The sequence below is a fragment of the Elgaria multicarinata genome, chromosome 12 (genome assembly GCF_023053635.1).
Source record: "Elgaria multicarinata webbii isolate HBS135686 ecotype San Diego chromosome 12, rElgMul1.1.pri, whole genome shotgun sequence".
Taxonomy (NCBI): Eukaryota; Metazoa; Chordata; class Lepidosauria; order Squamata; family Anguidae; genus Elgaria; species Elgaria multicarinata.
Window position 1 is genome coordinate 1,448,814 of NC_086182.1, and position 280,231 is coordinate 1,729,044.

The 280,231-nt window shown below is 48.9% G+C and overlaps 13 protein-coding genes across 22 annotated transcripts; 8 read left to right on the forward strand and 5 right to left on the reverse strand.

Moving 5' to 3' along the window:
- Positions 1–8,175: 8,175 nt before the first annotated feature.
- On the forward strand, positions 8,176–16,246 carry TMEM150A (transmembrane protein 150A). 2 transcript variants are annotated; one of them, XM_063138841.1, is made up of 7 exons: positions 8,176–8,320; positions 11,695–11,742; positions 11,856–11,942; positions 12,174–12,241; positions 13,099–13,226; positions 14,440–14,539; positions 15,128–16,246. In XM_063138841.1, the coding sequence occupies exons 1-7, from the start codon at positions 8,256–8,258 to the stop codon at positions 15,367–15,369; spliced, it is 738 nt and encodes a 245-aa protein (XP_062994911.1). In that variant the 5' UTR covers positions 8,176–8,255; the 3' UTR covers positions 15,370–16,246. The 2 variants fall into 2 exon arrangements, with proteins under 2 accessions (XP_062994911.1, XP_062994910.1); XM_063138840.1 differs by having other exon boundaries at positions 8,177–8,320; positions 14,362–14,539.
- A 2,051-nt stretch (positions 16,247–18,297) lies between these two features.
- Positions 18,298–21,816, reverse strand: RNF181 (ring finger protein 181). Its single transcript, XM_063139044.1, has 5 exons — positions 21,688–21,816; positions 21,122–21,255; positions 20,171–20,286; positions 20,001–20,075; positions 18,298–18,563 (listed from the first exon to the last, which is right to left on the reverse strand). Exons 1-5 carry the CDS (start codon positions 21,774–21,776, stop codon positions 18,504–18,506), a joined length of 474 nt encoding a protein of 157 aa, XP_062995114.1. The 5' UTR covers positions 21,777–21,816; the 3' UTR covers positions 18,298–18,503.
- Positions 21,817–26,070: 4,254 nt separating this feature from the next.
- Positions 26,071–48,509, reverse strand: VAMP5 (vesicle associated membrane protein 5). Its single transcript, XM_063138904.1, has 3 exons — positions 48,402–48,509; positions 31,079–31,216; positions 26,071–27,428 (listed from the first exon to the last, which is right to left on the reverse strand). Exons 1-3 carry the CDS (start codon positions 48,402–48,404, stop codon positions 27,237–27,239), a joined length of 333 nt encoding a protein of 110 aa, XP_062994974.1. The 5' UTR covers positions 48,405–48,509; the 3' UTR covers positions 26,071–27,236.
- A 10,441-nt stretch (positions 48,510–58,950) lies between these two features.
- VAMP8 (vesicle associated membrane protein 8) lies at positions 58,951–77,742 on the reverse strand. Its single transcript, XM_063138905.1, has 3 exons — positions 77,563–77,742; positions 69,605–69,772; positions 58,951–60,158 (listed from the first exon to the last, which is right to left on the reverse strand). The coding sequence occupies exons 1-3, from the start codon at positions 77,563–77,565 to the stop codon at positions 60,015–60,017; spliced, it is 315 nt and encodes a 104-aa protein (XP_062994975.1). The 5' UTR covers positions 77,566–77,742; the 3' UTR covers positions 58,951–60,014.
- Positions 77,743–90,960: 13,218 nt separating this feature from the next.
- Positions 90,961–108,241, forward strand: GGCX (gamma-glutamyl carboxylase). 3 transcript variants are annotated; one of them, XM_063139013.1, is made up of 15 exons: positions 90,961–91,026; positions 92,141–92,347; positions 98,112–98,270; positions 98,556–98,721; positions 100,036–100,114; positions 100,690–100,796; positions 100,985–101,148; positions 101,585–101,862; positions 102,609–102,740; positions 104,455–104,606; positions 105,350–105,519; positions 105,824–105,954; positions 106,471–106,618; positions 106,879–107,074; positions 107,496–108,241. In XM_063139013.1, the coding sequence occupies exons 2-15, from the start codon at positions 92,194–92,196 to the stop codon at positions 107,656–107,658; spliced, it is 2,199 nt and encodes a 732-aa protein (XP_062995083.1). In that variant the 5' UTR covers positions 90,961–91,026; positions 92,141–92,193; the 3' UTR covers positions 107,659–108,241. The 3 variants fall into 3 exon arrangements, with proteins under 3 accessions (XP_062995083.1, XP_062995082.1, XP_062995084.1); XM_063139012.1 differs by lacking the exon at positions 90,961–91,026 and adding an exon at positions 91,546–91,606; XM_063139014.1 differs by lacking the exons at positions 90,961–91,026; positions 106,879–107,074 and adding an exon at positions 91,546–91,606 and having other exon boundaries at positions 107,496–107,588.
- A 48-nt stretch (positions 108,242–108,289) lies between these two features.
- Positions 108,290–119,423, forward strand: DKK4 (dickkopf WNT signaling pathway inhibitor 4). Of its 2 annotated transcripts, none has more exons than XM_063139276.1 (5): positions 108,290–110,788; positions 111,545–111,742; positions 113,029–113,179; positions 115,094–115,243; positions 116,744–119,423. In XM_063139276.1, the coding sequence occupies exons 2-5, from the start codon at positions 111,626–111,628 to the stop codon at positions 117,073–117,075; spliced, it is 750 nt and encodes a 249-aa protein (XP_062995346.1). In that variant the 5' UTR covers positions 108,290–110,788; positions 111,545–111,625; the 3' UTR covers positions 117,076–119,423. The 2 variants fall into 2 exon arrangements, with proteins under 2 accessions (XP_062995346.1, XP_062995345.1); XM_063139275.1 differs by having other exon boundaries at positions 108,290–109,369; positions 110,729–111,742.
- Positions 119,424–120,176: 753 nt separating this feature from the next.
- On the reverse strand, positions 120,177–134,983 carry POLB (DNA polymerase beta). Its single transcript, XM_063139274.1, has 14 exons — positions 134,872–134,983; positions 132,465–132,522; positions 131,561–131,627; positions 130,268–130,342; positions 129,605–129,663; positions 127,143–127,192; positions 126,422–126,473; positions 125,675–125,729; positions 125,061–125,133; positions 124,447–124,517; positions 122,841–122,927; positions 122,034–122,098; positions 121,261–121,400; positions 120,177–120,525 (listed from the first exon to the last, which is right to left on the reverse strand). The coding sequence occupies exons 1-14, from the start codon at positions 134,930–134,932 to the stop codon at positions 120,431–120,433; spliced, it is 1,008 nt and encodes a 335-aa protein (XP_062995344.1). The 5' UTR covers positions 134,933–134,983; the 3' UTR covers positions 120,177–120,430.
- Positions 134,984–137,321: 2,338 nt separating this feature from the next.
- Positions 137,322–141,846, forward strand: UFM1 (ubiquitin fold modifier 1). Of its 2 annotated transcripts, XM_063139168.1 has the most exons (6): positions 137,322–137,391; positions 137,484–137,540; positions 137,812–137,869; positions 138,526–138,565; positions 140,369–140,401; positions 140,860–141,846. In XM_063139168.1, coding segments are annotated over exons 1-6 (258 nt in total). In that variant the 5' UTR covers positions 137,322–137,389; the 3' UTR covers positions 140,928–141,846. The 2 variants fall into 2 exon arrangements, with proteins under 2 accessions (XP_062995238.1, XP_062995239.1); XM_063139169.1 differs by lacking the exon at positions 140,369–140,401.
- A 1,526-nt stretch (positions 141,847–143,372) lies between these two features.
- On the reverse strand, positions 143,373–176,848 carry KANSL3 (KAT8 regulatory NSL complex subunit 3). 4 transcript variants are annotated; one of them, XM_063139335.1, is made up of 23 exons: positions 176,451–176,848; positions 174,658–174,941; positions 174,132–174,302; positions 169,721–169,811; positions 169,237–169,422; positions 167,032–167,136; positions 166,722–166,838; positions 166,118–166,219; positions 165,887–165,958; positions 164,661–164,735; positions 164,208–164,365; positions 163,457–163,520; positions 161,892–162,098; positions 160,701–160,857; positions 158,444–158,521; positions 154,634–154,825; positions 151,445–151,532; positions 150,344–150,498; positions 149,349–149,461; positions 147,917–148,139; positions 147,158–147,312; positions 146,195–146,357; positions 143,373–144,099 (listed from the first exon to the last, which is right to left on the reverse strand). In XM_063139335.1, exons 2-23 carry the CDS (start codon positions 174,873–174,875, stop codon positions 143,543–143,545), a joined length of 3,447 nt encoding a protein of 1,148 aa, XP_062995405.1. In that variant the 5' UTR covers positions 174,876–174,941; positions 176,451–176,848; the 3' UTR covers positions 143,373–143,542. The 4 variants fall into 4 exon arrangements, with proteins under 4 accessions (XP_062995405.1, XP_062995404.1, XP_062995406.1 ...); XM_063139334.1 differs by having other exon boundaries at positions 167,005–167,136; XM_063139336.1 differs by lacking the exon at positions 158,444–158,521 and having other exon boundaries at positions 167,005–167,136; positions 176,451–176,847.
- A 227-nt stretch (positions 176,849–177,075) lies between these two features.
- Positions 177,076–196,813, forward strand: DUSP11 (dual specificity phosphatase 11). Of its 2 annotated transcripts, XM_063139207.1 has the most exons (11): positions 177,076–177,177; positions 182,652–182,727; positions 183,783–183,914; positions 186,166–186,289; positions 186,974–187,034; positions 187,863–187,909; positions 188,718–188,793; positions 190,972–191,088; positions 194,013–194,057; positions 195,468–195,515; positions 195,623–195,742. In XM_063139207.1, the coding sequence occupies exons 1-11, from the start codon at positions 177,146–177,148 to the stop codon at positions 195,642–195,644; spliced, it is 780 nt and encodes a 259-aa protein (XP_062995277.1). In that variant the 5' UTR covers positions 177,076–177,145; the 3' UTR covers positions 195,645–195,742. The 2 variants fall into 2 exon arrangements, with proteins under 2 accessions (XP_062995277.1, XP_062995276.1); XM_063139206.1 differs by having other exon boundaries at positions 195,468–196,813.
- Positions 196,814–202,532: 5,719 nt separating this feature from the next.
- Positions 202,533–217,367, forward strand: STAMBP (STAM binding protein). Its single transcript, XM_063138963.1, has 9 exons — positions 202,533–202,868; positions 206,874–206,949; positions 207,492–207,587; positions 209,743–210,109; positions 211,680–211,804; positions 212,863–213,000; positions 213,922–214,034; positions 214,431–214,530; positions 216,367–217,367. The coding sequence occupies exons 1-9, from the start codon at positions 202,666–202,668 to the stop codon at positions 216,421–216,423; spliced, it is 1,275 nt and encodes a 424-aa protein (XP_062995033.1). The 5' UTR covers positions 202,533–202,665; the 3' UTR covers positions 216,424–217,367.
- A 13,013-nt stretch (positions 217,368–230,380) lies between these two features.
- On the forward strand, positions 230,381–240,797 carry ACTG2 (actin gamma 2, smooth muscle). Its single transcript, XM_063139325.1, has 9 exons — positions 230,381–230,414; positions 232,914–233,074; positions 233,449–233,577; positions 235,255–235,365; positions 236,252–236,336; positions 237,974–238,135; positions 239,023–239,214; positions 239,573–239,754; positions 240,563–240,797. Exons 2-9 carry the CDS (start codon positions 232,949–232,951, stop codon positions 240,704–240,706), a joined length of 1,131 nt encoding a protein of 376 aa, XP_062995395.1. The 5' UTR covers positions 230,381–230,414; positions 232,914–232,948; the 3' UTR covers positions 240,707–240,797.
- A 4,253-nt stretch (positions 240,798–245,050) lies between these two features.
- On the forward strand, positions 245,051–255,551 carry DGUOK (deoxyguanosine kinase). Its single transcript, XM_063139176.1, has 7 exons — positions 245,051–245,131; positions 245,872–245,984; positions 247,649–247,836; positions 248,837–248,984; positions 251,350–251,465; positions 252,943–253,042; positions 253,260–255,551. Exons 1-7 carry the CDS (start codon positions 245,068–245,070, stop codon positions 253,308–253,310), a joined length of 780 nt encoding a protein of 259 aa, XP_062995246.1. The 5' UTR covers positions 245,051–245,067; the 3' UTR covers positions 253,311–255,551.
- Positions 255,552–280,231: the final 24,680 nt, after the last annotated feature.

The following is a 280,231-nucleotide window of genomic DNA, read 5'->3' on the forward strand; positions in this document are numbered from 1 at the left end:
CAAACTCCCTGTCACTCTCCCTGTCCAAGACCCTGTCATCCTGCAGACCTGCCCAGTTCTGGTTGACTCACAGACTGGGTTCAGACAAAAATAGTCAAAGGGTGGTTATTTAATATGTGTTGTGTGGAAGTAGTTTTTTTAACCAACGTTGTGCAGAGTTGGCTATTTGAACCACCATTGGTTATTGTGTTGTGTGGAGGGCACCGTCAGTTATTTCCTTGGCCACAGTTGGTAATTTTGTCAGCCACAGAGTCGCAAGGCAAGAGTGATCAAAGTCCGCTGGACTGCCGCTCTAGTCCAGCTGGTAAAGTAGATTTCCAACAGCAATGGCTGATGGGATACTAGCAGGATGACTGAGAGGGGGGAAAGAGCAGCGGATGAGTGAATCAACTCAGCATGGGCCAAGAGTCAACACAGTGCTGATCCTAATCCACACCACAGTTGATTATTACGTTGTGTGGAGAGTACCCTTTAGATAAACAACTGCTGAGTTAATTATTACCCCACCGTTAACTATCAGGTTGTCTGAACGCAGCCAGTGTTTGCCAGGCAGATGAATCATTTTTCCTTCTTCCTACTTCCAGCAGGCACACTTCACAGGCAAAGCTCAAGTCCTTTAGTAGCCATCCATCTTAATTTGTAAATATTTATGGCTACTTAACAATCAAAGAATGTAGACGTTAGCCTTTTATTTATTATTACCTTTCTTCGATTCTAAGATGCACTTTTTTCCCAATATAAACATCTCTAAAAATGGGGTGCGTCTTAGAATCGCAGGTGTGTCTTAGGGTTTTTTTTTCTGTTGGTGGTACTGAAATTAGTGTGCGTCTTACAATCGAAGAAATACGGTACATTTATATCCCACCATTTTTCCTCTTGCAAGGGGGTTTATGTGATCCTGCTGCTCTCCATTTTAGCCTCACAACAGCAGTCATGTGAGGAAGGTTAGGCTGGGAGTTGGTGACTGGTCCAAAATCACCCAGTGAGCTTCATGGCCATATGGGGCTAGAACCTGGGTCTACTGAGTCCCAGTCCAACACATCATGGAGAGTCTCAACGTCTTCCCATCCTTCAGAAATTAAGACGGTGAACAGCTTGAGGCTTAGCAGCACACCTGGCTGTACAAGGGGAGGGGGCCTCTGGGAGGCTCACGGGGGCCACTCTGGAGACCACAGGGTTAGCTAGATTTATTTATTAATTGTATTTCTGTACCACCTTTCTGAAAGGTGGTTTATAAAAAAGTCAGAAGATAAAACAATCAAATAAAAACATAGTCAAACACTACAAGCAACCTTAAAAAGCACAACAGCTTTAAAAGCCACGTTCCAAAGCTGTGTCTCAAGCCCCCTTCTGAATATGGAGTGGGGAGTCTGATAATAACTCCAGAGAGAGAGTTTGGGAGAAAGACTTTTCCTGTACGCCCCACATGTGGGGCCTCTCCGACAGATCTCAGTAACTGAGCAGGTTCATACGGAGACAGGCGGCCCCTCCAATAGCCAGGCCCAGGGTGGATTTGATTTAAATCAATTTGATTTAAATCATAATTTAAATCACTACTCAGAAAGACTCAGTTTAATCATGTGACACCACCACCACCAAAAAAGTGCACTCTTCCTCGCTCTATTTTAGATAACTCAGAGTTACCAAAGACTCATTCTTGCTGGTATAATCTTAATATTTACAACCAGATGAAGGTTTCATTTTTAGAATAGCAACTTTTCAGATTAGTTTCACAGTTCTATATATAAAAAATGCTGATTTGGTTATACTATTAGAAACACATCATAGATAATTATGAAATTATTGAGAGGTGAACCATCTCCAGTTTAATAGGTTAATCATTCATGTTTGGACAACTTTTCTGCTGTACTTTATTGGAAGGAGAAAAATAATCTTACAGAAACCTCTGGAAGAGCATGACATTGTGAATGGATTAATGGAATTCATTTACCAAAAAATTTAAACAGCCTCATGCTACATAATTAAAAACTAATCCTTATTTCATGATGAATAACCTTTGGACTATAATGTATTTTAAATAGAAAACTATCTTTAGATAGAGTTTTCCTCAAAAAGCATTTTATTAAAAAAAAAATCCAATTTAAATTAAAAAATCCAATTTTTTTCTTTTAAATCATTGATTTTTATCCACTTTGGCCAGGCCCTAAGCCGTTTAGAGCTTTAAAGGTTAAAACAGACACCTTTAATTGACCCTGGAAAACAATGGGCAGCTGGTGGGAATCTTTCAGTATTGGGGTGATGGGATCATGATGCTATGGACTGGTTAGGAGCCCAGCTGCCATGTTTTGCACCAATTGACGCATCCATAAACTCTGCAAGGCTACCTTATGTGAGGTGCATTGCAATAGTCCAACCATAGCGTAACCAAGGATTGGATGATGATGATGATGAACATCCCTTTGGATCGAGGCGGGGAACAACATTAGATACAAATACCATAAAATACATAAAACTGATTAAAACATAGAAATACTAATACAATATTAAATTTTGACTGGGTAGGCTTGCTGGAAGAGATCAGTCTTTATAGCTTTCTTGAATTTAGAAAAACTATTGGTGAACCTCTCCTGGCAGGCCATTCCACAGCCTGAGAGCAGCAGAAGAGAAAGTCCTCTGGGTAACAGTTGTCAGCTTAGTTTCAGCTGACTGTAGTAAATTCTTCCCAGAGGACCTAAGTGTGTGGGGTGGATTGTACGGGAGAAGGCAATCCCGCAGGTAACCTGGAAGTGATTTTAGAGTTGGTGTGTAATATGGTCACCCCTAGATGTACCGGTGACCAACCTGGCTGCCATATTTTGAACTAGTGGACGTTTCCAGACTAGGCACAATGGTAGCCCTATCTAGAGCGCATTGCAGACATTGAGCCTTGAAGTTACTAGTGCTCACACTACCGTCTTTAGGTCTTCCAGCCCTAGGAAAGGGGACAGTTGATGCAACAGCCGAAGCTGATAGTAGGCACTCCTGGCCGTCGCATCTATCTGGGCTGTCATTTGGAGCGCTGGATCTAGGAGCACCCGCCAAGCTGTGAACACAGTCTTTTTAGGAGGAGTGTAGCCCTATCCAGAACTGGTTGACACACCTCCAAACCCAAGTCAGAGCCCTTGACAGCAAGCACCTCCGTCTTGTCTGGATTCAACTTCAGTTTGTTTTTCCTCAACTGGCCCATTACCACCTCCAAGCATTCATTCAGAGGAGACACACTATCCTTAACTGATGCTGTTATTGAAGGCATAGAGAAATATATTTGGGTGTCATCGGCACACTGATAGCACCCCGCCCCATGCCTGTGGATGATCAATCCTAGCGGTTTCATGTAAATATTAAATAGCATTGGGGAAAGGATGGCACCTGGAACCACTAGAGCACAGTGCCCCCGATTCCCAAATCCCTTAGGCAGTCCAGAAGGATACCATGGTCGATGGTTTTGAAAGCCGCTGAGAGATCCAAAAGTACCAGCACAGACACACTACTCAAGCGTAGATCATCCATTCAGGTGACCATAGTGGTCCCAACTAGGGCTGTGTGCAGACCCTCTGATTTGCTTCAGATCCTGATTTGGACCTTCCGAATCGAGCCTGATTTGCTTTGGGTCAATGGACCTCCTCCAATTCGCTTCAGAACCAAATCCAAAGCAAGATTCAGATGTCCGAATCATTCCCATAGTCTTGCATTGGGAAAAAAATCTATAAACTCTTTATTTTTAAACATGGAAGTTGGTGACTATACAGATGTCCTGATGGTGGTCATGTGTGCTGAATTTCAGACACATCTGTGCAGTGGTTTTCCTGTAATCCACTGGTAAAAATGATTTTTCAGGCAAACCAGTCAAAGCAAAGTGCCATAACTTTCTCATTTTTCATGAGACAAACACTTATGAAATTTGCAGATGACCAAAATTGGGTGGGATAGCTAATATCCTGGAAGACAGAAACAAACTTCAAAGTGATCTTGATAGGCTGGAGTGCCGGGCTGAAAACAACAGAATGAAATTTAATAGGGATAAATGCCAAGTTCTACATCTAGGAAATAGAAACCAAATGCACAGTTACAAGATGGGGGATACTTGGCTCAGCAATACTACAAACAAGAAGGATCTTGGAATTGTTGTAGATCACAAGCTGAATATGAGCCAACAGTGCGATATGGCTGCAAGAAAGGCAAATGCTATTTTGGGCTGCATTAATAGAAGTACAGCTTCCAAATCGCAGAAGGTACTGGTTCTTCTCTATTCAGCCCTGGTTAGGCCTCATCTTGAGTATTGCATCCAGTTCTGGGCTCCACAAATCACGAAGGCCTTGTAGGCCCCTTCCAACTCTGCTATTCTATGATTCTAAGGACACAGACAAGCTGGAGCATGTTCAGAGGAGGGCAACCAGGATGATCAGGGGTCTGGAAACAAAGTCCTATGAAGAGAGACTGAAAAAACTGGGCATGTTTAGCCTGGAGAAGAGAAGACTGAGGGGAGACATGATAGCACTCTTCAAATACTTGAAAGGTTGTCACACAGAGGAGGGCCAGGATCTCTTCTCGATCCTCCCAGAGTGCAGGACACGGAATAATGGGCTCAAGTTACAGAAAGCCAGATTCCAGCTGGACATCAGGAAAAACTTCGTGACTGTTGGAGCAGTACGACAATGGAATCAGTTACCTAGGGAGTTTGTGGGCTCTCCCATTAGAGTCATTCAAGAGGCAGATAGACAACCATCTGTCAGGCATGCTTTAAGGTGGATTCCTGCATTGAGCAGGGGGTTGGACTCGATGGCCTTATAGGCCCCTTCCAACTCTACTATTCTATGATTCTATGTATTTTGGTGACCTTACAGATACCCTGGAATTGCTTATGTGTACCAAATTTCAGAAACATCTGTGCATTGGAATTTCTGTAATCCACTGCTTAAAATGTGATTTTTCAAGGAAACAGAGCAGCTACTCAAAGAGCAATTTGAGAAGTTGTATAATCAAGTTCACACTATCCCTTCTCTTACCTCTGTGTGTTTTTGAAGTGCAAATCTCCTCTACTTGAGTTTTCTTTTGTGTGTTCTGAAGCTAACACATCCCTGAGGCCCTTCTGAATTCAGGATTTGGATCCAAAGCGGTGCACAGCTCTAGTCTCAACTCTGTATCCTGCCCTGAAGCCAGTTTGAAATGGGTCTAGAAAATCTGTGTCATCCAAAGCTGCTTGGAGTCGGAAGGGAACGGCCCCCTCAATGAGCTTGCTGAAAAATGGAAGATTTGATACTGGTCTACAGTTATTAAGATCCAGGGGATCCAGGGAGGGCCAGATCAGACTGACTTAGGAATGCTCACAGCTGGCACACACAACGCAGTTGGACAAACACACTCCTTGTTTGCCCAACTATATTTAGTGTGTCAGCTGTGAGCGTTCACACTCCTTGCCACCTGAAGGTCTAGGGCCAGCATAGGATCCAGGAGCACTCCCAGTTATGTGCTCGAACTTTCACAGATGATACTTTCCAGTCCCTTTCCAAACATGCAGCAATGCCTGATCAGAGGTTGAAAATTAAAAATGGCCATGGAACGCATCTGGCACCCACTGCAGCAATGTATGGATAAATTAACCCAGGATTAACCCAAGTTCTACATAAATTAACCCAAGTTCTACATTTAGGGAATAGAAACCAAATGCACAGTTACAAGATGGGGGACACTTGGCTCAGCAATACTACAAATGAGAAAGATCTTGGAATTGTTGCAGATCGCAAGCTGAACATGAGCCAACAGTGCGATATGGCTGCAAGAAAGGCAAATGCTATTTTGGGCTGCATTAATAGAAGTATAGCTTCCAAATCATGTGAGGTACTGGTTCCTCTCTATTCGGCCCTGGTTAGGCCTCATCTAGAGTATTGTGTCCAGTTCTGGGCTCCACAATTCAAGAAGGATGCAGACAAGCTGGAGCGTGTTCAGAAGAGGGCAACCAGGATGATCAGAGGTCTAGAAACAAAGCCCTATGAAGAGAGACTGAAAGAACTGGGCATGTTTAGCCTGGAGAAGAGAAGATGGAGGGGAGACATGATAGCACTCTTCAAATACTTAAAAGGTTGTCACACAGAGGAGGGCCAGGATCTCTTCTCGATCCTCCCAGAGTGCAGGACACGGAATAACGGGCTCAAGTTAAAGGAAGCCAGATTCCGGCTGGACATCAGGAAAAACTTCCTGACTGTTAGAACAGTACGACAATGGAATCAGTTACCTAGGGAGGTTGTGGGCTCTCCCACACTAGAAGCATTCAAGAGGCAGCTGGACAACCTTCTGTCAGGGATGCTTTAGGGTGGATTCCTGCATTGAGCAGGGGGTTGGACTCGATGGCCTTGTAGGCCCCTTCCAACTCTGCTATTCTATGATTTGCTGCTGTTATGTGTGGGTGCCATTATAGGTTAATGTGGAACTGTACTTCCACCAGTTCAGAAGCTGCAGCTATTGCAGAATGCAGCAGTGGGGTACCAACATCATACAGGAATCATCTGGAAACTGAGCTATGTGCTTGAGAAGTTGTTTGTTGGCTAGGCAGGGCTTGGTGGAGCTGTATACCAGATATTAAACGTTGAGAAATAAAAGAAAAACAAAAGCGACCTCTGTTGCTCCATAAAACTGCAAAAAGTCCTTGGCAGAAGCTGGGAATTAATTTACTGGAATTTAAAGGAGGCTTGTTTTATTTATTTGAGCATGTGTAATCTTTTCAACTCACAAGAACTTGTTGCATGAAGCCATAAATTATATCTGCTTTGCATGCATGCAGGGAGAGATGCTCTAATACAAGACCGCTCGGCAATCTTGAACTCATTGACCATGCCTGTAAAGAGGCAAGGGTCCTGCATCGGCCTAGAGACGGTCCAGTTGTCCGCACAGAAGAGGTTTCCAGGGCAGGTGCTTTGTGTGTTGGGGGGCAGAGGAGCTTGTCCTTTGGGGGGCTTTTTGCCCAGTCCTGACTTGCTGGCACCTTGAGCACTCTGGGAATTCATTCACATCTACTGAAAGAGGAACTTCCAGGTCACAAGTGTCCCTTGAGTACAGAGTTCCTGACCTCAGGAGTCACGGATCTGGGAGAACTTGGCTGGCTGGGAGTTGCGGCAGCCAGCCAGCTCCCTGCAGTTAGAGTCTAGAAGTGCCCACCGGGTGCAGAATCCACTGACGGTGCAGTCGGGTGGCTCTTGTCTGGCTTCAGTAGGGAGGAAGCTGGCTGGGTCAGACATCGTTGAGGAAGGGCTTTGAGCTCATGGAATGCTCATGGAATTGGTCCCACTGCAGCTGGGGGTCTGGCGGGAAAGGCCTCTGCTGCGGCCAGCGCCTTGACGTTGCTTTCCCCCTCGTATCGTTTCTTTCATTCCTTTACTGCTCAGTAGGCAAACTCTGGAGGGTTTACAGAAAGCAAAATCTTAAGAATGCAGTCTAAAACATAACATAAAAACCATTTACATGCAAAAACAATTTATAACAATCAGCAATAAAAATCGTATGCTGTCAAATGCATGGGAAAACAGGAAAGTCTTCACCGAGCACTGGAAGGATGACCATGCTGGTACCAGGGGAGAGCGTTCCATAGTTGTGGGGTGACAACCCAAAGGCCCACTCAGTTGTTGCCATCCTCTGAACCTCCCTGGGGGGGGGCTGGAGGAGGGCCTCGGGTGGCGATCGTCATGTGCAGGAGGAAGGGGAGGGCCGTCCCAGGGGAGGGGCCCCCTCAGTTGTCACAGGGAGGCTGCGTGGAGGCTGCAAGGGCCTGGGAGTTGCTCCGTGAAACCTGCCGTTCCTGGGCTCCAGGCAAACTTCCTACAGCCTTCGCATCAAGGGCTGAATGCGTGAGGGACTTGGGAGAGCTTGTAGCCGTTGATGCTGCTGAGTGGCGGTGGGGGCAGGAAAGTGTCCTGTGGGCCGTTGCAGGTGACCTGTGATGATGGTTTTCTCCCCGACGTGGGGTGGTAGAACCGACATGCCTCCCCCAAGTCCTTTCTAGTGCAGTCTCAGAAACTGGTGGCTGCAGTACATACTTTCCCATATTTTCATTGCAAACTTTGTAGCAGCTGAGACTGCCTGACTGACCCATTGTGTTCTGCTTCTCTTCCAGGAGGTGACTTCTGATGGTTCAGGAGGCCTTGAGCTAGAGCCAGTGCCCGCCCGCCCGCCCCCTCCCTTTTCCTCTCCTTCCCCCCTCCCCTCCCTCCTCATCTGAGTCTTCCCCTCCCCCCCAGACACCTGTTGTGTACCTGCACTCACTAATGACAGCGTGGATCCTCCTCCCCATCAGCCTCTCTGCCTTCTCAATCACAGGAATATGGATTGTGTAAGAGTTGCCTTCATTTTTGTTTGGCTTGTGCATGAAAGGAAGGCTAGCCTGAAAAGTGCGCGGATGTCTTGTGCCTTGGGGCTCCCAGCCAGGTCTCTGTCCTTGCGCTCTGGGGTGTTTCTGTGGAGTTGGGCCTCCCCCTCAGGAGGGATTTTGCTGGGAGAATCACTTGCCATGGGGAGATTCAGCAAATCCGTCTTCAAGCTGTGCCCTTCTCATTCTCTGCACATGCTCCTGGGCCACACAGACCCTTGCCACCTTGAGGTTTTGCCCCAGTACAGTGTAAACGACACCTGAATGGCGCACAGTGTTTCCCTCCACAGTGGGTCAAGGTGACCCCCATCTTTGGAACAGGGAACTAGGCCTCCCCCCTTTTTTTCTGTTGTTTTGTTTTGTTGCTGCCTATGTAGCTCTGGCTGTTGGAAGAGTATTCCTTATCTTCAGCTGAAACCTGCCTTCCTGTAACTTAAAGCTACTTCAAATTGAAAGATTTAATCTCTCCCTTCCAGATTTTATCAGATGTTCCGTGTATGAAATGTGCAATACATTGGCATGGGTCGCTTACCTCTTTGAGTAGTTTCAAAAATTGTGGCCCTATTTCCAATAGGGAACACATTTATTTTATTTTGGCTGCCTTGAGAGAGTGCAGACACCATGTCCCAACCTTGCTTGCTGCCCTGGCCTCTCTGGAGGAGGACCCGGCCTGCGGAGTGCAGCGTTTGTTGCCAAGTTAAAAGGCTGATTGATGACTTTGTGCCACTCTTCAGCATTACTTTTAACACGTAATCTAGTACTTCCAGCTGGAGGTCCCACAGCACAAGGGCGGGTAAGTTTCCCCTTGGGAAAGTAAGCACAGTTCCGGAGGTACAACTTGCCCAGAGAAGGAGGGGGCTCCTCCACATGGCCCCGCTCCGCCATAGCAGCTTGTGGTCCAGGCAGGGGCGTCCCGCGTCCCGGCCTCAGCCTGCAGCCACTGCAAGGAACTTTGTCTTCCGCCTCCTGTGGGGAGGGGGAGATGGTGGGGGCTTTGCAAAGGACATTGTGATGGAGGCCGTGGCCATGTGGTGTGGAATCGGCTTTTGGCCAGCTCCGTTCCAGGGAATCAGATGGAGTAATACTATGAAGCTGTGCTTTTATGGAAACAATGTTTGTCTTGCCCTGCTGCCTTGGCTCAGGCACAATAGCAGCCATTTTGAAAGCCCCTCTAGCTCTTCGCTCACTTTAATCTCCTGTACCGAGGTGTGGCTGCCACTGGTGACGGCTCCTTGTAGTCAGTACACGCGCATGCAGCTGTGGGGGGATCAGAGCCGCCTTTCCATGAAGGGTCCACTGGGTTGCATGCAAAGTGTGAGCACAGCAGAAGCACAGAGTCACAGGAGGGAGGACGAAATGCACCCAACGTGATGGGGAACCCTGAGCACAATGTGAAGCGTTTTCGCTGGCAACTGCAGCCCTGTGCAAGCAATTGTGGGGGCACAGGCAGCAAAGGAAGGGGCAGGTCTTTAAACACCATTGGCATAGAAGGGATGGTGAATAAACAGACCGTTGCTCCATGTCTTGCTAAGACGAATGTGTCATTGGGCCATAGAATGACAAGCTTGTGCAGAAGCCTACAGGCCTGAGGTGGAAGTCTGGTTCTCTCCTGGCTGCTGTTTCAGCAGTTTCCTCCGGGGAGCGAAGCATCACCCGGGGTCCTGCTGCTGCTGCCATGACCACCCTCTCTCTGGTCCTGGTCTGGGTTAGTGGAGTGACTGCATCACCTCTTTTGAAGTCAAATGTGACTGTGTTGGGCTTCCTGGGCAGTTTCCCACTTAAGTATATATTGAATCTGATAGCACTGTGGTCACTGTTACCGATTCAGCAATATTTACATCTTGTATTAGGTCCTGGGCAGCACCATTTAGGATTAAGTCCACGGTTGCTTCCCCTCTGGTCAGTTCCTTGACCAACTGTTCTAAGGCACAGACATTTAGGACATCAAGAAATTGAACATCTTTGTCATGACTAGAATATGCATTTATCCAGTCAATGTGAGGATAATTGAAGTCACCCATTATTTATTTATTTATTTTTATTTGTTGCATTTATATCTCGCCTTTTTTCCTCCAAGGAACCCAAGGCGGTGTGCATAATCCTCCTCCTCTCCATTTTTATCCTCACAACAACAACCCTGTGTGGTAGGCTGAGCTGAGGGTCTGTGCCTGGCCCAAAGTCACCCAGTGGGTTTCCATGGCCGAGTGGGGACTAGAACCCGGATCTCCCAACTCCCAGTCCAACACTTCAGCCACTACACCACACAGGCTCTCAACACTTTATTATTACAACACTTGCTCATTAGGAGGCCTGCTTGATTTCTTTTTCCATTTCAAGGTCACCCTTGAGGTGGGGGTGGGGGTGGGGGTGGGGGTGGGGGAGAGATCACATTCTTATCTTGTCTCCCAGAGGCTGTTTTGCAACAATCCTCAGTTGGGCTGGCTTTCTGGGTAAACAGCACAGAAGCAGAGAACAAGTTGAAAGTGTCAGCCCTGAAGCTCTGGGATTGCTGGGAATTTTCCATAGCCTTCCTCCCAGTGGTGGAAACTTCCAGGATTAGGGTGACACGGTTTACTGCAGCTGCCCTGGCAGGAAGGTGGTGGGCAAAGAATCCCTCCTCTTGCTTGTGACAATGGGTACTTCCCAGCTCCAAACTTTGATTGACTCTTTGAACAAGTGGGGCTCTGAATTGCTGTCCCGAGAGAAGACGTTAGGTGAGCAGGGCCTGAAGGGTGGGGACAACCCTTTGATGGCTGACCTAGAAGCGATTCCTGGGATACAGGTAGGTGGGGGACCCTAAAGCCATAGAAAGAGGTGCCTGCTTGCCACTTTGTCCCTCAGTTGTAGAGTGCTATGCTCTTTAGGAAGGACAACGGGGGGTGTCCTTGGAATCCTTGGCCTGTTTATACCCCCCCACACATACACACACCTCTGATAGGCCGGGGGGGGGGCAGCCAACATTTGACCCCTTGGGTCACCTAGAGGAAGACATGCTTTTTCTGTAGCTCAGATTCCTGATGCTGGTAAAAAAACCCTTCTGTATCCTTCCCTTGGGCATCCTGCAAATTCAATGGAACTCACAGAGGAGACGTTCTTTGTGGAACTTGTCCCAGGTTGGGGTGTTAAAGCTTGTTCAAGTCAGTTGCCTGCTTCAGTTTATACAGAACGAATTGGGTGAGTTGAAGAGTTGACTTCCAACTCTTTGCAGTTGAAAGTCAGATGAAAAGTTACAGGTAGGGAGGATAAGACCGTCTTCTGGGAACAGTTGTGATCTCATTTCTTGACCTACCCAATTTTGTTGCTACTCTAACCCATTTGCTTCTCTCTGCTTCTCCCAGGTATGCCATGGCAGTGATGAACCACCACGTCTGCCCTGTTGAGAACTGGTGAGTCCTTCAGTGGCGCGTAAAGTAGGAGGGCGCTAGTGGGCCTCCTTCCTTGGGTGTTCCCCTTTCCAGAGCACTCTAGAAAGCCTGCCAATTTGTCCAACCTGTTTCAGGTCGTACAACGAGTCCTGCTCTGCTGATCCTGCCAAGCATGGCTACCCCAAAAGCTGCTGCACCTTGGAGGATGTCCCTTTGATCAGGTGAGGGGGAAGGCCGCGTGGGCTTATCAGGCGCTAATGTTCCAGGGAGAGCAACTGCCCTTGCATCCCTGGGGATGAGCCAACAGCTGCCTCTGGTTGGGGCACAAACAGCTGCCTCTCCAGGTGTGGTATCTCTGAGAGCATTAGAAGGTCACCACTTGGGCAGCATCCGTGCAAAGGGGGAGGATGAATTGCTTCTTGCTGATTTTTTTCTTGTCCTTTCTTCCGCAGTAAATGTGGCAGTTACCCTCCCGAAAGTTGCCTCTTCAGCCTTATTGGAAACATTGGAGCTTTCATGGGTATGTGCTGCGTCTCCCTTTCCCCACTTTTAGAACCCAGCCGGTTTCCTTCCTGAAGCACACTCTGCCCAGGAGGGGAGCCCCAAGGGGCTGGGGTTTTCCAGAGTAGTGCCTGGCCTCCAAGAGGAACACAGGCAAGCAGCATTGGCCGGAGGAGAGCCTGCTGGTCTGGGGAAAGCCCTGCTGACCCACTCGGGAGCCAGGGCTGCTCTGCGAGGGCTGTCCTAGAGCATGGCAAAGGCCTTCCTGGAAACAGCCATTCCTCTGAAAGGGCTGTCCTGTTCAGAAAGCCACTTCTCCCCACCCCGAGCAGTTTGCTTTCAAAAAATGCAGAAGTGGAGTCAAACCAATGATGTATAATATACGCTTTAGAAATAAATGTTTCTTAGCAGATTTTTCTTTAATATACAGGGAAGCATATAGTCTGCCCTAAGTGTATAAGCAGGGCTCTATGTCCTTTAGGGTAGAATTTTGCCCGTGGCAAGCTAAGCTGGTCTGCACCACGTAGAACTGAATTTTCTGACTTTACGTGAATTCTACAAATTAAGCCAATTTGCATGGCTTTGGCATTCCTGTCATGGAAATGTCAAGGATGCAAACTTGCAGCCACTGAAAGCCAGGGTCACTGCCAGCTCTGGCTTCAGAGTTTCCACCCAAGAGAGTTTGGGGATGTCAGCCACCTCAACGCTGGCATTCTCAGGAAGCTGGACTCTGCATCCGGCGTTCTATTCTGCATGCTTTCGTTTGCGTCCTGCAAATGGGACAAGGCGGGCTGCCTGCCGAAACATGCCTTGCAGCAGCAGTCGTGGTGCCCGTTCCGCAGCCCTCCCAACGGCTTCTCTTTCTTCCTCCATCAGTGGTACTCATTTGTTTCCTGCGCTATGGACAGCTGATTGAGCAGAGCCACAGTTCCTGGGTGAACACAACAGCCCTGGTCACGGGCTGCACCAACGCTGCCGGCCTGGTCATGGTGGGCAATTTCCAGGTTGGCTGAGAGGGGGGGCATCAAAGCAGCCGAGGCCCCCTGGGGAGGGGGGCAGTGGATTGCCAAGCAGCTCCCTTAGAGTCGACTTTCTTTTGCTCCCATCTCATCTGCAGAGAGGGGTTACAGAGAGAGAGGGGACATCCTCTTGGCGCATAGCTGGATTTTGGCCCATGCTGGGAAAGGAATGCCTGAATTGAAGGGAGAAGCACATGGCCGAGGTTTTGTTTAAGAGTAGTTGGAGGCCACCCTTCAAAAAATGCTCCGAGTGGCCCATAAAAGAACAAAACCACAATTAAAACAACCGAGCAAAAGCGCACCATCAGCAGAGTAACTGAATAAAATGCCACCCCTGCCGATGATTAAAAGGCCTGAGCAAATAAAAAACGGTGCCAGGCAAACCTCACAAGGGGGGGTATGTCAGTGAAGGCCCCCCTCCTGTCATCACCTGCCTCACTTCAGAAGGTGATAGCAGGACTTTGGAGGCTGCCCAGGTTTATACAGGAGGCTGTCCCAGGCCATTTGGAGCTTTGGAGGTTAAGACCAGCACTTTGGATTATGCTTCGAAAGTCTGGAAGCCAGTGTCAATGTCTAAGTGTTTGTACGGCTGGCTAAGAATTGTGCTGCAGTATTTGCACTAATTGCATTTTATGGAGAGTCTTCCAAGGCAGCCCACAGACACTGTACTACTGGTTTGGGGTGAGGGGAGGCGCACAGCTGTGGGAAGGAATGAGGGGGAGGTTGAGCGGAAGCTGCTGCAGAGTTGGCCAACTGCAAAGTAAGGTGTAGCAGTGGGTTTTAGGAGCCATTAAGGATCGCAGAGTGGAGAAAGTTCCCTCGTACAACTGTGTTTCTTTGTAGTGCGACGTGTGCAGATTGTGGCCCGTGCTAGTTAGCGGGTGGGGCCGCAGGAAGGCCCACGAACTTGGCTCGCCCAAGGCATTTGGGGCCCTGACGCAGAACCCTGGCTGCAGGGATGGAGAGGGCTCCCTCTCTGGCCTAGAAATGGAGCGAGGAGCCCTGCCCTGTTGTCTTGTGTTGAACGGGGAAGGCGAGAGAGCCTCCCACGGATGGCGGGGAGGAGGTGGGCGGGCGGGCAGGGGCTGCAGTGCTCACTTGGGCTCTTCCTGCACTTCAGGTAGACCATGCCAAATCACTTCACTACATTGGAGCCGGTGTCGCCTTCCCAGCTGGCCTGCTTTTCGTCTGCCTCCAGTGCGCCCTCTCTTACCACATTGCCGCCTCCGCGCTGGACTTCTGGATGGCGCACCTGCGTGTCTCCCTTACCACCGTGGCCTTAATCTCCCTTGTCCTCAGTATCCTTTTCTGGCAGCCTCTGAGTGTGGGAGTCTGAGCTGGGCACCATCAGTGCAAGGGCCAGTGGAGCCTTTGTTCTCTCTCTCTCTCTCTCTCTCTCTCGGGGTTTTCCTTTCTCCTGGGCAAGGTCTGCTCACTCGAAGGGGTCTCCTCAGGGCCGGATTGCACCAATGGGCGCTTTTACTCCATTTCTCTCTGGATTGCCCGCTTCTCAGGCATTTGCTGGCCACACAGACGACATTCTGCCTGGGAATCACTGCAGGCAGGTTTTCCAGCCTGCTCCTTCATAGTGGGGAAAGGAGATGCTGGGAAGGTGTCCTAGCAAACTGTGACATCTCCTTACGCGGGTGACTCACACACATTTCTTGCGATGTTTGGCCAAATGGGGAAAGTGATCATCTCCTGAAGGAAGTCCCGAATACTCAACCCACAACTGGGGAGTCCGATTCTGCCACTTCCACCCAAACGTGGGCCACCTCAGGTGTTTTGGCGCGCTTTGCATTCTTTGGGCAAAGGTGCCCTCTTGGCTCCCCCACCACCACCACGCCACAGCACAGTTCTCCTGCTTTTCCTTGACTCTCGCCCAGGTGGCATCTTCTTCATCCACGAGAGCTTCCTCCTGCAGCACTTGGCGGCCATTTGCGAGTGGGTCTTCGTGATCGACATCCTGGTCTTCTACGGCACCTTCACCTATGAATTCGGCGCGGTTTCCAATGACACCATGGTGGCTGCACTGCAGCATTCGAACAGCAGGGGGTGCAAGTCGCCCGGCAGCAGCAGCACCTCCACTCACCTGAACTGCAACCCAGAGAGCATCGCCATGATATGAGATCCGGGCGGGGGGCGGGGGGACACTTTCTGCCTCACTCCCTCCCGCAGCTTTCAGGGGGCTGCCTTTTTTTTCCCCCAATGGGGGAAGAGCGGCACATTCTCCCTCCTGGTGATTCTAGTTTTGTACCAAAAGGTTTTTTTAAAAGACGTCTTGCAGCCAACACTACCCCTCCACACACCCCCTTGGTCTAAATGGGACACTCTGCCAGCTTCTCTAAGGCCCTGGATGGGAGATGCGCCAGGAAGGTGCGAGACTCCTCAGGCACCTCTTGGCTGTCGCCTTCCTGCCTCTCCCTGCTGGCTGCAGAGTGTGGCCTTCTGGCCGCCCCTCAGGGCTACTGAATCAGTGCCAAAGGGAGCCACAGCGGTTCCCAGCCTCATCCTAGGCAAGGCCCAGCTCCACCTGTCCACGGAGGGGCCGCCCGGGTGCCTGCAAACGGCAGCTGCTCCTAGAACTGCCACTGCGTCTCACTGCCACTCCCCTCTCCCTCCCCTTCGGAGCAAGCAAGAGGCCCGGCCTCGGCTGCTTTTGCAGTGGGAGATGCATTTACCTCTGGCAGATGCCCCTTCCCTGCCACTCCTTTTGGGGAGACACAGGCCTCCTCCACATCCTGGCCTCGAATGAATAAACAAAATGCACTGGGGGGTAGGGGGCAAATAACACCGGACTTTCGTCGTAGGGGAACGGCTGACCCTTTCTGCCCCCCCCCCCCGCCACCTTCTTAATCTACAGGTTCCCTGGGCTCTCCCATTGCTAACTGGTTGGGGGAGAGGGACGCTTCTCAGCCCCCAACATCTCAGCTGGTGTTTGGGTATTTTTTAGAACTTTTTTATATATCTCTATATAAGATCTGTATAAAAAGAGTTGTATCAGAGCTGTGCCTTGTCTGGTGTGTGCGTGCATGAAGCTGGAAGAGGCGTGCCAGCAGAGGCAGAGCCCCCCCAGCCCTGCTCCCTGCTGAGGAAGTGGGCCCTCCAGGAGACGCCGTGGGGAGGACGCGGTCTTTCCCACCAAGGCCACTGCTTTGAAGTGCTGGGGGACCGGGTCAAGCCTTGCCTCATGCCCAAACCAGAAAGGGAGACGGAGGCCAAGAGATCCCAAGCAGGGTTTGTGCTCACTGCCAACACAGCAGCTTTCCCTGGCCTCACTCTGTGCTGGGTGGCAGAGGGCGCTCAGTTCCGCAGTGCTACTTGGAGCCCTTCCCTGTGGCTGCCGTCAGTGAGGTTAAGGGCAGCAGCAGCAGCAGCAGCAGCAGCAGCAGCAGGGTGGGCGTGTCCGCTCCTGCAAAAGGCCTGAGCCCTTTCCCCCCCACCCTTCAGCCTCCCTCCCTTAGCTGGAAAGGCAGCTGGGCACGTGCAGCTGCCACAAGAGCTCCTCCGCCAAGAGCTCCCCCCTCCACTGCCTTGTGTCATTATGCCCCATCTTGCCCAACTCGCTTGTCCACCTGCATGCTGTGGAGCAGGGCTTTCCATAGCCTGCAAGCAAAGGATTTCTAAGGAGTCCAGTGTAAAGGGAGAGGAACAGCCCTGTGGTGACGCTGGGCTGGCAAAGTGCTTTGAAACCTTGCTGCCCTCTGGGGCCAGCCATGGCGGTGGTTTTCCCTGCTAAGAATCTCCACTTTCTTAGGTGGAAGTATTCCATTTCGTGCACTGTGTTCCTTGCCCGTATTTGCAGCAGCTCATCGTCTTCTGGAGTAAGAGGCACATAACCCTGAGGCAGCCTGTAGGAAAGGCCTAGCCCAACCCCCTAGTCTTGCACTACCAGTCCCTAGACATTGGCAAGCCAGCAGCAGGCAAACGCATTACTAGTCCAGTGGCAATAAGCCCCTGGCACCAGGGCCTTTGCTTGGCTCCTCATTCCTGATAAGCCCCGAGTATCCCGCTGCATCAATAGAAGGGATGGCCACGGCTCAGTGCTTTGCACGCAGAAGGACCCAGCAATGATCCCCAACATCAAAAGGATCAGCTAGAAAGTGATGAGAAGGAAACCTCGCTCTCTGCCCGAGACCTTGGAGAGGCACAGGCAGCCAGAGCAGACCAGGAACGGGCGGAGTTAGATGAAGGCGGCATCGCCTGACCGGATGTTGGCAACGTCCTCTCTTCCCTCCTCTCTGGCCAGATCCGTTCAACACTTGGGGAGATTCAATCCCAGCACAAAAAAGCCTGGATGTGCCACAATGCGACGTGGCATCAGGCGAGGGCCGGCTCCTCTGCTCAGAAAGGCCACGTCCTCACACGCGTGCCCAGGCATCCACCTCAACAGGCTGGTGCTGACCGCTCAAGGCTCAGTCTTCCCTCTGGCAGGGGTGATTGGTCATGGATGTTGCAGATGGGCACAACTGGCTCAGCAGAGCAACAGGCCTTCTGCTCTCTCGGCTCCCACAGCACGCAAAATCTACAGGGTGGATCGGTAACAAGCCGCCTCTGTGACACACTCCTGCCCCAGAGTCTGCATTGAGAAGAATCGGCATTTGTAAAGCACGCCTGGCAGGTAGAGCTTCCAAAACGCACGCACACACACACACACACCCCAGCTCTGTTTTGCCACCTGGCCCTCTAAAGGGCAGCCCCCACTGGGCACAGCTTTGTGGAGAGGAGGCAGGGCCAAAGGCACGAGCATTTCCTTTCGTAGCAAACTATACACTGGACACATGCAAGCATCAGGGAATTTGCATGGTATGAGGGGAATCCATCTTAATGGCCATATTCTTGCCCGCTGCAAGAGCAAGGACCAAAGAAGGGGAAAACAGCAGAGCGCGCTCCCCAGACTCTCCATTTCCTTACTCTTCGGCTTCTGGTCCCCAGACCTTTTGCTTTCCCACCCTAGCAGTGCAGGCCACCTTTCAGGGCCTCGCCCTTTCCCCAGGTTTGCAAACCTTGTTCTTTTAGAAGGCCCCACTTTGCAGGGGTGTGAGAGAGAGAGGAATTTAGTAAGCCTGGGGACATTTATTCCTGATGTGCAACGAGCCCTTGGCGGGGTGGGGGAAAGAAGGGTCGCTTGAGGGGGCTGCTGATGTCCTGGTCCCTGGCAGTCGCGAAAGCGGCGGTGGCGGTGGACCCCCCTTGTGCTGAACGAGAGCAGGCTGGGCTCCAGCTGCCCAGGAGGGCGGCGGCGGCGGCGGCGGCATGCTGTCACGTGTACATTGCTCCGTGCAGATACTCCAGCCGGTGGGCCTGCTGCTGCCGGCGCATCTGGGAGATGAAAGGAAAAGGAATGACTACTGGGGTTGCTCAATTGCCAACGCCTCGATACATCACCCCGTTTCTCCTGCAGTCCCCTGCATCCCTGCTGGGGCCCTTCCAGACCTCCTTTCTCAGGGATTTTTAGGCCCAGCAGAAAGAGAAGACGGAAGAGCCTGGGGAGCAGCCCACGGTCTAGTTCAGGGCCAAGCAACTTGTGGCCTTCCAGGTGTTGGCAGGGCCGGCCCAAGACGTTTTGCAGCCTGAGGTGGAATAGCAAATGATGCCCCACCCCCACCCCTTGCTCACCCCCACTGGGCATAAGCCAATCCAGTGATTTTGGCACTTGAGGCCAGCTGACAAAAGCTCATTATGCCATAATAAATATGTGAGTCTTTGCACTCCCCAGAGCCTGGCCTCGTGGCTCATGCAACCAGCACTCCAGAAAGATGCCTAGAGAGCCAAGGAGATCCAGACACACTCTAGCGAGTCAAGCCAAGCCACGCTACACACTCACCTTTTACCTTGTCCCTAGACCAGGCATTGCTGCGCACATCCCTTTTTGCTGCAGCAAAACCTCTTTTGTCCCTCTGACCCAGATGAGGGGCCTGGGCAACAAGTGAGGAGGGCCTCTGGCACTCACTGAATGTGGGCCCCGCTCTGCCCCTTGCCAGGAGCCGCACTGCCCGTAATGGCAACTGGGTCAGCGCCTCTCTCGGCAGAATCCAGCTCTAGCTTACAATGGTGTTGTTAAGCAATTTGGAATGCTGGATGTAATGGTCTTATCGGCTCCTTTATATCTTAACATGCATCATTTCACTTCAAATGGCAGCCTTCCACACCACACAGCTGCTACATTCCTGACACTAGAGCAATGATATATATTGTTCAAGATTCCACACAGGTGCACAATTTCACATTTCAAACTCACTTAAAGTGCAATTCTCTGAGTGATGTTGGGTTAATTCTCTGAGTTGTTTCTCCCACAACAACCCAGAGTGCTGGGTTGTTCATATGTCACAGAGCACAATCCAAGAATGAGGCACTCCTGTGCTGTTTTGCAAAGTGGAAATGCTGAGCGATCAGGAGGGACCTCGCTTACTCCCTCCCCGCTGTCCCAACTACCCATGATTTAAACAGCCCATGAGTTGTTGTTACATGCGAACCCGGCCTCTGAGTTCATAAGAAGCCAACTCTATTGCACTTCCTGGCCCCGCCCCCTGACCCACCCTCGTCAGCCGCTCTGCCTGCCCTTCACATATTGCAAGTGTACGTTCTCCAGTGGGGGCTCAGGGCTAGGAAGCGCAGCCCCACTCTCCCTCCTCACATGACTTGCCCCGTGAAGGAACAGCCAAAGAGGGCTAGAGCAAAGCCAAGGGCCCCAGCGGATGCCACCGTGGGCCGCACGGAGAACGGCCCCGGGCCTAGTTCCTGGGCCAGTCCCCTCACCTTATCCTTCTTGTACTCCTCATATTCCTCATCGTCAGTGGGCAGCTCATGGCGGCAGAGGGGACAGGAATTGGTCTGGGCAAGAAGAACGGAGGCAGAATCAGCACCCGGAGAAAGGCCGGCTTCCCATCCCGGTATCGAGGGCATCCCTTGCCCGCCCTGGTTCTCACCTTTCCGAGCCAAGGAAGGAGGCAGCCCGTGTGGAAGAGGTGCTGGCAGGGCATCTTCCTGACCACCTCCTCCTCCTCAAATTCCAGCAGGCACACAGGACACTTCAGCCCTTTATCTGGCCCACCAAGAGGGAGGAAACAGGAGAGAGACACACAACAGCATCAAGCTGGCCCAAGAAGGCCCAGTGCCCACACAGGCAAGCACGACCCGCTTCCTTTTAATCTGCTGCACTCACAGGCTGGTGTTTAGCTTTGGCACTTTTGGAATGTTTTGACTTTTCTGTCAGGGGGAGTGGGTGGGGATTTGGAGGTCCTAATGAGGGCGGCACAAAGGACCTCACAGACCAGAGGCGCTGCAGACCAGACACGGCAGTTCTGTCTTCACACCCAAGAGGGAAGGACCCTTTAACACACAGGGATGGTTTTTAAGCAGCCATTTTGCTCCAGGTGCTGCTCACAAGGGCCCTCTGCTGCTACCCACCATCCTGCCTTAGAGCCAAAAGGAAAGCTGGTGGCTTGGATCTGGTCAGGAGAAAAACAAGGCCCAGCTGGGCCAACATCTCACCTGGTCCAGGCGGGCGGGCAGAGCAACGGCTGCGAGGCAGAAAAGTGTCAAGCGGCCGCCCAGAGGGAGCTGCCCCTTAACACCGCTGGGCTTGGGAGGAGGTCCCGCCTGGCACCCGCATGCAGGGACTGACCACCACCACCACCATGTTGCAACTGGCATCCCATGGTGCCAGCAGAAGGCCAGCGCTGTGCCTGCCGTTCAGTCCCTCCCCTCCGACCCAACATCTGGGCAGTCTCTATGATGAACGCCATCTCCCACACGGCCCTCGTGTGGAACCCACCCGCCGCGCCAATTCTCACTCGTGTGGCCTCTTTCCTAGCCGAAGCTCTCGGAACGGCCAGATGTACAAGCTCCTCCTATGGAGAAGCCCGGGCTCTTCATACCTGCTTGCAGCGGGGTCACCGGCACTGCAGGAAGGCTCTCGACAGCCTGCCGGGCAGCCGGTGGGGGCAGCCGCTGGTCCCAGTCTCCACTGCCCAAGGAGCCCACATCAATCTCCAGGCCATTGAAGAGAGACCTGATCGTTTTGGGGGGGGAAAGGCAGGTCAGTGGTCCCTCGGTGGCGCCCTGCAAGAACCCGTGACCCAAGCCCCCAAATCGCCTGAGCCCTCCTGGGTCTCCCCTGCTTTGTTTAATGCATTTCGGATCGCAAGCTCCTCGGGGCAAGGACCTGTCTTCCTGAACTAGGCAAACTGCCATGAACAGTGATGGCATCAGGGCCTACTCCGGGCTGTCCCCCTTCGCCTCCCTCACCAAGCCCCGGGACCGGCGGGAGTAGGGCAGGGGAGGCGGGGGGGGGCGCCCTCGAGGGCTGGGATGCGCCTCCAGACTCGCAGGCAGCCCACCCCCAAAGCCCTGGGCTGGGCAGGGCAGGGCAGGGCGGGGGTCTCCCCGGCTGGCCCGGCCGCGTCCCCCCGCGCCCCACCGCGCGCCGCGCCGCGCCCCCCACCTGGCCAGCTCCAGCAGTGCCTGGCGAGGCAGCTCCTCCCGGGGCCCGGACCCCGGCTCGCAGTCGTGCTCCTCGAAGTAGGACGCCATGGCGCGGAGGAGGCGGGCGGAGGGCGGCCCCGGCCCACGGGGCGCGGCGCCGCTCGCTCGCCCGCCACACCCGGAACCGGCGCAAGGGGGCGCCCCGCCTGAGCGCTCTCATTGGCCCAGGGCCGCGGGAGACAGCCAATCAGGGCGGGCCGCGAGATGCGGGCAGCGGGGTCGTGGGGAGGCGCGGCGGCGGCGGCAGCGGCGGAGTCGGGCAGCCCTGCGTCCCCCGGCCGGCGGTGCAGTGCGCGTCTCCTGCGAAGTATGCTGTGAGCAGGGCGGGTGCAGAGGAGGCGGCGGCGGCGGCGCATCCTCCAGCGTGTAACAGCCCGGCGACTGCGCTTCGGGGTGGGCTGCGCCCTTTAGCCCAGGCGAGCGGAGGAGGGCCGGATCATCCGCGCACGCTGGCACCAGCTGCCCGGCCCGGCAAACGCGGAGGCCGGGGCCCCGCGCGCCCCCGGCCGAGCCCCGGAAGGCAGGCAGGCTGGCCTCCTCCGCCTGCAGGACTTGCGCACGAGCCGCGTCGCTCCAGCACCTCCCGGGTAGGGCCGGTGCCAGACTATTTTGCGCCCTAGGCAAGGTGAGCTACTTTCACCACCCCCCCCCCAACCAGCCCCCAAAATGCCAACTTTGATTTTTAAGAACAGATGCTTCCTGGAAAAAATAAGAAGCACAAAACTTTAAACTGCTAAATTTATTTTAAAGTGCAAGAAATACGTCATGCCAATTATAGCAAACAAATTGGAAAGGAACGTCTGTGGGTCCAAAATGCATTATTTAATAGGAATATCACCTCTAAATTGTACCCTCCAACTCGCACACACACACTCAGCATCACTCACTCCAAGCAAACACAGGCATGAACACATGCATTCACTCAAAGACCCCCTGCACCCTTACATTCTCTCTCTTCCGGGCGCGTTCCGGAAGTCCGAACGTGGAGCCCCCCACCCCAGCGTCCCTGGCTTCACTTCAGCTGGGCGGGCACAGGGCGCCATCTCGCCCACCCAGGCCCAGCTGAATCCTCGCGCCGGGAGGGCTGACAGCCAACGCGCGTGAGTGCTGCGCTGTGCCCGCGCCCCTCTTAGCTTGGCGCTCTAGGCGGCCGCCTGAGTGGCCTCTATGGTAGCACCGCCCCCGAGTGGGGAGGCTGGACCGCTGCCATCCTCCATGCTGGCGGTGACTCATGGGAGTCGGTCCAGCGGTTCCCCACTCCCGTCGTATGCCACCCTGGCCTCGGGACTCTTCAGGTGTGCTTCCGCCGGGCACGATCCCCGCATCAGAGCGGTGCCTGCTGACTCTCCATCCTGGCCCTCTCATGACGGCTCCAAGCGGACCCGGGCTCTGAAACCAGAGCCCGCCGTGATCAATCCTTTGCTTTCCCTTAGGGTCCCATTTCTGACCAGCACCGATTCGCTTCTCTTGGGGAGCAAACAGGCACCTGATGAAGGGGAATGCCCGAATGAGCCAAGCTGGCCAGGCAGCCGGCAGGGCCACAGGCACGGCTGCTAGGGCAACACACTTTTGGAGAATTCAGGGGCACTGAGATTTAAGGGGACGATTGGCGGCAGGGCGATGCGGTAGAAGGCTGGGTGGGGCCTGGTCGAAGGACAGTGGGGGCACGCCGGTTAAGACAAAGAGAGCAGGTGGGGTGGCAGGAATCCGAGAGCGAAGACAGTGGTGAAAGGCGGGTGGCTAGGAGAGCGGCTGAAAAGGCTAGCAGATAGAATTATTTCTCATTGCTTATCAAGTGACCACTATTTTTGGATGTTATGTCCCAGAAGCAAATTTATGTTCACCAGTTTAATGACCCATTTCTGGTCCGGGTGGATTCTACGAATAATGTGTCTCACCCATGCACCGGCTTTGAATTATGCAGCCTATAAACGGGAGTCCCGTTACCCTCTGAAAATCTGTAGGTTGTGGCAGCAAGTGGTTTACAGGGAAGTGTGGACTCGGTGGACAGGCTGACCACATGGCCAAGGGGAGAACCCATGGCAGATAAGCGCAAGGCGGCTGATGCTGCATGGCTGATCTATGAGTGAATGGAGTCCTTCAAGAGCATGGCCACAGCCCGGGTTCCAGCAGCTGGGCTACTGAAGCACCCGCCTCCACCACCAGCACCATCTTTACCAAAGGAATCTGGTCTCCCCCAGCCTCCTGCCCTGCTCCCGCCTGGCACCCCATTCCAGGGCAGCCTTTCCCCCCTGCTGGCATAAAAATACTGTCTTTATCACCCACTCATTTACCTGGACTGAGGTTTCCCACTCAACAGAATGAAGTGATAAAATCCTGAGATGTTAGAGTGAACTATATCCCTCTATAATGCAGAAGGAAAATACCATTTTAAAAAATTATAAAATAAAGAACTTCTGGCAAATCAAAAATTCCCCAGAGGGAGGCGTTTTTTCCCATTCCATTTTTCTACTTCAGGGAGTGTCCTGTCAAGGGGCATAACACATGACCTGCCCCCTGCAATTGAATAGTCCACTGTACTGAATTACTTGCCCAATGACCTCTAGAGACTAGAGCCTCGGAATATGAGCCAACAGTGTGATGCGGCTGCAAAAAAAGCAAATGCTATTTTGGGCTGCATTAATAGAAGTATAGCTTCCAAATCGCGCAAGGTACTGGTTCCCCTGGTTAGGCCTCATCTTGAGTATTGCATCCCGTTCTGGGCTCCACAATTCAAGAAGGATGCAGATAAGCTGGAGGGGGTTCAGGGGAGAGCAATGAGGATGATCAGGGGTCTGGAAGTAAAGACCTATGAGGAGGGACTGAAAGAACTGGGCATGTTTAGCAAGGAGAAGAGAAGACTGAGAGGAGACATGATAGCACTCATCAAATATTTGAAAGGTTGTCACACAGAGGAGGGCCAGGATCTTTTCTTGATCATCCCAGAGTGCAGGACAGAATAATGGGCTCAAATGACAGGAAGCCAGATTTCAGCTGGACACCAGGAAAAACTTCCTGACTGTTACAACAGTGCGACAATGGAATCAGTTACCTAGAGTGGTTGTGGGCTCTCCCACACTAGAGGCATTTAAGAGGCAGCTGGGCAGACATCTTTCAGGGATGCTTTAAGGTGGATTCCTGCACTGAGCAGGGGATTGGGCTCGATGGCCTTAGAGGCCCCTTCCAACTCTACTATTCTATGTTTCTATGATAAGGGCCTGAAGTAAAACCACCCAATAGCACTTCATTTTGCTTGGGGTGCATAACGAATGGGAAATCCGGCATCACAAGGCCGGCTGGCCAGCCCTCGATGACCCGAGTGAGAAGCCTGAGGGGCCAGCAGCCTGGCTACAGCGGCAAGCAGGCAGGCCTTGCCCCAAGGGCTCCTCCTGGGAATGGCAGCCCGGAATTCCAAGGCTCGCTTGCTCTTTTCCCTGTGCTCAGCCTTGGAACTAGGCCCCGTCCTCTCCTGACAGATGTCTCTCTGTCATCACCTCTACTTACTTTCTTTTTCAGTTGCTCCACCTCCTCCTATTCTTGCCACAGAAGAGAAGCTCTTGAACACTGCAGGGCAAACAGTCTCCAACAGTTGTTATTTTTTTAACGATTGCAGCACAGAACTCAACTTAAACACGCAGTGCACTTTAAAACACGAAAGACATCATGATTCTTTTTCTAACTCTCCTATCTAAAACATAAGACCATTCTTAGCAACTATGCAAGTTAGCATTTATGTAAGTGACCAGTGTTAACTGAAAGGCGAGCTGAAATTGTCCAGACACGAACAGGAAGATAGTCTTGCTGCGTGCGTCATGGGCTGCCTGTCTCTTTGGCTCTGCCTGGGCCACCAGGTCGCTTCCGACGATGTCGCCTGTCGTTCCTTATTGCTGCGTGCAGCCTCTGCTTGGTAAGCTTTGTGGATCGCACCCTCTGCAATAGTTTTGGGGTCCTTCTTCCCACTATGTGTGGTGTAGTGGCTAAAGTGTCGGACTGGGAGTCGGGAGATCCAGGTTCTAGTTCCCGCTTGGCCATGGAAACCCACTGGGTGACTTTGGGCCAGTCACAGACTCTCAGCCCAACCCACCTCACAGGGTTGTTGCTGTGAGGATAAGAATGGAGAGGAGGAGGAGGATTATGTACACCGCCTTGGGTTCCTTGGAGGAAAAAAGGCGGGATATAAATGCAATAAATAAATATTTGGATTAAACCAGAATTATGCAAAGGTGGACATAAACCACTTTTTTATGTTGTTAAATACCCAGGGGTTTGCAAGATTAGAGGAGGAAAGACGAGGCTTATCAGTTCCCTGAAAAGGTAGTATATGCACACACACAAGAGAGAGTAAGATGAAAAGTAATAGTCTATTAATGAAAGTGTCTAAATATCTAGACATGTTCTTTTAAAACACAGCACACACACCCCGGCAAAACAACACCTAAAATGGAATAAAATACAACTGTTTCTCTGATAGCACAATCCTATACATATCTACTCAAAAGTAACTTCCAATGGGGCTTACTCCCAGGTAAGTGAGTATACCATTGCAGTCTAAATTAGCTTTCCTAGTGCTAAAGGGACATAGCAATAAAGATGGTACCTCTGTGAGAAGCACTAATTTTCACATTCAAAAACCCTCAGAACTAGTGCACAAATTGCAAGCTGCATCTAATACAAGAGAAACTGCCTGAAGGTGGGCCCTCCAGCTTCAAGCTGCACCCATCCTTAAAATTCCCCCAGATCTTCAAAAACACAGCTTGCTGCTTACTAAAATGGTTGAGGAGCAACAGCCACATTCCCAGTAGAGGGGAAATATCCTTTGCAAAATATAAAAAGTAAAGTTGACATCCAGGCATGCTGGTGTCTGAGGCAGAAAATCCAAATTAACAGGAGAGAAAATTCTTGGAGAGTTCTCTTGTACAAGCCCCACTGAAATAAGTAGGGCCTGCACTAGTGCACGACTGTGCCCCCTGGCTCAAACCTGTCTCTTCTCCTACTCTGCCACCCTTCACGGCACCCAGCCTCAACTGTCTAGAACAATCACCACTTTTCCCCCCACGATAAGCAAAACATCCAGACCCTCTATTCTGTGGCAAATTTCAGGAGTGGAATGAGCAGGTTGCAGATGACAGGAGTCCTGCCTGCCCCCAACACGCCTGCGGTTGCCGACCTCCCTGTAGCTACTTCTGTTCCAGAAGTTTGGATCCAGAGAGGCAAGGACAGTTCTTAAGTGCTGATTACCATGTGGCACAGCTCTCACAGCGGATTGGGACTGCAAATTGCCTTGCCCTTTAGGACCGAGCGCAGATACTCTGACTGAAGGCACATGATCTGAGCATAGTTGCTGGATACTGGAGAATTCTGGTTGCAGCTTTTGCATCCTTACATACTGCTCTAAGCGACTGCCAAATCTGGCCCAAGCCCAAAATAGCACCCATAATGCACTTGGCTGAGGGTAGAGCAGGCAGCAGCGTCTGTGGAGAAGATTCTGTGCTTGTCTTAATCAGCCACTCAGTTCCCACCAGCACTGGGCTGGGCTGGGCTATCCTGGTTCCCAGATCCAGGCAGGGTGAGGGAAAGAACGATAGCAAGGATGAGGATGAGCGTCCCAGCAATGACCGCCCCCAGGATGATCTTCCATTTCATGTTCTCCCAGCGCTTCTTCTCAGCCACGGTTTTTGAAGTCTTGCAGAAGGCAGAGCTCTAGAACAGAACACAGGAGGGAGACAGACTCTCTTTTAAATACGTATGTTTTGTATCCCAATATCCCACTCTTCCACGGGGCTCTCAGCGGTCTCCCACCCAAGTTACTGACCAAGGCCACATCCATTTAACTTGAACCAGGCTAAGCAGCCATCAGGTGCTCCCCGGCTTTTCCCAGAGCAACCGAGGCCTAGCACAGGCTTCAGTTCCGCAGTGGCACTGCACAAAGGGGACTCATGGGGTTGGAGGAGCTGGAATGCAGGACAGACTTGGGGCATAGGGGCTCCTGCAGAATGCAAGAAGTTCTCCTGTCACAAAGGCTGTGAAGATGGGCTTCTTAAGACACGCAGGCCCCACCCAGGGCTGTTGTGTGTAGGCTGCGAAAGCTCAGGCTGCAGCCCTGGGCACACGGACAACAGAAGCTGCCTTCTCCCAAGCCACAGCCTTGCTCCATCCAGCCCAACACTGTCGACACTGACTGGCAGCAGCAGCCCTCTGGGGTTTCAGGCAGGGTTCTTTTCGTAGCCCTACCTGGAGAGAGTGCTGGGATCATTCCTGGGACCTTTTGCAAAGCCGGTGCTCTAGCACTGAGCTGCGTCCCTCCTCAGCAGAATGTAGCTTCCAGAGGTTCAAACCAGATCATAGGAGCAGACTCAAGGCCAAAACCCCACATTTGCTGAGGTCACAGGCGATGCCGGAGGCACACATGGGGGAGAATTGGCAGGGTGGAGGGTTTTTGATAGGATAACCTCCCTTGTGGACTGTGGGAATGCTGTGGATGTCATATATCTTGACTTCAGCAAAGCTTTTGACAAAGTACCACATGACATTCTGATTAACAAACTAGCTAAAAGTGGGCTAGATGGAACAACTATTAGGTGGATCCACAGTTGGCTACAGAATCGGACTCAAAGAGTACTTATCAATGGAACCTTCTCAAACTGGGGAGAGGCAACGAGTGGGGTGCCGCAGGGCTCAGTCCTGGGCCCAGTGCTCTTCAACATTTTTATTAATGATTTGGACGAGGAGGTGCAGGGAACGCTGATCAAATTTGCAGATGACACCAAATTGGGTGGGATAGCTAATACCCTGGAAGACAGAAACAAACTTCAAAGTGATCTTGATAGGCTGGAGTGCTGGGCTGAAAACAACAGAATGAAATTTAATAGGGATAAATGCCAAGTTCTACATTTAGGGAATAGAAACCAAATGCACAGTTACAAGATGGGGGACACTTGGCTCAGCAATACTACAAATGAGAAAGATCTTGGAATTGTTGTAGATCACAAGCTGAATATGAGCCAACAGTGCGATATGGCTGCAAGAAAGGCAAATGCTATTTTGGGCTGCATTAATAGAAGTATAGCTTCCAAATCACGTGAGGTACTGGTTCCTCTCTATTCGGCCCTGGTTAGGCCTCATCTAGAGTATTGCGTCCAGTTCTGGGCTCCACAATTCAAGAGGGACGCAGACAAGCTGGAGCGTGTTCAGAAGAGGGCAACGAGGATGATCAGAGGTCTAGAAACAAAGCCCTATGAAGAGAGACTGAAAGAACTGGGCATGTTTAGCCTGGAGAAGAGAAGATTGAGGGGAGACATGATAGCACTCTTCAAATACTTAAAAGGTTGTCACACAGAGGAGGGCCAGGATCTCTTCTCGATTCTCCCAGAGTGCAGGACACGGAATAACGGGCTCAAGTTAAAGGAAGCCAGATTCCGGCTGGACATCAGGAAAAACTTCCTGACTGTTAGAGCAGTGCGACAGTGGAATCAGCTACCTAGGGAGGTTGTGGGCTCTCCCACCCTAGAGGCATTCAAGAGGCAGCTGGACAACCATCTGTCAGGGATGCTTTAGAAGGATTCCTGCATTGAGCAGGGGGTTGGACTCGATGGCCTTGTAGGCCCCTTCCAACTCTGCTATTCTATGATTCTAGTATTCAGCCCCTCCCGTACAACCACCACCACCACTTCCTCCTGCAATGTCTCTCCTGGGGCTATGTCTCTCCAGCCAGAATCACTTTTGGTTTCAGAGCCTGGCTGGGAGGCATTTTCCAGAGAAAGGTGGTGTTGGTGGAAGAATGCACAATCACACACACCCCTCCCTCATTTGGGCCACACGTCCCTTAAGTGTTTTGAGGGAAGCGTCGAGTGGGGAAGCAAAGCAAAATCAGGATAAATTAAGCAAAGTAGTAAAACATAGGGGAATTAATTATGTGAAATGAGGGTCAAAGCTCCTCTGTTTGGTTTGGAGGGTGTGTTTATTTTGTTTGTTTTTTGGCAAAATCTCCCTCTTGCCAAAGGCCCAAGACTGTGGGGTGGTACTAAGGCCAGGCCAGCATTGCTGCTGGGGATTATACTGTTTTTATTGATACTGACCTGCTTTGCATCTTAATGAGCCACGGTGCCTTGTTAACCACTGGGGGAATTACCATAATTACCCTTGGTAGCACAGCTGGTCGTGTCCTGCGACCCTGACCAGGGTGGCTTGTTGCCATGGATAACAAGCCACCCCAGAACCCTATAAAAGCTCATGGATTCTGGATGGGTTGTTAACTAGGGCAACAAGCCACTCTGGCTGGGTTCACAAGACACAACAAGCCATGCTACCAGGGGTAATCATGCAAAAACACACACAAAAAAACCTGGCACATAACCAGCATGAACAATGGGGAAATGAGCTACCGTGGCTTATTTCCCAAGCTACAATCATGCATTTTCATTTCATTTATTTCTATATCACCCCATAGCTGAAGCTCCCTGGGCAGTTCACAAAATTTAAAAACCATTAAAAAACATTATGTAAAGTATAAAACGATTCACGTAAGGACAGACAGCACACTCTAAAGCAACATATATTGAAAACAATTTAAAACAATCAGCCAGGGGCAGTCTAGGGCCTGATCAAAGAGATTCACTATATGCTGCCAAATGCCTGAGAGAAGAGGAAAGCTTTGATCTGGTGCCGCAAAGATGACAATGTTAGCACCAGGCAAGCCTCATCAGGGAAGCCATTCCATCAGTGTGGGAAGGAAGCTCCCGGGAAGGACCTTTCTCCTGTTGCTGTCCTCCAAGCCTCCCTTGGATGCAGAGCATCGTTTACAGGTTGGGAGTCCTCTCCTCGTGCTGGGAGAGGACCTCCATCAGGTACTGTGGAGCTGAGCCATGGAAGGCTTGATAGGTCAAAACCAGCACCTTGAATTGGACTTGGAAACATACAGGCAGCCAGTGCAAGTGGGCCAGGGTCAGTGTTTTATGGTCGGACCCTCTTGTCCCCGTTATCAGTTTTGCCACAGCATTTTGCAGAAGCTGCAGCTTCTGAGCCATCTTCAAAGGCAGGCCCATGTTGAGCACATTGTAGTAATCTAACTTGGAGGTTACCAGAGTACAGGCAGTTTCTCTTTGAAGAACCCAGGCAGCCCCCCTCCCTGGCAATCCCTGGACCCTGCTAGCACCTTTCTTCCTCCTTCACTTTCCGAAAGGACATTGATTTGGGCCTCTTGGACAGTGACTCTTCCTTGCGGTCGCAACAACAAACCCCTGCGAGCCCCTAGTTTTCCCATCTTGCTGTGTGAAGAAACTGCCCTGGACTCTCTCCGAGGATGTTTCTCAAAGTGACGGCATGCCAGCCATTGTGTCCCCACCACGTCACACCTGGTTACGAAGTTCGTCTGCCCTTTCATCCAGGTCACTAAGCTTGCCATCACGTTCGAGCGCCTTATTGTAGTTGTCTAGCATGATCTCAGTCACTTCCTCTGCTGCCTCCTGACATTGCTTCAACTTGTTTTCTGCCTGCAAAAAGAGAAGGATGGATCAGGACAGCAGGAGCAGGGCAGCAGAAACCAGGGCTGGGTTGGAACAGTTTGCTGCCCTTGCAAATGCCAGTGGGCGTTTTTGCATCGCTGTGGGCTATGTGCAGACGGACGCTTCTGAGGGTGGGAACAAACTAACATTAGTCACGCAGTTCTTGGGGCCGCGCACGTGCTGCCTGGTGCTCAGCCATAAAGTCTTCTGTCCAGCATGGAAGCAGTTGATGTCCTGTAACCTGAGACATCGCGAAGCCATTCCTTCCTCTTCCGCAAAGTACTTTCTCAACTATAAGCTCCATCACACTGGGGGTTAACACGCTCCCTACTTTCGCTTCTCTGCCTGTGTTTTCATTCCTCAGTTACTTCCTCTTTTCAAAAGAGGAAGAACAGAAGGAGCACAAGGCCCATTGAGTCCGCTGCTCTAATGGCGCTGCTTCTCCTGCACACAGCAGGAGAGAGCAGCGATTCCAAGTTTAAAAAAACATCAGACGTAACCAGGGGCTTTTTTGTTGCACAAGGAAGGGCGGAAGGGATGCAGGAGGCAGACCTGAGCAAACTCCGTGAGTGCCCAGGAACGAGCCTGCAATAAAACGCTTGTCAGATGCAGCTTTATATTAAAACTGTCTTTTCTTTGTAATGTAAATGCACCATTTAAATTAAGGAGAGGCTAGAACAGCTAATGGAATCAGCACCTAAATTGCTGGCTTATTTGTATTACAAAGCCAGGAGTGAGCGATTCTCACTTGGTCAGGGGAGGAGGAAGGGAGGGAAATACTGCAATTGCTGGTTTAATTTTATGTATTATAGAATTACATGCTGTTCTTCAGGACCCAACAAGGCTTAAATTAAATGAACACACTAAAATATAGTCACACTCATAAATAAATGCAGCAGAGCAAAACAACAACAACACATTTTAAAATCTTAAAAACAGCAGATCAAAAACAACTAAATGACATGCTGGAAGGCCTGGGCAAAAGTGTCTCTTCCTGGGGCTATATTTGGCACCAGGCAGCCAAAAGTGCATGCCCTGGAAAGCATATTACCTGTGAGGCATCACAACTGCAGGGCTCTTCCTCCCTCTGGTACCTTGAGAACCCAGGGAGGCTGGGAGGGAGGCTGGGAGGAAGGCCTCTGACGGTGAAGGTAACATTCAATCAGGTTCATACCGGGGGTGGGGGTGGGGCAGGAATAGCTGTATGTTTGCACTCAACCTGACATTGGATTTGGAATTGGCTGTTCACTTTTGGCAAACACAGCCAAACATGGAGCCCTTGAACCTCCGTGTGCAGTGTAGAAATAAGAAAGGATTTTTGAGTGACCCTCACACAGTGAGATTTATGAGCAGAGCAGCAGTGTCAGCCCCCACCCCCCGCCTGTGTATGTAAACCCGTTTTCTCTCCCGTTTGCTTAAACCCAAATCAACTTTCACTTTCTCCCATTTGCCATTCCAATTTTCCAAAGCAAGCAAGCAAAAGGGAAGGGAAGGGCTGGTGTGCGCTGCTAAGATGTGGAGCACGAACATGAAGCTCCTTAAAACATTGCTGAGTGTGCCTTGAGCGAATTTATTGATTGAATGTTCCAGATATAGCACAAGGACAGCAATACACAGGATGGAGAAGTGGCCTTATTGCGCATGGAGGGAGAAAATGGACTTTCCCTGCTCCAAAATAAGAAAGAAAAGGGAGGAGAAGAGACGAGACGAGCGTAGGACATGGACAACATCTTGTGAGTACCGCACTGCAAAAGCACATACCAGGCAGGGTGAGAGTGCGATAAATCACTGGTGTGATGGAGCTCAAAAGCCCTTTCTCAAAAAATTACGGAAAATGGTGTTTAAAGAGATAAAAGAAATTTTAGGAATGGAGATCGAAGAGACACCTATAGTGGCATTGTTATCAGTATATGGAGAATTGAATTGTAATCAAGAGACAAAAGAATTGATAATGAATTTGTTAGCAGCAGCAAGATTAATGATATCTAGGAACTGGAAGGTTCAAGGGGATTATCACATAGAAGACTGGTATAAAGAAATATGGGACATCGCTATTAATGATAAACTAACATGTAATATAAAAGTTAGAAGAGAAATGATAAAAACGAATGACTATGGAAACAGTTTTTAGAATTGTATTATTAAAGGGGAGAGGGAAAACACCTCCAGAAGAAGTAATGAGATTTTGGAAATATGAATAAGATCCCGTGGTTGGAGGGAGCACCTTTATGTTAATTATGATTATGCTAAAGAGAATTAAGTTAGAACATATGTTTATCAAATGTTTACTTTATATTACTGTGTATTACGTGGTATTGTTTTATATTGCATTGTTGTATTGTTTGGATGTATTAAATTTTTTTTTTTTTTAAAAAAAAAAGCCCTGTCTCAGCACTTGCTCGTCCTCCCCAGCCTCTCCTCTGCCATGTGTGGACAGCAGAGGGGCAGAAGTGACACAGACGGGAGGGAAGGCCAACAAGCAGGACCACTCTTCCGACGTCTGTGTTACTGGCAAAAGTGGGTTTTGTGAAGGACCATTGTTAATAATGCAATTATCTCTGTCTGTACTTCTGCATTTCATTGTCCTCTGATCTCAGTAGTTACAATTCCCTCCTCAAGCATGTGTATGTTCTGTAACATCTGAAACTCCATGAATACATTTGGTAGTCTTTAAGATGTCACAAGAATCATAGAATCATAAAATATTAGAGTTGGAAGGGTCCTCTAAGGCCAGTGAGTCCAACCCCCTGCTCAATGCAGGAATCCACCCTAAAGCATACCTGACAGACGGTTGTCCAGCTGCCTCCTGAAGGCCTCTAGGGTGGGAGAGCTCACAGCCTCCCTAGGTAACGGATTCCATTGTCGTACTGCTCTAACAGTCTACTACCGACCACCCAATCAAGGAGAAGACGAGGACAAAACTTTTGAGAAACAAATTGCCAGTGTTTCAAGGAAGTGTGATGTAGTAGTGATGGGGGACTTCAATTACCCTGATATCTGTTGGGAGACCAATACTGCCAAAAATTCCTGACATGTGTGGGTGAAAACTTTCTCCTACAGAAAGTGGAGGAAGGAACTAGAGGATCGGCAGTCCTTGACTTGATATTGACCAATAGGGATGACTTAGTGGATAAAGTGGCAGTTACAGGAACTCTGGGGGAAAGTGACATCATACTTAAATTCTTGATTATAAAGGAGACAAAAGCTGAGTGTAGCCATACACGTACTCTGGATTTTAGGAAAGCTGATTTTAATAAACTCAGAACTAAGGTCCCATGGCAAATGAGCCTAATAAGAAAAGGAGTGCAGGATGGGTGGGAGTATTTAAAAAAGTAAATTTTAAAGGCACAGTTACAAACAATTCCAACAAGGAGAAAAGATAGAAGACAACAGAGGAAACCAATGTGGCTCCACAAAAAACTTAAAGATGACCTGAAAACAAAAATTCATATTCAGCTTGTGATCCACAACAATTCCAAGATCCTTCTCGTTTGTAGTATTGCTGAGCCAAGTATCCCCCATCTTGTAACTGTGACTTTGGTTTCTATTTCCTAAATGTAGAACTTGGCATTTATCCCTATTAAATTTCATTCTGTTGTTTTCAGCCCAGCACTCCAGCCTATCAAGATCACTTTGAAGTTTGTTTCCTGTTGCTTTAACTGTAATTGCTTGAGGGGTGAATACCTAAACAGGGCTAGAATTGGATGCTGGTTTTCCAGGACCCATTTTCTTTCTGAGGCAGCCTTTGCGATTAAGAGAAGAGAAACACACACAGATGCTTATGTTGCTTTTGTCCTTCTCTGCGTTGCATAGGCTACCTCTGTGCTCCACCACCACCACCACCCTGTGATGTTCAGCTGCCTTATGTGTTATAAAAGTAAATATATAAAGTTATTGTTTATATTATGTATAAGGTTCAGGAAATAAATAGGCCTCAAGGTACTTACAATTTGTAGAGGGGGGTTAAATGCCTGAGTGTGGATTGGATGGTTGCAGGGGAGTGCAGATTGGCTGAGTAAGGGTGGGAGAAGCTGGAGCAATGTTATCTCTACATAGTTTAGGGTGACCCTATGAAAAGGAGGACAGGGCTCCTGTATCTTTAACTGTTGTATTGGAAAGGAAATTTCAGCAGGTGTCATTTGTATATATGGGGAAACTGGTGAAATTTCCTCTACATCACAACAGTTAAAGTTGCAAGTGCCCTGCCCTCTTTTAAATCTGGTCACTCTAGTATAGCTCCTGCACCTTTAACTGCATGATGAAGAGAGAATTTCACCAGGTTCTCCATATATACAAATGACTCCTGCTGAAATTCCCTTTTCGATGCAACTGTTAAAGGTACAGGAGCCCTGTCCTCCTTTTCATATGGTCACCCTAATATAGTTGAGTGAGAGGGGGGGGGTAGAAGAGTCTGTGGAAGTGTCCGTGTGAGATGAGTCGGTAGAATATGAGAGTTTGAGTGTTAGGAGATGGTCTGTGAAGGGAGTGCGTGGGCCAGAATTCTGTGAAGTGAGGTAGAGAGAAGTGGATGATTTTAGTAGTCTGTAGTGGAACCTTATAAGAAAGAAGTGACTGAAACCAATACGCCATGAACCTTGTAACCATACACATTTGAACGGAGGAAACCATTAAGCTTATACACGCACTTACTTAAGTTAATAAATTCCAATTATATTCACAAACAACTGGTGTGGTCTGTGGAGGTGTCTGAGGAGAAAACAACAAATGGTGGCAGCCGAATGGGAAACTGAGGGCCAGGTTGCTGGGCTGTGGAGCCTGAAGAAGAGGCGAGACAGGAGCAGCAGCAGCAGCAGCAGGCCTAAACCCTCAAACACGTCATTAGCTCAGGGGGGATTGAAGTGGTCCTCGCTGCTAGTGACATGGACAGTCCTGTCAGGTAGCTTGTGGGTGTCTCAGGTGAAGTTGAGATGACACAAGGGGGCAGGGCATCACACACCCCACTGCCAAGTGTTCTCCAAGTGTTTTCTGGGGAATCCTTGAATGATTACTTGGGATTCCTCAATAAAAGGATTAGTCCCGAAAGACCGCTGAAGGAATGGCTGGAGAGGTTGGGGCTGTAGGTGACAAAGGCATTCATTACCTGAGTGCTTTTCAGCTTGTCTGCCTGACCACAGTGACTTACTTGTGTGCCAAGAAACCTGGGCGTGTCGCAAATGCTGCTGAGGAGTGCTTCATGGGACATGCTCTCAATGTAAGTGGGGCCTGGTTAACACTCATCCATCCTTTGCAGTCAGAGTCATTGTTCCAGAATAACCCTCCCCTAAGCCTTTGCATGGTGCAGGAGTTTCCTGGCAGCTCAGATGGTGCAGAAAGGGGTTCCCTAAACTAAGGAGGGATATTTGCATGTCTCTGTGACGGCCGTCACCTGCACAGCCTGTAGCGAGAACCAGAACGTGCAGGAAACGGTGGGACCATTTGCAAGAAGCAGAATTAGAATTTACCTTTCTGTGAAGGAAAAGGGAAGCTCAAACGCTGACTGGTCAGCTGAGGTATCCTGCTTCCTGCAATTGGGTCAGGGGAACACTCGAGGAGCCCAACAAGAAATCCAAGCCCAAACCGGCAGGAAATACAAACTCCGCTGGGCTGGCAGCCAAAGACCCTGAGGCACCAATTCCAGCCCCAGCCAGCCTCCACCAGGCCTATCCAGCATTGCACTGGGGAGAATTTTCCAGAAAATGTGGAAGTGGAAGGTCACTGGATGGGCAGGCTCAGGGGAAAGAGCTTCTCTGAGTCGCTGAGCTTAACAGGAGGAGCACTGATGCAAAAATGGGATGGGATGGGGGGGATGTTCATATGTTATGGCCGGGGTGGGGAACATACGCCTCTCAGGCATCGTTGGCCTCCCTCTCCCATCCAGCCCCACCTGAAAGGCAAACGGTCAGGCACAATAGGAGCGGGAGTCCAACAACGTCCCTGTGCTATAGCCTGGCATCTAGCATGACTAGTGGGGCCTGGCTAGCCCTTAGAAAGCTTTGGCATTGGGCAGTGTAGAAATGCAGTAAATACGAAGTAAATAAATAGACCAGTATTTGAATGGGCTTCCACATGTCCTAGCTGCCCCTTAGCACATAATATATTTATTTCATTTTAAATGCCCGGTATGTGGCTCTCTGTAGCTGATACCAGATGCCATGTATGGGTGGTAGGCCTGTCGGTGCACCAAACATGCACACAGGGCACCTTCGTCCTTCCTTCTCTTTCCCATCACCTTGCCAACTCCCTCATGGGGTCCAAGAAGCAAACTGTGCTTGGGAATGCTCATCCATGCCAACCAGCACATTCCTCAGACTAGGTGCTAGGACAGGAAATGAGAATGGGGCAGCTGCCCACTGGCACCAGAGGGACTTCTCAGGGGGCCCCCCAAAGAGCTGTCAGCCCAGCAAAGAGCTCTGGCTATAGCCACCAGCTGACGTGCATGTTGCTTTTGTTTCCAAGAAGCTGGAGATTCCGAGTAGGTTTAAGAGCCCTCATAGACCTGCTGGGTATCTTCAGCTTCTTGGGAACAAAACAGACATGCATGTGTAGTGTAGTGGCTAGAGTGTTGGACTGGGAGTTGGGAGATCCGGGTTCTAGGCCCATTCAGCCATGGAAACCCACTGGGTGACTTTGGACCAGTCACAGGCTTTCGGCCCAACCTACCTCACAGGGTGGTGGTTGTGAGGGTAAAATGGAGAGGAGGAGGATTATGTATGCCACCTTGGGTTCCTTAAGGAGAAAAAGAAGGTGGGATATAAATGCAATAAATAATAATAAGAATAAATGTCAGCTGGTGGCTCTTCTAGTCTATTGATGGAACAGCTGTTGGTCTGAAAAGGACAGAGAAAAATAGAGGAGAGAAAAGGGAACAGAAACACAGGCCCAACATTAGCAGTCGGATCAGGATTATAACAACCATTTCTAGAGCATTTCTAACAAAGTGCTTCAGTCCACATCTGCAGGTATATCACTTGATTCCTCATCACTGAACTCCTCACATGTAAACTGAACTCCTCTGAAGAATGAAATGTCTATCTATGTGGTACTGGATCAACGATGTTTCATTCATGCACACAAGTCCTATTTTGAACGGTTGTCTGTTGTCCAATGATGAATGTGTGTGGCTGGCCTGGTTCTTCTGAGCCTTTACTGGCCACTGTGGCAGCTGCCCAGCACATGGACTCACACGCCATGCTGCACAGTACCTGATACCTTCACAGTCCATCTCAAGATGCGGATGATGTAGGCGAGGGGTGCGTAATTCATGGGCGGCATGTGGCCCTTGGCTGCTCCTGGTGCGGCCTGCAATGCCAGCGGGGTGCAACCTCCTTTTCCCTGCAGCCCAGAATCATTGGGGGAAAGAGAAACGCTGTTCCGATGCATCGCAGCAGCCTTTTGAGGATGGGAGACATGGAGGTCTCTCCCAGCCTAAGCAATGCTGCTTCCAAGATCACAGTTTTCCAATGGCAGAGAAACAGTAATCTCAGCAGCAATCTCGGTGGGATGGAAAAGGCTTTCACGTCCACACACGCACTCTCAGTGGCCAGGCCAGGGAGGTTTCAACTTCCTCATCCTTGCACACTGAGATGTGGGGGAGAGGGGGAAGCGTGTGTGTGCATGTGTGCGCATGCTCTAGCTCACCAGTTGACACCAGATGTGGCCCTTGGGGCTGAGAAGGTTGTGCTCCCCTGATGTAGGTGGTGGTTGGCACCTTTGCCTCATGGCCACACTAACACTGCTGATTACCAGGATATGTCTGTTCTTCCTGCTACTACAAAGGCTCAGTCTTTGAGCTTTTGCAACAGCATGATGGGCGGCATTTGCATAGAATGGGACCACATTATTCACCTCTTTCCAATGTAACAGATGTCACCAGAGAAGCAGGAGAAGAAGCCAGGGGGGGTGGTGAGGAAGCAGCTCCCATGGCGCTGCAGAAATACCAGAACCTAAATCCATTCTGTATCCATATTACGAATGCAAAACTAGGAGGACTATTCAAATCAATCATCATATTCAAGTCAAACGGGGGAAACCCTTTTCACAGTTAAACCCAATAAGGATAAAAATATTTGTAGAGCACGTGCGTCAACTCTAATCTACCAATAACATGTGGATTTTAAATCATTAAGCGATATAATAATTTCATAAAATAAACATATAAAAAATAAACATGTATTAACACACACGTATGCCATTACATAACAAGCCACACATGTTGTTTGCCTTTCCTTCCTATGACTATTTGCTAAGGGCATGACCCACCAGAGGGTCCTCTTGCACAAGCCCCACTAAAATGATTAAGAGTTGCGCAAAAACTTTCCCAAACCCTTGAGCAGCTTCACCCCCACTCACTTCAGTGGAGCTTGTGCAGGAAAATTTTCTGGCAGATCATTCCATATACTAGCCCAAATGGCAGGGATTCTGCCTATTTCTCTTTCCTTCTAGTGCTTTGGCCAGTGAGGTCAAAGGTGCTGAGTAAAATTGACAGGCACTTCAAATTATCACAATTATTTATTAAATACTGTGAAAGAACAGAACTGCCTTCCATTTTTCTTGAATATAGCTTTCTGGATGTAGTGGGGTTAATGCCCTTTGTGTGCGTGTTCTGATCCAACAAGTCAAATGTTCAGGTGGTAAAGTAGAGGGGGTAAAGGGAATGAGGCAGGAAGTTGAAGGAGCCTACAGAAGTGTTTTGTTTGCAATGTGGCACCAAAGGGCCTGTAATTTTGCAAGAAGTACTTGTGGTTTTGCAGAAATGTGAGTAAAGAGCTCAACAGAAAGAATTTAGGGCAAACACCTGATTGGTCACAGTTACATGAGAACAATCAAGCTTTAACAAACAAAACCTCAGGAAAGCTAAAAGAGAGAAGAAGGCTGAGAGGCAGGAAAGCTGCATGGAAAAGCAGAGGGTTTTTTTTTAGAAAATAGGGACACAGTTTAGTTCGGTTTAGGGGGATGCATTTACCCTGGATATTTTCTTACCCTTTTTGCTATTATGATCTCTCTGTCTCTGTGTTGTAAACATTCAGATATTAAAACCTTGTTGTTGTTGTTGTTGTTGTAAAAAACTGAACAATGTTTTTCATAACACTGTTTTTTTTAAAAAAAAGTTGCTTAAGCTTTGGGGGGGGGGGTTTGTTGGGTTACCCACCCCATGCCTAGTAGCCAACCCTCACACTCTCTGAAGGGATTTACAAGGGACCCTGAAGGTTTTAAGGCTGTTTGGCAGAAGCAGCCAAGAAAAATAAAGAATTCTATCTCATGGCAGCAGAAATGTCACTGGAAGAGAAGGGTAAACAGGAAGATGGCCCTCTATTTGGCCTGGTCTCCCCTCCACATACAGATTAGGGCATAGCTGATTTGAGACACACACCTGCTTTGCATGCAGACGGTCTGAGGTTCGATCCCCAGTTTGTTCAGGTAGGGTGAGGAAAGAGTCCTGCCTGAAACCCTTGGAGAGCCACAGTTGCCAGTCAATGGCCCTGTTCAGAAGACCGCAAAAAAAGAGGAGAGAGACTCTCTCAATGAAACTGATAGCAAAAAAAGGACCTTATAAGAGGCTGGAAAACACAAATGTAATCACTTTCAGAGGATGCAGTTTGTGAATATAGATTTTTTAACAAGCAATTGGTATGATAGAAAGCTTTAACATGCAGTTGCTATATTTAGCCATTATTATGTCTTAAGATTATATTAAGACTTCATTATTTATCCATTAGCAATTGTATGTCAAAGAAAGCAACTGTCTATTAAAGAGTTACTACTGCTTGTTAAACATAGCAGATTTACTATTGCTTCTTAAATATAGCAACTGCATGTTAAACTTTATTATACTTTATTTCAACTTAATTACAAATTAAAAATCATAGCCATTATAGGTCTTAAGAGTTTATTAAGACCTGCAGTCATTATTTATCTATTAGCAATTGCATGTGAAAAAGGCACAAGTCTATTAAAGATTTACTATTGCTTGTTCAAATATAGCAACTGCATGTTATTATAACTTTATTACAAATTAAAAATTAGCAACTGCTTGTTAAAAACTGTACACTTGCAATTGTATTTTCATATTAACAATCACTTTGTTAAAAATTGTAACTGCATTTTTGAAAGTTACTACATTTGCTTTCTATCATACCAAGTGCTTGTTAAAAAATCTATATTCACAAACTGCATCGTCTGAAAGTGATTACATTTGTGTTTTCCAGCCTCCTATAAGGTCCCCTTTTTTGCTACCTGTTCAGAAGACACCTTAAACCATGGTAGTTAAAGCTTTTTTGTCAACAGAAAACCACCGTGGTTTTAGGCATCTTCTGATATTTGTATATATCAGATACAAAAGAGGTCCTCCTTTGAATATGGTCACCCTAGCCATATGGAAAGGAGGAGAGGGCTCCTGTACATTTAACAGTTGTATAGAAAAGGGAATTTCAGCAGGTGTCATTTGCCCTGACCTCTTTTGTATGATTACTCTAGTATAGCTCCTGCAGCTTGCACTGTTGTGATGAAGAGGGGATTTCACCAGGTTCTCCATATATACAAATGACACCTGCTGAAATTCCCTTATCTATACAAGCGTAAAAGATACAGGAGCCCTGTCCTCCTTTGAATATGGTCACCCTAGCCAACACATGTGTCAACAGAACTGGGCTAGATGGAGCAATGGTCTGGCTCAGAATATGGCCACTTCCTATGTTCCTATACATTCCTAAATAGACAGAGGTTATAATGATAAAAGTATAATGAAAATAATTTTCTGTCTATTGGTATTTTTGTCATCTTGATATCACCTGGAGTGCATTGCAGAGACTGTAACTCATATATTTCGTCAATTAATAAATCACTACATTAAAGCCTCTACAAGAATCCCTGCAGGAGTCATTCTTTTTAACTATTTTCTGTTTACAGTAAGACAAGGAGAGCAGCAGCAGCGCCCTTGTTCTGGAGGGCCTCTGCCAGCAGGAGAGGAAAGCCATCAGGAGGGCCTGTCCGACACACCAGGAAGCAAAGCAGGCCGTGTCGGGCTTCCTCTGGGCAGGAGGGACTGGCCTGCAGTCAAGGATGTTTACTCCAGCCAGCCAAGTCCCTACTGTTTATTTTAGATAAATTTGATTGAGCAGGAGATTGAGCAGCAAAAAAAATGAGCCTGGACAGGATACAGCTCAGATGCTAAGAGACCACAAGGGAATTAATTCTACACAAGCTACTCTTAGAGGAACCCATACATCTTATGAATCACATCCCTACCAACATTGTCATAATTAGCAGACACTGAAAATACCCCAACAACTCGTTGTTTTTCCTGGGATGGGGAGGAAAATGGCAGAAAACTGGACGAGTGCACAAACTGTAAGTCTGGGGCAGTTTCTCCCTCTCCTAAAGCCAACAGGTGAGATGTAGGCTATTATTATTATTATTATTATTATTATTATTATTATTATTATTATTATTTATTTATATAGCACCATCAATGTACATGGTGCTGTACAGAGTAAAACAGTAAATAGCAAGACCCTGCCGCATAGGCTTACAATCTAATAAAATCATAGTAAAACAATAAGGAGGGGAAGAGAATGCAAACAGGTACAGGGAAGGGTAAGCAGGCACAGGGTAGGGAAAAACTAACAGTTGAAAGTAACAGTAGAAGTCTGCACAACATCAAGTTTTAAAAGCTTTAGGAAAAAGAAAAGTTTTTAGCTGAGCTTTAAAAGCTGCGGTTGAACTTGTAGTTCTCAAATGTTCTGGAAGAGCGTTCCAGAACATTCTGGAACTAATCCATTCATGTGCCATCCACACATCCATTCATGTGCCATCCCGATATAATCTTAGGCAAGCCATGCTCTCTCTTTCGGCCTGAGTCCCATCTGAAAAACGGGGATAAAAATACTCCTGCCTTGTATGGATTACTGCTGTCTCCACCCTGAAACCTCTGCTCGAGGGCCGTGGTCAAGAGGGTAAAGGTAAACAGATTCCAGAAAAGAGGGCAGTGTTGCTGGAGGGAATGCCCATGGTCTAGAGAACTTAACACGGCTGTACATGATGGGGTTACTGATCACATGCCGAGTCTAAGGGGACATGGATCTAGGCTTGCTTCTGGAGGAGCAAGTTGTGGGAATTGTTGCTCAGAGTGCTTCTGGCAGGTGGTTCATTCAATGTGTTGGCTAATGGCCACTCATCTTCTTCCTTTCCCCTTTTAGTTGGGGTTCCACAGGGCTCGGTGTTGGGCCAGTTGTTGTTTTCTTTATATATGTTGTCCTTGCATGATCTTATTCGATCTCATGGCCTCCAATATTATCCATATGCTGATGGTACACAATTATATCTTTCATCTCCGGATCTTTCTCCTGATGTTCAGGATCGTATCTCAGCATGTCTTTCAGCTTGGAGACCTCATCATCGTTTGAAAGTTAGTATGACAAAGACAGAATTGTTTGTTTTTCCTCCCAAACCTTCTCCCCATCTTTCATTCTCTATTACTGTTAATAATGTTACACTTAATCCAGTTAAGGAAGCTCGTAGTCTTGGTAGTCTTATTTTATTTAAAGTGTTACAGAAAAAAATAAAATAAAAAATGAGTACAATCAATCCCCTAACACTTAATATCAAACCAACAATTATATGGATATGTATAATATACAAAGAAAAGAAAATAGGGGAAAAAAGGCTGATTGATATAATTACTAGGGGGAAGAAGCTTAATCGGATTAGAAAGAAGTATTAAAGGAAAAAGAAGGAAAAGGAAAATTAAAAGGAGAGAAAAAATAATTTAAAAAGTTTTTTCTTATATAATATTGCCAGGATCTGATTGTTTTTGTCTGACTCTTCTGCCAAGACTCTCGTTCACACTTTGGTTATTTTTCGGCTGGACTATTGTAACCTTCTCCTGACTGCCCTTCCTTCTTCTCACGTCAGTTTGTTGGTTTCTATCCACCACTCTGCTGCTAAGATCATCTTCTTGGCTCTTCACTCTGATCATATTACTCCACTCCTGAAATCCCTTCACTGGCTTCCAATTCACCTCAGAATCCAATATAAGCTTCTCCTGTTGACTTTCAAAGCTTGTCACAGTCTAGCTCCTTCCTATCTTTCTTCTCTCTTCTCACATTATTGCCCCGCTCGTGCTCTTCGCTCATCGATTGCCCTGTTTCTTACCCGCCCAGGGGTCTCTACTTCTCTTGCTCGGCTTCGTCCATTTTCTCTTGCTGCCCCTTATGCCTGGAACTCTCTTCCAGAGCATTTGTGGGCCACGAGTTCAATTGCAGTTTTTAAAGCTCAGTTGAAAACTTTTCTTTTTTCTAAAGCTTTTAGAACTTGACTTTGATCTTACTTTTACACTGTTAGTTTTATTGTCCCCTGTACCTGTTTGGTGCATTCCCTTCCCTTTCTTATTGTTCTATTATGATGTTATTAGAATGTAAGCCTATGTGGCAGAGGGTTGCTGTTTTATTCTTTTGCTATGTACAGCACCATGTACACTGATGGTGCTATATAAATAAATAAATAAATAAATAAATAAATAATATGAAGGCTCACCCCTTTTTTGCAGGGCTAACCTTGCCTTGCTGTTGGATGCAACTGTCACTTTCAGGCTAGACTAGCAGAATGTGCTCTGTGTGGTGGGCTGCCCTTGCAGACGCCTAGGAGGCAGCTGGACAACCCTCTGTCAGGGATGCTTTAGGGTGGATTCCTGCATTGAGCAGGGGGTTGGACTCTATGGCCTTGTAGGCCCCTTCCAACTCTGCTGTTCTATGATTCTATGATTCTAAGAAGCTTCAAATGGTGCAGAATATAGCCATACAGTTTCAACAGGCGTGGACAGGAACACACAGAAAGCCTGTTGTTGAGTCAACTACACTGGCTACTGTTTATGCCTTGTGGCACAATTCAAGGTGCAAGTCATTTTTTTATTTTTTTATTTAAAACATTTGTATCCCGCCCTATATCATTAGGATCTCAGGGCGGCATACAGGATTTGGGTCCTAGCAGAGCCTGGGACCCAAATTCTGAACAAATGGGGCTCTCTCTAGAACTGCCTGGGCACCAAATGCCTTTGAGTAGGCAGGGCTGTGCTCACGGTTCTACAACCGTGTTGGACTAAGACTGGAGCAGCAAGGAGCAGCCCCCCCCCTCGCCACCCCCAGCACTCCAGCTGAGGTGGGGAAGGACAAAAACCTTTTACCATTGTGGAGTTTTCACAAAAGTTGCAAAACTTGGGCAGCAGTGTGGGGGGGTGGGGGAGGCATTTTAATTCCTTTTACTATACAGATAATTGTTAGTTTTTAAAATGTAATTTTAAGATTCTGATTTATTTAATTTTTGTTATGTGCTTTGAATCTTTGGGGAAAGTGGCTTATAAATATTTTTAATGAAATACAGCATTGCTGAGATTGTTTTACTCTGTACAGCACCATGTACACTGATGGTGCTATATAAATAAATAAATAAATAAATAAATAATGTAAATGAGGTGCTGTGGACATGCTACAGATGTAATGACCATCACAGTGTATTTACTGTAGACTTTTACAGAGTGGGGGGTCCGCACTGGTCCCTGCACAACCCTTTTGGGGGCCACAAGTAGGTGGGCTTGGTGGTGAGAGAGGAGCAGTCAGTGGGGCCAGAACACATGCACACTCAAACTCATTCACAGACATCCATTCACACACGCATGCATGCCCACAAACTGGGAAGGGTCTTTTAATGCCTCTCCCCTGCCCCACCTCCAATCAAGAGCACAGTTTCCCTGCTGCTATTGCTGCCTCTTTCTTCCCTCCCCCCTTCAGCAATCTTGGATCTGCTCCTTCCACCCCTGCTGATGGCTGATCAGCTGGACTATGGGGACACCCTGGACCACACAGATAGTGGCTGTGGGTTGCTCATACGGGCTACATAGGAATACCTGTGTAGTTAGTTATTTAGTAGATTTATTTCCCGACCCCCATCCCTTTTGACCAAATGAACCTCCAGGCAGCTTACAGCCGATCTCTCTCTCTCTCACACACACACACACAACACACAACCCCACACAACACACTCTCACTCTGGCCGATGGGTGGGTGAGAATCCCAGAGCAACAGACAATTTTCCATATCTATCTATCCACTCCCTAATTACCAGCTAGGTGGAGTCAATTTGACATGGGAAATCAGAAACAGTTCAAACTAACTTGGTGTGGGCATCTTTGTAGCAGAGGAAACTAAAATCCACACCCTCCCTCCAAAGTAGCTACATATTGTACCTGAAACCTGAAAACATTTATTAATTATGTGTAAAATGCAGGCAAATGTTTGAATTTTAGCTTCCTTGCTGGAGTCCACCTGGTCTCTCAAAACCAACATTTTCTACCCAGTAAAGTATAAGTTAAGTAAAGCTGGCGAAGTCTTACTGCTCAAGAATGGGCGTTACAGAAAACCCAGTTCAAATCTTTGTCTCAGTCCTTCATCTGCAAGATGGGGATAATAATGCCGATCCACCTGACAAGGTTGTTGTGAGGATTACTAAACTAATGTGCGTAAAACACTTTGAACATTCAAAACCCAACATATATTACATATTATGGGAAGAGACCTTTGCAGGCAGAAGGCTTCATATTGAATCCCTCACACCTTTGGTGAAAAGGAGCTCAGCAGGGCTGAGAAAGAACATGGGAAAGTTCTGAACAAAAAATCCTGGTCGGGAGCGTGGGATGGTGCCCCGCCTCCCCTCCTCCACATTTGCTCACCCACCAGATGGGGAGTGGGCAGGAGCACCAGCCACAGCAGCTGTCTTCCCAGTCACACGTGCAGAGGAGCAGAATCAGGGGGCTGAGTTCGGAGTAAGCAGAATGGACTGTACCACTTTAAGCTGCACATGGGGGTGGGGGGGAGAATCACATTTGTCAATGTTCTCCTACCCAGAAGCAGAGGAAACAAATAGCCTTTCTCCTTGGCATGTTGGTTTTCTACTTGTAGTGAATTTCCACACAAGAGAACAGCGTCTCCTGCCTACACTCCAAAGCAGTGTGGCCCACCAAGAGCTCCTCCTTGAGCTGCAGGTGTATAAATGGCCCTGAACAGGTGAATGGGCAGCAGCAGCCCCCCATACTGGGCCTCAAGGCAAAAGGTCTTCCCTGCTGCTGGCAGCTACCCCCCTTCCCAAAGACCTGCATTGCTCCTTTGACAAGAAGTGCCCAGGCAGGGAGCCAGAGAACTCCGCTTCTGGGGCAGAGACACGGGCAGCCTGTGCTCCTTGCCGGGTAGGGCCGTGCCTGGCCAGGAGCCAGGAATCCCAGGCACATTTAGACAGAAAAAAGTCCTACAACTCCTACAAAATCCTACATGCGTAGGATTGCAGCCTTTGCGGTTTTTATTACACCATTAAAAAAACATCCTTATACACCCCTCTATCCTGAAACTTTCAAAGATGCTAAGAAAAATAAAAATTAATAATATAATATAATGTAAGCCAAACACAACTAGCACACAACCTGGATGGCTTTTTCAGCAAATAAGGTGGTGTATAAATGGCACTAATAAAACAAAACGCAGTGGAAGAAGAGGCCAATCCCCCCCCCCGCGCGCCCGCGCCGCCCCCCGCTGCCGTTGCAACCGGCCCATCATACGCGGGGGCAGCAGCGGGCAGGGAGGCGGCAGGGAAAGCTCTAAACTCGGCGCCTCAGGCACGTCCAGGGCGGCTCATCCAGCCCCAGCCGGCCGCTCGCCCGTCCAACAGAGCACGTTCCGCGGCTGCGGGCGGAGAGCCGAAGGCGGGCCGAGAGACCGCAAGTGCCGCTGAAGGGCCCAGTTCCGAGCGCGAGTTTAGCACGCCGCGATCCAAGACAGGTCTCCTCGGAGTTGCGCTCCACGGCGTCCAATGGCACGGACTGCCAAGTAAACCTGCTGGGATTGCAGCCTCCGTTCCGCGCGTCCGGACGTCCGCGGCGGGCGCGCCAGGTCCTTCTCCGCCTCGGCTCGGCCCGACCGGGCTCCAGCCCATTGGGGGGGACGGGGACGCGGCAGTGCCGCCGGCGAGTGCCGAGGGAGCCGGCCCGGCCGCTCCGCGCTTGCCGCCTGCCGAGGAGCGCCCAGCGCACGGCCAGCCCTCCTCCCAGGGCCGGCGGGCGCGTTTCCTCGGAAGACAACCCACCCGCCAGCGAGACAAGCGCCCCGGCCCCTGGGGAGAAGGCAACTGCCCTTACCATGGCTGGCGCCGTCCGTCGGGGAGCTCCAGGCACGGCGCGGGAACAGCGGCACGGCAGGGCAGGGCAGGGCGGGCGTCTGCGGCTTGGGCTCGGTGGCGAGCCGCGGCGGCGTCTTCCTGCCCCCTCCCCCGGCGGAACACCCCTGGCCGGAGAGGGCGAGCGAGCGGAGGGGAGGCGCCTGCCTGCCTGCCTGTCTGCCCGGGCCGGCGGTCGGGCGGTCGGGGGGCCTCTCCACGTCGTCCTTTCGCTTTCCTTCTCAGCCCTCCGGCCGGGGAGGAAGGAAGAGAGGGCGGCGGGGGAGGGGCGCGGCGCGCTTGCACGACGGCCGGCGCAAGACCCCCCGGAAGCGGGAGCAGCGCCCGAGGCCCGGCCCGGCCCGAACCGTCGTTCAAAGCCCCCTGCGCGGCAGAGCGCAGCCCGGACTGGGCGCCGATGGCGAAGACGGGGCAGTCTGGCGCGGAGCCAGCTGCGCGTCCTTGGGCCAAAGGCCCGTGGTCAACTGCCCAGCCGGCCCTGGGTGCCCCCTGCCCTCCCCAGGCCGGCCAGGCCCACCCCGCAGGGCTGCTGCTGTGTGTGTGTGGGGGGGGAATAACATGGGGACCCCCGCCGCTGCCTGCGTCCTCCGTGGCTCTGCTTGTTCCGGCGTGCCTCCAGCGCCCGACGTGGGGTCACGCGGCGGCGCCGCCTCGGCCCGTTCTCACGACCCATCTTGCCTTTCCTTTTGCACAGCCTTTGGCCTCAATGCTGCTTCTGTTACACGCAAATGCCCCCCTTGCTGCTGCGACGGACCATCGAAGCCCACGCATTTTACCGACCCACCTCGGCAGAAAGGACAGGAGGCAGCCATCTGAGAACGTGCTGGTTGGAACTGGGGCTTACCCAGATTTATGGCACACGGAAAACCTGTGATAGTGGGGTCAGGAAAGGATGGTGGGCAAGGCCCTGAGGAAGCTGAAGTTGGTTACTAGTTCTCAGTTCCTACAAGAGAACTCAGTCAGGAAACCGAAGATGGGCCTCATATTTAAATTCTGTTTAAATTTATTTAAATTTCTGTTCCTACTTCATATCATGTATCTCCCCCTTGAAGGTAAACAATCAAAAGAATAAAGAACTGGTGCTGTGCTCCTCAAATTAAGCTGTGGGCCACTTCAAATCGAGTTTTAAGTATTTTTATTGCTCTTTCTTACAGCACCCGACATTAGGGCTTTTAGATACTGTTTTTGGATTTATCAAAACCCACTGTTGTGCCATGGATTGGAAAGCAGGCCTGCTGCTAGCAGGCAAATATTTTTGAGTTCATACTAGAGCTGAGCAGCCATAAAGTTACAGGGGGTTGGGGGGTAGATTTCTCTCTGGAGAAGATTTCCAAGGTTGTTACTCCCCACTCATATTCTCTACCTCCAACCCCCAGCATACACATGTATGCGCACCATGCAAGGCCTCACATGGTGCGTCTTGGGTGTTTTCATTGTATTCTTGCATCCACCCTTTGACCTTCAGCAGGGCAGCAGTAAGGCTGTCAGGGTGCCGTGTGTTATTGATAAGAATTCATTGTATTTCATAGGCGTCACTATCTGTGTATGCTGACTAAGTGATCAGTAACAGATGTGATTAGTTCTGTGTTGTTCTGAGATAACTGAATAATAGGATGCAGTCTTAGAAATGAAAGAAAAGCTGCCACAAGTGAGCTGGTCAGGTACAGAAGCAGCTTCTGAGCTTAGCAGAGATACTTTCATCTAGGTGTTACCTGGCTGCAATGAGAGCAAGATTAAGAGTGGTATGGCTAAGGTCCAAATTTAGGCTGAGGTCATCCTCAACACAGGAGTTATAAAAGGCAAAGGTTTGATCTGATTGCTCAGAGAGATCCATGATGACCTCAGCTTTGCAAACCACGCTTGCTAGATATGTAACTATTTGATCTGAATGATGACTGCTTTTTTCGCTGAGAGGAGTAGAACCTTAATTTTTACTAAGAAGTATGCTAGACACGATTTCTATTATGCTTCTAATCATCATAATTGCATTACATGTAGTAATCTGTTTTGCTTGTTTCATCATTTCAAGGATTTGTTATTCTCTAATACTGTTTGAACAATAAATGCATACTTTATGGTTATTTGGCTTGAAGAGGGTTCTCAGGACCACAACCCATATAAATTAAATCCTGAAGCCCAGAACACGCAGCTGAGATTCGTACATCTGTTGCTGAGTGGGTTCTGTCCATATAGCCACAGTTTTCTCTCTTGGTCAGGTGAGTCGCAGACACACTTGTTCAAAGAAGAGAAGCGAGCTAGTTGGGGTGAAGTGAGAATGAGTTACCCGTATCATGGGGGCCACTTTCAGGCAGAAACACCACAAATCCCTCTTGGGAGTGTAACGCCACTGAGCATAACTTTTTCCCGCGATCTCCCTGACATGCAGCAGAGGCTGCATACTAGCAATTGCCTTCTCTAGCAGAACTTCCCATCTCTTGGGCTGAGGAGAGAACATTAGGGAATAATAATAATAATAATAATAATAATAATAATAATAACAACAACAACAAGCTTTTCTTCCTGGAGCTATGACAGCTAAGTTTCCCACAGCCACCCGCTGGTATCTGGCCTGCAACTCAATCAGAATTGGGCATGTGTGTCAGGTGGGCCCAGAGCCAGGCTTGTTCCAAAGGCCAGGGTCAGGCTAGGACAACTCTCAGAGGATCCATGCGGCATTTCCAAGTACTGATGCAAAGCTGGTGAGGTCTGCTGCGGGACCAACAGGTGTTCAAGCACTGGACGTGAGCTTTCAAGGTACACAGAACTTTTCTTCAAGCGTAGACAGTGAGGAGCAAAAACCAATGATGGAAATCAAAAGATGAAGTTGCAAATGTATTCTTGTTTAAACTGAATGTTCTTTCAGAGGTTCACACCTGAACTATGGCTCTGTTCCGAGGAACAGGTGCTTCAATTTAACAAGCATTTGACACACCAACTCCTGCTTTTTTCTCCTTGACCAAACAAGAAGCAGCAGGAGCTTGGCATCTTCGTTCAGTAGCATGCACCGATGTTCATGCCAATGTTGCCAGAATAGCCCCCAGCCTAGCCCAGAAAGCATCTGTCCACCAGAGAGCAATGCACTACCACATCTCCAGAAAGTAGAACTTCAGGATATCTGTAGGTGATCACAGAGCTTGAGTCTTTTAGGAGGCAAAGCAGGTGACTCCTTGCAAGTTAGAGAGGGCATCATGGAAGTCAGACTGGCATAATGGGGAGGTTGGTCCCTAGTTCTTTTGAAAGGTACCAAGTTAACGGTTGTTCCTTCTAAGCTGAGACTCTGGCAACTATCAAGTACATGTCCAAATGTTCTTCTGCAAATAAAACTGCCAGCCTGACAATCCCAAGGCGGATACTGGTTTCCAGTTCCTTGTTTGTGCAAAAGTTGAAAAGAGGGCTCAAACAGTTAATGAAATACAGTAGAACCTAATGGTTATGTGCCCCTGCACCCCAAAATTAGCTTTGGGCTACCCCAAATCATATATCCCTGAGATTGTCTCCTTCAAGAGAAACAATAATTCACTCCAGTTTTTGTACAACACACATAAGTGTGTGATGACCTCTAATGGCAATGACTTTGGGCCACCCTAAAGGATACACCCAGACATCCAGGAGATTTTCCTGAATGAAATGGCACTGAATCACATCCAGCCCAATGCTGGATTCTTGGGGTGAAGAGGGGCAATGTCGAGCAAGGTGCCCCATGTCAAGAGTAGCCTAAATATGTAGAAAACAATGTGGAACTGAATGTGCGCCCCCCCCCCAACAAGTCACGAGTCGCTCCAACGGTACTGGGAACTAGTAACAACATTCACATCGTCCGACTGGCTGTTCTATTAGCAGGACTGGAGATGGACATAAAGCCTGACTACAGTCAGAATCCCAGGCAAAAAAAACCCAGGCACAACAGTTAACTGGATAATCTCCCATAGGATCAGCCCCTGTGAGTGCAGTTGCAGGGCAAGGCAGGGGTAAGCAGCGTGGTACCCGCAGGCACCAGTGCGGCCCTGGACACCTCTCCTGGCACCCACCATGTCTCCCAGCCCCTCCTTCAGGGCTCATACAAGCTTTCTGAGGAGAGAGAATATGCGTGCACCTCCACTGCCCCCCCCCCGTTTATCCCAGCTACCTGCCACTTCTCTCCCCTCCCTCTGAATCTCCCCTCCGCCCTGCCCCATCTCTCCTTACCCTGCCATTGCCCCCAGCAATATTGGTCTCTGAAGAGTGGCGTTAGCCATAAAAAGTGGCCACTGCAGCTCTTCAGGGAGCCAGCTAGGCCCAGAAGCCTAGCTCTAAGGGGGTCCTTCCTCAGAGCCAGGCATTGTGGGAAGGGGGGTCCCAGGAGATCACCTAAACTGTTGTCTGTCTATGTCATTGTGCAATCCAACATCTATTTTTTGTTTTAATTGCAGTGTTCAAGAGCTATAATTTGAGAATCCTTCCTATGCATTGGTTTTGGCACCAGCTGGAGAACTGTAGCAAGGCAGAGGCTTTAAAAAGAAGGGAGCACAAAGTGACCTGGACAGTCATTCCCACCCCACCAGCTGCAACATACACAGGCTCCCAACAAGTGCCGCCTCCAACAGCTCTCTGCTCAGCCACAAACACTGTCTGTGCTGCCTGGCTTTCCTACCTCCAAGGGCCAAACCCTGGGAAGAATTTTAGAATGTAAGACAAACTCTCTTGGATCCCTAGACCAAGGTTTAGGCCTCTGTTAAGCTAGTGGCCACCACCACCATTACCCGTACCAATAAAATTCCAGAAATTAATTGCACATCGTGTAAAGGACTTTTTTCTGTCCCGTATCTCCTCTCTGTCAATTTCATTAGATGATCCAGCACAATAATAGAGGAGGAAAAACCATTCTCTGTTCCTCCCTGAATTGGCCCTGGCAGATATATCTGTCCTATATCTTCCTCGTTGAAAACAGACACCTGTACATGGGCCATATCTACACCAAGCAGGATATAGCACTATGAAAGCGGTGTGAAAGCAGTATATAAACGGCAGGAGCCACATTACTGCTTTGTAGCGGTATTGGAGTGCACTGACAACTGTTGGGGCCCATTGACACAGACCCTATACTGCTTTCATGCCACTTTCATAGTGCAATATCCTGCTTGGTGTAGATATGGCCATGGCATCCCTCTCCAAATGTTTTCTGTGCATGCATTTTTCCAAGCCATAGGATGCGGGGGTGGGGGAGGACCAGAGAGGCCTGCAACAGATGGGTACTCTCCAGCTCTACTCACTGTTGCCTCTCTCCAAAGTATGTAAGCAGAGCTTTATCTTTGGCAGAGGTCAGAACAGCTATTCAGAAACAGCCAGGCTCCTCCCTCCTTCTAACAGACCATTCAAGGCAGGAGACAGGAAGGAACTTGTTTACAGGGTATTGTCTCATGGGAGTCCTGCGATCTGCCAGATTTTTGGGTGGGCTGAATTTCTAGGGTTCCTGCTGGTTCTGGGGACAGTTCTGTAAACAGGCTGCCTGCAGCTGGAGGCTGGAGCTACTCCATCTTAGGCTCCAGTCAGATTCCCAGGTGTAGACAAACTTTACTAGCCCGCTTTTCCTTGTCCTTCCCAACATATTGCAGATTCGTATTTGCAAAGTAAGAAGGCCCTCGCATGCATGGAATTTACTGCCCTCCTATGGCCACGCAGGTAAAGCCAGCTGTAGCCGCTTGCTATTGGCTCCCCTCAGCCTCCAGACCCACAAACCATGCAGGAACGATGCATTTTTTTTTTTTTTTAGCAGTGCTGCAAACACAGGCTGCCTCCTGCTGAGCACTGCTGGGACATCTGAAACAAGGCCAGCCGAGGAGAAAGGAACGCCAACTCTGCCCAAAACATCCTTGCTCAATGGTTAGCGCAGGCCTCCAGGAGTCCTGAGATGTGCCAAATTTGGCAAGCAGGGAATGAGCACTGCTGGCAAACCAGTGTTGGGATACCCTCGTCGAAAATGTGCTGCTTCCCTATTGTTCAGAGTGGATAAGGCAGTGAAAGCACACATCCAGGGGAAAGTCCAATACCCCTTACTGGGTTGCCCCAAAACATTTGGCTACCTGAGGCAAAGGACAAGATGACCCACCCCACCCCGGCCCCGTTTGCACTCAGAAGCTAAATGGACTGGGCAGTTGAATTCCTACTTCAGCATTGGTGACAGGATAGCATCCACCACCACACCTGAGACAGCATGATAGTTTAGGAGGTCCAGGACAAGATGTGTAACAGACAGCCACCAGTTCTGTTCTCCAAAGATGGGAGCAGGTCAGGAGTTCAGGAGGCACATGCAGGAGGCTACCATTGCTGGCTCCCAGCATCTTCCTCCTGAGGCCGTCACCTCGCTCCGCCTAATGGTGCAATCCTATACATGTTTAGACAGAAAAGAGTCCTACAACTCCCAGCATTCCCAAGACAGCCATGCTGGAAGCTGTACAACTTTTTTCTATCTAAACATGCACAGGATTGCACCCTAACAGACTACAAAGCACAATTTGCAAACTGGCAGTTGTGCAGGCAAATACTCCCATTAGTCAGGGTGGAGGTGGGACCTGAAACTGCAGAAGGGAATCCATGCACCACCAGCCGTCTTAAGCAGCAAACACAAAAAATGGAGTCTTGCAGCACCTTAAGGATTAACAAATGTATTATGGCATAAAAGTCCAGGAGATCAGGTGTCCACTGCTTTTAGTGCTCTTTCCCAAAGAAGGGATCGAAGTCTGTCAGCCCTGTGTTTGCGGGTTTGTTTCGTAAATGCCATACAATGATGGCAGGTTTCAACAATATGTCCCTCTCCGAGGCAGAGAACGCAGAGGGAGTGGCCATCCGAGGGTGGCAGTTTACTACCACAGTGGGCGCATTTCCTAAATGGGGCCTTAACGGCCATACGCCCTGAGGTACTGTGCGATCAAGATCGCTAAAGTTAACTACTAAAAAACTCTTTCCCCCCCCCTTTTTTTTTAGGTAAGAACAAGAAAGAGAAAAAAAATAGGAAAAAGAAGGGAGAAAGGGAGGAGAAACCCCTCAGCGAGGAAGAAAAAACTTTCCTAAATGAGAGCAACCCGTATTCGATGCTGCCACAATGGTGGTCAATGAAGAACTGAGGGACGAGGCGGGAACACCAGGCGCATGCACAGTGGGGCAGTGGGCGGGGTTCCCGCCAAAAATCCTCTCAGCTAATGAAGCTTCCCGATATCAAGTTCCGTGCAGGTGCAGAGCCCATGTGTGTGATGCACAGAGACCACGAAGAACAAATGTTCTGCAGGTACTCTTGATTCATTTTGCAACTGATAGAAGGAAAAGAGGAAGTTTGGCAAAAGAACTTGTATTCAGATGGGGTTGCCATGACTTGCTCAGACAATAATTCACCTTAGAAAAGGCCACTGCTGTTAGCCAGGACTGAGAGAGGCGAGAGACACCACGCACAATGCGCTCTCCCAAAGGTTGGTGAATTCTCAGTGTAACCTCAGGGCCTAATTTACATGCACACAAGGGAAACTCATGTAAAACTGCCTGGAAGGGAACATAGCAAGAAAAACCGTGCTGGAGGAAGGTCAAAAACCCAGGGCTGACTGGTGTGTGTGCTTGACCCCATATCACTGCTATGAAAGGGACAGCAAATACAGTCACAGACCACCACCATCTTGTCTGGATGGGGCCTTGAGAGCCTTTTCTGCACACCTATGCAGGTTTGCTGCTTTTATTTTAAGAAAAGGAAACCTTTAGGAACAGGGATTTTTTTGGTTATTTTTAAAGAGAGGTCAACAGTGCAAGACTTCAACAGTATCTCAGGTCAGGCAGCCTCAGATCCACCCACAGTACTGGTTTTCTCACTGGTCAAGCAAGTTGCTGTTCTGCACCAAATACTGGTTAGGGTGGAAATTCACTGGAGACAGCCAGTTCCCCTTCTTGCTGCGATGATCTCCAATGCGATGATCTCCAATGCCAGCGTGGAGCTCACAAAGGGGCTTGCTAGGAGAACGTCAGACAGCCGACGCTGGAGGGCTTTGCAGGCCCTTTACAGCGTTCAAAAGCCCTGCAAGCCAGGAGTCAGACCCCCTCATCTGCCCCATCCAAGAGCCGTTCTCCAAGGTCTCCGGCAGAGAAGAGCCCTCTTTTCACAACTCAGGCTCCAAGGCTGCAACCTTATGCACGCAGGGAACAAAGCCTTTGGCTGAGATGCAGCCAAGACCGTCAGCAGGAAATTGTGCCACCCCACCCCCACCATCCCTCCCACTTATCAGTTGCATATTTCCCCCATGTTGCTGTTGTTTAAAGAAAGAAATCCCTAACCAAAACCAAACTTGTTCCCATTCCATTTCACCCCAAAGGTTTCAGGGTCAGGCATATTTTTTCATAAAATGACAGAATGTGTGTTCTCAGATTAACAGATACTCCTCCAAAAAGTATCCTTTATATACACCTGGATTTCAAACCAGTTATATAAACCAGTTCCAAAGAACCTTTCAAAACTTGAATTTCTAAAAAAAACCCAAAAAACTTTTTAAAAAATCATGTCAAAAGTTATGACATTTGTCACTGGCAGTTCCATTTAAGAAACTTTAGTGGACAGTGTTCATGAAAGCTTACGCCAGAATAAAAATGGTGGTCTTAAAAATGCCACAAGACTCTCTGAGTTTTTTGCCACAGCAGACTAATGGCTGATACCCTTCTGGAAATTGTTCATGTTCTCGTTCTAACAGCAGGGGGCATGTCCCCTTGGGTTAGGATTAGTTTCCAAAACACAGCCCCTGTCTTTACAGTAACGCTTTGGCGATGCGAGGAGCCTTGCTCCTGCACTTGTGTTCCTTCCTGGCATTGGTACGGGAAGGAACGCAAGTGTGAACTTTCCGGCTCTGGAAAAGTAAAAAATAAATAAAAATGGGGTGGGGGAGGAGAGGAACGGGGCAGCTGCACAGATCCAGATAATAAAAATAAAAATAAATGGGTTGGAGGGAGAAACGAGGCAGCCAGAGGAGAACGCAAGGAGAGGGACTGGGTGAACCACATCTCCTCCCTCTGGCTCCCCGTTCCTCCCCACCCACTTTTTTATTATTATCTGTATCTGTGCAGCTGCGCAGAAACAGATAATTAAAAAAAATAAAAGGGAGGAACAGCCCTTTTCCTCTCCTCCCCCGTTTTTTTTTTATTTTTACAGAGGCGCAGGGGCACCCATAGCAACCAATCAGGGGGCGCCATGGGCTCCACTGCCAAAAAAAGTCGGGGTAAGTGCCCGACTTTTTTGGAGCAGAGTTTTCAGGGCTTGCCCCCGGATGGCTTCACAATGGCGGCTGCATCATGTAAATGACTTGCTGCTACTGCGAAGCCACCCTGGGGCAAACCCTTCATGTAGATGTTCCCCCAGCCTCTGCATTTTTACTTCTCAAAGAATGTTTTCCACATTCAGCATCTTTTTAAAAAATGTTGTATGTCTTTTCTTTGTGTAACATGTTCAAGATCACAGTTTGATGGGGTAGCAAAAATCAAAACAAAAAAAGAACGTAAGCGTGAGAAAGAATGATCATGCATGGGGTACATTCTGGACATGAGACAGAATTCTGTTGTTGTTTTTAAAACATTGCCTATTAAAGGTTATAAAATGATGTTTAAAGTCATTTTACAGAGGGTAACCCGAAACAGAGTGCTCAGATTTTCCCAGGCCGCCTGAAAGGAAGATGCTGAACCTGGTTTCCCAGGGGCAAGTCTGGGTTCTAAGCCCCAGAATCCCACCTTTGATTTTAAGGCCACCTTTTGACCCAGAAGGACCTGCAAGGCAACTCACACAGAGAGTCTCTATCAGCTGACCTGCACATCAAGCACTGGAGGCATGCCCCCATGGGAGCCAGCTTTTCTATTCAGTTAGCTGTCCACAAATACTCTCCCTTGAAGCCTCCTGGAGGGGCTGTGAAGGAAAATACACCTGGGGGCCCTTTCCCTGACCCGGATGCAGCAGGCGTCACTGTGGCCTTTCACACTGCCTCCAAGTGTTGTTAAGAGTCAAAATACGCCTCCTGGCACAGAAACAGGAAACACCGTAGCCTTGTTGAGTTGCTGGCAGGAAGCAGCTCAAGGAGCGAGTACTAGAGAGAGCACAGGCAGGCCTGGCTCCAATGCGCTAGAGTAGGGGCTGTGAGCTCAGAAGTTCCCAGTTCAAAAGTCGCCTTAGCATGCCGCTCACTCTGAGCCTCTGCTCAGCAGTCTGCAAAGTAGGGAGAATAATAAAGACCTACTTCACAAGGCTGCTGTAAGGTGGAGGGGAGGAGTTATATGGCCCTCCAGATGTTATTGGACTCCAATGCCCATCATGCCTCAGCATGCTGGCTACCCTGGCTTGGTCTGATGAGAGTCATAGTCCAATAATAGCTGGAGGGGACTGAAGGCTCAGAAGCAACCTATAAATGCCAGGGCATGCCTACGTAATTGGAAAAATGCATGGAAAGTGCCCCGCTCACGTCAGATATAGGATATAGCTGAACGCCAGTGAAATGAGAGTCACAGAGGCAAGTTTTTTCTAAACTGCTAATAATGCATAAATTATATTTATTACAGCTAGCAAATCTGAATATGAAGGGTGGAAACATCCTTTCTCAAGAATCAGAAGAACTTGATCAGGAAAGTCAGCAGCCAAGAGCAGATGAAAGGCAAATCAAAGAGAGTGGCGGGAGGTGGGGGTGGCACTGGCCGGGACAGGAGAGGAGAGGGAGGCAGGGAGGCTTCAGGGCAGCTTACTCCTGTGCCGCTCAGGTAGCCACAGCCTCAGGAGAGACACCCCTTCTCCCCATCCCCTGGGATCAGGGGCTAGATCAATGAGGGAAACAGCCAAAGCTTAGAGCACTTGGTGGGGGGGAACCCTCCCTCCCTCATTTTATTTTTAAAAAACATCTTCTAAGCACAGGCACCTGCTCTCTGAATTGTCCATGAGAGATAAGAATGCCCAGGCACTTTCCCCCACCCCAAATTACAAAAACAATTCAAGTGGTATCCCCACAGCATCTAAGATATGAGAACCACACACAGGGAGTATCCAGAACCCACTTGGCCAACCAGAACTATGATTCTTCCTTGGTATTCTTGCCAATACTGCCACCTGCTTGAGATGGAGAAGGCCACGGATGTGGTGGCCCAAGCCCTGCTTTTGAAGCAGCAGTGAAGGCACTTACAGAATCAGAATGGGGCGGAAGAGAGCAGGAAGATCATCCTGCAACTGCTAGGCACCAACACAGGAACTGCAACACAGGAACTGCATAAGGAAAGGAGCAGCTGTTGGGCTAGAAATCTGTAGTCAATGAGGCCCAGGGAGCGTTGGACACCCACAGGAGAAGCTGTTAACATGGAGCAGCACAGATTCTTACTGCTCTGAGCTGTGGGGAGGAAGGGGAGTGGGGGAAGGACGAGGAAGGCAAATTCACACAGCAGACTGGCTGACTGGGGGCAGGTGGATGTCCTGGGAGAGCACCCAAGGCCACTTGATTGCAGCACTCAGTCAAGTGTCTTGTGGTTCAGTTACAAATTTCAGCTACTAAAGGAGGCCCAGGAGACAAGGGGGTGGGCCCAGGAGACACAGTGGCAGAAGGGAGACTTAAGTTGGAATGACATTGGTAGCAAGGAGGATAATCACGATGAGGATGATGGCAACGATGACACAGATGATGGCGATCATCTTGATGTTCTTCCACCAGTACTTGCGTGCCACCTTCTGCGACGTTGTCTTGAAGTGTTCTGACTGCAGCGAAGAGAGACACATGATCAGTTACGAGCAAGCTCGGGTCAAGAGAGACCTCCCTCCCTCCCCTCATGCAGGGAGGCCCAGCGGCAGCAAGGCCACAGGGGGAGCCTGTGCCATCCATGCGCTCTGCGCCCCAGTCCCAGACGCCTCGCCTCCACTGGAGGAATCATCCTCGAAGGAAGAGCGTGAACCTTCAGGGCCAGATGTCCCCAGAGAGCAGGTTGCCTCAGAGGACCCTGGCACTACTCAAGATGGTCCTGGGATCTGCCTCAACTAGCTCCGAGAACGCTGCCAACATAACGTTCAGTGGCCAGGCAAAGGAGTGCCCACTTGCTAAAGAGCAAATGACTTGCTCATAAGCATAGGGCTCTCCTCTTCTTACACAAGCCCCCGATATGATGCAGCTAAGTCCTGGGTGGGGCTCTGGAAACTCCGGTATACATGCCTTTAGTTTAGACCTGTTGCTTGCTGGAGGAGCATCTTCCTACCAGCTCCAGGATCTTGTTTCTCTGATCTTGCTTCTTGAATGATCCTCTGTGCTACTGACCTTTGGACTTCTGCTAGACCCTGCTCTTTGGACTGCAACTGTGTCAGACGGCTGACCTGTGCTTTGACCTTGGCTGTGCCTCAGACCTGTCTCATGGAACTGACCTTCTTGATTGGCAAGACTGTGCTCTTGACTGTTGCCTAATTACTGACTTCTCCTGCTTTGAACTGCCCTCTTGCTGGACTGATACAACCATACTTGACCTTTTCGCCTGACTTGCTATTGGATTCGCCCCAAAGTTGGCTGGAGAGCTGAGCCTGACCCAGCCAGCGCAGGGAATTATTTCACTCACCAAGCATTAGGCTGGAGTGCAGAAGCTTTTTCAGCCTGGGGGTCAAATTCCAATTTGGATGGATCTTGGGGGCTGCATTCCAGGCCCCCATCTGTACGACAACGGGATTGCTCCTCATTGAATATAAACCCAAATTTTCGTAGATTCGAATCTAGGCAAAGAGCGTCACACTGCAGCAGCTACAGCAATCTATCTCCTGAATTTACTGCTCAGAATTTGCAGTCATAGGAGAGCCCTTGCAGAGCAAAGTTGCTCCGCTGGGCGTGAACTTGTTTTTTGTTTTGTGTTTGTAGTGCAGTTACTCTAATGCGCAGATATGAAGCTACGGAACCCTTAATGTTTTATCTGCAATGCTCCGCAGATTCTTATAAGAGAAAAAGGGGGGGAATGAGGCAGCAGAGGAGGATGCGAAAGGGGGACTGAACACGTCTCCTCCCTCTGGCAGCCCATTCCCCCCTCTTTGTTTTAATTTTATAAGCTCTATCTGTGGAGCTCCACAGATTCATATAATTAAAAATTAAAATGGCGGGAAGGAACGAGGCAGCCAGAGGAGGATGCAATGGGTGGGAAGGCGGGAAATTGGCCAATCACTCTGTGCTGCCCTCAAAGCTACGTCCACATTTCAAAATTCGATTTAACTCCCCCAACAACACATAACTATAATGCGGTGCAAACTCAAAACTTGATCAAAAGCCGCAGTAAATTGCAAATACGAATCTGTGCATTATCTAGTTAAAAACTCGGCTCTGTGGCGAATGGGCGGCTGCGTCATGTGTCTGAATCTGCGTGTTTAAGCCAGGGTAAAGAAGCCATATAGACATGCCCCAGAAGTGGGTGTGGCAAGGGGTAGGGCCAGGGCCAGATTTAATTCTTATCAGTATGGACATACAAAACACAGATCAATTCTAAGCATGTCTACTCAGGAGTAAGTCAGTCCCAGTGCAGCAGTTCAATTGAATTTGACCTATCCCTTTTTAGACAGAAGGTGCAAGATGGATATAACTTATGTACTTCACTGCCACAAGATGCAGGGATGGTCACTATCTTAACAAAGGGACTGGTCACATTCATGGAGACAAATCTATCCAGGGCTATGTCAGATGGCTTCTATCAAGAGTTGCTGCAGGGCCTGAAGGGGTGTGGCCTGATTGCTACCAGCAGCTGAGTGGGCGGGGAATCTCATTCTGATTCCTGACTCCAAGCCGAGCAGAAGCAGAGAAGAGGAGCTGCCTCAGCTGGATTAGGAGCTACAAAAGGAAGCCAGCCCCCAGAGAGCGAGCAATCAGAGTGACCAAACAGGGGGAGTAAACAGGAGTTTGACAAGGGGAGTTCAGCAGAGGAGGTCAAGGCGGAGGTCCCTAACAAAAAAAATTTTCTCTTAATTCATACTCATATAGTAGGGGACCTTGTTGTGCACCTTCAGAAAGGAAAGGACAAAGCACAGGCAATTCCACTATAATCGGAAAGGAAGAGACAAAACAGAAATAGACGATATGGACGGAAAGGAGTCTCTAGTGGTGGTGACCTGCAAAGTGTGTGCAATGTTCGTGTTCCTGCCTGAGATCGACATGGTGTACACCTGCAACAAGTGCAAGCTGGTGGCACTATTGGAAGAAAAAGTGAGAGGATTTGAGCGGCGAGTGTCCACCCTCCAAGGAATAAGAGAAGAAGAGGAGTTCTTAGACAGAACGGTGGAACTGCAACAGCAACAAGAAGCACAAGAGATTGTAGAGCAACACCCAGCTGAAGCAGAAGTGGAGAATGCTGAGGTGAGGAAAACCACTGAAGAAGAAACTCCCTGGAAAAGAGTGACAGTTAGGAGCGGAAGAACTAGAAGACATTCTGCACCAGTGGAAGCATTAGAGTTAAGCAACCGCTTTCAGCTACTGGAGGATGAGACTGGAGGACAGTTGGTGGAGGAAGAATTACAGGAGACCTCATGCAACAGTGAACAAGAGGCAGAAGGTCAGTCGACCAAGAAGAAGAGAAGAGTAGTCGTTGTGGGAGACTCCCTGCTGCGTGGGATTGAAACCCAAGTACATCATGAAGACCCATGGACTCACCAGGTATGCTGTCTCCCTGGAGCACAGATTAGAGATGTGACTGAAGGGTTACCGAAGCTCATAAAGCCCACCCATGTGAAGGGTTACCGAAGCTCATAAAGCCCACCATGAGCATGGATGAGAAGCTCATCCCACATGGATGAGCTTCTCATCCATGTGGGAACAAATGATGTTGCCAAGCGGAGCTACGAAAAAATCATGTTGGATTTTGAATCTCTGGGAAGGAAACTGAAGAACTTTGGGGCCCAGGTAGTTTTCTCATCCATCTTCCCAGTTCTTGGAAGATGATTAGAAAGGGAAAGAAAAATACTCCGGGTGCCTGAGGTGAGAGTTTTGGATTCTGGGACCATGGGCTACGCTACTTGGAAGATGGACTGCTGGTAAGGGATGGATTGCACCTCACAAAGGTTGGAAAGAATGTGTTTGGCCACAGCATGAAGAACTTGATCAGAAGTTTCAGGCCTGGTTTTGGAACAGAAACTGCCTTGGTCGCCCTGTGGGATGACCAAGAGAGAGACAGGGGGAGTGCGACCCTGTTGGTTCTCCTGGACCTCTCAGCGGCCTTCGATACCATCGACCATGGTATCCTTCTGGATAGGTTGTCTGAGCTGGGAGTTGGAGGTACTGCGTTGCAGTGGTTCCGCTCCTACTTGGATGGCCGATTCCAGAAGGTGGTGCTGGGGGATTATTGCTCTGTGCCGTGGCTCCTAAGCCATGGGGTTCCACGGGGCTCTATTTTATCCCCTATGCTGTTTAACATATACATGAAGCTGCTGGGGGAGGTTATCCGGAGATGTGGACTGAGGTCTCATCAATATGCGGATGATACCCAGCTCTACCTTTCCTTTTCATCAAACCCAGGTGAGGCAGTGACTGTTCTGAACCAGTGCCTGGGCACGGTAATGGACTGGATGAGGGCTAACAAACTGAGACTCAATCCAGACAAGACGGAGGTACTGTTAGCGGGTGGTTCATCTGTCCGGCGAGGTGATGTTTGCCCTGTCCTGGACGGGGTTGCACTCTCCCTAAAGGATCGGGTCCGTAGTTGGGGGGTGCTCTTGGATCCAGAACTGTCACTTGAGGCACAGGTGGACTCAGTGGCAAAGAGCACCTTTTATCAGCTTAGCTTGATATATCAACTACACCCTTATCTGGACAGAGATAGCCTAGCTATCCATGCTCTGATAACCTCTCATTTGGATTACTACAATGCATTATACGTGGGGCTGCCTTTGAAAACGGTCCGGAAACTTCAGCTGGTACAAAACAGGGCAGCCCGTTTACTAACAGGGACTGGCCGGCGAGATCACATTACGCCAGTCCTTTTACAACTTCATTGGCTGCCAGTCCAGGTGCAGACCCGATTCAAAGTGCTGGTATTGACATTTAAAGCCCTAAACGGTTTGGGGCCAGGTTATTTGAAGGAACGCCTCCTCCCATATGTACCTGCCCGGACTTTAAGATCATCTACAGGGGCCCTTCTCCGTGAGCCCCTGCCAAAGGAAGTGAGGCAGGTGGCTACTAGGAGGAGGGCTTTCTCCGCTGTGGCACTCCGGCTGTGGAATGAGCTCCCCAGAGAGGTCCGCCTGGCGCCTACACTGTACTCCTTTTGTCGCCAGCTGAAGACCTTTTTATTCACTCAGTATTTTAACACTTAATTTTAACTTAAATTTAAATTTTACTGATTTAACTCTGTATTTTAATCTTATATCAATTTTGCTGCGTGGTTTTATCCTGGTTGTGCTTTTTATACTGTATTTTGTATTTGTGCTTTTAACCTGTTGTTTGTTTTATTGTGGTTTTAATTTTTGTGAACCGCCCAGAGAGCTTCGGCTATTGGGCGGTATAAAAATGTAATAAATAAATAAATAAATAAATAAAACATTATTCACATTCAGAAATGCTTTGCATACTTTTCTTTGGACAAATTCATAATCAACAACAGAAAAAACAAGCAACTTTGCCCAGGGGGACTCGGAGTAGGCCCCCACAGAATCATAGGCCCATGCCAACTGGCTCCACTGCCCCCTCCCCTCTGCCCAGCCCTGCCCATGGCAAGTGGCCTAATGAGAAAAGGAGTCCAAGACGGGTGGAAGTATTTAAAAAAGGAAATCTTAAATGGACAATTGCAACCATTACAACAAGGAGAAAAGATAGAAGACAACAGAAGAAACCAATGTGGCTCCACAAAAAGCTTAGAGATGACATGAAAACAAAAAAGGATACATATAGGAAGTGGAAGGAAGGCCAAGCTACAAAATAAGAGTACAGACAGGTGGCTCAGATGTGTCAAAATGGCATCAGGAAGGCTAAAGCTGAGAATGAGCTGAGGTTAACAAGGGATGCTAAAAGCAATAAAAAGGCTTTCTTCATATACATGAATGGTAGAAGACAGAGGAAGAAGTGGTGGTTCAAGTGCTTAATGAGGATGGCAAATTGATAACAGATGACAAAGAAAAGGCTGAAGTGCTCAATTCCTACTTTGCCTCGGTCTTCTCCCAAAAGCAGGTCTATGACCCCCCTAGAAAAAGTGAAGCAGAAGTTGAGGGGGCAGGATTACAGTTTGAGATTGATAAACAAATGGTCAAGGGACACCTAATTACTTTGAATGAGTTCAAATCTCCAGAGCCCAATGAACTGCATCCTAGAGTAATGAAGGAGCTAGCAGAAGAACTCTCAGAACCTTTGTCTATTATCTCTGCAAAATCATGGAAGACAGGTGAGGTGCCGGACGACTGCAGGACGGCTAACATTGTCCCTATCTTCAAAAAGGGCAAAAAGGAGGAACCTGGGAACTACAGACCAGTCAGTCTGACATCCATCCCTGGGAAAATTTTGGAGCAGATTATAAAGAAGTCATTCTGTAAGCACCTTGAAAACAATGCAATGATTACTAGAAGCCAGCATAGATTTGTCAGGAACAAATCCTGTCAGACTAATCTGATCTCATTTTTTGATTGGGTAACTTCCCTTGTGGACTGTGGGAATGTTGTGGACGTAATATATCTTGACTTCAGCAAAGCTTTTGACAAAGTGCCCCATGACATTCTGATTAACAAACTAGCTAAAACTGGGCTAAATGAAACAACTATTAGGTGGATCCACAGTTGGCTACAGAATCGGACTCAGAGAGTGCTTATCAACAGAACCTTCTCAAACTGGGGGGAGGTAATAATAATAATAATAATAATAATAATAATAATAATAATAATAATATCTTTATTTATTTGTTACCCGCCTCTCCCTCTGGATCGAGGTGGGGTACAACACAAATGCAAACACCATAAAATACATATAACTATTTTTTTTTAAACTAATACATTATTAAAAGCAGCACATAATTAAAAAAGCATCTTAAAATTCAACTGGGTATGGGTACCGCAAGGCTCAGTCCTGGGCCCAGTGCTCTTCAATATTTTTATTAATGATTTGGACGAGGAGGTGCAGGGAATGCTTATCAAGTTTGCAGATGACGCAAAATTGGGTGGGATAGCTGGAAGACAGAAAGAAACTTCAAAGTGATCTTGATAGGCTGGAGTGCTGGGCTGAAAACAACAGAATGAAATTTAATAGGGATAAATGCCAAGTTCTACACCTAGGAAAAAGAAACCAAATGAACAGTTACAAGATGGGGGATACTTGGCTCAGCAATACTACAAACAAGAAGGATCTTGGAATTGTAGATCACAAGCTGAATATGAGCCAACAGTGTGATGTGGCTGCAAAAAAAGCAAATGCTATTTTGGGCTGCAATAATAGAAGTATAGCTTCCAAATCGTGCAAAGTACTGGTTCCTCTCTGTTCGGCCCTGGTTAGGCCTCATCTTGAGTATTGCATCCAGTTCTGGGCTCCACAATTCAAGAAGGACGCAGACAAGCTGGAGCGTGTTCAGAAGAGGGCAACCAGGATGATCAGAGGTCTGGAAACAAAGCCCTATGAGAAGAGACTGAAAGAACTGGGCATGTTTAGCCTGGAGAAGAGAAGATTGAGGGGAGACATGAGAGCACTCTTCAAATACTTGAAAGGTTTTCACACAGAGGATGACCAGGATCTCTTCTCGATCCTCCCAGAGTGCAGGACACGGAATAACGGGCTCAAGTTAAAGGAAGCCAGATTCCAGCTGGACATCAGGAAGAGAGCTTCAGCTATGGGGCAGTATATAAATGTAATAAATAAATAAATAAATAAATAAATAAATAAATAAACACGACAATGGAACCAGTTACCTAGAGAGGTTGTGGGCTCTCCCACACTAGAGGCCTTCAAGAGGCAGCTGGACAACCCTCTGTCAGGGATGCTTTAAGGTGGATTCCTGCATTATTATTATTATTATTATTATTATTATTATTATTATTATTATTTATTTATTTATTTATTTATTGAGCAGGGGGTTGGACTCGATGGCCTTGTAGGCCCCTTCCAACTCTGCTATTCTATGATTCTATGACTGGAGGATCCATTTATCTATTTCTGAATATGAAGTCTGGTGTGTGACAAACAGCGAAGGAGCGGCTGCTACCTCCATCCCCTGCTCCTGAGCTTTTTAGAAACATCTGGTGGTACCAAGGTGGATTTGATGTCCTTTTCATTGGAAACCACAGGGCTGTTCTTACAGCAGCAAAGCAATTTGGGTAGGCAGTGCCTCCCTCTCCACCTCAGCTCTGAGTCAATATTTTCTGTTTTCTTCTTCAGAGATGGTCATAGCTTAAAGGTATGGGGCAGGTATCGTACCAACCTATAGAATTTGATTGTCATTAGATACTGGGAGCATCTCCGCTCTGGTATCAGTTACAGTATTACAGGTGCCTTGGTGGGACTGTTTGTTCAATGTAAGTCTCTTCTGCAGGAGAACACACACACACACACACACAGGTGTGTAGGTCCTACTGGAGCAACATCTGTCCAGCCCCTTTCCTCAACCCTGTACCATCTCTCAACCACTGTTCGAAAACAACTTGATGCCATCTGAGGAAATCCCCTTCACTTCCCCACTTCTAAGCCAGGAAGTCCAGACAATGGCAAACGACACATCCCATCAGGAGAGCTCCAACAAATGGAGTAGCAAGCCTTGTCTCTCCAGCCCATTGGCCAGCTTTCATTTCCCCACAGCTCCCCTGCTGTCCTCATCACAACACCCACATCTTTGGGTCATGACATGGCAGCCTGCTTTGATCAGGCATTCTGAATAAAAGAACATCAGAGGAGCCCTGAGGCTGGATCAGACCAAGGGTCCATCTACTGTGGCATTCCGCTCACTCAGTGGCCAATCAGCTGTTGACCAGGAACCTACAAGCAGGACATGGGTGCAACAGCACCCTCCCACCCAGGTTCCCCAGCAACAGGTGTAGATAGGCCTACTGCCTCTGATACTGAAGGTAGCATACAGCCATCAGGACTTGTAGGCATGGTAGCCTACTCCTCCTGGAATTTGTCTAACCCCCTTTAAAGCCACCCAATATAGACTGTCAAGCAGCACTTCTGCCATCACGACCAGGTGATATATGCCAAAGTCATGTTTCTGTGCTGCAGTCTTAGGCAAAGCTACAAGGATACGGCCAGCTGATCTCCTGTTAAGGAAACTGCTCAGCTAGTAATAAATACCAGAGCTGAACAAAGGGCAGAATGCAGCCAGGGCCTTCCTAGGCTGTTCAAGGCTGAATCAGTCACTCCACGAACATCGCACCCACCGTCCCATTAGTCACATGGCTGAAGCAGCCCCAGAGTCTGTGCATGATGTGTCAAGTTCTTACTCTTGAGTAGGGAGGGATGTCCGTCCAGGTTCAGGACAAGAAAACAACACACGAGGAAATGAAGCAATATGGGTGAATCACCATGTTACTTTTCAGAGCAGTTGGAGAAAATGTGGCCATGTGAAGGGTGGTACAAGCCCCTCCCCTCAGTCAAGCGAGGGGTTTAAACCCCGTCCTGATCACTGTGCATGCAGTGATCCATGCATACAGGCCGCCTCCTTCCAAAGCCAAAGAAGCTACGTTTTGCCTGCTCAGAATTATGAATTGTGTTTCTGTTAATCCTTATGCTGCTGAAGAAGAGTTCCCATTGACAGCCAATAGGCAAAGGATGCCTAGATGCGCTGTAGCCTCTGCAAGAAGCATGGGAAATAAACACCCGTCTGCATATGTACATACATGACCTCCGCAGCACGTTTGCCACCGTCCCTGGACCTCCTGGTCAACAAAACCACTCTGACGCATACCAAGGCATGTCTTTGGGCTTTGAGGGTCCTCTGCCACACAGAGACCCATGGCACCACCCTCCAGACCCACATCCACCCCTGTCTCTGCAGCCCCTCGAGCCAAGGACCTCAGGCTCAGAGCATCGGAAGAAAGCTGCCGCCACTTCCCAGACATGGGTGCTTTGGCCCTGTCCCTTTCTCCGGCCGCAGGACCTGCTCTCCGAGAAGAGCCCTCACAGCCACCCTTCCCTTCCCTTGGAAAACACAGACCCCAGAGTGTGCTTCTTCACCTTCCCAGCCCCCTCCCCCTGCCCCTGCCCCTGCCCCTGCCCCTGCCCCCGAGCCCACCGTTGCTTCCAGGTCCTCTGTCTTGTTACGCAGGTGGTCCAGATTTTCACCCCTCGCCAGGATCCGCTCCACGTTCTGTGTCATGATGTTCTTGACACCCTCAACCTCACTCTGGAGGTTCTTCACCTGGTCGTTGGCCATCCTGGGGCCGCTGCTGCTGCCGCCCTCCTGGAAGTAGAAGAAGAAGGGCTTAGGCGGGGCAGCAGGAGACGGGATCACCCAAATGGCCTCTCCCTCTCTACCCCACCCAAACACACACACACAAAAGTTCACTTGCCCATTTGGGCAGAGGGCAAAAAGGTTAAGTGAAAGGGGAAGTTTTATGAAGGGCTGAGAGAAAAATTGTACCACACAGACGATGACATATCATTCTTACAATATTCATTGTACCTATTCAGTGCCTATTAAGTACAATAGGTCTTCAATGAAAGCATAGTGGCAGCGTCTTTTTAGACCTGAGTAGTTGTGAACACATTAGTGTGTAGCTCACGCTGCTCAACTGTTCCTGCTCCCAGCAGGGGAGACGAAACAAGCCAGGGATGCTCTGGCCCTGGGTTGTTTAGGGTGATGTCTGAACCTGTAGCTCTGCCTTGTTGGAAGACAGACAAGCTAGAATTCCCACTGGCAGGACCCAAGCGGGAGGGAATGAGCAGTGTGAACGAGCACGCTGGCTCATTCATGGCAATCCAGGGCTTGAAACAAACAAACCTGAGTTATAATTATGTGTGAACTAGGCCATTATCAGAAACTATACTCACACATACCAGGAGTCATAGACCCAAGAGATCAAATAATGCTTGTCTTAATTAAGAACTGAGAAAACGTTTTGTCATCATCGTTCATAAAGCTGTTGTAATCTTAAAATCGCCGCCATTGCTCAAGATTTCTAGAGTTGTTTCCTCAGTAATTCTCAGAGCCAAATGAACAAAACAGGGGATTAGAATGCAAGGACTCAAACTAACTGCCAACTTCTCCCCTATCTCAGCATGGAGAATGCAGATACCATAGTCTTGGTTTCTGAAATAAATTTGGAGGTGTATTTTACTTACACCTGAAAGGGCTTCCTTTTAGACTGTGCAAGAGTAATTATCACCCACCCCCAGAACCCACCATCATGATCCTGTATGAGTCCCTGATCGAGGTGTACCACTTGCTGGAAGGAAGCCCAGAGCAGTAACTCATACAGAGAGGTAGCAGGCATCTTCCAGACAGCAGATAGTGCTGTTGCACATCTATTTTTGAAGTGACAGTGATCCTGTCAGTCATGCCTCACAACGTCTAGAGAGGTGGCCATGTTATTCTATCGCAAGAACCACAGCAAGAGTCTTGAAAACAGTAACAAATAGCCAGGTGTAGAGTCCATAGCAGTATTACTTGTCCCCAGGACAGGCTGACTGGAAGATGGCAGAAGCACTAAAATCTTGCAGAGATGCAATGGGCAGCCTCCCCAGAGGGGAGCACTTTTGGCCTCCTGAAGCTGATCATGTTGGGTAGCAGGACTCAGGTGTTTCTAGGGGCCACTGCATACTTTTGTCAAGATAAACCACTTTATGAGATAGAGACATATTAAGGGACATTAAGGCCCTATTTATCTACAAGTAATGGCAGTTAGGAGTATCCAGCACAGAGAATACCTTGGAGCCCCTACCCCCCAACAACAACAAGAACTCTCTCATATACACATCGAAGCTGTATGACTGAATCACCACTCTCTTGCTTCTGGTACCAAGGAAAATAATACAGTAAGGGGATGGTGATTGTTATGAAGTGAGAACCAAGCTTAATTAGAACCTTGTAATGGTCAAACAAAGTTATTGTGGATGAATCCCGTTTCAGGTTCCATGGAGGTACTGGGATGTGATGTCTACATCTCCCTGTCCTGGAGATCCTTGGCTTGTATCTTCTGTTGAGAGCCACAGCCAGAGGGTTCAGTAGGGGGGAGGTGTAGTGTGTGGGGGGTGGGGGTGGGGTGAGAATTCCATGGTGAATTCTGCAATGAAGAGCCAAACCCCCACGGCCCACTTCGACCAGCTTTTGCAAGTCAGTCACGCCGCACATTCTGAATCCAAACAGGTAGCCTAGAGACTTAGATCCCCAGCACATCTCTGGCTCAGTGGAGAAAGATTCACAAGGCATTTTCTCCAGCCTGAACTTGCAACCTGGACTTACTGCTGAAGTGGATGGTGTTTGGTGCTTCTAGAGTAGCTGCTCAGACCAGGTATGTTGTGCAGGGATTGGGCCCAGGGCAGGATAAAGAGGCCCAACTGGAGTGACACACGCCACAGAGAATGGCAAGAATGCCAAGCATCTGGTGAGACCAGCAGCACCACCTCCTCTGTAGCTGCCGGCCTGGCAGCAAGAGCACTGCCCAGGCCAGGCCCATGGGAGGACTACACACAATTTGCATTCGGGGTGCCACACGCCTCTTACAGAAGGGACACCCTTCATTTAAGCAGAGATTGTGTCCTCTGGATGCTTAACATGACAAAATGTCTTTTTCAAAGTCCCAGGGCTTCAAGATGTCCTTTGTTTTGGACAGCATTAAAAGGTACTAAAGAGAAAATTCGGCTCAGACAAGGGCTCCCCGTGCCTCCATGACTGGTTGCTTTGTAGCCAACCAGTCTCCTAAAATGCCTCTGTTTGTTTTCCCCCAAGGAACCTGCAACCTTATGCAGTCCACAAGATGTCCAGCGGTAGAATACTGTAGTGCAAGGGTGGGCCAGCTGAGGTCTGGCGTGGCCAGCTCATTTACAAGACCCACCTGGTCCATTGTGTGTTAAGAGTTACGGAGCAACTCGGGAGTTTTAAGAACATCAGAAGTGCTCTCATCCAGGAGGGCAAGTTCCACCCTGTCCAGCATTATTTGCAACAGCCCCAGAAATCAAGAGCTGCAAGACAGTCCATCGGAAATCAGCTAGTGGATGACAGACTGCCTTCTGCCCATCTCTGCATACTGAAACCTCTGCGGGAGGGGCCAGCTGGAAAAGGCATGGCCGGCTGCTCCAAGAGTGTTGTATTCTATTTCCAGGAAGGTCCACTTGGTACCTACTCTGATCTCCATCTGGCACCAGGCAAAGAGTCCTCCCACCGCCCTGTCCCGGAACTTTTAACTCTCAGTTATCTGCAATGTTTTTGCTTTTATCTACCATGTTTTAATGTCGGCATTATTTACTACATATTTTACTCTAAATTTTAATGCTGCATTGCAAGCCATCCTGAATATATTTTATTGGAGGGCAGGGTATCCATTCATAAGATAAAGTATGCTCCACATAGTAGACTGGGGACCAGAACTCTCAAGCATCTCACAGATGGCCAAGCTGTATAACAGCAGAGTAGCCTTCACAAGTACACTCATTTAGGAGGTCAGAGTGTGTGCATGTTGACTGGGGGGGGGGGGGTGTTTTAAGGAATGTACTTCTGGGAAGTTCTGCTAGGAAGCAAATGGGCATCAGTCCTTTGCCATTCCAGAATGTGTATAAAATCGGAATACTGCAAAACATACATTAATAATGGAGAGGGACCCTCTTCTTCTTTTCAAGAGAATTATGAGCAATTGGGTGGGGGATGATATACTATAATTCTGATTCAAATTTGGTAGCACCACTCCTGAACTAAAAGGTAATGCAGAGAGAAAGGCAAGATGCTGCCTGGTTCTGCCCACCCTGGAAAGAAGGATGGTTGAAGGTTGGATGTTAGCCACTGGGAACCTTTTGTGCCACCAAACTACAGGAAGAGAAGACAGAGGGGACCAGCAGGGCCGGTGCCGGACTATTTTGTGCCCAGGCAAGGTGAGCTACTTGCACACACACACACACACCCAAAAATTGCCAACTTCGATTCAACTATTCAAGAAGAGTTCTAAACTATTATATTTTCCTTTTATTGTGTTTTGTTTCTTAAAACAGCTAGTTTGTATAAAATTGTGACCCTTAAAGAGCAGTACTGCACCCCTGTGGGGTCTGCACCCTAGGTGGCTGCCTAGCTGGCCTAATGGTAGCGCCGGCCCTGGGGACCAGAAAACAGGCAGCACCCACAAGCCCTGTCAGTTTCTGCAGGTGACTGCCGGCGGAGCCCAGCCACGGCCCAAGCCAAGACTTTGAACCAGCTGTGCACAGGGGCAAGAATTGTTATGGGAGCTAGAAAATAGGGGGTGGGACTCATAGGGTGACCATATGGAAAGGAGGACAGGGCTCCTGTATCTTTAACAGTTGTATTGAAAAGGAAATTTCAGCAGGTGTCATTTGTATATATGGAGAACCTGATGAAATTCCCTCTTTATCACAACAGTTAAAGCTGCAGGTGCCCTGCCCTCTTTTGTATCTGGTCACTCTAGTATAGCTCCTGCAGCCTTAATTGTTGTGATGAAGAGGGAATTTCACCAGGTTCTCCATACATACAAAGGACACCTGCTGAAATTCCCTTTTCTATGCAACTGTTAAAGATACAGGAGCCCGGTCCTCCTTTTCATGTGGTCACCCTAGGGTGGGAGGGATGGCCTGCATTCTCTTTGGGGAAATGCCACCAACCATACTTGACAAGCATGGAGGAGGGGACGTGGTGCTCCCAACCCCACAACAGCCTAAGGCCATGGCTGAGGAACACATGCAGGGGAAAGCCAGTTGGTGGGAAGGGAGGCCAAGCCCACAGAGGCACTCCAGAAAACCTTCCCAGGCTCCCCAGTAGTATCTTAACCTCTCCCAGCCCTCCAGGCAGCCTCTGAAACGGGAGGGGGGAGTTGGTTGGGCGCTGCAGAAGAGCACTGGCCAGCGCAAGAGGGGTCAAGCAGTCCTCCCCTACAAGTGTCCCTGCTGCCTTCACACACCCACTGTGGTTGAGACCGCACAATTGCTGATACACTGTGTATGTGTGTGGATGGACGGATGCACACACACACATGTGCACATGGAGGGCTACAACAGCTACAATTAACTCCTCAGGGACTGCACAGACAACCAAAGGATGAGGGGGACCAAACCCAGCCTAGTCATAAACAGGCTGAAGCAACTTGCTTCCAGCAGCACCCCTCTGGAAACTGAGAGAGAGAGAGAGAGAGAGAGAGAGAGAGAGAGAGAGAGAGCAACCGTGCACGGCAGTACCTATTGATTAAAGAGCCAGTTAAATCAATTCACAGCTCAAGTCATCCTCAGTGAGACCACACAGTCCAAGGAAGGAGACTAGCATCACTAGTACGGATCCCTGCACACGCATGGGCCTGCATGAAAGTCATTGGCCAAATCGCACATTCTCAGCTCCGGGTCCTCTCTTTTACAAAAGGAATCTACCCACAAAGTTGTTTGAGGATAATTAAGAATGTAGGTCATACAAGCTCTTTGCACATTTTAAAAATGCAGTGCAGACGAATGAGTGCAGTATCAGACTAATCAGAGGCTGGAGTTGAAACGAAATGGGGACTAGCCCCCATTTCTCCCTATGTCAGAAAGGGCAGCGCCAACGGCAAGCGTCAGATATAACCCCAAAACATGGGAAAGTTAGGCTACGCAATCCAGGGACTCCTTGCCTGTTCAGACACATTAGAGAAAGAGCCGATTGGGGTTAGCAATACTCCGGCCCGGAAGTGGTGGGCCTAGCGGGCTGGGGACTTGTAGAACAAAAAGGCAACACAGTTGTGGGGTGAGCATTTAAGGAGCTCAAAGGGAAACCAGCTTTAGAAGACAACAAAGAATCTTGTTGAACCTTAAAGACTAACCAACTGATTCTGGCCTAAGCTTTTGTGGACAGTTTAGAAACAAACAGTGGGCATACCATGACACAGGGCAGAAGGTAGTCAACGTGCAGCATACCTTGGGAGGGAGAGGCTCAGCGCTGGCCCCTTGAGAAAGCGCCAATACACCCGTCATAAGTGGAGCTACAAAGGGCACTCCCCAGTGCAGTGCGCAAAGAGACGGAGCCACAGAGATAGGACAGCCTTTTAAACACCCACATGAAACTGGAGCATGGCAAAGTCACCCGGTGGTGTAAAACTGATCCTCAACTGATCCTAAAGGCCCAAGTACACAGGTGTCATCAGGGCTTTTTATCAGCCTTGGGTCTTTCACTATTTCACTTCAACCTTATCTAGAGAAAACAGATCTCGTCTCAGTGACTCTGGGTAGGTTACATCCAGTCTGGATTGCTGTAACACACTCTGTGTGGGGCTGCCCTTGGACACTTTGATAGATTCAGTTGGTGTAGAATGCAGCAGAGAGAACACTTGGGCGAGCTCAGTCTTCTGATCACACTGCACCTAATTCTGCAAACAGTTACATTTCAGTTACATTGGCTGCCCATTCATTTATTCAGATTCCCACTTGCAAGGTTGAAGACAGTGCTCTGATCCTTCGGAAGGGATCCAATCTCCCCTCCCCCACCCACTTGCAGCCAGCGTAGAAAGAATCTCTTTCTGCTGCCCTCAGATGTCGGACAAGCAACTCTGGCAGAGGAGGAAAGATGCCTTCCCAGTGGGCGGAGAGGGGAGGAGACTGGAGAGACCGAGATAAGTGCTATCCTGAGCCTCTTCCAGCCTTCTCCCTCCCCCCTGCAAAGCACCCTTGCTGGGAGGGCTAAAAAGCCCATCTAGTGAAATCTGCAGGGCAGGAGGGTGGCGAGGTGGAGATGGCCCCTGCTGCTCCTCCCAAACTGCCTGGGACATAGGACACCTCTGAGTTCTGGGGCTTCTTAACTGAGGGTGCGATCCCCAGGGTTGCACACCATTTGGGAACCACTTCTCATATTTACCTGCCTGAGCCTTAAGGACAGCATTCGCAGCCCTCCGGGCCACCAGCGACAACCGTTAGGGTGACAAGTACTGGGAAGGATTGCGTTGGCATCCCCTGGCCAAGGAAATACGTTTGGCTTTAGGCAAGCTCTAAAGCTCTTTCTGTCCTGGTTGGCTTTGTGGCACTGAAACCTTTTTATCTGCTACCTCTGTTTTAATTTGAATTGTTTTATATGATTTGTTAATTTATGTGCTGTTTTTCTGTATGTTATTATGTTTATATATTTTTAATATTGTTTTTGTGTGATCTTATGGTGTTTTCATGAATCTTGGGAGGAACCTGAAAAGCAGTCTCAACATTCATTGAAAAAAAGCAAACAAACATTACTCCCGGAAGAGAAAAGGAAGGAGGACTGAATATCGTTTCAGTGATGGGAGGTGGTGGGGGGGGGGTTTGAAGCACCAGCTCCAGGCTCAGCCAGGAAGCTCCCTGGATGGCCTTTGGCTGAACCAGCCCTCAAGCCTAGCCTCCCTCACAGGGTTGTTGTGAAGATAAAAGGTTGGGGGGGGGGGCATATTTGCAGCCTTGAAGGAAAGGAAGGCTCGAAAGCGCCTCCTGCCTGCCCGCTGTCCCCGCAAGGGATAGCAGAACAGACTGTGCCCAAAAAAGCGAAGTATCTCCAGCTCGCGGCCCGGCTTCCCCTTCTCTCGGCAAGGGCGGTGTGGAGAGCGCCAGCCCGGGAAGGGGCTTGGACGGCGCCCAGGAGCAAGCCTCGGCTCACGGCAAAGCCGCCCCCTTGGACCCGCCCCGGGCCGAGCGCCGGCCAGCCAGCCGGCCCCCCGCGGGCACACTCGACGCGGGCTCAGCCCGACGGCCTTCCGGGGTCCCGACCGGCCGGGGCCGGGGGGAGGCGAGCGAAGGCGCCGGGGAGCCCGTCTCGATCCCGCTCGGCCACCCCAAGGCCCGCCAGAGGAGGCGACGCTTCGGCGGTGGGACGGGGCGGGCGGCCGGACCTCCCCGCTGGGCGAGCCGGACGCCTCGCGCGAAGCCGGCGGCGCCTCTGCTTCGACGGGGCGAGGCCCAGCGCTCGGGAGAGGCGCCCGCCGCCGACGCCGACGCCAGAAAGCGCCCCTCGCTCCGCTCCGCTCCGCCCCGCCCCGGCCGAGCCAGGGCTCCTGTGCAGGGCGCGGAGCGCGGCCGGGCGAGGGCGAGATCGCTGGGGCCCGAAGAAAGGCTCACCATCCGCCCGTCGAGGGTCCCGCGCAGCCCTCCTGAAGGCCGGCCTGCCTGCGCCGCTGCTTCCTGGCACTTCAACACTGCACCGAAACTTCCTGCTTCCTCCTCCGTCCCCGGCTGCCTGCCTGCCTGCCCGTCTCCTCCTCCTCCTCCTCGCAGGTGGCCTTGGGCGGGCGGCTCCTCCTCCTCCTCTAGAGAGCAGGCGAGCCCGGAGTCCCTTGTGGGAACCACCGAAAAGCCTCCAAGAAAACTCCCCGAGCCGTGAAGCAGTCCCTGACCCCTCCCAACTTCTATCCCATAATAATAATAATACTTTCTCTTGATTCTCTTCATTCATATCAGCCTGACTGCACTTTAACTTCAGCAAGAGAGGGCCTTCTCATTGGCCCACCTGCGAGAGCAGTTAGGTGAGCATCCACACCAGACAGGGCCTTTTCCACAGTGGCTCCTCACCTCTGGAATAAGTTGCCATTGCAGGTTCTTAAGAAGGCCCTGGAAACATACTCTTCCTCCTGAACGCAATGCTGACCACAGGGCTGACCTCCTGGAGGTGAAGACAGCCAGAGTTGGGCCTTGTAGACATGGATCCATGCATTTGCTTGCATTTTTAGACCCTCCTTGGGGCGGGGCTATGCGGATTGTCATGATGAGTGCCTGCCCGACATTGGCCACAGCACCACAAAATTCAAGCATTGTGGACAGAGCACTTTGAGGTGGCTGAATCCTGATAACTAGCGGCTGATGTCTTTCCCAGCAGCTTGCTGTGAACAATTTGTTTCGCTCTTTGCAGATAAAGTCACTTGGATTTGCCCTTATGTGGACACCAATATTAGGGCAGCAGAGTGATGGAATCTGGGTAACTGCTGCTTGTCTTGTGTTGGATGCTTTACAGCTTTTTATTATTATTATTATTATTATTATTATTATTGTAGGTGGTATATAGGTGCCCATCACTGCCACCATCACCTTGCCTTTCTAGGAGCCTACAATAGATTATAATAAAACACCCACAAATGCCAAATGCAGCAACCCCTCAGCCGTTACTTTCCTCCTGGCTGACAGAGGGGGCCATTGTGTCCTCCCCTTCAGCTTCCCAGGCTCGGTAATTGGCAATGGGAGCCCCTTCTTGCAGGGAGGGGGCGAGCAAGCTCTCTGCAGCTGCACCTTCTCTGGGTGATGGCTGGCCTCCCCCTTGGCACAGTTTTCTTCCTGGGAGGCAGTGGGGGGCTGCCTCCCAATGCCCCTTGGTCTCCTGGCTGGTGCTAAAGGCCCACACCGGCTTCCCTTCTGCTCTGCAGTCCCAGGGGGCAACATCCGTTGGCTGACTGTTCCTAACAATGTGTCTGACTTTGCTACCATTGGACGTTCTGCAAGTGGTGCAGGTAGCAGAGCTGGAGAGACTGCATTTTCAGGCAGCTGGGTCCTCACATCATCATCATTATTATTATTATTAGTAGTAGTAGTAGTAGTATCCTGCCTTTTGCCCAATGCTGGGCCTCAAGGCGGCCTTACAAAGTTTAAAACATACATGGGGGGGGGGGAGGGAAACAAAACCATAAACAATCAAAAAATACACAACAAAATTATAAGACATTAACATAGATGGAGGGCTGGATTATTCTCCAAAGGCCTGCTTGAACAAAAAAGTTTTAGCCTGCTTCTGAAAGCCCATCAAGGAGGGAGCCAGCCTAGCTTCCCCGGGAAGAGAGTTCCAGAGCACCGGAGCAGCCACCGAGAAGGCCCTCTCCCATGTTCCCACCAAGCGCACCTGTGAAGATGGTGGGACTGAAAGAAGGGCTTCTCCAGAAGATCCCAAAGCATGGGCAGGCTCATAAGGGAGAATACGGCCTTTCAGATAACCTGGACCTGAGCCATATAGGGCTTTATAGGTCATAACCAGCACTTTGAATTGTGTCTGGAAACAGGCTGGAAGCCCGTGGAGCTGTTTTAACAGGGGCGTTGCCCCGGTCAACAATCTGGCTGCAGCTCTTTGAATCAGCTGGAGTTTCCGAACACTCTTCAAAGGCAGCCCCACATAGAGCGTGTTACAGTAATCCAATCGGGATGTAACTAAGGCATGTGTCACCGTGGCCAGGTCCGACATCTCTAGGAACGGGAGCAGCTGGCGCACTAGCTTTAACTGTGCAAATGCACTCCTGGCCACTGCCGAAACCTGGGCATCCAGGCTCAGGGCTGAATCCAGAAGTACACCCAAGCTGCGGACCTGTGTCTTCAGGGGGAGTGTAGCCCCATCCAGCACAAGCTGAATCCCTATTCCCTGATCTGCCTTTCGACTGACCAGGAGCACCTCTGTCTTATCTGGATTAAGCTTCAATTTGTTCGCCCTCATCCAACCCATTACTGCCAACAAACACCGGTTTAGCACAGAAACTGCTTCCTTGGAATTGGGTGGAAAGGAGTAGTAGAGTTGGGTGTCATCAGCGTACTGGTGGCACCGCACCCCACAACTCCGGATAACCTCTCCCAACGGTTTCATGTATATGTTAAATAGCATGGAGGGGACAAAACAGAGCCCTGAGGGACTCCAACGGTCAATTGCCAAGGAGTCGAACAGGAGTCCCCCAGTACCACCTTCTGGGTCCGTCCATCCAGGAAGGAATGGAGCCACTGTAAAACAGTGCCTCCAAGAACCATCCCAGCAAGGCGGCCCAGAAGGATACCATGGTCGATGGTATCGAACGCCGCTGAGAGGTCCAGCAGAACCAGCAGGGACACACTCCCCCTGTCCAGTTCCCGGGGAAGATCATCCGCCAAGGTGACCAAAGCTGTTTCTGTCCCATAACCAGGCCTGAAGCCAGATTGAAATGGATCTAGATAATCCGTCTCATCCAGGAATCCCTGGAGTTGGGAGACCACCACACGCTCCAATACCTTGCCCAAAAGTGGAATATTGGAGACTGGCCGGTAGTTATCCAATACAGTGGGGGCCAAGGAGGGCTTTTTCAGTGTGGGTCTTACCACCTGCCAAAGACATGAGCCACCAGGAAAGCTGGTGGTGATCCAGGTGAAGATTTTAACAAGTAGTCCTTCTCAAACTTTTACTAAAAATACCCCAAATCACCTTTGGTTTAGGCCAGTGCCCATGTCAACTCCTAAAAGTCACCCCACAGCTTTGCAAGGTCAACTGTCAGTCCAAAGATAGGAAAGGCAACCTTCTGAACAATCTGCAATTTTGTGGCAAGACACCTATTGAACCCCCAAATTAAGGTAAACCCAAAGTAAAGGACCTTCTTTGCCACAGGTGGTCCAGAGGTGGCAGATTCTAAGAAGCTGCTATTTCAGACAGCCTGTTCCAAAGTGGGACCATTTGCACTAGACAAGAAACATTGTGGTCCATTTTAAAGATTTTTAAAAGCGACCATTATCAACAATAAGTCTGGCATGAACATGTTACATCTACCTTCTGCTCAAGGGGAAATTAGTTAATTTCCAGGCCATCCAAAACTGCTACCTTCTGATTTTGCTACCCCCAGAATAGGGCGGTGGCAGCAGTTGGGGACAAAACCCTGTCAAGAGATGGTGGACCTTTGTTCTGGTGATGCAGCGAAACAGCTCTTCAGTCCAGAGTCCGGGCATGCACACAAACAGCCAGCAGAGAGTGCTGCAGGAAATAAAAGGCTACAGGTAGGTAGAGAGCTGCTGCCACAGAAGCTGTGAGTTAGGGCACGCGCACTGCGGCCAGCGGCCTTGCAGCCTTAAAGGCTCCCTAGAAAACAGAGCGTTCCTTTTGGCAGCTTGTGGAGTTCTTCACCTGCGGGGCAAGGGTAAATACTTTTGTATGCAAATAAAGCTCAGCTTTCTCTATCTTACCCAGACCTTTTCACTTATTGATTGCATTCCTATACTTTCCAATAGTTGAAGCTCTCTGGGTGGTTCACAAAACAAGCCATAAAACCATCATATAAAGTCATATTGTTTATTTATTGAAACTGCTTCTAACCATTTGATATCCTAACACAGGGTGGGCAACTATGGGAGGTCCAGGGGCTATTTTTGCCCTCTGGGATACCCCACTCCCATGGGCTCCACTGAAAAAACAATATTGATTTAAAAAAAAAAACTTTTAAAATCACTGATTTGCTGCCAAGGTTTAACAGTAAAATGTTCCATAGCAATAAAACAGTCAAATTTAGAATCATAGAATAATAGAGTTGGAAGGGTCCTCTAAGGCCATCGAGTCCAACCCCCTGCTCAGGAATCCACCTTAAAGCATCCCTGACAGATGGTGCCCAGCTGCCTCTTGAATGCCTCTAGTGTGGGAGAGACCACAACCTCCCTAGATAACGGGTTCCATTGGCATACTCCAAACAAGCTAAAGGTGTCTGTTTTAGTGCTCTTTGGCCACTATGGAGTGCCAGGTTGTTTTTAAAAATAATAATTTCAGGGTACCGCGGGGGGCTGCATGGGGCCATGTGTTGCCCACCCCTGTCTTAAGATTTCTAAGGATTTACATAAACATTGTGGTACATAGTAAAACATAATATTGGAACTTTAAGTTTAAAACAGAATAAAACTAAATAAAAACAGTACAAAAATCAAAAATGCCCTAAAGCATTTTTTAAAACTGAAAGGCTAAAAAGGCTGGATGAAAAAAAAGTCTTTGCCTGGTGCCCAAAAGGCCACCATGTAGGTGCCAGGTGAGCCTCTCTGGAGACAGCCTTCCACCACTGGGGTGTCACCTTTGAAAAATGCCAGCATTTCTAATTTGTTAACCCTCATTGCCAAATTTACTATGCCAAGGAATCCTATATTCCAATTATGCTGGGGTGGAGGTGGGCGGGAGAGGTACGCCTCACCACAATGGCCACTGTATCCTATGTCCACTCAGCCCAGGAAGTGTTGCATAAATTATGCCAAATCCGAGTGTGCCAAAAGCCAATAATGAAACACTCGTGAAAGATCACAGATAAGGCGTTGGGCTCCAAACATTTACTCTGGAGAATAAGGTGACTCTTCTTGCTCGTGCTGAAATTCAGAGTCATGATGCGCCACATTCAAATCACAGTATATATAGTCCAGATGTTACATGTCATTTGCCCCCATCTAATTGGTCCACTTCATCTGTTACATCACTTGGGCATGCTCAGTTACTCTCGAGCAGTGGCCACAGGAAGGAACTGCAAGGGGGTGATGCATGGTCGCCACCATGAGCACATGGGAAATCCCAGCTCCCAGACGTGTTTTATTATTATTTATTATTATTTATTTATATAGCACCATCGATGTACATGGTGCTGCACAGACCACACAGTAAATAGCAAGACCCTGCCGCATAGGCTTACAATCTAATAAAGTTGTAGTAAACAATAAGGAGGGAAAGAGAATGCAAACAGGCACAGACTCGCCTACTTGAGTGTAACCCTTCCCTTATTGGTGATGTGGCTAGGGGCAGTCCTAATGACTTGGCTGAGTTTAACTGGCCGGTGTCATTTCAAACTGACCTATGGTGTTGTCCTGGCAGCTAACCAGCAATGTGGATTCAACAGGATTAGCTTGTGTGGCAAGTGCTACTTACATGGGGGGAAATGGAGTTTTTACTGAGGGGCGTCTGGCTACATCCCTTCTCTTCTTTGTTGTGCTGATTGGCCTTTTCTAGGTGCCCCCGGGTGGGCTTCTGGTGGGGTGTCCTAAAGGGGGTGCGTGTGCATGTGTGCTTGTGTGTGCGAATGCATGTCTGGACATGTGTCTGCATGTCAGGGGAAATGGACGCTCTGGTTTATACTTCAGGAAGGAGAGAAAAACACTCGACCCAAAAATGCAAAAATGGCAGAAAGACAGCAGATGCTGGAAATGTTGCCAGTGCTCACCATCAGAGACTGTGCTGGAAATAACACCCACGCCGCAGCAGCCTACGAACTCATCATAGGGACGTGCACAGGCACACCCACCCACACCCTGCGCCATGGCCTCCAGAGACCCCTCGTCAGGGCCATGCTTCAAGACCCATCCAGGGAATGAAAGACTCCTTTGCCTAGCAGAGAAAGGGAGAGAGGGAGGGAGGGAGGGAGGGGGGAGGGGACCAGGCAGACCACCTGGTGAGCCCAAACCACAGGTGGATTGCAGCAATAGCTCACCAAATAGGCGGCGGGGGGGGGGGGGAAGCAACAGGGAGGGGCTGGAGCCCATGGTGGGGTAGGATGGGTGGTCCTTTCACCTTTTGTATGCATGCCAGAGAACTGGCCGTGTCAGGGGCAAAAGAGAGGGAACTCTCTGGACTCAAACCCAAACTGCAGCCACCACAGAGCAGTGCCCTGAGCACTTAGCCACTGCAGCATTTATGTGCAAAGGGCCCAGGACCAAATCTAGGCAGAAACCTCATGCCAGAAAAGTTGGGAAAGGGCCCCACCACACTCAGGCACACCTGATCCCCTCACAGGAACAGCAGCCTGGCTCCTGCAGAGGCCAAGCAGCCCTTGGGGGCCACCCCCTCCTCCTGGCAACATAGCTGACCCATCCCACCCCCTTTCACCCTGGAGCCATGCCTGCCAGGCCGCTTCCCACCAGGCTCATTGCCCTCCTACCCCCAAAGGACTGCCTCATACATCCCAGCAGCAGCACCCACCCCACCTGTGCACCCTGGAAGGCCTTCTTCCCTCTGTACAATCCAGGGAACCTGAGTGAATGGAGGTGGGGGTGGCCCAGAGCCTTCATAGCATCAAGCGCCCAGCCCGGCCCAGCCCTGTGGGCAGCTTGTGGCTCTCCTGATGTTTTGGCCTATGTGTTAAGCGTCTCTCAACATTAACAAATGTAGGTCACATATGTAGACATTGTGCGGAGGCCATCCTCATCCATCCTTTACTGCAAATCAGACAAAGGGCCACAATAAGTAAGACACAACAGGACCGCACAATTTGCAAGAGTATCACAGATCATTTATTTTGATACAGGCAATTATATTGCCTGTAGGGGTGGGGGGAGAAGAACACCCCAATCTCTCAACCTGTTTTTCTGTGAGCCACCATTGTGATCCCCACTTAGGTCTATCTACTTTGGCCTCAGTATTTGGAAAAGAAGTCCAAGACACCTGTTAGGGAAATTTCCCCAAACCCAGTAGGAAAGGAATGACTCCAGCAACCAGTCAAGATGTACAGGCTCTTCATTACATAGGAGAACAGCTCACCTCATATAAACCAATGGCTAAACTTTTCCATAAACGTAACTATTCTACTTAAAACAATGCCCTATTTTGTGACAACTGTGTCCAGTGTATGTAACTCCTTGTACTTTGATAAGACCCTCTCCAAGGTCAGTAGGAAAGTGTCTCTAGCCAGCTGCAAGCCACTTTTGATGCCCATTTGGAGGGGGTTTAGGTGATAACAAATATGAGATGCCTCCATGTCTGCAGGAAATGGAAACTTGTTTCCGGCCTCAAGGCTTTTCCAGATATGTTTTAGGAACTGTAACCCTTCCCTTATGTCAGATTAGCAGGACTGGGTGAAGGGTCTAGGGTAACCTTGAAAGGGAAACCAAGACGAGGCACTTTTGTGTCTCTTTATTGTAGAGGCACGAAGGTGGGGGCCAGAAAGCGAGTGTTCGGGCTTGTGCGCTTTTGTTCACATTAAAAATGAGGGGTTTCATTGGGGCGTTTTCAGTTTTCCTTGTCAATCTCCCATTTGTAGACATTTTTACCCCTAATATGCTTACACACATTTCATTTCAGAGTTACTAGTTAATAGACATCAGCAACAAAATCTCTCTACAATTCCACTCCTGGTTTTCCAACTCACGCAAAACCATTTGCCTGACTTTCTGAGTGTCTACTGTAGCTGTAGGTTTGGCACAGCTTCTGGTACACAGTTTGATTGGGACAATAATCACATAAAACACAAAAATACATGAAATGATAACAAGAAAACCCAACACCACAAGCTGGATGATTTTAGTACCAAAAGACCCAAAGATCCCGGTGAACCAAGACCAAATGAACCAATCCTCCTCCTCCCCCATTGATGCCACCTTTCGGATGTTTTTTGCATGTTCAAAGATCTCGTCAGAACGGTCAGAGATATACACGCAACATTCTTTCTGAATCAAGGCACAGACGCCACCTGTCAATGCAAGAACGTAATCTAAGGCCAACTGATTCTGAAGAACCATTTGCCTTATTTCCCTTTGCACTCTAGCCAGGCCATCATTGGCCATTGTCTCAATTACTGACAGCAGGTGAAGCACAGTGGATCTGATTCTCCCCACCCCATACATGGGAAACAGCACGCCCACCACCACTTGCCCCCAAGGCTGGTGCCAGACTATTTTGCGCCCTAAGCAAGGTGAGCTACTTTCACCCCACCCCCACCCCCCCAAAATGCCAACTTTGATTTTTAAGAACATGTTTCCTGGAAAAATTAAGCACAAAACTTGAAACCGTTAAATTTATTTTAAAGTGCAAGAAATATGTCATGCCAATTATAGCAAACAAATTGGAAAGGAACATCTATGGGTCTAAAATGGATTATTTAATAGGAATATCACCTCCAAATCATCCCCCCCAACTCACATGCGCGTGCGCGCACACACACACTCAGCATCACTCACTCCAAACAAACACATGCATGAACACATGCATTCACTCAAAGACCCCTCTGCACCCCATTCACCCATATATTCTCTCTCTCTCTCTCTCTCTCTCCCCCGGGCGCATTCCGGAAGTCTGAACGTGGAGCCGCCCCACCCCCACCCCAGCGTCCCTGGCTTCGCTTCAGCTGGGTGGGCGCGGGGTGCCATCTCGCCTGCCCAGGCCCAGCTGAATCCTCAGGCTGGCCCGGCTCACAGCCAATGCGCCTGAGTGCTGTGCCCAGCGCCCCTCTTAGCTTGGCGCTCTAGGCGGCCGCCTGAGCGGCCTCTATGGTAGCACCGGCCCTGCTTGCCCCTTTGTAAGGGCTCCGAGACCTTGGACTCTCAAGGACTGGGCATTGTGAATCTTCCCCATGGGCAGTTCAGGCGTCGCATGAATGGCGGGGATCAAGATGCCTATGTAACAGACTAATAGGCTCTTTTCCCACAGATGAAATAATTACCTGCTAGGGTGGTGAACTCCTTCTGGCAAACGCCTCTTTCCATCCACAGTCGGTAATATCCAAAAAAGGAAGGGAGGAGCCCAGGGAGCCATGTTCCCACTGAAGTGGTGGCCCCCTGGGGTGCATACTTCATATCACATTCCCTATGACCCAACCAAATGCCAGTCTCATTGCAACCCCAACAAAAATGCCCCTTTACTTTAGCATGCAGCTGGATGTGTTCATTGGCACTCCAGCACCTCTCATCCCAGATTGAGTCCAGGTTGATAGCTTTGGGGTCCAGGGCGTTCATTTGGCTGGCATTCAGGGGAAGCGGGGCGGTCGGGATGCCTCCCTCAGCATGGACTGGCATGTGGGTACAGACCCAACAGTTAGTCTTGTTCGTAGCCTCAGCAGTTTTCTGAGACAGTCTCCATGCCAGGTTGTGGTTGGGGAAGCCTGTCGCCGGCTCAGGGAGGAACCAAAAGAAAACTGGGATCACAAAGGCAAACAGCCATAGCAGATTGAAGATCAAGGGGGTCGCTGGTTGACCCTCTACCAGCCCAGGGCGCACTGGAGGTTGCCTCACCTGGTAAATTGGCCTTTACCTGCTGTTGGAAGTGAAGTTTAAGGTCCCCCATCTGGCGGCAGCTCCATTGCATCTCTGGGTCATCAGGAGCCGCTCTGGGGTGAAGTTTCTTTGGTTTCGGGGTGGTAGGCGGATCGACTCCATCTATTTTCACGGTGATATCGGTGACTAGCAGGACCTGATGCAAGCCTTCCCACCTGGGTTCCAGGCAGTGCTTCCTCTGGTGCCGTTTCATGTAGAATCAGTTTCCTGGCATCAGGAAATGCGCAGGATCCTTGGGTGACTTTCATTGCGCTTCACCTACCTGTAACTGAATATTCTGAATAGAGTGTTAGTCAAGCCCTTGCAATATTCCACAAGGGAATGGTGGTGCAGGGCATTAGCATCCCCCAGCACCGGGGTCATGCCTGGGTTATAGGGCCTCCCTGTCAGAATCTCAAAGAGGGACAGCCTATGTTTTCCCTGGGGGGGGTTGGATTTGGAGGGTTACTATGGGCAGGGCTTTTGTCCATTTGAGCCCCGTTTCTGCATGTACCTTTGCTTCCCTCTTCAGGAAGGAAGGGGGAAAAGAGAGAGAGAGAAATTAAGTAGACTGGCAACAGGGCTGATGGGATTGTCCTGCTTCCGAAGGAGGGGATTTTAACTGGAGCAGGCCCTGATGTTTCCTCCACCTGCTCCTGCCCCCTTGCTCTTTCTTCTTCCCCACAGGGCCAAGATGACAGTTAGCCCTGTGGGGGCGGGGGGGGGGAGTCCAACTGGAGCAGGCCCCAATGTTTCCTCCACCTGCTCCTGCCCACTTGCTCTTTTTCATTAGGAACTGAGGTTGCAGAGAAAGCAAGAGAGGCAGAGCTGGACTGAGCTTGCCGGGCTGGAAGCAGAGTGGGCAGGGCCGGTGCTAGCGTTAGGTCCACTAGGCAGCCGCCTAGGGCGCAGGCCTCAAAGGGTTCAGTACTGCCCTTTAAGGGTCACTGTTTTATACAAATTAGCTCTTTTAAGAAAAAAACATAATAAAAGGAAAATATAATAGTTCAGAACTCTTCTTGAATAGTTGAATCGAAGTTGGCAATTATTATTTTTGGGGGAGGTGCAAGTAGCTCACCTTGCCTAGGGCACAAAATAGTCTGGCACCAGCCCTGGGAGTGGGTACAGAATGCGAGAACCCAACCTGGCTGGGGTTTGCGGCAGCTTCAAACGTGTAAAGCATGACAGAGTTTGGGGAGGTGCTCAAAGCGCTCCCCAGAGAGGCAGAAAGAGAGGAAAGGTGTTGGGCAGGTGGGGAGAGGTTTTGGGGAACGCTGTACAGCCACAGCCAGAGGTGGAGAGGGAAGGGTAGGGCTGACAGAAGGAGGGGAGGCTGCAGGCTGCGGAGCTGTTGCAGAAGCCAGAGGCAACGCTGCGGGGACCAGGGGGGCGCCTGACTGGAGGAGACCAGTCATCCAACAAGTCGGGTGGCGAAGGGGGCAAGTCGGGAATCGCTCCCTTCCCAGCCCAGGTGCCAGTTCTATTTCTTAACATGCCCCTCAATTTTTCAACCTCCACTTTCTGCTTTTCAAAATCTGTCTTCAGGGCATTTTCTGCTGTCTTCTCAGTTTCTAAGTTTGCTTTATGGGAGGCGGTGACGGACTGGTGATGCCACTTCTCAGCTTCTGCCTCCCAGAGGCATAAAGCCTTTAACTGATTTATGTGAAAGCTTTCTAGATTACTTCAAAGATATTTTAAAACATCCGGATCAAAATTTCCGTTGACTGGGAATTGCTCGGCGGTCTGGTCAAGGGTGTAGAAATTCCATCTTTCCACGTATCGGGTCGCACACAGGCCGTAGTTGGTGCACATAAAATTTGATGGTGTTCCCCTCTCGAAGGGGGTGCACTTTGAGGAGGTTGTCCCCATTTAAAAAAAAAAACAATTTCAGAAAAAATACTCAAAAGGGGAAAAAACCACCAAAAGGGGACAAAGTGATCCCCTCCCCCTCCTGAATGGGGGGAGGGGTAACCCAAAAGACCAGACTCCCCGGGGGCTACACTGAGGGACCTCCACAGGCTCAGGATGAGGTCCCGCGGGGTGAGGGAACCCCTCTGACTCAGGAGGACCCTATGGCTCCTCGGGAGCCCCCCAGGATTTTAACAAATTGAGGTCCCTCGCCTAGGTATCTCTAAAAAAAATTCGGAGGATGTCTCCTCTCTCCAGGAAAAGCCTCTGTGCCTGGAGCAGCAGGAAGGAAAGGGGGATGGGTTGAGGGAGCCTGCCTACAGCACCAAAGAACCAGGCAGAGCGACAAAGAGTGATTTTACTCACCTCTTCCAGAAGCCCTGGGATGGCTGCTGCGCTCGGCCTCCCCCTCCCCAGATGGGGTGGATGCAGGATCCAGCTCAAGGCACACCGAAGAACCAAGACAGCACGGGCAGGAACAACACGATGCAAACTCACCTCGTCCTGTCCTGCTCTTGGGGCGACACACCACTTGCTTGGATCCCACTGCTGACACCAGATTGTTAGGGAAATTTCCCTTAACCCGATGGGGAAGGAATGACTCCAACAACCAGTCAAGATGTAGAGGCTCTTTATTTTACTACATACGTAGGAGAACAGCTCACCCAATGGTGAAACTCTAGCCATCATCCACATCAGCATACTTTTATAACATTCCAGTCCCCTCCAATGAAGTCCCGAGAGTTCCCTCCTCACATCTCCTATTGATGACATATTTCTACATTTTCCATAAACGTAACTATTCTACTTAAAACAATGCCCTATTTTGTGACAACTGTGTCCAGTGTATGTAACTCCTTGTACTTTGATAAGACCCTCTCCAAGGTCAGTAGGAAAGTGTCTCTAGCCAGCTGCAAGCCACTTTTGATGCCCATTTGGAGGGGGTTTAGGTGATAACAAATATGAGATGCCTCCATGTCTGCAGGAAATGGAAACTTGTTTCCGGCCTCAAGGCTTTTCCAGATATGTCTTAGGAACTGTAACCCTTCCCTTATGTCAGATTAGCAGGACTGGGTGAAGGGTCTAGGGTAACCTTGAAAGGGAAACCAAGACGAGGCACTTCTGTGTCTCTTTATTGTAGAGGCACGAAGGTGGGGGCCAGAAAGCGAGTGTTCGTGCTTGTGCGCTTTTGTTCACATTAAAAATGAGGGGTTTCATTGGGGCGTTTTCAGTTTTCCTTGTCACACCCAACAATAGAGGCCTCAACCAACATACGGAAGCAGCCAGACAAGGTCTTCTTTTGGGAAAATGGGCTGGGCTTTGCATACAAACTCCGGGAGTGGACGGAGCGGAGCGGTTGCTGACAATGATAATGTCCTGGCAAACTTTGAAGCATTGCAGGAGAAGCATTCCTTACAACCCTAGAAAAAAATGCCGTTGCATGCAGGTCAGAGATCTACTAGTAACAAACTTTGGTCCAGGTGTTTGTGCAATTTCAGAGCTGTCATTTCAGAGCTACCACTTCCTCTTCCAGTAAACATTTGACGGGCAGTTGCTTGTTGAAGCCTCTAGAGAGGAATAAAGGAGGGTTGGAATAAGGAGCTGAAAGAGGTGATCCCTCCCACTCAATGGAGTCAAAGAAGATGATATAAGAAGATGATATAAGAGTGCAATTTATTCAGCTTTGTCCACAGGGAAGGTTAATTCCTCCCCATTGGGAAGAATAAAAAATCCAGCCTGCGATCTCGCTCTCCCCCTCGTCACACGAGAAAAGGCAGGTGTTCTAACTCAGGTTATATTTCGTACGAAAACGTAACTTTGGGAATTTGTCGATATTTTAAGACTTCGCCCTGCCGAATTGGCGCTGCCAGCGAACGGCTGGTGTCGACTCCGCTGCTCCACGGGCCGCTGCTGACTTCTCAGGCCAGAGAGGTGGGGCCCAAAGACCAGGGGGCGAGCCCAGGGCCGGGGAGTCCGAGTTGATCATATCTAGGGCGCAGAGTGTGGCGGACAACAAACTTGGCGTGTAGTCCCGTGCGAAAACTCAGCCGGGGTTTGCTTTATTTTAAAGCGGGGAGGGGGGAATCGATCACAGCAGGAGGGGAGGGGATTGGCCCCTCCCTGCAGGCCGGATTCGGCTATCAGGGGATGTCCGTGGGGGGTGGGTCGCTTCGCCTGCCAGCCCCAATCCCGCGCCGCGGACGCAGCGTGCAGGGCGGCCCCGGGCCCCAGGCCAGCCAGCCGAGGGCCGCCACGTCCGCGCCGACCTCCCGAGTCCCGCGGCTCCGGCGGCGTCGCGGCAGCGCCCGAGCCGCGAGGAAGGGCACAGGCGCCCGGGGTGGCCTCTTCCCTCGGCCCGGCGGCGCGCGCGCCCGCCCAGGCTCTCCGGCCCGGGAGAAGGAGGCGGAAGTGTGGCGCCGTGCGCCTGGCGCCGCCTCTCGCGGGCTTCGCTCGGGACGGAGCCGCCGCCGCCGCCAGCTCGAGATGGGGCCGGGCCGCGCGCCCGCTGCAGGTGAGGGCTTGGGGGCCCGTGGCAGAGGAGGGGCTCGCCCGCCCGCGCGCCCGCCCGCCGAAAGGAGCCCCCGCCAGGGTGCCCGGCGCCTCCAGCGGCTTCCTCCCACCGGCGGGCCAGGCGCGCGCCCTGCGGAGCAGCAGCGGCGGGGCGGGGGGCTTCGCCTCCTGCCCTCCAAGAACGACGCTGGACGTCGCCTCGGGGCGCGCGGGGGGGGGTCCTGCCCAAGGCGTCTCGCAGAATCCCCCTGATGCGAGAAAATCAGCAGCAAAATGCCAAGCTTCGTTTGTATGGGAGTCGGTGAAGGGGTGCATTTGGGATGGGCGCTAAGCCGCGCCACGCGAGCCCCCCACCCCCACCCCCGTGTCTTGGTGAGGCCGGGGTCGGGTGAAGCCCGCTGCTTCAGGCAGCAGGAGGGAGGGGACGGGACTCCTCCTTTCCGCTGGCGACCTGCTGTTCCCCCCACGGAGAGCCAGAGTGTCCTGCCCTTCCCCCAGCGGCCTGGCTGCCATCCTTTCCCGCTTGCTTTTGCAGGGGCCCAGCCCTCCGGATCTCCTCCTGCCCATGAGAAGAAGCACAGCAGTGAAATGAAGGGCCAGGAGCCCGGGCCAGGCGCCCGCAGCTGGACCAGCCGCCTGCTGGGGTTTGAGTGTGCCGACCTTTCCAGCTGGCATCGCTTTGTCTGCTTGCTGAACAGGCCCACCGACCCGGCAGCGCTGGGCGTCTTCCGCTTCCTCTTCGGTGAGTTGTGCCTTCTTCGCGCTGCCTCCCTCCCTCCCTCCCTGCAAGCCATTCAAGGGCAGCTCCCTTACAACTGGGAGGTTGTCAGAGCAGGCATTGCTGTGGCCGCACTACGCCAGGGCAGCAAGGCTACCAGGACCTCAGGTGGTGAGGCTGGCTCCAGGAGCGCCACCCCCTGGCTCTTGGAGGAGGGGAGCACAACGCCCTGCCCTCTCGTAAAGTTCCACACCCATTTCCTAGACGTGAGAACCCCCTACCCGACACACAGTGCCTCCGTCTTGTCAGGGTTGAGCTTCAATCGATACTGCACTCGGAAAATTGTGACGCAACATGTAAATGCATTAAGGGAGGGGTGGGCCACACATCCCCCCCCCCATGGCCTTGAGTGCAGCCCTATCGCACCCGACAGCTGCCCCTGAAATTCAGGTGGTGCCGTGGCAAAAACACCCCCATAGTTTCCCACTGAAATTCAGTGGCAAACCACCGTGGTGGGGAGGTGAAGCCTCTTTCAGTTCAAGGGCCAGATTCAGTGTTGTAGAAGCTCTTGGGGACCTCATTCCAGGGGCAGCAGGGGCTGGAGACCAAGCAGTGCGGCCAGAAATACAAAGACAACACAGAAATCACCAGCCTACGGCACCTTGAAGCCTTCAGAGGGGTATTTTAACCCATTAGGGTGTGTGTGAGGGAGGGGGAACTGCACAAAAGCTGGGAAGCCATCCAATGATTAGCAGAGGGGCAGGGGGGGGTCACCTGGCGAACCCCACAGGGCCGTTTTTTGCCCCTGAGCTTGGGGTTCCCCATCCCTGCACCATGAAGACTCAAAAGTGCTGAATTTATCTTATATTCAAGTCAAATACGGTTGTTTTGTCTCTCCATAGCTGTTTCTTGACAAATTTCAGTGGCAAACCAGTAGTTGGTTTTTTTGCTGCTTTGGCTGGTATGTACCACTTGAGGAGGGGGGTGTCCATGGCTGGAAATTGGCCCCCAAACTGCCTGCAGTTGCCCATCCCTGTATTAAGGGATAGAAAGAGCTGTGGGTTGATGAAGAGAATAAAGGAATGCATCATAGAATCATAGAATGGTAGAGTTGGAAGGGGCCTAGAAGGCCATCAAGTCCCACCCCCTGCTCAATGCAGGGATCCTCCCTAAAGCATACCTGACAGGTGGTTGTCCAGCTGCCTCTTGAAGGCCTCTAGTGTGGGAGAGCCCACAGCCTCCCTAGGTAACTGATTCCATTGTCGTACTGCTCTAACAGTCAGGAACTTTTTCCTGAAGTCCAGCCGGAATCTGGCTTCCTGTAACTTGAGCCCGTTATTCCGTGCCCTGCACTCACAATGCCAACTGTGGTAGCTTTTGCTCTTCTGCCATGTTGCTTCTACTCTGTCATTTGGGATATGTTGGGTTCAGAATGGCTTTGCTCCAAGTAGAATTGACTCCACATGTGATGTCTCAAAGACCGCGGATGTCCGTCCCCCGTCCATTTTCTCTCTGCATCATCCCTCACTTCCAGCAAGCATAAGCCTGTCTCCCACTCACCCCAGTCAAGGTCTCTCTTCTAAAACTGCTTGCGGGACACACTTGTTGCAGCAAACTGACAGTTGGGTTTTCCTGACAGCTGTAAAAGGACACAAACGGAATGTGGTGGCAACTTGTAACCTAATCCAGCAACAGGATGTGGGTGTGGGGGGGGGGTGATTAGCTTCTTCTTTTTTAAGTTGTGGTGTCTTTGCTGTCCTGGAGCCAGGCAGAAATGAACATCCCACATCCTGGGTTGGAAGCAACCTGTGATTATGCATTTTAGGCCAGTGACACTGGCCTCTGCCTTCAGTAAAGATGGGGGCCTTTGGACTTGGTGGGGAGAGCTTGGGCTCTTAATTCCCGTCATGAGCAGGGCTGGGTTGGCATCGGGGAGTGAGCAGTTCTCTCGGAATAGCCTTCCAGGATCGGTTGCAGATCTACCGAGGAAACCAAGGAAACGGCCCTTGTGAGGTTGCTCTAGATCTTGGCCTCTGGGCAGATTGGCAGGGAGGATCTGCCAGGAATCCGTCTGGAACTGGGGAGGTGTCAGCTACGCTCTTCATGCGGCTGGAATCTGACATTCTTGATTGCCTCCAGAGTACTCCAGCATTGCCCTTGCGAGCCTCCCTGATGCAGACATGAAGATGTGTGAGCATGGCCCATTTTACCTGGGGTCACCTGCCCACCCTCCTCCTGTAGCCTGCCGGTCCAGCACATGCTGGCATCCAGTTCACCTGCATCGCATATGGGGTGTTTGCTTGTTGGATGCCGCCTGCATGCCTGGAGTTGTAGTCTTCGGATGGTTCGTTTGCGTGTGCTTTCTGTGTTTCTGGAAATGGTTTCTTCTGCTTATCTTTGGCACTAAAATGCTCAAATGGAAGTGCAAGTTGCATTCTATATAATCATGATCTGAGAAGAAGCTAAGTGAGACGGTCACAGAATAATAGAATCACAGAATAGCAGAGTTGGAAGGGGCCTACAAGGCCATCGAGTCCAATCCCCTGCTCAATGCAGGAAACCACCTTAGAGCATCCCTGGCAGATGGTTGTCCAGCTGCCTCTTGAAGGCCTCTAGTGTGGGAGAGCCCACAACCTTTCTAGGTAACTGAGTCCATTGTTGTACTGCTCTAACAGGAAGTTTTTCCTGATGTCCAGCTGGAATCTGGCTCCCTTTAACTTGAGCCCGCTATTCCATGTCCTGCACTCTGGGAGGATTGAGAAGAGATCCTGGCCCTCCTCTGTGTGACAAACTTTTAAGTATTTGAAGAGTGCTCTCATGTCTCCCCTCAATCTTCTCTTCTGCAGGCTCAACATGCCCAGTTCTTTCAGTCTCTCTTCATAGGGCTTTGTTTCCAGACCCCTGATCATCCTGGTTGCCCTCCTCTAGACACTGTGGTAAGAGCCCTCAAATTGAGCTCTCTCTCTAGGATCGTGTCTAGCCGCCGGAACCAAATAACAAATAGACACGGGGTAAGATCAAAGCCTTGGCTTTATTTCCGCAGCGAAAAGACTGCCTGCTTCAAATTCAGGAGCAGCAGCAGCCCTGAATGCTTCTCATCCAGGACTTTTATACTGTGTGGCAAACAAGTTACATCATATTTGGTCATACAGTGTCATGCTTGGGTATATTTCCACAAGAAACTCATCGACTAACATTGTAGCTACTGCCCTTAGCAGAAACCCATTGTGTATTGTCTGTTGACTAAGCAAGCTGGGCCTTTCCAGATAACGCGCTTACCTCTTGACCCCAACTGTGTACGTAGTCTGTTCGCTTAGGCTGCATGTTTGCCTTACCGCTTGTCTTCTGATAGAGAACAGCTAACTAGTAGTTAACTATTATTTAGATCAACACGCTCCAGCTTGTCTGCGTCCTTCTTGTATTGTGGAGCCCAGAACTGGACGCAATATTCTAGATGAGGCCTAACCAGGGTCGAAGAGAGAGGAACCAGTACCTCACGTGATTTGGAAGCTATACTTCTATTAATGCAGCCCAAAACAGCATTTGCCTTTCTTGCAGCCATATCGCACAGTTGGCTCATATTCAGCTTGCAATCTACAACAATTCCAAGATCCTTCTCATTTGTAGTATTGTTGAGCCAAGTATCCCCCATCTTGTAACTGTGCATTTGGTTTCTATTTCCTAGATGTAGAACTTGGCATTTATCCCTATGAAATTTCATTCTGTTGTTTTCAGCCCAGCACTCCAGCCTATCAAGATCACTTTGAAGTTTGTTTCTGTCTTCCAGGGTATTAGCTATCCCACCCAATTTTGTGTTATCTGCAAATTTGATCAGCGTTCCCTGAACCTCCTCGTCCAAATCATTAATAAAAATGTTGAAGAGCACTGGGCCCAGGACTGAGCCCTGCGGTTCCCCACTTGTTGCCTCTCCCCAGTTTGAGAAGGTTCCATTGATAAGTACTCTTTGAGTCCAATTCTGTAGCCAACTGTGAATCCACCTAATAGTTGTTCCATCTAGCCCACTTTTAGCTAGTTTGTTAATCAGAATAACATGGGGCACTTTGTCAAAAGCTTTGCTGAAGTCAAGATATATGACGTCCACAGCATTCCCACAGTCCACAAGGGAGATTACCCGATCAAAAAATGAGATCAAATTAGTGTGACAGGATTTGTTCCTGACAAATCCATGTTGGCTTCTAGTAATCACTGCATTGATTTCAAGGTGTATACAGATTGACTTCTTTATAATCTGCTCCAAAATTTTCCCAGGGATGGATGTCAGACTGACTGGCCTGTAGTTCCCAGGTTCCTCCTTTTTGCTCTTTTTGAAGACAGGGACAACGTTAGCCCTCCTCCAGTCGTCCAGCACCTCACCCGTTTTCCATGATTTTGCAAAGATAATAGACAAAGGTTCTGAGAGTTCTTCTGCTAGCTCCTTCATTACTTTAGGATGCAGTTCATCGGGCCCTGGAGATTTGAACTCATTCAAGGAAATTAGGTGTTCTTTGACCATTTGTTTATCAGTCTCAAACTGCAATTCTGCCCCCTCAACTTCTGTTTGTTTCCCATGCTCTGGGCATTAGTATATAGACATTGAAGACCATGTGTTTTATAGTCTGGCTTTGTTCCTACACTGTTGCAGACACTATTTTGGGGCACTATTGGAGCTGTTCTCTGTACTGTGGTGCATGGGCCTTCATCCATTGTTGCCTCGAAGTTTATGTCTCCCGCCCCCGTAAGATTCAGTTTAAAGCCCTCCTGATAAAGTTCTTCATGCTGTCTGGCAGCCTCTGTTGCCCCAAGACAAGACTGGATAAAGAGGAGACCAGGGTGGGGGGTGGGGTTGTAAGGCAGGGCAGCTTTCAAGGCTCTCTGGGCTGCCTCCAGTCCTCATTCAAAGTAGACACACTCCTGGCCATTCCCAAATTACAAAGTTGTGTGTGTCTGAGCATTTCCTGGAGCTTCCGCACAACTAGGGTGTGGAAGCTCTGAATGTTGGCAGTTTGGGGCTGCATGTTGAACCGGCCTTTCCTCTGCCCAGCTCACCACAGACAGGCCCCCCTCCGCCTGCTGCTCACTGCACGTTGCCGCTCCTGCGAGGTTGCCATGAAAGCTGTGTTGCCAGGGGGACGCCTCCTCTGTCACCACTCCCGTTTTGGGAGGGCTGCAGTCAGGAGGTGCTGAGGCCCTGGGGCTGATGAGAGGCGAGCTTGCGCAGGAAATTCCTGCTGGCATGGAAGCCCCGGGGATTTCTGCCCTCTTGATGCCTTGCCCACGTGAAAGTCCCTTTTGGCTTTTAAGGTCAGCCAGCCCTTCATGTTCCTCCACTGCGGCATGTTGAAATCCATGGGAATAAAAGCTCAAGGAGCAAGCAAGGCACATCTACCAGAACCAAATTTGAGCCATATTATTTTCCTCCTGTCTATTTAGCAAGATGACAGCTGAACAGAAAACAAAATCCATTGCTATTTGAAACGTTACAAGTGAAGGAAGTTTTGCAACTTCAGTCTAGGAAATAGAGCTGTGAGGAAAGCCATTTAAGGTGGCCTGCAGTCCATCACTCCCTGTAATGTCTTAGCTGTTCATTTGACGGCCAGCCATTGTGAGGAACAATGCAGCATCCCTAATGCTTGTCCGGAGATGTTCCTCCACCCAGCACACCAAAGGACCATGAATGTGGGGAGGGGAGCATTCCTGCCCCCTTCCTTTGAATTTCTGGCCCAGCAGAGGGTAAGGGGAGTCTGTCCCATTGCTGCCATTGATCCCTTCTTGGTGTGTCTCTTTTCAGGGATGTTGATGGCTTTGGACATCCCACAGGAGCGGGGCTTAAGCTATCTGGACCACAGATACCTGGATGGGTTGCAGGTGTGTCGCTTCCCCCTTTTCAACTTCCTGGAGCCACTTCCGCTGGACTGGATGTACCTTGTCTACACAGTCATGTTCCTGGGTAAGGATATTAGGAGGAGATTGACCCACGGAGGGGCTCAGCTTAGGTGTGTTGGCTGGAATGAACTCCACCTGGCTTCCCTGGCCGGTTTCCATGCTGCCTCTTTGGGCTGTGTCCAAAGCAGAAGCCAGGGATGGGAGAGAGAGAGAGCCACCTGGGTTTTTGGGTGTGTGTGTGTGTGTGTGTGTGTGTTTATTTCCTGCGGGATTTCCCCCAGGTTTCCCCTCGTTTGTGAAGAGCCTGTGTGAGTGGAGCACCCTGACCTTTTCTCCCTTGCTGCCGTAGGTGCTTTGGGGATCATGCTGGGCTGCTTCTATCGGTTCAGCTGTCTGCTCTTCGTGCTGCCTTACTGGTACATCTTCTTCCTGGACAAAACGGCCTGGAACAACCACTCCTACCTCTATGGCCTCCTTGGTTTCCAGCTCATGTTCATGAACGCAAACCGTTACTGGTAAGAACCTCTGTGCTCTCTTTTCCCCACTGCTGTGATTTTGTTTTTTTGAAGAGGCAACTCTTTGTTCAGAACAAGCTTCTGCCAAGGAGACAAACTTGCCCTTCCAGCTGCACAACATTCATTTGAACAACTTGGGGGCTCTGGATCGGAATCCCCAGGGACTGAAAGAAGCCAAAGCAACAGGAGGGCACCACAGTGCAGAGTGGGGTGTAGCCTGGAAAGCTTGTGTGTGCTGTAAGATAACGGAACTTGCTCTTACAGAAGAATGTGCTTGATTAGTTCGCATCGCTTAGTGGGCAAGAAGAGAGTCTCAAAAGACTTGAGGAAGCTTTACGTTTTCCTCTTCCTTCCCAGGACCTGTAGGGGCTTTGTTCTGGGCAGGGTTGCACAGGCCATGGCCCAACCTTCCAGGAGCTCAGAGCCTCAGGAACAGGAACGTGGGCTGGTGGAATCTGTGTGTGTGTGTGCGCGCGCCATGTCCGTGGGAGAGTCTCCTTTGGTGCTTAGAAATCTTCCTGCAGCCTGCTTTTGCCTTCTCTCCTATTCTCAAGGCATTTTAAAGGCTGCCAGGGGTGGATGGGCTTCAGGTGGCATTTTCAGGCTTGCAACCAGCCACCCTGCTGATTTGCCCAGAGCAGCCAGGGGACTCGATCACTGCGCATGGGGATTGGCACTGGTGGGTTCCCCATGGCCGTCCTCTGCCACAGAGCCATTGTGACAGACCTGGAGGTGGCACCGGTGTCCCCTCGGGGCTTCCTCAGAGCTGCCCCCCCCGCCACGTTTCCCTTACCACGAAGCCTTTCCCTCACCCACACCTGGCATCACCCTCCCTGCAATGCTCCCTGGCACCCCCTGTTTTCCAGATTAGCTGAAAAAGTTGTGCATGCACCCGATAGGAACTCTGTACTGGCTGTGCAGCTAGAAGCAAGATATCTCCCAGCTGCTACACCCAAATGCCTTGCGTCACAGGTCTCTCCTGTGACCATCTTCAGACTGTGCCAGCTCTCTGGATAAGCCAGGTAGTGAATAGGATCATTTTCTAGCTCTAACCTTAAAAGCATTGTCCTAGTTCTTATTTGCCAGCATCCCCCTTTTAAGAATTGGCATTACAGTTGCTGAAAAAAATCATTTCGGTCTTCTGGAGCACCCTTGTTCAAGTGGATGACGGAGTAGCCAGCGTGCGTCTGGCCCTGTGGAGGGCCGCCCGTACGTTTGTCTGGATTCAAAACGGCCCTTCAGTGGAATCTCAGTTCCACTCTCCCCCCTCCCCCTCCCCAGGAGTCCTCCTGGTCATGCATCTCCTCTCTTTAGGTCTATTGATGGCCTCTGGAATCCGCGGAAGAGAAACGCTCATGTCCCGTTGTGGAACTACACAGTGCTGCGCACCCAGGTACAGTGGGCAGTGGTGCTGCTCCTCCCACGCGGACGCCCCACCCATTTCTCGCGGACGTGTCTTCTAGAAGCAAAGGGCCTCTGTGGTGGTGGATGAGCCACGCACGTTTCCCCTCAGTCGCCACTGCCTGGTGCCACCTGCCTCTTCAATAGGCAGCACCGTAAGAGAGCAGAGGGCAGTCAGCACTGGGGCGCCCACCAGTGGCTGCTGTGAGCATCTGGTACATCTGGTGACGGCCCCCTTGCGGGGCTCGGGGGGGGCTAAGTAGGAGGCGGGGGGGGCTTCACTTCCATCAAACTTTTCTTTTGCTTGGGAGAAATGCTTTGCTGTTGAAAGAACCGAGCCGTGGATGGAGGGGGTGGGAGCCTTTGGGAGGGAGGGGGCTGACCAAGGGGGATTTGGGTCCTTGCATAACCATGAAGATGGTTTGGAATTGGAGGGCCCCACGCCCCCATTTTTCTCCTTCCTGGGGACGGTGTGGTTCCTCCCTCACCACTCGGCTGTTTTGTGCCTCCTGTTGACTTGCTTGGCTTGGAGTCTTAATACCAACCCTTGTGCTTGATTCCTAACAGATCTTCATTGTTTATTTCATTGCGGGCATCAAGAAGCTGGATGCAGACTGGGTGGAGGGCTACTCCATGGGCTCCCTCGGCCGGCACTGGCTCTTCAGCCCCTTCAAGTGAGCTGGAGGGGGGGCAAGCAAGGAGGGAAACAGTTAGCATCTGTGGGGGGTGGGGGCAGAGGAATTCTATGGCTCCATCTCCCCAGCAGATCTAATGCTCATTTGGAGTGGGGGGGGGCAGGAAGGTCTTGCGATCCCCTCCCCCCGGTGCATGCTTCTCAGGCTCTCTGTGTCTTCTGCCGCAGGTTGGTGCTTTCAGAGGAGATGACCAACCTACTGGTAGTGCACGGCGGGGGTCTCATGCTGGATCTCACCGCTGGCTTTCTGCTCTTCTTGGATGCCACCCGCCCTGTTGCCCTTTTCTTTGTCTCTTACTTCCACTGCATGAATTCCCAGCTCTTCAGCATCGGTAAGTTCTCCAGAAGCCTAAACTCCACGCTTTCTCTACGGAGGATCAGGGCCTCCTAAGTCGTGCCTTTTTGGTGAGCTGTTGTTGACTCAAGCTTGTAAAAACCACTCACCTGTGGTGAATAGTAATCCCTTCTAGATAACCAGGCAAAGGAGCCCTTGCCATTGAGAGAGAGCGGGTTATTTCCCATGCCACCCACCGCAGGGCATCAGCTAACATTGGTATGAGCCAGAAAGAAGGCCAGTGAAGTCGCTTGTGGACTCCTAGCCTTTGCAGACATTCCCAAGTCTGTGTTATGTTTCCTGCCATTCAGCTAGTTTGCCTGGCTCGGGAACAGTTTCCGCCGGTGGGGGTGGCGGCTACTAATAGCCTGTTCTGGCAAACATCTGTTTCCTCCCACCGCAGTTCAACCCAGAGACCAATCTCTTGCCCGCAGGTATGTTCTCCTACACCATGCTGGCCACTAGCCCGCTCTTCTGCTACCCGGACTGGCCACGCCGCTTGATTGCCCGGTTCCCCGCCTGTTCCCAAAGGCTCCTTCCCCTGTCAGAGCTGCCCCAGCCCAGCCAGGAGTGTGTGTATGCAGAAGCAGGGCAGCAGAGGCCGGGCAGAGCGGCTCAGCGGCTGGGGCTGCGGCAGAAGCTGGGGGCCCTCTTCACGGTCTTGTATGTGCTGGAGCAGTTCTTCCTGCCGTACTCACACTTCCTGACCCAGGTGAGAGGGAGAGAGAGAGAGAGGCGTGTTGGCTTTCCCCATGCAGATTTGCATAGCAAAGGGTTCTAGATCTCATCCTTTTCTTTGACATTGGGGCTCCAGCGAGCAGGAGGTGATGGGGGAGCTCTTTGGATGGAAGAGTCTGAGCTGCCTGAATTGGGTCCTCTCTCTCCCATGATAACACTGCTATTCCTGCATGCCAGCCCTGATTTTATGTGCTGCCTCCAGTATCTGAGGCAGTAAACCTGTGTGCACCAGTTGCTGGGGAACGTGGGTGGGAGGGTGCTGGACAACCACCTGTCAGGGATGCTTTAGGGTGGATTCCTGCATTGAGCAGGAGGTTGGACTTGATGGCCTTAGAGGCCCCTTCCAACTCTGCTATTCTATGATTCGTGTCCTGCTTTGTGGGTCCCTGGTCGACAGCTGGTTGGCCACTGTCCAGAGTGCTGAACTAGATGGACCCTCGGTCTGATCCAGTAGGGCACTTGTTATGTTCTTGTGGAGTTCCATGGTGGTCCAGACCTACCTCCAAACGTGTGTAGGGTGTTGACAGTCAAATCTTTTTCAGGATTTTGAGTTTGAGCATCCAGTTCCTGCCAGCTTTTTAAGCCTAAAGCAATAACCCAAAGGGAGTTGTGGAAATGTGGTGCATTGTCATGTCTGTCAGGAGGCAGGGATGGGGAAGAAGGAAACAGCAGCACACTTCAGTTCTTGGGGAAATCACCCCTGCTCTTTCCCCCCTGCAGGGCTATAACAACTGGACAAATGGGCTATATGGCTACTCGTGGGACATGATGGTCCATTCTCGCTCCCACCAACACGTGAAGATTACTTACCGTGATGGTCTCACTGGGGAACTTGGCTACCTGAACCCTGGGGTCAGTCCCTCGCCGCCGCCACCGCCTCCTCCTCCTCCTCCTCCTCCTCCTAACTTTCCTTGGTCGAGGGGGCTTTTGGCCGCTTCCCACATGGCAAATTGTATTCCGGTTCCATGCAATCATGGGAACGTTATTATTATTATTATTATTATTATTATTATTATTATTATTATTATTATTTATTTATATAGCACCATCAATGTACATGGTGCTGTACAGAGTAAAACAGCTGCCTTCAACAAATGCCCACATGTCTGTTTTGCCCCACACCTGTGCTGCCGGAGTCTGCTCTCTGCCTGGGCTGCCTGCTTCATGTATCATTTGTAAAATAAGCATGTGCCACTTGTGTCAGGCTACATGTAACTTCCTACGCAGAAGCCATAGCCGTGTAGGGTGGGGTAGAGTCACTGCGCAATGCACCTGCTCCTCGGTTTCCAGAAGTCTCCAGAAGCAAAGCCACCGGAGAGGGGAAATCGCCAAATGGTGCTTGGAGATTACGACTGGTTGATGCTTGTGAATGGCCTGACGAAGAATCTGGGAGAAATAAACCAGGCGGATCTATTCGACCAAGATTCTCTCTCTCTCTCTGAAAAAGATATTTTTTATCAAAATGCGCTGGGCAATTTGCAGGTATCAACAACTCCTTCGCTCTTCTTTGGTGGTTCTAGGAGGAGGCCCAGAAAGGAGCAGTTGAATGGGTGCTTAACTGCCTCTTTTGGGGCGCATCTATTTCCATAATCAGTGGTACTAAGACTGTGCTTGATGGATTCTGGGGCCCTGTAGTACCATAGTGATTGCAGGGAAGGAGAGAAGCAGCGTTGGGGTTCCAAACAGTCACCTTATGCCTGTTCTCTCTTTCGGTCTTTCCCTCAATGGAGGGTTCTCGTGGCTTACCACTTTGTCTTCCTGACTGCTAGTGATGCTGTATGGCAGGTCGATTCAAAGCAAAATCTGTCATCCATAACATCCATCATGGATGAGAAGGCCAACCTGTTTTGCATCACTGAAATCTAGATGGGGGAGCTGTGAGGAATTTCACTTAATAGCCCCCCCACCCACCCCACCCCCGGTATTAAGTGTAGCACCAGCACAGGCCAGAGGGGCAGGGAGGGGAGGTTGCTGCCCTACGTAGGAGTTCCCTCTACCTCTCCGGGGCTGCTGCTGCCCAAAGGAATGTTTGTGCCATGCATCAGGCCCCCGGAGCAGACGGGTGATTCTGCCCATGTGCTGCCTGCCCTGTTGCCTACAAGAGGACTTTGGGGACTTTGAGGATTTTCCTGCCTTGAGCAGGGGGTTGGACTCGATGGCCTTGTAGGCCCCTTCCAACTCTGCTATTCTATGAGTCTATGATTCTATGATGACCCCGGGGGTCTGGCCTTGCCTAGCAGAGCTTTTCCAAAACATTTAAACCTTTTTGCAGTTTGGCCAGGGGAGAGATTTGGTGGAACCTACAGCAACTCCCTGTGAGGCATTTGCAAAACACTCCTTTGGAATAAAAAGCACATTCTGGTGGCACGCAAAACAAAGCACTCAAGTGAAGTACAGAGTGGCAGTTTTGCGTGATTGGTGTAACTGATTCCAGCTTTAGAATTTGCACTTTTCTGGTTGCAGAATTGTTGGGTATTTGGGGTCCTGACGACTTGTCCCTGCTGCCCTTAGACTTCCAAGAGCAATGAGCCAATGCCTTCTCTCCACCGCCCTCCCCGCCCCTCAGGTCTTCACTCAGAGCCGGCGCTGGAAGGACCACGCTGACATGCTGAAGCAGTACGCCGCCTGTCTTAGCCATCTGTTGCATAACTACAACATTTCAGAGCCAGAGATCTACTTTGACATTTGGGTCTCCATTAATGATCGCTTCCAGCAAAGGTTAGTGTGGGAGGTGGGTGGGTTCCGGCCGTGGGGAGGCCCCAGAGGCCGCTGGTGCAGATGACGGTCAACCGCGACGACGGCTGTGCAAGCAAAAAACCCAGCCCTGTCTTCTTCTTTTTTAAAAGTCTGGCCAACCCCATCTTGTGCCAGAGGCTGTAACAACTGCTGCTTTCAGCCGTGCTCTGCACCTGCGATGATGTGGAGCGGAACGGCAGCCGGGAGGAAATCTAACATTTCCCACAACAGGCTGGAGTGCCCGTGCAAGCGCTGGGGGGGAGGAGGAGAAGCCAGGAGGCTGCTCGGCATCTGCAGGGGCTTCGCAGCGTCAGTGGCAGAGAGGGGCTGTGAGGGGCCCCGCGGGGCACGGGGGCTGTGAGGGGCCCCGCGGGGCAGAGGGGCTGTGAGGGGCCCCGCGGGACACAGGGGCTGTGGGGGCCCCCGCGGGACACAGGGGCTGTGAGGGGCCCCGCAGGGCAGAGGGGCTGTGAGGGGGCAGAGGGGCTGTGAGGGGCCCCGCGGGGCAGAGGGGCTGTGATGAAGTGCCTGTGTTTGGGCGAGGAGACTTTTAAGAAACATGCAGGCTCTGCCTGGCTTGGCCAACCTGGAGTTCGGCTTAATCCCTGTGGCTTCTCAATTAGAAATCAGCTCTAAATATATCGTGCTGGCTGTTGCTGCTGGACTGTGGCTGGGATCCTTGTGCTTTTAGTATCTTCATCTGCCCATTTTCATCCCCTTCTCAGACTCTTTGACCCACACGTGGACATTGTGCAGGCTGAGTGGTCCCCCTTCCACAAGACGCCATGGCTGAAGCCTCTTCTGGTGGATCTGTCACCGTGGCGGATAAAGCTGCAGGAGATTGAGGATTCGCTGGACAACCAGACCGAGGTGGTCTTCATTGCCGATTTCCCAGGTGCTCCCTTGCTGTTGGTGTGCTCTAGGCAGCTTGACGCTTGGTTTAGGCCACGTCCACATTGGGAAGCTTGCCGCTGGGTCGTTGGCTTTGGTAACAAGGTGTGTCTCCACCTAGATGTACCAACTTAGTTCGTTTTGACCGCTTGTGCTGGCCAGTCGCCAAATGTTCCTGGTCCCAGTAAATACCAGCTGGGGAGGATTCCTGGCGTGTCAGAAGAGCCTTTGGCCCTTGCTTCTAAGGGTTCTGTTGCGCTCCAGCTACTCACTGCCCTGTTGCATCTCCCACCCACCCACCCCGGCAGGCCTGCACCTGGAGAACTTTGTCAGTGAGGACCTTGGGAACACCAGCCTCCACTTGCTAAAAGGAGAAGTTGCTGTGGAGATTGTCAGTGCCCAGAAGAACCATACGCTGCAGGAAGGAGACCGGATACAGGTGAGGGGCAGGCGGAGCGCTTGGACTGGAGAGGACAAAAGGGGCGCTTTTCTGTGAGGAGAGATAGAAATGGCCTGATAGGGATGGGACTGTGAGGCAGCTGCGGAAGCCTTCTTCTGGGGGGGTGATTCTGGGCCGGTTCGCAGGGTCACTGCAGTCCAACATGGTTATTTAATCCCTGGTGGGTTGAGGGGCGTACCAGCGGCCCTTTTGAGTATTCAACCCCCATTGGGGGGGGGTGGCCATGGTTTTCTGGGTCATCTGAACCCAGGCGGCATGAGCTGTTTGAGGGGGAGACAAGAGAACGACCCCTCCCCCATACCTCTGCAACGGGCCAGGGTCTATTGGAGGGTCGTTTCTCCTTCCCACAAGCCGTGCCGCCCAGGTTTGGATGACGCGGCATGCTGTGCCTGGGGCTTGAATAGGGCAGCTGGTGCCGGTGGGCTGCTATGACCACACACCCCCGGTGATGGCCACCTCCCGCCTCAACCCTTTGCGGTCCTCTCTTGGCCACAGCTGCCACCGGGTGAATACCACAAAGTCTTCACGGTGTCCCAGGAGCCGTCCTGCTACATGTACGTCTACGTCAACACCACTGAAGCAGCCCTGGAGCAGAACTTCACTCGCCTTCAGGAGCTGCGGGAGAAGGTGCGGAACGGGACCGGTGAGTGTGTGGCAGCAGCGGAGGCCGGGCAGCCTGGGGCAAAGGAATTGGGTGTGTCCCAGGGTCCCCTCAGGGTCCAGGGCGCCATCCCGGGCGGGAGCGCTTCTCCCCTCCGTCGCCTCTGCCGGTGGGGCTCTGGCAAGCAGGCCGAGGACTGGCCTCAGGCGCGGAGTCGCCTCAGGGTGGGAGCTCAGGGCTGCCCCAGGACTCGTTTGTTCTCAAGCGGGGCTCCTGATGCGAACCAGGGCTTTGCCTGGCAGAAACAGAGCCGCTGCCCCCAGAGCTGCAGCCCATCTTGGACGGCTCCCTGGAAAACGTCAGCCAGCTGGACCCTGTGGTGGAGGCCTTCCTCCGGCGGCAGCAGCGCAGGGAGCAGCTGCAGAAGCGGCGCAACGCCACGGTGGCCGAGCGTTTGCACCGCTTCACAGCCAAGAAGTACTTCATCTTCCGTCGGAGGTGAGCGAAAGGCCTCTCTGCAGAGGCTCACAATAGGCGGGAGGCAGCTGGGATGTCAGTGTACTAAAGTCAAGCGGGAACGCCCTGTGGCTTCCATCAGACTGTGGCTTCCCCGTAATGAAGGGGCCTGGATCTCCGCAGGGGCATGCAGAAGATTCCTTCTTTGGACTGATCGTTAAACGGCGCCGCAAACTGCTCAGGAGGAAAAGCTTAGTTAGAACTGTCTCGTTACTTTTAACCTTCTGCTGTATTACTGTGTTGATATGTTCAATGATTTGAGATTGTTGGGTTTCGCTTGTGGTCTTGATCGGTTTGCAGCGTTTACATTTTGAAAAGGAGGCCAGTGTTGTTCCTCTGCATGTGGGTCTCCTCACATGTTTCTCCTCCTCCTCCTCCTCCTCCTCTTCCTCCTCCTCCACAGCCTCCTGATGACTGGGATCTCTCTACGGAACTTGGTGTGGGGCCGCCCGTCCGTGGAGCAGCTGGCGCGAGAGGTGGCCTATGCCAACATGCAATGTGAGGAGGATTCTACGGCTAGCAAGCTGGGCACAGCGCCCACAGAGCAGGAGCGCGCCGAACTCTGAGCAGTCCTCACTACCTCAGCCATTACCACCACCACCACCAGCAACGACAGAGGGGATTTCATAGTGGGGCCGAAAGGGGAGCAGGGAGCTCCCGCTGCAAGGGCTGGACTGTGCGGCAGCCATCTTGGCCCAGCACCCTCTGCAGAAGGCCCTCCCTTTTCTAGACTCCCATCCCTCAATGGGCCACCTCCAGACTCTGGACCTGCCCCGCTGAGTGAGCCTCAGTCTCCTGCCCAGGCCAGTGCCACGCCCTGTGCCGTGTATGTCCCCATGTATGCGGTGTGCACAGGGAAGGTCCTGAGGCAACGTGGGGTCAATGCAGGGGTTGAGCCGGGATTCCACTGGACATGGCCGAGGGCTCTGCCGGCCTGCACAACTCCTGGGTTGATGCAGCAATTGCAGTACAGCAGAAGGTCGGTTTTGGGTGGGGTGGGTGGGGGGCAATCTCAATGGCTGCTGTGGGGTTCTGAAGGCCTCACCGCCTTCCTGCGGCTAGTGAAAAGCCGGGCCGTTTGCCCATTCCAGAGCCAACTTGCCAGGCTGCTTCCCTGCCGTGAAAAGCCAGGAAGGGCGGGGTGGGGGAGGGGGTTGTATTCTCAGAGGGAGGGAGGGAGGGAGGGAGGGAGGGAGGGTGAGCTCCGCAGGTGGGCCAGCGGTGGGGCCAAAGCACAGAAAGGCTGCGGCCTGGAGGATTGGGGGAGGGGTGGCTTTTCCTGGCGGCCCCCTTTGCCTCCAGGTCCAGTGAACCTCCGCTGCACCAAACGCACCAGCTGGCCGCTCTTGGCTGTGCTTTGCCTCCAGCCGCGGCGCCTCATGTTTGTCCTTGTATGCACCTGGGAGGAGGGACTGCGGTGGAATCTGGTGAGTGCCCAGTAGGGTCTGCTTCTGAGTAGAAATTCCCCAAGGTGTTTGGCAGAGATCTTTCCCGGCTTTACTAAGGACAGGGAGCCCAGTGCTAGCCCACAGGGGAAGAAGCTGAAACCTACAGGCATGGAAATACCTTGATTAGGACCAACTAAAATAAGGAACAAGTCTTGAATTCTCCGTTACTGTTTAGGGGGAGGCGCCAAGGATGGGGCCTTTTCCCCTGGCGGAACATGCGCCACGTCAGCCCTGGCCCTTTCCCAAAGGCTCATTCCCCAACACCTTAACAACCTTCTCAACCATCCAGGCACCTGTGGGATATAGCCGGAATTCCCATCTTTTGATAGAGCCTTTGCTAAGTCTAGAAAAGGAAAAAAGCTGCCTCCAGTGTGACTAAGCTGAAACATGTTTTGTTTCTTATTAAAAAACATGCATTGTACAACACTGTGTGTGTGAGCCTGCTCAGTCCTCTCCAACTCCCCTTCAGTTTTTCACTCATGGTCTTGTGGTGGTTTCACAGGCCTGTTAGGAAAATGGCTACTCTGGACGCTGGTGCCATCCACAAGGGGTCGGCTTCCCTGCGACTGCCTTCTACTAACTTGTACTAACTTGAAGGGGGAGGGGGCACGGTGGGGGCACAGTGTCCATGTCACACTTTTAATAGCGGTGCGTTTGTCTTACCACAAACAGAACGTCACTCTCATAACTTGAGGCTGTCCAGCGAAATTGGCTTCGAATGGATTTGGGGGGAAAGTGCACTATAAGCCACGTTTGGAACTCACTGCCACGTGCAGAGATGCCCACGGTCCTAGATGGCTTTAATGGAGTATGGTCCAAGATGGCGCCGGTACGATAGGTGGTGTTTTTATGAGCTCCGATACCTTTAGATGGCTTTAATTGTTTTCATTCTGTTAGTGGCAGATGGGCAATGAAAGCCAAAAAATCTGGAGGGCCACACAACTCCCATCATCCCCAGCCAGTATAGCAAATGGTAAGGTGTGATGGGAGTTGTAGGGCAAAATACCTGGAGGGCCACCTATTGCTTACCCCTGGGCTAGAATATTCAAAATGCGTCACGCGTGAAAGCCAAGCCATGTTGAGGGCAAGGCTGCAAAGTAGAAGCGTAAGAATTGGAAGGGACGGTGAAAGACCATCTAGTCCAGGGAGCACAACCTGTAGACCTGGATCCCTGTTGTGTGACCCCCCCGGTCCTTACTGCTGCATTCTGCCCCCCCCCTCTAAAGTCTCCTCCTTGCCACCCCTGAAGCAGCTGGAATGGCTGCTTCCCCACCACCACTGGACACGTTGAAGCCGCCACGCCCGCTGTCTGGGGTGGCTGTGAGGGGAGCAGGTCTTCACTTCCCGCTTCACCCTGGTGATCTTGCTCAGGATTGCTGGGATGGGTGTGTGTGTGTGAGGGTAAAACCTCCCTGCCACCCCAGCGTATGCGCGTGTGTTTGGGCAGTATCCAAAGGTATCATTCTGAAAACAAATCACATTAGCGCTGTGCCAAATGTGTTGTGCAAGTGGCTGCCCATTACACTTACATAACAGGTTGCACGAGGGAGGTGGGGGTGATATTCCACAACAGATTGCACAAGCATAACTTAAATTGTGCATAACAACTCTTGCGCATAGTTCAGAACCTAGTTTCTGTAGCACAACGTCATTTGCGCTAACAAAATTACACAGTTGGATACTGCCTACTGGGTGTGCATTTTGACCTCCCAGCCACCGCTGCATGCAGTCCTTGGGGCAAATAGGTTGCGCACCCCTGATCTAGTCCAATCCCCTGCTAAATGCAGAATGCAGTTGCAACATTGCTGACAGATGGTTGTCTGGCCCGCTGTCAAAACGCCCTAACTGGGAGCGTGGGGGTTTCTCCTAACGTTGCTGAAAGCTGCCCTCTAGAGCAACAGAGAACAACTCTGCTCCATCATCGGCATGACAGCCATTCAAATATTTTGAAGACTACAAACACATGTCATCTTTTCGTTTGCAGGCTAAGCAGACTCCCCTCTTTCACCTGTTCCTCATAGGACTTAGTTTCTAGGCACCCCCCCCCACACACACACTCCCTGGACATGCCCCCGTTTCTTCATGTCCTTCTTAAAATGCGGTGTTCAGAATTGGACACAACGTTCCAGATGCAGCTCGGCTGGGGCAGCAGAACCATTAAGTGAGTGCCATTTACCCTGAATTGTAGATCCAGAGTTGCTGAGGTTGAAGGAGAAGCCCCTGGCCACCCGTTGAGTACTTCACACAGGTGAGCTTTGAAGAGGGACCTGCCCGCTGCATTACAGGAACTCTCAACCAGTCAAATGGTTGCATTTCAACTAGTGACTGGTAATCTTTTCTGTGTTGCCTGGGATTTGACTGGCATTACAGCCAGGAGGATGCAGGATGTGGCTTTCCGATTTTTTCAGACCATAGCTGTATTCGAGGCAGTAGGAAACAGGGCTTCCTTCCAGGTAGGACCTGTGTGGCTCCAGCAGGGTGTCCTCTGGGCAGCTGCTTTAAGTGATCACAAAACGCTCTGTATTCTCCTACATCCTCACCAGAGCAGTGTGGTCAAATGAATCATCTGTCAGCTGTTGGAAGCAGAGCCCAGAACAAAACCACTTTTTCAAAGGGATTACAAAGAGCAGGAAATACAGGTGATTACCAGCAGGTGCCTTTGATAACTGTATCCTGCTCTTGCTCTGGCCCTTTGAACTGACTTTGATATGCTGTAATTAGGAATTGCTGGAGAGGGGTGGGCTGAGGCCTCCCTTCTCCTCTCCCAGTTCACTTGGTGCATTTGTTTTGAAGTAGCGATCAAAGGGATTTGGAGCGTCTGGGGGGTCTGGGGAAGAAGGGAAGGTGAGGCTATACGGCTATAAATAAGGCTAGGAAGGCTGAATTGCCCAAGATGCACATTCACTCCTTTAGCTGCATGTGTGAAAGGGAATGAGAAGCTCACTCTCACGGAACAATCCACAAGTTCAAAATACTCTCTGTGTGAATGACACCGGTCACGCAGCGGCATTTCAGCCACAAACAGAGGGCCACAAGATACAGGCAGCGGCGCCCTGCTCCAGGAACCGAAAGAGATCTGCCGGGGATGAGAACGGAGGCCAGCTTCCTGCTGAGGCTCATTTGTCTGTGCTCCCCATTGACTGCGCTGGTCCTGGACTTTAACACCATCAGGGGCTCAGCTGAAGTGTCTGTCTCCACGAAGGTGAGCACTTTGGTAGGGTGGGGCGGGGGCTGCTTTTCAAGAATGCTTGTGGAACTGTGAGGTTAAGGCTGGTAGGAAATATTACTGCAGCCAATAGTAGTAGAATCATAGACTCATAGTAGACTTGGAAGGGGCCTGCAAGGCCATCAAATCCAACCCCCTGCTCAGTGCAGGAATCCACCTCAAAGCATCCCTGACAGATGGCTGTCCAGCTGCCTCTTGAAGGCCTCTAGGGTGGGAGAGCCCACCACCTCCCTAGGTCACTGGTTCCATTGTCAGGTTGCTCTAACAGCCAGGAAGTTTTTTATCCTGATGTCCAGCCGGAATCTGGCTTCCTGTAACTTCAGCCCATTACTCTGTGTCCTGCACTCTGGGATGATCAAGAAAAGACCCTGGCCTTCTTCTGTGTGACAACCTCTAAAGTATTTGAAGAGTGCTATCATGTCTCCCTGGAAGTAATTTTCAGGGAGTTTAATGAAGCTTACTTCTAAGTGAATGTGCCTAAGATTGGCCTGGTAGCATGGCAGTCAGAAATTAGCAGGCCCCTTTGACACAGTGCTTGACTTGCATTCAGATCCAGACTCCAGGTCAGGGGACTCCGAAAAGTTGCTTGCTGTCTTTTCTCCTCCTCTCCCCCTTTTTGTACGTTGGGGATTTCAGTGGCATAATTTCTGCTCCTGCTGGCTGATCAGTGAGAGGTTACATGGGAACCGATGTAATGTTGATTCTCGTGTGTGTGTGTGTGTGTGTGTGTGTGTGAGTGTGTGTGTGTGTGTGAGAGAGAGAGAGAGAGAGAGAGAGAGAGAGAGAGAGAAGGAAGGCAATGCATGCTCACGTTGTAGCTGACTGAGATCTCCATCATGGATGATCTTGGAGGATGGCAGCAACCTCCAACAGGAGGTCCCTGCTACCGTACTGCAGAGAGGCTTCTTGCCAAGGTCCAGAACTTTGCCATGTGAAGCCAAATTCCCTTTCAGAGGTGGAGGGCTGGAAGGCCCATCTCCTTGAAACCCCAGTGCTCGAGCAGAACACCTTGTGCCCAAAGCATGCCCGGCCGGGTCGCCCAGTCTGTCCTTGAAAGTGATTCCACTGCACGTCCACTTGCCCTGAAGGTTGCCCTCAATCCAGCGTGCACTTTGAGTGAATCAGTAAGCATGCTGGATCCCTGCTCGTTCTGGGTCGCCATTTCCCAAGAAGCACTGAAGAAGACAATTGCTGATCCATCTCCATCTCTCTCTTTTGACCAGGGGGGCTTCTAACCGTGTTCGGTGTCTTTCTGTCCCCAGAGTGCTCAATGCTCGAGAGACACAGACTGTCCACTTGGGAAATTCTGCCACGTGCCCCGGGAGGAGCTGCCTTTCTGCACTACTTGCCATGGGCTGCGGAGGAGGTGCCAACGTGACACAATGTGCTGCCCAGGGACAGCCTGTATCAATGGTAAGTAGCAATGACCATTCAAACAAGCAAGGACATTGAAGGTGAAGCCCTGGCTGACCTAAGGTCTGGCGGAGAGGTGGGCAGGTGTAAAACTCCCTTGATACGTCCCCCTTGCCCATCCTCTCCTCCTGGGCAACTAAGGGAAAGGCAAAGCCCAGTGGCAGGGAAGATGCCAGACCAGGGAGCATCCAAGGAGAACACCAAGGCAGGGAATGGCTTCAGGATGCTGCAAGCGATTTTATTGATGAAAAGCCCGATGCATTTTGGCCTCTTTATTATTAGGCCATCTTCAAAGGGCTGTAACAATACAGGTATAGAACATGGATGAGACTGTTAGGAATTAGGTTTAGGGTTATTTTAATTTCTTTAAAAAAACCACCCACATTATTTACATATTGTCTCATGGATAGAACATGGATGAGACAGTATGTAAATAAAATGTTTCTTTAGAAATTAAAATAACCCTAATCCTAATTTCTAAAAAAAACCACATTTTGTCTCACCCATGTTCTATACATGTATTATTATCATTTTTTAAATTGATTTATTGAATTTTCATATAGACTATAAGATACATAACTTGCAAATCATATAACTAACACTAAATGATCACACAATCATATCCAACAAATAATACTAATAAGTGCACACCCACCCACCCAGGGACCAACTAAACTGCCTAATTAAACGTCCTTCCAGAATCTATACATGTATTATTACAACCCTTTGAAGAAGGCCTAACAATAACAAGGCCACACCGTGTCAGGCTTTTCATCAACAAAGAGCACCCTGAGACCCTTCTCACCCTTCGTGTCAGCCAGGAGTAGCCCCTGTTCCTTCTCGCCTTGATCCTTGCTTGCCCTCCACACACACACACACACATACACAATCCGGCCTTGCAACTGGATTTCATGGTGTGCTGTTGTGAGCTAAAATCTGCAGTCATGTGGACAAGGCAGCCCCGTGTTAGTTGATCCTTGACTGTCTTATCACCTAGCTAATATATAACAAAAACAACCCATCTGTGTAGCACTGGAACAAAGCCTTTCTTGTATAGAAGAAATACCTGCAGAGCAATGCGTAACATAAAAAAAGGACTCATCTTCTGCATGAGTCTACCTCATTGAAAAAGCCTAGTGGGCTAGAGTGTGAGACTATGATCAATCAAATCTGAGAATAGCGGTGGCGATGGCGATGGCGGGGCGGAGGTGGAGTCCTAGAACCAGCAGGGATCCGGCGTGCTTCTGGTTCACTTAAACTGCACGCTGGATTGAGGATGACCTTCAGAGCAAGTGGAAGTGTGATGTGGAATCTCTTTCAAGGACATACTGGGCGACCCGGCCGGGGATGCTTTGAGCACAAGGTGTTCTGCTTGAGGACTGGGGTTTCAAGGAGATGGGCCTTCTGGCCCTCTGCCTCTGAAGCAAGAATGCTCCATTAACAGCAGATATGCTACACATTATCCTGTTTAAAAGTATTTAGCAACCTGTACATAATATGGCTGGGAAATGTGTCCATAGCCTAATTAAAGTAGGCAAGGGGATGACAAATAATTGAAACTGCCTGCAAGATTCAAAAATTATCAAGATCATGCAAACATGTTCCAACCGTAAACTTTATTCATAAAATACATTGGAAGGACACATATACATATTTGCAGGTGGGTAAATGGACACAAACAGAAAAACAGAGGCTGTTCCTGCCCATTTGCACCTCTCTCTCTGTCTCCCCAACACACAGGTTCAGTTGCCAGCCTCTACAGTCAACCCCAGGTATTCAGATAGCAGAGCTGGGAAGGCTTCTGTCTGAAACCACAGAGAGCCGTTGCTAGTTGGAGTGAATTCTGGGCTAGATGGATCACGGGCTGGATCTGGTAGAGCAACTTCAAACACATGTCATCCTTTTCTGTTCCAGATGTGTGCAGCCAGATTGAAAAGATGACCTTGGTTGAAGAGAGGAGACAAGATGAACCAGCTGGCTTAGGTTCAAAAGACCTGCCCCAGCATCCAGTTCCACCAGACCAAGTCGTAAAGGAAGGAAATCTCCCGATGCTGCATGACAGAGGTAAGAGAAGAGAACGGGCCACGGCTTGCTCCCTGGCTCAGAAAAAGGGGAGCTGGGCAAAGCTTCAGATAAGGGAGAGCCATTTCCATTTCCGATAAATATCTGAATTTGCATGTGGGATTTTATATAGGTTTTACACTTAAATCTGGTACGCTGACTAAACCTTTGAATCTAGATAAATGCAACCCTTGAGCTAATAATAGTCTTAGTTGGAGACCCGAAGGGCAGAGGGGAGGGGGTTTCCCAGCGACTGTGACTGCGCCAGTCCGAAGCCCTTTCTGTCGTTCGACCTGAGTTACAACACTATGTTGATTTGATTTGATGTATATCCCACCTTTCTACTGTAAAAGTGGCACCCAAGATGGCTTACAATCACTGGTAAAACTTGAATAATAATAATAATAATAATAATAATAATAATAATAATAATAATAATAATAATACATTGAAAATGCTTCAAAACTTAGCAAAAACAGAGTAAAAACAGCATCCAGCCCAAAAGACCTGCTTATTTATTTTATTTGAACACTACTTCTTTGTATTTATTTACATCACTTACAGTAATTTCTAAGACCTGTACAAAAAAACCCAAGTCTTCATACTTGCATGCTGTTTGGATATGGAATTTCATCTTTAAAATGTTTTTTAGCTCTATTTTGCGATTTTGAGGGTTTTGTTTTAACCCCCTTCCACTGCTTATTTTCCCCATATTTTCTGCTGACAATGTTGTGCAGTGTACAATGTAGCAGCTCAGAAGGACAACATATGCTGTGGTTGTGTGTTTAAATGAAACAAATGAGCCTCTATGGGGCCTACTTTAATGGTGGCTACCAAATAGCAGCCCAAATATTAAATTTGCACATTAAAAAATGCTCCAGAAATGGGGAGGAGCCATGGAAGATCTTTCTCACTGAAAGAGAAAGACTGGCCTAGGGTCACCCAGTGAGTGGGGATTTGAACCCAGGCCATCCCAGTTTACGTCCAACAACGTATTAACTCCTACACCACACTGGCAACTTTTCTACTAGCTGCTGAATACCAGCAGGGAATGTTAGAACCAGAACAGGGAGGGGGCAAAGATGGACATTCAGACCAGGCTGGAAGGTTAAGGGAAATAGAACTTTAAGCCATGGCTGAGCTCCAGCGGGTGTGTGTGTGTGTGTGTGTGTGTGTGTGTGTGTGTGTGTGTGTGTATGTAGGGGGCGGGGGTTGAGTAAGACTTCCTCAACCGAGGCAGGAGGGAGAGGGATGCATTACGAGAGAGGCAGGTGCCTCAGCGAGCAAGTGCTAGTACCGGCTGCTGCTGCTTGACCCTTGCTTTCCCCCACCCCACGTAGGGAAGGGCACAGACATGGCCAGGGGCTCCAATGGTGGTGGGCCTCTTGTACTGGACTTGGGCCTGGGCAGCTGCCTGGCCCTGCCCACCTGTGACTTTGCGTGCAGCATCGGCTCCTCCGCCAGGGCTTGCACATGGGTTTCATTGTGTGCTGTTTCCCACAGCTCGAGAGGGAGAGAGTTGCTTCCGCACCTCGGACTGCGCTGAGGGCCTTTGCTGTGCTCGCCACTTCTGGGCAAAAATCTGCAAGCCTGTTCTCACAGAGGGCCAGGTGTGCTCCAGGCGTGGACAGAAGGAGGGCACTCAAGGGCCTGAAATCTTCCAGCGGTGTGACTGTGCCCCCGGGTTGTCTTGTCGACGGCCGCTCAGAGGAGCATCACAGCGATCACGCTTGCGGGTCTGCGGGAGAAACTCGCAGACGATTGCGCAGTCCTCTGAAGATCACAGAAGTCAAAGAGGCTTTGAACCTGAAGAGAAATCTCTTCCCAGGCTGTAACTTTGCACTCTTGGCCTTGCTGCTTCCTCTTTATAGGCAGCATTAAGTTTTGCTTGCCCTGAGATGTGTGGCCCATTTTAGATTTCCATACTTTAGACATCGCATGTTCAGACAGAGGAGAGGTGCTGCAGTGCTATTTGTTTCTCTGCTTAACTCAAGGGGTGGGTTTGACCTTTAAAGCCCTAAAACGTCTTTGGTGGGCTAGCTCCAGCTTCACCTCCTCCCATATGAGCCTGCTTGGGATGTCACTCGGCATCTGAGGGCCTTTTTAGGGTCCCACCACTGACAGAGGTTCAGTTGATGTAATTGTGGTACCCAGATAATGGAATGCTCCTGCACAGAGAGAGAGGAATTCGCACCCACTGCCTGCTTCTAAAGTAGGTATGCAAGCCAATTTTGTTTCCTCGTCCAGTTCTCAGTTAAACCTTTTTCAGATTTATTCTTTTAAGGGCTGTAATTCCATTAGTTTTATTTTGTTGCTGGGTGCCTTGTAAGTGGATGTCAGAGACAGGTGGGGCAGAAGCTTTATCATAAATAAGTGTGGCTAGAGATGCATCTTCACAAATCAAGGAGCTTTTATGGTAGGGCTTCCATCCAACTGATCACCACAGTAAGACTGTAGGTGTTAAAAAAGAAAAGCTACCTTCCTAAAGCTGGGAGATCCATGCAGGGCCGGTGCCAGACTATTTTGCGCCCTAGGCAAGGTGAGCTACTTTCACCCCCCCACCCAGCCCCCAAAATGCCAGCTTTGATTTTTAAGAACAGATGTTTCCTGGAAAAAATAAGAAGCACAAAACTTTAAACTGCTAAATTTATTTTAAAGTGCAAGAAATACGTCATGCCAATTATAGCAAACAAATTGGAAAGGCATGTCTATGGGTCAAAAATGCATTATTTAATAGGAATGTCACCTCCAAATCATCCCCCCAACTCACGCACGCATGTGCACACACTCTCAGCATCACTCACTCCAAACAAACACATGCATGAACACATGCGTTCATTCAAAGACCCCATGCACCCATACATTCTCTCTCTCTCTTCCGGGCGCATTCCGGAAGTCCGAACATGGAGCCACCCCACCCCAGCGTCCCTGGCTTTGCTTCAGCTGGGCGGGCACGGAGCGCCATCTCGCCTGCCCAGGCCCAGCTGAATCCTCGGGCCGGGCCAGCTCACAGCCAACGCAAGTGAGTGCTGTGCTATGCCCGCGCCCCTCTTAGCTTGGCGCTCTAGGCGGCCGCCTGAGTGGCCTCTATGGTAGCACCGGCCCTGGATCCATGGAGTAGTTTTTTGCCTCCAGCAATGGGTGGCAGATGCCTCAGACACTCATATTGCTGACTGTGACTGCGTAGTCGTTGCTTTGCTGCTTCAGGAACAGGTAAAGCATCTGTTCTGAACTTTACAACAGCTGGCATGGTTATATGCCACACTTGAACACCAGCAAACAACCACCTGTAAGTTAGGTAGCCTACACCATAGACGAAATGCCCGAGCACAGGCTGAAGGCCTCCAGGCCAGCAATCTTGCTACAGAGGTAAGCAGGTCAGTGCTCTGATTAGTGCCTGGGTTGGAAAAGACCTGGGAACTCCAGGTATTCCATCTTAAGGCCCACAGAAGAAAGGCAACTTGCCTTCTACAGTTAGGATGAATATTTTTTGTGGGTAGGACTGAAGGCGTTTTTCCAGGCCTACACAGTGCTGCCCTCACTGCTCTGGACTAGGAATTAGGGCTAAAGGGCAGTTCAAGAACAGCGCTAGGCTCTCGCCTGCCCCATGATGCAACACTGCCCATCCCAACCAGGCGCTTCCTCTTGGTGCTTGAAAAATGTTGCAGAGTTGGAAAAAGAGCAGAAAACGGCAGCTGAAATGTTCACGGGGATAGAGCAAGTCCCCTGTGAGGAAAGGTTAGAACGTCTGGGACTGCTCGGGAGACATGACAGAGGTGTATCAGATTATGCATAGGGTGGAGAAAGTGGATAGGGAGAGTGTGAGGACAAGACAAGATTGAAGGGGGAAAACTGCAACTTTTGAAACTGTAACTTCCAATTTTTTATGTCAAATAGCTATTGATCTTCATGGCTTCCTTTTGTATCAGAACTATGTATCAGAACTATTTCATGAACTCACCCCAGCTACGATACTTTGGGGCGCTTAATGGAATTGCATTGCTACAATGGGGAAAGGCAAGCCACCACTACACACGCACATTATCTGTGTAAGTTAGATGGAGCATGAATATAAGCAGTTATTTACAAGCCCTTAACTTTTAAAATATTTAAGAATATTTTCAAAGACGAGCATTTCAGTAACTACTCTTAATTACACAAAAGTTCTTCTTGTAAGTCAAAATAAAGGATTGGAAAATAATAGTAATAATAAAAAAGCTTTCTATGGGTACTTGGAAGATCTTGCTATGTTGTACATTGACCCAGATCATCACACACATTAAGTAAAGTGTTAAATTCAGCTATGGGGGAGAGCAATCTTATACCCCTGCCCGAAAGCAGGGGGGCAGCGGGTGGGGATAGTTTAGTTGCCTGGCTCTGAGGTCGGAGAAAGGAAAGCAGTCCCCTCTCCATCCGCTTCTCCTCAGAGTCAGTGTGAAGAGAAGTCCACCAGCTACTTCTCCTCACTCGGAAAACAGAGCGTGGAGACAAGGAAAAGGGAGCAGGGAGGGAAGGAGACCACTGGGGTGGCGTCCGTGGCCATACAATGGATCCACCAGCCCCTCCAGCCTTGTTCCCTCCACCTCTAAGGCACGGCCGCCAGATGGGCGACTCTAGCCAAAATGCTGGGCAGCTGCGGCTGGGAGGCCAGGCTCACCTCCACCTTCCCTCTCGCCTTGCACTGGATCTGTGGCCGCCTCTGAGCTCGGAGGCTGATGCCTCTCCAGAGCACCTTGTGCTCAACAGCAGGAGGGTTCTGCCTGTTCAGTGGCCCAGCAGCTCTGTGGAAGACAGGTTGCTCAAGTGCTCACAGCAATTAGAGGGCTTCTACCAAGGCAGCTCAATGGAAGAGGTTTTGGATCTCTCCTCACAACCCGTTTATTTCAGATGCTTGGAAAGATGGCGTCTTAAAATGAAGATTGGTCATACCTGTAAGTTATACTGCAAAGGGGAAGGAGAGTAGTTTTATTTTAAAGACAGACATTTACACACAACAGCTGGTGTTTTAATTGTTACCGCACACGCTCTAGTCTGAAGCTCCAAAGGTGTTTAAAAACAGCCCCACGCACCCCCCTGCCCCCTCCCCCCGTCACACACTGGGCATAAGCAATAAATTATGGTCCCGCGCTAGGCTGCCAACTCCTCAACTCAAGCGAAGGGCTTTCAGCACATCTGGGCTCAGGAGAGCAGTTATTCACTCCGCTCCTTTGGCTCTCGGTACTTCCACTGGATGTAGTCAAAGATGTCCTTCTCACTGTCTACAGGGAGGGGTTCCCCAGCGACGCCTGCAATTGTAACACAAAAGGGTCTGCCTCAGTTTAATTCCACTGGCAGGTTTATGGCAACGCCCCATAGTTCGACAGTCAAAATACACTGCTACCTGAATATGCAAGTTTCATTGGCTATAGAGATGAATTAACATTTCTTGTGAATGCTAATGCCATTTGGCACAAGTAGCAACAGTTCAGCAGGACGTGGGACACTTGCCAGGACCGACTTCACGGACGGGCAACTTGCGGCCCTCCAGATGTTTTGGCGTACAACTCCCCCATCTGTTTATATTGGCTATGCTGGTGGGAGCCGTAGGCCGAAGCATCTGGAGGACCAGGCGTTGCCCACCCGCAGCCGGCTTCCCAAACAATGCGAAGGAGGAGGAGGGACAGGAACCCTGGGAGTTGAGGACCCCGGCTTTGCCTGTAGGAGGCCCCTGGCTCAATCCCTAGGGAGGGCTGGGAAAGGCAGGCACTGCTGGAGAGCAGCTGCCAAGCCCGGGATGATGGCAATGCTGAGCTGAATGGATCAGCGGGCCCAGGAAGCGGAGGCATCTCTCCCTCCAGGCACCAGAAGCCTTGGCCTCCCCACTCCTCTTGGCAATCATGAGGACTAGACACTTTGTGCGCTTTTTGTTCCTGGGCGCAAGACAGGTGAGACTGACTTCCATCTTGTGGCAAAGCTATGGCCAGGTAGGAAAGCGCTCCCCCTCCTTGAATCCATCCTCACAGGCAGGGGAGGGCGCTTACCGGTGATGCCCACGGGCCGGACTGTGTACTCATTCAGGGTGAAACCCATTTCCAAGGCGTGGGCTCGCATGTTCTTATTGAATATGTCACTTCCAGTGAAGTACAGAACTCCGCAGTAATACTGATCCTTGGGAATCAACCTAGAGCACAACCAAGAGAGGGAAAAGCTTTGGGGGAAGCAGCATTTTGCCCAGGTGCAAGGAAGCCGGCTCCGTCTAAACCACGTCGTGACGCTGCTCGCGCACACTTCGCAAAGACACGCCGCAGCCACACAGAGCAGGCGGAGGGCCTCGTGTTCCGCAGCACCTCGCTCCTCAAAAGGCAGCTTCAGCCCTACAGCGGAAAAGGTTCTCTGCTAACTCCGCCCCCCCACCTGCGGCCTCTTTCATTTACTCCTCCTCTCCTCATCACAAGTGCTGCAATTTCAGATCTACTGAAATGGACGGTCCTGGATCCTCCTGGTTTGTTGCCTCCTATGAGCGGGAGAGCAGGCCCATTCCAACAGCCCTGCCAAAAGGACAACCCCCCTTCCCTCTCCCCCCTGAGTAGGGTGTCCAGATGGTAAGCCTGCCGGTTGGGGGCTCTCTTCCTTTCTGGGAGCCTTGTGGTCTGTACGGCACCATGAAAACACCTGATTAATAAATTTAATTTTAAAAAAATAACCATTTGTCAACCTTGTTCCCCGCCCCACTTCACACTTCTCCTAATCCTTGCCATGCAGCCTGTGGGGCTGAATTTACCACCATCATCGCCATGTTCTGCTTGAGAGTTACCTGATATCAATTCTCCTGTACGGGTACTCAGTTCCCTCGTCTTTGCTTGGGAGCCGGCACACTCCCTATAAGGTGGGGGGGGAGGAGGGAGGGGGGAGAAAAAGTAACAGAAGAAGCAAAAATGCCCCAAATTGTGAGACCTGAACACTCTCAGTCAAGCAGGCTGCGCTCTGTCACCACCACTATCCAGCCACCCTTTGCACTAACCTAAAACTCTTGTGGGTACAACGAAGAAATACCTTGCACAATGTATTAATGTTATATGGATCAGAGAATGTGCATTTTTGTAGTGCAAGACTCCGAACAGAGGGTGGGGGTTAAGTCTAAATGTCACTATTTTAGAAGCCCTCACAATCAGACATGGAGAACAAGATCTTGGAAGCCTTCAGACACACCCACAAATCGTATACGACGCGTGGAGTGGGAGAAGCCTTCCTGGTTCCACTACACAGAACACCTCAATGTGCTCTTTGTGGGAAAACCCACATCAAAGGACATTTAAGTGTCCTACAGCTGAATCCAGTGGGAATGTTTTAAGGGAATGCACTTCCTTCTAAGGTGAAACTTCAAAGGTTCCCCTGCCCCCTTCACTTTGATACAGAAGTAAAGTTTCAGACTTGCTAGCTTTTCAAAGCAGAGACAAGTCTGATCTTGGTGAAACCCATTTGCATGGCTCATAAAGCATCCTCCAACTCATTAGAGCTCAGGACGGCCATCAGGGAGACGAGAACCTTGCCGCTTGGGATTCACTCTCTTCCCCCCACAGATTTGGATTCTTTCAAGGCACACAGAATAAAACACACTCACCATGAATTTGGTGTCTCCCTTCGACAGCGTATCCGTAACAAAGTGGGCCTTTTCCAGTTGCTCCACAACTTGATGCAAAAGCTTTGGCTTCAGAAGAAATATTGGTGGCAATTAAGTAGGTAAGAACATAAGAATATAAGAAGAGCCCTGAGGCCGGATCAGACCAAGGGTCCATCTAGTCCAGCACTCTGTTCACACAGTGGGCCAACCAGCCATCGGCCAGGGATGAACAAGCAGGACACGGTGCAACAGCACCCTCCCACCCATGTTCCCCAGTAACTGGTGCACACAGGCTTATTGCTGCTGATACTGGAGGTAGCACAATATTTCAAAGATGACTTGTCATCTGGCAAAGTGAAACCAATAGAAAAAAGAGTGGGATATGAATGGTGGCCTCTGTAGTTTAACAACTGATAAATAATATCAGTTGAAATATTTTGTTATGGTTCCATTTTGGTTTAAGTACAGCCCGTCCCTCTTGTACAGGCCCGGCTTGTCCCAAAATGTTCCCCAGTACCTAACAAATCTGAACCCCTCCTCTCTGCACCATCATCTCATCCTCGCATTGAGACTCCTCAGCTGCTCCTGTCCAGCTGGACCTGCACGTGGAACTCTTAGCTTTTCAGAGAAAGCCACCTTAATGGTCCTGGATTTCAACCTCCTGCCTAGCAACCTAAATTTGGCTTCCAAGACCTCGTGACTACATTTCCCCACATCGTTGGTACCAACATGGACCATGTAACAAAACTCACTTGAGATTTTTATTCAAGTGCTTCAACTGCATTCTATGGTAGTCAAGGAACGGTTTCTTCCCTGCATAGGATAGTTGGGGGATGCAGGGAGGATGTTTCCTTGGGCCATGAGCAGGAGGGCAGGCCAGAGGCAACATGTGCACACGGGGGGGGGGGGGGGGATGAGAGGGTATGCCCCCTCTTTCCTACCAATTAACTTGGGGAACAATTTTCCAGCAAGTGCCCCTGCTGCACAAACTCCCGTCTGCTGATGTAGAGAACTTCTCAGGGGATGGATCGGATCCGCCTCCCTCCCTACTCCTTTGTCTGCATTCTGAGGCAGCTGCCGAAACTTCCTCACCTCACCTTAAGGTCACCTCTGTATATGAATTGCTCTGAGAAAACGTTTAAATCAACAAGCTAGTGAAGTTTGGGAATGTTTTTATTTAATACACCTGTCTTTTCCATCTCTCCCCCGCCCCCTCTCATTCCCCTTGATATATTTTCCCAATTTTACATTCTAAAATGTTATTTGCTGTTTGTACTAGTCTCATAATTGTTCCATAAATGCCACAGCTTCATGCAGAGGCCAAACTGAATAAGCAATTCTTCCCAGGTACAAGCCTGCCCTCCTCCCCTCCCCTCCCCCCCCCCCCAACTTTGCAAACCCCTTAATGACAGTATGGCTCTTCCTAAACATTTCATTTAAAACTAATCTACCACATGATCAGATATTTGTTTTTTTCTCTATCTATGGGAGCATAAGAGGCATGAAATATTATTTTCACTTCACTATTTGTGGCTTTTGATGAAGCATGCAATTGAAATTCATGAATATGAATTTTAAACATAACATTCCCGAAAAAAAGACTTACCTGTTTAGTGGATTCCGAAGTGAAATCTGGATGGGTCAAGAGAATATCCATATCTCCACTTGATTCTGCACCTATCAAAACAGGGCGTACAAAGACAGTAATCCTGCTATGGAAATCTTGATCGATGGTTAAGAAAATCTGTCTAAAGTGACACGCTTCCTGCATGTTTTCATGCATCCAAGCTTCAACTCCGTCATGGTTAGTGCTGCAAGTTTTACAACAGGCAGCAATATTGCACTTAAACGACTTCGCTAACCTTGGGATAACCAGCAACAGTTATTCCCACTCCATCTGCTGCAGAGTATAGACAGTAGCACTGGATGGAGGGAGGGATACTGGGAGCTGCACGATTTCCCCCCTATCTAAACATGCACAGGATTGAGACTTTAGTTACTTCTCTGTGCCTGCCCACCCCATCCCTCGTCACCATAAGCAAACAGTAAACTTTGGAAAAACCCAGATCTAAATTGGAGGCACAGAAACTCACTGGCCAGCAGAGGAAAAACCTGGGCAGAATGAGACCTACATTTGTAGTAAAAGAATGTGTACAACACAAAGACCCAATTCACTGTGACAACCAACAGGCAGGATGTTAAACAATATGAGACACCAACCTCGGCGGAAACTGCCACACACAGTAGCAATGTATTTGGGGTCCACTTCCTTTACCTCGTTCATTATGATTTCCTGTTGTAGAGAAAGCAGATGAAGTGATTTGATTTCTCTTTCAATGACCTGGTTCACACGTAACAGCCATTCCTGGCTTGTTTAAACGAGGAATCGCCAATATCTAGCAGAAGTCAACAAGTGCATTGCCTCCAGCACGCTCATTGATTCCCATTTCAATTAACAACTTAGGAACACCTCATTCCTTGGTTGTTATGAGAACCTGGAAACTCAGGGTGGTTTATTGATTAAACAACCCAGAGTTAACACAACAAACCATGGGTTAACTTTGGGTTCCTACAACCCAGAATTTCCAATTGTCATGTTCCTGAGTTGTTAATTGAAAGGGGAAGCAATGAGTTTCCAGGTTCAAACATCATGATAACAATGTCCCTGGGTTGTTTACTGAAAGCAGAAGAGACGAGTGCATGGGAGGCAGCATACTTGCTCACTTCCACTTGGCTCCAACAACCCATAGTTTAAACACCCCAGTAATGTGCGAACTGGGCCATTGCATCTTGTGCCTTTTCCCTCAGTGAGGAAGATGGACATCTTTGCTTACCTGCATCTCCAACATCTCTTTCCTAGGAATTCTTTTCTCAAAGTCTTCAAAGTACCTGTGCGTATGAAATAAACAGGGATCAGGAAACAGCCAAACCTGTGGCCCTCTGAACTTATTTCCAAACAAGTTCTGCTGAAATAAAAAACATTGATTCTTCAAGATCTGAGTGGCAATAAATCACTGCACTCCTGCAATTGGGCTCTCCTGCAATTAAAGTAACATTTAAATCAGCTTTAGACTAAATACTAGACAAAAACTAGTACTATTTGCATAAGTGTAATATGCTAAAACTATTGTTTAAATTGAACACTTCAGACATCAGAAGTAATGTATCTAAAACAAAACAGCAATGAACCTAAAACAAAAATATATTGTAGCTAAAACCCCATTGATACACGAGTAATTCTTCCAAATAATCACCACTTTGCATCAGCAGTACTGTTGCCAATGCAACAATTAAGATTTCACTAATAAAGGCCACTTTCACAAGTAATCCCATGTGAAATTAACAAGTAATCCCATATTTCAATTAACAGACTTTGAAGGCAAGTTAGATCCTTGCCAATAATACAAGCTGATGAGCAGAGCTGGCCAAACCAATCTTAGAGAATTCACCTTTGGCAACAAAATCTGGCTTAGAGTTGTATTTTTTAAAGAGATTTCTATCTAGGCAAACATGCATTCACTCAAGTAATTACAAATGCCCATAATTGGACCCACAGATGAAAAAATATATGCACATCTTACTTTAACCCAATTCGCTGATGATGGTTCAATTTGTGCTCATTTTTCCTTAGATCTAGAAGGAGCAGAGTCATGCAATCAGTTAAGTATTGCTTGAAATTGACTGTGGAGAGGAAGCCATTCGACACATCTCTAGTAAGAACTGGTTTATCAAGTATTTGGGATCTGTAGGCGTTGATCCCAGGAAGAAGGCTGAATAGGAGGAATAACTTACAAGTTCCCACTTGTTTTCTCTGACAAATTTAAATACTCCATCAACAGTGTAGCTTCTCACACTGGCTTTAAAAAGAATACAAACAGCCACAAATTGCCACAAAATCAACACCTGTCATATAAACACTGTCATTTCACAAAGTTTGAGGAGCTCTGCTGTAGCAAGCAAAAATAGCATTGCTTGGTAAACGTTATTTAATACAAGAATTTGGCGTCCCCCGCAAGAAGGAAGAACAGGACTGTGTGCTCTGAAAAAACACAGGCAAAGAAAAAGGGGGAGCCAATAGGAGAACTTTGCTGGATTCTCTAAAATATCCAGCACTGTTGCAATATTGGGCAACTGGATTGGTGGTGGGCGGGGGGGGGGGGGGGAGAGATGGACAGGGAAGGCAAGTGACAGTGGAAGGCTCAAGAGCACCCTGGCCCTACTCAGACATTTCCAAATGTGGAAGGAGATTTATCTGTGATATAAGATGTAGTTTGTTTACTCACATCTAAAGAGTGAACTCACCTTCCAGCGTTTTAATTCCTTCATCTACAAGTTTCCTGGCAGCAGCAGGACTACAAAGCAACAAGACAGCATCACCAGATCAGACAGGATCTCTAGCATAACATTTCATACCAGCTCTAACTGAAAAATGGCATGTGTGCCATTGAGAGAGAAATGTGATTAAATAGCAACCACAAATCAGTCTTCCAAGGCTGAGAAGTGTACTTAATACACAGGCAACGAAAACAGTTGGATGGGTTTTGTCTATGTTAAAGGAGAGTAGGGAGATAGATAGGTGGCTGTAGCAGCAGCCATTTGGCATATATTTCATATATAAGACTAGCCCATGGTTTATTTAAACCATAGTTTGGTAAATTCTGGGACATCATAATGTGCAAATTTAGCCACACTAACAAACCATGGTTTGTTAAACACAAACAACCCAGAAAGAGAACCCATGGTTTGTTGTTGGGTTGTGCACTCTGGGTTGTTTAAACTATTGGTTGTTGCTACATGTAAACCCATAACCACAAGTGATTCATGGATTGTTTCACCAGGCTACAGCGGCAGTGGGCAAGAATAGTAAAAAAAAGAAGCAGACCAGCTGCTCTATGTGCCAGCACTACAATGCCACCAAAGCCTTTAGGATACAAGGAAGGAGAGGGTGAAGGGGGAGGGAAACAAACAATCCAGGGGTTGAGAAAGCAAATCATGGTTTGTTTGATTGTCTGCCAGACAAATCCCCAGTAGGGCAACAAGCCATGGCTTAAATAAACTATGGGCTAGTGTTAGGCGCAAACTAGGATAAAGAGTTGGACATGGTCTTGGAGTTCATTAAGCCATACAGAACGTATCTATAGTTACAACAGCATTTTAACACCAACATCAACAAGTTCCCTGGGCAACGTAAAGAAAAGTTGTAAAACAATACAATACGACGCATTTAAAATCACACAAAGATACCAACAATAACAGTAAACAAGTTAAAAGACGACAGGAATAAAATCAGAAGCAGTTATGACCAAAGCCTAAAAAGGATTAAAATTTGGTTTGAAATGGAAAAAGGGGTCTGCCACGACACAGGCTCTGAACACCAGACCTCACGTCTGCCACCACTTCTTATGGGGCGACACAGGCCCTGAACACCAGACCCGGCCGAGGATACTCCCTGCTCAAGCCAAGCACCACCACTTGATACGCCAGAGGCAAGGGATAAAGCCCACCTTCCTCCAAACTATGTGGAGAAAGGGGTTTAAAATGGAGAAGGATTTTTAATATATATAATAATGTGCTGTGAGTTATACCTGCTTAGGTGAATGATTGTCAGAGTGGGTGTTAAATGTGTAAACGTAAGATGATAAACGCCAAACAGACACGTGGGATTTTTGTGGTAGTTTTAAAACAAACAATCAAAATTTATTTTTAAAAGTTCATAAGCTTTGTTTCAAATAACAACATTTAAAAACCTTTTTGAAACTTTTCATACAATCCTGTCACTCTCACATTCGCGCTTTCCTTTTTCTCACACAATCACTCCTGAACTTTCTTTATTCTCAGTATTGATTAATATACTTCCACTATGTGCACGCCACACTCTAAAGACACCACTCACTACACTGACTCTCAAATTTCCCAGAACTTAAGTACCATAAACACAGAGAGCACTACAGACTCTAAGAGTCCCTAACAAGTCTCCCTGAAAAGCTTTCTTGAAAAGAACAAGAACTCCCAATCCCCTCCGTCCTTCCCTTATATATCACTTCTCCCCCTTCCCAAGACATTCTAACTCCGCCCACTCAGGCCAACATTCTACAAACCACAGACTTACACACTGCAGACATACATTTGGAATTGACTTGTGGGGTGTAACGCCACAGGGTCCAGCTGGCACTGAAGAGCACAACGGAGCTGCCGGGCGAAGCCTCTTTGGGCAGGGCTTTGTACAGCCGGAAGCCCCCGCGCTTCCTTGGCAGCTGCTGCTGAAATACTCCCTGCCATGGAGCGCACCTCCGCCCCAACTCCCAGGGCACCACGTTCCACTGCGGAGTAGCCCTCGCCATCCAGACGTTTCTCCTAACGTTTAGCCGGGATCTGCTCCCCTACCATTTGCAAGCGTGAGCTGTAGCCCTGCCCTCTGGGGCAAAGGAGAGGAAGGCTGCTCCGTCCCGAGTGACAGGCAGCTGCTCAGAGGACGGAAGAGGGTTATCGTAGCTCCCCTTGGCAAGCCAAAACAAAGGGTATGAAGCTGGACATCAGCACAGCCACAATGGAAGGACATTTCAACCTCCCCAAAGAGAGGTCTAGACAAGAACAGTAACCTGCCCACTGTGCATCCAAGGGTGTGAGATACTGTTCTGAAGAGACCAGACTGATTTTCTCTGGACACTTGAATACCATTCTTACCTACTGATCACTTTAAGAATCCCACTATGTCGTTCAAACCCCTTGTGTACCCTCAGTTGTTAAAATGCATACAAATTTACCCTATGCCACTAACTCTGGTCAGGAAATTGATAGAAGAACTTGTATCATCCTGTCGAATCTACAGGGAAAAAAGACAGAATAACTAATCTGCAATGCTGCACAAAGAAGTTCACAAATACACACAAGGCAGAGATTGTGGCTGGGGAGCCCAGACCGGGACGCTCAAGAGCGAGGTTAGTACATGCAAGAATGAGAAGCCAAAGGGAGGCCTGCCCTTGTCTTGACCTCTCCTCTCCCTGCTAAATGACAGGGGGTGGGAGCACAGGAAGCGGCTCTAGCAGCAGTAGGGGTTTCAGGGTCCCAGGACTATGTGCACAGCCCTCTCCTCCACACGGCAAAGCGAGGCGGCTGCTCCAGATACCACTAGGGTAGCAGAGTGGGAGACAGAACTGACCCATGCTTTACATGCACCCGGGCCACGTTTTAATCCCTGGCCTCCCCAGGAAGAGCTGGGAAGACCACTATCTCCAACCCTGGAAGGCCACTTTCTGTAACCTCTTACCTGATGAAGAGATCTGAAGAGCTCAAAAGGTCGCAAATTTCTGTGACCATTGAGCTGGATAAGTAAAGGCATTACACAAATATGGATCTTAAAATAATACCTTTTGACTTCCAGAGTTAATCACCTCTACAAAATAAAGTTATAAAAACAAAAAGCTTACCTTTTCCAGTTTACGTAATTTCCCAGTAGATAAAAACTCATCAATCTTTTCAGCAATTTTAGCTCCTACGCCATCCTAAAAAGGTATGATAAAATTCAATAAAATTTTGGAATGCTGTGGTTGTAGTATTAATCTAGAGAACAAACTGAATTCAAACACTAGGTGATCACTTCCAACAAGCAAGAGAGTTCAACATTCACATTGACTCAAGTGCTGGCTGTCTCTAAAGCATTTACCACCATAGCATCTCGGGCGGAGGCGGGGAATCCCCAGCCTGTGCAGATTCCCCATCTGGCTCACATAGGCTTGGGCTCCCTCTGGAGGTCTGCCCCCTAGCCTACCCAAGTCCCCACCCGCTGACGGTTAATGTGGGTTTCTGGAGGCTAGCACCCAAGAACACCTCCACCAGCTCAGGCAGGGAGACTGAGAGGCAGCGGGATGGCCAGCACACCTATAGAACCCCGGGCTCTCTCTCAAGGCCATCACCAGGGGCAAACACCGCAGGTGAGCCCTCAATCAAACAGGTCTCCTTAAGAAGGATTCCCTATGATGGACGCCCCCAATATGAAAATAATATTACTACGACCTTAATTTGCATGCCATTTTCCCACATGGTTATGACAAAAGCAATGCAAAGGCAAGAACAGCAACACCATTACAGAAAATGTCATTACAGCAACAGTCTACTACCAATTTGTTTCGAAATATAATATAGGAATCCAAATAAACCTCTCGGTTTTACAGCAATTTGTTTAAATAATAACAACAGCATTCTTGTGACAATAACCACTTAGGGATTTCATTATACCTAATGGTAAGTAAGTATCACAAATAAATAAAATAAATTCCTAATACATAGAAGATAAGACAGTATCAACCATTAAAACTGACAAAATATTTCAACTGATATTATTTATCAATTTCATATCCCACTTTTTTCTATTGGTTTCACTTTGCCAGATTACAAGTCATATTTGAAATATTTGGAATATTGTGCTACTTCCAGTATTAGCAGCAATAAGCCTGTGTGTACCAGTTGCTGGGGAACATGGGTGGGAGGGTGTTGTTGTTGCACCGTGTCCTGCTTGTGGGTCCCTGGTTGACAGCTGTTGGGCCCCTGTGTGGACAGAGCGCTGAACTAGGTGGACCCTTGGCCTGAAACAGCCTCAGGGCTCTTCTGATGTTCAACCAAACCATAAGACATGCACAGAAATCCAAAGATGAATGTCGCAGATTCTGATCATTCACAAAAGGAAGGTGAACCATCTATACCTACTGGGTCACAAGACTTACCAGCTTCTTTGCTTCAGCCCCACTTTTTATCTTGCTTGGATACTTGGATATTACAGATGCTGCTTTCCTGCATGAAGCAATGAAAAAAGACTCCGTTCCAGTTTTGGGCAAAGGTAATCAGCACACAGTAGCAGACCTCCATAAAAAGCACACTGCAGTTCCAGTGAGGGCAACATTCTCCCAGAATGATAAAGAAATAGTCAATAACAAATGTGCAAATTTAGGAACTTTCTCCTCAAAGAGGTAGCAGAGTTCAACTGCTTACACTCAAATTACTCTCTTTTCAAGTGTCCCTAGGCTAAGTGAAATTCTGTAAAAAATCTTGGTTGTGCCAAAAGTTAGGGTACAAAATGACCCATATAACCATTGCTTCACCTACATCCCTTCCCAGAGTGGGTCAATTCTGTCCCCCACGCTGCCACCATAGTGGCTGACCAAAGCCAACAGGTCCCATCTTCCCACTTTGCATTGGGAAGGGTTTGCATTTTGCAGAAATAAAAACTCCCCTTTCCATTTCTATTGACCTGTCTTGTCACATACGAGAGGCAAGATCCTATTCTACGAGTGCAGAGGAGGGGCCGTGGCTCGGGGGGGGGGGGAAATCCCCTGCTTTGTATGCAGAAGGCCCCAGGTATAACCCCCACCGGCATCTCCAAGGAGGGCACGAAAACCTCCTGCCTGTGAAACTCTGGAGAGCTGCCGTTGCCGGTCAGCGTTGACAATACTGGGCGAAATGGATCAGTGGTCTGACTCAGTATAAGGCAGCTTCAAAATCGAGGGTGTGCATCAGTGCAGAGCCATTTCAAAAAAGGAGTACATAGGCTCTGAGCTGTCCTTAGTCCAAAGCCCTGCTGTGATTTTAGCCAAAGCAGATCCATTCATAGTGCCCACATGCAGAGCTTACCTGTAGGCATTGTACTTGTGGATAGCTCTGTTTACATTCCTCTCATAGTTGGCCAGTTCTGAAAAGAGGAGACTTTTTCAGTGTGAAGAGTAGCATAAATCAAAGTAGGACATAATATAATAAAAAGCATAAGCACAAAATTAAGTAAAACAGCCAGAAGGAAAATAGCCTAGTTAGGCTTTGGAAGAAAATATATTTTTGTGCAAGTGAACAGCCAATTGATAGCTCCTTACACTGAGAGCTACGCAAAAGAGCTGTCCCTAATTTGATTTTCAATACAGCACATGGCTGCAAATTCAGTAGTGTTAAAAAAGGACACATCTCCTTGTGTGCTACAAATTGGCTTTGATTGAACCAATGAAACTGATTGGCAGATTCATGAAACTCAGAAGGAAGGATTTCACTCACTGCATACTTAATTTATGGAATTAGCTTAATTAATGGAAGGTGCAGCAACAGAAACGACTGAGGTGGATTCAAAAAGGGACAACAAATTAATGGAGAATCCTCCATGTACAAAGGCCGTCTACTTCAAAGCACCAAATCAGCAACAGCGGAAGGAAGCCACCTTTATGTGCTGCTTGCGGGCTTCTCAGAGGCACCTGGTTGGTCACTGTGAGAAAGTCTGATCCAGCAGGTTGTTCTAATGATTCTTATGAGTGTGGTGTAGTGGCCAAAGTCTTGGACTGGGAGTCGGGAGATCTGGGTTCTAGTCCCCACTCGGCCATGGAAACCTACTGGGTGACTTTGAGCCAGTCACAGACTCTCAGCCCAACCTACCTCACAAGGTTGTTGTGAGGATGAAATGGAGAGGTGGATTATGTACTCTGCCAGGTTCTTGGAGGAAAAAAGGTGGGATATAAATGCCATAATATATTTTTTAAGAAGTACAGCAGGCAGAGTCATGTGCAGGGCTCTCAGGACCTGCAAGGAAGGTGAGAATGGAGTTGCAGCCCAGTGGGTGCAGCCTCCATGGAAGAATTCTTCTCTTGCACTCCCCCTAAAAGACCAAGTATGCAGTCTGGGAGTCCTCCTGGACTCTGAGCTATCTGGGGAAGCCCAGGTGGCTACAGTGTCCAGGAGTGCATTCTACCAGCTTAGGCTGGTATGCCAGCTGCGGCCCTATCTGGAGGGGACGGACCTTGCCTCACTAGTAATGTCTAGGCTGGACTACTTTAATGTGCTGTATGTAGGGCTGCCTTTGAAGACTGTTTGGAAATTCCAGCTGGTGCAGAATGCAGCTGCCCAAGTATTGGGGGTGGGGGGTGATTTAATCACAATGCCTATCCTGCACCAGCTGCACTGGTTACTGGAGTGTTTCTGAACCCAATTCAAAGTGCTGGTTTTGACCTTTAAGGTTCTAAACGGTTTGGGACCTTCACCCATATCAGCCTGTCCACACTTTAAGATTAGAAAGAGAGGCCCTTCTCATTTGTCCACCGGTGAGAGCAATTAGGTGGGTGTCCACACGGGAGAGGGCCTTCTGTGCAGTGGCCCCACACCATCCCTGCAGGTTTTTCAGAAGGCCTTAAAAAGTTTTATTTTACCGTGGCCTGCCCATGATACGAGTCCTGTTGTTGCTGCTACGTCCATCGTTGTGCTTGGGTTTTTTTTATTGTTGCCTTTATTGTTTTTAACTGCTGCTTTATGTTTTGTATTGCTTTTAATATTCCAATAATTTTTATGTATTTTACTGTTTTAAGGGGCCTTCCAAGGGCTTCTATCCTGAAAGGCGGCCAAGAAATGTTTTAAATAAATAAATAAACAAATGAAATTGCTGCCCTCTCCCCAGCTGGAAGGCCCAGGATCACATCTGGCGTTATTATTATTATTATTATTATTATTAATTTATATAGCACCATCAATGTGTTCCCTCTGCATTCCCTCCTGGGGCAGCCATAACCCTTCGCCACTGCGCAGCAGGCATGGAAATGCCCTGCCAGGGGCGGCTTGGGTCAGCCAAGCCGCTCTTCGGCCCCCGGGACACCAGCAAGAGCCTGGAGGGAGGCAGGCAGGCAGGCAGGCAGACACCGGCCAGCCTGTGGGGCGCACGCGGACCTCCCTGCCTGTGTCCTCCTGGGAGGCCGCCAGCCCGGCCAGTGCCCGGAGAGGTCCGGAGGGCGCCAGCTTGCCTGCCTGCCTGCCTGCGGGGGCGCAGATGGAGCCCCCGGCAGCTCCGGGGCCGCCACGTGTGCGCGTCGAGCCAGGGGGTCCCGAGCCCGGCCTTCTTCAGCATGCCCACAGGCTAGGCTGGCTGGGGATGATGGGAGCTGTAGTCCAGCCGATCTGGTGGGGAAGACCGCGGCCAGCCCCTGGCAGGCCCCCCAGAAAGCGGCGGGCGGGCGCCCGGCGCCCCCCACCCCGCCCCCGGCTCCCCCCCGCCGCCGCCTCCCGCTCCGGTACCCACCGGTCAGGAAGTCGGTGATGCCCCCGTTGGGGTTCTCCTGAGGCGCCTTGCGCTTGCTCATGGCCCCCCAACCCAAGCCCAGGCTCCGGCAGCTTCCGGCCGCCCCGCTTCCGCTTCCGCGACGGGCGAAGCGCCGGGGGTCGGGGGCCCGGACGCCCCTCGCCCGCCCCTGGGCAGCGGCGCCGGCGAAGGGGAGGCTGCCTGCCTGCGCCGGTGGAAGAGGATCAGGGCACCAGGAAAGAGGGTGGGAAGTGGGCCCGCTCAGCCTTCGGGAAGACTGAGGGGGGAAAGGCCGGACGGCTCTGTCACTCAAGACTGCAGCTAGCCGATTTCGGATGAACATCAGGAAAAGCTTCCTAATGGCCGGAGCAGTCCGGCAAGGGAGCCGTCTGCCTGGGTTGGTGGCGGTGGTGGTGGTGGTGGCAGGGCCGGTGCCAGACTATTTTGCGCCTTAGGCAAAGTGAGCTACTTTCACCCCCCCACCCAGCCCCAAAAATGCCAGCTTTGATTTTTAAGAACAGATGCTTCCTGGAAAAAATAAGAAGCACAAAACTTGAAACTGCTAAATTTATTTTAAAGTGCAAGAAATACGTGATGCCAATTATAGCAAACAAATTGGAAAGGAACGTCTATGGGTCTAAAATGCATTATTCAATAGGAATGTCACCTCCAAATCATCCCCCTCCCCAACTCGCTCACACACACTCAGCATCACTCACTCCAAACAAACACACACATGAACACATGCATTCACTCAAAGACCCCATGATGCACCCCATTCACCCATACATTCTCTCTCTTTTTCTCTCTTCTGGGCGCATTCCGGAAGTCCGAACATGGAGTCACCCCACCCCCACCCCAGCGTCCCTGGCTTCGCTTCGGCTGGGCGGGCGCGCCATCTCACCTGCCCAGGCCCAGCTGAATCCTCAGGCCGGGCTGGCTCACAGCCAACGCAAGTGAGTGCTGCGCTGTGCCCGGCGCAGCTTGGCACTCTAGACAGCCGCCTGAGTGGCCTCTATGGTAGCACCGGCCCTGGGTGGTGGTCTCAGTCTCGGTCTCTCCCCAGCTGGAGGTCTTTGAGCAGAGATTGGACGGCCATCTCCCAGGGTGGCCTTAAATAGGATCCCCGCATCTTGGAGCAGGGGTGGGGGTGAACTCGGGCTCCATGGCCTCCATGCCCGCCCCTGTGGTTCCTCTTTCGCAGGACCTCTCCCAGCAGGGCCAGCTGCTGCCTACTCATGACACTGAAACCCTGCATGTCTCAGTGATTTCCTGTGGGCAGCTCTCACTTCTGTCCCAAGGAGACCTCACTCCCACAGCACTGAAAGCAACAAAGAAGTTGGGAAGGCTTTGAAACTCTAGAAATTAAGAGTACGTGGAATTACAGAGGAAGAAACATATAATAGGTTCATATATTTTAAATGTCCAGTTTCAATTGGTTTTTTTTAATGGGAAGTGAGGCCCATAGAAACCAATGGAGAAATCCAAGTCTGTACTGTAGCTGCCACTTTCCAGCAACTATCTGTCACCCCCCACCCCACAAAGAAAATGTAGCAGCCATGATAGGGGGTAGTATTCCATGCGAGTTTTAAAAATAAAAGCCTTACATTTTAAAATGCAATGCCTCTGCCCGTAAGTCAGCAGAGTGTGAGGCTTCTGCACACAAACGGAGCCATGGATGTGTTTTAGGGGATGGACCTTTGCTGCCAGGTGAGGGGTACTTTGTACGGGGCAGGAAGGGGGTGGAAGCTGAGAGGCCCCGCCGGGCTCAGCCGGCCTTTGCCTTGGGTGGGATCTACACTACTGCTTTCAAAGCGCTTTGAAAATGTTTTGAAACCTGTCTGTGCAGTGTGTCCTGGGCCCCAACAGTTGTCAAAACTGTTATAAAGCGCTTTAAATCAGTAGTGTAGATCCCCACCCCCTGCAATATTAGCAGTGGGCGGCATTGCGGAGCTGCTGTGAGCCCTTGACAGCACAGCATCTACCACGGAGGTATATTTTCTTTCTAATACTTCCATCCTGCCTTTAAAAATACTCCCCCACCCCCCGGAAAAAGTGAAACATCAAAACAACGTTAAAATACAGCACATCAAACAAATCCCCCAGTATCAAACTGTTTTAAAACACAGCAGTATAACAGTCTAATCTGAAAGTCAGGGTGGTTTACATTTTAATGTGGGCTGAGGGTTTTTAATGGAAATTGTTTTATGGTTAAGCGCCTCGATGCCAGAAACGGCGAGGGGGGGTGCTATAAAAATGTATAACAACAACAACAACAACAACAACAACAATAATAAATAAAGCAGCCACTCATTAAAAGTCGGCTGGCATCTCGGCTTCTCTCATTCTTTGTACGGGCAGCTCTCACTTCTTCAATGGGAGCTCGGAAGTCGCCCATTCAGGCACAGGCGCGTTTCTCTCATTTTATAGTTCTGCGGGGAGATAACCCGCATCCGGAGGTGACGCACACGCGTACGCTCCGGAAGTGGGAGCGTCAGGAGCCGCCTGAGACGGGACGATGTGAGTTGGCTGGCGGCCGCTGCCTCGGCTCTTTCGGGCCCCGCTTTGCCCGCCCGGCGCTGACGCCGCTTTCTCCCCCTTTCTCCTCGCAGGTCCAAGGTCACCTTCAAGGTCACGCTCACTTCAGACCCGCGCCTGCCGTACAAAGTGTGAGTCTCTCTCTGTCGAGGAACGGAGGCGCGCATGCGCCGGCCACTTCGACACGTCGCGCTCGGGTGGGCGGTAGGGGCCTGTCGTCATATCCGGCCCAGCCGGAACCGCCAGGGGGCGCCCCGGGCCTACGCGTGCGCGTTTCCGGGTGGGTGGCGGTGCCCGGCGCTTCCCTGGAGCCCAGGCGCGCAGCCGCGGTTCTCCTCGCTCAGTGATTGGGGCACGGGCGTCCTCGCCTAACCCGGATGCCTTATTTGTGATCTCCCGTAGATTGAGCGTGCCAGAATGCACCCCGTTCACTGCTGTCTTGAAGTTCGCTGCAGAAGAAGTAAGTGGGATCTCTTCTCGATCCTCCCAGAGTGCAGGACACGGAATAATGGACGCAAGTTACAGGAAGCCAGATTCCAGCTGGACATCAGGAAAAACTTCCTGACTGTCAGAGCAGTGCGACGGTGGAATCAGTTACCTAGGGAGGTGGTGGGCTCTCCCACACTAGAGGCGTTCAAGAGGCGGCTGGACAAGCATCTGTCAGGGGTGCTTTAGGGTGGATTCCTGCATTGAGCAGGGGGTTGGACTCCATGGCCTTGTAGGCCCCTTCCAACTCTGCTATTTTATGATTCTGGCTGCCTCCCAGCGCTGCAATTGAACCCCACATATCTGCTGCTTTATAGTTTTTTATTTTTTTTTAATTTTATTTATTTAAGTATTTTTATGCCGCCATTCAGCCAAAAAAGGCTCTCACGGCGGCTTACAAAAGTATTTCTTGACAGTCCCTGCCCACAGGCTTACAATCTAAAAGACATGACACAAAAGGAAAGGGGAGAGAATAATAGAAGCCATAAAATAATGTGGTAGTGTAACTTTGTGGTGTTGCTGAAGCAGAATAGCATTGCATTGAGAAGTCTTTTTGCATAAAGTGCAGCCTAGAGAGGGGTGCCTAGGTGAAGTTCTGTTTTTAATGTGCCATACTTCTGTTTTATTTAGTTCAAAGTCCCTGCAGGAACTAGTGCTATTATAACAAACGGTAAGTCTTTTTGTGCTGTAACGTAATAACTTTTGAGACCGGCCTCATGTCAGAGGTCAGCATGATGGGCTGACAGAAGCTCCTCTAAATTTCCAGATGCCTTATAGTAGCAGCAGCAGCAGTAGAAAAGCAACCTTGGCGTTTTTGGCTCCTTTGAATGCAGCAGCAAGCTAGTAAGAGATGGTCGGTGGCTGGTCACGGCATTGCCTCCCCTTCCCTTCCCCTGCAGGGATCTGAGGGACCCAGAATGGAGTCTTTCTTCCAGTCTGGAACATTCTCACTGCCAATGCTGCTGCAGGGAAAAAAGGAACATGGCCCCAAAGGCAAGCAAGGATGAAAGGTGGTCTGCCAGCCTCTTGCAAAGGTTGTTTTTCCAATTACCTGGCTTGGCTGAAGAATTCTTGGGATCTAAAGCCAATTTCTACACTTTGGGTGGAGTAAAGCTGGTTGTATAGCTTGGCTGACATTACAACCTTTGACAGAAAAAGGCAACTGAAATGATCAAGGGACTGGACCATCTCTCCTATGAGGGAAGGTTACAATAGCTAGGATTGTTTAGCTTTGAAAAAAGGAGGCTAAGGGGAGATATGATAGAAGTGTACAAAATTATGCTTGGTGTGGAGAAAGTGGACAGGAAGATATTTTTCTCCCTCTTCCACAATACTAGAACCAGGGGCCATCCCATGAAGCAGATTGGTGGGAGATTCAGGACAAATAAAAGGAAGTACTTCTTCACACAGCACATAGTTAAGCTATGGAATTCACTCCCATGTAGTGATGGACACTAACTGGATAGCTTTAAAAGAGGGTTGAATAAATTCCTGGAAGAAAAGGCTCTCAATGGCTACTATTCCTGATGGCTTTGTGCTGTCTCCAGTATCACAGGCAGTAAGCCTGTGTGCACCAGTGGCTGGGGAACATGGGTGGGAGGGTGCTGTTGCACCATGTCCTCCTGCTTTGTTGGCCCTTGGTTGACAGCTGGTTGGCCACTATGTGAACAGAGTGCTGGACTACATGGACCCTTGGTCTGATCCAGCCTCAGGGCTCTTCTTATGACATCTCCATGCTGACTGTCTAGAGCAGCCTTTCTCAACCTGGGGCGCTCCAGATGTGTTGGACTACAACTCCCAGAATGCCCCAGCTGGCTGGGGCATTCTGGGAGATGCAGTCCAACACATCTGGAGCGCCCCAGGTTGAGAAAGGCTGGTCTAGAGGGAGACAGGGGGGATTGCTGGCTTTAAGCAAGTGAAGGGCAGTAGTTCCTGTGGTGGTGGGATTGGGCTTGCTATTGAAGAGCACTGGCTCTTCCTCAGTTCTCTCTTCACCGCTAGCATCTGAACGGAGCCCAAGTAGTTTGCCCAAAAAGCTTCTACACTAAGAATAATTTTGGCATTTTAATATCCTCCCTAGAATGCAAAAGGGAGTTTAAAAATAAAAGTGTTCTGGAACTTGATATAACATTGTTGGGGTTCAATAGCAAAGTTTGTCTGCTTGTTATTTGCTACAAGAATGAAAGCTGTGATAGCTTTTGCAGCAGGGAGCACGATCGAGAAACTTTTATCTGTGCCTTCTTGCCACTGATGGGTAGGACTGTTACTGTGCTCCAGTGCAGATCCTATATTTTTGGGGGTGGGTGGGTTATTGCATGGAAACATTTCAGTGAATTTTGCCTGGGAAGTTCATACTTACCAGTGTTTGCTAGGCTTCTGTGACATAAAAGCAGCTTACCGTTCATTTTTAGAGGAGGGGTTTATTAATTTGTTTGTAAATTACCTTTTTTCCCCCCCCGTTTCCCTGCCTCAGATGGAATAGGAATAAACCCTGCACAGACAGCTGGTAAGTAAAGTCTTCTCTGGATTCCCAATGCAGTGGCCTTTGGGATCATCGCACAGCCCACATCTGAGCCAGCAAAAATACATGCATGGAGAGACAGTCAACTTTCCAAGCCAGGTGTTCCATGGGGGCCTCAATCCTTTCTGTACCAGTGGTGCAGTAGCTGAGGAGGAGGAGTAAGGTTTCTTAAGTCCTCACTTGCTCCCCCGATCATTTAACTACTGTACCATCGGTTGCTGCTGTTCACTGGTTCTTTTGTTTCATTCTGTCATGTCTGCTTAGTCTTGAGATGTACAAAGCTGTGTGTAGTGCCGTATATAGAGTATGGTTTTTCTATGTGTGTTTTCTGCTTTAGTCCCTCAGATCAAAACAGGTTTAACTGTTTTGATCTGGGGGACTATCCCATCCCATTTATCCCATTTATACATGTACTTAGATAATTTTCTTTTTTCCTCTATTAGGAAACATTTTCTTGAAACATGGTTCAGAGTTACGGCTTATTCCCAGAGATCGTGTTGGGAGCTGTTGACAAGTACAGAGTCCATGTGCAGCTAGATAATATACACAGCAAACAAATAGTTCTGTAAGCCTCTTCACTAAGGAATAAGCCCTTGTACCATAATGCAGTGTGTCTTGCATTTCCCTGTGAAATCACCATGTGTCAGTAGTCAACTCCTACTAGGAAAAAAAAGGCTGAATCTCATTTTTAGAAAAGAAAAACTTCTAAATGGGAGCTGTCTTCAGATATATGAATGCATTTGCACTGAACCCATAATTCCTAATGGAGCAGGCATGTGCCCCCAATACACTGAACATTGAAGTGAAAAGGAAAACCTGTTCGAGTGATTGTCCTTTGTGCTCTCTAAGGTAGCCTTCCCCAGCCTGATGACCTCCAAAAGTTTTGGAGTTCCAGCTTCCATCAGCCCCAGCCAACATGGCCAACAATGAGAAATACTGGGAGCTGAAGTCCAAAACATCTGGAGGGTACCAGATTGGGAAAGGTTGCTCCAGGGAGTTTGCAAGTGTCTCTTACAGCCATAGTAAATTTTGCTCATTGAAGTATTTGCATATGCCAGTTTGGTTTAGAAGATTTGATCACATGTTTAAGAACATCTAGTTTAAATATTGGCTTGTGTGGAAAAGTATTCATGATATTGTGTTAATCAAGTAACATGCTGTGACAAATGTTCTGACTTATGTTTCAGTTAAACGTATTTGGACTTGCAGCTCAATTAGGAATTCTCTACTGCATTCCAGAAACATTGATTCATTTGAAGGCTTAGATTGCTTTTGGGTTGGAGGAAAAGTTGCAAGTAGGATCTGTATGCTTTGAATATGCCAACGTTGGTTTGTTTGTTCAGAATGACATTGTGTAGTTTCAAAGTGGTTTGTGTTTTACCAAGGAATGCATCTTACGCTGGATGAATAATAAATTATACTTTATATGATCCAAGTTGCCAAGCCTATTTGTACAAGCTCACGTTCTGCTCGCTGCTAGCTTGAGAAGAGAGGGACACAGCAGTGGAAATCCCAGCGCTGCTATTATGTGCTCAGCAAGTTCCAACCTTATGTTGAAGTTCGGATGGGCTCCACCCTTAGCCTTTTGCTGCCGGTTCTTTTGTTTTCCACAGTTGTGAGTAAAAACAGCCACAGAGACTAGCAAATGCAAAGAGTTCATCTTAAATGGGTGCAGTCCCCATCTCCGGTGAAAGTTCAGCATATGTTGAGCAGGATTTCTGGAGAGGAAATGATGGATGCCTTGGCAATGGAGGCTCTGAGCAGCCTGTTTGATAGCTCTGTGAGCCACTGATCCTCAAACGGATGTCTTGTTTTCACATACTTCTGTATTTTTGCCGAAACCCAGTGCAGTAAGAAAAAGGAATCAAATTAGTAAACCTACTGAGTGAGATGTAGTATGAACTTGGGAGAATTAACTACAAGGCATAGCACTGCTTTTAGGCATCCCAGGAGGCCACAACCTCTGAATAAGCCATTCTGTTTGGACAGCAGCACGGCCTTTGGTCATGTTGACTTTGATCATGGTTGGGCAACTTGTAGCCCTCCAACCCCCATCGTCTCATAGCTGGCTATGCTAGCAGAAACTGAAGGCAAAAACATCTGGAAGGGTACAAGTTGTTCGGCCCAGATCTAGATTCTAGGAATACGCCAATATCTATAACTGCACTAACACAAACTAGACATCTTGGACTTATTACCCTCAATGAAATAAGTACCTGGAGCAGATTCCTATTAGGGTAGCACTTCTTTCCATCCTCTGACTGCTTGTGAAAACTTTTCCAGTAAAAGATGCTATAAGAAACCCAAATAGAAGCAACTACTATGCTACAATGAATGCTTGTGAAAAATTACATCCCCCCCACCCCTGGAAGGGTAACCAAAGGGCAGATGGGTGTGAACTTAATGCCTCTTCACCCAACCACCAGGCATACTGGGCATGGTGGCAATGATCCAGCAGCAAGAAGCTAAGCAGCACAGTTGGTTAGAGGGGTAAACGGTTTTTATTTACAAGTAAGGTTAGGGGGTTAAAGAATAAGCAAAAAACAACTTATAAGCGAGAACAACACAGAAACCTAAAACAATAAAATCCAGCTGCTCTATTTACTCCAAAGTAGGGCCTTGCAATCCCTGCCAGCAACGAACACCTCTAAAAACTGGAGGGGCCTCCCCAACGGATACCCTCTGAACCATCCGTCAGCCAATTCTCCCCCTCCCCTTTCCCAAAGATGAGGAGGTAGATTTTTTCACCCCTCTTTTCTGGCAAACTCGGCCAGACAAGAACTCCTCTGCAGCCAAGGCCACAAGATGCCTCTTTGGCATCCTCCCTTCAAGCAATAAAATTCTTAAGAGGCTATAGCAATTTCTTTAACCCTTGGCTGCCCAGATGACAGAACAGCCTACCTTTCTAGCACGACTGCTTTACACCCCCCTTACAGCAATAATTAAAAGAAATATGTACACAAAAAGATATGTTTATTAAAAGTGACAAAAGGAACAAAACAGGTGAGGTGTCCTCACCCATGAAGGACAGGAATAAGTCAGCAATACCCCTGCCCTCAAACCTAAGATTTATCTTCCATAGCAGATGCAAAAAACATTTAAATGGTGACCCTGCATGTGGGGCTGCTATGGTTTCTGACTGAGGCCCGGCCCGGCCGTGGCTGCCATGGGAGAATTGCCCAAGCTACTACTGCCCAATGCAATAAGCGTGCCAGCTGCAGCAGGCAACAGGCCCTGTGGAAGCAAGTGCCTGTTCGTGAGACTCTCCCTGGTGTGGAGGATGGTACTGCTGTCATCCATAACGGAAGGCACCCTGCCTAGGGTTTCCATGCCCCCAAGGACATGGCCTTTGGTCAAATTAACCTTCTCCCCCCTTTGTCCTAGGGCTCGGTCACCCTTCATGGCTGTAAGCGTAGAAGTCAGAATCACTGTCTTGGACGTCGTCTGCAAAACAGGTCCCATTTTGGAATGCGCCAGGCTGCAAGATGCATTGACAGGTGGTGTGGAGGTGGCAAAGGTCACAGCTCCGATAGGGGCGGAGGAAGAGGTCGAGCAAGCAGCGGCCTGGATAACTGGGGGCTTGAGGGGGACAGAAGTAGCCTCTGCCATGACAGATTTTGTGAGTGCAGACAGTTTGGCATCTGACATCACATAGAGGGTCTTCATGGGGCTTGTGGAAGTTACTACAGAGGAAAGAAGACAAGAGAGATATCTCAGTTCGTCTATCTAGAACCAAGCCCAGGGCTTCACTGAAATGGCATCAAGAGACTTCCAAGGCAAATCCACTCCCATCCACCCCCACCCCCCATCTCATTGCAATGGATCAGGAGGTAAGTGTGAAAGCACTTCCGTCATTGGGCAGTATATAAATTAAATAAATAAACGGTCAAAATACTTGCTAAGGTATTTTGGTATATACTTGCTAACAGAAAGACTGTTAAGCAGGCCATTCCACAGTCTGGGAGCAGCAGAAGAGAAGGTCCTCTGGGTAATGGTTGTTGTTGCTGCATTTATATTATGTCTTTTTTCCTCCAAGGAACCCAAGGCAGCATACATAATCCTCCTCCTCTCCATGTTATCCTCCCAACAACAACCCTGTGAGGTAGGCTGGGCTGAGAGTCTGTGACTGGCCCAAAGTCACCCAGTGGGTTTCCATGGCTAAGTGGGGACTAGAACCCAGATCTCCCGACTCTCAGTCCAACACTTTAGCCACTAGATCACACTGGCTCTCAGTTTAGTTTTCACTGACTGAAGTAAATTTTTCCAGAGGGCCTGAGTGTGCAGGGCGGATTGTATGGGAGAAGGTGATCTCGCAGGTAGCCTGGACCCAAACCATGTAGGGCTTTAAAGGTAATAACTAACATTTTATACTTCGCCTGGAAACTAACTGGCAGCCAGTGAAGTGAGTTGTTGTGTAATATGGTCCCCCCTAGGTGTACCAGTGACCAACCTGGCTGCCGTATTTTGAACTAGTTGAAGTTTCTGGACTAGGTACAAAGGTCGCCCTATGTAGAGCGCATTGCAGAAGTCGAGCCTCAAAGTTACCAGCGCGTGCATGACCGACTTTAGGTCTTCCGACTCTAGGAAGGGGCGCAGCTGGCGTAAACCTCACTACATACCGTTGCTTATCAGAGGGGCTTATTTTGGCTGAATAAGCCCGCGTTAAGGGAAAACCACACACAAACAACATGATAAACCACTGCATTTGTTTTGCAAAATAAACCACCATGGCTTATTGGGTCGTGCAAACCCAGTGTCTGAGTAAAATGATAGAACCCACTGGTTCAAGGACAGCAGTTAAATCATGAATGCGACACGGAGCGTGGTCCTTCACTAACCACTTCTTCAAAGCCACAAGAACCCTTGGCCTGAATGCTGGCATCCACAGCCCACTTCCTTACTGGAGCTTCGAGGTCCCACAACACTGGAAGCCTTTGGATGAATCAAGTTTTTAATTTAACATTTTTCTAGCCCAAAAGCTCGTAAGAGGGTTTTATCGAAGTCTTTCTAGACCCAAAGGTTTCTTCCTGCTTGTGTACTGTTCCGATCAGTGAAACATGAGAGAGGCAGCCAGCCCTGCACACACTAGTCAAGCGTAATAAAAATGGGACATGGCTCTTTATTCCTTTGTCAATCAAGTCACCCCCTTCTTGGGACCACCTAAAGATGCCGTGTGCTGCAACCCCCGGGCGACTCCTGCTTGGGTGTTCAATGGGGTACCAAGCTTTTTAACCATTCGTTCATTTTCAAGTGCCTACTGTGCTTTCTCTTTTTTGCCTTTTATTATACTCCTTTTATAAACATGCTTTCTCCTGTTTGGACCTGAGCTCTGTGTGCCAGATGCTGGCTCTCCAGAGAGGGGCTTCTCCCCAAGGGCTTAGTCCCTCTGTTCCATCTGCCCAAAGTCTCCCACTCGCCAGCACCACCCAAGCAGAGAACCAGCTCATAGCTCTGGTCCAGGGGCAGGGGATCTGTGGCCCTCCAGATGTTTTGAGCTACAACTGCCATCACCCCTCACCATTAGCTATGCTACCTAGAGGTAATGGGAGTTGTAGGCCAAACATCTGGAGGGATACATGTTGCCCACTCCCTAGAGAGAAAAAAAGGGGTGGTGGCAACCGGTTACCAGTCAGACAGAAGTAGGCACACCTGGCCTGCCTCACAAGGCAGTTGTGGCATGGTGAATGGTTACAACCCCCAAAAGCAACACCCCCCACCCCCCATGACGCAGTTCCCCCCATTCCCCCCAGGCCTTGCTGGGCTGCCACTAATTCTCACCTACAGACGGTGCTACTGCTGAGGCTGGCTGAGATGCAGGGTCAGCAGGAGGCATCTCTGCGCCAGGCTGGGCTTTCCTGAGTTCCACCTGGGGTAACAGCTTGCTGGGAGGAGTGGAGTTGGAAGCTGGGCTGGTCAAGTTTCCAGCTGAACTGTCTGGGACCTGAAACATTCAACACCCACAAGAACAGCAATGGAGGGCACTGAGATGGCCTTTCTGACCATGAGCAACCAAGAAATGTCACCCAGACAATGGAACGCCCCCAAAGACCACTGCTTGCATTATCTTAGAAGTGCCATGGCTCTCACCACAAATGCAGACAAATAAACATGCCCCACACTCCCTGTTTCAGGTTACATTTTTAAGCCTGGGGAGCCCGGCAAGGGCTACTCTCCCACTGGCTCTCCGGAGCCCCCCTCTTGAGAGGGCGAGGATTGCGCGCGTCTTCATTGTGCTGCGGATTCAACTCCCCTATTCCTAATAATGGGAGGCCTGAAGATGCGCTGGCACCTGTCGAAGCGAACTCAGCAAATCTTTACTATGATGCTGATGACCACCAGACCTGTCAGTTTTGGGGGTTCAAGCAAAGGCAGGCTTTGAATTCGTGACAAAGCCATGGGTCTATCTGGAATTCTTATCTGCTCCTATACGGAAAGGCATACCCTCTCCAAGAGCAGGCCTTATTTATTGTTTATTTATTACACTTCTATACCGCCTCCATAGCCAGAGCTCTCTGGGCGGTTGGCAGAAGAGGCAAAAGCATCTAGGTGGATTCTATGGCACACAAAAGCCTACCTTAGAGCCGGCTGCTGAGCCCACATGGCAGCCAAAGGCTTGGTGGGACATCCCCCATTCTCCTTTGGTACAGGCGAGTAGAAGACAGAGGACCCATTTCAAGGCTTGAAGCCAATTGTGGCAATTCCTTGCACCTGTCAAAGGAAAGCTCCAGCAGCCAGAATTACCTGGGGTGGCTGAGGTTGGGTGAGCAGCAGCTGCTGCTGCTGCTGCGGCTCTTCCAGCTGGGGCTGGGCGGCTCCCATGGCTGCCTGGCTGAGGGTGGTGACTCGGCTGGCCTGTCCCCGCAGGGTCACCGTGATGGTAGTTGGGGCTTTGAAGCCTGGCAGAGAGGAGAGAAAAGGCTGCTGAAGGGCACACAGCTCCAGCTCTGAGCAGGCTCGCTTATTCCACCCTAACTTCAAGGAGCTCAAGGCGGTAGGAACAGGCTTAGGCCACCTTCTCCGAACAAACCCACAAGGCCGGACAGGCGGAGAGACGGGGACGGGCCGAAGGCCACCCGTGGGCTTCCCAGCTCAGTGGAAATGTGAACCGGGTCTCCACAGTCCAAGTCCGGTTTTCCATCACACTCTCTCTTCATCCAGGCTTTTGTGCCCTGGAGGCATGAGAGCAGGTGCCGGTCTCATCAGCTAACGGCTGGAACATTTGCTCAACCACACATTTTTGCAGCTGACTTCATTTACATCATGCGTTTATTGCTGGATTCTGGGTCCCACCGATGCAAGCTTCAAAGTGGAGAAACACCCCATTCCATTCACATGTATGCGTCTTGGGGTGGAGGTGGGGTTCATCTCAAATGGCCTCATTCTCTCATTAAGACTGGCACAATGACCTTAGCACCCCCCCACCCCCCCCACTGGGCCTGTCCAAGGAGAAGAGATAGAACAGTTTCCCTGGGAGAGAAGAACTCTTCCCTGGACTCTTACCTGCCCCCTGGCCGGAGATGTGAGCCAAGCCAGGAAGGCTGCTTGCCAGTTTTGCCAGCCCCCCGTTGGTGAGGAGCTGGTGAATAGTGGTGGGCTTTGCACCAGCTGAGGCTCCAAGAGAGGATAAGGATGTGGCAACGGGGATTGTACGGACAATGGTGCCTGCACTGGTGGTGATAGTGGTCAGGTTCTGGAGTGGGGCTGAGGTCTTCAGGGCTGAGGTCTGCATGGTGTGAAAAAGGAACAAGTTGCAATGAGAAGGCAAGAACACCCATCACTGGGCACAAAGACAGACCCATTTTCCAACACCCGGTTGATATCTGAGGGTCTAAGCAAAGGTGTGCCTCTTCCAACGGAACAACCAGAGTGCAACAGTGCTCTGCGTGGACACCGGGCAGAAAATACAGATAAAAGCTTAGTTCAGGCAACACGTTAGTCAACGCAGTGTGAAAACTCCACTCAGGTTTCTAGGGGACGCTCCCCACACAAGTTCTAACTCCACCATTGTGTGACTGTGGGCTACCATGGAGTTTAGTAAAATCCATCAGCCACTGCAGCTCTCCTAGAGTGGCATTCGCTCCTTGCCAGGGAACTCTGTAGCCAGTGGGAAAAGTCAACTCAACAGAAAATGCCACGGAGCCCGCCTCACAATGGTTGTGCAGGAACTCTCCTCTGCACAGTGTGGATATTGTGTGGAGTGCTTTCCCAAAAAAACCTCCACCGTGGGGTAGACTTTTCCCGCCAGACATTTCTTAACGGTGGTGTAATAACTCCACTGTGGAGTTCTAAAACCACCACCGTTGAGAAATGTGTTGTCTGAATTGAGCCAAAGTCATTCCACGGAACGAGGAGAAAAAAGCTCACATGAGTGTCCATCCCTGGCGTGGATACAGTCCCAGTTTTAACATTCCTTGACTTCACAGACAGCTTTCCAGTTGGCCAAATTGGCACGGCCAACATCTAAACGTGCCTTTCCAGCCCTTTTCTTCTTGACTGTTCATTTCTTGTAGCTGATCCCAATTTGAGGAAGACGCAAGGGGGAGCAGGCCGCCGAGTACAAGGACGCAGGGTGTGGCTTATTATTATTATTATTATTATTATTATTATTATTATTATTATTTATATAGCACCATCAATGTACATGGTGCTGTACAGAGTAAAACAGTAAATAGCAAGACCCTGCCGCATAGGCTTACAATCTAATAAAGTTGTAGCAAACAATAAGGAGGGAAAGAGAATGCAAACAGGCACAGGGTAGGGTAAACAGGCACCGGGTAGGGTGAAGCTCTCCACCCCCGCACCAAATAAAGGTTGGCTGCCAACCCACGGCCCCATACTTCATTAAAGCTCTCTTTCCCTCCTACTGCAGGCCAAGCTCCCTCAGGGGCCCCCACCATATTGCACCCTGCCCCCCCGCCCACACATTGCCTACCTGCACCAAGGGTCCTGCAGGAGCCCCGCTGGCTGGGAGGGCTGCTGGCTTTGGGCCGATGTCCTGCAGACTGAAGCTCAAGCCTTGCAGGAGGCTGCTGGCTGACGCTGCCCCTACAGAGAAACCGAAGAGAAGCGGAGGGGATCGGGCTTCGGTCCTTCTTCAGGAAACAAACGCAGCAGCTGCTGCCGGAGCCAATGAGCCCGAGAGGCAATTCAAGAGCTGCTTTGGATTGGCAATCCCGGGCAGCCACATGCCTGGCCAGCCATCTCTGGAGTCCGAAGCCACCTCGGCTCTCTGTGAAAGGGAGCGCTGCCATGGCGCACTGCCTCTGGAGTCCACTTGCCAAGAGGGCTCCCCTGGCTTCCACACGGTTCCCTTTTCAGTGCAAAGCCCAGAACTTTCTCCCAGGCTTCTTAAACCACTGTGAATCTGGTATTAGCTCACATTTATTCTCTTGCTGACTGTTTCTTATCTGCTGCTCTCTTTGTTATGAATTTTAATTGATGACTTGCATGGTTTTTATTTTGTTTAATTTGTTTATTACATTCATATCCCGCCTTTTGCTCTCTTGTAAGGAACCCAAGGTGGCTTACATGGCCTTCCTCCTCTTCATTTTATCCTCACAACAACCCTGTGAGGTAGGTCGGGCTGAGAGTTTGTGGCTGTCCCAAAGTCACCCAGTGAGCTTCATGGCCGAGTGGGGACTAGAACCTGGCTCTCCTTAGTCCCAGTCCCACACTCTGACCACTACACCACACTGCCTCTTGCTCTTTATCTTCCACTGCTAGCCACCCTGGGGGCACTGTGTGATGAAGGTTTGTAGGGTACAAATGTAATAACAAGTATCTCAAATGTGACCTCTTGTCAATCCACCTCCATCGCGGAGTGCTCAGCTCCTAAAGGGATCCTCAGATCCAGGCCAAAGGCAGCGCTAGCTGACATCAACGGCTCTCCATACTTACCTGGCAGAAGGACACACAGTCAGCTGTTACCTTGGAGTGTGCTGGCGGGCTGAGCCTGAACGCAGTGGGTGCTACTGGCTGCCAGTCTGTTCTGCAGGGCATGGAAAGCACTCGGGGCTGTGCTGCTGGGCAGAGCGGCTGAGGGAGCAGGGCTGGCAGAAGGGCTCTCTGCTACAGCACTCAGCCTAGGAAAATTAGGAGATGCCATGTGTTAGCAAAGCCCCAGCCCCAGGTAGCTAGGCAGGGTCACACACCGACTTCCTTCTTCAGACACACAAAGCATTTTTGCTTTCCTTTGAAACACATGGTTTGTCTCCCTTGCCTGCAGTGCAGCCCTTGGAGTCACTGGCTTAGAATCATAGGATAGGAGAGGTGGAAGGGGCCTACAAGGCCATCGCATCAAACCCCCTGTTCAATGCAGGAACCCTGACAGAGGGCTGTCCAGCTTTAGAGTCACCCTCTCTGGAGTGCACTTGCCCTCCGCAGCCCGGATTTCATTGCTCCTTCTGTGCAGCACTAGAGCAGTTCACACATGCATGCATATCGCTTAAGAACATAATATTCTGTTTCCCACAGCAGCCAGCCAGATGCTTCTGGGAAGCCAACAAGCAGGGACTGAATGAAGGCCCTCCTCTCCTCTCCTCTCCTCTTCTCATGTTGTTCCCTAGCTACTGGTCCTCAGAGGCAGGCAGCTTTTGGATCTGGAGGGTGGCGGAGTTTGTGTGCGCATTGATCTTCATGACTAATGACCACTGATAGATCCATCCTCAGGTTAATGACCATTGCTATGCTACATCTTGTGGCAGCAAATTCCATAAATAAATTCTTTCTCAGAGTGGGAGGTGGGAACTGATTCCTACTGGAAAAACATTGGTGATCTGAGATTAGAGAGGCAACATGACAGTTCTCTTTGAGATGTCTAGTGGCTCATTCACATCTGCTTGTATGAACTAGCCCTAAATCAGGAAGGGGCAGGAAGCCCCCCCCCCCCGATGTTTGGGCTACAAGTTGCTCACCCCTGACTGAATGGACCAGAAGTTTCTGTTTGTCCTTCAATCACTGAAGTTCTTAGGGAGCTGGGATTTAACATTGGGGCACCAACTCACAGCGCCTTGCTTGGCAAATACTCACTTTGGGGTGGTGAACAATCCTGTTGCCTCCTTCGCTCCTGCTGCCACAGTCTGTCCCAAGGTCACAGCAAGAGGCTTCGCTGCAGCTACTGCAAAATGAAAAAAGCCATAAGGGGACTCCATGGAGGTTCTCCTCTGACACGCTTAAGTAAGCCTCTCTATAGCAGCAGCGTATCTGAAGGAACGGTAAAACGGTCAGGTACCAACCTCCAGCATTTTATAAGATGGCAATGCTGTGAAAGATGCAAAACATACCATGACATCGTGAGACTCAGCAAGTACAGAAAATACAGAAATTTAACAAATGGGACAGATTCAGCCACTGCTCCCAAAGCACTGGGAATCCAGGCCTTCAGGTTGTCACACACTCCTGAAGTGCTTATTTCATTTATATTACTTCTATCTCTGTTCGTTCCATTCTACCTCTCTGCCCCTTCCTACCTACCGATTTTCTCCAGCCAATAATTTATAGCATGACTTGACTTAATGAATCTGATTTTGTCAGTACTCCCCTAAAGCATTTATAAAATACACAGGAACCAAAACAAGTTAAAATTATGTGTTTATTGCAGTGTTTTGGATACAAATGAAAATGTATCTTGCATATTCCTCCTGTCCACATATGGTAAGAGGGAATTCTTGTGTGGTTCAAGATTACTTCTTATTTCATTATTTTCTGTGAAGAGAAATAAAGTTTGGATAATTAAAGAAATTAAAAGGAACCCATCTTAGTTAATTTGGACAGTAAAAAAACCCTATGGTTTAATTAACCAAGGAAAGATTTACAGAAGTGCAGCTTTGGAAAACTCCATGTCCCAACGTGCTCAAACAGATCCATTCAGTCCTGTGCTACTTGGAGGATTGTTTGTAGAAGACTGGCATCAACAGCCTCCTCCGGCTTCCATTCCAGAGTCCCAGCTGGTTCAGCATCTACAGCGCTTTACATGTTGCTGCTCTTCACTCACCTAGTTCACAGTTATCCAAAGTACTAACATGAATCACTGGACAACTCTCCCAGGAGTCAACTTCTTGCAATGTGGTGCTGCCACACTATGCTCTCATCTGCAGCCTTTCTTTACCCAGCAAGCACCACCCCCATGCTTAGCCCCTTCCTTGTACCTGAGCGCTGCTTAACACATCATGTGGTGGCAAACCACTGCGTATGCTTAATTCAGAGAGCTGTGGCCAATCCCAACTTCCTGACTAGCACACCTGTCAGGATCAGGCCTGTTTTCCCTAGTGTGGGGAAGGGGTTGCAGGGGTCCATCAGACTCAGAATCCAAAGAAAAACAAGGACCAGAAATTGACCGGCCAACACAGGAAGTGGGTAGGAGATTCTCCAAGACTCTTCAGCAGTAAAGGATGAATCTTCACAGCATCTTATCTGTGAGAACGCAGATGGTCCAGAGACCATCCCACCCCCACTCCTAGGAACTCAGCCTCTGTCTAAGGGGAAGGGAAATTGGAGTTGACAGATCCCGGGTTCCACTGCAGAGCCAAGAAGGTGGAGTTGAGAGGAGGTGGGGGGCAGTCTCTTAGGGTAGAATGGAAAACCCTCCCTGATGAAAAGTGTCTGTCGGAATCCTGGGAACAGCCCTGCTTGAGTTGAAGGCAACTGCTTAGCTTTGTTAGAGCAAAGCTCCTAGCATTTGGACACCCTTCAGGTGAGAAGAGATGTTTGTTTGTTGAATAAAGCTTTGTGGATTACACAGAAGACATCTTTCTTCTCTCGTACCGGCAGGGGGGCTTAGAATCACAACAGATAGGCATCAACAAATGTGTCAAGTGACCTTTAAAAGGACACCAATAAAAATTCTAGTTTGCGTCACTTGGCTTGCAAGAGGCCCATGTGTAATTAACTTTGTATTTCAGGCCACAAGATTGTCTCAAAGTTATGACGACATCTGAAAATGAGTTGTGCTGAAACATCTGTAAAACCAAACACAAGCCAGCAACAGAATCCCATGGAATGCGCATCCTTCTCAGGAGGGTGAGGTCCCAGAAAGAAGCTTCTTCTTTTTTTCGGGCAAAGTCTCCAACTTCTTTGCTTTAGGGCAGCTAACATGGAAGTCAAAGCCCACGGACGTAACAAGGAAAAATATCATTAAAAATTGACCAGAACGAAGACCAGATCTTTGAAAGTCAACATGCCCAGATGGGTCCCATACAGCTATTTTCTGCCTCTCATCAACTGGATCAGGGGAATAGTGGCACATAAAATAAAAAATTAGCAGCAAAATGTCACTGCTTAACACTCTTCTCCAGGCTATGGGCATGTTTAGCCTGGAGAAGAGAAGACTGAGGGGAGATATGATAGCACTCTGCAAATACTTGAAAGCATGTCACACCGAGGAGGGCCAGGATCTCTTCTCGATCCTCCCAGAGTGCAGGACACGGAATAACGGGCTCAAGTTACAGGAAGCCAGATTCCAGCTGGACATCAGGAAAACTTCCTGACTGTTAGAGCAGTGCGACGGTGGAATCAGTTCCCTAGGGAGGTTGTGGGCTCTCCCACACTAGAGGCCTTCAAGAGGCAGCTGGACAACCATCTGTCAGGGATGCTTTAGGGTGGATTCCTGCATTGAGCAGGGGGTTGGACTCGATGGCTTTACAGGTCCCTTCCAACTCTACTATTCTGACTCTTTATGAGACTAAGACGTAGTTCATGAAATATCTTGTAATGTTAATTGAGAACCTTCCTGCCCCCCCCCCCATTTTGCTCCTTTCCCTCACTCTCGATGCCGTACAATGAAGCCTCAAATGGGACTCTGTTCTGTGATGCCATTGGCCATCCAGTCCTCGCAAGGAATACAGAGTGCCTCTCTGTAATGTAACTGAAATTTAATGAACATGGGCTCAGGCTCTAAAATATGTCTGCTTCTAAAAAATATAGTAAACACTCTGCAGACTTAAACTGCAATTAGGACTTGCTCACAAAGCGTAATATCTCATTACTCTCTGGAACCAAGGCAACTGCCAAAACTCTGCATGCCAGATACTAGGGGGGTTTCAGGCACTTGCTTTACCCTGCCCAGCCATCAGAACAAGCCCTTAATCCATCAGCCCCACCCGCGGCTCATCCTGTCGAAACACGATACATAACCGGTGACCCTTATACTCGCCACTTCCTCCTCAGGTCTCCTGCCTCCCTCTCGGTATTTACCAGCTAGCTCCACTTCCTAGAACTCACTTTCTGATGGTACTTCCAGAGCTGTTCCATTCCCTGTGCCAGCTGCTTCCCCGTGGGAGACAATGGTCACCTTGATTTTGGCTCGCTTGGAAGACTTGCTGCAGTGAGTTGGGCTGGGGGCCTGGGGCCTCTTCAACTGCATTCGCAGGTCTTCTTTCTCCCCTGCCTCTGGCTGCTGCTGCTCCGAAGAGACTGGAACCAGATAACAAAAGAGAGCCGACCTGAAATGGAGGGCACTGGAAGCACCAGCACAAACCTGGACATGTGCCCATCTGGACCTCTGCACCTTCCTCCATGCTACCCTGTGCAAAAAGTGGCTTACCAGATTCCACAGTGCGGGTGCAATCCTAAGTGTATGCACTTAGAACTAACTCACGCTGAAATCGCTGAGACATTCCGCACAATCCTGATGATTTTTACTTTTAATTAAGCCCTAGGATTTCATCAGGACTTATGGCCAGGGCTGGGCTGTGCAGTTAGTTTCTTTCTAATGCTCATCACCTTCTTAATCTTCAAAGCATAGCAAATGCTAGCTAGGTATTCTCTTTCGTTTTTACTGCATTTTCAGGCTGAGAGATAAAGAAGTGATGTGCTCCAAGTTCCTAAAACCACACCCTGAACAAAAGTCAGAGCTCCTCCCCATGTCAGACTGAACAGTAAACTTGACACACACACACACCCACACCACTGCATGGGCTGCACTGTTTAAAAACCACCCAGTTGCCACCAAAATTCAGGGGCAAACCCTTCTGTAGCGCAAGCTAAACTTAACCCTTTTAGCGCTCCATAGCTTCTACAGAGTGCTATTTTGTTTCTAACAAAATACATATTAATTCAGGGGGGCAATAGGGTTCCTTCTTCGCTTTAAACTAAAGCAAAAAGGGCGAAGTAATTTTGTGGTCCAGAAAAGTGTAAAAGCGGTGTACATCTACTTAAAAAGCATGACTGAAGACCCATCTTTTGGTGAGAAATTAGAATATTCAGAAATGCACCCTAACATACAAAGGGATGGGAAAATGAGGGAAGGACTTAATTTTCCCTGGATTTCAGACAAAGCCCAGGACCGGAAACTTAAGCATGCCTCTCAACAATGGGAAAACACATGTGAACATCCCAAATGAGCTGACGCAGGACACACAGCGGGTGTTCAGACGACTACAGGGGAAAAGGAACCCGTCACAGCTTCTCCTCCTCCTCCCCCGCGCCCATCATTTGCATAATTACCTGCACTGTAGTACAATTTGGTGTGTCATCTGAACCTGGTGCACAAGGTGGCTTGCAAGTCGTGGGTTGTAGGGTGGGTATGAAGCCACCCTGTCAAGCCACACACTAGGCCTGGACGAGACACCAACTTGCACTGCAGCGTGGGTAATTATGTAAACAATGGGCACACAGCACACATGAAGGCAGGGGGAGAAGCCACAATGGAACCTGGACACTGACCCCTTTGTTATTCTGAGTTCAAATGGAAGGAGAGAAGTTGGCCCATGAACGACTACGGCAAGTTGACTAGGATGGTTCTATATTACATGGCTAATACAAAACGCTTGGAGAAGCCACAGCATTGAATGAGGGATGGTTCTGCAATGAAATATTAACTGAGAGCCAAACCTAATTTTTTCCACGAACAGCAGGCGGTAAGCTCATTTGTTTGTTGTAAATGGGGCAACAGCTCATAAACTAGCGTCACGCCAAGTAGCCACCTTCACCAGGGAGCCAGCTGTGCCCGCTGGCCACTTTACAGAACAAACAGTATCTTTCTGAAGCTTGGTCCTAGCTCTGCTCTCGCATCACTTGGGATAAGGACTAGTTTGAAACGTATTCATACCCAATTGATCTTTGTTGAACTAAACAGCCGCAAGGACTTTCCTGCTGTCCCATTTCACAGCTGGGTATCCTTTTGCCTCCCCACTCCCAGCAGCCAAAGAAACCACAAACTTCTAAGCTAGCGCTAAAGCATTAAGCAGTGCCGAGAGTGAGAAGAATCTCATTTGTCAAAGCTGCTGGGAGTTACTGTAGCTCAAAGCAACCCAAGTATTCACGCGTGACTCCACTCATTGGCAGTTTGCAGCCACCGAGTTTAACGGAGCAGAATGCAAATACTGAGCAGGTCCCCAGTTGGGGGCATCCTTGAGGCTCCGCAACCTTTTCAAACCATCTTTTAGCTGCTTCCCTGTGGAGAATGAAGACGTCGTTATGGGATCAAGTTTTTTGTCAAGACCGGGAAAGAAGCAGGCTCCTGAGATTGGCTCACAAAGACTAGAGAAAGCAACAACTGAAAATGTTTCTGTGTCTTCAGGCTGCTGAAGAAAACAGAGTCAAAACACACTGAGTGAATCACACAGACATCTTCTTTGATGTCAAGCAGCCCATTTAAAAATGTCATCCGCGCCCGTCTGGCCTAGTGGTTAGCCCTCCTTGATGGGCTTTCGGAAGCAGGCTAAAACTTGTTTGTTCCAGCAGGCCTTTGGAGAGTGATTTGGTCCTCCATCTATGTTAATGACTTATAAATTTGTTGTGTATTTTTAACCTTTTTTTTTTACATTTCTTTTCCTAGGTTTTAAAACGTATGTTTTAAACTTTGTAAGACCGCCCTGAGGCCCAGTATTGGGCAAAAGGCGGGATACAAATATAATATTAATATTAATATTAATAATAATAATAGAGTGTTGGACTGGCACTTGGGTGATCCAGGTTCTCGTACCTTACTTGGCCATGAAGCTCATAGTCATTGACTCTCAGCCTCGCCTACCTCACAAGGTTGTTGTGAGGATAAAATGGAGAGAGAACAAACATGTGAACCACCTTGGGTTCCTTGCAACAGGTAAAAAGGCAGGATTCAAATGCAATAATAAATAAAATAAATCAGTGAGATACTTGGCAACACAGCTAACTTTATTTCCATAGCTAATGTGTTAGTAAGTACGCTTTCACATACTACCCTAATTCTTGAAGTTTCTTTGAATTTAGTTAGCGCTGCTTGTACTTAACGGTGTCGCACACACTTGAGGCAGCCGGAGTCCCACGTCCTGCCCTAAGACGGGGGCAACTGCACCTCCCCATCACTGGAATCCACCGCAGAATCCAATTCATGCTAACACAGAATTGTAGGGGTGGTTTATGTCCAAAACCACCAGATCAAGCCTGGGTAAGGGGGCAGGAAGTTTCGCCCCTCCAAACTTCAGCCCATATCAACCAGGGAGTGACTTGGGGCCCCTGCCCCCACTTACAAATATGTGTCACAACTGGACACGAACGACCACAGACTTGCGACACTCCTCTTCCTTGCAATGGGTCTTGCACAGGACTGTGGATCCCGGGAGATCTGTGCCCCACAATGGGTCAGATCCGTCCGGCTTTCGCTTTGCCAGCTTTGCTGTCACCAGAGGAACGGATGACAACTGCTCACGCTGCAGCACCTGGAGCTGCACAAGCGCTGCCCTTTGCAAGCAGGTTGCAACTGCAGGGCGAGCGCAGCTGGGTTCAGGCGGGAAGAGCCAGGCCCACTGCGAGAGCTTCTCCCCTGATACTCATGGGTGTTGGTTTTTGTACAAAGGGACCCATGCGGAGAAACACACGAAGGCTCCTTTACCTGCCATGTAAGCTCTGGGGAGGGGAGAGGCGGTGGCTGCTACTCTAAGCGTGCCCCTGCTTCGCTGCTTTGCTCCAGCTCCTGCTAAGGCGAGGCAAGGGCAAGAAGCAGAGGAGACTTCTCTCAATCACCACCGCAGCACTGCAAGGAGGGAGAGGGAAGGGGAGAGGTGATGGAGGGGGAGAGGCGGCAGAGGCAGGAAGTGAGGAGATACTCACCAAAGAGGCATGAAGAGGTGCCAGGAGGAAGAGATTTCCTCACCAGCATGTTTTGTTTCAGAAAGGCAGCAAACTGAGCTGAAATGAATCAGAGAGAATTACAGTACCACAGCTCACGTTTGAAGGGGGCTCCCTCCTACCCACCAGGATAAGAGAAGCGCTGTAGCTGGCTGGCAAGCAGACCCAAGAGGCGCTGCCCACCGGCCTGATGGCAGGGCACAGGGCTGCCTGCTGGGGCTCTGAGCCCGCCCCCACCTCTTTGCCCTGGCTAGAGACACCACGCCGCCATATGCAAGGGGCAGCGACTTCTGCTAGGGAAACCACACGCAGGCCTCTCAGCCCTTGCTTTCTGACAGGCACGGAAGGTTGTGACGACATCTTCGAGCCCTAAGCAGGGCTGCTTACAGAGGGCGGCTTAAATGCAAAATTCTTGGAACGAACACACGTAACATCGGAGTCAGCGAAAAGCTAATACTGGCTGTAATTATTTGGGATCAACCCAGCACCGCTTCTTCTATCCACCCTAGAACTGGGGCATGTAGGATAAAGCCTGCTGGCGTTGGCTAAAAACCACATCATGCAAACGGCTACCTTGGGAGTCTGACTCCTAACAAAAGCCCGACCCCGTGTACCCCCTCCCGGCATTCTGTGCTGTGCTTACGTCACACTCCTGCTAGGAACTGCATTCTAGGAGCTTTCTAGAACAATGAAAGAAAGCAGCTGAATTTGGAGCTTAGCACACAAGCTGCTTTTTTAAAAAGGCGTACTGATGTCCTTGTATGCGAATTTCCTCCTAATGGCCAAGATGGCCTCCAGCACTCAATGAGTTCCCATCCTTAGGCCCCCAAAGTCAGGGTGGGCAGGACTAAAGTTAGCAGGCCAACACTTCAAAAAGTTTGTCCCCCATGATCTCACGCAACACAGCACGTGAACTGATGCCAAATGGAGAATATGGTGGCGCTATGACAAAAATCAGTAGCTCAGCCAACCTGTACCGGCAGTGCCCAGCTCCAGTGCACAGTCTTACGCCAGCAAAGGACAGTTGCAGGTCAAGCTACCACCAAGGCAATGTGGAGCAGCCCAGCTGAGAATGTGGGAAGTTGCCTTATGCCAAGTCAGACCCCCGGTCCATCTAGCACAAGATATTTTGCCTGCTCCAAATGGCAGCAGCTCCCCAAAGTCCTCAGCCAGAGGACTTTCCCAGCCCTGCTACCCAAGTGGACATGCCGGGGCTTGAACACGGGACCTCCTGTGTGTGGCTCTCTGCGCTGAGCTCTGGCCCTCCACCTTCTTGCTCAGTTTCGGCCATGGCCCCGAACGTGCTCTCCTGCGCTGGCCCTGGTGGGCTGCCTGCCCGCTCCCCTTCACAGCCTGCCCCTCCCTAGTAGGCACAGAGGCGATGGCGATGGCCGTGCTGCGGCAGGGTTCCTCCTGCAACCCATGTGCTGCCAAAGATGACTGTCACAGCAGTAGCAGCACATTACCTGGGCCAGAGAGGCAGGATTAGAAGCACAACAGAAAGGGTCCCTACTCCCAAGATGCAGGAAGAGGAGAGGGCGTGTGGTGCAGCAGGGAGCCGGCAGGCTTGTTCCGCTGCAGTGGCTGCCACGACTAAAGAAAACAGGCTCTTCTCCCCCGCAAAATCTGCTCTGTGCCTCTGAGGAGGCTCCAAAAGAGCCGCATTTCATGTTTGATGAAAATCACTGCCAACCATCAGCTGGTGAAAATTCATCAGACATGTTGTTCACATGCTGTATTCATTTCACGGACTAATCCATAAAGCACAGCATGTTCAAATAGGAGAAAAGGCACCTGCTGCATTTTTCTGTCCCAAGCGGCGGCCAGCCTTCTGCAATTCCAGGAAGCCTTTCAACATACAAGCCCACCTCACGTTTTCTGAGAAGCCACATCCCATCAACTGGAGGGGGCAGCTCACGTATCTGCACATGTATCTATGTTCAAAGCCTATGAAAGACACAACCACCAGCGGAAGAAGCCAGGAGGAAAGCAACAGCTGCGAAGAAGCCGAGCTCCGCAGCCCGCGGGGGCCTTGATTTCAATGCCAGGGTGCTTGGGCCGCCTCCGCGCTCGGCTAGAAATGAAGACGGACAGGGATCTCCCTGGGGCGGAGGCGCCCCCTTCCGGCAGCGGCTGTGCTCAAAGAGAGCTTGGGGACGGCGGCATTCCCAACGGCAGCGGGCCTTGGGCGCCGGGAGCCTCGCCGACATCATCCAGACAGACAAACCGGGCCGGTTACCTTGGGCCTGCTTGTGGGTCAGGGCCGCTTCGGGTCGCTGCACAGGCCTCTTCAGCAGCTGGGAAGCACCAACCTGACTGGACTTCTGAACAGAGGACACCGTGGCCATTTTAGCCTTGGGACTCGAGGTGGGGCTGCTGGAAACGCTGGAGAGATCCTGCCCAAGAGAACGAAAGCCCCCCTGCCATGAAGTGTGCACCCCAGAGAAGATGCTTACTCACTCTTAAGGGTGCGGGTCGTGGACGTGGAAGCCAAAGAGATGGCAGACAATGCTCACGGGGCCCCTGTTCCACACCCGCCAAACCCTCTGCCAAAGGGGCCGATGGCAAAGCTGTGGCAAAGGCGTTCTCCCTACCACCCGATGGCCTGTCCAAAGGTTCTGTCATTTCAATGAGAAAGTAAAACATCAGCTATGCTGTTTTCTGTGATGCCCTGAAGTATGTGCAGGGAGCACTTCAATTTCCCAACCATTCACTGGACTCTATACATAGGGCTGACGGCATTCCACAAGTCAGTGCTCGCACCACACGAGTACCGTGTTGCATTAAGGGGAGAATTGAGCATCCTGAGCATATGTTCCTATAAAGCCCAGAAGTGAATGCTGAAAAAGAAGAGCCCTTCTATTTCATCCGGCAAGGGTCTCTCCTTCCCTTGCTCGGCTTCGTCCATTTTCTTCTGCTGCCCCTTACGCCTGGAACGCTCTTCCAGAACATTTGAGAACTACAAGTTCAACCGCAGCTTTTAAAGCTCAGCTAAAAACTTTTCTTTTTCCTAAAGCTTTTAAAACTTGATTTTGCTCTGACTTTTATACTGCCTGTTTGGTGCATTCTCTTCCCCTCCTTATTGTTCTACTAGGATTTTATTAGAGTGTAAGCCTATGCGGCAGGGTCTCGCTATTTACTGTTTTACTCTGCACAGCACCATGTACATTGATGGGGCTATATAAATAAATCATCATCATCATCATCATCATCCACATCCTGCTTCTGGCTTACAGTTGCAAGGGAGGGAGCCTTGACAATTGCGTGAGCAACACCTGATGAAAGCGAAGGCCAGCGTGTGAAGGTGCCGGCACCTCCCATCCACCCACCTTGTACCCTGTGCTTTGGGGTGGGGTGGGGGGGGACGGGACACATTTCCTATTATCCACACCCTTGCAAACACACTCTTCCCACCCAAGACTGTCCTCACCTCCGACCCGGACGGTGAAGCTGGGACCTTGGCTGCAGGGGATGCAGGCCGGCTGCTTCTTTCTGGCATGTCAAAAGACAGATCCTTCCTGGCCAAGTCCCGGGTCGTTGTTTTCTTCTTCTTCTCAGCATCTAGATCCCGAGGATCAGAGCCAGAGTGGCTGTCTGCTCGGGTGAGCACACCAGTCAGGAAGTCCGCTATCTCATCCTGCAGAGGCAACAATACAGAGTTAAACTTTTAACTAACTTCAACAACGCATCACCTGCTGTTGCCTAAAAGCAGCCAAGTTCAGACTATTTTTCAACATTAAAAAAAAGCCAGCATTGCTGGTGCTTCTCCAAGTCTTCCCCCCTGACACTTAACATTCCCCTATTTTTTATGGCAAAGGAAAACAAGGTAAACTAAATGCTACAGAGTGCGATACCAGGAAGGAGTGTGTGCTGATCTCTGCAATTCAAACAGATGGATCAGAAACCTTCTGGCTCAACCCAAGGCAGGAGGGGAATCTAGAAATTTGCTTTCCTTTGCATGAGAGGACAGTTACTAAGATCCACAGCAGCAGAAAGGAGTTCTGTTAAAAACTGACCCAGAGAAGACTATGCACAGTAACCACCAACCCGGCCGTTGCACCAAAGCGTATTAGAACGGCTAGATATTCAGCTCAATCACACAGTCCTCCCTCCGTGGACTGATCTAGCCCAAGGCATCATGGCTTTCTCCTAGGGAACAGCTGCGACTTCTCCCCCAGGTTGGAGAATGCAACTGTCACCTCAACTGCTTTTGTTTCTTAAGAGGGAGACTGTTCTTGGAGAGGCTCAGGTAATGTCCTCTCACAATGACAAGAGCTTGAGACCCTCAGCAGTCTGACCATCAAGGCACATCGGCTGACTGGGCAGGACTTCAGAGGCAGAACTGTGGCTACAAGTCTTGGAATGGATCCTGTTTTGTATTTCCCACTATTTTTACTGTTACCCGGGGACCTGGAAGAAGTGAGGATTCAGCAGAACACTTAAAGGTCAACGGTGCAGCTGGACACTAATTGTATAATTGAATTATTGCCTGGGACTGTATTTGCGTTAATTGGTCAATTAGTGATTGCATCAGATGTACAGGATTTATTATAAAAGTAGCTGTGCTTTGTAAGGTACCTTCCCTTCTCTCATGTAACCCCAACTCGATGTATGCTGTGTAATTTGAACGTCTGTGAGTATATTTGTATATGTATGCCATTGCTAAATTATTTATCTCTGTCAGTAAAGGATTACTTTTAACCATACCAAGAAATCCTTTGTCTCATTGTGTTTAGCTGTTATAGCTGAGCCGCTGCTACTACTGCTACAAATATTAGTTCAAGCCTGTGCGGCCCAGACAAGTTAATGAGTTTCAGAACTAACACTCTGAACATCCTGAACTAATAATTTCCAACAACAAGTGCATCAGGACAAACTAGGCACGGCACAATGATCGCTTCACCAACATTTACAGAGCAGAACGAGAACGAGCTCCAATCATTTGGGGGGGGGGGAGGATGTATTTGCGTATGGGGGAAGGGGAGAAGTATTTACCTGTATGCACCTGTCCACCATACTCTGGGTCAGGCCATCCGACTTCTTTTTGGCTTTGCTTATCCTATGAAAAAGGGACAAGGCTGTCAAGACACACTCGTTCTTTTGCCTCCTTCTCCTCACCCCCGTCCCTTCCTGCCTTATGGGACAATTCTCCCTCTGAAAGCGGATAGTAACAGATGAACCCCTGAAGGCTAACCTGATATTATGTATATTTTTCTCAAATTTGGATGAATGAATCTGCTTTGGGTGTGCATGAAATCAAGACATCTCATTAACTGACTAGAAAAGCCACTAATTTTTCACAGGAATCAAACACCAAGAACAGTGGTGACTGACAGGAGACTAGCTTTGCATGACACCGTCTCGTCCAAACTTCAAATTCCATCGTTCAAACCAACTTCTGCGTTATGCGTGCCCAGTTTTGTGTGTCCTATCTAATTTATTCTCCAGAACTGTTACGGCAACCAACAATGGGTTGATGTTTTGCACATAGGTTTGGGGTTCAAACTCTGGCATCTCCACATAAAGCGTGTCAGATAGAGAACATCGAGAATGGAGAGAACTGGTCTAGAGAGACCCAGGCAGCTTCCTGCGTGTGTTCGTGTGTTTCAAAGCTTAAACTGAGCTTCCTGGAAATTGATGATCTAGAGGACCAACACACAGTATTGCACCGATGTGTATGTGCACATTCATTTCAAAATGAAGCCCCTTGACCCTCGCAATCGCTCCGTCATGAGCAATATTATACCTGAGGTTATCGTCGGCTCCTCCAACCACCACTAGGCTGTTTTCAGCTCGAAGCTTCTCTCGAAAATCTTCCATTGCTTCGCTGTTGCACTGCAGAGAGTTCTGACCAATCACAAAGAGAACTGGAGTCTTCATGTCCAAAAGTGGGTCATCAATATCCTGCCCACCAAAACAACACATCAGGCTGTGACCATTCTTTTAGGAGTTTTAGAACAAAGGAGGGTGCACTTCCTGTGCTGTGGAGGTAGGGAAGGTAAGAGCCATCTTCACACTTGCATATATTTTAAAGGCAACGATTGGTAATTTTATTATATGCAGATGATAAACACACAAAATAGTGCGACCCACGGAAGAATGTGACCAACAGAATGCCATTCTCCACCCACCGCTGAAAAACCAGATGATTAGATCACCATCTCTCATTTGGTTTGGTTTACTCTCATTTCATTCTTACCCCTCTGGGCCCGTCCACTGTCAAGAGAGGAAATCCAAGACACACAACTGCAGTGACACCTTCCATCACCGAAACCTAGACAAAGTAACAAAAGGGTCTTATTTCTACAACCACTGCAAGGCTGCATAGCTCTAGGGCAGTGTATCAGATCCATGCCCAAGAGTAAAGTAGTCTTTTGCGGACAATCAATTACAGGTTATATTTGCTATTCAAGTATACCAGAAAGCAAACACAGACTCTTCCACTTTGATGCAAGTGTCCACTGGTACCAAGATACAGAACAGGTACCGTGAGTGATGCACTGAGGAATGCCTTTAAGTATCAGGATTTCCTGCTCCAGTAACTGGGTCACAAATGATGGTCATGAAAACAGGCACTTGAACTTCACGGCTGTCCTCCATGAGGCACAGGCATAATATTTTTTCCGGTTGTACCGTATTTATTGCTCTCTCAATGTCCCATCAACATCTGAACAATTGGAATTGTCCTCTATTCAATCAATTCCCATGGGGATATGTTTTGTTGCTCTAGCCCACCCTGGTTTCTCTCCCAAAAATCATATTATTGTGGAAACCATAGATTATGGTTTCTACAAGTGTGTTTTTTGCTACTCTAGCCCACTGTACTCCATAGTTTCTCTCTCAAGATATTTTGGGAGAGAAACCATGGAAAACTGCTGGCAGCTGTGGCAAAAGTCACTCTAGCCCTCCACACTCTGTGGTTTTCCCCCTCAATAATGCTATTTTTGAGAGATAAACCCGAGTGGGGCAGGCTAGAGCAGCCACCTTGCCTCTCCTAACAGAGAGAGGAAAGCATTCCCTATCCAGGGAAGGGAGATTAAAGACCCTGATGAAGAACTGCACCAGAGGGAGGTAAGGGGAAATCTGTGGGGAGTGTTCTGTGTGTGTACGGGTGTGAGGGGGGGGACCGAGGGGGAGAGTGAGTCTTTGCCTGTGTGTAAGGGACAGGCAGTTGGGGAGGTAGAGAAGCCTCTGTGTGTGTGCACATGTGTCTAGTGTCATCCTTGCTGGCATGTGGCCACGCACCACATAAAATCCACAGGGGCAAAAATGTTGGCCACCCCTGGTGTAGCAGGATAGTTCCTATGTCCTACACAAGGGAAGGCTTTTGCCTTCTGTATTCTATACTGCACCTACGACATGGCTGTAGCTTATGAAAACAGTCACAGCAATATGAAGGTAAGGGCAAGACAGAGAATTACATACATGACAGGCCACCAACGCTCCTGTGTTCCAGCCAATCAGGATTATTGGCTTGTGGGAGAAATGGCTGTGGATCTGGGAGAGAAAGAAGGGATTAGCAGCCAGCCTTTTCCAAGTCCAGGACGCGCATAAGCCACGTAAACCCAACCAAGATGAACGGATTTGGGCCTAAAGGCCAGAAGAACGTTCAACAGCCCTCAGACAGGCTATTCCAGCAAGTGCTCTTGTTCCTACCTCGAGGACTTTGCCTCTCACGGCACCAATCATGTGTTCCAGGCATTGCAACACTCCAACTCCACTGCCATTGTTCATTACATGGGTAGCAACTGGAATCACCTGAGAGACAAATGGAAAAGACAAGCAGATTAAACAACAGTTATTCCACCATGGTCCAACTTATACTGATAAGTTACATTTGAGAATTTCATCTGTGAGGACAAACACAAAAAGGGGGGACGGGACTCCACAGTCTATACAGTCTCACATCTATCATCTGATCCACTGCAGGCTTTTTTGTGGCTTCAGGTTTAGTTCCCTGCCACCTTCCCCAAACGCCTCCAGTCTTATTGCAAACCCTCCTCGTAGATGAAGATGCGACCCATCCACCGGTCCAGAGCGCCCGAGGACTCGACCGCCATGTGCCCAAAGACCTTCTCTTGCAAATGGTTATTCTACACTTGATTTCAATCAAACCAAATCCAAGAAGAGAACACAATTCTACAGAGGGTTCTGATCCTGTGATTCTGCTTCGAGAAGAAGCAAAGCGTGCAAAGGGATTGAGGAGAAATGCTACCTGCACACCCCCTAAGAGAGGACAGGGCAGTAAAATGACACAAACCTTTCCCAAGCAAGAGAGCTGTGATTGCCAGAAGCGATGCCGGCGAGAAGTGGGGAACATTGAATTGGAGGGTCCAGAAGATGCCAGCAGGATGAGGGGAGAACCAGGCAACTTGCTCTTCAAAAATAAATTAAAAAATTAAAAGTATATGGACAATACGTTGTGTGTGAACCAGGGTGTTTTTTGTTTTAAAGCAAAGGCATAAACCATACATGCAGATAAAACCCAAACACTCTCCTTTTCCAAAAAACAACCACCACAAAACCCCTCACAATGAACTTACTGGTTTATTATGTGAAAGGACACCTACAGCTGGATCCCACGGCCTCTTCAGCAAGAGGGACAGGGCCTCAGCACCTGCTGCTCCTGTCTTTGCAGTAGAAGACAACAGCATCCGATCGATCAAGCTGGGAATCTGAAACCCAGTGACAAATACACGATGGAACACGTCCGTAACACGTACGTTTGCGTTGCACAGTGCTGCCTTTGCAGTCCATTTAATGACCCAACATCTCCCTCTGGTTGTATTCATTTGTCATTTATATGCTTCGCCAACTATAAATAAATAAATAAATAAAGGCTGCCTTTGGGCTGGATTATTATCTGCTCATTCCCACTGATGCGCACTTGACAGAGGAAGGCATTTTCCACCTTGCATTTGGGAGAGGCGTCTGTGTCTGTTGAATCAGCCCTAACCTAAACCACAAGGCAGCATACAGGGCCTTGTATTTGCCCCCTTTTGATTTTTCCACATTTTATTGTGTTACATCCTGGAGTTAAAATGGAATGAACTGGCATGTTTTCCATTTGACTTACACAACGTGCTCAGCACTTTGAAAGTGCAATATATATATATATATATATATATATATATATATATATATTATTCTGGCACAAAGTTTAAGTAAACAAAAACTAACCGCCATTTGTTGTCTGCACAAGTGTTCCCCTCCGGTGTTGAGACACCCCTAAATAAGCTCTGGGCAACCAACTGCCTTCAGAAGTCCCATAATTACTTGACCGGAGTCCACCTGTGTGCCATTCAAGTGTCACAGATAAAATACAGCTGTCTGGTGTCTCCAATAAACCCCAGAGTTTATTGGAGAGCATTTGTAAATAAACAGCATCATGAAGGCCGAGGAACTATCAAAACAGGTTTGGGACAGAGTTCTGGAGAAGCACCAATCAGGGCTGGGTTATAAAAATATATATATCCCAAACTATGATCATTCCCTAGAGCACCATTAAACCCATTATTACAAAATGGAAAGAACATGACACAACGGCGACTCTGCCTAGGGAAGGCCGTCCACCAAAACTCAGTGACCAGAAAGGAGGACATCAGCCAGAGCAGCAACCAAGAGGCCCACGGTCACTCTGAAGGAGCTGGAGAGAGCCACAGCTGAGATGGGAGAGACCGTCCACGGGACAACCATCATCCGGATGCTCCACAAACCTGGTCTTTATGGAAGGGTGGCGAGAAGAAAGCCATTGCTGGGGGGGGGGGGGGGGATGGGACACACCCATATAAAATCCTGTTTGGATTGTGCCAAAAGGCATGTGGGAGACACCGCGAACACGTGGGAAAAGGTTCTCTGGTCTCATGAGACCAAAACCGACCTTTGGGGCCTCAGAGCCAAACGCCATGTGCGGCACAAAGCCAGCAGTGCTCGTCACCCACAGAACACCATCCCCGTGGTGCAGCGTGATGGTGGCAGCATCATGTTGCGGGGATGCTTTTCATCGGCAGGGGCTGGGAAGCTGGTCCGGACTGAGGGCAAGATGGATGGAGCCAGATCCGGGGCAATTCTAGAGGAAAACCTGTCTCGGTCTGCAAGGGGCTGGGGATGGCGGTGGAGGTTCACCTTCCAGCAGGACAATGACCCTAAACACACAGCCAAAGTCACACTGGAGTAGTTGAAAAACAAGAACCTGGATGTCTCCGAATGGCCCAGTCAAAGTCCAGGCCTCAATATGATTGGGAATCCGTGGTTCACAAACATTCCATATCCAACGTGACAGAGCTTGAGTGATTTTGCCAAGGAGAATGGGCAAACACTGCAGGATCCAGGTGGGCAAAGCTGGTGAGACTTCCCCCAAAAGACTCACAGCTGCCAAAGGTGCTTCTACCAGGTACTGACTCAGCGGTGAGAACACTTATGCAACCAACAAATGGCAGTTTGCTTTTTGTTTACTTGACTTTTGTGCTCCAGTAAAAATACGTTGTGTAAATCAAATGGTAAACAGGTCAATTCACTCCATTTTAATTCCAGGCTGTAACACAAGAAAACGTGGGCAAGGCAAAGGGGTGTGTGTGGGGGGTGAATACTTACACAAGGCCCTGTGAAACAGCGTCTCACCACGTTAGTCTACAGGGAAAGAAGTGACACCCTCTGCTATATCATTAAAAAGGAGGTGTCTTCCCTTAATGAAGAACCATGGAAAGGAGGACCCAGAAAAAGGCAGGAAAATCCACTGATGCTTGCGGGGAGGGGGGGGGGAACAGGCTCATCACCTTTCCCTTAAGAGTCTGCAAAGCATCCAGGTAAGCCGCCAGCATAGGCAAACTGAGCGTCTCCACCAGAGTTGTGTGAAGCCACTGGATCAGCTTGGTATCCCAACTGATGCTCGCCAAAGCCTGACGGACCCGCCGAGCGCATTTGTCCACTGCTATCCTTCTGAGCACCGGCTCATTGCAAGCCTTATGGAAAATAGAGGAGAAAGACCCCACATTATGTCAGCAAAATAAAGTGTGACATTGATGGTGCTATATAAATAAATAATAATAATAATAATAATAATAATAAGTGCCAAAGCTTGGTGTTACAGATCCTACTTCTCCGCTTCACGTGGTGAAATGGAATTTTGCTTGGACCAAACACAGAAGTACAAAGGGCGTACACAATGAAAAAACTTTGGCATAATCTATCAGACTGGCCAGAAGCCCAGAAAGCTAATGCAGGCTAAAGGAGAGCGGGAGAGAGAGAGGAAATTCTTACCCCTTCATTAGCTAAGCGAGCCAGTCTGTCAGACTGCAAGGCTTTGAGGATTTTATTGAAGAGTTTATTTTGGGCCACTGTCCAGCCAGACCTACAAAGGCAAAATAAAGTTAGCAGTTCAGTCCACAAGTAAACAGAAGTACAGTGGGAGGAACCCAGGCGTTATTGGCTCCTAACTAATGGCCCAGATCAGATATAACAGGAAACCATGTTTTCCTGCTACATGAATGAGCCTCAGCAAGCTTTGGGCTTGCATGCTTCCCCTCTCCTCTTCTTGAAGTATTTAAACTATATTTAGTGAGAACAAGCCAGGGTCAATACATTTTATTTTATTTATTTTATTTAAGGATTTTTATGCCGCCATTCAGCCAAAAAAGGCTCTCATGGCGGCTTACAAAAGTATTTCTTGACATGGTTTCAGATCTTGGCTTGTTCTGTAACCACAGTTTAAACAAGCCACAGTTTCTCAAGTTTGGACATCATGAAGAAATGTGGTTACTTTACAAGCAGGAGCTTCAGATCTCTTCCTTTGGTGCATGAAAAAGGGGGGTAGAAGGGGGTGGGGAGTACATAAGTGCCAGGTTTGCTGGACTTGTTCATATTGTGGGAAACCATAATTCCTCATTATGTCTAAACTAGGATTGTCCCAGTATATGAATAGTTCCTAATAACTACAGTGTTATGGGGCGGAGGTGAATCAGACATCTTGAGAATAAAGACCACATATCACAATTTTCCACACAGATCGTGCAAATTGCTTGCACACCACCAACAATGATTTACCTAGCTTGCTGCATGTATATATACATAACAGATCCATTGTGTACTAGTTGTCCTGATGGGGAACATGAACATAAGAATTATGAGAAGAGTGATGCTGGATCAGCCCACCTAGTCCAGCATTCAGTTCACACAGCTGTCGACCAGGAACCTACAAGCAGACACAAGTGCACCAGCCCCCTCCCACTCATGTTCCCCCAGCAATTGGTATACATAGGCTTACTGCCTCTGATGCTGGAGGTAGCATACAGCCATCAGGGCTAGTAGCTACGGATAGCCTTCTCCTCCAGGACATGCAGTATTACCCTTAGTACTGTAAAGGTGTTCTGCATACACAAGTATACCCAAACCCCCACCCCTAGCTCACTGGTAGGCTTAACATTTTCCTATGTTTCCTAAAAATCAGGCTTCTCTACACCTAAGGAGTTCAACTGCATCAATCCCATTGTGGGTTTGACTTGTTCGCCTACCGGGGGCTTTGTGAGGAGGTGGGGAGAGGAACCTGTGGCGTTATACCCCACAAGTCAGTTCCCAAATGTATGTCTGCTGTTTGTAAGTCTGTGGTGAGTTTAGAACGCTGGCCTGAGTGGGCAGAGTTAGAATATCTTGGGACGGGGGAGGAGTGATATATAAGGGGAGGACTGAGGGGATTGTGGGGGACTTTTGGGGTACTCTTAGAGTCTGTAGAGCTCTCTGTGTGTAGGGTACTTAAGTTCTGGGAAATCTGAGGGTCAGTGTAGAGAGTGGTGTCTTTGGAGTGTGGTGTGCACGTAGTTGATATATATTAATCAATACAGATAATAACGTTCAGGAGTGATTGTGTGAGAGAAAGGAAAGTGTGTATGTGAATGGGTGAAAGGATTGGATGAAAGGTTTCAAAAAGGTTTTTAATTGTTTTATTTGAAACAAAGCTTGTGAACTTTTGAAAATAAATTTTGATTGTTTGGTTTTTAACTACCACAAAAAGCCCACGTGTCTGTTTGGCATTTATCATCTCAAGTTTACACATTTAGCACCCACTCTGACAATAATTCACCTCAGCACATATAACTCACAGTGTTTTATTTTATATATAGACATCCTTCTCCATTTTAAACCCCTTTCTCCACATAGTTTGGAGGAATGTGGTTTTTATCCCTTGCCTCAGGCGTATCAAGCGGTGGTGCTTGGCTTGAGCAGGGAGTAGCCGCAGCCAGGCCTGGTGTCCAGAGCCTGTGTCGTGGCAGAACCCCTTTCTTGGTATAACTAAAATAAACGAGTTTGAAGGAATTTGGAAACAGTTCCTAATATTTGTGTTTTCTAAGGGAAGTGGGAAACCTCCAGCAGAAGACAGTATGAGATTTTGGAAGCAGGAATAGATCCCGAGGTGGGGGGTGCACTTATATGTTAAGAACGATTATGATTATGTTACGATATGTTATGTTATAGCTAATATCTAATCAATATATATGTATTCAACTTACTCAACATGTATGTAGTATGTTGTGGTTGTTGTTTCTTTATTGTAATGGTGTATGTTTAATTATGTAGAAAAGCAATAAAAATCCATTAAAAAAAAAAAGAACCCCCTTCTTATTTCTGATCTGTCATTGGATATAACAAGGGGGTTCCCCTGCATGCCACTCCCCCGCCCAATGAGAGGAATCCTGGGCCCAGCAAAGCCAAATCCCAGCAGATGCACCAGGAAGATCATCCGCCCAATGTGCCTGCTCCAAGACGGTTGCCTGCTGTGCGTCCTCTTCCCAATGGTAGAAGGCACAGGGCAGGCAAAGAGGCTTCACTGCCTGCACGCCTTCACCGATGGGGGAAGATCTGTGCATGGAGAAGCTAGTCCCCAGTGGAAACACCAGGAGGCTCATCCTCCTGATGTGTCCACTCGGGACCAAATGATGGTGAGGGGCTGTAGCCATACACCCTGATGTCATCTGACCCACAGAGGGCTGGGTGGGGGCTCACCCAGCTCCCCACCTCATGGTTGCCCACCTCTGAGTTAAATGCAGAAACTCAATGAATGGAATTTGCTCCCTACAATTTAACACTATAAGTTGAATAAAAGTGAGCAAGCAAGTCAGAAGACAGCCAAGATATGACAGAAATGATGAAGTCCTAAATTTGTGATAAGAACTATTTACAATATACAAATATTTACAGTATACAAATTGGGAAATAATTATAAACTTATTTGTATTACACAACTTTAGTATTGACTGGGACTTTGAAAACCACAGTATCTTTTAAAGAATGGACAGAAATGTGCTGTTAAAGAATTGAATCCCCAAGCAACTTGGTTTCTCCTCATTAGAGACTAGATTTTATGCTCTGTAGCACAGCAAAGTCATGCTCAATTTCAGACCCTGGAGCTCAACAAGCAATGCTAAGATTCTACTGCAGCGCATCAACACTCTAGACTCCTGGATGCTACCAGATCATTTATTCTGTTACTTGGCAATTACAGTTTCTCTCTTTAAAATAAAAACAGAGCCTTGTGGCAACATATAGACTAACAAATTTATGGATTCTTTCAGGGACCACTCTTTGAGGTCCTACAAGATTCTTTGTCGTTTTTGCTGCAACACATTAATACAGCTACCTCTGTGCAAATCATTTACTTACAATTCTATCAATAACTAAAGTTGACAAACTATTACCACACATACTATGGAGCAGGGATTCCCAACCTTTTGGATCAATGGCACATCTGGAATGTTGACAGAGTGCCGGGGTTGGTGTGGCTGGTAAAAAAAACCACCCATTTCCTAGAAGGCAAACCGGTGAGAAAAGAAAAAGAACTTTCCCAAGAATATCCAAAACCACTCTTTTGAACCCACAGTTTTCTGCCCAACAACCATTTTATGGAAGGCAAACTGATGAGATCTCAGAGATAAATAACTAGGCTGAGGAACCGCATACAAGGCAGAGAGAGAGTGTGAACTCCAAATCACTTATTTGCCCTCAGAAAGCACAACAAAATACCAATTTCACAGAGAGCAAACTGTGGTTCTCTGAGTATCACTAAATGCGTGTGCGCACAACCTAAGAAAAAGACTCAGGCAAAACACACACCACTCAGGCAAAACACACAGATCACATCAAAAGTAAGCCAACCAGTTAAACAAGCTCTCCTCCTCTCAAACACACAGGCAGGCAAAGATGGCAATACCTCCTCGCTCTTCACCCCACCCCTCTAGTCCCCAGGACGCTCCCTACATCCCCAGCGCAGGTATTGCCATTTTGCTTTTCTTTGGGTGGCTGTGGGCACACTTCAAAACGAAGCCCTGGAGCCGAGACATCCTTGGAAATGAAGATGACTCTAAAGACCAGCACTACCATTTTGCAGCATGCTATAGCCTCTCAACATTAAAAACAGAATAAAACAAGAAGGGGCCTGGCAGTCTCCAAGAGAGGTGTCCATGGACACATTGGTGCTCACAGATGGTGCCCGCTGGAGACCCCAGCTTTAGCGTGTAATCCAAATTTACTACCAAAGTATTTTGGAATTCAAAACTATTTTATTCAAAACCTAACACTACCTGGCCTCAAATTATATTCAGGCTCAAAAGGCAAGAAAAAGATACAGGCTACAACAGCAGTCCATCAAATGACTTTCCACCACCCTTCCCTCATTTACTACCTGTTCATATGCTCCTCCCAGTCGTCAGGTGGAGGAGGCGTATCAGTATCTGTGCGGGCAAAGATCACATGGCGCTCACACTCATTCATCACAGTGCGGGCTTTCTGGTTGTCATAGAGTGGCACAGGTGTAGATGTCACCGTTTCCACATCAATGGGAATATCTGCCTCACTAAAAACAGAGATGGTAAAGAATAATCATGTATCTTTTTTTCTTTTTTTACCTTTTGTTCATTTTATTTCTTGTTGATCACCCCTCTGATCTGTCCAGATGTAGAGTGCTATACACATGTTACAAATAATACTATAGATTTTAAATTAAGCAACAAAACGGAAGCTCAGGAATATCTGAACAAACTGGCCATTATGCCCTACTTGTAGGTTTCAGAGGAAGACACCAAATAGCACAATTATATGCTCATGCATATTTATTCATTTATTTGATTTGTACCTTGCCTTTCAACCAAAAAATGGCACAAAGGTGTCTAATATGACTCTCTTATAGAAGGAGGAGGAGGTAAACTCACATGGTGCTGTTATCTTGATGTCTCTTGGGAGTAACAAAGAGCAGACGAGTGGGACGGGCATTGCTGGCATCTGGGTGGGCACTCCATGGTTTGGCATAGCTGTGGTCGAGGAAGACCAGGTCTAGTTCTCTCTCATGGACTGACAGCTGGAAAAGCAGAGATGTCCCCATCCTCCGTGCTGAGGTTTGGAAGTCTCGTTCGTTGCCTCGATAAGTCATGTCTTGGTCACACGCTTTCACTGCTAGCACTGGCACAAATTACTCCTACAGCCCCACATTCTTGCTCTTTGGGAAGAAAAAACCCTCAAGTAAGCTGCATATTCTCTCTCTGTCTGTCTGTCTCTCTAATGCATGCTCAGCCATCAGTTAAAACAACAGCACAAAAGCCATACTGGCAAACTTTTGATCCGCCCAGAGAGCTTCGGCTATTGGGCAGTATAAAAATGTAATAAATAAATAAATAAATAAACTTGCCAGCAGCACAGGGCCAAGGCTCAACCTTCCCTGTCTTGCCCAGGTACTACAACCAAATCACAACTCTCACCCCATTACATTTATGGTCTTTCCACAGACAATCAAAAAGCCAAGCTAGCTACCAAAGTAACAGATTTCTCTGGCTCTGCAGCCACCTTGCTCTCCTTCACCTGACTCTTGCTAGCTCTTGATCCCATCCCATCTCTTTAATGTGGCATCCATGGAATGACAGATTGGCAACACAAACCACAGTGCAGCTTCAAGGAACACATTGTCAACTTCTGGCTTTCAGTGTCAAGCTGACTACTAACACAGAGGGCTTCGATAACTGGCTACTATTTTACTTATATGACTGGCTCATAATATGCTCAGGCCTGGTCATAACAATATTAGACATGAAAACTAAGAATCAGTCTCCATGTTTAACTGCAATGTACCTCCTGAGTGGCAGACATTGGGCACAAACTGATTATTATGCTCTACTTGTGGGTTTCCTGACCACTGCAAGAAAACAAAATGCCAGATAGACCTTAGTCTGATCCAGCAAACTAAGATTTATATTCTTAACGGCCATAAGCCCTCCAGGTAGGAGGAACACATCACTCATGTTTTGTACAGCGTTTAGCATGCATGCTATGCCGAACAAATTCCAAGTAGTTTTAGAATTATTATTCTGTGCTTATTGTCTTGCATGTCCAATTGCTTTTAGTGTTGTTGTTTAAAAAAATATCATTAGTGAACCAGAGGTTAGTAAAAGGAAGATGTTAATTATGCCAGTGAGAGACTTCAGGGGAGCGTGAGTCTGCTTGCAAAGAAGATGCACGTTCTCCGTCCACCTTGTTTCCTTAAAAGTCACAGCCCTTTCTCTCGCCGCGAGCACAGTGCTAGTGGCAAATTCGGTGTCCCACAAGGGGGGGGTGGGGGAGTCTACACGCACTCTTGGATTAGGGCGTCAGACCAGGAGTGTGTGTGTGGGATGGGGGGATCCAGGCTCAACTCCCTGCTCGTTCCTGAAGCCCCGTGGGTGCGTGACTTTGAAACGGGGAGCGGAGAACCACACGCGCCACGCTGGAGGCTGAGATGCAAACGTAAGCAGCAGCTCCAGGCTCCAGACAGCCCCCTTGGGACAAACCCCAGCCATGCCCCCCGCCCCCCCACACCCTGGGCGCCACCCGGGAAAAGCATCTACGCCGAGTCATGGCGGCCTGCGCGCCTCCCTTGCGTCGACTGGCGGGCCTCGGGGCAGAGACCCATTCCAGTCCCGCTCCTGCCTGCCTGCTTGGACCCAAGGGAGTCGCGCGCACGCGCACACACACACACCTTCTCCGGAGCGCGAGGCGGCCTGCGAAGCAAAGCGATTGGAGCCCTGAAGAAGAGGCGGCCTGGGAACCGGGAGTGTCCCTGAGCATGAGCAGACGGCCCGGAGTGCCCCCCGCCAATGCTGGGCGGGGCCCTCGCCGGGGGGGGGAGCGCGCGCTTGAGCCCCGGGGCCTCTTGCTTGTTCCCCTCGTAGTCGGCTGCCCGCGCAAGCGCCTCGTCCCCGACGGGAGGGAGGGAGGGAAGGATAGGATAGGACAGGACAGGCAGGGCGGCTGCGAGTGGAGGCGACGCCGCCCCGGAGCCTCTCCACAGGCCTCAGGCGCGTCTACGCATGCGCGGCCCTCTCGTCACGGCCGCCCACAAGACGCGGAGTCCGGATCCCGGCGCGGGCGGCGAAAGGGAAGACCCGGCAGCCGGGGGAGCGCTCGGGCCACCAGAACCACCCGCGCCGATCTGGGGGGCCCTCCCCGAAGAAAGGGGAGAAGAGCCGCCGCCGCCCTCTCGCCGGAAAGCGGGGAAGCGCGCCGGGCCTCGGGTGGGGGTGGGGCGCTTGCCCGCGCGCGGCGATGGCGTCACGGGAGCGCTGGGGCTCGGCGTCAGGCTACGTGCCCTGCGTGCGGGCGTGGGAACCGGAAGCAGCTGGTCAGCGGGAGTCCGGCCGGGCCGTCGCTGGGTCTGGGCCGCAGAGCGGGGCCATGGCGAAGAGGAAGACCGAGCTCCCGGACAGGTCAGCGCCGCCCCGCCCCGCCCCGCCCCGCCCCGCCCGGCGGAGGGGCTCTGGCCGAGCTTGGCGTCGCAGGCGGAGCCGCCCATCCGCGAGGCGCTCTTCTCACCTGCTCGGGCCTTCGTCCGCGGGAGCCACGTAGAACCGCAGGCTGCGAGCCCGATGGCGACGTGCTTCGGACAAGAGCCGCAGCTGCGGGGGGCGGCGCGGGGAGCCCGGTGCTCGTGGCCCGAGGGGCGGGGGCGGGCGGAGAGCGCAGGCGGCGCCGTGCGGGGCCAGGCTCCCGGTGGCCTCGCAGCCGCCAGTCGGAGACTCCGCCGGGAAGCCCCCGATGCCACAAGCCGCGTCTGCTTCTTCAGCATCCCGAGGCTCCGCCTGTCTGTCCCGTCGGGTCATTTCAGGCGTCCTCCGGTCTCGTTTCCCCCGATACCCGCGTGGGAAGCCCGCAAGCCAGGCAGGCACGAGCTCAGTGGCGCCCTTCCCAGCAGCTTGTGCACAAGGCCCCCAACTGCCCCCTTTCACTGGGGGCACCGTACAGCCGTCGTGAACATTAACCATGGATCTAGCCTTATCCCCATGGATTTGTCTCACCCCTTCGGAAGGCCGTTCAAGTTGGTGGCCATCGTTACAATGTGTGTTACTGAATCATGTTAGCTTAACTCTGCGCTTCGCGACTTCCTTTTTTCGGTCCTGAATTTCCTACCATTCAGCTTCATGGAATGACTCCAGTCCAGGGTTCCAGGGTACTGAGAGAGCCACTTTCTCCACACCATCCATACACACCACTCTCATGCCTCCCTATATCTCCTTTCCCCCCTAAACATTGTAACCTTCCCTCACGTTGGAGTTGCTTGATCATTTTGGTTCCCCTCTTCTGTACCTTTTCCAGCTCTACAGTACCCTTTTTGAGGTGTAATGGCTGCCATAGGCATATCTTAGCATAAGCAAAGCCATGTTGGCACTGGAGGTGAACTGTTCATAAAAAAATCTTGCATGACTGCAGAAATTATTGTGGTCCGAATCAACTCCCTGTGAGTAGTTACGCGTGTTGACAAAAGAAACACTCCAGTGGGGGTTGGAAAGAAACTTTAGGAATAAGCGACTTTCCATCCTAGGGTAGGATGGCTCAGTTCTGTCTCATGTGGTCAGCAACCCATGAGGCAGGAAAACAACAGGAAGTAGAGGGAGGAGGCAGGAAAATCCCAGCAATCCCCTTTCACCTTGTTCAGGTACACATTAACTCTTTAGCTCCAGGTTCAGTGACCTGTAGCCCAAGTTCTGCTAACACCCCTTCTCGAGGGCCATAGGTCACTACACTAGTCCAAATGGGTCATTGCATCAGTCCTACGCCCATCAGGTGCCGCTGGTGCAGTAAGGGCTGGGTCAGCACATCCGCCACCATTTCCTTGGTTGGACAATATCTCAGTTCAATCATCTCTTGCTCCACCAGGTCTCTTACCAGGTGATGCTTCATGTCAATGTGCTTTGTCCGTGGTCTCAGCTTTTCACTCAGTGCCAGCTTTATGCACCCCTGATTGTCCTCATGTAGCTCCGTGGCTTGAGTGATCTCCAGCCCCATGTCAGTAAGTAATTGCCTGAGCCAAATCGCCTCCTGACATGTTCTGGCTGCCGCCACATATTCCGCCTCTGTGGAAGAGATGGCTACAACTGCCTGGTTTTTTACTGGCCCAACTAATGGCTCCACCATTGTATGTGAACAGGCTTCCTGATGTAGACTTATGGTCTGATTCATCGCCCACCCAGTCTGCATCCACAAACCCAATCAGTTCCATGGATGCACCTCTTGGCAGTTTTAGCTTTGCTTCATGGTTCCTTTCAGTAGCGCATCTGTTGCAATAAATAACAGCTTACCGATCGCATTTCAATACTGCTGGTTGTCTGGTAGCGGAACGTCATCATCTTGACCCTTCAGATGATCTGTGGTCATGGGAGTCTTGACCCCTTTTGCCTCTGCCATTCCAAATTCCAACAGCATCTCTTCAATCTTCTGTCATTGGTTAAGGAGAAAGCTCACGTTTTCCCCCTTCTCAACCTGTATGCTCAGATAGTGCGTTATTGGACCCAGATCTTTGATCTCAAAGTTCTGCCTCAACCCAAGCGTGATTTCTGTGCCATCACTTTCCTGCTCATAGCACAGGACTAGGTCGTCCACATACACTAACATGTATGTCCACCTGCCTCTCTTCTGCCTGGTGTAGAGGCAGGGGCCTGCCTTCTCTCTGGTGAAGCCTAGACCTACTAGAGCCCCCTTAATTTTCTCATTCCAGGTCCTGGCAGCCTGTTTAGGTCTGTAGATCATAGAATAGTAGAGTTGGAAGGGGCCTATATGGCCATTGAGTCCAACCCCCCACACAGAGGAGGGCCAGGATATCTTCTCAAACATCCCAGAGTGCAGGACACAGAATAACGGGCTCAAGTTACAGGAAGCCAGATTCCGGCTGGACATCAGGAAAAACTTCCTGACTGTTAGAGCAGTATGACAATGGAACCAGTTACCTAAGGAGGTTGTGGGCTCTCCCACACTAGAGGCATTCAAGAGGCAGCTAGGCAGCCATCTGCCAGGGATGCTTTAAGGTGGATTCCTGCATTGAGCCGGGCGTTGGACTCAATGCGAAAAGAAGGGAGAAACAGGTTCTCAAGATGCTAAACTTTTCTTAAATTGAAAAGAATAACGGGCTCAAGTTACAGGAAGCCAGATTCCGGCTGGACATCAGGAAAAACTTCCCAACTGTTAGAACAGTACGACAATGGAACTAGTTACCTAGGGAGGCTGTGGGCTCTCCCACACTAGAGGCCTTCAAGAGGCAGCTGGACAACCCTCTGTCAGGGATGCTTTAGGGTGGATTCCTGCATTGAGCAGGGGGTTGGACTCGATGGCTTTGTAGGCCCCTTCCAACTCTGCTATTCTATGATTCTATGAGTGTCACAGCCCTTGCTGCTTCCAACTCTACTATTCTATGATTCTATGATCCACTGGTTCCCCCCTTACCCACCCCATTTCCCCCCACATCTGTACAAGTGAGCTATGAACATGTTGTATGCCAGCTGTTAAAATAGCACTTCGTCATTCTGAACCTTATGAGTGTGTAGGGTGTGAGCTTCAATAAACTGTCCTGGTTATTTTTATTATTATTATTATTTATTTATATAGCACCATCAATGTACATGGTGCTGTACAGATAACACAGTAAATAGCAAGACCCTGCCGCATAGGCTTACAATCTAATAAGTTGTAGTAAACAATAAAGAGGGAAGGAGAATGCAAACAGGCAGAGGGAAGTGTAAACAGGCACCGGGTAGGGTGAAGCTAACAGTATAGAGTCAGAACAAACTCAATATTTGAAGGCTATAGGGAAAAGAAAAGTTTTTAGCTGAGTTTTAAAAGCAGTGATTGAGTTTGTAGTTCTCAAGTGTTCTGGAAGAGCGTTCCAGGCGTAAGGGGCAGCAGAAGAAAAAGGACAAAGCTGAGTAAGGGAAGTGGAGGTCCTTGGGCAGGCGAGAAGCATGGCATCAGAGGAGCGGAGAGCACGAGCGGGGCGATAGTGTGAGATGAGAGAGGAGAGATAGGCAGGAGCTAGACCGTGAAGAGCTTTGAAGGTCAGCAGGAGAAGTTTATATTGGATTCTGGAGTGAATTGGAAGCCAATGAAGAGATTTCAGAAGTGGAGTGACATGGTCAGAGCGGCGGGCCAAGAAGATGATCTTAGCGGCAGAGTGGTGGACAGAGACCAGCGGACTGATGTGAGACAAAGGAAGGCCAGAGAGAAGAAGGTTGCAGTAGTCCAACCGAGAGATAACCAGTGCGTGAACGAGAGTCTTGGCAGAAGAGACAGACAAAAATGGTCGAATCCTGGCAATATTATACAGGAAGAAACGACAGGATTTAGCTACTGCCTCGATGTGAGGAGTAAAGGAGAGCGAGGAGTCAAATATAAAGCCAAGACTACGAGCTTCATTGACCGGAGTAAGCGTGACATCGTTGACAGTAAGAGAGAATGAGAGGTGAGGAGAAGGTTTAGGAGGAAAAACAAGCAATTCAGTCTTTGCCATGTTAAGTTTCAAACGACGATGAAGCAGCCAGGCTGAGATATCTGAAAGACATGCCGAGATACGATCATGAATATCTGGAGAAAGTTCCGGAGATGAGAGATATAATTGTGTATCATCGGCATACAGGTGATATTGGAGGCCGTGAGATTGAATAAGCTTACCCAAGGGCAGCATATATAGAGAGAACAACAACGGGCCAAGCACCGAGCCTTGCGGAACCCGAACTGAAAGGGGAAAAGAGGAGGACGAGCTGCCGTTAGCCGACACGCTGAAAGAACGACCCTCTAGATAGGAGGCGAACCAGTTATAGACAGAGCCACAGAGTCCAAGGTCATGGAGGGAATCTAAGAGAAGATCGTGATCAACCGTGTCAAAGGCTGCGGTTAGATCAAGGAGAATAAGAACGGAATAATGGCCTTTAGACTTGGCAGTAAGAAGATCATTGGTGATCTTGGTAAGGGCTGTTTCAGTGGAATGCAAAGGACGGAAGCCAGATTGAAAGGGATCCAGAGCAGAGTTATTAGAGAGAAAGTCAAGACAACGAGAGTAGACCAGACGTTCCAGGATCTTTGAGACAAAGGGCAAGAGAGAGACAGGTCGGTAGTTAGACAGGGATAGTCGATCAAGAGTGGGTTTTTTGAGAATGGGAGAGACTGTAGCATGTTTGAAGGCAGAAGGAAATGAACCAGTAAACAGAGAAGAATTAATGATGTGAAGCAAGGACGGGAGGATAGTGGGGATAAGATTAATAAAGACGCGAGAGGGAATCGGATCACGGGAACAAGTGGAAGGCTTCGACGAGCGCAGTATTTTAGACAGTTCATCAGCTGAGACTGAAGGGAACGCCGAGAGAGTTGCAGGAGGAACTGACAGGTGAGGGACAGGAGCTGAAAGCGGAGCAGAGCTGGCTAGATCGGAGCGTATAGTTTGGATTTTAGCATTGAAGAAAGAGGCAAAGTCATTGGCAGACAGAGAGGCGGGGAGAGATGGTGGATTAGGCTTCAGAAGAGAATTGAAGGACGCGAAGAGCCGCTGAGGGTGCTTAGCATTTGACTGGATCAATGTTGAGTAGTGCTGCTGTTTGGCCAGTGAAATGGCAGAAGAGAAAGAGGAGAGAATCATCGCCATTCTTTCAATAATAGACATTTCTGGTGTCTCTATCTTCTATTTTCTGTGTCTGCTCCATGGTTTCCAGGACTTTCCTGGCTAAGAGTAGATCTTCAGCATGTTAAGATTATTGGATCCATAAACTTAATTCATGGCTGTCCTTCAGCCTATGAGGCCATGGGAGGCTCTGGTTCATAGAAACCCTCTCCACCTGTATCCCCTAATAGTGCTTTCCTCTTTGCTGTTCCATCCTAGTGGGCTTTTATACAGAAGCAGTAAACTGTACGATTTCTTTTCTAGATGGACCCATTACCTACCTCTTGGAAAAAGAATACCTGGAACACGCTTTATTGCTTTCAAAGTTCCTCTTAAGAAGGTAGGTAAGGTGCAATAGATGTAGTAGTTTAATTACTTTCATTGTGAAAGTTATGTTTTCTTATACTGATGCCACTTTGGGGCAAGGCTGGATGCTGTAATGTAAAATGATCAGTTGGTCTTGTTAGAAACAGTGCTAATCATGCCCATATCATACTGGTATTTCGATGCAGAATGGATGTCAGCCAATGTTAGTTTTGTATGGTATGTGGGTGTGACTGTGGGTGGGAGAGAGAAAGAGATGCATATATGAAAGGAAGGAATATGTGTGAGAGAAAGCAGTGCCTCTGGAACTTGATAGAGGCTACAGGCATGTAGCCAGAACTGTGCCATTACATGAAACGTTGGATTAGGAACGTAGGGAGCTGCCTTCTGCTGAGTCAGACCATTGGTCCACCTGGCCCACTATCGTCAGCACTAACTGGCAGCAACTCTCCAGAGTTTCAGGCAGGTTTTTTTCCAGCCCCACCTGGAAATACCAGGATTGAGCCTGGGGCCTTCTGCATGCACAGCATGTGCTCCACAACTGAGCTATAGTCCCAAGGGGTAAGAACCTTTGGTTTGGAGAAATTTTCCAGATCTGCTTGCATTATGCTATAATCCAGATTTCACAGCTTCTGTGTGAGGTTAGTGCAGGCTTCTCTAAGATGCTCTGTACTGCAGCTCTGAGAATGGTCAATAGTAATCAGCTGGGGCTGATGGGGGTTGAAGTCCGAAACGTATGGAAGGCACCAGGTTGGGGAAGGTTGAGTTAATATGGAGGGCAATTTTGTGTAACTTTGTATTCATGTGAGCCTAAACTAATTTCCCTGGCCTGGCCTTTTCCCTGTTGCAAGAGTGACTGCTTCAACTCATAAAGATGGCCAGCCTGCAGTTGTAAAAGGCAGAGCACTGGAAATCATGACCCTCATTATTTCTGGGTAGTTTTTGTCCACCTTTGTATGTGGCTGCAATAGAAACAGCTCTAACAGACTGTGTGGTACACTTGATTAATGCAGTTATGCTCTTCTTTGGATACTTAGAATAGTTGGTTGAAGAGCTTTAATTCCTTTTCAGAGTTTTGAATGGAGACTTGCCCCAAATGAACGTTTTTCTCCGTTAGACCTTATTAATCAAGTTAGAGAGCAGAAAGAAGAACTTGGCTTGATCATTGATTTAACGTACACCACCCGCTATTATGAGCCAGAGGTAAGTTTACTTTACCAGACTTGCCTTAAAGGGATAGCTGTTCTTAATGTGATCACTTGGCAGTGTTCTTAATAGGAAAGAACTACTTAGAATTAGGCTCTAGTTACTACATTGCTCAGGATTGTGGAGGAAGCTTTGAAGAAATCGATCCAGCTTTCCTTATGCAACAGCTGTAAGCAATACCATGTGCAGCGTTTAAAGCAGGACTTGTGTTTGAGGGCTCAGGTTGCACCTGGACATGACCACGTGCGGGTTTTCTGGTCAATGTGGGTAGAGCTGTTCCACTGATTTGCATTGTTCTGGAATTCCAGTACAATCCCTGCTCCATGTAGCATGATTAGAAACATCCTGCTGCCTGAAAGGAGGGGTGGGATGGGGATTATGTCATCTAATTTAGCCACTCCCTAGGGGTTTTTAAAGGGCAAGTCAGTCTTGGTTATATTTGTATGATGCAGTGTACTCTATTCATACAGGAGGAGTATGATGTGACTGAGCCAGCAGAGCTACAAGAGCATTCTATAGCACAGTCACTGCACTACAGGAGAACACGGTTGGCTTTAAGGTAGTGGGCAGTCTAGACACACGGAAGAAAGAGGGTACAATTCCTCCATAAAAAATATTGTAGGCCCTGGTAGCTGGCTGCTGGGCTTAAGCCTTCAATTAGACTAGGATGGGCAACGAGGATGATCAGGGGTCTGGAAACAAAGCCTTATGAGGAGAGACTGAAAGAACTGGGCATGTTTAGCCTGGAGAAGAGAAGATTAAGGAGAGACATGAGAGCACTCTTCAAATACTTAAAAGGTTGTCACACAGAGGAGGGCCAGGATTTCTTCTCAATCCTCCCAGAGTGCAGGACACAGAATTATGGGCTCAAGTGACAGGAAGCCAGATTCCGGCTGAACATCAGAATAAAATTCCTAACTGTTAGAGCAGTACGACAATGGAACCAGTTCCCTAGGGAGGTGGTGGGCTCTCCCACACTAGAGGCCTTCAAGAGGCAGCTGGACAACCATCTCTCAGATAGGCTTTAAGGTGGATTCCTGCATTGAGCAGGGGGTTGGACTTGATGGCCTTAGAGACCCCTTCCAACTCTGCTGTTCTATGATTCTATGCCAGTGAGGTAAACGGGCTTCTGTCCAGAGCCCCTTTGCTACACAGCTGTCTAGGAGGAAAGTGAAGCATGTGGGGGGCAAATAACACAATTGGCTTTTGATTTCCTCTGCAACTAAGCTTGAAAAGAGTCCTGTGGGTTTGTTTTGTTTCTGTTTATCTTTATTGTTCAAAGCCTTAGGCCACCACAATTCCATTTGAACAGAAATAATAGAATACCAAAAAAAAGTACAGGCCAATTTAAAAAATAATACACAAACAATAATTAAAATAGGGCATTAAAATCACATCTCCCCTCTAGAACAAAAGAAAAACACAGCCCGTCCCCATATATTAACTTATGCTGCCTGGCCCGTAATTTTCTAGCAAGTAGGACAGATTTTGCAACTTGGGTTGTCATATATACATCATTGCCTGCATTCAGTGTATAGATGCTATCCAGTAAAAGTCTATTTTACAAAAACCTGAGGATATGATGGAGAAATTTATACCTTGGGGATTCGTAGAGAGGGGGCAGCATAGTATTATTATTATTATTATTTTATTTATTTGTATCCCGCCTTTTGCCCAATGCTGGGCCTCAAGGTGGCCTTACAAAGTTTAAAATATACATTGGGGGGGGGAGGGAAACAAAACCATAAACAATCAAAAAATACACAACAAAATTATAAGACATTAACATAGATGGAGGGCTGGATTATTCTCCAAAGGCCTGCTGGAACAAAAAAGTTTTAGCCTGTGTTTTAAATAGTGTTCAATATCCTCAACTTCACTTGACTCACAAATGCAAAATCATTGATGAACCTCCTATTGTTATTCAAATAAGCAGAGGGAATATGCTGGAGTTGCAAAGCTGTGAATGATTTTCTTAGGGATCCACATTAAGAATTGTAAAATACTGTTCCAGACCGTTGTTTTATATAATGGATACCAATTAGAATACAACATTTGTGTGATAGAATATAGGTTCTACCACTGAGAATGTAGATGGATTCTTTCTTTGTACAACAGCTTAACTCTGTTGGAAGAGAAGGTAGGTAAAACTTCTGTACTAATCCCATAAGTATGTAGAGTGTATCTAACAGAATTTATCCAAGAGCTCCAGGCTTGTTTTGTTTGATAATTGTGCACATTTTTGCAGGACCTACCAGACACGTTACAGTACTGTAAGATTTTAACAGTTGGACATGAAGTACCAGATCATGATACAGTATTTAAATTCAAAAGTGCTGTGAAGAAATTCCTTATGGAAAACCAACATAATGGTGAGCATGATCTGATGCCTCAGAGTTGGTATTTTTAAAGACAGCATGCCAAATTTCAATTATTCTAGTTAATAGTATTTTTCCACAATGCTTTGACTGGTTGGCTGTTCATATACATAATGTAAACAGGCAGACTCCTATCCCAAGCCTAGGTAAAGCAGGGGTGACAGAAGGTGGATCCCCAGGTGTTTGGGGCTTCAATTTCCAGAGGTCTTTGCCATCGTGGCCAATGGTCAGGAATGCTGGGAATTGAAATCCAAAACGTTTGGAGATTTACTTTCTGCCCACCCCTGCTGTAAAGTTGGGTGTTGGGGAAAGATGGGATGGAGGGGAGGAATGGAAGAGCAGGGTAGCTCTTCTCTTCTTGGAACATGCCAATCCTTGGCTGGAAGCTAAGTTGCTGCTCTTAAATTATTGTAAACATTGAGATGCTCTTTGCCATCAACATGTGAGAATTCACTGTGCAGTATTTTGCTTTTCGGGAGTGTTGTGCTTGATTCCTGAGCTTGAAGACAGCAGAATGTTTTCTAAACGAGTCAATTCATGGCCATAAATACTACTTTCTCTACAAACAGTTATAGGGAAGGTCAGCTTTATTTGCACTTGTATAACAAGCAATTTGACAATTGAAATTTCCTGTGAAAATGAGCCTTTAAAAACATTTTATACTCCTTATTTTCCTAGACAAGCTTATTGGGGTTCACTGCACACATGGCTTGAATCGAACTGGTTACCTTGTTTGCAGGTAAGTTGCCCTTAGGATGCTGATCAAAAGTCTGGCTTGATAGGGTTAAATGAATAAATGGATGCCTGCCACATAAATGTCCCTGCTGAATGTAAAGTCAGTAACCTTCCTCTTAGATGAAAGTCTCCATTTGTGTATGTATTTATTTAAAATGAGTTTCCTGCAGACATTGGTCTTCACTTCGTGACTTGTGATCTAAAAGGGGATCGTAGCTCACCTGAAGTGGGTCATCCATCTTTTTCCTGTGGCTTTAATCTTTTTAAGAGGAGAAAGAAAGTAGAGGGCAAGAGATCCTATATCACAGGTTGGGATTTCAAGGTGGGTTCTGATTTGGGGAAAGTTGGAGGTTATCATTCTAGGCAACCAAGATTCTCCTGTCCATCACTTACTGAATTCTGTACTTCCAAGTAAAGCAGGCTGTTAAAGATCAGCGTTTAGTAGTTAGAACGTAAGCTTTGCTATATGCCCAATTTTTCTGTTCCATAGTGCAGAGTAGTAATCTCAGGGATATTAGTTATAGAAATATTTACAGGTAATACAGCCTGCTTTCTAAAAAAATATTCAAGTATGTTTGTCTTTTGCTAGTTTTTCTATAGCTAAATATGTTGTTATTGTGTTAAGGCCTGTCCAGTGGAATTTTAGGATGCTTTTAGTATGTTTTTTAGGAAGTTTTAACAATGTATACTGTGTTATGATTAATATTTTATGTATTTTATATTTGTTGTTGTTCCCCGCCTCGATCAGGATGGAGAGGCGGGTTAGAAATAATTTTTGTTGTTGTTGTTATTATTATTATTATTATTATTATTATTATTATTATTATTAAAGGTACCTAATTGATGTTGAAGGAATGGATCCGAACATGGCAATAGAATGTAAGTGATTCACCCTTATTTGCAGAGTTGGAGCATTTGATAGCTTTTTTCGAAAACTACCTGTGAACTTAAAGATGGAAATTGTTCAGCTTAATTCTGTTTTAAATGAGAGCTAAGATACCAACAGCTCTCCTCTTGCAATTGAGATATTATTAGGACACATAGAATTTGTATCACATTGATTTAAATATTTTATTTATTTATTTAAGGATTTTTATGCCGCCATTCAGCCAAAAAAGGCTCTCACGGCGGCTTACAAAAGTATTTCTTGACAGTCCCTGCCCACAGGCTTACAATCTAAAAGACATGACACAAAAGGAAAGGGGATTGGGAGGGAGGAGGAGGGGGGGGGGAAAGGAAAGCAAATTCAGGCACTACAATCTTAGTTGCAAAGTTCAGCAGTTACAGTTGACAGCAGGAGGGAGGGGTCTCTCAGCTGGAGCTGGATCCAGGCACGGTGGAGAGGTGCCTGGCTGCTGCTTCCTCCATAGATACTAGTACATTCTTTCCAAACTTGCCATAAGACCTTTCTTTTAATTTCTTGTTGCAAATGGAGCTTGTGCAATGCACCATTATAAACAAGACTTGAGAACTGAGTGAGCAAGCTGGGATGTAATCATTTATTTCAGCCATAAACTTGCTAGGTGGCCCTTATGCAAGCCACAATTCTCTCAGTGTGTGCATGCAGACACACCCACCCACCCTTTGTACAATATAGGAATCGTGCTGATACATTTTACACGAGGCACTGGTTAGGTCTGTTGTGCATCACCATCACTCCAAGTAAATCTAAAATGTTCTTTCTTAGTGTTCAATAGACACAGAGGGCATTCTATAGAGAGGAAAAACTATATTGCAGACCTTAAGAGAGGACCTGGAAAAAGGTAAGTAACTTTTGGGTACATTATTAGTTGTTTTGTTGCTTTGCTTAGATACTGGTGCATGAATTAGCTGGAGAAAAGGGTTCTGCTGTAATATCTGCCACTATTTTTTTCATCAGTTTAATGCATATAGTACTTATTCAGGAAAATAGTAGGACCAACAACTCAAACCCCTGCAGGTCCTGAGGTTGGGTCCTTTACATAGGTACCTTCTTGAGAGATCGATGTGCCTAAGGCATGGGTGGGAAATGGTTTAGCTCTCAGGGGACGGATTTCTCTCCAGCTCACTCCCCGGATGACGTCAGGGGGTAGACTCTCCCCCTGAAGCCCTGCCCCGTGACATCACAGCAGGGCTTTTCCACAGAGAGAGAGGCAGGAACCTTCGCTCCATGTCCCTCCCTGCACAGAGAAAAAGGCAGTCCCTCGGCGGAGTGGACTGTCTGCAGAACCATTGAGTATTGTGTCATGAGGCAGGCTTCGTTGATGTTCTCACACGCCTACAGAGTTGCGAGGTAAGAGCCGCAGAGACCCCTGCCGCTCTTGCCTGGCAGAGGTCTACAGGCATGTGTCAGCCATCCTGGGAAGCGTGTGGGGAGCCACCAATTGTGGCAGCACCTCAGTGGGGCACCACCATCAGCGCCTCCCCATGCGCTTCCCAGGTCTTGTGCTTTCCAGGACAGGCCCATCCCAGCCCTGGGTGAGGCCCTGAGAATGGGGAGGGCAGGACGCAAGCATCTCTCCTGGGGCAGTCAAGCTGCAGGGTATATCCTTGTGCCCCCCTCCTGTGCCCATTCACCACCACTATGGGGAGGGCGGGGCACAAGCATCTTGACAGCCTCAGGAGAGATGCTTGCCGTCATCCCCCCCCCCATCTCGTTGCCCCACCTAGGGACGGAACGTCCCATAAGAATCCCCCCTTTGTGCCAGGTTCCGAGTGGGGGGACCCGGCACAGAAGGGGATTCCCATGGGAACCAGTGCCGTTATTCATTGGGGAGGGCAGAGAGTGGGTGGGGGTGGGCATAGTCATCCCTGTGTTAATAGTCAACTCCATGAATGACTGTTATGATGTCATGTGGTGAGTACCCCCTAAATAGTCATCCATGGCTTTGACTGTGAACACATGGTTGACCATTGTGCCATCCGAACGCAGCCAGACTTTTATCTTCAGTCAGTGATACAAGATAAGAATGCAGTTTCTTCTCCTTGCACTACAGAGAGCCTTACCTTTCTCTACTGCTGGTAGAGGGGCGAGGCTTCCAACCTCCATGGGAGCAAAGCAGCCTGGATGGGGAATCTCCATAGACGGGAAGTTCTCCATCACTGGCATAAGCCCTCTTGTCTTGTGCCACAGAGAAGAACAGAACTCAAACTTGGCCCCAGAGGTTACAGCAGAGGAGATCGCTGTAGATAACTTGTGCAAATTATCTCGATCTGCAGAGGATGACAAAATAGATACATCTCTTCCCAGCTCCTTTGTCCCTAATTCGGCCATTCATTCATTTGTTATATTTCTGTACTGCCTCATAGCTGAAGAGCTCTGGGCAGTTCACAGAGGAAGTTGTCAAAGGAAAGGAGGGTCCCTCTCCCCCCCCCCTCTCTAATTCATGTACACACCTCTTAAAAACCTTCCTGATCCCAGTAGGACATAGGCCCCGAAATAGGAAAAGGAGTGATCTTTAATAAATGTGTCGAGTTCACTGTTTATTTATTTGTTTATTTATTTTTTGCATTTATATACCGCCCTATAGCGGAAGCCCTCTGGGCGTTTTACAAAAGTTAAAAACAGTAAACATTAAAACAAATATACAAAGTTTAAAAACATAAAAAGCATAAAAACACAGTATCCTTATAAACTGTTACAAAACCCTAAAAGTGAGAGGACTCAAAGCAGCCCAATGAGGACCCTGCATGCTCAGTGGCTGCTGTAGGCTGGGTGTTTGGCAGCAGGAGGAGGGAGCACAAATGAAATGAAATGAAATGAAATGTCCTAAAAAATGCCCAGGCTGACTGGAACATGGTGCTGGAATACTCCACACTGCAACATTGGATTGTAGGTCCCACTTGTAACCTAATTTCCAACTGAAACATATTGCTACTCCGTGGTTGCTCATTCTTGTTTACTCCTTGAAAGCAACCCTATTCCTAAACAATTTGTAATCTCTTAATTTTTCTCTGTCAAGGAATCAGCGTGTGCCTCTTTCAGGAGGCAGTTGGAGAAAAGGACACCTTGGCCCCACCCCGAACCCTGGTTTTGAAGCAGTTGAATATCATTCACAAAACTTCCAGCAGTTCCCAAGGTTTGTTTTTTCCCCCCTTCTAGACATCTAATATTATCATGGAAGCTTACGATTTTCCTGAAAATGAGAATCTGTCAGGGCAACATGGATGCCTGCAGGAAGGGACGGGGGGGACGGGACAGTTAACCCCTGGATGGACCACAATTCCCAATTTCTCAGCTTTCATTAGAAAAAGAAGTCTCCAGCCCTGGTAGAAACTGAGATACTAGGCAAAATGTTCAACCGCTATTCTGTCCATTCCTTTTTGTGAGAAACTGTCTTGTGCTCACTTTTTCATGTTTTTAGTCAGTGAATGCTGTCATAGCAGTAGTTAACATACCCACTTGATGGGTTCATAACAACACAACCACCCATATTCAAGGTTGAACTGTGGGTTGTTGTTGGTTTGCTAGCCTCGAACAAGCCATAGTTCACAACCCAACAACAAAACATGGATTCATTTTGTGGGTTGTTCTAATGAACTAATCCCTTGATCATCTTTCTGGTTCTTTCTCCATCTCTCAGAGTAAAGTAGGGCGACCTCACTACTGTTTAGACTTTAGGGGATCTGATTCATTTGTGGGGAGGGAGAGATTGAACCCTACTACAGCACGAGTGGGAGCCAATGGCTCACAGGCTGGATGTGGGCCCTGATTTCTCCTCCCAAGCCCTGCCCAGTTCCCTTGACCTTGCAGCCCTGGTTTCCCCACTGCTCAGCTGTTTCCTGATCAGCTGGGGTCAGGGTGGGGATGCAAGTGGATAGGTTTCAACCTCCCCTCCCCACTGCTCAGCTGAGAAGAGGCAGCATGGCTGCTGAGTCCCATTCATTACAGCATATTATTAATGCATCTCTCAGAGAGGGGAGTTTTCCATTATATTTAAAAGAAGCTGTAGTATGGCCACTTCTAAAAAAGCCCTCCCTGGACCTTGATAATTACAGACCAGTTTCTAGACCCATATCAAACCGGCTTCAGAGCAGGATATAGAGTTGAGACCGCTATGGTCACCTTAGTGGATGATCTACACCTGAGTGTTGACAGGGGGAGTGTGTCCCTGCTGGTACTGTTTGACCTCTCAGCAGCTTTCAATACCATTGAACATGGTATCCTTCTGGAACACCTGAGGGGATTGGGAATCGGGGGCACTGTGGTTCAGTGGTTCCGGTCCTACCTCTCGGGCAGGTTCCAGATGGTGATGCTTGGGGACAGCTGCTCCTCAAAAAAGGAGCTGCTGTGTGGCGTACCACAAGGTGCCATCCTTTCCCCAATGCTATTTAATATTTACATGAAACCGCTGGGAGAGATCCTCTGGAGGCATGGGGTGGCAGGGTGCTATCAGTATGCTGATGACACCCAAATATATTTCTCTATGCCTTCGACAACAGCGTCAGCTAAGGATAGCGTGTCTCCTCTGAATGAATGCTTGGAGGCAGTAATGGGCTGGATGAGGAAAAACAAACTGAAGCTGAATCCAGACAAAACAGAGGTGCTTGCTGTCAAGGGCTCTGACCTAGGTTTGGAGGTGTGTCAGCCAGTTCTGGATGGGGCTACACTTCCCCTGAAAGACTGTGTTCGCAATTTGGGGGTGCTCCTGGATCCGTCACTCCAAATGACAACCCAGATAGATGCGACGGCCAGGAGTGCCTACTATCAGCTTCGGCTGTTGCATCAACTGTCCCCTTTCCTAGAGTTGGAAGACCTAAAGACGGTTGTGCATGTATTGGTAACTTCGAGGGTCGGTTTCTGCAATGTGCTGTACATAGGGCTACCTTTGTGCCTAGTCCAGAAACTTCAACTAGTTCAAAATATGGCAGCCAGGTTGGTCACCGGTACACGTAGGGGCGACCACATCACACCAGTCTTAAAATCTCTTCACTGGCTGCCAATCAGTTTCCGGGCGAAGTATAAAGTGTTGGTTATCACCTTTAAAGCCCTACATGGTTTGGGTCCAGGCTACCTGCAGGATCGCCTTCTCCCGTACAATCCGCCCCGCACACTCAGGTCCTCTGGGAAGAATTTACTCCAGCCAACAAAAACAAGGCTGACAACTATTACCCAGAGGACCTTTTCTTCTGCCGCTCCCAGACTGTGGAATGGCTTGCCGAGAGAGATTCGTCAACAGTCTTCCAGAGTTTAAGAAAGCCATAAAGACTGATCTCTTCCGCCAGGCATACCCAGTTGAATTTTAAGTTGCCTTTTTTAATGGTGTGCTGCTTTTAATGATGCACTGATTTTAAACATTTGAATTAGTTTAATGTATGTTATGGTGTTTTTATTTGTGTTGTATCCCGCCTCGATTCAGGGGGAGAGGCGGGTAACAAATAAATGATGATGATGATGATGATGATGATGATGATGATGATGATGATGAGCTACCCATGGGGGAAGAGAGAGCTCTCCTTTTCTATGGGCAGCTTGCTGCATTTCCATAGGGAAGGCGTCTTCCTAGCCCTTAGCATAGAAGCCACGCAAGCTGCCTGTGGAGGAAGAAAGGAGTCAATGGGAGGCCTTTTCCAGGCTTACTTGCCACCCAGGGCCTGAGGGGCGGATTTTTGTGCATGCGTGTGTGTGTATGGTGGCACCAGCCATTGCTGGTATCCAGCCCCTGGCATTTTAGCCATAACGTACAGTGGCCCTCAGGCTGAGAAATGTTCCCCACCTTGTACTACAGCAGCCTTCCTCAACCTGGGGCGCTCCAGATGTGTTGGACTACAACTCCCGGATTGCCCCAGCCAGCTCTGCATTCTGGGAGATGCAGTCCAAGACATCTGGAGCGCCCCAGGTTGAGGAAGGCTGTACTACAGGGATGGTCCAAGACCGCACTCGAAGAACAGGTGGTTCTTCATTGGGCTTCAAGGACTTCTGAAAGAGAGTTTGCTTACAAACAGCGGCATGGCCGCTTGAGTCCCAGCAGTTCTTGTAACCTTTGCATTCTTTCTGTTTCAGGCACTTCTCTTCTAGGAGAGACGAGGGTAGTCATAAGCAACACAGGTAAACTGTTTGGAATTCCTGGAAACTTCTGAGCACGTTGTATATCCTCTGTTGTTGAGATGACACCTCTGGCTTAGGGCTGCTCATGTTCTGTAACAGCGTAACGTTCAAATTTCACCCTCAGAATAAATTATGTAAGCTAAATCTGAATATCTCAGCTTGATTTTGCATGACTGTGTTCCTGAGAGCCTGCCTTTTTGCAAAGAGCTGGGTGGAAGAGGAGAGAGAGAGAGAAGACATGGCATGAAGTGGTTCCTGGGGTGATATGTCCTGCCCACCCCTCCTTAAGCCATGGAGCCTCACTGGGCGTTGCCAGTCTTCTCTCTGCAGTGACAAGGACCGAGAACACATCATCATCATCATTATTATTATTATTATTATTATTATTATTATTATATTTATTTGTATCCTGCCTTTTGCCCAATACTGGGCCTCAAGGCGGTATTACAAAGTTTAAAACATACATTTTAAAACATAGGAAAAGAAATGTAAAAAAAAAAAAGGTTTAAAATACACAACAAAATTATAAGTCAGTAGGGGGAGAAAATAAAACAAAACAAACAAGGGGACAGGCCCTCACCTTGGAGTTGCCCCCTTTGGCGGTGACCCCACTGGTGGCGAACCCGCCCCAAAGGAGCCTGCTTCCTAAACTCCCAGTCCCAAAAAGTTGTTGCAGCTGGGAGTGAGATGGTTCTGTGCTGGGAGCCTGAGTCTGCTAGGAGGCAGTTGGAAGGTTCCGCAGACTAGGCAAACCCCCAAGGCAGGACAACAGCAGCTGCATACAGGGTGAAAGATGCAAAATTCTACTGATGTTCTGCTCATACGGTAAATCTCAGAATGCCCCAAATAGATGTAACTCTGCCTAAGTGCAACATGTCCATAATATTGTTATCTATCTCTATTATACTGACTGATAGAAATGCAAATTACTGCCAGTTATCTCTATTTGCTGCTGTTATTGCTGCCTCTTTCCTGGATAAAGTAGGCATCAAGTAGTGCACTGATCCCTGCTGCAGAAGGGTGTTGTCATGGGGAAACACATCTGACCTATGATGAGTAGCCCCTCTTAGCATCTTTTTCCTGGGCAGGGCAGTGGGAGCCATAGTAGTTTCATGCAACAAAAACAAGAGACTGGCACCTTGAAGACAAACAACTGAGTTTAACACCTGCCTATACCTGAATTCAGGCCTATAGCTGCCAGTAGTGCTGTTGTCTGCTTTAGAGCTGCTCCCATCTTTTCACCCAATTATACTGCAATGGGCTCAGCTGTTGGAATTTGTGCCACTAATCACAGAGGTTTAAGAAGCACATTGGAAGGTGCAGATTGCCGTATGGGTTGGAGTGTTACAGTGTCATTTGCTCTTCTGTACTATTTGCCTCTTCCCTGACATTTTGTGGCTTCTCTTTCAGAAAAGTGCATCATACCAGGAACCCAAATCTCATCACCTGTTATGACAAAGATCAGGCTGTTTACAATCCTCAATATGCCCCTACAGCCAACATCATTCAGCAAAGACCAAGTCACAGTGTCAGCCCTAACCATGGGCTGTTCTACTCACCTTACCAGCAACAGCTGCAAGAATATGAAGGACCATATTTTCAAATGCAAAATCTTCATTATCCGTTACAACAAGGAAGATACAAAATAGATGGAAGACCCCATCCTTATTGATGGAAACATAACAGGCAAGGAGAACATGATCACATACTAAGGACACAAAATCCATTCTTGGCTTGCTATTTATTCAGCAGAGGACAACCTGCTGACTACCTTACATGGTTGCTGTGTTGCCAGCATACTTCCCTGGATTGCCCATCAATGCTACAGATCACTGCTTATACCGTATTTCTTCGATTGTAAGAGGCCATCGATTCTAAGGCGCACACTAATTTCAGCACCACCAACAGGAGGAAAAAGCTTTGATTCGAAGAAAAAATAAATTTCTTTGAACATCTTTTATGAGTAGAATTTCTTAGAAATATCTTAGAAAGAGCTGGGTTTTGGGGCCACTGGGCTGGGAGGGACTTAGGGGTAAGCAGAAAACCAGGCGCGTACCCTCCCAGCTCCTCCTCTCGGCTCGCGGCTGCTGCAGGAACTTCCTCTTTTGGAGGCCTGCCTGCGCGAGGAGGAGAGAGACGACTGGAGCTGGAGCTGCCGCGTGAGAGCAGCTTCGGTGGAGCAGCACTTCTCTAGCCTCTGGGCACAGGTTTTTCCGCGGGCGTGAGGAGTTCCAGGCGGGACGCACGCTTCCCAGCGCGGCGGCTGTGGGGGGGGGACCCGGTGCTGGGGGGGGGGGTGAGCATCCTGACTCTTGAAGCCGCGTGTCTTCCCGGCACAGCTGACGAGGGCCGGAGCTGCACGGGGCGCGCTGTAGGCCCCAATCAGCCTGCAAAGCAATCTTAAAAAGCCCGGCTTGCTCAGCTTTGTAAAAGCAATAAAGCTAGAGAGAATGGATGTTTCAGACCCTTTTTTAATAGGATAGAGTCTTTTTGCATCTACCATATTGCTTCGATTCTTAGACGCCATCGATTCTAAGACGCACCCCATTTTTAGAGCTGTTTATTTAGGGGGGAAAGTGCGTCTTAGAATCGAAGAAATACGGTACTTCAGTTGATCTTTTAAGTTTGTTTGTTTTAGTACCTGCTGACAAACAAGATGTAGCCACCACTAGAATTCCTACTACAGTTGTTTATATGTTGACCTTAACATTTGTGTTAAATAAAGACTGCCTTCCCCTGCTACTGTTAAAGATGGACCACTGCCATGACCCTCCTAGGGAAACTGGCTTTGTCATTCTTCTGCCTCATAAATAATTTGTACAAGTTCACACCCAGATTTCAGGAGCTGTTTCATAGCTTTCAAACTCCTAGGTGGTTCAGTTTATAGGGTGGGCTGTTTTGGAACTGGAAGTAATGATGTCACTGTAACAATGATGTTTGTTTCTATATGTGACTGAAGCTGTGTGGACTGGGCTATGTGGAAGTAGGTCCTACCTTGAAAAGGGTTGGGATTTTCCTTAAGAGTAGACTAATCTTTTGGATTTACATACTTGCTGTTTTGCTGTAGCATAGCAACTTGCCTTGGTCAGTTGGAGCTGATACTTTGCAGACACTAGGTTAATTCCTGCTCCCTACTTGCGCAGGAGATAAAAAGTTGCAGAAGTGAGTTGTGTGGGTAGATGTGGGTGCTATCAAGATCAGGTGGATAAAAGGCAAATAGCATTGATTCGTGAAGCTGAATACACTGGGAGATTCTTGTTTCCATGAAGCTTGTGTAGGTGAACGTCCTGGTGGTTTGTGTGTGGAGTCCTCACATTAACGCATGTGTGCAAAACCTGCAGCTGCATGTGGTCCTTAGCTGCTCCTTCTGCAGCCCACTTCCCTCTACAGCCCAGCTGGTCAGTTGGACTTTGGGGTTAAAAATGCTGTTCCAGCCCTGCAACGATATCATTGGGCTTTTGCCTCCACCATTTCCAGCGACCCCTCCTGTGAGATTGCTGTTTCCCTGCCTTTACTACCCTCAGAGAAACAACGAATTTGCTGGAGATTACTTCAAAAACCTCTCCCACCCCTCAGTGACCCCTAGCTCTCAACGGGCAGGGCAGGGCAGGGAGGTTTAAACCCCTCCCTGTCTCTACATGCTGAGGAAGGATGAGGTGGGGGGAGGAGTGTGTATAGTGAAGAGTATAGCAGAAAAGAGGGAGCAAGTGCTGGGAGAACACAGGAGGGTTACGAGTGGGAGATGGTGACATCTGGACCCCCACCCCCCCACCCCCAATAACAGTCTGTGAATGAGGCGGGCAACAGCATGGTAAACGCCTTGTCTGGAAGGCTCCACAGTGGAATATTCAGTCCAGTGCCCAACCCTGTGAAATGCATTCCTGAGCAACGTATGTTATAAATGATGTTAAAAATAACATACCACTCTCAGTGATATGCGTGTTCCTCAAGGGCAACTGCCTATTTCTAGATAACTTATTTCAGGTCGTACATGTAGGCCTGCAACATTTAGCTAATAGATTAACATTTTTGGTTATCTAAAAAGCTGCCCCAGATAAATCAATGAAAAGTCAGGTGACTCAAAAATGTATAAATAAAAAAAGTTTACATTTAAAAGCCGCAGCGCCATCTTAGAGGGAACCCCCCCCACACACACACAGAGAGAGAGAGAGAGGGGGGGGAGCCCTCTTGAGATGCCTGCTGCAACACTGGCATGCACCACCAAAATACACTTTTTGTTATTACCTTTTTTTCCCCTCCTTTGCAAAGTCAGCTGCACATATGTATGTTTATACAATAATGATTACTTTTTTAAAAATTGGGTGACGGCCCTAATTTGTCATAATTTAAACTGAAGACTAAAATTAAAGGCTGGTGGCCATCAGATCTATGGTGCCAGGAATTGTGAAGAGCACAGCTAGCTTGAAGTATGTAGGTGCTGCGCACTCTAGAGCACTTGAAAGATCTCCTGTTTCATATCGCCAAATACTAGTTCTACATGGTCTAGCATAGAGCAAGTGTGAACGTTCTCATGCCTCTCAGCTGCAGCATGCCAGCTGCTGCATTAAGTATGCTAGTGCATCAGTGAGGGGGAAGGGGTGGTATGCATATGAACAAATGTAAATGTATTTCTTAAACAATATAATTGGTTACTGTTAGAGACAAGCCTTGAGCCGAAGTGTTATTTATCTCTAAGTGTTTTATTATGCTGTCCAATTACTGGGCCATAAATCTCCAGCCGAGAATGCAAGCAGTAGCTAACTGCAGTCTTGAGTCGTAAGCCAAACAGTGCTGATCACACAGAGTCCAGAGCCAAGCCAAAGTCCAGTCCTCTCCAAGAGACGAGTCCGTTGTCCAGAATGCCAGGGTCACACGTACAAATGACGTCAGTCAGCTGGTCCCGGTCGAGAGTCCAAGGTCAAGAGCAGGGAACGACAAGGAATGCATTGGCTACCAGGGAAGCAAAAGGTGTTTGCCAGACAGGGCCAGCATTCGGCTTCCTCCTTTTCAAGCCCTGCCAGTATGACCCCACCCTGAGTCCAGCTGTGCCTCATTACTCCATCCTCTGACCCAGCCTCCTATTTAAGCTTGGTGTCTTTTCCCAGCTGGTTTTGCATGCGCAAACTCCTCACTGCCTGCATCTGCTCTGCCCTTTTCCTACACCTCCGCTCCCAAGGGCTGGGTGGTCTCCCCATCTCTGTCTCCAATTCTGTCTCCGGAGCTTCAGGCAGGGCAAGGGTCTGGCTAGCCCACGGTTCCTCCAAGGGACCTGTGTGCCCCTCCCTCCGCTGCTCGGCTTTCTTCCCTCCGCGTGCCGATCTCTGGCATGGCTGTGGGGGAGGAAGCACCCTCTCGTTTGGGTACGTTTTCCTCCTCCTCTTCGTCCAAGGAGGCTTCCTCGGGTGCAACCCTAACAGTTACTGAAAAACAATATGCTTTGCATAATATGGCCCACTTGCCTTCTGTACAGCAAAATTATATCTTTAAAATGTTGCACTGCCTAATGGCTTGGTTCAGATGTCATGACAACCCATGGTTTAATGAGTTAACCCACAATGTGGCTGCCAGACAATTGAGCAAAGCACTGCTTCTTTGTTCAATTCCTGGGTTGTTTGGTTTTCACCCCTTTTGCCCACTCCCTCCCTGTATCCCAAATGCTTTTGTGACACTGTAGTACTGACATCTACAGGGGCTGGGTGGTTTTTTTTTTGCCACTCATGCCTGCTACTTTTGTAGGTTGGTGGAACAATCTGCAGTTCCAGGTTCACATGCAGCAACAGACCAGAATTCACAACCCAACAACAAAACATGGCTTCTCTTTGCGGGTTGTTAATGGTTAACAACCCATAGTTAACCCATAATTCCGGTTTCACACATAATGACAACCCATGATTACGTGCAAACTAGGTAATTAATATCAAGGTGGGTAATGATTAAATTAATGGATGTCTGTTTGCCTCTCTCTGTACACATGCATGGACAAGACTTGAACACAGCTGGGCATGCTGGATTCTTGGTTACACTTCCTCACTGCCTTTGTGGGGGTATATACCATTCCATCCCTTCCTGGAGCGATAGTGTGCACCTTAATTTAACAGAAATTGCTACCCAACTACTTATATCAAATATATCTCATTGTCTTAAATTTTGTAAACCGCCTAGACAGCTTTAGCTATTGGGCGGTATAGAAATGCAATAAATAAATACTGTTTTTACTAATATTCTCTCTCTCCAGGGGTGGACAGTCAGACCTATGTATAATACATATGTCGACCACATGAGATGAGATTCTCTCACAGCCTTACTAAATTTTCTTCACATACTTTTTGGGCCCTGTTAAATTATTAGCATAACAATAGACTTTGATTGTTTCTGTTACTCTCCTATGTGAGACCATGTGTCATTTTATAACCCTTTTTCATGTCCTCCCTCTCACTCACATTTTTTCCTAAACTAAAAAAATATCTTTAAGTTGCTGTAGACCTGTGATTGTGCTTTTCTGTGTCTTTTCCAGCTCTACAATGTCCTTTATGAGATACGGCCAGAACTGTGCATAGTGTTTAGGGTGACCATATGGAAAGGAGGACAGGGCTCCTGTATCTGTAACAGTTGTATAGAAAAGGGAATTTCAGCAGGTGTCATTTGTAGGCATGCAGCACCTGGTGAAATTTTCCCTTCATGACAAGAGTTAAAGCTGCAGGAGCCCTGCCCTCTTTTGTATCTGGTCACTCTAGTCTCTTGGAGCTTTAATACTTGTGATGAAGAGGGAATTTCACCAGGTGCTGCATGCCTACAAATGACAGCTGTTGAAATTTCCTTTTCTATACAACTGTTAAAGATACGGGAGCCCTGTCCAACTTTCCATATGGTCATTCGTAAAGGCACTACAGGATTGACAGTTTTATTTTCTATCTTTTCCCAAATAATCCCCAACATGGGATTTGCTTTTTTCATTGCTGCCACTGCACACTGAGTCAATGGTTTCATTGAGTTATTCGGTGTGAGCAGGAACCCTTTCCTAGTCAGTCACTGCCAGCTCACATCCCATTAGTGTGTATCATTTAGTTTTGTAGTCTTGGATTAGGAATCTCGCCCAGCGAAATAAAGTATGGAGCTGGGTTTAATTTGCAAACTGGTCTACAGCCTTTCTTCGAAACGCTACAATGGAAGTTACATTTGCTTTGCCTTGGTGGCTGTTCTGGCTCCCAGCAAAAGAGATCCCCGCGAAAACACATTTGGTTCCAGCAAGGCAAGGGCTGAGTTTGGGCGGCGCGCTAATCAACGGGGTCGGTGGGGGGGTGCATAAAACACTGGAATCAACCCTTGATTAGCGCGTCGCCTGAACCAGGGCCGGTGCTACCATAGAGGCCACTCAGGCGGCCGCCTAGAGCGCCAAGCTAAGAGGGGCGCCGGGCACAGCGCAGCACTCACGCGAGTGGGCTGTGAGCCGGCCCGGCCCGAGGATTCAGCTGGGTCTGGGTGGGCGAGATGGCGCCCTGTGCCCGCCCAGCCGAAGCAAAGCCAGGGACGCTGGGGTGGGGGTGGGGGTGGGAGTGGGGCGGCTCCACGTTTGGACTTCCGGAACGCGCCTGGAAGAGAGACACACAGAGAGAGAGAACGTATGGGTGAATGGGGTGCATCATGGGGTCTTGAGTGAACGCATGTGTTCATGCGTGTGTTTGTTTGGAGTGAGTTAAGCTGAGCGTGTGTGTGCGCACACATGTGAGTTGGGGGGGATGATTTGGAGGTGATATTCCTATTAAATAATGCATTTTAGACCCACAGACGTTCCTTTCCAATTTGTTTGCTATAATTGCATGACGTATTTCTTGCACTTTAAAATAAATTTAGCAGTTTCAAGTTTTGTGCTTCTTATTTTTTCCAGGAAACATGTTCTTAAAAATCAAAGTTGGCATTTTTTGGGTGGGGTGAAAGGAGCTCACCTTGCCTAGGGCGCAAAAGAGTCCGGCCTGGGGCCGGAGGCGAGGCGAGGCGAGGCGCGCTTTATAGGGCGGCTGCAGACGAAGCGGCCAAAGCGAAGCCGCCGCCCGCCTCGGCCCCTGCTCCAGCGGGAAGGAAGCCGGGGCGGGGCTTGACGACGGGAGAACCGCTCCGCGCCGCCCCGCCCCGCCCGCCGCTCCACTTCCTCTTCCGGTCCCTGTGACCCAGGCTGGCGAAGCCGGAAGCGGCCCCTCCTCGGCGTCTTCCCGGAAGCGGCCTCTTCCCCCGCCTGTCGGTGCTGCCGTCGCCGCCGCCGCCGCCAGGCTGAGCCCCTCCCCCCACCCCCCGCTGCAGGTCAGCACCCGCCGGGCCCTGCCTGGGGTGGCCCCTGCAGGACCGGCCGGCCGGCCTCTCGCTCCTTGTGGGATCAGGCTCTGCGGGGCCCGGAGGCGTTCGCGGAGGGAGCCGGGCCGGGCCTAGCCTTCCGCCTCGCGCCGCGCTCGTGGCTCCGGCCTGGCGGGCTCCCCTTCCCGAGCCGCGGGCCTGTGCTCCGGCCCTGCCCCTTGAGACGCTTCGGGTGCCCAGCCCGGGCCCGCCAGGAAGCGCGCGCGCCGTCCTCCGGCGAGGCCCGCCCGGGGCCTCAGCGCCGCCCTCCCCGCCCCAGCCGATGCCTGACCCCGCCGATGCCCGGCTGCCCCCGGAGGACCGGGTCAGGGGCCTGATCCAGATGGGGAGCTGCGTGGAGGTGAACGAGGACGTCCCGCCCCGGAGGTACTACCGCTCCGGCGTGGAGATGATCCGGATGGCAACGATCTACTCGGAGGAAGGCAACATCGAGCGCGCCTTCATCCTGTACAACAAGTACATCACGTAAGGAGTTTGCGCTGCTCGAGAGAAGGGGCCCTGATCCCAGAGGCCGCGTAACGCGCCTGCAGGTTGCACCGCAGCCCAGAGGCCGCTTGATATGACAGACCGGATGGTGGCTGGAGCACACCAGCTATTTCGAACAAGGAGCAAGAGGGATGTTGCCTTGCTTGGTTAAAGCAAATAGGGTCCCAAGCCAGAGTCTGAGGGTATAATATCCAGTCTGTCATATTTTAACTTTTGGGGATAAAGTTATAAATCTTGGTTCAAAGACTATAACAAGTGCCCATTCTGCATATAAGGGATGGGGGTTAGAGCCTCCTTGTTGTGAGTGGATGGTTTCTTCTTTATTTTTTTTAATTCAGAGGGCATTTGGGTCAGTGCACAACCATTTAAAAAAGAAGATAAAGCCCCAAAGTTTCCAAAATCATGGGATTTAAAAGAGTCTTGCCCATGTTCAACTTTGGTTGGGCTTGAAAGATGCAGTTTGCACCTGTGCAGTTGCTTTTGGAATCCGCTGCCAATGGGCTCAAAGGATGCGTCTCTGGACCTTCCAGGCTGCAGTGCTCATTGCCAAACTATTGCTGACTATTACTGCCTGGAATCTTGAGTGCAAAAGGATCTCCCAGATAGTGCATCTGTTTTTCCTCCCCTGGGAACATCCTTCATTGATGCTCATTGGCATTAATTGGTTAATGAGCTTCCAAGTTCACATCTTCCTTTTGTCGTCAGAGTGAAAAGTTGGGAGCTGGTTTAAAAGCCTTAATCACAGCAAAGTTTAAAGTTATCTTTAATTCAGCTTTGTATTATTCAGGGTTGAAAGTACTTCTGCTGAATGCCAGATCTGTGAATGGGCAAACAACCGTCATCCAAGATTTGATCCTGGATGAGTGTGCTGGCCTGGCCTGAATCAAGGAGACCCAGTTGGATGAGACTGGGGGAGCACATTTCTCCCTGCTTTGCCCACCTGGGTTGTCCATATTGCAGCAGGCGACGTGCTTCAGGGAGGTGGAGTTGTGGTGGTCTGTCGTGACTCTCCCCTGTCCAGGTGCTCCTAACCCCAGCCTCCCAGTTTTGAAGATGGGGGTTAGGACAGAATACGGATTCTGTCTCAACAGTCTCCCTTCCTGAGCTAGCCAGGGTGGTGTGTGTGTGTGGGGGGGGGGGGGGGTTGTGCAGGAGTCTCTCCTGCTTGTTGTGCCCAAGGACTTCAGTGTACGTGCTGAGGCTACCTCAGGACTTCATGGCCTCTGTGGGCCTGCCCCAATTAATATCTGACCCCCACTCATGCAGCTGGACACATTTTGGATCTGGTTTTCTGTTCTGGGTGGGAGGGTGGTGATCTGGGGGTGGAGGAGTACAATTCAAAGTGCTTGTATTTCCTATATGGCTTGGGACCAGGGTACCTGAAAGGCTGCCTCCGTACAGGTTTAAGGTCTTTGAGGGGAGGCCCTTGTCTTGGTCCTGCTGCCATCAGAGGTACATTTGAGGGGTGGGTGAGGGGCGCTAGAGAGTTGCTCTCAGGCTTTGGACCTCCCTCCAGGAATGAGCCTGAGTTACCGTAGGTCCTTTCTGTTGTCTTCCCACTGGCAGGCAAAGACGTTGTCATTTAGGGAGTTGCAGAAGTGTTGTTTGGTTGGTGCTGTTTATTTCTTTTATTGTTGCGTTTTTAAGTTGTTTGTTTTGGTGCTTTGTTTTAATCAAGATTTTGTTTGTAGCCTGGATTTTATTGTTAGCCACCTTAAGTGCTAACAATTTGGGGTAAAAAGGCAGGATAGAAATTGTGTGTGTGTGCGCGTGCACGCGCGCACACACACACACACACATATGTATATAATTTTTTTTTGCTTTGATATGAATCTTCTTACTCCTAGAAGGCATTATCAATTGTTCTGATCCCTCGGGAGTTTCCCAGTCCTGTTAAGAGTTTCTTTACGATTCCAGGCATGTTTTTAACTTATATTCACCTTGCGACAATTCTAATACATCACCAGTTACCAAGGGAGGTTGTGGGCTCTCCCACGCTAGAGGCATTCAAGAGGCAGCTGGACAACCATCTGTCAGGTGTGCTTTAGGGTGGATTCCTGCATTGAGCAGGGGGTTGGACTCCATAGCCTTGTAGGCCCCTTCCAACTCTGCTATTCTATGTTTCTATGTCAACCATTTGTGCATACTTGTGAAATCTCTTCTATTAAAAGCCTCTTGCATCGGTACCCGTAATGGTGTTTTCTGACGAAATCTTCGTTTATATTTATTCCATGTTCTTAAAATAGCACGTCTTACATAGTGATTGTTAAATTCCACATTCACCTTTATGTTCATTCAGTTCCCAAGGAAAATATGTTTTCTATCTTGGGATTGAGACATTTTGGGTGCCTTTCCGAGTCCCGGGTATTACATTGCACTTCCTCCCCTCAGTGCTGTGGACTAGCTGGGCAACTCAGAAGTAAGTCCCATCAAGTTTATTAGGGCTTACTCCCAGTTCAGTGTCCCTTAGGGTTTCAGGTACTGTCAACATCCATGATTGAAAACCAACCCCATTCTCAGAATTCTGTAAGCGAATTACTTGGTAGCCACACCAAATCCCCCCCCCTTCCCATTGGTTGCTACTGCTACTACCCAGGAGGTCCTGACATGCCCAACTTTCCTGCCCCACCCCCATCGCATTCAGTACATTTTTTCCTGATGAACATCGCTTTCAGTCTCCCTTAACCCCTGGTGTTTCCTCAACTTTTATGGGCATTAGTGGGAGGTAAAACAGGCCAAGAGACCTGTTAAGTATAAAACATGGTGGAATCCTTCCAGCTCTGTTCTCTGCTGGCAGCTGTGGAAGCCTCCTTTAACTAAACAAACGCTCTAGCTGTGATTCTGCCATCGTGGTAGCAGATGCAGGAGTGGAGGGGAGAGCTCTCTTGTTGGGTTATCTGTCCTATTGGGCCTTGTGCACAAGTGGGACTATGAGGGAAATAGTCTTCGGGGACTTGGTGAATTTTAGCCTAAACTCTGTGTTCTTGCGGGTTGCTCTATTCTCCAGTCACTAGTACGGGGTTCAGGCTTTGGAATGAAGATGGCAGCCAATGGGGAGGGCTTCACAGGTATGCAGCAAATGCCCTTGGATGAAGCAAGGTCATCAGTGGGGAGGTTCTAAGAAGCAAATGCACTTCCCAAGGTGCATTTGTCTTTCCAGAGTGCAGAAAAAGGAGCAGGACAGTAAAACCTGTACTAACGTAAATCTGTGAGCAGTTTTGCTTGATTATAAATCTGATTTTGCTCTGGCCTGTGGGCTTCTGATTGGTTGTTCTTGGACTAAATCAGCATCAGACTGAAAGTAGTTTTGATTTGCTGAAATAGGTGTCTTATCATTGCAGATCCAAGCTGCATCCACAGTTATCTGCAGGAGGTGAAACACTTTTCATTTACACAATGCCTGGAATAACTTGGATAATGCAGTTGAGCAACAGCAATGTCGATCTTCTTTGCACAAATAATTCCAGAATTCTGTTTGCATGGAGAAACATAATGCACCAGTACCTGTAACTAGGGCCTGGCGGCAATTTTCCTGGTGGAGGGAAGCTGCAAAAACTAATCAGGCAGGCAGCCCAGTCCAGCTCAGGGACTAGTATGATTTCAGAAATTCAGATTTCGATTGGCCTATATGAACAATACAGATTCAATTTTGCAGGAAGAGTCTAAAGTCTTGTGACATGAGGACTCTTCCGGTTTTGAAGAATGTCTCTAGATGTAAAATGCTGCTGCAGTTTGAGATGCAGTTTACTAGAATTGTCTATTTATGCCCATCATTTCTGGGGGTACAAGAAAGATGTTTGGCTTGTGAGAGGAGCATGGTTGGGCCTAGAAATATGCTTCTTCACTCCCATTCTGCTCCTAGAGCCCCCACCTGATCTTGGTCATGGGGTTTTTGTTGGGCATAGAGCTGTCACAGCGCCCTGAACACGAGCTTTGTTCTCCCTACCTCTCAGCTGCAGCTCTCTTTGTGCTCTCGGTTCCCAGGCTCTTCATAGAGAAACTCCCAAAGCATCGTGATTACAAAACTGCCGTCATTCCAGAGAAAAGAGAGACAGTGAAAGTAAGTGTCATTTCTGACAACATGTTCTATCCCAAGATCTCCCCTGTAGAATAATGCTGTTGTTCTCGGGTGTTGGCAATGAGAAAAGGCAGGTTGAGTAACCAAGTTCCTATGTCTCAAGCATGAAGTCCTCTCTTGAGATGAACTGAGTGGGTATTTTAACCTGGCCCACCAAGGGTGGGCCCCTTCAGGCCAGGGGGCCAAAACCATCCCTGCAGGGTTTCCCAGAGGGCTGTGCTCTCTCCCCCCGCCAAACTCTGGGTGGTTCCCCAGCTTTTGTGCCGTTCTATTCCCATTCTAAAAGTTTGAAAATACCTCTCCTAAGATTGAGTTAATGGCAGCAAGAGCTTTAATCTGCAACATGCTGGTATTTATTTATTCTTAAATTCTGGGCCTCCCGCTCTTTGTCTCTGGCCTTGCTTGCCATGGGCAGATTGTGTCCGTGGTGCTCTGACAATGTGTCTCAGTGCTGTGCTGCACTGCCACGAATCTCAGCTTCTGTTCTGGAGCGCATGATTTAATGCTACCCTTTCTCAACCTAGAAACTAAAAGACGTTGCGTTTCCTAGAGCTGAGGAGCTGAAAAAGGAGCTTTTAGAAAAATACAACAAAGAATATGCAGAATACAGCGTACAGAAGGTAAGTCACGGGAGTTGCTTGCACTCCACCATAAAACCACATGCCTGAAGGGCGTTGCTTGCAGAAAACGATTACTGCCTGGTTGTACAGTGAAACCAAATAGGTTGACTGATATTCCACAAGGCTGCACCCTGGCGATCTCTGAGCACAGCTCTGCTCAAGAAGTAACTCCTCCTTACTTATTGATGTGTTACGTTTCTATGTCATCTTTCCTTCAAGGAGCCTGAGATGGTGTACATGATCCCTCTCCTCCATTTTATCCTCACAACAACGCTGTGAGGTAGGCTAGGCTGAGAGTCAGTTACCCAGTGAGCTTTATGGCCGAGTGGGGATTAGCACCTGGATCTCTCAAGTCCCAGTCCAGCACTTTAACCATTACGCCACACTTGCTCTCTTTATTTGGCCTCTGGGAAATCACGTTCTATTACAACAGTGAGGAATCCCAGTCAGCAGTCTCAGACTTCCCCAAGACTTCTACTGGAGGAAGTCCCTGTCCCTTCACCCTGCCTTTTCGTAAGTGTAGCTTCTGCGTTATCCTGCATTATTTGTAGAGATGGCAGAAAGCACATAAATAGGCCACAGGCGTTTCTGTAGCAAAGAGCAAGGGGCGGGAGGTCTGCAGTGTGAGGAGAGGAGGAAGAAAGTGGCCAGCAAAAGGGAGGCCGAGAAGGGCAGCTGCTCCCTTTGCCTCTTCGAGAGGCCGGTGTGAAATGCAGCCCGCCAGCAGCGTTGGGCCTCTGAGCCTTCGTGAGTGCAGTTGGGGAAGCAAATGACTTGCAGGCTTTGCCTTGCACTCTGGGCAATCAGAGGAAGGGTGATATTGCAGTGAGCCTCCACAGGGCTTGGTTTTGTCGTATTTTGCTAGAGCAATGCTCGGCCTTTTACGGAAGCAGCGGCCCATGCATTCTGGAGAAGTGTGCGCGCTGATGGGTTTAGTGCTCCCAGTAAGAGATGCTCAGCTCCTATTCGACTTCTGCCTTCTCTTACATTGGCGCGGATTGAGAGACCAGCTCTGGTGCTGATAAAAATGATTAAAATCTTTAATAATTCTTGCCTGTGTCTGGAATGCTCGACGTTTCGGATTAGAAATAATCCTTCTTCAGGAGTTGACACTGAAAACTTTATTCTTATAGTTTAAATATTTTCTGGAGACTTTTTCCTTTCTGAGCTTTCTGCTGAACTGCCTCTAATCAAAGGCTCCAGAAAATATTTAAAATATAAGAATAAGGTTTTCAGCATCAGCTTCTGAAGAATGATTATTTCCAATCCGAAACGTCGAGCATTCCAGACACAGGCAAGAATTATTAAAGATTTTAATCATTTTTATCGGCACCAGAGCTGGTCTCTCAATCCGCGCCTGACATAGTGGTGCCTTCTTACCCTGCCAACTACACGATTCTCTTGCATTGACCATGGGAGAATGCTGTGGTCCTGGTGAACTCTGTAGGTCAATGGTGATGTCTAGTTCTTGGTGCCCCTTGGGCAGCCCCTCCCGACGGAGGGGGAACAGCATGTCTTCAAATGTTTTGCAGCAACCAAAGTTCAAACGTGCATTTTTAAAATCTCCATGCTCAAATGGATGCACCATCCTAGCAATTTCTTCCAAACGAATGAATCTGTAAATCATAAAAATAAATACCATAAACATATTAAATAATATAGTTAAAGCATGAGTTTGCAGGACCACCTGGCGATTTCCCCCTCTGGTTAGAAGAGACAAGAGAATATAGACTTCTTATGAACAGGCTTCTTCTGCTTATAAGTAATGTTAATGAGCCTGGTGGTATATGCTAACAGTATCTTTCTAGGGCCTAGGAGCATCATGTTATGGTGACTCTAGGCTTTTCTGGAAGGATGATTTCCAGAAGGTGGTGCTGGTGGGCTCCTGTGAAATTCCTTGGGCTTTGGCCTAGTGTGTGTGTGTGTGTCCCGTCCCCCAAGTTTAACATGTACATAAAACCGCTGGGAGGGACTGGAGATCTAAAGTGCAGCGTCACCAGTATGCAGGTGACCCCCCAACTCTCTCCTTTCCGTCTTCATCCAGAGAAGCTATAGAAGTTCTGCTCTGGTGTCTGAGATCAGTAAGGGATGCCTACATTGAGATGCCTATATTGGATGTTTTCACCTGGTTACTTACCTAATGTTCCTGTTGCAGAAGAAGCAGGAGGAGGAGTTTGCACGCAGCTTGGCTCTGCAACAGCAGCTGGAGGAGGAGAGGCAAAGGGTGGCCCTGATGAAGCAGCAGCAGGCAGAGCAGGAGCAGTTTAATGCCTTCGAAGAGATGATCAGACACCAAGAGCTCGAGAAGGAGCGCCTGAAAATTGTGCAGCAGTTTGGGAAGCTAACACCTGACGCCTTAGAGGGGCCCTTGATACCTGGAGTGGTCAAGCCCCCCACTGACCCAAAGACTCTCGACCCTCCTCCTACACAGGCCTTGAGCCCCAGTGGAGGAGTTGTGCTACCAAAGCCCCCCGTTGTGGACAGGTCCCTGAAGCCTGGAGCTTTGGGGAGCCCAGAAAACAGTTAGTATGTCTTGGAATTAACTTGATCCCCTTTGCTTGGCTGTTTTGGGACACTCTTGTCAGAGCTTGTGAGTCTGAGCTCAAAAGAATCTCCCCCACCCCACCCCCTCCCCATCACACTAGAACATGTTCTAAAATGAAATCTCAGTATTTGAGATATTAAAATCATGGTTTTGTTAAACTAGGAGGTTCTCAGCAGAAGATCCGGAGCCTTTTACTGCTATTTTGCTATATGAAGCCCAAAACCTAAATCTCACAAAAGGTTGTCCAGAAAATTCTTGTTCCAGTTGCTTTTTTCTCTGCTTTCACACCCAAGTCCTCATACTAGCTATGAATACACAAATATTGGAGGCAGGTGCAGGTCTGTACACAGAGTCAAGCCAAGAGGCACTTTCTGAAAGTAGATTCATGAGGACTAGTTTCCAAGTTTCTGGCGCAAATTTGTTGCACATTTAGGGACCAGGAGCCAAGACAGCTTGAACATACATAGAAGCACTTAGGGGCCAGGAAGACCTGTCAGAGTCATCAGCTCAGAAGCCTGGCCTATTTCCTGCAATTCTCTCATGCCCTTTGAGTGACCAGTGTAGGTAGGGTTTATGTCATCCAGGCTTTGAGAAAGTTTTTCCTCAAGGACCCAGCAACGCGGCTGGCAGAGCCCTCTATACAGGGTGATTCATAGCGATTTTTACTGAGTGCCTTAAAAGATGGTCACGTCTGTGCAATGGAAGATGTGGCCCAAAAGCATCTTGGAAAAGGGATTTGGCAGTGATGTAGGTCACTTGATTGATGCCCCTCCAGGTGCCTCCTTGCGATGAGCAATTTCTGGATGCCATTTACTCTGTTTTATTTTATTTATTTATTAAAACATTCGTATCCTGCCCTATATCACTAGGATCTCAGGGCAGTGTACAGATTAAATTATACAACAATATAAAACAATAAATATACACAGCTAAAAATAAATTAAACCATTAAGCTAAAACCAGTATAAAATTTAAAAGCAGTAAAAACCAATTAAAACAGTTAAAAACAATGTGCAGGTTTGGTGAATTTAGCCATCAAAGGCTTTGTTTAAAAAGCCATGTCTTTACTTCGTGCTAGAATGAAGTCAGCATTGGCGCCAGTCGGGCTTCCAAGGGGAGGGCATTGCACAGCCGAGGTGCCACAACAGAGAAAGCCCTCTTCTGTGTCCCACCATTGTGTATGCCTAGTGTTAGTGGGATGCGGAGGAGGGCTGCACCGACAGATCTGACGTCTCGGGCAGGATATATAGGGAGAGGCACTCTCTCAGGTCTCAAGCCATTTAGGGCTTTAAATAACTGTTGGCCCTTTTAAATGTAGATCTCAAAACAATCTTTTTCTGTGGTTGATGATTGCAATCGACAGATGAGGTGGTAAACCTGTGTCTGGACTGTACCATTTTAGAATGAAGGCGGGGTGGAGGGTATGTGTTGGAATGCTCCGTAGCAAGAAAGAAAACCCTTCTTATGGAACATTAGACAGCCAGGGTGGCCAAGCCAGAACTAGGCCTGCCTGTGACCTTGTTCATCAAAATCTTCTTTCTCTGCAGATGCTACCATGGAAGGACTTCGCCATGTCATTGTCCCCAGGGAACTCTGTCATAAATTTCTCCAGCTAGCAGATGCAAACACAGCAAGGGGTGTGGAGACCTGTGGGATCCTTTGTGGGAAGCTGGTAAGGTGACTTCCTGGACAATCGCATGGCTCTCAGACAAACTGGTGGCTCTTGGCTTCAGGACTCCTGCAGTGGTCACTTAGAAATGTCTCTCATGTTAGTTACGCGTACGTAAAACTAGTTGAGGTGGTGTGATGACATGGAACAGGGATGAACAAAGTGTTTCATTGACACTTTTTCAGCCTGAGCAGTCACAGGTTACAGAAACGCAGCTTTGTTGAGAGAAGAGAGGTGAATATTTTGGAGCAGACCTTGCATGGGGCCTACGGACAAGGGGGTGCGTGTGGTGGCGGCTGGGGGGCTGAGTGGGCGGATGGACGCAGGAGCCAGAGGCAGTGGGCAGTCAAGAGGTGACCCATGTCCCAATGTTTGACCAGTGCAGGAGCCCTTCGTGGCTGTGCTCCATATTGGTGATGGGATATTCCAGCCTAAAGTCTTTATTACTTTGCGTGTTCGGGTGGCTTCAGTATATGTTAGTAAATGCCTAGTGAATGTTTTTTTTAAAAGGTTGATTTATTGAGATTTTTGTTTTGTTTATTGAAATTCTTGCTTTTGGACTACGTGTTTCTATTTGGGGGTTTTTTAATTTAAAAATGCTCATATAACTTTAATCATTTAAGCTTTTCTATATTTTTTCAATATCAAACACTTTAGACATTTTTTCATACCAGCTTTTATATTTTGCACTGTAGCTTAAAAGTGAATTGTACCAATTGTTATCTGCTTTCAGCCTCTCTTAAACTGCTCCAGTTCTGTACATATGGAATGTATTGGTTCTTTTAGGCTGTTTTAGCCTGTCTGATTCCCAAAACAGATACACTTTAAAAATAGTAATACAATAATATAACAATACATTAGCAGAGGGACATAAGTTCAAGAGTTAGCAATAAAACAGGCAAAACAAAATAAAGTTTAAAAAACTATGTAAAAATGACATCACAGAGCACAACAGCGTGCCCATTTCACAGAAGGCAGACTGGTAATGGTCAAACACATACAGGCAAAAATATGAATTCATTCTTCTTTGGCCCGCTCTCTCTCTGTCTCTCTCTCTCTAGGTGAGGAATGAATTTACCATTACCCACGTCATTATCCCCAAGCAGTACGGGGGTCCTGACTATTGCAACACTGAAAATGAAGAGGAGCTTTTTGTGATCCAGGATCAGTACAGCCTTATCACTTTGGGATGGATTCACGTAAGTCTTTGCTCAAGACGTATCAGATGCAAAGCCTGTTTGAGGGTTCTGTTTTAGGGACCGAGGTTTTTCTTGCGAAGTTCTGGCCTTTGCCCCCAAAAGAATTAGCTGCTGTCAGCAGTGCACCAGAAGATAGATGAAGGCACGTGCAGAGCCTGATGTGCTTCGACACAATCCTTGCTGCTTTCCACAAGGGCTTGTGCAGAACCTCTCATTGGGCTGCAACGGCACCCTGAGTTTTAAATTATATTGTACTGCATTTTGTATGTTAAGGAATTTGTTTTCTCTTGAACTCAGGACAGTTATTGTCTGTTTTATGCCTCTTATGTTCAGTTAATTGTTCTAAATTGCAATGGCCAATGGCTTGGTGCAAATAAAATTTGATTTGGTTTGGTTTTGTGAGAACCTCTCATTGAGTTGTGCCTAGATTAGTGGTTTTGTGGGGGGGGGGAAGGGCTATGTTATCTTTTCTTCTGAAGGCATCACATTACCTGGAGTCATCCCTCCTGCTTATAGCGCTCACCTTCTATTCATGGCACTGCTCTTCTGCAGCACCCATTCATTTCAATGCAGCTCGCCTAAGGCAACTTGCCTGTGGATTGTGCTCTGTTTTAGTGTGGGACAGATAGGTGTGCAGGGTTGTGCACAGCCCTTTGCCTCCCGTTTGGATTTCCTTCTTGGACACCAAAATGTGTCTCTTGGTGAGACACTACTGGGTTAGCACTATATCTGCTTGGTCTCTCTCTTCATCCCCACCCGAGATTACTGCGGAGAGCGAAGAGCACTCTGGTAAAGATGTATAGAAGACATTGTCAATGTTGCCTAGGGAAAGGGGGAGCTCTTTCCTTCTTAGCTGGTGTTGTGAAAAATTGGACATGACTTCCTTGTGCTTCATTTTAACTTTCTCTCCTCCTCATTTAGACACATCCTACCCAAACGGCATTCCTTTCCAGTGTGGATCTACACACACACTGCTCCTATCAGATGATGATGCCAGAGTCTATAGCTATTGTTTGTTCACCAAAATACCAAGAGTAAGTATTTGGCAGTATATTTGCACTGCACGACAGTAAAAGTGTGTGTACATTCACTCCATTGTGCGCCACATTCTGCTAGTCCTATAAAACTTGGCCAAAACCAGAGAGCACATCAGACATAGAAGGAAGGCAGTAGGAGTGGACCAAAAGATATCTGGAATAATGATCCAGATCGGAATTGTTGATGATCAGGGTTGCATTGTCGTGATCTTTTAGAAGCTAAACCAGCTTCTTGCTGTATAGCAACTTTCAAGGTACAGCTTCACATTTTCTCTAGAACTTGTATGATACTACTTCTTGCCCTATAAAAAATAGCAAAACAAACTTGTTTACCTGGAGCCTTTTATGGGTTCTGAGTTCAATTGATTTTGTTTCCAATTATTTTTTTTCTAGGACAGGATTCTTTAAATTGACAGACCATGGCATGGAAGAGATCTCTTCCTGTAGGCAAAAAGGGTTCCATCCGCACTGCAAAGACCCCCCTCTCTTTACGGTAAGTATCCAAAGAGGAGAAACCTTTGATGTTGTTAATTGCTTTGCCCTGGGTGTTCTTGCTGATTCTCCCAAGCCTTAACCTGTAGCACAAAGGCAATGTCAACTGGAATCTCATTTCTGTTCCAATGCCTGCTTAGGTCACAGGGAATCTTCTCTCCAATCCGCATCATCTTAGGCTCTGCCCCTCCTTCCTAGGGGGAGTATCAAACCACCATCGAGGCAAGATGGCATGGATGTGCCTCCAGCTCAAGAGGTCAGGCCTTCGAAAGCTCTGCTAAGCAGGCGCGGGAGCTCTGACTGCAGCTGCTAGTTGCAGCACAAACTCCTGGACCGCTTGACAAGCAACCTGCCTCAAAACAAGCAGTTATTGGGGTTGCTCTAATACCAAAGTGGTCTGTATAAAATTAGTATCACATTCTTCTTCATCGTCTCTGAGCATTATATATATATATATATATATATATATATATATATATATATATATATGGGTTCTGCACATCCACAGAGTTTCATTCAGAGCACTAGAGCTGAGCAATGCTTTGGAACAGCGTGGAAAACATCTACCTGAGTGTCCTTCAAGGGGACCCATTTCACAAACTTTACAACTCAACAGTCCGTGAACCTGCCCAGTGTCTGATGTTCTATAGTTCCTGTCTTCTTCAAATGCTGAAGGCCTTCGTGCTGCTGCAGTTAAGGTTTATTTGATGGCGTTTTCCAGATTCGATAGCTCAGTTGACAACTCTCCTGTCTTTTCCCATCGTTTAGCAAAGTGGTTCATGAAAGGTCTTCCTTACCTCCACCCTCAAGTTCTACAGCTGGAGTTTATTGTCCTTGGATAGCTGATGCCTAGGCTCTTTGAGCCCCCGGCCACCTGGAGTTTTCCACTTTTGACTCACAAGACGGCATTTTTGTAGTCACCATCTCAGCATGATGTGCAAGTGAACTCCGCTATGAGCAGTTCCTCCCTACCTGTCCCTGGATACAGAAGATCATTATCTCTTGCCCAAGATTGTGTCTACTTTCCCCCTCAGTCAAGGCCAGATCCTTCCAGGGTTCTTCCTGATCCTCGCCCCGGAAATCTTCCCTTCACACGTGGGTGTTTGAAGGGCCATTGCCTTCTGGCCAGACTAATTCTATAAGAGCCCCAAACTGTTCCTGTGTGACAGAATGCCGGAGATAAGGTGGCTGTTCTGCTGGGTGTCTCTGAAGTAATATCATGAACTAACCCAGCTCCCTGTTCCTAACGTTGTGCCTGGATACGTCACCAGGGCCTGTTCCTTTTCTGTGGCTTTTTTCCATGGAATGTGGCCATGCTCCCACATTGACACAGCCTTCTTCCTTTGCTTGTCACTTCAGACTGGTCAGGCGGTTCCTTGGGATGGACAGTCCTCTCCTCCTGAGTATCCTGTTGCATGTTCCCCCGCCTCTGAAAAGGAAGACAGGATGCTTGCCTGTAACTGTAGCTCTTCAGGTGGCCACGTGCATCTTCAGGCAGCCCAGCTCTGGCCTCACTGCAGTTGCTGCTTGCTCTGCTAAGGCCTCTTTTGTGGCCCATTCTTGGCTGCTGCAGTGGTCTGTGTGAACTGAGCACTGAAGTGGGAGCTTTGCCCCTTGAGCCTGGACACTTGAAGTGGGCTTCCCCCGAAAGCTTTGCTCCACTCTAGAATGGCCTGAACCGAGCTCTGTGCAGCTGCTGAACCCGTACGTGGGAATGCGCAGGTGACCACTTCAAGAAAGGCAGTTACAGATAAGCCACCTGCCTTCTCAGGTTGGGTGTAGCAGCCTCCGTTGCTCTTAATTGTTGCGACTTTCAGTTCATTTTTCTCCCTTTCAGACCTGCAACCATGTGACCATCGTGGAGCAAGAAGTGGTGGTATTGGACCTTCGATAATAACAGATGCCTTCATGCCGATGTCAGCCATTAACTGTCCTCCTTTAAGCTAATTTAGTGTAGTGGACTATGGCCCTCTATGCAGTGATTCTCAAGATCCTATTTGTAACACCAAGAGAGTTTTTCATTCTCTTTGATCTCGTGCAGTTGTCAAATTTCAGGGTTGGGGTGAGGACAAATGAGTGCCGGGGAAACATGAAATTAACACTAAAATTGATTCAGCTCGTGTCTTGCTGCCATTCAGGCTTTGCTCCACCATGCCATGCTCCAAAGCATGAAGGCAAGATCAAGCAAAGGACCTTCAAAAGGCTCTCTGCAAGGCTGCAGGCTCAGGCAACCTTATCTCTTTGGATTGTCTCCAGTGCTCTTTAATATTGACGGAAGTCTTTAGCGGATGCCCTGGAATTTTGGAGTTTCAGGCTCAACAATGCTGTGCCAACAATTCAAAGTAATGTTTGCATTGGGAAGAAATTAGTATGCTGGAAGAAGATCATGTCATCTTGTTTGGTCAGAAATTCTTTTTAAAAATGACTGTCCTTCAAGCTTTCTTTTCAGGGAGGAGGTGGTGAGCTTGGGAAAAGAGAAACCAAAGAAGAGGGGGTTGTGGAATAGCTGCTTTGTTCTACTCTTGCTGAGATCTACTGCAGGATGCTGCTGCACATGGTTTGTGCTATGAAAATTCAGTCCCAGCAAGTGACAAAGTGGACTGTTCACTGAAGTATCTGACTCCAGCTGAGAATCTTAAGGGTGCAACCCTATACATGGATGGACAGACAAAGGTCCCACAAAGCTCAGCGTTCCCCAGGCAGCATGACTGGCCAGGGAGGACTTTGTTCTGTTTAAACATGCATAGGATTGCACCCTAAGGTAATCATTCCTTTAAGTCATGCTTTAAATAAAAGTCTAGACCAGCAACGTAAATAAATGCACTGAGGGTCAATTAATATATTGAAGTCTACATCTATAAAAACAATGTTGGGTGTGTATGTGATAACACATATTAAGGGATTGTGTTGACTCCACCCATCTGCCTCGTCCCTCCCTGATTGCAGGTGCCTTTTCCAGTCTGTACATTGGAAAGGAGAGGAATCGTCTAAGCATAGACCTTCCATTTCAGCACTATGTTGTAAGGTTTACTCTGCACATGCTACAGCTGCACCTAGGAACAACATTTCTGAGGGTGTGCTACTGCTTGCCATCACTCAATCAAGAATAAGTCAGTCTAAAGACTTGAACACAAATTTTCTGTGAATTTTGGCAAGGTTGACAAGTTGTATTACCTGTACTCAGGCTTTGAATGTGACCAATGCAGGTGCTTTGCACTTCCTGTCTCTGCATTTCATCACATCTGAAATGAACAATTCACCAGATCTGAAATTGAAAACTCATGTCAAGTTCAGGAGCGACCTACACAAACAGTTTTGTGTTAATTTACAGCATCCAAAGGTGGCTGTTAAGCAACGTTCTCCCCGATCCACTTTTCCTTCTGCTCTTCTGCTGTTCAGATGGAGAGCTGGCCTGTGACCTGACAAGCAATCCAATGGTTGCTACAAGCCTTTTGTGTTGAATGCAGACTGTTTCATAATCCTGCCAGTGAAGTTAACACTCCTGTTTGAGAGTTCATCCCCAAAACTAGCTCCTAAGAAGACATCGTGCACATAAAATGTAGCTGTTTCTCACTTTAGACAAGATATCAAATGTCCCCATATTCTTTTCCTGCCTTGCTCCCTTTGTTTACTCATATTTGTTGATAGAAATTGGTGTGCCAGGAGTTCCTATACATACGCTCTAGAGTCTGTCTCTGCTACAGGATTGGTTTTCATTCTCTGATTCAAGAGCATGGTACCATATTTAAAACTTTCATTCTGATCAGTTCTTCTCTGAAAGTAAACTAGCTTTGTTCCTTGCAAATAGGACACGGTGTACCCTTGGTGCAAGGCCCTCCTCACACTATATCATAGTTGGCAAAACCAATGCTATGCATTGAATGCAGATCAGTGATAACTACCTTAGATTTTCACCGTCTTTTAACCATTGCACTATTTTGTATAAGTGAGACATTTTAATGTGAAGAGTCACGTGAAAAGATATCACAAGCTTAGAGGCCAGTGCCCCCCCCTTTTTTTAACATTCTGCTCCTTTAAATAAAGATAACTATGTATAAATCTAGGGACTGCTAGCCTTCTGGCCAGGTTGCACTACAGTGTGTGCAGGAAAGCCGCTGCAAGTCCAAATAAAATACTCATGATTTGACAAGATGGTGGCTGTTCCCACCCCCCACGTACAAACATTCTCATGGTAGGAGCTGGGTTTGACTGAGGGATGGGGGATACTTTGACTGAGGGATGGGGGATCACAAGATGGGGGATACTTGGCTCAGCAATACTACAAACGAGAAGGATCTTGGAATTGTAGATTGCAAGCTGAATATGAGCCAACAGTGCGATATGGCTGCAAGAAAGGCAAATGCTATTTTGGGCTGCATTAATAGAAGTATAGCTTCCAAATCACGTGAGGTACTGGTTCCTCTCTATTCGGCCCTGGTTAGGCCTCATCTAGAGTACTGCATCCAGTTCTGGGCTCCACACTTCAAGAAGGACGCAGACAAGCTGGAGCATGTTCAGAGGAGGGCAACCAGGATGGTCAGGGGTCTGGAAACAAGGCCCTATGAAGAGAGACTGAAAGAACTGGGCATGTTTAGCCTGGAGAAGAGAAGATTGAGGGGAGACATGATAGCACTCTTCAAATACTTAAAAGGATGTCACACAGGGGAGGGCCAGGATCTCTTCTCGATCCTCCCAGAGTGCAGGACACAGAATAATGGACTCAAGTTAAAGGAAGCCAGATTCCAGCTGGACATCAGGAAAAACTTCCTGACTGTTAGAGCAGTACGACAATGGAACCAGTTACCTAGGGAGGTCGTGGGTTCTCCCACCCTAGAGGCCTTCAAGAGGCAGCTGGACAACCATCTGTCAGGGATGCTTTAGGGTGGATTCCTCCATTGAGCCGGGGGTTGGACTCGATGGCCTTGTTGGCCAACTCTGCTATTCTATTTATTTATTTATCTTTTATTTATCATTTATTTATTTATTTATTTATTACATTTTTATACCGCCCAATAGCCGAAGCTCTCTGGGCGGTTCACAAAAATTAAAACCACAGTAAAATACAGTATAAAAAGCACAACCAGGATAAAACCACACAGCAAAGTTGATATACTTTGCGACGAAAGCAGTACAGTGTAGGCGCCAGGCGGACCTCTCTGGGGAGCTCGTTCCACAACCGGGGTGCCACAGCGGAGAAAGCCCTCCTCCTAGTAGCCACCTGCCTCACTTCCTTTAGCAGGGGCTCACGGAGAAGGGCCCCTGTAGATGATCTTAAGGTCCGGGTAGGTACATATGGGAGGAGGCGTTCCTTCAGATAACCTGGCCCCAAACCGTTTAGGGCTTTAGATGTCAATACCAGCACTTTGAATTGGGCCCGGACCTGGACTGGCAGCCAATGAAGCTGGAAAAGGACTGGCGTAATGTGATCTCGCCGGCCAGTCCCTGTTAGTAACCGGGCTGCCCTGTTTTGCACCAGTTGAAGTTTCCGGACCGTTTTCAAAGGCAGCCCCACGTATAACGCATTGCAGTAATCCAAACGAGAGGTTATCAGAGCATGGATAACTGTAGCTAAGCTATCTCTGTCCAGATAAGGGCGCAGCTGGTATATCAGCCTGAGCTGATAAAAGGTGCTCTTTGCCACTGAGTTCACCTGTGCCACCTCTATGAGGTGGCAGCAGCAGGCAGGCAGGGCACACCAAAGGGCGGGGGGGGGGGGCGGGGGAGGCCCTTGTGTGTCAGCTGGCGAAGTATGCTCGGACTGGCATGTGAGCAAGGCGGCTGCCAGGGCTAGGAGAGGGGGCTTGTGTTGTTTCAAGGAGGACTGTGGCATTCAAACGGCTTTCTCGGGCAGCCTCCCCTTCTTTAGTTCGTTATTGCATTTCTATACGGCCCAATAGCCGAAGCTCTCTGGGCGGTTTACAGAGGTTGGAAGCTTTTCAGGGGTTTCTGAAGGAGAAGCGCAGTCGGGGCCGGCCTGCTCTTCCCCGCGACGCGCAGCTGCCGGGGAGTGCTGGGGGTGTTCCAGGTCCTGCTCTGCTCCCGGGTGGTTCCGCAGGCCTGGCCGCAGAGAGATCCTGCGTGCTTCACGCCGGATCACCCTGCGCCGGAATCCGTCACGTCGCAGCGCAAAGCCAGGTTGCGGGAAGGGGCTGCGTGTCTCTGGAACGCGGGCGAGCAGCGGCGGGCCAGGAAGCGTCAGCTGGTGGCATCGCTGCGTTCTTGCCCAGTGGCTGGGTCATGCTTGTGCCGCAGGCTGCGAAGCTGGGGGAGCCGCGGCCCGACGGGCAGGGCAGACCCGGCTCCCTGCGTCCTGGGGTGCCCGCGAGGCTCTCCCTCCGCCGCCCTGCTCCAGGGCCTGCTCTGCGTCAGAGGGCGGCGGCGCAGGGATGCCGAGCGCTGGTGGGCCTGGGCGCTCCATTGGCTGCCCAGGCCAAATGCTTCCTTATTAGGCTGCCCAACCACAGCGCGCGCCTCGGCGTTTGGGGCTCGAAGCGCAGAAGCGGGCTGTCAGGCTGGCCGAGCGAGCTGGGCCTCTCCGGCGGCTTCTCCGAGTAGCTGCTCTCGCTCAGCCCCGTGGCTGTGCCCTTGTGCTCACGGCAGCCCTCGGATCGCAGGCCTTCAGCGGCCAGGACGCTCCTGAAAGGTGCCCAGCAGCCCAGCAGCGTCCTCTGATCCATTTCTAGCCCCAAGCAGTTTTCCAGCAGTTTTCTGAGTTGCTGCAGGAACTTTAAGACCTGCTTAAGCTCTCCATTCCGAGGTTGCGCAAGGGTCCCCTGGCCCTGGCTTCCCACAAGCCTTGTTGATGAGAGCAAGAGTGGACTTCAGTGCCCTCGAAAGAGCCTGGACCAGGCCAAAGGGCCTCTGTCGTCCAGCATCCTGCTTGTCTCCGGGGCCAAAGGGAAGCCCTTTGGCCGAGCAGAGGCCAGAGGCCAGGAGAGCCTTTCTTCTCGCCCAGCATCTGGCACCACCAGCGACGCGGCCTCCGAATATGGAGGTTTCCGAATCGCTGTGGATTTGTTTTTTGCTTCCCTTTAACAGCCATCTAGGCTAGGGGCCTTTCCCCACGTCTTGTCCTGAAATATCACAAAAAGACGCCTGGAGGCGGGGACCAGGTAGCAGCCCTCGTGAGGGCCTTCCTTTCCCACCCCTGGAGTCGGCTTCTCTCCCCTCTGCTCAATGCTTTCTCCTGCCACTGGGTCTGTTGCAAAGGTTGCACTTTCAGATCTATACATATCCCAGTGGAAAGCAGGGTCCAACTGCGTTTGATTTCCACATGGCTGCTACCTTGTGTTGAAAGCTCCTTCCTCCCTTCCACCTCTGTTGTCATATATGGCAACTCTCTCCCTTGGTGACCTCATCCTTGGATGTAGCTCATTTGGGCATCGGCAGACCGAGCTGTGGTTGTCCCTTAATGATGGGGTTTTTTCTGGGCTCCTGCCGAGGGGAAAGTCTTCACTGCTCGGGAAGAATACTGCGGGACCACTGTGCTCTCTGCAGGGCCTCCCAGGGCCGTCTCCATGGGCAGAGGGATTCTTCCCTGTAGTTTAGCACCATACAGGCCCCTTCTAACTCTACTGTTCTACAATTTGATGCAGAGTAGAATATATTAGTAGGGCAGAATAATCATTTGCAAAAGGCAGCAAACCAAATGGTATATCTGTATGGGCATGCTATTTGGGTCCTGATTTACCTGAAACAGCCTCTCTCTTCCAAGACTTGTCCCTTGAAAATGGCTGCCCCTGTTTTGCGTTTGGAGCGTGTTTGGTGCTGCCGTTGAGGTGGGAGGAAATGGTTGGGTAGCAGTGTTTGGATTTCTGTCATGTGTCCCTGTCCCCGTTCCCCACCCCCCCCCCCCCGCTCCCTTGCCGTGTCTTTAGAAGTGAGAGCCCTCATGTGGCAGGTGGTGGGGCGGATGGATACACGTGTGCCTCTTGTTTTTAGTGCCCATGCACATGAGTGCATCAACATGCAATGCATAGACTGCCATTTCCTGCACGGCTGTTGGTGAGGGTCATTTGGGGCTGTTAACATATTCTAGAACAACTAGGCTTGTCTGGTTTATCATTAAACAAAAGGACAAACCCCTCTCCTTGGGTGGAAGACTACTGCAAAGCAAAGGATGACCGCACACAGTAGGGAATGCAGAAGTGCCTTCAGCAATGTTTTGTTGTGTCAATTCATAAGCCTCACTTCAGTAGCAGGACTCTCGTGGTGACATGCAATTTAAAAATACAATAAAATTCATAACGTGTTTGTTTTTTTAGTTAACACGTAAATAGTGTTTCTGAGTTTTATTAGTAAAATCAGACCACTTTAATAGTTGTGTGGTGGGTGAGGAAAGATCTGTAGACAAAACTACTTTGTGTGAGAATAAGGAAGTGCACTAAGGTGGGCCAGAGAATGACCTTCGTATTCACAGTGGGAAAGGCACAGTGTACAGGAGAGGGAATGGTACCCTTTCTCCAGAAGCCTAGCTTTTATAACGGGTGCAGCTTTAATGTGGTGCTGATACATTCAATGTGATGACAGCTGGAATTCAGGCATTCTGACTCTGTTGCTTGCAGAAGAGCCAGGTGGGAATTTGGGGACCGGAGCTGTGTTCTAGATGCTTGGAGGGGAAGAGGCTATTTGGATCACAGCTCTGTCCAGGGGGTTAATTCTGCTGCCTGCACCAAATGTAATCACCCTCCCAATGCTCTATCTGAGAGTCTGGGCAGCCGATCAATTAAACAAATTAAAACCCTGCTCCCTTTGCCACTGTTGCTCATCAGATCCGATCTGCAGTACGAGCCTCCCAGTTTCCTTGCTGCTCCCTCGTAGGAGTATCTGCCTTATTAATGTGTATGTTTAGTTCCCTTAAAAAGGCAACAGGGATTTTCTCAGCAGCTGGTTGGATCTTTTAAGGCATCTGCTCTTCATTCTTATTCTGCTAAGGATTCCTGTAATCAAAGCCAGCCAGGAATAGCCAGTGCCATCATAGTAAAAGGAAGTCCCAGAACAGGCTGTGCAAAATGAGCATCCTCAGGGGTGGCTGTACCACGAGGCAAGGGGAGGCTACTTTCTTGGGTGGCACACTCTGGACACCACTGAGGGCAGCAAAGTGAGAGAGACAGACGTGGTGCCACTGGGCAGTTCTCTGCAAACCCCACTGGTGTGACCCAGGAGCTACACAAAAGGGTGGCAGTTGATTTCAGGAAACATTTCTCAAAGGCTTTGTGTGGGAAAACGTCCCACTGTTCCTCCCCCCCTTCATAATTTCTATATTACCCTTATAGCAGCACATCTACTAAAAAGTAATCAAAATAACTATCTCAATATGAAAAAATAAAAATTATGAAACAGCAGCCGCACAGACCAAGAAAAGTCAACGGAGCAGATAAAACCAGCATACCTTACATGTTGAATGCCTAGGTGAGTAAAAGGTTGTTCCCTGCTGGGGATGGAAGGCGCTTCTCTGGGAAGTCACAGCACATCTGGGGCTCCACAGCCAAGAATCATAGAATTGTGGAGTTGGAAGGGACCGTAAAGACCATCTAGTCCAACCCTCTGCAATGTGCAGAAACACCAGTTAAACCATCCATGAGAGAGGGCTGTCCAGCCTCTTCTTAAAAACCTCCAGTGATGGAGAACCCACAACCTCTGCTGGTAGTCTGTTCCACTGTTGTATAGATCTTACCTCAAGGAAGTTTTCCCTTATATTTAATTGAAATCTAGGTAGCTGTAACTTCTATCCATTGTTTTGGGTCCTAATTTCTGTGGCCATGGAAAACAGCTCTTGACCATCCTCTCCGTGGCATCCTTTTATGCCTGAACACTGCTAACATGCCTCCCCTCAGTCTCCTTTTCTCCAGACTGAACATCCCAAGTTCCTTCAGCCTGTCCTCACAGGGCATGCCCTCAAGTCCCTGTATCATCTTCATTGCCCTCCTCTGAACCTGTTCTAACCTGTCAACGTCCTTCTGGAAATGTGGTGCCCAGAACCGCACACAGTATTCCAGGTGTGGTCTCACTAGTGCCGAGTAGAGAGGAATAAGGACTCCACGCGCCTTTGATACAATGCTTCTTCTAATGCAGCCCAGATCTGTGTTCGCCTTTCTAGTGGCCATCTTGCACTGCGGACTCATGTTCAGATTGCTGTCAACGACCACACCCAAATCCTTCTCCGGTGTAATGCTCCCAAGCCATCCATCCCTTATCTTGTATGTGTACCCTACATTTTACCTCCCTTACATTTCTCCCTGTTGGAGGACATCTTGTTCCTCTCAGCTCAGTCTTCCAAGCTGTCCAGATCAGATTGCAGCCTCATTCTGTCATGGCAACTCTGCCTTGGTGCTCCTTCCCATGCAGATGCCGAAGGAGCGCCAATGTGGGAGCCCGAGGCCTTGTGGTGCAGACATGCCGCCATCAAGATGGGGGCCTAGTCTTAATGTAATAAGATGAAGACAAAAGAAATAAAGGGAATAGAAAGATGTGATGTCAAAGCTAGGCTAAAAGGTAAAAAAGGGAATTCTGAATTTCAGTTCTAGCACAGAGATAAGGTGGCACAAGTTAATCTAGAGATTTACAGATGAGAAGAACATTCTTAAAATACTATACAATATAAATAAATATCTAATAATGGACGCTAGGAAAGAGAATAATAAAGGGGGATGTCATGGTGTAAAATCTTAGAAACTTTTTTTTTGTTTTGTTTTTAGAAAAAATCCTTTTTGGTAAACATCTCCAGTTTAAAGCAAATAAAAAGAAATATGAAAAGAAACCCCTCCATGTGCATGCAACCTTAAGAAGGCACTTTTAAATTGTGCTCCTTTTGACCTTACAGTTTCAAGATGGGGGATACTTGGCTCAGCAATACTACAAGCAAGAAGGATCTTAGAATTGCAGAGCAAAAGCTGAATATGAGCCAAGAGTCTGATGTGGCAGCTGCAAAAAGCAAATGCTATTTTGGGCTGCATTAATAGAACTATAGCTTCTAAATCAGGTGAGGTACTGGTTTCCCTCTATTCAGCCCAGGTTAGGCCTCATCTTGAGTATTGTGTCCAGTTCTGGGCTCCACAATTCAAGAAGGACGCAGACAAGCTGGAGCGTGTTCAGAGGAGGGCAACCAGGATGATCAGGGGTCTGGAAACAAAGCCCTATGAAGAGAGACTGAAAGAACTGGGTAGGTTTAGCCTGGAGAAGAGAAGACTGAGGGAGACATGATAGCATTCTTCAAATATTTAAAAGGTTGTCACTCAGAGGAGGGCCGGGATCTCTTCTCGATCCTCCCAGAGTGCAGGACACGGAATAACAGGCTCAAGTTACAGGAAGCCAGATTCCGGCTGGACATCAGGAAAAACTTCCTGACTGTTAGAGCAGTACGACAATGGAACCAGTTACCTAAGGAGGTTGTGGGCTCTCCCACACTGGAGGCATTCAAGAGGCAGCTAGGCAGCCATCTGCCAGGGATGCTTTAAGGTGGATTCCTGCATTGAGCAGGGGGTTGGACTCGATGCGAAAAGAAGGGAGAAACAGGTTCTCAAGATGCTAAACTTTTCTTAAATTGAAAAGCCCGACACGTTTTGGCCTATGATTCTTTAAGGCCTTCTTCAGGGGGGTTATAGGAAGATGTCTTCAGAGTTCTTATAAACAAAATGTCTTTCCCTAATTGTTAATTAGGCCTTCAACAAATTAGGGAAAGACATTTTGTTTATAAGAAGAACTCTGCAGACATCTTCCTATAACCCCCTGAAGAAGGCCTTAAAGAAACACGTCGGGCTTTTCAATTTAAGAATAAAAAGTTCAGCATCTTGAGAACCTGTTTCTCCCTTCTTTTTGCCACACTTGGATGCTTCTCTCCCCCTGCTTTTGCTTTTGGACTTGATGGCCCTTATACGCCCCTTTCCAACTCTACTATTCTATGAAAAATAAGTGTGCCTTGTTGTCTGGTTCGTTTCCACCTGTTCATGCCCTATTTTCAACTTGTACTCTTTTTCCAGGCACATAAAAATAATTTATTAACAAATTTCTCTGGGGGCACACCCTAATGAAATGTGCTGTGCACGCCTATGTCTGTGATCTGCAAGTCCAACAAGTCTTGTCAGTCTTTCTGATAAGACTCGGATTCGGGCACCTGGGAGACAGCAAATGTGTTGAGATAAAAGATCTGGCTGACAAATGGGTGCTTCTGTGACTCTCAAGAGGGAGTTGCCTACGATCACAACCTTCTTTTTCTTCTTGTTGGTTGATGACAGCTGACCTCCACTTGGATCAGGTGACAGGGCTTCAACTGTGGGAGTCTCCTATAGGTTGCTCCTCTTCATGGATCCTTCCTTGGAAGCTAGAGGTTGGAATCGGTTGCTATGTTCTAGGGAAAGGGTCTACTATATGGCCATTTTGCTTGTGATGGTGATGTGTTGCCAGTTGCGTTCATTTTCCTCCTTTGGTGAAGTTATAAGTTTCACATTGCTTTCCTGCTTGTAGAGAGTAATGGCATCCATAGTACTGTTCAAGAAATCTTAATCTTGCTAAGTGAGGCGTAGGCATGATACTCTGGCCTCCAGTTCACCAATCTTTGTTTTCAGAAGCTCACACTTTACACAAACAAAGTCTGCTTTCTCTTTGGGGAGAAAGGTAAACATGGCACACCTGCTGCAGGTGACTGCCAGAACCCCAACTCTGTCCATGATTTCTACTATATGCTGTGGAGGAAGAAAATGGTGCATGCTAAGCCGTGGTTCACACAACATACTAAGCCAAATTGTTTTGCTCAAAATGCTTAACCACTGTGGCTTAGCCTATCATCTGAACAGGGTCGTTATTATTATTAATCTGGGAATAAAGAAGAAGGGGTAAGGGACGGAAGCTCCCACAGGAGGATGTGACTGTGAAAGCAGCACGAGGGAAGGATGAAAGAAACAGGCAGTTGGGGAAGACTTAAAGGAATAGTATTTAAAATAAAAGTTTTGGTGTCAGTGGGCATGTTTGGAATTGTGAGAGAGTGTCATGGGCCCTCTCACAAAATGGCTGCCATGGAGCAGCTTGCTTATTCATGAAATAGCTTGTGCGGTAGGCATGTATTATTATTATTATTATTATTTATTTACATAGCACCATCGATGTACATGGTGCTGCACAGACCACACAGTCTAGTCATAAAGCATTCGGTAGGGAAACTGGTGACTCTACTGGAAAAGTAACTAGCCCCAAAGGGTAAGTACAAGGCAGAGGAGGAGGTCTGAGCTCCAAAATACAAGGCCGCTCTTTTGACCCCTGAAAATGGTGGTGGTGGAGGGCAGCAGTTTGCTTTGCAATGTGGCAAGCTCTCGTTTAAAAAACAATTTAAAATAAGTTTAGAAATATAATTAAAACCGAGAGAGCCACGTGGCTGCTGAGAAGCGGCGGTGTCCGTGGACATCCTGAGCCTCCATATAAAGTGATACGAGCAACTGCCATCGGATTGCCTCCAGCTGCCACCGTTTTGTGGTTAGTGGGCCTCGATCATCTTCAGAAACGGACCTTGCGGGTGGAGAGCTTGAAGGCCCCTGGCGGGCCTAGTGGATTTGGTCTGTCTCCCACTTTATTTTGCCACCTGTAATAGTATTCAGAATGGCCACCTCACCTTTTAAAGAAACCGTGCCAACAACAGACCTTCTACCTGCCTGCCACTCCAGCTCACCCTACCCACAACCCTGCCCCAAATTATAACAAGAGAAGGAAAGAGAAACAACTGGAAAGAGAGCGGGGGGAAAGCTAACAGAAGTTAGACAGGTTGGAAGCCCAGGCAGGGAGTGAAGCAAGCACCGCTCAGGTAGGCAAACTATTGGATTCAAGGTGAATTCAGTTTTCAAACAGAGAGAGTGCACCAAGTGTGTTGTTTCTTCTTCTTCTTCTTCTTCTTCTTCTTCTTCTTCTTCTTCTTCTTCTTCTTCTTCTTCTTCTTCTTCTTCTTCTTCCTGAACATAATGTGTCTTCAACCCACAATTATGCTTTTCAGGCAAAGGCTAATTTCCAGTGTTGAAAATAATCCTTTTAGCCTCTGAGCAGCTCTCTACATGAACTAATAGTGCTAAAATATTTATCAATAATCTTACATTTCACCTTTCTGTCTAACCATTTCCAGGGTAGCTTGCATTGCCAAAGCTGTGAAACAACAATAAAGCAACACAATAACAAAATAGTAGACGAACGGCAGCATCAAAACAATCTCACCATGTTAGAGGTTTAAAAGGGTGAGAGAATACAAAGGTCTTTGCCTGGCACCAAAGAACGTGGGATTCTGCCCCTGGAGTGAGTGACTGGTGCACTGGTGCACACCACCACGAGGAAGGTCCTCTCCACAGTCCACCTCGCCTCAGATGATGGGGAACTGGGAGGAGGACCTCAAAAGGTGGCCTGAAGGTCCGGGCAGGTTCATGTTGGAGAGAGCAGCCCTTCCAGTCTCCTTTTCCCAAGCCGTGAAAGGTGTTCAGGTAAGCTTTGAGTTCTGCCTGGCAATGGACTGAGAGCTGGTGGAGCTCTTTCAGCACCAGCAACAAAAGGCTCACGTTGGCCACATTGGTGTAATATCCAGCAAGGGATGGATGGAAGCCTTGGGGAGGCTCAAGCATGCCAGAATTCTCAGAATTTCATTTCAAAGCTCGGTGCGGATTTGCTCCCATTATTCTTTCTGACCTATTTAGGTTTGTTGGCATGGGGAAAATGCATATTTTTCAAAAGTGCACAATTTCTCCCCATTGACTGAAGCGTGAAAATGCTAATATTTTTTAAAAGAACTGTACATTTTTAAGGTGTGCACACTTTAAATTATGCATTTTAAAAATTGTGTTTTTTAAAATGTAGCTATTTTAAGCATGCATTTCTTAATGTGTGCATTTTTCAAAGTGCATTTACCCTCCTCCCGAAGGAGCAAGTTTGTAGCTGAAGGAGCAGGTTCTCCTGGTGCCATCTCTGTCGCTTGAAGCTCGGGTGGCCCTTAGTGGCATGGCATGCCTTCTACCAGCTTTGGCTGGGGACCCAGATCTGCCCCTAACTGGAAAGAGATAACCTGGCTTCAGTAGTCTCTGCTCTGGTAACTTCGAAGCTAGATTACTGCAATGCACTCTACATGGGGCTGCCCTTGAAGACTGTTCAGAAGCTGCTGCTTGTGCAAAATCCGGCAGCCTGATTAGTGAGCGGGACCAGAAGGTCTGAGCCTATAATACCAATTCTAGCAAACTGCATTTGCTGCCTGTATGTTTCAGATCCTGATTCAAGGTGCTGGTTTTAACCTATAAAGCTTTACATGGCGGAGTGCGTCTCCCAACCTGAACCTCCCTAAACACTCTGGTTGCAGAGAGGCTCAGAAGGGGGACAGTACAGGAGAAGGCCTTCTCAGGGTTGTCCCCACATATCCCATTCATTTCAGCGAGATATGGGCAAAAGGACCTCCAAGTGGATTGGGCCCTGTGTTAATTAGCAGCAGGAGGGAAGCCATGTGGATTTGCTGCCTTGGGCACCCTTGCATCTTGGGCTGATTCTGGCCATTCTTGGTAACTTTCTCACCTCCGTGGCAGGAGCTGCTGCTACTTCCTTTCCCAATGGAGCTTATATGGACTTTTGCCCCTCACTTGTTTATTGAAGTGTAGCATAAAAGGAGCAGACTCACAAATGAGGCGTTGCTTTCCAACTTTTTTCTTGCATACATTTTTCTTATGATAATAATTCACCAGGCTCTCTTCTACCATCAGCCCAAGGTCAATATAATGAAATAAAACACCTTATATGGCTAACATACTATCCGTTAGCCTTTTTAGGGTCTTGCTTTGGGAATGATCCGCCTCTGAGGTTTTATAGTCTCACTAGTATTTATACCAAAGGCATTGTAAGAAAAGAGTCCCCGAGGAAAGGAGCTTTCGAGTGCACTCGGTGAGTAACCAGAGAAAGATTTTGCTAGCACAAACACTCTTATGGGAGGGAAGGGGGAGCCACGGAGAGAGCCCGATTGCAGCAACCGAGAGGTTTAGAAACATGTTGCTGCTTAGCTAGACTGAGACTTCCCTAAAAACAGCTCCCTGGCTCTCTTTTTGGGGGAAATTGGTCTGGAGAAATGAATCAGGAAACAATTGCTAATTATCTGTATTTGTTTTAGATCTGTTTCACCTAATGATCCCCACAGGAAATCTTTGGAATACAGAGCCCTACACCCTATCATTTTACTGAATAACTTACTTCTTGTTTTGCATATGTGTGCATCTTTGTGTTAGTCACAAGAGCTGTGAGAAACCCCACAGTTATGTCAGTGTTAAGGCACGGGTGCACATTTTTCTGCATTGAGCATTTTTGATGACCCTTGTAGAGTTTATGGTTCAATGTACAACCTCAAGATGAAAAGTGGAATTTGGTAGTTTGGAAACAATTTTTAGGGAGAAGCCATAAGACTTGGGCTGCTATATCTGTGGACGTCACATAATTTGAATAGAACTGGCCCATGTTACTGATTCTTTACAGTTATAAAGACTAGTCTCTTCCGGCAGGCCTACCCAGATTAATTTTAAACCTAAGAATTTTAAGATGTTCTGATTGTTATTTTAATATTGTGTCGGTTCTATATGCTGGTTTAATCCGTTTAATGCATTTGATTCATATTGTATTGTTGTACTTAATGTTGTTCCCTGCCTTGATCCAAAGGGAGAGGCGGGTAAGAAATAATTATATCATCATCATTGTCATCATCATCCTAAATTATTTATTCCATTAATTTGTGCCAGCTGAACTCAATATCCACTGCTCTTAAAATCTGAGAGTTTCACTTTCCTTAACATTGAAAAAGCGAAGGTCTGTTGTGAAGGGAGAATGTGGGGAGGGCCCTTCCTTTGCAAGCTAGGGGCTGGTAAGATTATTTCCATTTTTGGGAAAAGCCTGTGATGCACCTCGTGTTTCTGTTTATTCCCGTCCAGACTGACGTGGCATGCCGCCACATTCGCTCTCTGATTCATGCTGGTAGCTTTCTGGAGGAGTAGGATGATCAGGGCTGTTGCACACACATACTGGGAGGGAGATATAGACAATTTCCAGAGGGCAGACCACAGTGCTTGCGTGTATTGTGGAAGTTGAAGTTCACGATAAAGTTGCTGCCTCTTTGGAAATGGTTTTATTTATGGAATCCATAAAAGCTTAAGATTTAAATCTTGAATATTTCTTTTCTAGTAGAAGTGGCAATGAAAAATAATCATAAATATTAAAAGTTCCAAGTTTCAACCTGATGTTAACTGTTAATTTTGATCCATATTCTGACCTTGCTTGGATGATTGGCACAATTCCAGGGAACCCATTGAAACAAGTGATAGGAACACCAGACAAGTGGGGGAAATTGTACTCTGATTATAGTATGACTTTTGACCAGGGAAGAAATGTGGGAAATGGGATGTTGGACCTGGAGCTGCTGGCTCTAAGAGGAGAACCTCCCTGGATAGGCAGCAAGACCGTAAGACCTGCCTTGCTGGACCAGACCAAAGTGGGGGCCTCTAGTAGAGCATTCAGTTTCCAGTAGAGCCATGATCCAGATGCTTATGGGAAGGGCACAAGCAGGGTCTGAAGGGGATGGCATTCCCCTGCGGTCTGTCCCCAGCATACAGTAGTCAGGGGTGCCCTGCCTACAAACGTGGAAGCTTCACAGGTATCATGGCTAATGGTAATGGCTAGCCCTAGCCTGCATGAATGGGTCTACTCCAGTTTTAAACCCACCTTGTAGTGGTGGGGGCTTTGAGTGTTTCAGCTTATCCTTTGGCAACTTCTTAATGTGGTAATCCATCCAAGGCAGGCCATCGCTGTGTCCAAGACCAGCCAAGTTAAAGCCCTTTCCCCCTTAGCTTATCACCACAAAGCCAGAGCAGGTGTATTCGCTGCAGCCCTCCTGCTTTCGCTGGCCTCATTAAACCTCTTCTCGTTGTGGCCTTTTGTGGTTGGGCTCCACGAACATTTCACAGCTCTCACTGCACCTAGTTTGTACTGTGCGAAGTTGAAAAGGCGCTAAGAGGACAGTTATAAAGATGCTAGAAAGTCAGGGGGATAAATTCTATATGAGCAAAATAACTACATCACAAATGTATAGCTGCCGTGGCTCCTCGCAAAGAACCCTGGGAATTGCAGTTCCATGAATGTGCTGATCATAATTCAGTTAGGCATCCTTCGCTGTCCTCACAGACCTACGGTTCCCAGAGGAGAAAGGACCATTATACTAGTTTAAGTCTGTAATGCAGATATGCCTTTGGGGTTGTCAGGGGCAATGGGGTTCTGTTCATTGGCTCCTTTCTGAGCTTGGCTGGGTCCTTGCTAGCGCTCCGCATCTTCTCCTGCCAGCACTGGACTTGTCTGCACAGCTGTCGGTTCTGCATGAAGAGACGGCCAATGGTGTTCTTCTTCCAGGTCTCCGTGTCCCAGCACCACCTCTTATCTTAGCCATGTGTGAAGAGGAGACAACCGCCCTGGTTTGCGACAATGGCTCTGGGCTATGCAAGGCTGGCTTTGCCGGGGATGATGCGCCCCGTGCAGTGTTCCCATCCATCGTGGGTCGCCCACGTCACCAGGTTTGTGAACGGAGTCCCCTTTGGGTGCTTTCCATAATGGAGGTGGTCTCCCCTGCTGGTCTCCCCCTCCAAAGCCCTGAAGGCTACAAGGGAAGGCTTTGCGAGGGCCCAGATCTGGCGGGACCAATTGGGTGAGGTATTTCAGCCACTCTCCTTACGAGAGACACAGCGTAGGAACCATGCAGGGTATATACTGGACTTTTAAAAAGTTATTATTACCCAGATACAATACAATATATCCAAAGAAACATAAGATGAAGAACTACAAATCGTAAGGAAAAAATGCTACAACTAGTAACAAAGAAGGAAGTGTTGGTGGTTGTGGTGTGTCTGGGGATGCACGGCAGAGTTTGTGTCTCTTTTTGGTTCTCTAGGGCGTGATGGTGGGGATGGGCCAGAAAGACAGCTACGTTGGGGATGAAGCCCAAAGCAAGAGAGGAATTCTGACCCTTAAGTACCCCATTGAGCACGGCATCATCACCAACTGGGACGACATGGAAAAGGTGTGGTGAGGAACTCTGCTCTTCTCATTTTTTTATTCAGAATTTTAATGGGAGATTTTATATTAAAATAGAGAAAAATGAACACAAAGGTAAATAAGCATGCAATAATAGCCCAAACCTCTTTACATTTCCTTGTGATTTAATGCTAACCTAATAGGAACTGAAAGGACTTCCCAGAGTATTTTATAATAATAATATGTAAGTTTGGTCACCAGCCATGTAATCAAAGTTTTCCGTCTCCCTTTTTCCATTGCTCGCAGCTGTCACTTTTCCTGATATTTTGCAATGAGGTTAGGAATGGGAATTTAAAAATTACTTACTGGATTCCAGTGACTTTGTAGCTGCTTTTTCTTTTGAGCAAATCCCAGAAGGTTTGTAGCTTCTAATTTATTTTTAAAGGTATATGAATAGTCATATAGCCAGGCCAGGGCAATGATCTGAAGGCACATGACATGGCAAACTTTGTGAAGTGAAGCAGGTCTGGGTCTGACCAGTGCCTGGATAGAAGATTGTAATAATAAAAAAAATCTAATAAATAAATATTATAATACTTAAAGTGTCTGCTCCCAAAGTCAATGTATTTATACATTTCCATTAAATGTATGTAAAATCAATATTCTCTGCTCCTCTGTGTGCCCAGTGGGGAAACCCATCCAATCGTAGAAGCTAAACTACAAGGAAAAGCCTTGATATTTTGAGGGCCACACCAGTCCACAGCTGGGCACCTGTATTACCACCCTGGGTAGCAAATATAATACAATTGACTGCATTTTTCACAGGTTTTTAAATTGAATAAGCCATATACATTAGATATGAAAGGAACAAGAAAAGCAGAAATCAAGAGCTAAATGAAAGGTTCAGACACCTAGCGTAAATAGTTCTATTAACTACCCCTGGATTAGTGAGTGGAAGCTAGAGAAAGATAAATTGTGCTGCATGTTGAGAATGTTTGACATTTGTGCTTATTCTTATTACTTTTGCCGTACTTGGATGGTCCAAAAAAGATACTAGCCGTTTCTTTTCTTAATATATTAAATACATTGGCTGGAAACTAAATAGGCACAGGTCAAAACATTTCCATTATGCTCATATTAGAGCTTCCATAATTTTTCCTCTGATTACAGCTCCTTGCACTACATTGTATTGGATGATTTCCCTCCCTTTCCATGCTGTTACAGATCCTTTGTATTATTCTTTGCTATTATGAAGGAAATCACCTGATTTCATGTGGTGAGGTTCTGTGCCCGAACTACTCAACATGTGGTGACATGGAGCAATTTAAACCAGTCTCCACATTGTGGTGGTTACACAGTGTCACTCAACCATTAGTGAGGTTTAGAACAAGAGTAATTATATACGATAATACAATTGATGCCATCCAGCCATCAGTGTAGCAGCTGTGGAACCGCCCAGGGAGCTTCGGCTATTGGGTGGTATAAAAATGCAATAAACAAACAAACACGCTCGGGTGTTATTTGGGTCTGAGGAATGAATATACTTCCTAAAAGATTCCCAAAGCAGATGTAACATCTAAGCATGGAGTGTTTCTCCTGCAGACCCTTGACTGCCCGCCTCTCCACCCACGGCCACAAATGATAACCTGCCTCCCTTGGGGAATGGTAGGCAGCAGGTGTCACACAGCCCTGCAGGAAGCTCTTGTCTGTCCATTTTATCTAGATCTGGCACCATTCTTTCTACAACGAATTGCGAGTGGCGCCTGAAGAACACCCCACACTTCTTACAGAGGCTCCCCTGAACCCCAAGGCAAACCGAGAAAAGATGACTCAGGTAAAGCCTCCCATCCTGCCATTCCTGAGTGAGAAGCTGTGAAAGGTCTTTTCCATTTGCGTCTAGAGCAGAGGAGTCCCCCTGTGTGTTAGCAAGTCTTCCCCCAACTGTGCAGTCAACTCAAGTATATGTTGAATTTGGGCAGTGATGTTTTTAGGGGCACCAATGAAGCAGCCCTTTGCAGTCAGAGAGATGGGTCCCAGGACCTCTTGCAGAACATGCTGGCTGAGCCATGCACTCAGCTCTTGACTCCAGTGTGCTCCATAGCTCAGAAGAAGAAAACGTAGTGGGACGTTTGTCTGCCCTTCATAAGGAGCCAGAGCCCAAGCTTCCAGTGGTGGGTTTTGGGAGCTGTTGAAGGCAGCAGGCAGAGGCAGGCCAAGGGCTCTGCTCGGACGTTTCGCAGCAAAAGCACTGGAGTCCATGCTGTTGTGCAGCTCCTTTTCATTCCAGTGAGGCTGGTGGAGGAGAATGTCACAGCCGTGGATTGTGGCCAATGTTGATTAATGGGGGAAGGATGCTGTTTGGGCTTTCTGCCTCAGGTATTGAAATGTATTGGGCTGACCATGTGCCAGAGGAGATCCATGCAGACTCAGAAGATGGTTCAACAGAGGGCTGCAAACTCATAGAACAGCAGAGTTGGAAGGGGCCTACAAGGCCATCGAGTCCAACCCCCTGCTCAATGCAGGAATCCACCCTAAAGCACACCTGGCAGATGGTTGTCCAGCTGCCTCTTGAAGGCCTCTAGTGTGGGAGAGCCAACAACCTCCCTAGGTCATGGGTTCCATTGTCATACTGCTCTAACAGTCAGGAAGTTTTTCCTGATGTCCAGCTGGAATCTGGCTCCAGTCCCTGCACTGCCACTTCTTCTCTTTTCCCATCCTAGATTATGTTTGAAACCTTTAACGTCCCTGCCATGTATGTTGCAATTCAAGCTGTGTTGTCCCTTTATGCATCTGGCCGTACTACTGGTGAGTGCTTTTGTTTCAATTGTTTTGTGTTTAGAAGTATGATTTCTGTGCAAGTCAGAGAAATCCACAGCAAAATTGGGAAGACCCCACCCCCCCGGGCTATTTGATGCACAGACTGCCATCCTACCTGGGGAGACAATTCCCATCCTTTGGTTCACCGGCATGTCTGTACTGCATCAGCTTAATAGTTGTTCCCTGGTAAGTGGTTCTGAGCAGGAGGGCGGACTGCTGATTTCGAAGAGCCTGGCTGCATGGTACATTAATCACATCACAATATTCACACATGAAGACAGGTGGAGGATGCAGACTGGGGTAGTCCCACAGTTAAGCCCTCTGTCCCATGCTCTAGGTGATCTTCTTTCTCTCTCTGCTCCTCAACCCCTAGAGACAATGAACTGCAAAGTTCCTGCTGCCCTGTGTGTGGGCCTCTGATCCCCTTAAGCTCTCTCTGCCTGTCTCTGAGGGAGTTCCAGAATTCACTCCTATCCACCAGAGTCTGGATTGCCTGTGGCCAGAGTCAACATGGTGAATGTCACATGTAGCCAGGCACTTCACACTTTCACTAATGTTCCCTTCCTGGAATTCTTTGGGAGAAGCCATGACAATGAAAATAGTATAAAAATAATTATTGTTTGTAGTATAGTTTGCCTCACCAAGACAGAAAGATATGCTTTTGTCAATAGTCCATTTTGCTTGGGAGTTGTTGCTGTAGATATAGAATCATGGAATCACAGAATAGCAGAGTTGGAAGGGGCCTACAAGGCCATCGAGTCCAACCCCCTGCTCAATGCTGGAATCCACCCTAAAGCATCCCTGACAGATGGTTGTCCAGCTGCCTCTTGAAGGCCTCTAGGGTGGGAGAGCCCACAACCTCCCTAGGTAAATGTTTCCATTGTCGGACTGCTCTAACAGTCAGGAAGTTTTTCCTGATGTCCAGCTGGAATCTGGCTTCCTTTAATATCAGACTGCAGCTCTTCTGAGCATTTGATGCAAGGATGGTTCTTGGAGTATGCCCCGAATTGTTGTCTGATGGCATCTGCACAAATCCATTCAGATTTGACTATTTATTTATTTATTGCATTTGTATACCGCCCCATAGCTGAATCTCTCTGGGCAGTTCACATAAGATAAAGACTCTCTCATGGTGGAGATGCCTAATATGGCTGCAGTTATCCTGTTGGTGCTCAGGTAGACAAAGTTGCTGAGTAGAGCTTCCATGGAGGGGGGAGGAAAGGGGGGGAATTATTAGAGCTTCCAGAGTAGAGGAACAATCAGGGAATATAAATGGTTGCAGAAGAAAATCTCTCCCTGGAGACTTCAAGGTGAATCTAGAATAAATCAAGGTATTTGCAGTCACCTTAGTCTTACATGGCTTGCAGCCTGAAACTATGCATGTTTTCTCAAATGTTCGCCTATTGACCCTGGGGCTTTTTACCAGGGAAGTGTGCTGAAGATTTCAGCCTTAGGCCCTGTTCACAAAGCCATGCTCATCCCTTGATGCCTACAAAGTGCACGTGTAGAAGAATCATTATACCAAACTCTGTGCCAACAGCTCATTATAGTCCCAGAGGAATCATTTGCTATAAAAGAGAAGAGATTCGTGGCTTCTCAACCTCTTCCTTTTTTTTGGACTCTAGGTATCGTTTTGGACTCTGGTGACGGCGTCACCCACAATGTGCCCATTTACGAAGGTTATGCCCTGCCTCATGCAATCATGCGTCTTGACCTGGCTGGCCGTGACCTTACGGACTACCTCATGAAGATTCTTACGGAGAGGGGCTACTCTTTCGTCACCACTGGTAAGAAAGGATGTCAGGCTGCTCTCAGGGATGGATGTCAGGCTGCTCCAGCATTCCCCTTTCCGTCTCAGAGGTCACCTCCCAGATCACAGGAAGGGCTGAGGGTAGATGGACCTCTCATATGCATAGAATGTCTTATCGTTAGGCATCCTGGCTATCATTTTGTATTTGTATTTTTGTCATTATCTTGTTAACTTAGGCCATATCTTTATTACAGAACTAAGTCAATCTGATAGAGCACTGAATGTCATAAGGAACATGAGGAATCCATGGGCAACTCAGACGTCGAGAGGATGGCCCCTTGTAGACACAAGGCATTAAGTCATAGTCAAGGGGGCTAGATTCAGGCTAGTGCACTGGGCATATGGCCACAGACATGGGGCCTGCAGCTGAGTGCCCACTCAAGCTGGCACCCCTGACTATAGGCCTCCATCAGTTTCTCTGCCCTTTCTTATCAGGCACTTTGTTCCAATGCTAGTTGAGATTCCCATGGCTGTTGTGACGCTTGTGAAAAACTGAGATAGGGAGAGGATGGTGGAGTAGAACTGGAAGACTTGGGAAATAATGAAGCAGCAGCTTTGAATTTCAGTCACCACCAATTTCAGTCACCACCATTTCTCCTCCATTGAGCTGTACAGTTCAGGGCTGGGCCAAGGTAGTTTGCTGCCTGAGATGAACAATCCACATAGGGAATTCTCCCATGCAGGCCTCATTTTGAAATAATCAAGGGGGCTTATGCAGGGAAACACCCAGGCAGATCTCTCTCTCTCTCTCTCTTCTGCCCATAAGCCCCATCCACTCCAGCTCTGCCCCCTGAGGTGAGCGCTGCCCTTCGTCCCACCTATAGTCATGCTGCCTTTGGTACAAACCACCTCTGTCCTTCACAGCTGAACGGGAAATTGTGCGTGACATCAAGGAGAAGCTGTGCTACGTTGCTCTGGACTTTGAGAATGAAATGGCAACCGCTGCGTCCTCGTCTTCCCTGGAAAAGAGCTACGAGCTGCCCGATGGGCAGGTCATCACCATCGGCAACGAGCGATTCCGTTGCCCAGAAACACTCTTCCAGCCGTCCTTTATTGGTGAGTCTCCAGGTCTGGCATGAAAAGTGGAGTCCAGGGATCTGGGGTTGAAGTGCCTGAGGTGGATCTTTCCTTCTAATTAGATGTTTGTTTTTCTAATTAGGTGAGTTGACACAATTGTCTTTGATTTTGATATTTATACCTGAAATGTTCAGTAAATCCTGAGAGGAATATGGTGGAGAATAAACTCTTTCCATTTTCAGTACATAATCCTGAATTAGCATAAAATAAATAATAATGCCAAATGTTAAATTAAATTAGCAATTAAATTTCAATTGAACAATGACAAATCTTGAAGACAACTGGGTGCTTATCTCAGCCTGGAAAGATGCCCCCTGAACATGTACCATTCTCATAGGCATGGAATCTGCTGGGATTCATGAGACAACATACAATTCCATCATGAAGTGTGACATTGACATCCGCAAAGACCTCTATGCCAACAACGTCCTTTCAGGTGGCACCACTATGTACCCTGGCATTGCAGACAGAATGCAAAAGGAAATTACAGCCTTGGCTCCCAGCACAATGAAGATAAAGGCAAGTCTGGCCAATTCTCTTTTGAGATTTAGCATATCTTTCCCTAACAGCTGTTTGCTCAAATTCCAACTCCAACCCAGGAGGGCAGTAAAACTGCAGGGAGCAAAGTTCCAGGTGTTCACCTGGGGTACCCACTGTCACCTGTGGGAGGGGGTTATCCAAGAGTATGTAGCACTGTTCTCCTTCCACTAGCTGACAAAGGGGAAATCTTGCTGTTATTATCTTGCTATTGCCGTGGGCTCTGGTATTTTACATTTTTTTAAAATCCCAAATCCCACAATATACATTATACAAATTTGGCAAATATACAGTAGTTTGCACGTACCAAAAATCTGTGTAGGTGAGTAGGTCTTAAAAAGTTGTTCAGGTTCAATTTTTTCTTCCTGCTTAATTGTGCATATCCCTTATTCAGTTGCCAACTGACTGGAAAAAATGACTTGACCTGCTCTTGTACATTTAACAGTAGCTTGATGCACAGAAATCAGCAGGTGAAGTTTTTCTAGTCCTGGTGATGTCATCACCTGCAAAAGTCTGCAAATCAAGTTGAAGGCAGAAGAGTCCAAAAGTTGGCAACTCTCCTTCATTAGCAACTTTCTGCTTTGCCCTATTGAGCCCTCCTCACACTTTGAGAGCCACGTATCAAAGACTTAGGATGTCGCAGCACTCGCACCATTTCCCAAGGCAGCTGTGTAATTTTGGCTTGACACTGACTGGATTGTGGCTTCAAGATTTCATTGCGCTTCTCAGCCTTGCAAAGTGTGTAATCTCTATTCCACTTGTTAACTCTGTTTTGCAAATGTCTTGACAGATCATTGCTCCTCCTGAGCGCAAGTATTCTGTTTGGATTGGAGGCTCCATCCTGGCTTCGCTCTCCACCTTCCAGCAGATGTGGATCAGCAAACCAGAATATGATGAAGCCGGCCCCTCAATTGTGCACAGGAAGTGCTTCTAAAGACCAGAGCTAGATTCTTCCAGAGCACGGAGACCCCTTTCTTCTTCTTCTTCTTCTTCTGCAACTCTTTCTAACCCTTTAATAAGCATTAAAACTTTTTTCAAGTCAGCCACTGTCAATGGTGCTTTGTCCCCTGTCTTTTCATGTCATAGATCTGCTTTGAGCGAACCTTTTTCCTTTATAACGTGTCACAGGGAAGAATTTGAAATAGGTGTTCACAGAACATCTGTCCAACGGCAGTTCACGTCCTCCTGAAAACTCACTACTTCGATTGATGAGGATGGTGAAGTATGTTAATCTGTTCAGGGGAAGCAACAAAAAGCCTTGTGATGCCTTAGGAACTAAAAAGCCTTATTGTGACATGAACTCCTGTAGGCTCTAGTCCACAAACGTTTCTGCCACAATAAATGTGTTAGCATTTCAGCTGCCAGAAGATGATTGTTTTTAATATTTTTTTACTCACATTGATAAAATGCCATTCAAAAAGCAAAAACACTAATGTTGGCCCATCAGAAAAATCCAGAGCTGAGCAAATAGGATCAACCAAAATGTTACAAATTATTGTGCAAAGCCTTTGAGTTCTCTAGAACTCTTTCATCAGGCAAGAAATCACATCAAAATAAGTGCCAAGGCAGGAGGAACGCTGGCTTTGCGTTACAGCCATAAAGACTGCATTGGTCACAGCCCGAAGATGGACTGTAGGAAACGATGGCAGACTTAGATGGCTGAAGCGCTCCTCGGTGCTTGTGTTCAAAGGGCTCCGTATTCGTGGCTGCTGTCATCTGCAGAGCCAGTACGGTCTGGGCATAGACTTCTGTAAGGTCTTGCCTTCACCTGGGCCACCCACAGGCTACCTGGCAGGACTGTCCACACGAGCACACTGCTCGTGTGGACAGTCACTGCTGCTGCTCTTATTTATTATTTATTTATTTTAGCATTTTTGTCCTGCCTTTTAGCCAAAAAGGCTCTCAAGGCAGCTTACAAAAATATTTCTTAAGGCAGTCCCTGCTCACAGGCTTACAATCTAAAAAAAAAATGACACAAAAGGCAAGGGAGCGGGGTCTGGCTGCTGCTTCCTCCCCCACGGATAGCCTCTCACCTCGCCTTTATTCTTTTAAGCTCCACAGCCCAGCAACCCGGCCCTCGGTTTCCCATTCTGCTGCCACCATTAACGGTGCATGAACTCAGGCACTCTCCCACAGGCCACACCAGTTGTTTGAAATTATTTGGAATTTATTAACATAAGTAATTGCGTGTAAACAAGCAACACGGTTTCCTCAGTTGCAGTGCATAACGGTTACGAGGTTTCTTCGCATATTGGTTTCTGCAAGTTCTTTCTTAAAAGGTTCCGCTATAGAACACTACTGTCTATATTCTCAAATATCTTTATTCCCACCAGTCCTTCCTGTCCTCTGCAATCTCGCCCTCTCTCCTCACAGACCCTTCACATTTCATTTCATTTCATTTCTTGCATTTTTATACCGCCCAATAGCCGAAGCTCTCTGGGCGGTTCACATAATCTACACTTCTGTCTTCCTGCCAGCTAAAACTATATGGACACATTTTTCAAGCTCCTCCCACTCTCATACAGCCAGCCAATCCAAGCACTCCCCTGCCACCATCCAATCAACACTCAGGCATTCCCCCCCTCTTCTGTTCCATACTTACCAGATCTGTAAATACAAATTGTAAGTACATTGAGGCTTACTTACTTCCTGGAACTTTATGCATAACATAAACAAAAACCTTGCAAATACTTACACTTAAGGCCTATAAGGCAGCTGATCATCACAACATCAGTGCCATTACAGGCAGCAGAGTAGAAGACAAGGTGGACCTGGCTCATTGCGGCCACAGTCCATCTCCGCAGCAGAAGAGACCAGCAAGCTCCCTCTCTTGCATGAAGGACAGGGAGGGTCTTGCAGGCAAAGAGGCTCCATACATGCGCGCACCAAATAGCTAGAGCATTAATATGGTTTGTTGTTCTAGCCACAGCAAGCTCTTACATGTGTAGCTTCCAGGCAGGCTTGATGTATTCATACAGCTGGGCCTAAGGAAGGGACGCTTCAACTTGGGAGGAAACACCCTTAAGTGTCCCCAGGAATGCCTTCATTTTGCACAGGAAAGTTGTCAGCAGATGAGAAATGGGCTCTGGACCACAAAGCACCATGGGTGTCATAGAATCATAGAATAGCAGAGTTGGAAGGGGCCCACAAGGCCATCGAGTCCAACCCCCTGCTCAATGCAGGAATCTACCCTAAATCATCCCCGACAGATGGTTGTCCAGCTGCCTCTTGAGTGCCTCTAGTGTGGGAGAGCCCACAACCTCCCTAGGTAACTGATTCCACCGTTGCACTGCTCTAACAGTCAGGAAGTTTTTCCTGATGTCCAGACGGAATCTGGCTTCCTTTAACTTGAGCCCATTATTCCGTGTCCTGCACTCTGGGAGGATCGAGAAGAGATCCTGGCCCTCCTCTGTGTGACAACCTTTCAAGTATTTGAAGAGTGCTATCAGGTCTCCCCTCAATCTTCTCTTCTCCAGGCTAAACAGGCCCAGTTCTTTCAGTCCCTCTTCAGGGGGCTTTGTTTCCAGACCCCTGATCATCCTGGTTGCCCTCCTCTGCCCTCCTTGCAAGGTGTGATGGCTGGCACGCAGCTCCCCACAAGAGTGACAATGATAAATCACCTACCTCCGATGGTAGCAGGCTTGGAAGAATGCACCACCACACTTTGGCTCTCTTTTGATTGCTGCCACCCAAATTCTGTGTTCCCTCTGAGCTTAGCTGCAATCCTCAGTAGCTGGGGTGAGGGAAGGAAGTTGCCCAGCAACAAATTCATTGCTATTTCCTGTTGTAATGCCAAGTATTCTGAGGCGTCCAGGCCTTGACACGAAAACCTATTCCTGCAGGAGATGAAAGCTACTGGGTGTCAACACAGCTCCCTGACTGTTTGGGCTCTCCTTGGGGGCGTGGCTCTGGGGCCTGCCATGATGAGCACCTGCCCTGTAACATTCATACCAGGGCATCAAGTATCACCAGAGCGAGCGGATGTGCCACCCGGGCGCCGCCTGGTTAACGGCGGAGGGCAGGTTCAGCTCGGGACGCGCCTGCCTGCCTATGGCGTGGGCCGCGGCACGTCCAGGGTCTCCCTGCAGGCCAGAGCAGGCATTCAGCCGGAGCTGCGCTCGCTGCCGCCGGCAGGGCCGGTGCTACCATAAAGGCCACTCAGGCGGCCGCCTAGAGCGCCAATCTAAGAGGGGCGCTGGGCACAGCACTCAGGCGCATTGGCTGTGAGCCGGGCCAGCCCGAGGATTCAGCTGGGCCTGGGCAGGCGAGATGGCGCCCTGCACCCACCCAGCTGAAGCGAAGCCAGGGACGCTGGGGTGGGGGTGGGGCGGCTCCATGTTCGGACTTCCAGAACGCGCCCGGAAGAGAGACAGAGAGAGAGAGAATGTATGGGTGAATGGGGTGCATCATGGGGTCTTTGAGTGAATGCATGTGTTCATGAGTGTGTTTGTTTGGAGTGAGTGATGCTGAGTGTGTGTGTGCGCGCACGCGCATGTGAGTTGGAGGGTACGATTTGGAGGTGACATTCCTATTAAATAATCCATTTTAGACCCATAGACGTTCCTTTCCAATTTGTTTGCTATAATTGCATGACATATTTCTTGCACTTTAAAATAAATTTAGCAGTTTCAAGTTTTGTGCTTACTTTTTTCAGGAAACATGTTCTTAAAAATCAAAGTTGGCATTTTTTGGGGGGGTCGGTGGGTGGGTAGGGTGAAAGTTGCTCACCTTGCCTAGGGCGCAAAATAGTCTGGCACCGGCCTTGACCGCCGGGCATCCATGGCCAGCCAGCCAGCCTCTGCCCGGCAGGGAATCAAGCGCCCGCCTCGCCTGCCGGGCTCAGCTCCGCACCCCGGAGATCAGTTGGCCCGCCGGCGGCAGCCCGGGCCACAGAGCGGGAGCAGGCGGGCGGGAGGGCGGGCGGCAGCGGCTCTCCGACGGGCCGGCGGCGGCATCAGCCTCTGGCTCGACGTGCTGCTGCCTGCCTGCCTGCCTGCCTGCCGCCGTGCCCCCCTCCCTCCGCACCGTGGCCGGGCGGCTCCGAGCCCCACGGGACCTGCGAGCAGGATGCCGCCGCTACTCCTGCGCGGCACCGCGTCCTCTTTGCGTCTCGCACCGCGGGGCCGCCCCGTCCGTCCGCCCGCTCCCGCTGCCCCGCACATGGCCGCGACGTCGTAGCTGCGCCTGCATTTACGTGGCGGAGCCCTGCAGGAGCGAGTAAACTGCGTCTCTTTGGGCGCGGAAGGCGGCGGGGGCGCACGCGCAGTGACTCGCCTGGCTCCGCCGCCGGGCTCCATGGCTGGAGCGCGGCGCTGGTGCGCGGAGGCCGGCAAGAGGCTCTCCGTCGAGGGCAACATCGGTAATGGGGCCCGGGGCGGGGCGGGTTAAGAAACGACCCCGGGGCGGAGGCCCTCCCTTCCCTTATTCCTCCTCTCGCCTGAAACCTTCTGCCCGTGCTGCGAGAAAGAGTCCTCTGCACATGCCTAGAGGCGCTCTTATTGCTTTGGTTGCGCTATGGCTGTTTCGGTTCAAACTTTATTTATTAGCAACAATGTCCCGCCCCATTTCAAAGGCTCGGGTGGGTCACGGTGTTCCACTTACTCGGGGTGGATTCTTGCATTGAGCCCCAGGGGGTTGGACTCGATGGGCTTATAGGCCCCTTCCAACTCTACTATTCTAGGATTCTACTTTCGCCCTATCACTGGCCACGAGAAGCCCGTGCAGGAAGATGCACGGGCTATGGCTATGGCGGGTCTCCAGGGAAAAAGACGTTGCTTCTGCCGCCGCCGCCGCCGCCTATGTACTTTCATGAGTGTTCGAAATGGATCAGATACATTCAGCGTGATTGTTACAAGAACGCTGTAAGGCAGGCTGGCCAGCGTCATCAGGCCTGTGTGGGGTGGGGAGGCTGAGAGAATCGCAGCTTGCTGGGGTCATGGGAGATTTGAACCAGTGTTAGTGCCCCGGCCCTTCTGCGCATTCTCTTAAGCTGCTGCTGCTGCTGCCATGTTGGCGGTGACACCGGCTCCTCCCTTTGGGCTTTGAAAACTCTAACCGAGAATGTTGGCTGATGGGCAGATGTGTCCTTTCCCCCTCCAGCCGTGGGGAAATCCACCTTCGTGAGGCTGCTCAGAAGAGCCTTTCCAGAATGGCACGTGACTTCGGAGCCAGTCTCCAAATGGCAGAAGGTTCAAGCGGCTGGCTCCCATCAGGTAGGAGTTGACATGTAAAGCACTCAAAGCTCAAAAGCAATTGAGCCGTTCCGTTTCAATAGCTTGCATCCAGTCAACTAGTTTGTGAATGCGCAGAACTCTTCTCTCCTATCTGTACCAGAATTCGGAGAGACCTGAAAGCTTGTCCTCCTACAAACAGTTCCAATAAATTTTATAGTTCCAATAAAAGAGAGTAGAGCTATTTGGGACCTGACACGCTTTTCTTTTGCGCAAAAAGTGCAGCCGCTCTCCTCGTTCTGAACATGAGCTGGTAGATTAATCTTGTGCTGGATAAAAGTGATCTCATAGAATCATAGAATAGTAGGTTTGGAAGGGGCCTACAAGGCCATCGAGTCCAACCCCCTGCTCAATGCAGGGATCCACCCTAAAGCATCCCTGACAGATGGTTGTCCAGCTGCCTCTTGAAGGCCTCTAGGGTGGGAGACTGAGCATCGTGACAGGGCCGCAACTGTTATCTCCCTAGTTGCATACATTCACAGGTCCCGAGTCACAGCTGGCAGCGACTTGCATGTGTTCTGTGAAGCACTGAATCTCTTATGTGCAAGAGGACTTTGAATATCAAAAGAGCCCTGCTGGATCAGGCCAAGGGTCCATCTAGTCCAGCACTCCATTGGCCAACCAGCTGTCAACCAAGTGGAACAAGTGGAACACAGGTGCAACAGCACTCTCCTGCCCATGTTCCCCAGCAACTGGTGTATATAGCTTACTGCCATTGGTGCAGCCCCACGAGACTTAGAAATGAAGAGTGTTTAAACATGCAATGGATTTGGCCTTTTCTGGTCTTTGTACATGTCCGGCTCATTTTTCAAACTGGCAATTGCAACCGTAGATGAAAACATTGTTAAAATTGTGGAACTTCCAAGGCTTTAGCATGGGTCTGTGAGCCAACAGAGCAACTTGAGGGCATGTGCCCAGTTGACAGCAAACCTTTTCTATTTGTTCCTCGCCTTCTGCTTTCTTGCAACTCAGCTGTTGTTTTTATGGCACTGTTAATGCGCGTCATCATGTGTCCATCACAGGGTAAGCAAACAAGACCCGCACCCGCGCCTTAGAAATGTACAGTAGAAAACTTGACTGCAGGGTGTGGAGGGGATGAAATCAGAGAGAGGGAAGCATCGGGGGGCGGACGCTGACGCGGGCGTGGTAACCCCGAAAGGATGTGACCGAATGCAGCTCCGCCCTTTCGTGGGTCTTCTTGCTGATCAGATAAGAATGAGCAGCAGGTCGGCCAAAAGAAGAAGTCCGCTTTTGAGGGCTTTGAAAGGGAAGAGCGAGGTGCTGTCAGGCGGGGCTTCAGGTGGGAAAGCCCAGGCGGAAGGGGCAGGGGGGGCGTGGGGGGAGCCATCTCAGCCATCATGGTGCCTCCTGCTGCAGGCTTTGGCTCTCTCACCGCTGAAGGCGGCTCCTTTTCCATCGGCTTATGAGCTGCTCTCGCCCACGCCAAAGAGGGGCTGGGAGTTTTGATCTGCATTGGACTCATGGGCTAGAGTGAGGCGTGCGGGGGAGGTCAGAGCATACAAGCGCTGCTGCTGCTGCTGCTGCCACCGCCGCCGCCTCCCCACCCCCTCCCCAAAGCACCCCCACTCTCCCTCTCCCCCTTTTCCGTCCTGCTTTTAAACCCGTGCCTGTGCGGTCACCTACAGGGCTCTCCTTCTCAAAGCTTTGGGAACTTGCTTCAGATGGTTTACCAGGATCCCCCTCGGTGGTCCTACACCTTCCAGACCTACTCGTTTCTGAGCCGGCTCAAAGCCGAGCTGGAGCCTCTGTCAGTGACGCCCCCGACGACGCCGGAACCTGTGCAGCTTTTTGAACGATCTGTCTACAGTGATAGGTATGGAGCCCGAATTCTGCGCCCCTAGTGTGGATCAGGGCCACCTGTAAAGAGAAATGGGGAGATTTCCCCTCTTTAGAAACAACCTTTGCCCCTCTGAAATGGTTCTGGTGTATGTGGTGCCCCCTCTCAATGTGCAGAGTGCGCTGCGATGCCTTTGCTTATTGCCAGCATGCTGTTGCTGCTACGTTCCACTTAGAAGCAGAGTCACTGAGCTTGGTGGCGCGTTTGCCACGCCTCTCCTTGGTGGCGAGCTCAGCCTGCAGGCCAGAGGGCAAAGTTCCAGGCCCTCCTCTGCTCCGTGACTGCTGACCCTGCCTGCACTGCTGGCTTTTGGGTTTCCTGGTGCTTATGCAAGAGGAGTTTCTCAGAGTTCCTCTAAAGTCCCACTTAGCCTCCTGTTAGGGGGGAAATTTGCCATGAGAAATGCAAAACGCTCAATCGTGTGCCGGGATGGGACCTCACCATGAAGTGCAGGGCTCTGAGCAGTGGGCTATGTGTCCCAAGCCCTGCAGATAAAGCTCCTCTGTCCTAGCTTTTATCAAGCCTCCTGCTGTGGGTAGTTTGGATGCTCCCAAACTCCCCCACAGACCTGCTGAGGAATGTTGCCAGCATTTGTCCGGGGCCAACAGCTTTACCCCACTGAGCTGGGGGAGGGTTCAGTTCCCCAGACAGGGAACGTGTCAGGTAAGCATCTTGTTAACGGATGAGTGGTTTGCCCTGAGTTGAGACCGGCAGGAAATCTCAGATGCTTTCAGAAGGATGTTCTCAGTTTGCATTCAGAAATGAAGGGGAGGTTAGTCTGTACCGAATGGAGGGGGCTGTTTTCTTAGCCATTAAATGCAGCCACGCCGTCGATGCTGGCTTTACTGGGCACAAGGAAACCCCCACCGGTGGGGGAGGGCCTCCCTTCTTCTCCCGGACCCGGGGCCGTGTGCGGTTTTGGGTGACTTACGTGACTGTTGCTTCAGGGAAGCTGAATTGGCTTGTCCTCCCCCAGGTATGTCTTTGCCAAAAATCTCTTTGAGATTGGCCACCTAGCTGAGATTGAGTGGGTCATCTACCAGCAGTGGCACAGCTTCCTCCTGCAAGCGTTTGGGGACCAGATCGACCTCCATGGCTTCCTTTATCTCCGGGCACCTCCTGAGGTAACTGAAAATGCAGCTAGCGGTTGGACTCTATGTGCATCGGCTGCATTCCAAGCTGGGGTTCCTCCCCCCGCCCCTTAAGGGATGCTTATTTGCTCTCCAGGCTCCTTCTGTATGTGTAGGGAAATGCCTCATCCCTTCCTTGGCCCACGCTCTCCGTCTTGTGCCCATTCCGGCTGCTCTCAGGCTGGAGATGCCCACAAGGTTCTCCAAGGGCAGGGCTTAGAGAATCATTGTGGGGTCTTGTTCAAACCTGCCTCAAAGGAGGTGAGCTTTACAAGCCCCCAAATTATTCTCCTGCTCAAATTAAAACTTTATTTATTGATTACATTTATATTCTGATGTGGAAACCAAGGCAGCATACATAATGTGAGGTAGGTTGGGCCGAGTGTCTGTGACTCGCCCAAAGTCCCCCAGTGGGTTTCCATGGCTGAGTGGGGACTAGAACCCGGATCTCCCGACTCCCAGTCCGACACTCCAGCCACTACACCACACTGGCTCTCAAATGTAAGCTGGTTTCCCCAACTGCTCAGTTTTCCCATCTCAAATGTAATGGAGCAACATAGATTTTTTGTAGGCGCAGAAGCCTTTGTGGGGATCCCATGAAGTTGGGCTCCCCCTGTTCTGGGGTTTGCCCTTGCAGTGGCTGAATTCTTCACCCATTTAATGTGAAGAAGAGAGGGCTCGTTTTCCTGTCCCTTAGATTAGACCAAAAAATGGTTTAGTTCTTCCAGTTTTGGGGGGAAATCTCGGATTGTTTTGGCAGCGTTTCTGGGCTGCCTCCTCCTCCTCCTCCTCCTCCTCCTCCGACTGTTCTCGCCTTCGGCTTCCCTCCCACAGCCTCCCAACCATTCCCCGCCCTCTTCCAGTCTCCACTTTTAGTTCCTCCTGCTTCCTAGTCTTCTGCTTTGGGCATCTATCGTATCCCTGGTTCAGGGCCACGTGGACATGGGAGGCCTCTGGGACAATCAAGTTAACAACTGTACTCCTGTGGAGGCCATAAAGCCCAGGAAAAGACTTGGGGCAGACCACGAGGGCGGGCGGGGGTGCGTCACAGGGACCAGTGCGCCCCCAGACCCCTTCCGTGGCGCCTGCCAAGGTGCCCTCCCTCTCCCGCTTTTAAACTCACCCACCCCAAAACCGTTTCTTACCAGCAACTGGGATTACTGTGTTCTGTGCTCTTACTCCATGCATTGAGGCCTCTGCCTTGTATTCGGTCTGTTGGGCAGGTGACGTCTCTTTTGCCATGCCTCCCAGGGCAGCCATTTTATGGTGGTGCCCAGGACAGTTTCTCCATTGCCAAACGTGCCCATGGCCTCAGCAGGTTGCCTCCCTCTGGGCTAGAGTGTGCGCACAGCACCGAATAGATGGAGCTGGGCTGAAAAGCTATGTTAGGGTGGTGCAAGCCCTGTTTGTCAAATGGCTGCATTCAACGAGCTGTTGGAGATGCCAGTCAAGCTCAGTTTGTTATTATTATTTATTTATTTATTTATTTATTTATTTATTTATATAGCACCATCAATATACATGGTGCTGTACAGAGTAAAACAGTAAATAGCGAGACCCTGCCGCATAGGCTTACATTCTAATAAAACCATGATAAAACAATAAGGAGGGGAAGAGAAAGCAAACAGGCACAGGGTAGGGTAAACAGGCACTGGGTAGGGTAAAACTAACAGTATAAAGTCAGAACAAAATCAAGTTTTAAAAGCTTTAGGTTTGGACCAGAACTGGGCTGCATGGGAAATAAATAATTAAATCAAGATTCCTGTGTTAGCCCAAATGATCCACTCCTGCAGGAGGCTGCTGACTGCATCTCTGTCTGAGTTGTTGCTCTTTCCCGGCTTGGCTTCTTTCCTTCCAGTCATGCTACGGTCTTGCTGTGTCAGGTATCGTCATGGGGTCGGTCTAGTGCCTTCCCTTTGGAGAGTCTGACTGGAGGGTCTGGGCAACCCCCAAATGATCCACTCCTGCAGGAGGCTGCTGACTGCATCTCTGCCTGAGTTGTTGCTCTTGCCCGGCCTGGCTTCTTTCCTTCCAGTCATGCTACGGTCTTGCTGTGTCAGGTATCGTCACGGGGTCGGTCTAGTGCCTTCCCTTTGGAGAGTCTGACTGGAGGGTCTGGGCAACCCCCTTTCCAACTAGCGGGAGGCAGGCTCGTGGTAATAGTGGCTGGCGAGGGGCGGGAGGAGGGCCAACGGCAGCATAGGGTCCTCTGGCGCCCCGTGTAGGCTGCGGCAGGAGGCCTTCCGCGAGGCAGGCGTGGCACGTGCCTCCAGTTCTCCCCTGGCACAGCGGGAAGGGCCGGCGGTGCGGGGCCACGGTGCTGTTTGGCCTGGTGAGCGAGTGCCCTCCCCCTTCGCAGGTCTGCATGGAGAGGCTGCGCCGGAGAGCGAGGCCCGAAGAGGAGGGCGTCCAGCTGCGCTACCTGGAACAGCTGCACGCTCAGCACGAGAACTGGCTCATGAGGAAAAGCACTGTGTGAGTAGCGGGAGGGAAGAGCCCAGGCTGCCTTGGGCCGTTGCAGGCCTTCCCTGTCTGCTCCCTGCGCCTGAGCCGCTGCCGCCGCTGGGGTGTGGGCCTGATTCTGACCCCCCCCCCCGGGGAGGGCGATTGGCTCAGGCAGCTTCTGGGGAGCCACGTGGCCCGTGTGAGCCCCTGCTGCAGCCCCTGTTCAGTCCTGCACGGAAGAGAGGAACACCTGGCCCGGCCGCCATGGCTCTGCCACCTGGCAAAGGTGTCACTGGGCAGTGATGGCGCATGGCAGCAAGGTCTGGAAGGAGCCCGGGTGATGCGCCAGGGCAGGCGGGTGGGCGGGCGGGCGGGGTGAGCCAGCCAGCCGGCCACCAGCTGGGAAACCAGAGTTGGGCAGGAGGGTTGGGAGACAAGTCCTGGGAGAAGAGGGAGGCAAGAGGCCGGCGCAGGAGGGAGAGGCAATGGAGGCGGAGGCCGAGTGGTGGGAAGAGGCACAGGGCAGGGGCTCTGGAGCCGACCGAGGGCAGAGGCTTGGATCTGTTCCTGGGCTGCCCCAGGGGGCGGGGCAGGGCACCCTGGGCCCAGGAATCCTGAGCCCGGGCGAACATGCCTTGCGGCAGCCCCATCCCTCCCCTGGCACCTGGCTTCATTCTCTAAGCAAGGAGGTGCTGGACACGTTTGCAGAGCTTCCCCTTGGTCCGACGGAGCTGATAGTGGGCCGTGGCTTCGCCCGGCTTGCTTCACGTGGCAGGTCCTGCCCATGGCTGCCACAAAATGCACTTACTGAAATGCTGGTGTGGACAAGCAGTTGTGGGCTGTGGGCCATGCAAAGACACGGGTGGTGTGATTTCCACCCCTGCCCCTGCTTCCTGCCCCACCAACACCCTTAACAAGCTGCCTCTTGCCTTTCGTGGGCCCTGGGTTGCTCTGGGATTAAGCCATTGTCGCACTTGCATTCGTATAAATCCTAGCAAATGTATGTTCTCATTCTGCATGCTTTTTGCTGAGCACAATATTTGGGTTTTTGCAGCCCAAAATAGCATTTGCCTTTCTTGCAGCCATATCGCACTGTTAAATCATAACATAACAATATGTTATGATTTAACATATTGAAAGCAGTTAATTTATATTATCTCAGTAATCCTTATATTAAGCTGCCAGGCTGAGCACTTAATTTTTGCTTTTATTTTTTCACAATTTGTCTAATAGTTCAAGAGCATTAAGTGTGAATTCTAATCTATTGTTGTGCCCATAATACCAGTTGGGGTGGGTGGACGTAGGGCCTAAAGCTGAGAGAGGGTTTACAACAAACCTCAAATGTTGCCCACTGATCATAGAATGGAAATGAAGTTAATCTATGAGATAATTGAAAACATGTGCAGAGGAGATCACTCAAGGAAGTGAGCCAAACCACGAACTGCAACTGAAGCCAATGTAGATTTTATAGACAACTAATCCGATAGAATACTTTTTGCTCCCACAGGGTCCATTCTGAAAACTTAAGAAATGCTCCAGTCCTGCTGCTTGATGTGTCAAAGGATTTTGAGAACGACCCAAATGAACAAGGGAAGCTCATGAGCCAGGTAAGGCGATCCCAAGGTCAGGTATTTCTGCCTTGTCTCCTATGACATACGAATGCTTTCGTATAACATCGAAACTCGAATATTCTTACATCAGATTAAAGGTGGCCCAGCCCAATAAGCTATCGATCTGCCTAATATTCGCTGGACCTACCATGGCAGTAGCTGATCAGATGCAGTTACCTGGGCGTTCTTTAAAGCGCTGTGCCCTTTTTCACAGGTGAAGGCTTTCATGAAGACGCTCCCCCCTGAGGCCTCGCCCTCTGCCTAACTGAGGATCTCGTTCCAGGAGCCGCTGACTCTGCTGGCCATAAAGAGGCCAAGTGAAAAGAAGTGAACCTCTTTCGGTCCTGGAAGGTGGAAACCGCCTGGAGTTAAGAGTTGAGGCGGGCCAGAGATGCTCCCTTTTTAGGGCCTTTCTTCACAATGCCTGCAAGGAAAAGCAGCCCTCCTCCCCAGCGCCACCACGATCCCAAAGTGATCTGCAGAGCCAGCTTGAGCTGTAGCGGGTGGTGATGGCACAGGTGAAGGGCTGGGAGCACCTCCGCGTGCGCTGGGCCAGGCCAGAGGACATCACCCCCACCCCCACCCCCCACCGCCTGAGCAGCCTGGGATCCAGCATGTCCCGCCCACGAGGCCCCACTGCCCAGTTGATCAGCGGGACGGCAGGGAAAAGGCCCTTCGCAGTGCTGGAGCAGCATTGACCCTGTTGCTGCTTCCGTGCTGCCGATGGGGCCAATGAAGCAGCAGTCCGCAAGTGGCTCTGAGGCAACCGACTCCCAGGGCCGCACTAGGAGCAGGAGTGCTGAAGCAGCTGGGCTCCCGGCCCCGCAGGACCTAAACGGACATTCCCCCCTGACGTCCCGGATTCGGGCCCTGGCGGATGGACCCAACTCTCCCTCCACCAACTCTGGCTGCTTCGTTTCCTCCGGGGGGCCGGGGGAGGAGCCTCGCTAGTTTTCCTCTGCCTGCCCTCAATCCTTGCTGCCTAGCGTGGCATGGAGTGGTGGCGCAGCTGTCTCGTGCACTATAAATGTATGTATGTAGGTACTGAAAGAGTTCTGGGACCAGCCAAGGGGTCTGGAATGTGCACCGCCTGTGAGAGGTTGCAGAATTAGTGCACAGTCTTTGCCATTGCTTTGCACACCAGAAGAAGCTGTGGAGAAGCTTGTCAGACCTGCAACTTGCATATGAAGGAGCTCTTCTCCCAGCTGCTGCTCTTCCCCTAAGACACGAGTCTCTGTGCGTAATGAAGGCCTCCTGGGCTCTGTATCCTTGCATGGTGAAATCCCAGGCATGTTGTGTCTGATGAGCCAGGCGCTTGCCAGAATTCTATAGATCACCCTTCTCCAGCCTGATCCTCTCCAGATGTTTTTGACATCAACTCACATCAGCCCCATCCAGCATGACCAATGATTAGGAATGCTGGGGATTGTAGGTCAAAAAATTTGGAGGGCACCAGGTTGGGGAAGGCTGAAGGAGGCTGTGACTCATGCCTAACAGTTTGCAGCATTTAGTCGAGACTTCCGAGATCTATTTGAAGGTATCTTGTTTTTCTACTTCTGTGGCACCCTTAGAAACCTTGGGACAAGCCCATTTCTGCTGCTGGGCGACACCTGGGATGACGCACCTGTTGGATCCCCTGGCTGGGGTGGTGGGAGCTGCAGTCCGATGTCTGGGGAGGGGGAGCACACATGTTCTCACCCCTTGGCTACATCTTACTAGCATCGTCGCTGTCGTGGAGGCCTCTTAGGTGGGCCTCGTGAGGAGTGTGCTGTAAGCCATTGCTACTCATGGCGGGGAAGTAGCAAGAGCAGCGTGTGCTTTGTGGGCGGGCGGACGGTAGAGCTCCTGACTCCTCAATAGGGATCTTCGCCAAACTCAAGTCTGGATGTGTAAGAAAGCAAATGCCAGAATACTAGTGGTGGGACCTTCTGTTTGGGGAAGGGCGTAAACAGCTGAGAAAATGCAGGAGCCGGGCGGGTGGGTTAGAGCTTCAGGTCGATCCAGGTGTGTTTCTTAGGGTGCAGCCCTGTGCCTGCGTGCTGGGGAGTGCTGGGCATTGAAGCAGCACTTTTTTCTTTTTAAACATGCACAGGATCTCGCCCCTTAAGCTTGGTTTCACTGGTACCGTCAGCATCTACTGCTGCTGCAGATGGAATTGTAGGAACTGCTTCTCGGGCTTTGCCTACTTGAGGTTCTGTTACATGCAGCTGGCATTTTCTGTAATCATGCAAGGCTGTCATGTGCCTTCCATGTTATTCTGAATGGTGTGGTTGCTCTTACATAAACATGCACCTGGTCAAAAATGCTTGGAGGGGTGTGGGAGCAACCGCAGAAGTGATGCCAGCCATGCAGCCTCAGACCACGGGGTTCTTGTCAACAGCTCCAGGTTTTGTACTTTAGTGTGTATTTTAAAGATTCGCTGCATCGGTAAACTCTTTTCGTAGTGGAATCCTCCAAGCTATAAAGTGCTGTATTTAAATTAATAAATTGAATCCCTTTGAAAATATCTTGGTCTTGTTGCATTGGTGAAGGTGGTGGAAGAGGTTAGGACTGAAAAGTGCAATGTCTCTGGTGCTGATTTATTTTTGGTGAGCTCTGGCAGTTCTGTTGTTTAGGGAGTATAAGACGTTTTTATCTCAGGATCGCCTGCATTTCTGGGCCACTCTGGTTATTTACAGTGCTGCAATTGTAGAATTAACAATACAGTCCTGTGCCTGGCCCTATACTGTGTCTTGCTCCCAGGTGAACTGTGATCCAATGTGTAAGGCAAAGCAAAGACATGCTTGCCCTTGCACGTACGTGTGGCAGAAATGTGTGCACTTGTGGCTGATCCAGGCTCCCGGGGAGAGGAGCAGTCTTGTCTCTCAGAACGCTAGATGGGAGGCAAATGATGAGACTTACTAAGTAATCTACAAAGCTTTTATTAAGCAACAAACATCTCTTCAACCTGAATAGAGTCTACCTGTTTGAAATGACCCCCTAGGCAAAACTATGCAAACTAAGCAAGACAATTGTCCCTTCAAGAAGAGAAAAAAGTTACTTCTCAAATGCTCGTAACTTCAAAGCACCTGGTGTGGTGGTAGGTTCTGGTGTAATCTCTCTGCCTTTCTCACGGCTTCTTCACGCACCATGCGTTTCAGCTTCTTGCATCTTTGCTGATACACAGATGCCCACCATTGGGCATTCCTCCACCATTGTTGCTCATGTGATGGTGCTTTTGCTGGATGCCAGAGTGACATTAGCCAGACATTCCATTTTGATGTCTAGCAACTAAACTGAGATAGGCTTGCTGGTGTTTGCCAGGTTTCTTCTAAAGCTCTTCCAAGTTGTAAGTGCATCAGAGAGGCCCAGGCCGTTCATAGAACCATAGGAGTTGGAAGGGGCCATGGAGCCCAACCCCACGTGCACCATGCAGGGATCCAGTTTAAAGCACCCCTGAGAGATGGCTGTCCAGTCTCTGCTCGAAGACCTCCAGCTGCGGAGAGCCCACCACCTCCCCAGGCAGTTGGCTCCCTTGCCTGACTGCTCTGGCCATTAGGGAACTTTCCCCAATGAGCAACCAAACTCTGCCTTTCTGTAACTTAAGCCTATTATTTTGTGTCCTCCAGTTTTGGATGATAGAACAGGTTGTGGCTCTCAAAATGTACTAAAAGTGTAGGAAGCAAACGTTTAAGTGTTTTCAAAACAACACAGGCGTATGGGCTGAAGGCACATTGTCCCTACAAACGGTTATAGCCGGTAGCCAGTGAGTGTTTGTGTGGCTTACAGAAAGAAGCCGGCAGTCAGTACTTCTCTGTTTCACACACTACACAGAGCAGTTTTGCCTCCGTGTCATGTGTGAACACAACAAAGAGCCAGTCAAGGCCAGCTCCTAAAAAATGTACTTGTAAGATACAAACACATCACATTCATGCTTTGAAAAGGTACAGATATACTGGGTACATTTCTTAGGAGCAGAATCCCCAAATTCCAGAAATTTCGCCTAGTGTTTGAGTTTTGGAAAACTTGTGATTGATCATGGGAGAAGAAGGCTGGGGCTCTGTAACAACGTACACATTTATTGTGGCAGAGGCACTGTCAGGCCAATACTTGAATTGCAGGTGCTGGGGATGTAAAACTTCATCTAAGCACTATGAGGGAAGTGGCAGAGGCCTTGCGTTTGATTTTCAATCAGCATCAACGAGATACCCCCCAACAGCGCCCGTGCACGTCAGGGATCACGTTCCCCCGCTCGCCGCCTCTAGCAGCCCAAGTGTTTGCACAGTGGACAGGCACCCCCCGCCCCGCCCTGCCCCGCTTCTCAGTGAGGTGCTGGACCTCTGCCTGGGCTTGACGCTTCAAACCATGCTTCTGAGTCAGGCAGACCCTAGCCCCAACTAGCCCACTATTGTCGACACTGACTGGCAACAGCGCCTGTCCAGGCTGGACCCTGGGGCTGCCTGCTGCACGCAAAGCGGCGCAGAATGGCTGCCTTCGAGGCCCTTTGCAGGCCGACTGGGGACAGGAGCAAAGCCCCACCGCGTTCGTGGAGCCCAAAGCGTGCGCTGCTCCCGAAGGAGGCCGTGGGGCCTGGAGGCGGGGGCGCAAAAGGAAGGGGCGCCCCCACGCCAGAGGCCCGAGCATTTCTCAGGCCGCCACTTTCTGGAACGCCACGAGTCACCATCTACCCCGGGCAAACGCTGCCACCCCGGGACGATACCTCATTCACCCGGACCCGCGCGTCTCCGGCAGCGACCGCACTGCAGCTACGCGGGCCGGAGGTCTCTGGACGCGTCTCGCCCGAACCCGCAGCGAGACACGCCAAAGGCCGGCGAGGGACCCATTGAGCCCCCCCCCCCCGCCGCCGAGAGGGCCAGCAAGGGCTTCCCTCGGGGGCGCCGCCTTCCGTGCGGAGGATCGGAGCCGGGCTTGGGCGCAAGGCAGGCGGGCCTGGGCGGCCTTGTTGAGGCGGAGGAAGTCAGGGCGGCGCGAGCAGCCCCAACTTCGCAAGCGCTTGGAGCGGTCGAGGCGTGGCGGAGCGCGCACGTGCGGCAGTTCTCGGCGGCGGCAGCAGCGCCCATCCCCTCGCCCGCCACCAACTCTGCGCGCCGGATCGGGCGCTTCCCTCCGGGATCGCGAGTGTGCTGAGCCAGCTCCGCGTTTGGGCAGGCCGTGCGGTGGCCCGCCCGGCCCGCCGCTCACTTCCCGCGCCTCTGCCCAGCCTCCAGGGAGCGAGCGAGGGGAGGGCTCTTGCCGGGAGGCGCCTCCAGAACAAAGCCGCCGCCGCCGCCGCCGCCGCAGCAACGGGCGCTCCTGCCTCTCCCTCCGCCGCCTTCAAGACCCCTCCGCGCCAGCCCGCCTCCGCCTCCGCCTGCCTCGGCGAGGTCCGGAGACGGCTCGTGGTGCCGCTGCTGGTGGGCGCAGGGGCGCTTTGTGTGTGCTGGGCGGGGGCTCGGCCGGGGAGGCGCGCGTGAGGCTTGGCTCCGACCCGCCGCCCTGCCCGAGGGGCCGCCTCCCCCGGCGCCAGGCGCGCGTCTTCCTCGCCACAAAGGCCAGAGCAGGGAAGAGGCAGCCCAGCGACCGCGGGGCCCCGAGCCCGCTTCGCACGCGACGCGGGGAGGGGGCGGCCCTGCTCCGACTCTCCCCGGCCCCCGGCGAGACGATTCCCCTTCGCAGCGAGCTGGGCCTTCAGGCTCCCGCGGGGACCGTTCTCACGCAAGGGTTCAAGACACGTGTGCTGGCTGGGCTTGGACTGCAAGCGCGTCCGTTGGCCGGGGGCTTGGGGTGGAATTAGCTGGGTGAGGCGCCTGTGGCAGGAATCGGGGCCTGAAGGCTGCAGGGGTGGGGAGAGTTTCTCAGCCCTCCTGCGAATGCCCTGCCTTGGACCACCTGCCCAAAGCGGTTTGGCCTCCAGGATGGTTCCCTTTCAGGACATCTCTGACCTCTGTGGTCCTAAAGACCCCACTATTTCGGTGACCAGCACCCTGAGAAGAGAGAGAATATTGGGGGAGAAAAACAGATGAAAGGTGGCAAGGAGCACATGGCAAGTGGGCTTATTCAGTGACCCAGAGTTGTTTTTCCAGACTCTCTAGCATCCTTCGTTCTAAAGAGGCAGCGAAGTCTCCTCTTTGCGTCACGGTTCGGGCATCACAGCTGCCCTTTGCCAGCGCAAAGCCATGGAGAAGATCCAGTTAACCGCATCGCTTAGCGCTGTGCTGAAGGATGGCGGCCGCTACCCCGACCATCCCGAGATGCTGATGAGCAAAGCCAGTGGTGGCTTCCCAGCCGTGGCTGATGCTGCTTCTCAGTCTCGGAAGAAGCGCAGGCGCTGTGGCCACTGTGCCCCTTGCCTAAGGAAGGAGAATTGTGGGGCTTGCAGTCACTGTGTGAACCGAAGAACCAGCCACCAAGTCTGCAAGATGAGGAAGTGTGAAGCTCTGAAGAGAAGGAAATCGCGCACGAGGGAGGCGAGTATTCCTCACTTTGTTACATGGTGGTCTGTAGGAATGCACGTGACAGTGACTCCTGGAGGAGCCTGTCCTCCTCCTCCTATGGTGTTTCTCTTGTTGATGTGCTCAACTCTAGCAGATGAGCCCAGGATCTTTTCAGTATTAGAGAGGAGACACGTGGTCTGACTCCTGGATTGTACGCAGTTGCGCACATGACTCGTGGGTCGTGGCCCAGCTTCCTCTGTGTCTGAGGCGGAACTGTGGTTCAGGGGCCATCTGTGGTTCTTAGTGCGCTTTCAAATGGTTGGTGAGACCATGATGAAGAAGGTGGCGGACCATGCTGAAGAGCCGGAGGTTCCTTAGTCGTTCCTATTTCATCCGGGGTGTTGAATGCGAGGGCCAAATTCCATTTCAGAGAAGCTCTCTGGGGCTGCATTTCGGTGGTGGGCGGGGCTGAAGGCAGGAAGGGTGGGGCCAAAGTACTGGCATGTCAGTAGGTTAAGGCTTCTCCTGCCAGAAACTGAGGTGCATTTCAGCCTTTTAGAATGGGCAAATATTGCCCGAACGCCAGGAAGACACCAAACAATAGGTAGTTGTGGGGGTGGGGGTGGTTGGGGGAGGGAAGGGGTCATGGCCACCTGGAAAATCCCAGAGGGCTGGATTGGGACCCTAGGAGGTCCAGATTTGGCCACTGGGCCAAAGAGAGAAACTAGCTTTTAGTCCACATTTTAACGTTAAACTAAAAAGGCTGCTCGCCTTTTCTGCAAGCGGTTGCAGTGGAAGTGACAAAGAAAGGGAGGGCAATGAAGGCAACAGAGTGGGCCTTGGTTTGGATTCCCAAGTGGGACACACTGGGGGCTACCTGAGCATCTTCACTGCCTAGCTGCCATAAGGCCAGACGGCAAAGGGTCAAGCAAACTACTGAGGGATCCACTGCAGAAAAAAAAGTGGAAGAGCCACCACTCCCTGCCATTGTGAGGGGAACTGGGGGAGACTGCCAGAGGCAGCTTTCACCTGGGTAGAGGCACTGGCGCTACATGTTGGAGGCTTTGTGTAAAGAGGGGTGTCGTCTGATTACTCTCAGCCTTCCCCAATCTGATGCCCTCCAGATGTTTTGGACCAACTCCCATCAACGCAGCCAGCATGGCCAATGATCAGGAATGCTGGGAGGTGTGGTCCAAACACATCTGGAGGGTAGCAAGTTGGGGGAGGCTGGCTCCGATTCTGAGCCGTGAGCCTAAGATCTGCCTATGCTAAAGCCTGGGGGGGTAGTGCCACCTTCCTGGGGCTCTCCCTCTTCAGACTGCAGCTGGGGGCTCACATGACTGCATGCTCCTCTGTGAAAGGACATCCCTCCACCTGGAGAACTAGCATATCACGGGGAGTGCTAAGCTGACTCTTCTCCATGGCACCTCCTAGCTTTCCATGGACAGTGAGTTGTTGATGTGGCCGAGCATTCAGGAGTGTTATTGCGAGGGCTTTCCTGGGCACATCAGCCCTGAACGTCTGGACTTACCCTGCTGAAAAGCATTGGGCTTGAGGTGATGCAGGCCGACATGCAAGCCAAGGTGGAAATTTGTTCATCATTGACCAAACTGCCAGCATCATCTCAGCAGGCAGTTCGGCTGTTATGAACAAAAGTCCTTTGGGTTGAGGATCCTGTAGGTTGTGTGCCGTTGATTGCCCTTCCTTGTGCATTGGTTGAAGTTACTGCTCAAAGAGTACTTCAGGGATTAGGCCATCATAAGTGGCACCATCCCTCTTGGGCCCACAGCTGCTGCCGTGCCAGTGGAAGAACGGCTGTAAGTATTCTGCCCACAAGGTTGCATCACAGTTAGCAATCAAACAAGTAAAGTCCATCCCATTGGGAAGTGTGTCACGTGCATGATTGCTAAGCATGATCTAATAGCAAGCAACCTATGTGGGTGGAAACTGTTGACGGTTTTCTGTTATCAGCGTATGAGCGACTGCAGGACTAGCAGCAATCACAGCACTGCTACGAAGCTGCATATCTGAAGACTGGGCCCGGCTGAAGATGACCAGCCATCAAAGTTAATTTAACTGGACAGTTTGGTTGATGCTTGATTGTCTGAATAGTTCCATGACTGTTTGCACGTGAATTGATGCTGAAATTTGGCTGTGGGATGGCCCCCTTGCCCAGAGGCTTCTTAAAAAAGAGTCAGGCTCCATCTCTGCATGAAAGGTGGTTGGTTACAGGGAGCAGACAACTCCCCTGTTAAAACAGCTCCACTGGCTTCCAGTCTGTTTCCGGGCACAATTCAAAGTGCTGGTTATGAACTATAAAGCTCTATATGGTTCGGGTCCAGGTTATTTGAAAGAACGTATTCTCCCTTATGAGTCTGCCCGTGCTTTGAGATCTTCTGGAGAAGCCCTTCTTTCAGTCCCACCTTCTTCACAGGCACGCTTGGTGGGAACATGGGAGAGGGCCTTCTCGGTGGCTGCTCCGGTGCTCTGGAACTCTCTTCCCGGGGAAGCTAGGCTGGCTCCCTCCTTGATGGGCTTTCAGAAGCAGGCTAAAACTTTTTTGTTCCAGCAGGCCTTTGGAGAATAATCCAGCCCTCCATCTATGTTAATGTTTTATAATTTTGTTGTGTATTTTTTGATTGTTTATGGTTTTGTTTCCCTCCCCCCCCCCCATGTATATTTTAAACTTTGTAAGGCCACCTTGAGGCCCAGCATTGGGCAAAAGGTGGGATACAAATAAATATAATAATAATAATAATAATAATAATAATAATAATAATAATAATGGTGGCAGTACTACTAACTGCACATGCCTCTCTCTATTCACACATTCTTTATCTACCACAAAAAGAGGAGAAAGGCGTCCCTCTTGCACATTTCACTTCGTAGAGGGTTAAAAAGCGATGCCTCTTCCAGATCTGCAGCAACTGACTTGCTGTGACACTGCACATTAATCCAGTCTTCTCCCATTTTGGGGGAACTGAAAAAAAATGCTCATTTGACTGAGGGTTGGTGTATCTTCAGATCTTTTAGGAACCGGCAACAGAGTTGAAGATTGCCACCAGGCAAGGCATCATGGCTCATGGAGTGGGAGTGAATGAATTTCTTTCATGGCCTTAAAGGCCACTTCCTTCATCCTTTAGAGGAAAAGAAAAGTGTCCTGTGGCTGCAGTTTACAGAGAAGTGATGAGCTTTGGGGGATGCAGTGTAGATTACCTTTAAAGACAGTTTGGAAATGGCTGTTGATCCGAAAAGCAGAGCCGGAATGTCAGTTGGAGCCCATCAATTGGACCGTATAATGCCAAACTTATACCAACAGCATTGGTTACCTCTTCGTTTGTGGACTCAGTTTAAAGAGCTGGTTTTAATCTTTAAAGCCCTTAATGGCCTGGGTCCATGCTACCTTAGGGACAATCACCTCCCATGTAAGAGGCGCCCTGCTTTCTGTTTGTCACTGCTGGGAGCATGATGGCAAGGTAAGGCGGTGAGGCGAGGCATGGTCTTTTCTGAAGTGGTGCCTAAACTTTGGAATGGCCTTCCTGGGGGCACCTGTTGGGCTCCCTCCTTTCAGGTTGGCATTGAAAACCCACTTCTAGTTTTAGTTGTAGCATTTGTGTTTTAATGTTTCTTGTTTTAATCGTTTCTGTATGTGTTATTACTTTGCTGTAGACAGAAATATTTGTTTAAAAGCAAGGCAGGAATTAAAGAAACCCTGATTCCTAGAGCCAACTACAGGAGCTGCTGCAGTCTGGGCAAGCCTATGCTAAACAATCTGGGTGATTTTGTCGCCTTGTGTCAGCGTGAAGGCTTCCTCAAGGCATCCAATCTCTTAGCAGCTTCACAGTAAAATGACTTCATACTGTCAGCAAACGGTCATCTCAGTGACAAAGTCTATTGATTGGCTGCTGGTTCTGCCCTTTTGGGGAACTGTGTTTTGGCTCCTGTTGTGTTTGTGTAGCCCAGGATGGAGGGTGATAGAGGGCCTGTCTGGGGTTCCAGGCATGGTGGCAGCATGCCAAACGTGAGGTCAGGAACGCCAAGGCAAGGATTTAGGCCAAGTGTGTTTCCTTATCAGAATCTGGGGGTCAGGAAGCTTTTCTCCTCAATTACTGGGGGCCCCATTTCTCAGGCCTGTGGAAACTGAGACCAGGGCAGTTTTTTATGCCCTTCTGTACTAGAAGTGGAGGTGCTTTTCCCAGGTGTGTAAGCACAAAGAGCTACCAACTCACAGAGGCGTGCCTCCTGATTGGAAGCAGAGTAGAGAGCTTGGGCATGCTCTGCCCATGGTGGCAGGTAGGCCTCTGCTGTGCCGTTGCAGCAAGAATCGGCCAGCACGATATTACCTTTCCCTCGAGGGAATGCCCTAGAGCCACAACTTATTAAGAGCAACTAAATATCACAAAGAAGGGAGCAAGCTTTTGAGTTCTGCAGAGCTCTTTTTCAGTCTGGATGCTGGAAGTGAGGAGAGAAAAACCAAGGCATGATACTGAAGCCTCAAAATCTGAACATTGTAGCGGATTCAGAAGGTATTGGACAGACGTAAAAGAGGCTGATTGGAAGAAGGGAAGGCTGGGGCAGGCAGCAGTGGGCTGCCGTTGATTATTGGCTGTGTTTCCTGCTGTCGGTCGCTTGGCACTTGGGTTGAAGGCGAGTGCTCTGGATATTGGGACTGTTTGAGCCAGAGGCAGGCTGCCTGGTGGCATGGATTCCGCACCAGTGCATTTTCTGTGGGTGAATCTGGTTGGGTTCCTGCTCAGTCTTGGGGTCTTCCTGTCAATCTACATATTTGGGATCAGGACTCTGCTTGCACTGTAGCTTTTCTGCTGCTCCTGCTGGGTCTGCAGGGGGTGAAACTGTTTGGTCAGTCCGGGGCTGGTGGGTGACCACTCCTGCTGCCCTTTAGTTGGACTTGAATAGTGAATAATTTGTCCCTTTTTCAAAGTCTTGTGCTGCTGGTAGGGGCTACTTGGTGCTGTAAATAAACCTGGCAGTTCAGGTATGAGTGGCTTAAGCTGAGAGGGAAAGGGAGAGATAGAGGAACTTCCACGGCAAAGAACTGGTAGAGCGCCCATGGCCCTGATCCAGGGTCAGCAACCAGAGGCCTTGTGAGGGATCTTGTCTGATCTCCAGTTGTCAAGCTAGATGCTGAAGAGATGTGGGGGAAATGCTGATCCAGGTGGCTACATTGGGGTGGGCAGGTGGGGCTCAGGTACTGTTGACCCAGCCCCAATTCCTTTTCAAAGTAGCCCTAATTGTTGAGCTGGTGTAGACAGTATGTTTATTTTGGGCCCCAGTGAGGCTTTTGGCAAGTGTGTGTGTGTGTGTGTGTGTGTGTGAATGAATGCAGAGTTTGTTATGTGTGGAAATATAAATTGCTCAGGCTAAGAGTACTAGATCACATGCTGCCTCAACTTAATGTAATATATTCCAATGGCTGTGTAACGTTTTGTCTAAAATGATAATGGTGGTGGGCAGGGAAACATGTCAGTGAAAAGAAAGCTAAAAGCCAAATAAAAGCCCCATCATCACAGTTCAGGGTTTTGTAGTCCAGCTTCTCAAAGAGGAAACTCCCCTGCTCATTGTTTCTGTCTTGTGAGCCATGCTTCTAGCCTTCCTGTCAGTTAGTGACTAATTTTCCAGTTTCTGCATGTTGCATTTGTGTAGCCAAAGTAAAGCAGTTGCAAGCAGGAATCTTTGAATCATGCTGTTCACCTCCTAGGGCGAGTTGGAGGAGGGAGCATAATTTCTTAGGACTGCTTCGCACACGGCACTTGTAACTGGCACGTGGTGGAAGACCTGCATTGCCTTTTGAGGCAAGTGTAGCACAAGTGTAGTGTGGCGGCCCCCATCCTGTGGAACTCTCTGCCTCTGGAGGTCAGGTAGGCGCCAATTTTTTATTCCTTCCGTCGGCTCCTGAAAATGTAGTTGTTCCAGGAAGCCTTCCTTGAATGACCAGCTGCGTTTTTATTTGTACTTTGTTTCTTTTAAAAATGTATTTTAATGTGTTCTTATTCTGGTTTTATTCTTTTATTCTATTTGTCCAATGCCCTGAAATTCTTGAATGGGGAGCGGTATATAAATATGGTAAATAAATAAATAAAGAAATGCTACTCTCATGTGCCCCAAAGCACATATTCAGCCCTCTGGGTGCCTTTGTCCCGAGAATTGCAACTGGAGAGGCCGGGCCGGGTCTGTGCTGTTGCCTGGCCTGCTGGCACCCAGTGGCAGTCACCTTGCAGGTTGGCCTCTCTCGGTGTAGATGCTACAGCTGAGGTGTTCTGAAGCACCTTTGCCGGTGATTCCACAGAAGAGCTGATAGCTGAGTGCACATTTCCCCTGCCTCAGAGCGCACATTCCCCCTGTCCCCCCAGAGCAGCATGGCTCTTAGCATGTGAGACAGTCAGAGCTCCCCACACCAGGGGGGGGGGGGCTTTCCCCACCCCACCCTGTTTCAGCATGAGTCCGTATCGCTCTGCTGCCACCCAGGAGCACGTCGCCCCCAGCTCCGTTTTTAGCAATTCTAGATTTGCAGTGGGGAGGGAGAAAGAGTCAGCGCAGTGTGTTTAGCAGGGTATGTGGAATGATGCACATAATTTCAGAGCACTGCCAACACATCATCCCCTACTTACTAAGCATACTGGTTCCCTCATGAGAAATATGCTTAGATCACCACCTACACTGTCAGTTACCAAATCCACCCACATAGCAGCAGCAGCAGCAGCAGCAGCAGCTCTGAGCAGGTCAGCACTTGCCTTTAAAGCTGGCTTGTGACAAAACGCACCAGAAGCCTCCATTTCCCCCCTTTTCACTTTCCTTTTGACTTCTGTTTTTCTTTCTCCCCAGCCATAGGCAGCCAAAGACATTTGGTGCCTCGAGCAGAACACGCACCCACACCCACACCGATAAAAAGTAAAGCAAACTCATTATTTGGGGAAAAGCTGGAGCGGAGTCAGGTTTCCCAGTACTGACACAGGACAGCCAAATCAGTGAGACTTCTTTATTGCAGGAAATCTCACAGTAACAGCTTAATGGTTACACACTTCAGAAATCGCATAGCTGATGGTCAGTAGCTATAGGCTCCAAGAAACTCCAGAACAGTCGAAAGCTAATCACTGCTACTGTGACAAGATCCTCATCAATACATGGGATCCAAACCTGAACAGGGAGGGGAATGCACAGTGTGAAGTAGGAAGTCATTCTTTGCATAGTTAAATTATGAATTTCACTACCACGAGATGTGGTGATGGCCACCAATTTGGGTGGCGTTAGAAGGGGGTTGGATAAATTCCTGGAGGAGAAGGCTATCAATGGCTACTAGCCCTGATGGTTATGTGCTACCTCCAGTATCTGAGACAGTAAGCCTATATACACCAGTTGCTTTGTTGGCCCTTGGTTGACAGCTGGATGGCCGCTGTGTGAACGGAGTGCTGGACTAGATGGACCCTCAGTCTGATCCAGCAGGGCTCTTCATATGTTCTAATGATTCCTGACATGATCCCTGAGGTAATGAAAGGAGCAAATTCTTGAAAGGTATAACAAAGAGAGCTAATCTAACTTTGGATCATACGTTGGTAACTCCAGGCAACATGGTCAAAGTTTAAACATGATCAAGGAAGGGGTAAACTCACAGATGCAAGGAGCCTAGTGCCAGCACTTTCGCATTAGCATCTCCATGCTGCATGAGTCCAGGCAAAGGAAAGTCCAACTGTTGTAGATCAAACTCAGACTGATGGTACATTGAGGTGACAACAAACAAAGACACACAATCCACAGCAAATGAGAGTTCAAGTCTATGAAAAGCTTCACAGTACTTTTCATGGCAAGTCCTTAGCAATGCAAAGTTCCAGTTAGGAGAGTCATTGTACAGAGTGCCTCCAGAGGCACAGTCAATGATGGATCCAAACAGGGAGGGGTTTCAGGCATTGCAGACCAGATGTTCCTAGCAAAGACTCCTCACCTTTGCATCAGCTTAAAAAGGGAGGTGTAGGCGTACTTTGGACCACTTGACAGACAAGGACATTTGGCCTTTCAGCAATGCCCCTGTCCAAACGGAGGCACTCCTCAGCCCACCAGGATGATGCTTCAGTCTGGGCGATCCTTCTGCAAACCCCCACCTCTTCCTCTGTCAGGTTCTCATCGAGAACTCCCATACACCCAGGCTGAACCAGGGGGAAGAAGTGACTCTCACCTGCTCTTCTCTGAGAACATTGACAGAGATAAGCTTGCACAAATCCTGACATTCCATAGACCAAATAGGCCCAAACACTACTACTACTACTACTACTACTACTACTACTACTACTACTAATATATTTCTTACCCGCCTCTCCACTTGGATCGAGGCGGGGAACAGCAATGAATATAAAACACATTAAATACTGATTAAAAACATACCATACATGATTAAAACATCCTAAAAACATTCTAAAATTTCACTGGGTAGGCCTGCCGGAATAGATTAATCTTTATTGCTTTTTTAAATTCTAAAAGACTGTCAAGTTGCCGAATCTCCTCTGGCAGGCCATTCCACAGTCTGGGAGCAGCAGAAGAGAAGGTCCTCTGGGTAACAGTTGTCAATCTAGTTTTGGTTGACTCTGAAGTAGATTCTTCCCAGAGGACCTGAGTGTGTGGGGCAGATTGTATGGGAGAAGGCGATCCTGCAGGTAGCCTGGACCCAAACCATGTAGGGCTTTAAAGGTAATAACCAACACTTTGTACTTCGCCCGGAAACTAATTGGCAGCCAGTGAAGAGATTTTAAAACTTGTGTAATGTGGTCACCCCTAGGTGTACCAGTGACCAGCCTGGCTGCCATATTTTGGACTAATTGAAGTTTCTGGACTAGGCACAAAGGTAGCCCCATGTAGAGTGCATTGCAGAAGTCAAGCCTTGAAGTTACCAGTGCGTGCACTACCATCTTTAGGTCTTCCAGCTCTAGGAAGGGGCTCAGCTGGCGTATCAGCCGAAGCTGATAGTAAGCACTCCTGGCTGTCACATCTATCTGGGCTGTCATTTGGAGCAACGGATCCAGAAGCACCCCCAAGCTGCAAACCCAGTCTTTCAGGGGGAACGTAACCCCATCCAGAACTGGTTGACACACCTCCAAACCCAGGTTGCGGCCTTTGACAGCTAGCACCTCCGTCTTGTCTGGATTCAGCTTCAGTTTGTTTTTCCTCATCCAGCCCATTACCACCTCCAAGCATTCATTCAGGGGAGACACACTATCTTTAGCTGATGCTGTTGTCGAAGACATAGAGAAATATATTTGGGTGTCATCAGCATACTGATAGCACCCTGCCTCATGCCTCCGGATGATCTCTCCCAGTGGTTTCATGTAAATATTAAATAGCATTGGGGAAAGGATGGCACCTTGCCGTATGCCACACGGCAGCTCCTTCTTTGAGGAGCAGCTGTCCCCAAGCATCACCATCTGGAACCTGCCCGAGAGGTAGGACCGGAACCACTGAAGCACAGTGCCCCCAATTCCCAATCCCCTCAGGTGTTCCAGAAGGATACCATGTTCAATGGTATTGAAAGCAGCTGAGAGGTCAAACAGTACCAGCAGGGACACACTCCCCCTGTCAACACTCAGGTGTAGATCATCCACTAAGGTGACCATAGCGGTCTCAACTCCGTATCCTGTAAAGCCGTTTTGATATGGGTCTAGAAAATCTGCATCATCCAAAACTGCTTGGAGTTGGTGAGCCACTGCCCTCTCGATCACCTTTCCCTGATGGAAAACTCCCCTCCCTGAGAGATGCATTAATAATACATTGTAGTTGTACTCTAACTGCATCTCCTCCCTGGGCGACCAACCAAGAAGGACAGGGATCGAGAGGGCAAGTCGTCTTCCTCACTCGTCCAAGCAGCTTGTCCACATCCTGGGTACTCACCAACTGAAGCTGATCCAGTGTAATCCTACTCGCAGAGTTGCTGGACACTCCATTGTCAGCTTCTGCTATAATGAGTGTGTCTAAGTCAGCTCTTATCTGAGAGATTTTATCTATGAAATGATAGTTAAAAGCATCACAGTGAACTACCCTAGGCTCTAAAGTCGGGTTCAGGGGGGAAGGTGTCTGCGTTAGACCCCTCACCACCCTGAACAGTTAAATCTTAGAAGGCCCACTGCCATGCTGAAACTATCCCTGACACTGAATGACAGACCAGTGCTCTGCAATCCCAGGTATTTCCAGGTAAGGCTGGGAAAAACTTTGAAGAGCCACTTCCACTCAGATGTGGACAGTACTGAGCCAGGTGGGCCAGTGGATTGACTTGGCAGAAGGCCAACTTCCTAGGTTTCTAACTCTGTTGTTGTCTATTTCCTGCCCTTTAACCATACCTCCAAAATCAGTCCCTCAGGAAAGGCCACCTTAGCCTGTATGGTGGTGTAGTTGGCCCTGTTCCCAGTCATGGCACATTCTCTGGACTGGCATTCATTCTTTCTCTCCCAAGCAGACTGGGGCCTTGGAGTCTCTACCCTGTCCGTTTTTCCTGTGCCTTGAGGGGGACGGAGGAGCTGTCCCAGCAACTCACAGATGTGGAGTACAGTGGCTGGCAGGTAGAGGGAGTTGGAGGCCTTCTCTGAGATCTGGCTCTTTGGGCCTTATACAGTTGTCAGGATGTGAACCTTCAGTGGGTCTTGCATTGCTGACCTGTGCAATGGGAGATGGGGATTTGCACTATGTGTTGTCACCTGTTCTTCAGAGAATTTGAACCCTGGCAACTGTAAGTCTCACAGACCTTGAGCAAGGCCCCAAGTCCATTTTGCTAAGGTTCCTCACTACTTCTCACCTAGATTTTTCTTTAAAATAACTGATTTGAGAAGGCCTGGGAGCTTAATGCTTATGGGGTCCTATTTGTGGTGTGTCTTAAATTCCATATTCTAATAATATATTGTAGGCATATTTAAATAATAGTCACTGGACAAGAATTGAAACAGTTATGTGGGGTTAGATCCAAATGATACAGCCTTTTGGTTTGTAAGTAGCTTATGGATCTGCACTCCAAATCAAGTTGTCTGTGTCATTAAGAGGTGTTTGGCTTTGTCCTTCAGCCTTGTCCTTGCATGTAAGTGGTGATATAATCAAAGGGACTGACTTCCGAGAGCCTGTGTTCTTGGGAGGGAAGTGTTTAGCACCCACACATCTGAGGCCGTGTGCTTCTGGTACATGAATCTTCAGTGTTACCTTTTTCTTAACAATACTCTTGCCAACCTGCCGTTTCCATTTTCTGTTTATGCTCCCATACATAAACTTCCTTGAGTGCATACTGAAAATAGATCCACTGAGGTTTCTGATGGAGTCCAGCAATGCCAACTTGTTGCCTTTGAAAGGCAGCATCTATGGCAGCATGCCATGTTCCAAACAGTTTGGTGTTTCCCCTGAGGGAGTTGCCATAGATCCTCAATGGCCGTCCCTATTGGTGGGCAGAAGCCCCTTTCCCTGAACAAACATGGATTGTTGCTCCTGTTCTTCGCTCCCCTGAATGCTGAGGCTTCTTCGGTTTCTTTGACCAGCCAATGCCTGGCAAGATGTCCATCCCTCCTTTCCCTCCCAGAACATGATTTGGTGGCATGATTGTTAGTTACCTGGCCAGCACTTCCCCTCCCGTCTCTCTCCCCCCCCTTTTCTTATCTATGCAGTTATGATCTGGGGTAGTGGTGGGGGATGCCCTTGGATTTGCAAATGGAATTTTTATTTAGTAAAAGCTTTTATAATCTGCTGCTTCTTTAGCTTGCAAAGAAGCTGTATAGTATTGTTGACAAATACTAAATTGCTTGGGGTCACATGTTGGAGGAAAACAAAGGACATAGTTCCTGCCCAGACAGCATACATTTTGTAGACGATATCAAGCGATAGAGACTGGGTGCACTTGAGTTTATCAGTGCCTATTGAGGCCTGGTGTTTGGAGCTTGTTAACTTTGATTCACATGTGGGATCTCTGCTTTCATGATCCTTTAATTTATGTTTTTTTTAATCTTTTGTATTGTATAACTCAGATTGGGAAAATGACGCACCTACAGAGTTCCCAGCATCTTCACTATTCCTACTTTATGTGCTTTGCTTAGCGGAACTTCCTGGATGACGTAGGCTTCTGCCTACACAATCTCGTACTAGAATAAATTTGTTAGTCTTTAAGGACAAAATCACCTTGGAAGTTCTGCTGTATGCTGTATGTAAGCCCCAGTGAAATGATTGGGAGGATGTATAATAGAGGAAGCCACAGGGCTCCTTGTTGAGATTTTTTTTCTTTCATTGTTTTTCCAAAAGAGTTACCTATCTCTGCTTCTGGTAGCGGTGTAACTGAGCACCCCCTGGTTTATTTGCTTGTGTAAACACTGCAGACACTATTCTAAATATTTTGATATGCACAAACTAGTAGATATGAGCTTATCTTAAGGACTCCAACTGTATGCCATTCCAGCTGTAAAATACAAACATGAACTTTGCTTCAGAACACGATGATGCACCAGAAATCTCAAGTCACCTTTGGGGTGTGTGTGTGTGTGTGTGCATTTACATGCATGTATGTGCACATGTTTAAAAATCTCAACATACGAGGTTTCAGATAGTTAGTCTATCCTTCACAGTCTTATCTACCACTCTGACTTATAGCTGCTCTTCAAGGTCTCAGGCAGAGATGGGCTTTTCCCATTCCGTGCTGCCTTAAATGTTGAGGCCTGGGCCCTTCTGCATGCAAGGTATCTGCTTTTGTGTGGTCCCTCTTTCCTGTGCTTCCAGTTCTTTGAAAGCTAGTGTAACCCAGTGGTTTTGAGACCGAGTGCTGAACATAGACACTCTTAATTCAAATCTCACCTCTGCCAAAAAGTTACCAGGTGTTTTTGGGCAAGCCACTATTCTGTCAGCCTCTATCTACCTTAGAGAGCTGTTCCAAGAACTGTTGAGATGATGCTCTCTTGTGATACAAAACTCTTTGCACACTTGCAGGTGCTTAGGAATTTCGCCATGTGCCAAGGAGTCATGTAGGGGCCCTTTCAGAGAGTCCTTCCCTATCTGGAATTGGGCCATTGGGTATCAGAATGAATTTATTTTCTTTGGTAGCACCCCCCTTCCTTGCCTGTGGACCACCTGGGAGAGATGAGTTTGCCCATCTTGCTCCAAGAAGTGTTTAAAGTGTTTTCAGTGCCAGCCTAGATAATAAAAACCTTCCTAATGTGGACTGTAGTGAACAGTCATTGTAACTGTCTACTATGGAGTATCGGCCTGCTTTTTTATTGGGTTTTAAGATTTTAATGTTTTTTAAAAAAATTGGATTGTATTTTAATTGCTTTGTGTTGGATCATTTTTTGGCTGAAAAGCAGGATGAATATAAAGTACAAAGGACAGTTTGTGCTTCCACTGAAAGAGGAAAGCCCCCCCCCCCCATCCCCTGGCTAAAACAAACAAAAAGAGGTATTTTAAAGTAGCTGAATAAAATTCCAAATGCCAAAAAATTGAGCAGTCAGAACTAATGTTTTTTAGTTTTCCACAGAAGGTCCAGCTACAAGAGCACTCTGGTATTCTAAAACTGGGATTTCAGAGTGAAAGGAGAATAAAATGGAGAGAAGTGCTCTATTAGATTGTAAGCCTATGCGGCAGGGTCTTGCTATTTACTGTGTATAATCTGTACAGCACCATGTACATTGATGGTGCTATATAAATAAATAATAATAATAATAATAATAATAATAATAATAATAATAATAATAAGTGTGCAAATTTAGGATCTACAAGTCCAGGCAGCAAATATAAGCTGGCAAGCAGCTGGTTTCAGTAGAGGAAAGAGGGGTTCATTTAAATTTAACATTTAATGTCATGGCTTACATCCTTAAAAATGTATTAGTATTGCCCTGGGTTTGTGGTACCAAATCTCTTGGGTGAGCAGACCTTTCCCCCAAACCCATTTCTTATCCATTGATGGAGACTAAAAGTAGGAAATGGGATATGCCCTTCATGTCCTGTTTCCCATGATGCATGATGATGTTGTCTCTGTGTATATTGTCTGTTTGTGTGTTTTTATGTTTTAACATTTTGCATATAGCATTTTAAATGTTTTTAATCTTTACAAACTGCCCAGAGAGCTTCAGCTATAGGGCGATATAGAAATCAGCAGCAGCAACAGAAACTGACTGGTCACTGAGGTTCTGAGACTACAAATCCCAGCATTCAATGGCCCTCTGCAGGAGAGAAATTTTATACTCATTTGGGCAAAGTGTTGCTCTTTCCACCTCTGCCACAATCCAAAGAAACTCTAATTTTCAAAGAGCACCTGTGCTGTAGCCCTTCTGCAGCAGCTGTGTTGCCATGCTCTGCTGGACGCTTCCTGTATCTCTCCCTGTAGCCAATAGTTTCCTGTGGAGACCCACCAGCCATTTCTCTTCCAGCTGTATGACGTCCCTGACCATTTGAGAGTGATGCTCTGCTTGGGAAAGTGCGAGCACCGTTACCATGTCGACAGTGATGTAGACTAAAATTGCTTTCTGGCAAATTCACGTTTCTGTATAGGCTGGGTAGTTTCATGAAATCAGCCATCCCAGTCATTTTACAGGGTCCAGGAATAAGAAAGAATAAGGCATTTGGGGTGTATTTTCACTAACATTTGCAGGATTTAAATTTTACTGTTTATTGTTCTATTCATATACCTGCAAGTTTATGAATTACCATAAGCCTAAAGACACGTGGTATGATTCATGAAACTTTGTGTTCAGTCTATTCATATCCAAATTATGCTTCACCTGGCTATCTTACTTCATAGCAGGGGGTTAAAATAGGACAGTTAAACATAGAAATTGAACACACTCACACACGGAGAGAGAGAGCTGGAGCAACCAAGCCTCCAACTTTTGCAAATAAAGTTCTTGTATTCCTTATGCAGTTTGCAATTATTCAAAGAGCTTACAATTTAAATTTTGAGATGGGAAGAGAATAGTGTGGAAGGGAGGAAAGAAAAATCGAAGCAAGAGCAATGGAGAAGAATGTGAAAACATGCATGTTTTGTGCACATGTACTTTAGCCTGGTTTCTGTAGGGAGTAGAAGAGGTGCCTCAGGAGTACCAGAATAAAATAGACAGGGGAGGTGTGGTGGAGTTTTCCGATGTGTTGAGTTGACTTTTCCCACTGGCTACAGAGTTCCCTGGCAAGAGTGGTGAAAGGAGTGAGTGCCACTCTGGGAGAATCACCAGGATTGTTTTTTCACAAAAATGGCTGATGGGATACCATCGGGAGGACTGGGGGAGGAGAGAGGGTGGAGGAACTGTCAATCAAATGTCATGATGGATTTTATTAACTCCACAGTAGCCCACCACAATGGTGGAGTTAGAACATTTTGTGTGGGGAGTACCCCCTAGAAACTAACAGTTGAGTGGAGTTTTCACACTGTGCTGACTAATGTTGTCTGAATTGAGCCAGTGTGTGGGGAGAAAATTAATGTTTGGTGGAGATTTAGAAAGGAAGTTCTTGGCCAGACTATGGATAAATGATGGAATTTGCTTCTGCAAGATGTGGTGATGGACATCAACTGAGATGGTTTTGAAAGAGGATTAGACAAACTCCTGGGAGCGTTAGGCTTTCAACAGCTACTAGTCATGATGGCTATGTGTTCCCTCTTGTATCAGAGGCAGCAATCCTCTAAACGCCAGTGGCTGGAAGAGAGCACCAGGGAAGCAGCAAGGGCTGTGACGCTCATAGAATCATAGAATAGTAGAGTCAGAAGGGGCCTCTAAGGCCATTGAGTCCAACCCCCTGCTCAATGCAGGAATCCACCTTAAAGCATCCCTGACAGATGGCTGTCCAGCTCCCTCTTGAAGGCCTCTAGGGTGGGAGAGCCCATCACCTCCCTAGGTCATTGGTTCCATTGTCGTACTGCTCTAACAGTCAGGAAATTTTCCTGATGTCCAGCTGGAATCTGGCTTCCTGTAACTTGAGCCCATCATTCCATGTCCAGCACTCTGGGATGATCATGTCCTGCTTGTGGTGTTCCCCAAAATAATAACACGTACATGAATGCAGCTGATCTTGCTCCCAGTTGATGCTGGTCTTGATAGGTCTTTGGTGTGATCCAGCAGGGCTCTTTTTGCTAACCATGTGCACCACCTTGAAGGCAGGGCAGGGTGAAAATGTAATAAAAACAAAGTAGTAACAGAGAAGAAGCGTTTGTACTTTGTGGCTACTTTGTTCAAAAAATGTTTGTTTTTTTCAGGATGATTGTGAAACCTCATGGTTCTAACTCTACTGGGCTAACATCAACATAGTGTGATTTATTTTAAAAAAAAATTGTTTTAATCAACAATGTCTGCAGAAGAGTTCTGTGCAACTCAAAAGCTCACTTCTAACATTTTAATATTAGAACACTTGTTCTGTATCTTTTGTTCTGCTAGACAACAGGACTATAAAGGCTGGGGGATTTTAGCATTGATTTTTGTATCACGTGGCTCTTTCAATGGGGATGTCACGGCTGTTGTTTAAATACAAGAGCAGGGGAGATGCTTAGATGTGAAGTGTTTCTGTGGCAAATGGAAGGGGTTTTCCGCTGTGGGTGTGTTTGAAGGCAGGCAGAGGCCAGGGACCTTTGCAATAGGGAAGGGCAGCGGTGTGTCTGTTTTTTGTTCTAGAGGTCAGTATTGATGAGAGGGGAAAAGGTGAACGAAGACTGCTGTGTTTTCCCTGAAGGGTCAGGGCAGGGGGATCATCAACCTAAGAGGCAAATACTTGCTGACCCATGAACACCAATCTCTTTCCCCACATCCTTTTCACCCTTATTGCAAGGAGACTTTCTCATTTAAATGTCAGCTGCCTCTCCACATTGAGGAGCTGGTTAATGACAAATTGGTTGCTCAGCCTGAAGGAGCCTTCATTCCTTATTGGGCGATGGCTGTTGGGTCAGTGGGGATGGCGGCTTTTGGAAAAGGGGTCGATGGAGTCTCCCTGTTGTTTTCTGGCAGCCAGCTGCTCTGAAGTGAGGCTGTGGATGGTCTCTTAAAAGACAGGACCACTTCTGCTAGGAGCCAGTTATTGAATGAGGTAACCACAACGGAGGTGTGGTGGGAGCCTGCCTTGTGAGGAAAATGTTCTTAATCCATCTTAGATCAAAAAGTACATCAGTTTTTACATGACTAGTTTACTATCTGGCTGTACTTACCCATTTTGAAGTGCACCTGTGGCTTTTTTAAACTGGAATGATAACAGCCATCTTAACACTTACCACATTATGGAGTGTTCAAAATGCCTCACATAGGCCTGTTTGCAATCCATAACAGCCCACTGTGGCTTAATTTACCCTCAAACAACCCCTGCTGCCTAGGTTTGCATGACACATGCAAAAATGGCACCCGCTATGATGCGACAACCCCATGGGTAATGAAGCCACGGTGGGCTGTTGTGTCATGAGAACCAGGTCATGAACTCCGTAAGTAGGAGATGACTTTGATCAGTCTAGCAAGGGACAAGGGAAATTCGTGGGAGTCTCACTGGACTCTTCACCAGGCAGCTTTTTGCTTTCCAGATTTCACTGGGGGATAATTGTTCTAGAGCAATTATTGCCTGATTGCCTGGAAGCTGTTTTTGTTCACCACATGCAAGTAGGCTGAGAAGCTGAATTATTTCCCCCCTTTTAGGCCACAAATGACTAGCAAAGATCCACTGTGGTGTGGTGGTGAGAGTGTCAGACTAGGGCTGGGGAGACCCAGATTCAAATCCCCATTCAACCATGAAGCTCACTGGGTGAACCTGGGCCAGTACTTTCAGACCTTCCTCGCAGGGTAGTTGTGAGGATAAAATGGTGGGAGCCATACACTGCTCAGCTTTCCTCAGTCCCTCCCACCACCTACCGCAATGGATCCCCACCCTCTACTCTAGTTTAGCTCAGGTGCCTTGGGCTCTGGATGGTTCCAAAGTTCAGCCCAACTAGAGGGAAGGTCTAGTTGCCACCATCCATCTGCACCTCCACCTCAGATGCAATAATACATAGTTATTGTTTTTAAAGTGGGCCAGAGGCTGCCCTAAAGCCATAATCTGCAGCTCCTTAGACTCAGAACCCATCTTGAGCCACCACCTGCAAAGTGGAACCTACTCCTAATTTTTCACTGGCTGGGTCCCTCCCTAAGGCTGTGCCTTGTAATAGTTGTATGGCAACTCTAATGCAATAATGGAATTATGGAGGGCAGCGGGAGTATTTGTAGTTTAATAAGTAAAGGAGAAACAGAAAAGTGCACATTTTGCAACCTATAGACAGCATGCAAATTAAAAAGCTTTGCCCACATGCTCTTCGTTGGCATAGTTTATTCTGTTGGCCATGCCGGGCAGAGGGCGGTAGCAGGTGCAGGGCACCAAATGCCAACTTGCCTCCTGAGAGCTGGAAGTCCTACAGAGCCTAGAAACCTCTTTAATGAAAGCTGTGATTCTCAAGAATTCTGGGTCATCAGCATAACATTATCTGGCACTTCAGCACTTGCATACAATTTTGAAATACACGCAGACCCAGAAGTAAACACATTGATAGTTAAATTGCTCTTTTGGGATCTACCCAGTAGGTAGACTAATGTCTTTTCTTAGAATTTTTGTTGGTATATGGAAGCCTTTGATGCTTCATTGGACAGCTTTCTGCAATGATGGTTCCTTCCAGATGTGGTGGGCTGGCTGAGGCTGACTGGAGTTGTAGTGCGACGCATTGAGAGGGTGCCAGTTTGGGGAGGCTGCCCTGGAGCTTGCTGCCGCCCCTCTGCCACCTGTAGTCTTAGGCTCATTCAGCCTCCGCCATGCACAAACAGGTTCTGCAACCAGTTGACACGTGCTTGCTGATCCTAGCAATGTGCCAGGTTGCAAGACAGTGAATTCTTTTAGTGCAGGCAGCTGTTTTCACTCTGGGCAGGATTTCTACATGTGATGGGACAGGTCTGAGCAAATCTTGTAGTGAAGAATATGACTAGGTACAGAGCTTTCTTTTTAAGAACTCACTTTCATGCATTTTGCATGTCTACGTGAGTGTGCTTGGCAGACGGATAGATTCCTGTGAGTGAGGAATATGCTGTCCTGTGAAAGTTGATTGTGCAAATGAGTTTGGGAGCCAGTGCCACCCTCCCATGCCTGCTCTCTTCATCTAGGGCTCTCTGTTGCAAGGGGGACACTCCCTTTTGTCTTCTGAATGAATAGGGCAATAGTCCAGTTCTGGGAGGAATGGCATTGCTCTTGCAACCTTTGCCTGCAAAATGTGCTCTGCCAGTTTGAGCATGAGGGGTCGCTAAGGAACCCTTGGTGGACTCGCTCACCGAGGAAGTCCCAAATCCTCTCCCCTCCAATGTTCATCTCTGTATTGTTTGGGGGCATTTTATACATTCATTCAGGAGAATTGGGTTGGTAAAACTTTCTTGGACTATTCAATTTTGGACTGTAGATGGGGCACTTCGTATTTGGATGCTTCCCCACCTTGAAATACTTGCTGTTTATATCACCCAAGAAGACCACTGCTGCTGAATCAGACCAAAAATGGCCAGCTGGATACCTCTTGTAGCTCACAGGCAGGGCATCGAGATGATGGCCTTCCTATACCTTTTGTCTCCAGCTTCTGGTATATTTATTTATTTATTTATTTATTTAATTACATTTATATACCGCCCCACAGCCGAAGCTCTCTGGGCGGTTTACAACATTTAAAAATAGTAAACATTAAAAGTATACAATTTAAAAACACACACACACACACACACATAAAAACAGTATAAAAACAACAGTATCCATTTAAAAACAACAATTGTGGGGTCCATTAAAAACAAACTTAACGTTGTTAAATGCTGTTAAAATGCTGTTAAAAATGCCTGGGAGAAGAGAAAAGTCTTGACCTGGCGCCGAAAAGATAACAATGTTGGCGCCAGGCGAGCCTCATCGGGGAGATCATTCCACAGTCGGGGGGCCACCACTGAAAAGGCCCTCTCCCTTGTTGCCATCCTCCGAGCTTCCCTTGGAGTAGGCACTCGGAGGAGGACCTTAGATGTTGAGCGCAGTGTACGGGTAGGTTCATGTCGGGAGAGGCGTTCCATCAGGTATTGTGTTCCCAAGCCATGTAGGGCTTTATAGGTTAAGACCAGCACCTTGAATTGGGCTCGGAAACATATAGGCAGCCAATGCAAGCGGGACAGAATCGGTGTTACATGCTCAAACCTCCCTGTTCCAGCTATCAATCTGGCCGCCGCATTTTGCACAAGCTGCAGCTTCCAGACCGTCTTCAAAGGCAGCCCCATGTAGAGGGCATTGCAGTAATCTAATTTGGAAGTTACCAGAGTATGGACAACTGAAGCTAGGTTATCCCTGTCCAGATAGGGGCGTAGCTGGGCCACCAACCGAAGTTGGTAGAAAGCACTCCGTGCCACCGAGGCCACCTGAGCCTCAAGTGACAAAGATGGTTCTAGGAGAACCCCCAAGCTACGAACCTGCTCCTTCAGGGGGAGTGCAACCCCATCCAGAACCGGTTGAACACCCCCCATCCGATCAGAGGAACCACCCACCAGCAGCATCTCAGTCTTGTCTGGATTGAGCCTCAGTTTATTAGCCCTCATCCAGTCCATTGTCGCAGCCAAGCACCGGTTCAGCACATCCACAGCCACACCTGATGAGGATGAAAAGGAGCAGTAGAGCTGCGTGTCGTCAGCGTACTGATGACAGCGCACTCCAAAACTCCGGATGACCGCACCCAACGGTTTCATGTACATGTTAAACAGCATGGGGGACAAGACCGATCCCTGCGGAACTCCATACTGAAGAGTCCACGGGGCCGAGCAATGTCCCC

Excerpts from the sequence above, each read along its gene's own strand:
- TMEM150A (XM_063138840.1), top strand. The coding sequence starts at position 8,256 with ATGACAGCGTGGATCCTCCTCCCCATCAGCCTCTCTGCCTTCTCAATC. Across the intron at positions 8,321-11,694 it reads ATCACAGGAATATGGATTGT|GTATGCCATGGCAGTGATGA; the intron begins GTAAGAGTTGCC and ends TGCTTCTCCCAG. Across the intron at positions 14,540-15,127 it reads CTTAATCTCCCTTGTCCTCA|GTGGCATCTTCTTCATCCAC; the intron begins GTATCCTTTTCT and ends ACTCTCGCCCAG.
- RNF181 (XM_063139044.1), bottom strand. The coding sequence starts at position 21,776 with ATGGCGTCCTACTTCGAGGAGCACGACTGCGAGCCGGGGTCCGGGCCC. Across the intron at positions 21,256-21,687 it reads GCACTGCTGGAGCTGGCCAG|GTCTCTCTTCAATGGCCTGG; the intron begins GTGGGGGGCGCG and ends CAAAACGATCAG. Across the intron at positions 20,287-21,121 it reads GGTGACCCCGCTGCAAGCAG|ATAAAGGGCTGAAGTGTCCT; the intron begins GTATGAAGAGCC and ends TTGGTGGGCCAG.
- VAMP5 (XM_063138904.1), bottom strand. Across the intron at positions 27,429-31,078 it reads CAGACGAACTTCGTAACCAG|AGCTCTGCCTTCTGCAAGAC; the intron begins GTGTGACGTGGT and ends GTTCTGTTCTAG.
- VAMP8 (XM_063138905.1), bottom strand. Across the intron at positions 60,159-69,604 it reads CAGAGGACCTGGAAGCAACG|TCAGAACACTTCAAGACAAC; the intron begins GTGGGCTCGGGG and ends TCTTCGCTGCAG.
- GGCX (XM_063139012.1), top strand. The coding sequence starts at position 91,579 with ATGGGGCCGGGCCGCGCGCCCGCTGCAG. Across the intron at positions 100,115-100,689 it reads ACACAGTGCTGCGCACCCAG|ATCTTCATTGTTTATTTCAT; the intron begins GTACAGTGGGCA and ends GATTCCTAACAG. Across the intron at positions 105,955-106,470 it reads AGGAAGGAGACCGGATACAG|CTGCCACCGGGTGAATACCA; the intron begins GTGAGGGGCAGG and ends TCTTGGCCACAG.
- DKK4 (XM_063139275.1), top strand. The coding sequence starts at position 111,527 with ATGACACCGGTCACGCAGCGGCATTTCAGCCACAAACAGAGGGCCACA. Across the intron at positions 111,743-113,028 it reads AAGTGTCTGTCTCCACGAAG|AGTGCTCAATGCTCGAGAGA; the intron begins GTGAGCACTTTG and ends TTCTGTCCCCAG. Across the intron at positions 115,244-116,743 it reads CCCGATGCTGCATGACAGAG|CTCGAGAGGGAGAGAGTTGC; the intron begins GTAAGAGAAGAG and ends TGTTTCCCACAG.
- POLB (XM_063139274.1), bottom strand. The coding sequence starts at position 134,932 with ATGAGCAAGCGCAAGGCGCCTCAGGAGAACCCCAACGGGGGCATCACC. Across the intron at positions 126,474-127,142 it reads AGGAATTAAAACGCTGGAAG|ATCTAAGGAAAAATGAGCAC; the intron begins GTGAGTTCACTC and ends TGCTCCTTCTAG. Across the intron at positions 124,518-125,060 it reads GTGTGGCAGTTTCCGCCGAG|GTGCAGAATCAAGTGGAGAT; the intron begins GTTGGTGTCTCA and ends CTGTTTTGATAG.
- UFM1 (XM_063139168.1), top strand. Across the intron at positions 138,566-140,368 it reads TAGTGCTATTATAACAAACG|ATGGAATAGGAATAAACCCT; the intron begins GTAAGTCTTTTT and ends TCCCTGCCTCAG. Across the intron at positions 140,402-140,859 it reads AAACCCTGCACAGACAGCTG|GAAACATTTTCTTGAAACAT; the intron begins GTAAGTAAAGTC and ends TTCCTCTATTAG.
- KANSL3 (XM_063139334.1), bottom strand. The coding sequence starts at position 174,875 with ATGACTTATCGAGGCAACGAACGAGACTTCCAAACCTCAGCACGGAGG. Across the intron at positions 162,099-163,456 it reads TGGTGGACAGGTGCATACAG|GATGAGATAGCGGACTTCCT; the intron begins GTAAATACTTCT and ends TTGCCTCTGCAG. Across the intron at positions 149,462-150,343 it reads GCCCGCCAGCACACTCCAAG|GGGCAGCGTCAGCCAGCAGC; the intron begins GTAACAGCTGAC and ends GTTTCTCTGTAG.
- DUSP11 (XM_063139206.1), top strand. The coding sequence starts at position 177,146 with ATGGCGAAGAGGAAGACCGAGCTCCCGGACAG. Across the intron at positions 183,915-186,165 it reads CCCGCTATTATGAGCCAGAG|GACCTACCAGACACGTTACA; the intron begins GTAAGTTTACTT and ends ACATTTTTGCAG. Across the intron at positions 188,794-190,971 it reads AAGAGAGGACCTGGAAAAAG|GAATCAGCGTGTGCCTCTTT; the intron begins GTAAGTAACTTT and ends TTCTCTGTCAAG.
- STAMBP (XM_063138963.1), top strand. The coding sequence starts at position 202,666 with ATGCCTGACCCCGCCGATGCCCGGCTGCCCCCGGAGGACCGGGTCAGG. Across the intron at positions 202,869-206,873 it reads CTGTACAACAAGTACATCAC|GCTCTTCATAGAGAAACTCC; the intron begins GTAAGGAGTTTG and ends CTCGGTTCCCAG. Across the intron at positions 213,001-213,921 it reads TCACTTTGGGATGGATTCAC|ACACATCCTACCCAAACGGC; the intron begins GTAAGTCTTTGC and ends CTCCTCATTTAG.
- ACTG2 (XM_063139325.1), top strand. The coding sequence starts at position 232,949 with ATGTGTGAAGAGGAGACAACCGCCCTGGTTTGCGACAATGGCTCTGGG. Across the intron at positions 233,075-233,448 it reads TGGGTCGCCCACGTCACCAG|GGCGTGATGGTGGGGATGGG; the intron begins GTTTGTGAACGG and ends TTGGTTCTCTAG. Across the intron at positions 239,755-240,562 it reads CCAGCACAATGAAGATAAAG|ATCATTGCTCCTCCTGAGCG; the intron begins GCAAGTCTGGCC and ends ATGTCTTGACAG.
- DGUOK (XM_063139176.1), top strand. The coding sequence starts at position 245,068 with ATGGCTGGAGCGCGGCGCTGGTGCGCGGAGGCCGGCAAGAGGCTCTCC. Across the intron at positions 247,837-248,836 it reads CGATCTGTCTACAGTGATAG|GTATGTCTTTGCCAAAAATC; the intron begins GTATGGAGCCCG and ends GTCCTCCCCCAG. Across the intron at positions 251,466-252,942 it reads CTCATGAGGAAAAGCACTGT|GGTCCATTCTGAAAACTTAA; the intron begins GTGAGTAGCGGG and ends TTGCTCCCACAG.